At 62.2% G+C, this 243,612-nt stretch overlaps 1 protein-coding gene and 1 long non-coding RNA gene across 12 annotated transcripts; one reads left to right on the forward strand and one right to left on the reverse strand.

Moving 5' to 3' along the window:
• Positions 1-59,797: 59,797 nt before the first annotated feature.
• TSNARE1 (t-SNARE domain containing 1) lies at positions 59,798-213,188 on the reverse strand. Of its 11 annotated transcripts, XM_043601903.1 has the most exons (15): positions 213,091-213,188; positions 176,084-176,209; positions 169,339-169,488; positions 167,830-168,324; positions 155,598-155,675; positions 154,684-154,753; positions 144,067-144,157; positions 141,335-141,409; positions 140,791-140,850; positions 130,575-130,736; positions 118,896-118,968; positions 117,231-117,662; positions 113,545-113,627; positions 73,000-73,106; positions 59,798-59,943 (listed from the first exon to the last, which is right to left on the reverse strand). In XM_043601903.1, exons 2-14 carry the CDS (start codon positions 176,169-176,171, stop codon positions 73,011-73,013), a joined length of 1,953 nt encoding a protein of 650 aa, XP_043457838.1. In that variant the 5' UTR covers positions 176,172-176,209; positions 213,091-213,188; the 3' UTR covers positions 59,798-59,943; positions 73,000-73,010. The 11 variants fall into 11 exon arrangements, with proteins under 11 accessions (XP_043457838.1, XP_043457840.1, XP_043457833.1 ...); XM_043601905.1 differs by lacking the exon at positions 117,231-117,662 and having other exon boundaries at positions 130,575-130,733; XM_043601902.1 differs by lacking the exons at positions 59,798-59,943; positions 73,000-73,106 and adding an exon at positions 109,633-110,077.
• Positions 213,189-213,368: 180 nt separating this feature from the next.
• On the forward strand, positions 213,369-220,647 carry LOC122495863. The gene is made up of 2 exons (XR_006300634.1): positions 213,369-215,423; positions 215,762-220,647. It is a non-coding gene; the product is annotated as an uncharacterized LOC122495863 (long non-coding RNA).
• The last annotated feature ends 22,965 nt before the right edge of the window (positions 220,648-243,612 follow it).

Genomic DNA, 243,612 nt, shown 5'->3' on the forward strand with positions numbered 1-243,612 from the left:
GACCGGCCCGAGCCAGCCAGAACCAGCACTAGCTCCGGGGCCCCAGGAGGGGGACAGAAGACACAGCTTTTGCCACCTCCCTCCTGCTCCTCTCTCTCTGATGCATGCAAGCCGTAAGTGACTTTCTGGACAGCATTTCAGTGATTTGAAAAATATATTCAGAACAGTAACTGCAGATTAATCCCAAATATACAGGGACACAATTATGAAAGAATTTAGGTTCCAAAGCACACAGCATGGAGGCAAAAGCCAGCATCTGGAAGGGGGTGGTCATCAACTCCCCTAATGAAAAGGAGGTGATTATTTCCAACAAGTGCAGCCCATAAGAAAACCCCTTCCACCATTGTGTTGGCTTTAAGAATGACAGGAGCCGCATCTTATACCCATCCACCCGTGCAGCCAATCATCACTAATATATTCATCCGTCCGTCACTCATCATGGGCCAATTCGTCCGTCCACGCATCATCACCCAGCCATCCATCCATCCACTCAACCCACCCACCAGCTCATCTACTCATTTACCCACCCATCCACCCATCCATCCATCCACTCACCCACCCATCCACCCATCCATCCACCCACCCACCTATCCACCCATCCACCCATCCATCCAACCACCCACCCATCCACCCATCCATCCAACCAACCACCCATCCATCCATCCATTATCCATCCATCCATCCACCCATCCACCCATCCATCCATCCATCCATCCATCTATCCACCATTCATCCATCCATCCACCTACCCACCAGTCCACCCACCCATCCATCCACCCATCCATCAATCCATCCAACCACCCACCCACCCATCCATCCATCCAACCAACCACCCATCCATCCATCCATTATCCATCCATACACCCAACCATCCATCCATCCATCCACCCACCCACACACCCATCCACTCATCCACCTATCCATCCACTTCCCATTAAATTAATATTAACTGAGCTGCTGGTATGCCCAATACTGTTCTAAATGCAGGTAATAGAAAGATTAAGAAGTTGCCTTGACCTCTGAGTGTGTTGTCTCCCATTATCTCCCTGATTAAATCCAGACATCTGTGCCTGTGGTGTAAAGCTCTCCAGACCCAAGCCTCCCTGTCTGATCTCACCTCTTAGGATAGCTCTACTTCACTGTCACAACAACCTGGACCACTTGCTGTCCCCTGAACATGGGCTGTCCCTCCTCTCCCGTCCCCTCCCACTCTGTGTCTTTTGTCTACGACACCCTTTCTCCCACCACTTTTCCCCACCAAGAGTCTACCCACACATCAGTGCTCTGCTTTAGTGCCACCTCCTCCAGGGAGGCTTCCCAGATTCCCTCAGTAAGATGGTGGAGACCATTGTCTGCCACTGTCCTACAGCTCTGTCACACGAGTCATCCTAAGCTGGTTTAGGAATGACTTCCCTTCACCTACCTCATGAAGCTGGAGCACTGGTGGGTGAGGGGCAGGGGTGGCCCTGTTATCCGGCAGCTGTTGTCACAAGAGCCAGCCAGGGCGTGGAGGGTCAGCCCCAGACTCGGCGCTGGCATTCAGGCCCTGCTCTGTCCCTCCCCAAGTGTGACCAGGCAGCCCCCCACCCCCAGCCCGCTGTCCTTTGTGAACCGAGCCTCAGTTTCTCCTCCTGTCACATGGATACCACCTCATCCATCTCCCGGCTCTGGTGGGAGTAGCCAGGCTGACTCGTGGCTGCGGGCTCACTGAACCTTGGCCCCCAGCCCTACCTCCTGTGTGACAGTGTTTTTCACTCCCCTGTCTGTGGACAGTGGCTGCTGGCCTCAGCCGATTTCAGGGACCACTTGAGACCACAGAGAAGCAGGCAAGGGGCTGGGGAGCCCATTAACCCCAGGCTCCTCTGTCCCCGAGGGCCATCTCCGGGATGCCCACGTGGTCCAAGGACCCCCACAGGCAAGACCCTCTTCTACCTGTGTCCAGGGGTGGCAGGACCAAGTGTGACCTGCCCCATCTCCATGCACCGTGACCTTGGCGGGACGCTCTGCCTCCCTGAGTCTCGCTTTGCTCCTCTGCAAAAGGAGCTTAAAGCGGCCCCAGCTCTGGGGGTCCCAGGGAACCCCCAGCAGGAGAGGCCCTGCTCACCCTCCTCCATCCCCATGAAAAGACAGAGGGGAGGCGGGGGGTGGGACAGCCAGAAAGCAGACTCGGGCTCTCTGTCTCTTCACCTGCAGAGTGGAGGACCGAGCTGTAAGGGCACCTCCGATGCCCACGCAGCCCTCTGCCGCCTGTGGACTGGCTGCTCTGTGCCAAGCAGGGTACGTGCAGCCCCCAACAGCCCATGAGGCCCATGAGGTCATTGCCACTATGTGCGGACGAGAGTCTGGGCCGACCAGGGCAGGCCCTCTGTGCCCCTGTGCCCTTCCTGCCACACCTCTCCCTGCCTCTGGCCGGGAGGAGCTCCCAGGAGGCTCCCACGGGGCTCTCCGAGGGAGGATGGCTCCCAGGCCCAGCACAGGGGGACAAGGGGGCCCCTGTGCCCAAGCGAGTGTCCCACACGACAGCCCCACCAGGACCTGGAGGAGAGGACACCGCCCGGGTCTCCCGCCTCCCCCAGCCCCTGGTCACAGCTTTCTTCCTTCCAGAAGATTCCTGCTTCATCTCTCATTCTGAAATATTTATTTCAACACAAATTATTCAGTATTTAGGAGCAACTTCCCTGCCTCTGACTGTCGGCAGGGATCTCAGACCGCCAGGGTGCTCCAGGACCTTCCAGGACCCACGTCCTCACAGGTGGCAGCATGGCCACCAGCCCTCAGGGTCCTCGGAGCCCCCTGGGCGCCTCAGACACGGGCAAGCCCTCCCCACCGTGTGACAGAGTAAGGCTGCCCAGGGCCCCCGGGCCTGATCCCCACCTGGGATCACTCACCGGGACCCGATGATGCAGGCTGATGGTCCAGAGGACAGGGGTGAGGCAAGGCCTGGGGACAAGCCCAAGCAAGAGAGAGCCACTCACACTGCCACACCATCAGAGGCCCCCCGGTGCCCTCAAGGAAGCCCATTTCCACCCCGCCCTCGGGGGCCTTCCTCTCAGCCCTTTCTTCCCCGTGTCTGTCCATGCTCCCTCAGCTTCCCCGAGTGGACAACCCCCGCCTCCGCCTGTCTGGAGCCTGCCCTTGCCCACCAGCCCGCGTCCCCGGGATCGGGGCTTGGCACCTGTTTCCTGCCAAGGGCCACCCGGGAACCGCTTCCGGTGCCACGAGCCGATCTCCATCACAACTGCTCCGTCCCGCTGTTGCGGCCCCACAGCAGTCACGGCTGACGCACAAACAAGGAAGCTCTCCGCGTCCCAATAAAGCTTTATTTACAGGAAAAGGCAGAAGCTGAATTTGGCCCCTGCCACAAAGGGTCCCCCAGGCCGCTGGAGCGACCCAGAGGCTCCCACGGGCCTCACGGTGCAGGTCCCGTGCTCACACCCCACCTGGCAGCTGGTGCCTGAAACAGGTGCCCTGTCCCCCGCCTGGTGCCCGCAGCTGGCTCCCCTGCCAGGGGCTCCCTCCTGGACCCGTGGTGCTCTCGCCGAGGACTGTGGCTGGATGTTCATCGTCAGTTGTCACCTAATGAGGGCTGGCTTCACGATCCTGGTCCTTCTTGAAGGACCTCGGCGTCTGTGGAGTCCCCGCCCGCGCCTGGCACACCCAGCCCCCACCTCCTGTGGCATCTCTCGAGCGTGGGAACAGCACCCACTGCCGAACGCAGTTGCTCGGGGAGGGGAGGGGGCCCGGGGCCTACTGCCCCCTGCACTGTCAGGGCTCAGGTTTCTGGCCACAATCGGAGCCCTGCCGGTGGCCGCACCCCCACTGCTCAGTTTACGGGTGACACAGCTGAGGTCCGGGGCCGTCCCTGAGCCCAGAGCACCTCTGCTTGAGCAGACACTTTGCCTAGGACCTCTCCCCTGCCAAACTAGCGGGTATCAGGTGCGGCAAGCTTAACCCTGGCCAGCCTTGTCCCTGTCCTGTCCCCGTGACACCACAGCCACTCGGGGAGCCTGAGCGGATTGCACATGCCAGAGTGCACCCCACATCCCCTCCCCCCGTGAGCCTGGGCGGGACGAGCCCCGGCGTCAACCCTGCTGCAGGCCAGCTCGCGGGGACACTCGGTGGGCGCTGAGTAACTACAGCTTGTTGAGCTGACCCCCCCACCCACCCCCCACGCCCTCAGTACCCCCTTTGCACCGGCTCTGTGCCACCGCCCCCACCAGACGCTGCGCTCCGCGTGGGCGGGGACCCTGTCTGTCCCTAGCACGGTGGCTGGCATGCCTCAGGGAGACGTCAAAGGCCACGAAGGGAAGGAAAAGCCCACAGGACCCAGCTGTCACAGCAACGTGGTGACAAACGCTTAGCAAGCTGTGCTTTGTGTGCGAGGCTCCAGTCCATTCAGCTCGTCCGTCAGCCTGACAAGATGCTGATTTACTCAGCCCGCGGCCAGATTGAATTGACCTGCGGGGGTGGACAGGGCTGGCGGCAGCGGGAAGACACCAGAAGGGAGGGCCGCGGCACGGGCACCGAGGTCCACGGGACGGCCCCATGCCGATCTCTGCAAGCCCCCCTCATTCCCGGGACGCTCTTCTCTGATCCGCCTGCCCGGGCCGAGCAGACTGTGCCCAAGGTCCGCCGGCCACGCGGGAGGCCCCTGGGACGAGGCTCGGGGTGGCCCCGAGCCCTTGAGAATCTCACCTGGGGCACGTCTCCTTGCTGTGTATTCCGCCGTCCGGCCCCACACACGTCTTCGTTTGTTGCAGCCACGGAAAGAACGTCAGAGCCGGAAGGGGACCTGCTTCAGTCCATCGTGGGCCGCCAGACGCTCAAGCGTGAGCTGCGCCGCTGGGTGCTTGCGGCCGTCGCCGCCGCTCTGTGCCCCGGCTCCCGCGTCCAAGATAGCACAACCCCCCCCCCACCCCGGGCAGCACTGGGGCGACACCACGGGGCCGGATGGAGGGGTCCTTGGCGGCTCTTAGCTGGCGGGGAGCAGGTGTCAGGGCCGCGGCCGGGGCCTGGAAATGGCCCCCCGAGAACACCGGCGGGGCTGGAGGCTAAGAGGGAACCCCATTTTCCCCAACGTTACGGGCTCAGACGGTCATCTCCTTCGGAAGAGGAAGGTCACGCTCAGGAAGCCCAAGGGATTTGCTGAGGCCGAGAAACTTGCCTGAGGGTCTGGTTTCCGCGACGACGATGCTTTGCGGCCACGGTCCTGCCCACACGGCGTCCCGCCACGGACACGCTTCCTGTCTCTCTCCGCCAGGCAGGAGGCAGGCGTGGCGCTGCCCCGGGGCCTGTGAGTTCAGATCTGCTGCACGCGCCTCTCTCGTCCGGGGGCCCGTGGCCACCAGCACTGCTGTCCTCACGGCAGGTGACCGAAGCGCAGAAGCCAGGCCCAACCTTCCAAAGACAGGAGCCTTGCATCCTGTCCGCTAACAGCTCACCGGCCAAAGCCGGCCAGACCGGCAGGAACTTTCCGGACAAGAAGGAGGCCGGCTGCCGGTAAGGACGTACGGCCGCACATCCACATCGGCTAGGCTCCAAGGATGCTCCCTCCTCTGACCCGAGAGGCCCTCGAGGCTGGGAGCAGCTGGGACCTCTGCTCTCCAGGTGCCCGGGGCCCCCTGCTGCCCGTGGCAGGAATCCACGGTGCCGCCCCTCCCAACGCTCCCTCCCGACGCCCGAGGGCTTGTTCACTCTGCCACCCCCAGCCCTCAAAGGCTGACTTCATCGCGGGGCCCGGCATGGCTCCCCCAGGGGCCCGTGGGCGGCCTGGCTGAGAGACCGGCCCGGCCGCGTGCGTCTGACACGGGGGGCCCCCCTCAGCGCAGTCTCGCGTGACTCGGGCCTGATGGCCCTGGAACCTGGGAGACACAGAGGAGGAAACCTGGGCCGTGCTCTCAGGGAGTACAGCCCTCAGTCATTCCCCAAGTGACCGAGGTACTGGCAGTGGCCGTGGAGCAGAGAGGGAGGGACAGGGAGAGGCCGACTCGGCGAGGGTGACGACGGTCCTGGCAACGACGGTAGAGCTGAGGAGGCGGGAGTGACGCGGAGCAGCGGCCATAAAACATCAGGAGGACGTGTCGGCCGTGGGCACGAAGCAGCGGTGGCGATGGTGATGGCGACTGTCATCACGTCAGAGATGCCGGCGGCGACGACAGTCAAGGAGGAAGATTTGCACTCTCAGGACCGCGAGCCCCTTCTCTACACATCTCGCCAGCCTCCACTGACCATGGGGTATTTGTTGTCCCGGCAGGTTGAAGGGCAAAGCAAGCCCTCTCGAGTCCATGGGCCCCCACCTCTGTCCCCATGCCATCTCACCCCCCTGTGCTCCAGCGAACCTAGAAGCCACCATGGTGAAGGCCACGAGGCATCTCTTCCCCAAACTGCATGCTCTTCTCGGGTTCTGTTGTGTTTATCGTTAGCGACATGTTAGAAGCATGTGAGGACTCGTGGGCATGGGATCGGGAGCAAACTGGATCCTGATCCTGGATTTTTAGCAAATGTTTGGAAAACCCTGGATTCCCTCCAGACACCCTTGGCTTCCGTGGGTGGGGGGTACCAAGGACTTCTGTCCTGTGCGGCACAAAATTGCAACACGGGTGGGGCACGTCTTCGTCCCAAGAGGGAAACGCTCTGCAAAGTTGACGTTGGTGATAATATATTATGTCAGGCGAAATAGGCAAGAAGTTAATTAAAGTCAGAGAGTTAATTAATGAGATCCAGCGCACATTAACGATCATTACCTCATCTGAGAAGAGTAACTCAAGTGGTGTTGCCGGTGTTTTTCTCTCCTAGGTGCCGAGTTGACACATCCCGTGAGTCACTCGGTGTTGGAGAGGCAATTCTCCCTCCGTGGCAGCTGGGACAGTCAGATGTATCAGCCACGGCCACTGGGGTCTGAAAAGCGGCCTGGTCTCGCGAGCTCCGCGTCGGGTGGAGTGGGCCGCCACGAGCAGCCGTGGATGGGAGGCACGGCCAGCACGGCCCCTGCAGCCAGGTGGGGCCCTCCGGAGGGGATGCTCCGCAGCCGGGGGCCTCCCGCGTCTCCGAGCCCTCCTCTAGGCGCTTGGGCTCACACAGTGCTGACCTCCAGTGGGGGAGACGGGACCCCGGGGCACGAGCCCCTCTGCGACGGGTACACGCGCACCCGCAATTTCCTGGATGTGACCCTGCTTCCCTCCGGCTGCCTGGCCCCGGCTCCGCGCTGCATGATTTCCACCTTTGTTAAGGGTGGCCCAACGAGAGAAGGCCGCAGGAAAGCCCAGCATGTAAACCAGACTCTCCGGGGGCGTGGGGGTCCTCTGAGGAGGGGTCCGGGCGCCCATGTGCCCTCCCCTCAGATGCTGCAAGGCCACCTTTATCAGGTCCTGTCCTTTCCAGGAACGTCTCCCATCCAGGACACTGCCCGGCAGCTCCCTCCTGGGGCCTAGTATTGTCCCAACCTACAGGCAGGAAACTGAGGCCGGGGAGGGACCAGCCTGCACTGGAGGCCCCCCACTCCTCCAGGAAGGGCAAAGAGCAGGTTCTGGCCCGGGAAGGAGCCTTCCACCTGCCCCAAGGCTGGGCACCGGCAGCTGCCCAGAGAAAGAGGACGTTGTGATGAGCTCCGGCGAGCCGGGCAGCACGCAGGGGGGCAGGGAAGCAGGGCCGGCTGTACCACGGAGCCGCCACGGAGCCAAGCCATCAGCTATGGGGAGAGAGGCTGTGCCAAGAAGAAGGCCGAGAAAGAAGCCCAGAGAGGCAAGAGACCCACCCAGGGGACCCCCAAGGCAGGCCTAGAACCCCATCTCCAGGTTGACATCTTCGTGCGGCTCAGAGCCACGTTTGAGGCCCTGCTCCCCACCTTTGGGAAAAGCACCAGCTACTCTAGAACTCAGTGTTCCCATCTGCAGAATGGGGCACTGACCAGACACAAGGGTGCCGTACCCCTCGGGCCCAGTATCCTCCAGGAAGGAGGGGTCTCCCTTCCAGAACAAGAGTTCCCGGGGCAGGAGGACCATATTTCTCCCCAGAGCTCTCCCACCCCACGGGACACCACCCCCTGACCTCAGCCCCTCCCAGGAGCAGCAGGGGCTCCGGGACCCCCTGCCTGCAGACATGTTCTCCGTCGGGGCTCCAGAGAGTTTAAGGTCGTCAGGCAACCTGCCTACCACACGGCACCATGAGCAGTGATCCTGCATGCGGAACCTTCCAGAACCTTCCAGCTCTCTTCTGCACCTGGGAGATGGGCACTCGAGCAGCCTGGGCTCTGAGCCTCCCCTCGGAGGGCGCAGGGGACACCAAGCACACCTCCTCAGGCCCCCACACCCCCGGATAGCCCTTGTCTCCCCTTGCCTGTCTAGGGTCTTGCACAAAGCAGCCGGAACCGCTGTCTTCAAGCTCCGTCACCCGGTGGGAGTCCGTGTGCCGGACGTACAGCAGAAGCACCCACTTCTGTGAGCTTCTGCCAGAGCCCCACAGCCGAGCCTCTTTGGGAGCCCAGAGGAGGCCCCGCGTGGCCCGAGGGCTGGCCCGACGGCACACAACAGTCCAGTCGTTGCTCTGCTCCCGCACTACCAGCTCTGGGGGGCGGGCACCCCTCCCACTCACACGGGGAGGCCGCACCCGCAGGCGCCCGGCCGATCCGGCGGGAAGCGCAGAAACCCTGTGGGTGCCCTGCAGGCCACAGAACGGGGCTCAGGGTGGCCCGCGGCTCTGGGCTCCCATAAAAACAAATTGCTCGTGGTTCTGCATAATTAACAGTATCTGGTAATTAGGGCTGGAACTTCGCAGGATTCGAGGACCGTGGAATTTCCAAAATAACAGCAGATAGACACGAGCACGCCTGAGCACATGCACGCACACACGCGTCAACCCCGGGTGCTGGGCGCTTTCCGCGGGACACCCCTGGGGCCCTTCAGAAACCCAGGACCAGAGTGACCGCAGCACCTACCTGCCACCTGGCCATTCCGGCCCGGGGGGAGCATGCTGCCTGTGAAGAACCCCCCCGCCAGCAGTGAACCCCTTCCCCACCCAGCCCCCAGACCCCCTACACCTCACCCTGCCTGCTCCCTGGCCCCCGGGAGATGTCTCATCCTGCAGGCACGCCCACCAGCCGCAGGGGCCTGGCTCCACCCAGCTCCTGGCCTCCTACTCTGGCCTCACCTCCCTTTGGCCATCCTGTCCGGCAGCCGCTGGAGGACTGATGCCTTCCCCGGAACTCCAGCTGGGGGCCTGCACAGCTGCCCTCCCACCAGATCCCACCCGGCGTCTGCTGGCTGCTCCCACACCACCCAGCGGCCCCAGCCTCAGTGTCACCTGCCCATGAAGCTTTCCCCGCCTGACCCGGGTGTCCCTCAGCCCCCATGATGGGCCAGAAGCCCCACCTGGACCGGAAGGGACACCATCCTCCCCGTCGTCACACCCCACTGAGCGCCGACAGCCCCCAGGCTGCCAGTCACCAGCTGTCCCCAAGCCCAGGACTTGGCTGGGCCCGACACCCCCCGCATACCAACCATTTGTACCTCGTGTCTCACCGGCCTTCACTCTGTCCCCTGAATGAACACAGAATATGTACTCCTGCCCCAGGGCCTTGGCACCGCTGTTCCTGTTTCTCAGGTTCTTTCGTGGCACATCTTTGCATGGCTATCTGTTCACAGCATTCGGGTCTCGGCCCAAATGTTCCTCTTCAAGAAGTCGTCCCAGCCACCCAGTCCTCAGACCCCCTTCTGGCAGGCGGCCCCTTGCCCGTCCTCACAGCACAAGACGTGTCCCTCCCCACTGCTCCTCCAGGACTTGAACCTGGGGGCGGGCCTTGCCTCCCCTGCGGCTCTGAACAGCATTGTCAACATATGGAACAGAAACAAGATGGGCCTGTCTCTTGACCACAGGATGAGTAAGTGGGGAGTGAATGAACCCCAGAGGGCTCACCCCAAAGTGCGGGGGGCTCGCCTCCTTCAGGAGGGGCCCCGCACTTCTGCCTCACCCTGCCCTGGGCCCGAGACCCTGCCCTCTGCCCACCCCATCTCCCTGTCCTGGGCCCGCAATACCAGTTCATCGACCCCTCCACCCCCAAGGCAAACTCGCCCTGCGCCGTGTCGCCAGAAGCCCCTCGAAGCCGAAGGGCCCAGCCCCAGGAGGCCGGTCTTCCTGCTGTGGCCAGAGGAACAAGCACTCACCCACTCACGGACCCCAGGACCCAGGACGTGGAGGGACGGGGCGCCCCCCCGGGAGGGGCCGGAGCACACGCCCCATCCCTCCCCAGGTGTGCGAGCTGAGTCTCCAGCCCAGAGTGCGGGCCTGAGGCCCTGTGCTCCTCTGCGCAGCCGCAGGTGAGCAAAGTGCCCCGTGGCTTATGCCACGCAAACGCGTTGTCTCCCCAGGGACGCTGTGGCCCTCCTCCAGCTTCGGGTGGCGCTGGCTGTCCTTGACTGGGGTCCCTTCTCGTGGCCGCGCCAAGCCGACCCCAGCGTCCGTGTTCACACGGGCGTCTCCGAGTCTGCTCTGTGCGGTCTCTGACCCCGGGCCAGCATGGCCCCATCTGGAGATCTTGACTACTCACACCTGCTCAGGCCCTAATCCCTAGGAAGTCCGTATTCTGAGGGTCCGCGTGGACGTGAATTTGGGGGGCACTGTTCAACCCCCTGCAGACCCCAGTAAGGGAGGGGTGCAGGGACGAGCACAGCGGGTCCTAGGTGGGGCGGGGCCTGTGAGGCGGGCTGGCCGCGACCCTCCCAACGCCGCTAGGGCCCCGGGCCACCCCGGGCTCCCCTGCAGCTGAGGGGACAGCCGTCCCTGCCGTGTGCCCACCTCACCGCCTGGCTCTGCTCTGACCCCTGGGCACTCGGGCACAGCAGAGGGGGAACGGGTAATGGGCCGGTCAGGAGCCACTGCTGCTGCTGCCAGATGGCACCAGGCTCAGGAGGGCGCTTGGGGACAGGACCCCAATGACCGCCTGGCCCCCGGAGTCAGGACCCCTCCCCCAGGTGCACCCGAGAATCTCCTGGGGCGCTTTTTAAAGGTTCAGACACAAGACCTGCCCAAGAGAGTCTCTGTTGCCCGACCCCAGGGAGGGCCACGGGCCTGGCCCGACAAGCAGGTGCGTCCGGTGCCAAGACCAGAGAGCAAACGGGCAGATGGCCTCCCAGCAGGTCTGCATACACACAGCAGACACCCCGAAAAAGTTGAAGAAACGCCCCGCTAAGAACTCTGGCCCAGCTGGGTTTACCCCTCAGAGTGGAAAACGGAGCCCGTCGAGAAGAAGAGAATGTACAAGAAGGGAGCCAGGTCCTGGGGGGCTGCCTCCGGGCGGCGAGGACCCCTGGGCCCCCCCGCCTCTCCCTCCAGCTCTGGCAGCCAGGCTCGCCCTCGCCGGGGACACGCGGGACAAGGGACAGTTGTCGGCTGCGAAAGCAATTTTAAGTTCTCTGGTGCGGCATCCGCGGGCAGCTCAGCCCCCGGTCATGTTTATTCTTTGCTTCTCTGGGACACGCTCATGCATAGCCAAGAAGATTTAAAATGTTTATGCATTACGCGGGCCGGAATAAAAGGAGCCGAGGTGCTGTTATCGCTGGGTGCTCAGACTCATAGGAAGTGGGTTCCTGGAGACGATAATACAGAGAGAAACCTGCGGACGCTGGGGGGCCCTTTGGGCGCAGACTGGACACGGAGCGGGAGCCCCCCGCGCCCAGGCAGAGGGAGCCGCACACCCCCAGGGGCCCGTGTCTGCGGGGCTGGCGTCCAAGGGCCGAGAGCCGCCTGGCCCCTCCCCCGCTGACCCGCCCACGCCACACGGCAACCCCGTTCTGGAACGGGCAGAGCGAGAGGGCACGAGGGCTGCTACTTCTTGGAGGCCCACGTGTGGTTCTCACACACGTTCCCTCACCTAAGACCCACCCAGCCCGCGCCCCCATCTTGCAGGCAAAGTGACGGAGGCTCAGGCGGGTTAGGGGACCTGTCCAAGGTCACGTACTGAGCGGCAGAGCGGGTTCACGCCAAAACTTGAAGGCGTGCAAGGCCACTCCGTGCCCGCCTGCTCCCCGAGCCTGCTCCGGGCCACCCTCCGGGGGGGACACCTGGGAACCAGGCACGAACCCTGAGAGGGAAGATGTGACCCTCGTCACCTGGAAAAGGAAGCAGTTGGGGTCCGCGAGGCCACCGGTAACAGTGGCATGGGGGACAGACAGGGCAGGTGCAGGCAGTGAGGCCCCGTGCTGTAAGCGCCCGAGAGAACCCAGCTCTGCCCCTCGCTGGACCGCCTCCCTGCAGACACCTGTCTCCCCCAGCCTTGGCTTCCCCGGCTGTGACATGGGGCCGCTGCGGGTGGTAACGGGACGGAAGGAGCTGTGGTTTCTTGGCCCCATCGCGGCCCAGCCCCGGTCCCCGCCCTCTGCTGGGGGCCTGGAGACACGAGGCCTCTCGGGACCACAGGTGCTGATTCGATGGAGGCGGTTTTAAACCCACTGCCCTAAACCAGCAGGGGAGCGGGTTTTGTTCGTGCCCGTGTTTCATTCTGCTTGGCAAGGCTGGTGCCGGGGCCCCTGGCACGCGTACCGGGCATCCAGCGAGCGCCCCCACTCCCGGAGGCCCTTCTCCAGGCTGCCGGGCGGTGGGCCTGGGGCAGCGGACACGCGGCTGGCCCTCCAGGGCTCAGATCCCAGCCCTGCCGCCTCTGGAGTCGGGGCCACGTCGGCCTCTCCGAGGGTTCCACTAGCCCGCCGTTGAGGGGATCCACCCGGCTGGGGGTGGGGACGAAAGGGAGCAGGCCAGCCCTCTGCCTGGGGCGGGCAGGGTCCGTCGCTCCTTCGGCGTCTACGAAGCACGTTGCTGTGAGTGGGGAGAGGGAGGTCCGACCAGGGCCCACGAGCCTCGGCCAGAGCCGCCTCCTGCCGTCCCGACTCGGGGGGACAGAAGGAGTGGAGTGCCAGGTTCGGCCAGCCGCACACACGACGCTCTCAAACTGAAGAAGTATTCTTTGTGCGTCGGAACTCGGATCCTGTGTTTTAGTGTTTTCTCTGCAGGGGGTGGGTGTGGGTAGGAGCTTGCCAGTCCCAGAGGCGCCCGATGGCCCAGCCTTTCCGCGCACAGCCCGTCCTGGGGGCCGTGAGCACGTGTATCCCTTCCCCGCGCTGTCCCCAAACCAAACGGCAGCGCAAGGAGCCCAGAACCGAATGTTAGCCTCCCGAATACGCCCGCACTGGCCCCTCTTCCCGAGCTGGGTACCCGGAGGAAGAAGGCCGGTGCTCTCAGGCTCCTGAACTAACCTGTCGACCGGCTTGGAGAGTCCCAAGCTACAGGGGGAGGGCGACGGTGAGGCCCCGGGGACAGAGAAAGAGCCCCGAGGGAGGGCACCTCCTCTGATGTCCGGAATCGGCAGGAGAATCACCCCCCTCAACAGCGGAACCTCCTCTCCGGGAAGCTGCAGGGGTGGATGCGGGCCGAGACGCGGGAGCCCTCCGCCACTCGCCCCATCCTCAGAGTCCGCCCTGACGCTGCTGCAGGGACAGCACTTCGTGGATGAAGTGCCACCAGGTCGGCCTCCCGGCCGGGCGGCTGTGTTCCGCTTCTGCAGGACGTGAGCGGTGCAGAGGCCGAGCGAAGGTGCTCGGGGCGTCTGCCCCGCTTCTCGCGCTGCATGCGAACCCGCCCCCAGCTTCCAGCTGAAATCTCAACCCTCTCCCTTCCTGCTTCCACCTGCTCACGCTCTGAAAGGTGCCTTTCACTTCTGGCCCCTCTTGCTCGGTCCCTCCTTCTCCCCTTTCTTCTCCCCTCCCTCCCCCCCCCCCCCCGCCACCGGCAGAACCTGCCGGAACGGGAGGGGGAGTGGCTCACTGGCACACGGCATGAAGGTCAGCCTCGCGAGACACAGATCAGAGGGGAGGTGACGATGATGGCGACCACGGTGGTGGCGGCACAGTGACAGGTGCCAGTGGAGCAGCCCCCGGGGGTGACGGCACTGGGACAGCAGCCAAGGTGCCATCGGTGGCCTCGACTGTGAGGCCGTCGCTGTCTCCACGCATCCCAGAACGCGGCCTCGGTGAGTGGGCTGCGCTGTGTCCACCCTGAGACCGCCGAGCGTGACTCCCCTGCCAGCTCAAGCCAAGCTGCGTGCTCCGTAGAGACGGGTCTTCGGCTCGGGAAGGCTCCCCGCAGGAGGACCGCGGGAGGGAAAGCAGACGGGGCGTCCGCCTGGCTGCCACGCTCATTAGGCCCCGTCCCCACCCTCTCGGGAACAGCCGTCCTTTCCACTGGCTCCTCCAAGCTGTAATCTGGCTAATTAGAGCCAATTTGCTTTGGATCCAAACAGCATTTACTGTCACAGGCAGGCAGGCAGGGGACAGTGGAGAATAGCCCTCCAGACGCCCCGGAGAAGAGAGAGGAGGGCGTGCCCCGTGCACATGGGCCATGCGAGCAGCGGGAGGGCGCTTCACCCCCGGGGCCTCAGTCTCCCCTGCACTCCACAGAGGTCAGGAGGGCCCCTCCCAGGGCCATGAGCGTGAACAAGGTGACGCTGGCTGAGGGCCACAGAGCCTGCCGGGGGGGGGGGGGGCTCACCTCACCCACCCCTCCCTTGGCCCCAACCGGCAGCATCCACACCATGGACAGGAACCCCTCTGCGTCCAGAGTACCCTCCTTGGTGAACGCCCGCCCCGCCCTGACCCTGAGTCTGCCCCACACAGGGGCTAAGGGTGCCCAGGGATTGTGGCGGGGCCCCGGGCTCCCGGCCCTTCCCGGCGGCAGGCCCCGCATGCAGTCCACCATCAAGTGAGAACAGGGATACTTCTGCGCTCACGCGAGCCCCGTAACTACCGGGGAAGCTGGAATAAAGGGCACAAGAGAAAACCCGCTCCCTGCCCCCAGGATTTGCAGCCCAGGGGAGACCCACCTCCGTCACATCCTGAAGACGCAAGTCAGGACATAAACACTGGCTCGGGTGCCATGGGACTCAGAAAAGTGACGGCACAGTCCGAGCAGGCCACCTGGAGGAGGTGGCGAGGACGTGTGAGAGGCGTGTGAGAGGCGTGCGGTCCGGGGGCAAGAGCGCAGGGGTGGGGCTCGCAGTTCTGCGGGGCTCCGCCCCTGCCTTGCTGTGGGATCCCGGGACAGTCGCACGGTCAGCCGTAAAGTGGAAATCTCCCTCGGGCGGCTTAGGGATGCAAGCAGGGGGTGCCCAGGACGCCCAGGAGACAGAAGGGGTCGCCATGGGTGTTTCTAGAGCTGCAGGGAGAGGAAGGAGCGGTGATCCCGGGGTCAGTGTGGCAAGCCCTGGCGCTCCTGGCTGAGCCGGCGAGACGCATCTGAACAGAAACGCCTTCGACTCCGGGAGAACGCGTCGAGAGGCAGTCGGGGGCTCAATTCAATCTCATAGGCCACCGACCCCTGGAAGCCGCCAGTGGGCAGGCAGCTGGGCCACAGGATGGTCAGAGGGGACCCAGGGAGCCGAGACGGTCCTCAGAGTTTCTCCCTCGGGTCTGATTCCGGACTTGGAGACCAGCTGGGCACCCCTCCGTGCGTGCCGCAGGGCATGGCGAGGGCGGGTTGCAGATGAGAGAGCCCGGGAGGGGTGACGCCTGCCTCACCCACCCAGCGTCCCCCCAGGTAGGGTTCCAGGTGAAATACAAGAGGCCCAGGTTGACCCGAATGTCAGATAAACAGTGAGCGATTGTCTGCCGTGTGCCAGGAGGGCTGAGGGTGGCTAGGACACACTTATAGTAAGAATCATTCATCCTGCTTCTGAAATTCAAACGTTCCTGGCCGCCTTCCTAATCTGGCAACCTTACTCAGAGGTCCCCCCACCAAACCAAAGCCCTTGTGAGAAGAGTCAGGCCTCCCCCAGGGAACCCCAAAGGCAGAAGCTGTATGCCCCTCATCAGCATGCGGTGTCCCCCCAGAATGGGATCCGTCTCTCCTGCCGGACGGGGCACCCCGGGAGTGAGGACTTGGAACCCCCAAATGTCTGTCTTACTGAAAGGGGCAGCTCTGTGGCCAGCCCACTCCCAGGCATTAGACCCCGACCCCCACCCCCAGTGCTAGAACTTCCCATCACTCTGGGGGCCCCAGGATGAGGAGGCTGGCCAGACACCCTAACATCTCCCCACCCCAGTCCATGGCCGCTTTGCCCCCCACCTGCCCTCAGCCCCACCAGTGCTGGGAACCACCACCCCCCACCGAGAGCCTCAGACCTGAGAGGCCATGTCTCAGGATCCTACACAGCTCCAGTCCTGGCCAGTCTGTGTTTCTTCCATCATATTCCATTAGCCGTGGGAATCCCTGCCCCGTGCCCCCCACATGGGGCCACCCGGCATCTACTCCCCTCTGGGAAAGGCGCCACCCCCCAGGACGGCCCGTTCCATTCTGGAACAGATTTGGCAAGCAAGAAGCTCTTTCCTGAACTAGACTCCAGCTGGCACCCCTGTGGCCACCACCCCCACGGCACGGAGCTGCCCCTGGGCTCTGGGTCCAGTGACCACAGAGGGAAAGCCCCCTGGGGCACGAGAGCAAAGCATGAGCCTTTCCTCCTGGCGTGCTCCTCTGGGCCCTGGAGCGGCCCCCACAGAGCTGTGTGTCCGGCGGGGCCCCAGCCCATCAGCTTCTGTTGTGTTCTAGAAGATCCCACAGCATCCTGCCCCCCAGCGGGCCCAAGGGAGGCTCCTGGGACTTGTTAGTGCGAGGCCCCGAGGAGTGTGCAAACTGCCTCAGCCCGATAATGAGAGGGTCGGGCACCCACAGCCCGGGGTGTGCTCCCATGTGTTCCCACCGTCCCCCACCTGGCCCATGGGACCACACCTGACTCACGCAGCCAACAAGGCTGCCCGAAGGCGGAGGAACAATCAGGCTCATTTCAGGAAGGCTCTGTCAGAAACTAAGGTGAGCGGCAGCCCGGCCCAGGAGAGCTGGGGTTGTCCCCGGGCACAGGCCCCAGGCCACCGGGGACAGCAGCCCACCGCAGGGGCAGAGGGAGGCGGCCGCCCAGCTCCCCAGGAGCGTCATTCCCACAGGTCCGGCGGAGGCAGGCGTCAGGACCGGCGCGGCAAACGAGTCACTGGTGGGGTGGGACTGGAGAAGCTGGCGGGCTGCTGGGTGCGGAGTCGTGCCGGGCCTGTCCCCGCGGCGGCCAGGAGGACGGCTGGGCTGGAGCAGAGCGCAAGGGGGTCACGGGCTCAGACGAGGCAGCCTCGGGCCTGGAGAGGGTGCGCCGTGCCCCGCGTGCGGGGGCCACAGTGGTCCTGGGCGGGGAGGGCAGCGTCGGTTTCAACGGGCCCCGCTCTTGGAGAAGAGCCGCATGTTAAGGCGGACACAGGTTCCCAGGTGCGTCCTCCTCCCTCACCCGCCCGCTCGGGGCGCTCGAGTGGAGTTCTCCAGCGGGCGTACCTTCACCGTGTGGCACCCAGGGCTCACTCTGAGCTGGCAGCCCCCGTTCTGGAGACCCCTGCGACCCTTGGGGTGATCAGGGTGGCCCCTGTGAGAGGCCCCTGTGAGGCGCACCCCCACACCCCGAAGCAGGGGCGAGCCCAGGCAGGGAGGCATCTGAGCCTCGTGGCCACCCCCCCTGCATCTCACGACCCCCCGCCCCAGGCCCCTGCTGGACTCCGCCAGCAGCGGGGATGGGCTGATATGATGGCCCCCTGCATGTACCTCCAGGGCCCAAACGGCACAGCCCAGGACAACGTGCTGCACGACGACGTTTGCTGAGTGAATAACCAATGGGGAAGTCAGTGAGGGAGCCTGGGGGCTGGGGGCTTCCGCTGCCCTGGCCACCAGGGAGGGGGCCATGTCCCCCAGGGAGAGCTCCCGGCCACTCTCCTGGGCGTCTGGGGGCACATCTACCCACAGGGCAGGAGGCCAGGCTACTTGAATATTGGGGAGGCATGGCCCCTCTCTCAGATCAGGAGAGGAGAAATCATTTCATCAGGTCGGGGCAGAGCCCTCAGGAAGCAGTAATGACACAATTCTGCATAATCGCCTCTTAAAAGCACTTTAACTCCTCAGAGGTGAGGGGCCTTTCGGTTTAATTGATCCTCAGGGCACCTAAACGGGGCTGGCAGCAGGAAAGGGGTCCTGACCCCAGCTCCTCCCGGCCTGCCACCTCCAGCTCAAACGGGGGTCAGAGAGAGACAGAGCGCGCAGGGACAGAGACCACGCTGGGGGCACCATCCCTGCGGGCCCCCCTCCGACACCCCCAGCTCCCTGGGCTTGGCAGTGTGCCTGCCAAACACAGGGGGACCCGGAGCGGCCACTGCCCTGCAGTGGAATGTAGTCTCCGTGTAGCCATGACCCCCGTGTCAGGAGTGGCCCTCTACCCACTTTTCTCTGCACAACAGGGTGGCCTTCCCCCGCTCAGCCCAGGAGGGCTCGGGATGAGGTCACCTGGGTTGTCACAGCCGCAGCAGGGCTGAGCCGAAGAAGCCATGCCTGCACAGGGGACTCGTGGACACAGGCCGGCCGCCGCAGGACGGAGCCCCACCGAGCCGGGTTGGGTCTCACAGGAGTGGGTTCGGCCGGGCCGAGCCGCCACCAGCTTGAGGGAGGGGGCAACCTCGGGCAGAGTTGTCCACAGGGGCACCGAGATCTCAAGGCTGGACCCAAGAGAGTCAGTTGCTGATTTATTCTTATGATTGATAACAGTGATTATAATGTCAGAGAAAATGATAATAAATGGCACTCAGGGAAGGGGAAATGTAGCCGTAAGTTTGAGCGTTAGGAAGGAAGTCCAACACAGCGTCCAGCTCGAGGGGCTGTGGCCAGGGCAAGAGAACCGGTAGAGAAGAGAACAGGTGGCCAGGGAAGAAACAAAGTAGAGTCAGATGCCAAGGAAGGTGCAAAAAATAGTCCCCGATATGGATTGGTGGGAGAGCGTTCTGCACACTGGCCGCCTACCTCCTTTCAGGACTGTGGGCCTTTCACCCAAGGAAGATGGGCTCTTTATAAAAGTATGGTTGTTTTCAAAAATAGAGACCATGTCTCATTTATCTGGGTAAATTGTCCCCCCCACCCCATCTCCCCATCCCACCCTAGGTGGGAAAGGGGTCCCAGCACACAGTAGACACTCAAAAAATAATTGGTGAATGACTGGATGGCAGGGTGGATGGTGGCTAGATGGTGGGTAGATGGATGGAGGGATGGATGGATGGATGGATGATGGATGGATGATGGATGGAGGGATGATGGATGGAGGGATGGATGGATGATGGATGGAGGGATGATGGATGGAGGGATGATGGATGGATGGATGGAGGGATGGATGGATGGAGGGATGATGGATGGATGGATGGATGATGGATGGAGGGATGGAGGGATGGATGGATGATGGATGGAGGGATGATGGATGGAGGGATGATGGATGGATGGATGATGGATGGATGATGGATGGAGGGATGATGGATGGAGGGAGGGAGGGAGGGATGGATGGATGGATGGATGGATGATGGATGGAGGGATGATGGATGGAGGGATGGATGATGGATGGAGGGATGGATGGATGATGGATGGAGTGATGATGGATGGAGGGATGATGGATGGATGGAGTGATGATGGATGGAGGGATGATGGATGGAGGGATGGATGATGGATGGAGGGATGGATGGATGATGGATGGAGGGATGATGGATGGAGGGATGATGGATGGATGGAGGGATGATGGATGGAGGGATGATGGATGGAGGGATGGATGATGGATGGAGGGATGGATGGATGATGGATGGAGGGATGATGGATGGAGGGATGATGGATGGATGGAGGGATGATGGATGGATGGAGGATGGATGGAGGATGGATGGAGGGATGATGGACAGATGGATGGATGGATGGATGGTGGATGGTGAGTGGATGATGGATAGATTGGTGAGGCAGTGTTATCTAGTCCAGCCCCTTCCAGACTTCCCAGGGTCACTGTGCCAGGATCTGTGCTGTCCTCCTGGCCTCAGTCTCCTCTTCGCCTACCCCCACACCAAGGCCGGCACACCCTATTGCTCTGCTGTTGTCCTTTTGCCTTTCAGGACCCTCACTCCTGACCATAACCTGCCTTCTGTCTTGCCTCTTACCTCCTGCACCCAACGAATGTCTCTGATGGCCCACTCCCTGATTTGCCCCAGGTGCCATGGAGCTGCACACCCATTTCACCTCCCAAATCCCTCTGGGCCAGTCCAGGCCCATCACAGATGCCCCCTTCCCTAAAGCCTCTCTTCACCTGCCGGCAGCTGGGAGCCTTGCTGCCCCCAAGCCCCCTCCCCTGCTCGAACCTGGGGCCAAGCTGGGCCCCTGATTCATGGCACTGACGAGTGGGTGAACGGGACCCAGCAGATGCCTGGGAGGGGACACGGCTCGAAGCAGAACTCCAGAGAAGACAGCTTGGAAGCCGTCCTCCCTGGCCCCGGGCCCGGAGGCTAATGTGCCCAGCAGGAGGCTGCCTCCACTTCCAGGCGGGGCCATCAGGGCCCAGAGAGGGAGAAGAGTTTACCCAGGGTACCCCAGCATGGGCCAAGGAGTCTAGCCCGCACCCCTCCAAGGGTTGTTCCAGACAGAATTCTATGATTCCAGAGGCACAGCCTGGCTCCCTGGCTCTTGCCTGCCACGTGGCCCACATATGTCATGTGTCACACCTAGGAAGAAGTCCGTCAACAGCCAGGTATGACCTGCATCTGTCCTCAGAGAGCTGAGGAGATCCACAGCCGGGACCCAGGAGCCCAGGCTCTGGCTCCAGTGTGCTGTGTGCCCTAGGGTGGTCCGAGTTGCCTCTCTGAGCCTGTCTCTCCCACAGCCACGTTTGGGTGTCCATGGTCAAGAGCAAGAACTCGGCAGCCTCTCAGTCACACAAGCAGGGAGCTTGGGTACAGGACAGGGTGGGGGGTGGCGGGGAGGGTCCGCACTGGGCAGAGACGGCAACCCCCTCCGAAACCCCCGCCCCCCAGGGCTCGCCCGTGCACCAGCCCCCCAGCGAGTTTATTCACAAGCCCGTCTTGCCTGCGCTGCGGTGCTCGAGCTGGCGTTCACGCTCTCGGACGCCCCGCGGGTGAAGCCGCCACACCGTCTGGACCGTCTCGTTCCCCGCGGATGCCGCTGTTTCGAACCCGCTGTTGCCGCGTGGACCGACAAGGGGTCCGTGTGCAAGAGGGCCGACCTTCCCTTCCTGCTCCTTCCGTATTTCTGAATGTGTCGCAGCTTAAATCAGTGCCGTGAAGGAATCAGACACACGCAGCCCGGGAGGCCTGACGGTGGGGTCCTCGGTCACAGCAGAGAGCCAGAGACAGTGGGTGGGGCTAGGCGGGCCACGCGGCAGCCCCAGGCAGGGGCACGGGACACTACGAGCACGAGGGCCACGGCCGCACCGCCACTCACAAGCAGACAGACGTCGGGGCGCACGGAGGCCGGCAGGCCGGGGCTTCACGGCTGTGGGACACTGGGGGAGTCCTTGCGACCCTACACAGGGGCTGCAGACCCCACACGGCACCCGCCAGCTGCTCTGCTGGGTGTGAGGGCCCGGGAGGTCCAGGCAGCGAGTTGAGGGAGCCCTGGGCGGGGAGGGCCGAGAGCTGCACGGGCCTGTGGGGGCCGGGCCGGTGCCCGAGACCCTCGAGGGCAGGGCCACCGTCTGCCCGGGGCCAGCCCACAGCAAGCCGCCAGTAGGCAAACAGGGTGCAACAGCGACCTTCACGGTGACCCTCATGACGACCCTCTGGGGAAGCCTCCCTCTGCTTCTCCGGGGGCCTGTTCTCCAGTTTGGTAAGTCTGGGGGCCACCCTGGGAGCCTGCTGGGCCCAGGGAGCGGAGGGTGGGGGAAGGGCTGGTGCAGGAACCACACCCGCTCAACTGCCTCCAACGTCCCCACACTGTCCCCCCCGACTGGCGGCCGCGGCTCGGGCTCAGGAGGCTCAGAGGCCGCGGACGTTGCTGGAGCAGGGCTCAGTTAGAGCAGGTGCGGCCGCGGGCACTGTGCCCCCGGGAGCTCACCCTTCGCCGCCCTGCCCTGGGCACCCCGGACTCTTCGCCCTGTTTTGTGTTCCACGGTTTACAGAAAGGAAGAAAGAGGTCACTAACTGATGAGTTAATACATTAAGGACAAATAAATGAGCAGCGTTCTTTTGTCTCAAGCATTTCCCCACAAAATGTAGCACACAGCTATCCGCGACAAGATCAAACGCCAACAAGCAGGAAGGGGGAGGGGGTCCCGCACAGTCCCAACCCCCCACCCGCCGAAGGTAGCTGGGTTTGTTTTTTTTTTTCTAGGCAGAGCTTTGTCTTTAAAAAAATAAATAAACAAATGTTGCATTTATTCTTTGTGATTAAATTCCTCCAAGAACCCTTCCTGAGAAGGAAGCTGGGCCAGAAGGAATTTGCACGTTCGGTTACAGGGTTTCCTCGAACCCGCGGGTGCCCCGTCAGGGGGTCCGGCCCTCCCTACAGTCAGGGCCTTCGTCAGAGGTGAGGACAGGGATGCGGTACCTGCCCAGGGTCCCAGGACCACTCGCCCGTCCTTTCCTGCCGTGACACTCTGGGACTCAGAAACCGGCGGGCTTCAAAGACCCCTCCGCTCCTCCGATTTGCTTCTGGAGGGCCCGAGGGACAGCGGGCAGGGGGACAGCCCTCCTGTCCTCCAAACCCGTGAGCCGCCACGTGGCTCGGCATCCGCTCCAGACCCTCCTCCCCCGACCGGGCAGCCCCTGCTCTGGGCCATTCCACGAGCCCCTTGTGCAGGGAGCCGTCTGGGGACACGCTCCTGCTGCTTCCTGAGGGCACACCCTCGGGGGGTCTCCTGCCCAGGTACTTACTGAGCTCTTTCCAGAACATCCTGTTCCCTCCATAGGGGGTGCCCCAGGAGACGCACACCCAGAGCTCTGGCCAGCTCAGGTGCAGTGACCGCCCCCCCCCAACGTCACGCCTGGATCACCCCTCTTCCTCTTCTTCCGATCGCTGCACAGGCTCCCGGAGACCGCCCGTGACCTGCCTGGCCCTCTGCCCTGGACCTGCGCGCCTCCCCGCTGGTGGGGACCCGTGCGTGTCGTGTTGGGGCTCCGTGCTCTCAGCCCCGCCTTCTGGGCCCCTGCTCGGCTTCAGAGCCGGCATGTCCTTGTGAGTTTATGCAGAGGAATTCAGAGGCCGGCCTTCTCCTGGGCCTCAGGGTAACGGCCCGTCCTTTGCCCCAGCAACTTCCACAGGGTCTTTCTTGCTCTGGCGTCCCCACCTCAGTGAGAAGGGACCCCCTGGACGTCCTTGGTGCTGCCTCGTGCGGGAGAGGGTCGAACTCCCCACGCGGGGGCTGGCGGGTGACGGCACCCACCCCATTCACTCTAAGACTTTGGTGGCTCCCATCCGGGGCAGGTGGGCTGGGGGGGTGGGGGGGGTGTCTCACTCCACTGCCCAACCCTCGGTTCCCCCGACTGGCTGCCGTACGGGACCGTGTGCCTCTCCCTCTCCCCCACACTTAGGGGAGCACCTCAGCAAGAGAACAGCGGCTGCCGGCTAAGCCCCCCTTGCTGGACGTGTCCTCCTGTTGGGGCTGGGACGCGCTCTGGCCGTCCCAGCGAAGCTCACCCTCCAGGGGCACCACGCCAGTGGGGGAGGGGGGGGTACACGCCTCAAATGTCTGTCTGGGGCAGGACCACAGGACGGGGCAGAGACCTGATTAGGTTTTTCCGCTGTGCATCCTGCACGCACCCAGGGCCGCTGTCCTCGTGCCCAGTGTCTGTGTTCTTGGGAAGGGTCACCACGGACCTTGTTGTCATGTGATGGTGACCCTTTCAGCATCCTCTATGGGAGGGTTGTGTGCCCGTGTTGGGCAGGGACCACCTCACACCAGAAGTTTGGAGGAATGAAGGCCGGGAGGGAACGGGCCCGGTCCTGGAGAGGCTCGTCGGGAGGGAGCCAGGCTGGAGGGAGCCAGCCGCACCACCCGGAATCCGGATGTGGTTCTGCGCCCGGCCCACGACGCTGCAGGGAGGCCCTAGGGGCCGGGTGGGGGCACGAGGCCCAAGGCCGGTCGCTGTAGAGTGGCAGGCAGGGAGCGGGGTGCCGGGTCCCCCCTCTGCGGGCCCCCGGAAGGAGCCGCTACACCACTGGAGGGGAGCCCTCGCAGGCTGCAGGGGCGCTGCCCAGGACGACCAGCGCGAGCTCCGTGTGTGTCGTGTCGGAAATTCTGGGCAACGTTCGGGGCTTCAGCTTCATCGTGGGACACCCACGAGAGCGTAGTCGCCCGCCGTCAAAACGGCGATGCGCACGGTGACGGGTCGGCCCCTCTGAGCTGCGTCTCGCTAAATGACAAGTCCAGGCGAGCAAGCGGGAGTCGTGGCACGATCCCACCCACCCGCGCGTCTGGCCCGCTCGCTGCGGGTGCTCCAAATGGGACAGGTGTCACCCACGGCCTCGGGGCCACGGCTGCCGCCTTCCTGCGCGTGTCCCCCTTCGGTGCGTTCCGGTGAACTTACACCGATGTGGGGATGAAAACCGAGGGTTTGGAGATGGGGGGTCTGTGGCCCTGCCGCGTGAGGCTTCTGAGCGTCCGGGTCCCCAGGGGGAGGCCGCAGGCAGGTCGGCCCGGCAAGCCGACGGGGCCAGACCACTCCAGACACTTGGCCGGGTCGGCTCCGGCCTCGGCCTCCCGGCCAGTGTCTTTTCTTAGCAGCGATGAATCAGCGATCCGGTTCCCAGAAGCACCCTGCACCCGCCAGAGAGGGGAAGTCGGGGCCGTGAGCGGAATCGTCCACACCGGTGTGGCTGAGGGGCTTCGTGGGCTGGTGTCTGTGAGCTCCTCTGGGGAGACCTCCAACCCCGCTGGGCCCCAGACGGGGCCACGGGGGTGGTTAGGCCGCCTGCTCGTCCGACACCGGTGCAGGGGCTCACGACGGCCAGATGTGGAGCCCCACGCGGACCCCACGTGGACCAGGCTCTCGGCGTGCCCCGCCCCCAGTGCTGGAAGAGGCCACACCCCCGGTGCCTCGTGCCTCTTCCACGCCTGGCTGGCCCTGGGGCAGGCCGGCTCACCCAGGGTCCAGCCGAGGCAGGCCGTCCTTGCGAATGTCCCCCGCTGTCTTGAAGCCAGTCCCCATGCCCGGCTCCAAGCCACCCTCACTTCTGGCCAGTGACAGGGCTGGCACTCCCAGCCGTCCCCCCCTCCCCCAGTCAGGGACACAGGCACAACAACGCCCAGTTAAGTTTCAGTTTCGGACAATGAATTTGTTTCATTAGTGTAAGTAGGTCCCCTGTGATAGTTAGGAAATCCTACACTAAAAAGTTCCTTGCTGTTCATCTGAAATTCAAATGTAACTGGGCATCCTGGAGTTTCTCTGGCAGCCCCACCCCCAGCCGGCTCTTCTCTCTGAGGCTAAGGCCACCTCTTTCCACGTCTTCTAAAAACCCTTCGCGGGCTCTGCCCCGGCCACCTGGAGGAGGCCGGGTCCCCTCAGGGGTGGAGACAGGTGCTGATGTGTTTCACGGCACCGTGTAGGCGGCCGTGTCTGGGCTGGCGAACGCCATGGGGGTGACACTGTTGACGGGCAGATGGGGTGACGGTGGTGTGGCTGGCCCATCCAAGTCGCAGCACCCTGGGTAAAATGGCATGCTGGTCACCAAGTGGCAATGACCGTCACACCGGGGCCACCGGCATGGCACGCGTCGGGGTGCGGGTAAAGGCAATTGAGCCAGATGGGAGTCTTGGATACGACCTGGGGAAGGGACCTGGGCCCCCCAGGCCCTTTCTGAGTCGACTGGCTCTGCCCCGACCACCAGACGGGACTCAATACACTCTCGGGCCAAAGTTCAAGAAGGGGCCCACATTGGGGGGTGGGGCACGGCTTCGGGGGCACGGAGGGCATGAAGGACGCACAAGGCATAAGTAAGACATCTAGTCGCCCCTCAGACGAGCCTGAGCCAAGAGTCACAGGCAGTTATTAACTGTGGGCGAGGCTTCTCTCGGGAAGGATGTGATCTATGAATGACGAAAGGCCCTCTGTCTTCCGTCTCAGGGCGCACCGCGATGAAAGGCGCTGTTCTGGGGCTTAAAAAACACTGACACCTTAAATCAACCTGAACGAACCTGCTGTCATCCAGGCTCGGCCGCCACGCGCGGAAACCGGCCATCCGCGTCGTGCGGCTTAGAGACTGTCTTCTGGCTGCCGGGTAATCAGGAACCATGGCTGTTTCCTTTATTTGCTCCTTTTCTGCTATCGTTTTCAGCCTGAGTGTGGCCCGTGGGCCTCTGCCTCCTCCGTGCCCCTCCTCGGCCCCTGGCCGCCCAGGGCGCCGATCTAGGGCCCGGTCCCGGGGACCTGGGCCCAGATGCAACCAGCCCACGTGTGGGGAGGCAGGTGCTCAGGCCTAGGACCGCCCGGTGTCGGGGCAACGGTCTGTGACACCTGGCGATGACTGTGAACGGGGGGAAATAGCACGGCAACCCGGGCCACACCCTGCCAGCCACCACTGGGGGGGGCTGGGGGGGGGGCGTGGTGACCACGATCTACTGGGGGGCCTGCTGGGACCCCCGCCTCCTCAGTAGGGGTGCGCCTGGGGCACGGGCACACACACACAGACGACAGTGTCACATGCCTCAAGCTAATAACCGTGTGGCGAATGAGGAAACCAAGGCTCCGAGCAGCAGGGCGCCCACTCCGTGCCGTAGAGCTCCCAGCAGAGAGGAGCACCGGCTTGGCACTTGCTGTATACCTGGCCCCTTCCACCCATCACCTCTGTGGCCCCACAGAGCCTCGCCTTGTCTTCCTAGGGCACTGAGACTGTTCGGAGATGGGAAGCTGGGAAGCAAAGTGACTTCACTGGTAAGTGGCTCGGAATGGCCTGTTCAGATTGGAACACGCATGGCTACGTTACGAACGCAGCACGGATTCATAAGATGCAACAAGGGACGTCAAGGAAGCACCAAGGCGCTTATGTTTTCCTCTTCTCCTCGCTGGGCTCCCTGACTCGCCGGGGCCAGAAGTGACCCTCACGGGGTCCTGTGATGCAGACTTGATTCTGGCTAATGAGAAGGGAAGTCGTCGAGAACGAGAGAGCAAGCTACTAGCTCAGGGTCACCCAGCAGCTAATAGGCAGATTCGGAACTTGAGCATGTCTCACATGGCCCCAGAAGCAGGGTGCCCAGAGGGGGCTACAGCCCAGGCAAGGCGGGGACATGGGGAGGTCTCGCCAGATGCAGGGATTGGAGCCTCCCTTCCCTGAATCATACACCTGACTGGGCAGTGGGACACCTGGGACTGACTCCATTGTTTCTGTTTCCAAATGTGTGTCCTGTCCCTTCTGAGCCTCAAGGGCCTTACCTCTACAGAGGGAGAAGTGACACTTGTCACATGGGTCTACAGGAAGGCTGGGCGGGGACACGTGTGGACAGCAGCCAGCCTGCACTGGGGCATCAGGCCTCTTGTGTCACCCACACCCTCGTGTGTCATCAGTTGTGTGCCCACTTATCTGACAACAACCTTTTGCCTACAACGGTCCTAGCAATGCCTTGTTCAAGGGTATGGATTCACAGCCAAGTCACTGGTCACCACCACCAGTAGATGCAAGGATGGACGAATGGGTGGGTGGAAGGATGGATGGATGGATGGATGGACGGGATGGATGGACGGACCAACAATGGATGATGAGTGGGTAGGCAGATGTCACGTGCAGGGGACGATGAGGAGAACAGATCAATGGGGAAGTGCCTTCTCCCAAGATGACCACCAGCTGGCCCTATGCTGACCCCTGAGGCCCTCACCCTGAAGGTCCCTTGTGGATCTCCAAGGTCTCAGAATGGCGGAGGATATTGGCCCCAGAAGGCAGGGTTGTACAGATGGGGTCACTTCTGAATCCCCCCTCCAACTGGGTCATCACAGAGAATCTTCTTCCGGCTGGGAAGGACAGTGACCTGAAGGAGTTCCACCACCTTCTCAGCACTCAGACATGACTTGGGACCCACAGGTGTCCCTAAGGATGAACCGTTTTCCTTCTGGATGTCACCCTCCCTGTTTTCCAGAGGGGAAAACAGAAGGCCTCGGGGTTCAGGGTGTCACCTTTGTCCCCAAGCCTTCTCCGCACTGGAACCCTCAAGCAGAACCCAGGCCGGGAGCAAGGGTGGGTGGGCACTGGTGTCAGGAGACAGGAAACGAGGAAAGGCAGCCCCCGCCACCACCCGCCCCTACCTGGCTGTGAACGGGGGTGCCCTGGACCTGTCAGCCCACCCTTCCTGGCCGTGGGAGCTGGGGGCGCCCGGTCCCCCTCCGGGGAAATGGGGACGTAACAGTGCCCACGGTGCAGCCCAGCCCTGCACACAGAGCCTGACTCCCCCGGGGCCCAAAATGTCAGCTGTTTGTCCTCGCCATCGAGAAAAACAAGGCCTTGGAGAGGCGGAGGTCCCCTGCAGTGTGGCCCCCAGAACACGGGGCCCCTGGCTCCCGGCCGAGCCCAGCCCCCACCAGACCTCCCTCAACCAGGGCGCCTCCCGCCCTGAGCTCCATGCTCTGTGCAAACTCCGCTGCGTGCAGGGCGAATCTTCCTCGACGGCGGGTCCCGGGCCAGTCCCGTCCGCGGATCGTGAGAGGACTCATGGGGCAGAGTCTGCGTGGCACTGGCTCAGCGTGTCCTCTGTGGAAGGACAGGGGTGGGGGCAGGGAGGAAGAGCTCGGATTCCCGCCCAGCACGGACCTGGCCCGTAGTAGATGCTCAATAAATGTTTGCTCAACTGAACTGAAGGGGAAAATTGACTTTCTGTGCTGAGTGCAGCCCAGAGCCCTCTGATCGATGGCGGCCATCGCTCCCTCCTGCTTTAGTAAGTGGCCGCAGTGTTTGTGTTCGTAATGGCCAGAGAAACGAGGAGGCACGTCTCCGACTCTGGGAAAACCATGATGTCACGCCACCGTGTTGATGGGGCCTCAGGCAGCCTCCGGCTCACGGGGTCCAGGGGAGAAGGGGCCGTCCGCACGGACACAGGGATGGGGTTTGGGCCACCACTCCCTGCGGTCCAATCACTCCGTGGCCGGGAGGAGCGGCCCCCTGCCCAGACTGTCTCAGAGCGGGAGACGACAGCCTGACGACTGAGGTGAGCCATCTGCCAGGCAACGGGGACCCGGAGGGGACTCTGCTGGGCCCCCTCCCTCTCCCCACTGCCCCGCCAGCCTGCAGAGGAGGGCCCGCCCCCTTCTGGACTCTCTCTCTCTCTCAGCCCCTCTTGGCCTGCACCTCTGGCTCCTTTGTCCCCCAAGGCCAGGGTCTAGCCATCAGGGGCAGCCCCAGCCCCTCCTTCATCACTACCCCTGGGCCCTTACCTGGCATCCGAGACCTGAGGGTCCCGACAGACTCGTTTCAGCAGGCTCCCCAGGCCCCCCCCCCACCCTGCATGTCAGGCCATGTGCCAGGAGGTGAGGTGGGACCGGGGGACAGACCAAGACCCCGCCTGGAGCTGGGATTCTGGGGCAGGAACCTGGGGCCCCTGTGACTGGGGTGGGCGGGAATATGAGGAGGAGGCCTCCACAGAGGAGAGAGCAGGGTTGGATGGGCAGACCCCTCTGGGAAGGCCACAGGGTGGGGGGCTCCACGGAGGAGGTGAGGGGGCGGACAGGTGAGGGGCAGCCAGGGGTCGCGGCACCTGCCCGGGGGCTCCCACTCCAGCTTCACACCGGGAGCCCCCACTCCGGGTCCAGCAGGTGCAGGGCCGGGGGGGGTCTCAAGGACACCTGGGGGCCTCTGCTCACAGGCCTGTCTCTCCCTCAGCCCACGCTGTCCTGAGGAGGCCGGAGCGGCCCTGGCTTCTGCACCCAGCTTCGGTGGATTGCTCCTGTCACCCCGTCAGGGCCCTAGAAGAATCCAGGCAGACGCAGGAGGCCCAGGCGTGGCTCCCCCGCCCCAGGGATGTGCCTTCCCCAGTGGGGACCCTGGCCCTGGACTCCCTGGGCCGTTTCCAGATGACCCGGGGACACAGGGCCTGCCCACCGGCCACCCCTGCAGGAGGAGACATCCTGCCCCTCCCAGAGCCCCTTTCTCCTGTCTGATTGGTTTCTCCCCAGCTGCCCCCTCCCAGATCTATGCAAATCCAACTGCTGGATTGTTCTTTAATGTCAAGCCCTGGTGGGTGAATGTCAGCTCTGGCCTCAGCCTCAGTCCATAACTGCTCCAGACAGGCTAGCTCAGAATTCCCTCCAAAGCCGGAGGGATCCGCTCTTCAAACCCGTGGCTCAGTGAACCCTCCCTCCCTCTCCACCACCCTGCCCACCGCCCTGTCCCTCCGACACAGTGACACCCACACCCCACACCAAGCTTCAGTGACACCGGGGGTCGGGTGCTGGCACCCATTCTGCTGGGCAGATCGGGGGCACACGCCCCACTGCTGTCACCTTGTCACCTTCCCCACCACCAGTGAGGTCACCCAGCCCACCTCCTCCAGCCCCCAGTCACCACCTCCACGATGTCATCGTCCCCACCGGCACTCCGCGCCCGCCGGGCCGGGGTATGTGATGTGCCCAGTGCCCGTCCCTCCATCCCAGCTCACCCCTGCCCGGAGCGCCCGGGGACACCAGCCCGTGAGCTCAACAACGGCGTGACTGACAGCATAGACCCCGGACTTGAGACACACTCTCAGCCCTGCTGTCTGCCAGCCACGTGACCTCAGCCAACCCCCTTGCCTCTCTGAGCCTCAGTTTCCTCCTCTATAAAATGGGATGGCAGTGTCCACACCGCAGGCTCAAGGGGAGACTCGAAGGGCGTGAGATAAGGGAAGGCCAGGGGCAGGGTGCAGGTGAGAAGTCCTTGGGTGCTGAGCAGGGAGAAGAGACTTGGCCTGCCGGAAGCAAGCAGAGAGCCACGGAGGGCACTGGAGCTGGGGAGTGACACAGGCAGCCTCTCTCCCCTGTGGGCACGCCCCCGGGCCTGCAGCCCCTTCCCTCTCCCTAGCACGTGGGGACGGGGACAGAGCCCGGGTTTTCTCAAGGGGGCCCCGGCCAGGAGCCGGCTCAGGAGCAGCCCGCAGCTGCTAGGGACAGGGCCGTCGTCACGGGGACCCGCGGTGTCTGCATCACCGTCTAGGTCCCCTGGTGGCTCCAGGGGCCACCCAGAGGGGAAGCTGCTGAGTGAGAGAGGAAAAACAAAAGTAGAAGCCCCTGCCTCACTGGCAGCAAGATGGCGAGAGATTCAAAGGAAGAAGTTGGGGCAGGGGGGCAGGGGGGCAGGGGGGCGGGCGGGCTGGGGGGGTGGGGAGCCAGCTGGGAGATGTCAGGTGGGATATTTCTGGAATTCTCCAATAAAAGGCTGGGAGGGCGCATATATTTATGATTCAAAGTGTTTCTCCTGAAACAATCAGGCTCCTTGGAAATGTATGCAAATTCATTTAAATGCATCGGGAGGGAGGGGGAGGGAGGAAGAGGGAGGGGGAGGGAGGGGGGCTGTGGGGGGCTCTGCAGAGGGCAGGGCAGCCAGTGACCCTGGACACAGCCCGGCCACCGGGCAGGGGTCGCGCTCCCTGGAGGGTCCTGCAGGGCCAGCCCACCCTCCTCCTGGTCCCCGGATGAGGGCTCGCCTCAGGCCCGCAGAGTCTCTAGGGCAGCGGGGAACCGAAGGTCACCGCCTCCGGGAAGCCCCTCTCCTCTTTAGTGTCCTCTCTCCTGTGCGGACAAGGGTTTCCAGGGCACTGTGCACCCTCCCCGCCATCGCTTACCCATGAGTCTCTTCTACTCGAGCCCTACAGCCCTAGAGGCAGGAGGACCCTGACCGTCTTGCCCCCAGCGGCCCCCGCTCCCTGGGACGCACCGCCCGCCCCTCGATGGGATGGGTGAGGGAGAGACAAAGGAGCGAAGGAGGAATACCACCTCCCCCCTCCGCAGCCAACTCGCCCTCAGGGAGCTGGTGAAAGAACTCACTTTGCGGCGAGAAACCTGGAGCCGGGGGGCATGTGGCCACCTGCCGCGGTCTGGGTCCCGCAAGGCTCTGTGCTCCGGGGACGCGGTGCCAGCGCTGGACACAGACGCCCGACGGGTCTTCCTCTGGGACTTGCCGGCCGCTCGCGCCTCTCCCGAGACCTCTCTCCGTCTGGAGGCAGCAGTGGCTCCGCTGTGGATCGCCTGCGTCCCCGCGATGTCTCCAAAATCCCAGGGATGCGTCCGACACCTCGGGGGTGACCGTGTCCGGAGATGGGCTTTGTGGAGGTGGTGGAGGCACACGGGGTCACTGGGGCCCCCATCCGAGCTGGCTGCTGTCCTCATGAAAAGAGCCCAGGACACGGACACACCACAGGGCCGCTCAAGGGACGCCCACATGAGGACACAGGGCGGAGGCATGTCCACATGTGCAGGAAGGAGGCTCAGAGGACCGGGCCCGCCACACCCTGGAGCCACGAGACCACACGTTTCTGCCGTTTGAGGCACCTGCTTTGTTACACAGCCGAGCTGACTGCTACACAGTGTGGCTTGTAGTAAAGGAACGACCAAGGAGAAGCAGTTGGAGCAGCAATGGGAAGAGTGGGGCCAGGAGACAGACCTCGCTTGTCCCCCACCCCCCTTTTGATTTCATTTTGTAATGAATCAGTTTCAACTTAAGTAGACACATGCGGCCGGTGGCCGGCACCCCCGACGGTTTTAGTTGGATCCTCTGGTGACTGGGGGGGGGAAGGACGGTGTGGGGACAATGGGTGGAGCTGGGGACCGGCCAGGACCTGCTCATGAGGTCGGCCAGTGAGATTCCGCCAACAGGCCCTGGTGGAGACAGACCCAACCTGGAGGCCGCGCACCCACGTGGGCGCCCGGACGGCTGTCCTCGAAGCAAGAGGACACTCGCGTCCACAAACCTGAAGGGGAAGATCCCACATGCGAGGAGTTTCGGAGATGTCCTCCCACCCCAGTCCCCACCCAGCCTGCCGGATGCTCCTCCTGACACACGGGGCCGGCTGGCACACCCAGAGGTGGGTGACGGGGCAGTGAGTGGGGGAGGGCCGGGGGAGGAAGGACTTGGGGGGCTGCCGCCACCCTGAACCCAGACGGAAGAGTCCCGCGCCCTCCTAGCTGAAAGCCCCCGCCAGCCGCCGCGATTAACACAGAGCCATTGGCATCTAAATAATATAACAGTTATCATAAATAATATGCAGCCATGATGAAGATCAAGTTATTTATAAAAGAATTAATATTCGCTACGTGAGTTCACGGATGGATGAGCATTCGGTGGGGACACTGCCCAGATCCCTGAGCAGAATTTCTATGGGGAATAATGAGTCCCGGAAGAAGACAAAGACCTTGAAGCTTCCTCGGCTATTTACAAACTCATTCCTGGGAACGAGGAAATTACTGTGGACCGTCACCGAGCTCTGCCGACAGAAGAGGCTGGACGCACAAGCTGGCCCCGGCATCCCGGCCTGGGGACGGCCACTTTGTCTGTTGTTCCAGAACAGGATGAATCAGACGAGGCTCTAGACCAAAGGGCCGGCCGCCGTCCAGAGCCTACGAAAGCACAGACCGCCCGGACGTGGGGTCTGCGGGCCTTCCGGGGCAGGGGCTCCGCACAAACCAGAGACAGAGGGGAGATCCGGGGGGGGCGGGGTCACAGGATGCCATGGGGAGAGGAGCCAGACCGGCCCAGGGGGCTGCCAGGAAGGCTGCCTCAGTTTACCTCTGCTGCCAAGGACCGGCCCCACAGCGGGAACAATGAAGGAGTGTCTGGTTTCCGGATGCCAGCCCGCCGCCAAGGCCCCCTTCCTCGGTCCTTCGCCTGGGACTCGGGCTCCGGGGACCCTGGGACGAAGCTTCGCAGCTGGCGGCTTCAGCAGGAGACATTTACCGTCTCAGCTCTGAAGGCCGGCAGTCCCAGACCAGCTGTCCAGGGCTGGTTCCTTCGGGCGCCTCCGGGACACTCCGTTAGGGCCCCTCCCCAGCTCCCACCTTTGCCTTACAGAAGCCCCGGCCCCTGCCTTCCTCCTCCTGCGGGGCTCTCTCTGGGAGCACGTCTACACACGTGGGCCTATGGATCGGGGCCCAGTCTGCTCCAGTTTTTCCTGGAACAACCTCATTCCAAGTACGGCCATACTCCGAGGGGCCGGGACCTGGGACCCCAGCATGAATTTGGGGCGACGCAATTCGGTTCCGGACACCCGCGTGGGCAGGGTCCCCTGGTGACCGTGGGAAAGGGCGGGAGACAGCCCAGCCGGATGCCGGCGGCCCCGAGGTGCGGGAGGGCGGCTGGGCTGGGCACCTCGGTCCGGCACATCCTGTGTCCCCTGCACGGGCGTGGCTGCCGGGCGAGGAGGTTCCACACCCGCCCCCACGCCCCCACGCCAAGGGCAGGGGTCAGGATGGGGCTACTTACTCATGTGTTTGTTTTCACAGTTTACATGCCGACCAGAAGGGTAGATCCTTGGAGTGGAGACGGATCCCCCCACCCCCGACATGGCCAGGTTCACAACGCCGTCCAAGTCGTGATCCGGTCCCCAAGGAGCCGTGCAGTGGCTGTGGGGACACGGCAGGGGAGGCAGAGGTAGGAACACGTGTCCGCGAGTCTGCTCTGGGCCTGGTGACCGCAGGACGGTCCTCAGTTTGCTGTGTATCAACCAGGGCGGCCGCATCCCGTCTTTACAAGCGAATAGGATCAGAGAGGCTCTGGGACACACCCAGGGTCACACAGCCAGCTGGAACAGGTGGCCAAGCACTCCAGGCCGTGCCAAGCCCACCAAGCCCCTCCCCGTCACCTCTGGGTGCCCTTTCCCATCGAAGACAGAACGCCCTCCCTGAAGGGGCCCTGGCTCTGGTGTCACCTGCAAATCGGGGTCACAGGACTCACCTCACTGCTGGTGGGACGCCACCATCGCCCTTCCACACGCAGTGCCTAGCAAGCCTGGGGCAGGGAGGACAGCTCCCTCCCCCCGGACGGCCTTTTAGAGATCCTGAGCTGCCCCCAGAGAACTGCAGAGAAGCCTGGGAACGTTTCCCAAGCCAGGAGCACTAGTGGAGCCCCACTGCATACCGGAAGCTTCCCAGCCCTCGGGCCACAGCCCTGCCCAACCCCTCCTCTCTTCCAGGTGCTTCTTTCCTGCAGGCGCTGCCTGCCGGGCTCCCAGCCTTCCACGGAGGCTCACAGCCTTTACACGATGCATCGGAGGCCCAGGCACCGCAATCTGGAACTTACCTGCTTCGAGCCCTCCGACAACGCGCCATACGAATGGGAAAGTGATGAATTGCCTGCTCGGAGCTCCACCCCCTCCGCGGGCACCCAGCTTCCCTAACTGGGCCCGGGGGGAGGCAGCCGCTCGGGGCGGGGGGTGGGGGCGGTTAATGCTGAGCTGGTTTTGTTGTCGCAAACAGAGCCTCAAATCACGAGTCCCGCAATGGGGTCAGACCCACCCCTGATCTGGGCAAAGCCCTGCCCCCTCAGGACCTCCCTTTCCTCCTTTGCAAAGACAGGCTGTCCCCCAGGGACGTGGGAGTCGGACAGTTGAGGTTCCCGTAATGCTGCTCACGGGGGAGGTTTGGTCCCTCCGATGCTCGCACGCCTTCCACCCATGTAACCTCTCACCACTTTCCAGGATTCTGCTCAGAGGTCACCTCCTCCAGGCAGCCTGCCGGGCTCCTTCCCTCTGCTTCACTGGCATCACCTGTCCTGCCCAACCTCTCGTGTGGCCTTAGACCCGTCCCTGAGGCCTCTCTGGGGCTCTGTTTTCTCGCCTATAAGATGGGGATGATTGTCGGGGCCTCTTTGTAGGACCGTGAGGATCAGCGAGGTCATCACGACAAGCACAGGGCCGGTGAGTAGTGAGGTGCTGAGTAAGTGTCCACACCCCCTTCCCACCTCCAACCGCAGGACCCCGGGACCAGGGGATTCCTCTTCCTGGACCCAGATTGGGCGTGCAGCGCCCTGAGGCTGGGACCAGCCAGAAGTAAGCCCGGACGTTCCCCTCGGGCCGGACTGTAATAGAGACCCACCCGGAGGGGTCAGCGAGGGGCAGCGACAGGGGAGGCCCCTAGGCGACAGTGTGGGCCAAGCCAGGTGGGGCCAGCTGCCTCAGTCAGACCTCATTCACGGCTCCAGAGCTCAGGGGGGCAGCTGGCTGCAGACCCCCGGCCCCGACTGTGGGCGACCAGGAGGGACCAGCGCCCAAGGCATAGCCCGCCCGCCATCCCTAGGTCCCCAGGACACGGGACACAGGCTCTATCTTTGCAGCATTATTGCCTGCAGAGCGCGGATGGGCCTCGGTTGCGTCCCTAATTGTAAGTGTCCTGAAATACTGCCAGAAACACAACCTTTGAGACGTTTCCTCTCATTTAAATTCTTCCGTGACATTTGCACGGCAGTGAACAGAACAAAGCACCAGTCCCTGTTCGAGCGCAGAAGGGGGAGGAGGAGGGAAGGGCCCGCGCCCAGGGCCCGAGAGGGGCCGCGCGGGGACCAGGCACGCGGGGGCGGCGGAGCGGGGCGCCCGGCTGGGGCTCACTCGGCCCGGCAGCCCCGGAGGGGAACCAGTCAACCCCATTCCTCGGGAGGGAAACAGGCTCAGAGGGCCCGGTGGCCAAGGGCGCACAGCCGGGGAGCTAGTTAAAGCTCATTCTTGTAGGGCCTGCTGTCCGGCAGGAGCACGATTCGGATTCAGCTACGCAGAATCCAACGGGCGGACGCGGCCGCCTGCCCCGGGGCTTGGCACACCAGCTCACTGACTCCCCTCAGATGCCGGGGCCAGTGCCTCCCGCCTGGAACGCAGTCAGCTCCTTGCTCCGGTGCAGGGAAGGGACGGGCCTGACCCACCCCGGCCGGCCCTGTGGCCTCAGGCCGGCTCCTCCACAGACAAGATGGAGAAGCCCCCGCCCGAGGACGGCTGCTGGCCCAGATCCATTCAGGGTCAGAGAGCCACACGTCCCACGACAGCTGGGTCTAACGGTGATGCTCGGGGTGCCCGAGACCTCCAGTGAGGGGTTCCCTTGGCCAGTGGGGCCTCCCCCGTGACAGCGATGTGTCTTCTCAGAGTATTTGGGATCTTGTGTATCTGCAGAAGGGGGGCTTCTCCCAGGGTCACGGCCCCAGGGAAGAGTAGGGTGCAGCCAGCGCTCCCGTGGGAGCTCAGGGGCTGGGGCAGCCACAGACGGCTCTCTGCGTGGCCCTCCCGCTCTTGCCCGGGAGCTGGGGCAGGCTCCCCCGAGCGTCTGCCCCTCCCTCGGGCTCGGGGCCGGGGGCCAGCCACAGCTCAGCCACCGGCCCCCAGACCCACGGCCCTCGGCCTGGGCAGCACGGGAAGGTCACCGGCGACCGTCCCACAGCCTGGGCTCCCTCTCCGATGCCGGCACTGCGTGTGGTTAAAGCTCCCGGGGCCTGGAGGAGCACCAGGGGGGTTGCAGGGGTCCCCCCTGAGCCACCGACCTGGGTCCTGGAACACGAACTGCCCTGCTGTCACCCTGGGCCTCCGCGTCCAGCCTGGACCGGCCCGGGCTTTGAGAGGCCCAGGTTCTGGGTCCTCTCCGACGGGCAGCCCTGGGGCACGTCCTCGGAGCTCCAGCAGCAACCGTCAAAAAACTTTTTCCGGGACAGTGACTCATGAGAAGAGGGGAGGCGTCTACAGTGCCCCGTGGGACGAGCTGGTGACACTTAGTGAGGAAAGGGCGATGCCCCTCATGCCACAGCCCACTGTGGGCTGTGAACGTGCCCACAGTGTGTGGCAGGCCCAGCAGGACACGGGAGAGGGACCCAGGCTGGCTCGTAGGGCCTCACAGGGCGCTACTGAGACCTTGGGAGCCTCTGGGGAGTTTGGGACAGGACGAGGGACGTGATCTGACCCTGGTACTGACCGGGACCCCTTGGGACTCTGTTGGAAATGACCGGAAGGGTACCGTGGGTGCCAGGAGGCCCTGAGAGGCTGCAGATGCTGACAGCAATATGCACAGCGTGGACAGGGAAGGCACAAACAGGGCAGGAGGGGCCGCCTCTGGGTCTCCCGTGAAGACACAACCCAGCCCACAGGGCCTGTCCACAGATCAGATGCGGGGGGTGGGGGGGTTACGGGCAGCGCTCCTGCTCCCGAGTGTCTGGAAGGAGGAAGGACAGAGCTGTGGACGGCACACGCAAGGTCTGTGGGAGGAGCTGGCGGGGACAGGCTGTGGGGCCCAGGGCGGGGATGCTGCACCTGCGTGCCCGCGAGCCCCCGGCAGAGGCGGTGGGGGCCGCATGTGGGGGTCCTAGAGGCAGGCCTGGCAGAACATGGACACGAGGGAGCCGGGGCAGACTCGGGGCTCAGAGGGAGCAGGGGCGGAGCCGGGGGTGGCGCGCAGGCCTCGGGTCACAGCCGACGCTGGCCCGGCCCGGGGGCGCCCCGCAGGGCCGGGTCAGCAGCTCCGGAGGCAGGACGAGGCCTCGGGCAGGACCCCGAGCCTGGGCTCTCCCCACTGGCCAGGGCGGACTGCCAGCCGGGCAGGAGGGGGGCTGGGCCCGTCTCAGGCCCAGCGGGTCCTTCCCAAAGCTGCATCCCGGAACGCCGGTTCCCAGGCCCCGTCGAGCAGGCGGGGTGCGCACTTGTTTTCCCTTCCTTCGATACAATTATAGATTAATTAGCTCTCACCGGGCGATATCTGACCTACATCGGCGCCTCTGTAAGACGCGGAGCCGGGAGAAAGGAGCACCGGCTATATAAAGACAAGCGATCTATTTTAGAAGAGGCCTGTGTGTGGAGAGTCAGCTGTTCCGCGGCCCCGTTACATAAGGCTTATTTAAAGGCGGCAGGCGCTCTCGCTGCGTGCGAGTCACGGCTCGGTAGCTCCGAGCGCGGGGCTGGTCGCCCGGTGGAGTCTGGACTGACCGTCGGGGCTCTGGCGGGAGAGCGGCCTGCCTGGGCACAAGGAGGCCACGGGCACGGCCTCACTTCCCCGTCCGAGCACCGGCCGCGCTGTGTTTAACCGTGGGAGCCTCTAGGCCAGGGGCCGCCTCTCCGAGCCGGCGTCCCCCAACACCGGGGCGAGCCTGGGAGGCGTCACCGTCACCATGGAGAATGAAGTGTGCTAACCATTGCGATAGGCAGGTGCTAATCTCCCCCGATGGCCTGGCCCCTGAGAGGTGGGCCACCTCAGAGACCCTCACGCTGACCCGCCTCCTGGAACTTGTGTCCCGGGTCATTCCCTCCCCTCGACGTGGCCGGACTGCTTGGCTCACGACTGGCTTCCAGGCAATAGAAGGGGCGGAAGCGACTTTCCCGAGACGCCCTGCACGTGGTCCCTGCGCGTGCCCTCTCCCTCTGTGCTGCGGGACCAGGGGCAGAAGCCTGCCAACGACCACACAAGTGAGCTTGGATGCTGACCGCCCCAGCCAGGCCACCCTCAGATGAGACCACAGCCCCGGACGGACGGCGGCCTGAGAGCAGACCCCGCAGGGGTCCCGGGGAGGCCATGCCCGCCTTTCCGGCCCACGGACGCCGAGGGAGCATAAGCCGTGCTGTGTCAAGCCCCCGGGCTGTGGGGTGACTGGGTCCACAGCAATCGATTTTGAGTACACGGCCTCATTTTCAAACTGGGGGCACGGACACCCCGAGACGTTGACTCAGCTCAGGTCACACCACGTGGCCAAGCCCGATTCAAATTCAGATTCTAGAGTGTGCTCTGGCCTCCCTGCTCTCCCCGCACCTCGCCCTGGCCTCAGCAGCACCAGCAGAGACCTGCCCTACCCGCCCCCCTCTGCCCGGGGATCACACCCGCCCCATCCCCTCCACCCAGGGTCACATCTGTCCTGCTCCAGGCCAGAAGACGGGCCAGCCATTCCTTCACCTCCTTGAGCCTCTGCCTCACCTGGAAAATGGGAGGGGACAGAACAACAGCTCCCCAGGCCCATGAGGCCCCAGCCCAAGGCCCTGAGGGGCCAAATGGCCCTGCAGAGGACGAGGCAGGACAAGTACACCACGCACAGGCTGTGGGTACAGTGGTCCCCTCTCTGGTGGCCCCGGCCTGGTGGCCCCGTCTGGGTAGCCCTGTCCTGGTGGCCGTGTCCTGGTGGCCTATCCCAGTGGCCCCATCCCGGTGCCCCCCCCAGTGGCCCTGTCCCGGTGACCCTGTCCCGGTGGCCCTGTCCTGGTGGCCCTATCCCAGTGGCTCGACCCCAGTGGCCCTGTCTCGGTGGCCTCGTCCTGGTGGCTGTGTCCCAGTGGCCCCGTCCCAGTGGCCTGGCCTGGGGGCTCGCGGGGCTGGGGGCCACGCGGGGCCGGCAGAGGTGCTGGGGTCCGACGGCGGGCCCCCTGCCTGTGGGCTCGCTGGAAGTCAGCACGCACACTCTCTCGCCCCGTACTGTGCACTCCTTCAGCCACAGTCCACGCTGCTGCTCTGGGCACTGGGACCGCAGCAAACAGAGCAAAGTGCTGCCTCGTGGACACCATGGTCCGGGGAGTGACAGGCCGCGGAATGCACGTGCACGTCGGGGAGCGAACAGCATCTCAGAGGCGGCAGCGGTGCACGCGGGGCTTTTCGGTGACGGACCGGCAGGTGCTCTCTGTTACCCCCCACCCGCTACAGGAAGGTAGGTCCTGATAAGAGGATCCCTTTGCCTCGTCCCCTCATCTTCCTGGTTATTTCCAGCAGGGCCCCACCTGCCACAGGCAGGAATGAAATAACACAGGTCTGTTTTCACTGTGTTTCCATCCATTTGGGGAGAAGGGGAGAAACCCAAGGTCTTTCCATGTGTAGACAGGGTAGAAGCACCCCCAGGTGATAGAAAAACACGTTGTGAACGAAGTGAGGTCTTTGCGTATCTGTGAAGACCCTGGGGACAGGTGTGGGCCACTGGGAGGGAGGGGCTTGGAGGTATGGCCCCTGTGACGGGAAGAGCCCTGTGCTGTCCGCGGTCCGAGGGCACGGCTGGGGGAGGGGCCTCCCAGCTCCCAGACCTGCCCGGGCACCCAGCCTGGCACAGGCTGGGCCCCCGGATCCTGGCCAACGCCCCCGGAAGGAAGCCGGCTGCCCCCTTCCTAACGCAGCCTGAGAACCAGCTCTCCTCCCCCCACCTCCCTTGTTCCAACTGCCTCCTCTCCTCTCCCCTGCTGCAACTATACTTAGGTATCCCTCTAGCATGGCACTCGGTGACACCGTGCTTGGGTGTTACACACGCCACGCAAGCCAGAAGGGGACGGCCGGGGACGTTAAGTCGCTTGCCCGAGACGCACACCAAGAAGCAGAAGCAATATCTGCGCCCACACCCCTGGGCTGACGACCCCCGCCCTTTCCAGCGGGGGCCCGCCTCCAGCACAAGCCCGGGCACAGACTCAGAACCCCCACGTGGTGAATCCCCGCCTCCGACAACCCTGGAAAGGTAAACGGAAGCCAAAGTTCGATTCAAACCGGGCAGCATCCGGTCCAGCCGACGGAGCGGGGCTCTGCGGAGCTGGGCAAACTGAAGGACTTTTACGGACGGAGCCAAGAGGAGTGGTTGCTCGCCTACTTGCCTCCAGGGGGTCCATCAGCAGATGACCTAGCCCTTGCTGATCAGACGGGTCCTGGCTGTCTGGCCTAAGACGCCACCTCTGGGAAACGGCAGGAAGTTAGCCTCGGCTTAGCGATGTGTGGCCTTGGCCTGAGCGACTCCATTTGGGGGGTCGGTTGTCTTGCTTTTGACAGTCTGAGCATTGACGGCTTTATAAACTGCCCGCGCTCTCCCGCCTAACATGGCAGGGTCGGAAAACCCCTATCGCTGGGGGATTCCTCACCGAGCTTGCTCTGCAGAGTGGAGTCTGGAGATCAGTAGGGCCGGGGGCACCTGGGAGGTGGCCAAGAAATGCAGAATGTCAGGCCCGGGCCCAGATTTGCCCGGGAACAAACTGGATGTTGACCGCACTCTACACGCGGAGGGTAGCTGTGGAGGGCAGTGCCTCCTGCCCACTGAGGGTGGGATGCCGGGCACTGGCGGGGAAAAATCGGGAATTCAGGAGGGACCGCCGAGTCGGCTAATATTACGCCTGCTGACGGCTGCCCGCAGTAATGCTGGCTCAGACGGCGAGCCTCTGGCCAGATGGGCCCTGCCCAGGCCCGGGTCTTCCGCAGGGTCCCCAGGCCCACAGGCCAAGCCAGGCTGTTGATGGAGTCTGGGCTCCTGGCCAAATATCATTCTGGCTTTGAGAGCACTTGATGTTCCTTCAACGTATTATGCATCCACGTGAATTGCAGAGTGAATCCTTCAAAGCTGTTAAACAGACACACATGTACACGCACACACGCACGCACACACACACACAAGCTAACCTAGTAATCAAGATCTGTCTCCAGTCTATCCCCATTTCCACCATATCTGACCCCCGGGCCCAAACGTACTTCCCAGCTTCTCCCCCCTGACTCAGTCCAGAAAGAGCCAGGACTAGACGTTCTAATGTCTGGACCCCAGTTTCGACTCTGCTGTGTGACCATAGAGAAGTTGCTTTGCCTCTCTGGACCAGACCTAAGTACCAAGACTCCTAGAAGCTCAGATTGGAAGGAGTCTTGGGGCTCTCCCGGGTCAGCAACCATAGCATACCCTAATCCTGTCAACAGCACCTAGTTCAGAAGGGGACCCATGGAATGCTTGAATACCTCTGGGGCTGTGGAGCCAACCCCTACATAAAATCAGAGACTTAGCACAGATAACTGAGGCCCCCCAGCTGTGAAATCTGTGATTCTGCCATTTCCTCCCTGCTCTCCGTTCCCTCGGCCCAGAGAAACATTCTGGCACTGGTGGGTTGCCAAAATACCAAATAAAATCAGGATGACGGGTAAGTGATCAGGGAATTGTTGATTGGGTTTCTTATCCTTTTTTTTTCCCCTTTCTGACACTTCAATTATCTCAGTTATGACTTTTTCATAAAACAGTTCATAGATTGCAGGGGAACAAGTAACCTTTAAATCTCCCATTTAGCACATTACAATAATTTCCTAGGAAATGCATTAGAATATCACAGGTGCTCACGTTGTATGACCTACTGCAGGAGCTTGATCAGCAAATTAATGTTGAGGTTAATTCAAACTTTGGGGGAAAGTGCAGACTTGACAAAGATTAATCCAGCCATTCACGGTGACGATCAGGGCGGCCCGGGCAGGCTGCCGGTGCCTTCAACGGGAGAGCAAACCCGGGAGGCAAGTGAGCCTGCGGTATTTCATCAGAAGTTTCAGTAAAGAGCGGGCATCCCAAGATCAGGTTCCCTGGGTTCAAATTCTGGCTCCAACACTGGCAGACGTGGGATCTTGAGCAAGTGAGTGTGCCTTTCCCGACCCCAATCTCTTTATCTGAGATATGGGTAGACAAGAGCATCCATCGGGTTGTGAGAATGAGATGCGTTAATACATAGTGGTATTCGAACCATCATTCATGTAAGGACAGTTAAGTGATCCCCTGCATCACTACTGTCGTCAGAATCACCAGCATCACAGCATCACCAGCATCACCAGCATCACCATCATCACCTCAGCGGGTCCTAACAGCACGCCTACCACCCTGCTGCTGCCTGGCCCACCAGACCCTCGCAGGCCCGGATCCAGGACTCCACCCAAGCCTGCCCGCGTCACAGACCTCAGGCAGCACAGCCCCTCCCCCCCAGTCGTCACCAGCCTGCATCCGTGTACTCACGGCACCTCCCTAACGGCTTGTTTGCAGCCGGCTCTTTCTCCTCCCGGGAAGGGAGCATCCCCAGGACCTAGAACACTGCAGACAGAAGGTGTTCAGGGAAGGTTTTGAATAAATTAATTGCTGAAAGAGGGGATGCATGATCCAATGAATGACCCAACGAGAAGTCCCATTGCTTCTCCAAGCGGAAGGCCGGCATGCCTCCCTGCCCACTTCCCTACCTGGGAGAGGAAGGAGCCTGGACCCGATGTCACCGGAGTCTGAAGCTGCCACACGCTGTCGCCTCTCCACTTTACTCGGGCAAACAACAGCCCGAGGAGACTATTTTACAGATAAGGAAAAAGAGCTCCTGGGGGTCAGGGGTCCGGGGACCAGGGCTCAAGCCCATTACTAGTAAATGGCAGAGAAAGGTTTTCCTGAATCAAAGCTGTTCCTTCTCTACCTTAACGCCCTTCCCCTCCCTCCCCTAAATCTAAGAGCCAGGAGTCACAATCAGGATAAAGGAGGTCTGTCCCCTGCTCTCCTGCCCTCCTCATGTGCCATGGTCTCACTTCTGTGGGCTCTGAGAGGCAGGACTGTGTCCTCATCCCCTGGTCACCAGCACGGAAACTGCACACAGCAGGTGCATAACTAAATCTCAGATGGGGTCTCTTGAATTGCCAAACCCGGGACAGGATAGGGACAGCGGCCATTGAGGTGGGATGCCCCACGTCCCCAGATGCAGGGATGCAGAGTGGCGATGGTCTCCTGCACTCACCCTGGGCAGGCTGCATCCCAGCTGTGCAGATGGGCAAAGGTGCTGGCACCCAGAATCCTGGCAGAGGAAGGGAGCCCGAGGTGTGGAGAAGTATCAGGAAGGTCTGGGAGGGGCCAGAGCAAAGGGACAGAGCCCAAAACCCCACCTGGGTTCCCCGGTGCCCGGAGGCCTGGCCCGTGCAAGGCTCAAGGTTCAGCTTCCTCCAGGCCAGGGTGAGCCCGTCAGCAGGACACTCTCCAGAGACGGGTGTGGGACAGTTTCCCCTGGGGCACAGGGTGAGGAGCTTCTGGGGTTCCCTGCACTGCAAAATTATGACTATTCACTAACAATTGCCCACAGAGCCATAAGCCCCTGGACAGGGAGGAGCTTCTCACAGTGTGCCCTTGATCCTGGGGACCCTGTGACTGAATGGATTCTGATTCTGTAGGTCCACGGTGGCAAGGCTCCCAGGTGACACGGCCGCTGCAGGGCCCAGAACCGCACAGATCGGCAAGGCCTGGTCCCAGGGGAGCAGGGCCAGCACACAGGACGCCCAGGGAGAGCAAGCTGGTGGGATTAGTGGGACACAGGGGACAGAGGGGGACTCAGTTACATCCTGGGAGCATGGGGAAGGGGTAGATGTCCAGGGACCGTATGGCCCATTACCTCCTAGGGACACAGGCCCTCAGGGGACTGCTGGCTGGGGCTGGGAGATCCTGGGGCCCTGCAGTTGTGGGGAGGGCGGAGTCCCCACACGAGCAGCAGAGGCAGCAGTGGGCCGCACGTTCACCACCACAGGTCCCAGGAGGCGCAGGGCTCCCCATCAGCAGGACAGTTTAAACTTGACTTGCTCTCGGCCGTGACTTGGGAGAAGGGCTCAAAGGTCTGATGGGGGTTGGGCTGGGCTCCCGCAGGACCACTAGGCCGGGAGGGGCCGGCCGAGGCCCCCATCGCGTTGGACCCGAGAAGGTGTTTCCCCAGCTCGGGCTCCCCAGCCGCCGCCTGGTGCAGACTCCCTCCGCTCCTCTCCCTCGGGGCTGGTTCCGGGCGCACCTCACGGGGGCTGGTTGGGGGGTGGGAGCACAGAGCTCACAGGAGACTCCAGGGGGGAGGCGGGGGGAGGAAGAGCATTTCTAGCCAGTAAGTGGTATCAGTTCCGGAGAAAAACCTACCAAGTTGGGACGGAGGCCCAGGAACCAGCGACAGCCGGGGGGTGCGTCCAGCTCCCCCAAGGGGCGTCTCCAGGAAGGACTTGAGGGCCTGGGGCAGAGACCCTGAGCAGAAGCGCGGCCGGGACCAGAGAGCAGAGGGCGGCTGGAGACGAGACTCCCCCACCGTCCGTTCCTTCCTCAGCAAGTCAGAACAACACGTCGTCGTCCCTACAAGTCCAGGCAGGTTCGCGGTTAGAAAACACAGCAGGCGGCCTGCCCGCCGGTGTTTGGGCAAGGGACCCGGGGACGCCCGGCCGTGCCCCAGCCCAGTCACCCCGAGGGGCTCGCGGAGGGGCTGTGCCCCTAGAGAGGCAAAGACAGCAAAGGGCCCGCTCAGGCTTAGTCAGCTTTGTGCCTGGACCCCCTGCTCGGGACATGTGTCCGGCTAGACCTATGGGCCCGGTGAGAGGCCGGGTGCCCAAGAGGACGCGGGCAAAGAGCAGCCACACCCACACACCGCCCCCTCCGCACGCTAACCCGGTCCCCCCGCGAAGGAGGCTCTTCCTGGTCCCAGACAGGGCAGGCACACTGGCTTTGCTCTCTGGGCGGGAGATGGGGCCTGCCGGTCCGTGCTCTAGGCCCTTGGTGACACAGACCGTGAGGCAAGCCACCTGGGGGACACGCCGGCTGCCTCCTGACCCACAGTTAGCCCCACACGCAGGCCCCAGATCCACCCGGCCTCCCCTCCAGGCTCCCCGGACCCCGCCTGTGGTCAAATCGCCACCATCAGCAGAAAGGTATCCCCACAGCATGTGCCCCGGACCCACAGCCGCTGGGGCTGGCGGCTCCCGGAGCAGGGCCTGGGCGCACGGACCAGCCCCGTCGCGGCTCTGCCCGCAGCCTCCCACGGCCTCAGGTTCTGAGCCCAGCCTCCCACCCAGGGCCACGTGCTCAGCAGGGGCAGCCAGGATTTGCCCCGCCCCGTCCAGCAGGGCGGCCCAGAGAACCTGGCCAGGCGTCTGACGTCAGCACCAGCACCATCCAGGCAGGGCCGAGGGGGCAGGGCCGTGGGGCAGAGTCGGGGATGGCATGGCTTCCAGGCCAGGACTCGACCTGCTCCCTCGGGGGAGAAGGCCATCAGCAGGGCACCGGGGCCTCAGTGGGCTCACCTTTGTGGACCGGGCCAGGATTCCAGCCCCGCGTGGACACTGCCACCACCCTAAGGCAGGGCGGCCCGTCAGGCCCTGGCTGTGGCTTCCCCCTCCACGTCTGGTCACGTTGACCTTTTGCAGAATGTTCCCTCCTCCCTTCCCTGGTCCCTCCGCACCTCTTCCCAGCTCCAAGCTCCTGCTGGTCCGCCAGCCCAAGCGGCTCTTTCGGCTCTAAGAAGGGACAGACGTAAAGTGCGGCTGACAACGGGCCCTCGTCAGTGCACGGACCAGAGAGTTCCCAGCAGACGGGCGTTCGGCTGGATTTTGACGGATGTGTAGGAGTTCACCAGCTGGTCAGAGGGCCAGTGAGAAGCATTTTGAGCAGACACACAGAGTGTGGAAAGTGGGGGGAAGCTGGGAGTGTGAGCAGACACGCAGAGTGTGGAAAGTGGGGGGGAAAGTGGGGAGCAAGGCTCACGTGGAGGAGAGTCAGGGCCGGGGAGGCCTGGGAGGTGACTGAGTCCCCGCAGGCGTCGGGCACAAGGCTCCGGACTCTCACCGGCAGGAGCGCAAAGGGGACCTCGGAGGTCTGGGAGGGGCAGGGTCACCTGGCCGCTGCTGCCGATTCTGGCCGGACCCTGGTCCCGTCAGGCCGGCCAGGGCTGCCAGGGGGAGGGCAATGGATAGGGCCATTCAGGAGGCAAAAATAAATGGAATACTTATTTTTGGTGCTTTTTATAGATTCAAAGTCACTTTGTTAGCTTAAGAACATAAAAATGTATAATGCATGGCTTGATTTGTTCATAAAATTACCATGTTTTGGTCTATTTAGAGAGAAGGCCAGAGGGAGGGGGCCGCGTGGGAGGAGAGTGCTTTCTCCAAGGATTTGTTTAACTCACTTTTTTCAGGTCTTTGCTGCAACGACAACCTGTCATCTGGGTTACGCTGCAGCGTGTCAGGGGTCAGAGGTGGGAGGTCAGCCCGGTGGGCGAGCCACAGCCCCTGGTCCCGGCCAGCGTGGGGGTCGGAGGAGGGACACCTCTCAGAAGGAGTCTGGGGAAGACAGATGGCCAGCTATCCCGGGGGGGGGGGGGGGGGGGGAGGCGGGCTCCTGCCTCGGGACCAGCCCCTCCCACAAGCCCCGGGGCGGTGGCCTTGGTGCCTGCTCATAGGCTGGGGACAGCCAGGCTCCGAAGGAGCAGAGGGAGCACTCCGGGCCTCTGCTTGATTTTCCCACCTGGAACCCACTCTCCCTGGGGAGGCTCCTTGCCCCACACCCTCCCCAGTCCCGCTCTGAAGGCCATCCCTCGCCTGCCCGTTGGCTCCTTTCCTGGGGGTTGTGTCTGATGGCCCCGGGGACCCCTGCTGCCCCGCCCAGGACCTACCTCAGCAAGGGGCCACCACGCGTTTGTTGAGTTACTTGATGACGGGCCTCTGGCTCTTGGCCCAAAGCCCCAGCCAGGAGGGCCCGCGCTAGGGTCCGGCTCCTCGGCTCCGGCTGGGGGCCCGAAGGCGGAGCAGGAATGAGAACAGTCTCCTCGCCCCCACCCCCCTCCCCTGAGTAGTTTCGGTGGTGGAAGTGATGTCTATTGCTGAGCACGTGTGCTTATGAAGACATGTGACCCCTCAGCAGAGCCCGGGGATGCCCGAGTTGCACACGTGGGGACTCGGACGCAGGGAGGTGGCAGGGCTGTGCCCGGGGTCACAGCCGCACAGGGGCAAGGCCTGGATTTAAGCCCAGGCTCCCTGACGGCCCGCTGCACTGCCTGCCCCAGGGGAAGGGGAAGGGGAAGGGGAAGGGTAGGGCCTCTGACGTGGGTGGGGCGGGGGCCTGGGAGACGGCCGGGGACGGGTCGTGCCCTGCCGCCTCCTGGAAACGGAAGGTCAGCTGGACACTGAAGCGGCCGTCCCCTCGCCCGCACCAGGGCCGACCAGCCAGGGCCCCCAGGCCTGCCGGGAAAACGTGCTGACCCTCGCTGCCCGGTGTGAGGGTGGCCGCTGGAGTGGGTCCGCACGCACACCGCAGCGGCCGGTAAGGACCCAAGGGGCAGGTGAGGGATGGTCTGCAGGGCAGGACTGGGGAGGCTGTGGGGCAAGGACCCTCCCCAAGGCAGTGACAGCGGCAGCAGTGGGAGCCCCTGTGCCAAGTGTTCTCCAGGTGAGAACGTTCATAAATTTTTGTAAAGTTTATTGATTTTTGAGAGACAGGGAGCGAGAGAGAGAGACAGAGCCTAGTGGGGGAGGGGCAGAGCGAGGGGGACCCAGAATCCGAAGCAGGCTCCAGGCTCCGAACTGTCAGCACAGAGCCCGACGCGGGGCTCGAACCCACGAACCGCGAGATCACGACCGGAGCCGAGGTCGGACGCCCAACCGGCTGAGCCACCCGGGCGCCACTGTTGAGCAACCATTATTTTGTTCTGGTTTTTCGGGGAGCTGTGACTCAGTGGAGCTCTTGCCTGCACAACCCACCGACAGGGGCGGGTCACGTCCCCGCGTCCAGCCCCACGATATGTGAGCACTGTCTACAGACAGCAGCGAGGGAGTGCCTGCCTCGGCCTCCCTGGGACCTGGGGCTCTCCGAGGAAGGGGCAACCCCCCCCCCGCCAGCCCCTGGGACCCCACTGGTGGGGAAAAAAGCAAGCCACCGCCCGGGGCACCGTCAGCTCCTCGGAAGAGGGAAGGGTTATTAAGCAGAAGAGCCATAAATGTTGTATTCTGCTGGGTGTCCTGCCGGCCCAGAGAAGATCGATTATTTCTGGTTTATGGACAGCTTACCCGCGAATGTTGCCGGAGCCCGTGACGCCCCATTGGTTTGTCTCTGCCTCTCCCGCCCCGGGACCGGCGTCAGGAGCCTGGAGTGCTATGATGGATGGCACCGGCCGGTGCTCCCGCCGAGGCCAGAGTCCGCTCTGCGTGTGCAGGCCGCCCCGGGGCCTCACGCGGTGCCGCAGGTGATCACGGGGGCACTGCCAGGCAAGAGGGCTGGGGCCCGGGCTCTGCCTCTCGAGCGCTGTGTGGCCCCGGACAAACGTCCTGGCCTCTCTGGGCGCCTGTGTGTGACTACTCTCTTGCCTCCCTGCTTGGGCTGAGGGTCCATACAAAAATGGGGCGCTGTGCATAAGCCTCGCCATCGATGCAAGCTCCCCTCGGGCCGGCCGTTCGATCCAGAACCTTCCGTGCCTGTGCTCACCTCACCCCCAGGCAACTCCGCAAGGCTGCCCACGTGCCCCAGCACAAGCGACCCCACGGTGGACTCGGGCCCGGACTCCGTGTGTCTCTGAGACTCGCTTCCTCTCGGTGTCAGGTGGTGTGGAGGGCAGGAGGGGCGTCGCTGGGCCCATAACCCCAAGTGCCGGGTTCAATGTCATCACCCCCAGGCAGGGCCACGGAAGGGGAGGCACGGAAGGACCACGTGGTCAGCTCCACCCCAGCGGACGCAGCCTGTCTTCCTGCCCAGGAGCTGGGGCGGCCCCTGCCCACCGGGGCTCCCAGTCACGAGGACCCGGCTGCTTCCAGGCACGAGGTGAGTTCCCCGTGAGTGCTGGTCCCTCTCCCTTGCCGGCTCTGTCCTCGGCCCGGTCCCGCTCTCCCTCTCCCCGCTGCCCCTGCCCTGTGAGAGGCTCTGATCCCGCGGGATTCCTGGCACGTCCCAGGGACTCCAGGCCATGCTTCTCGGGGACGGAGGGAGGGGCTGCCAGCCCTCTGGGGACAGGGCCATTTTGGCACCTGCTAATTGGGAGGCCTGGGTTTGAACCCACATTTTCCGCAGGCTGAAGGAGCCTCCGCACTGACTCTGGAAGAGGCCAGATTCCTCCTTCCACATTTCCAGGACCGAACCACCCGTTATTTAATAAACAGGACCGAACCACCCGTTATTTAATAAAATTGTCAGAACAACTGATCTGTGCAACATACACAGCTCTCTCTCTCTCCCTCTCTCCTTTCTTTCCAGATCCGATAAACCCTGAGAGTGTTCCAAGAAGCCAGGGAAGTGATAGGAGGCATCAGTCACACGTGAGATAACGTGGCCGTGCAGCACCCGAGCCCAGTGCAAGGAAGCCCCCCCCAGAAGAGGTCAGACCGCTGCTCTGGGCAGGGGAACTGGCCGCAGGCCAGGGCAGCAGCTCACAGGGAGGACAGGGGAGCGGAAGAAGCTTTGGAGGATGGATGCAATCCGGGGAGGCTTCCTGGAGGAGGAAACACCAGCACTGGGTCTTGAAGCGCGAACAGGAGAGTTTGCCTGTGGGAAAGGGGGGGGAGGGACTTGCCCGCCAGAGGAACACTGAGTGTGCATGGCCACGGGCAGGACAGCAGGGGCTATGGGACGATCCTTGGTGGCCGAGTGTGAGGCACCTGGGGGGCCAGGTCAAGGCCACAAACTGGATGTGGACGTGAGGTCCTTGATGTTGGTGGCCCTGAGATCACCCAATGGCCGCAGGATTTCAGGAGAGAGGTTGCTCGTAACCACAGGCCCTGGGCCCTTCACCCCCTGAGGGCGAAGGCATGATGGGAAGCCTTCTCCTAAGTCGTTGCCTGGAGGGCGTCACTCCCCACACACAGGGCTGTCTGGGTGGACCCTGTCCCCTCCGCACGTCTTCAGCGTCTCCTGTCCCCACACTTTAGGGCCCTGAATGGGTGACAGTCCTGGATTCCTGGGCGAGTCCTAGTAGTCACAAGGGTCCTGGGGGGGGGGGGGGCGGTGGCAGAAGGCCCGCCCACATGAGCAGATGTGGCCACAGACCAAGGAAGGCAGGCGCCTGCAGGAGCCAGGAGAGGCAAGGAGCGGGTTCCCCCGGAGCCTCTCGGAGGAAGCAGCCCCCTGGCCACGGGGGGTTTAGCCCCTGACCCCCAGGCTGGAGCTCTGGACCGGCCGCGGCCGCGCAAAGACTCACGCAGGGCGCCGTCTCCCAGCCGCAAACCTCAGCGCCGCTCCTTAACCTGGCTTCTCCCCACCAAACGCTGCGGCCCCAGGATTTGGGGAGGACCCCTGCCCCCGGCCGACACACGGCCCGGGGGCGGCGACATCTCCCTTCCACGCCAAACAGGGCCCAGGGCTCCCGTCAAGGCCTCGGTGGCCACATTACCGGCAATGGCTGGGTGTTTTATGCCGAACATTAAAGATATTTTACACGGGAGATTTACTACGGAACATTAAGAACCATTGAGATCACTCATATCAATTGAAGATACAGTAATTGAACCCCATAAAGATTACTGAGAAGCCGGGGCAGCTCTGAGGAGAGATGCGCACAGAGATAAACTGGGCCCCTCCCCCCTCGCCGCCCCCTCCCCCCCACTGGACGCACTCCTTCTAGAAACGCAGAGGCCGCTCCGCGGGGGCTGCGGCGGAGACCGGGGCACGGACAAGTGGGCCCGAGGCCGCTGGTCTCAGAGGGCCTGAGAGGTCCGGAAGCTTCTGTGCATTTCAGATATGTGGCTAACGGAGAGAGCAAAGGGCCCGAGACATTAGCAATTTCATTTCATGTGGCCAGAGTATCTCGCTCTGTCACAGGGCGGTGCCCCATGCCCTGACCCTGGTCAGACCCTGAGTCCCGGCCTGGTCATACAATGAACCCTGACTTTCTTGCCCAGGAGAGTCCTGATCCCAGAGGTGGAGAGCCCCTGATGGCACCCACTCATTCACCAGCCCCTCCCCCAGCTCCCCGTGTGCCCGGCCCCGGCTGCCTCTGTGCGTCTCACGCAGGGTCCCTGCCCTCGGCCAGTTTGAGCGGTGGTGGGGGGTGGCAGGGAGAGACAGCCGTGGTCGCCCCAGTGTTGAGACACGGTTCCTGGCGCACCTCCATGGGGGGCAGGGAGCCCCCCCCACCTCCCACGCCCCGGCCACCAACTCTGACCCCAGGGCCCTCCAGCTTTGGCTGCCCCTATTTGGGGCCCTCAAGCAAACCGAAGTCCTGCTCCTGGATGTCTCCTCCCTGGTGCTCTGTGCGGGGTCCCTGTCCTAGTCTGAAGTGTGTACAAGCCGAGGTCATTCAGGCCAAGCCCTGGGGCTGAGCCCAGACCCCGCTGCGGGTCCTCACCCCTGCTGCCCCCCAGCCTAGTTCAGGAAAGCTGAGTGGGAAGGAAGGTGCACCAGTCAGTCTGGCTTCGAACCCCTGGTCAGGCCCTTCTGCGTGTGACACCAGAGCAAGTCACTCAACCTCCCTGAGCCTGGCTCCCCCCTGCAGCCCGGGATGATGATCCATCGGATTCCCGGGGCAGGGGGTGGGGGTGAGCATCATCGCAGGGGACCCAGGTAAACCCTCAGCAAGTCCCTGGGACACGCAGCCCTCGTGAGCTGGGCTCTGGGCCCAGGTCCAGCGGCAGTGACCACGGTGGGTGAGCGGCCGTTGCCCCCGCCGCCCCGCCAGTTCGCAGATCTGCCCCAGTCCCCTCAAGCCGACGCCCAGCCAGGCTGCCTGCACCACCTCCTGTATTTCACTTACAGGCTGGTCTGCTGCCTGATTCATAACCGATCTGTCACCCTGAGGGATCGATGCATTCCTGGGGAATCACATACATAACACCTGGTGCGTAATTGGATTTGGGCTTCCTGGCATCTCGGTGCGGTTCAGGGCCCCTCCCCGCTCCCAGCCCGGGGCACGGATCCCGCCCGGCCCCGGCACCCCGGAATGGGGTGTGATCCCAGCAGCAGGGCACAGGAATGTGATGTCGAGGACAAGGGCAGGTCGGTCAAGGGACCAGTCGCTTCGGTGACTGGAGGTCACCCTGGAGGTCCCGCCTCTCTCTTTGACCTCACTTGGAAGGGCCTCAGAGGCCAGCCCCCCAGGCCCGAGGGCGCAGGGGACAGTACTGGCCGAGGACCTACCTACGTTGTCTCGGGTCGTCTGCTCAAAACTCCTGGGGAAAGCTATCATCTTCCCATCTTATGGATAAGGACCCTGAAGTTGAAACGCTAGCTTCCCCGAGGCTGGAGTGCTGGCTGTGAGCCCGTGTCAGGGCCCCGGGGCCTGCCCCCTGCAGGGGTGCAGCCGTGCCCGCAGGCGCTCTCCCGCCCCCCAGGCCGTGGGGCTTGCTCGTTCCCAGGCCCAGCATCCCTGTCTACCTCACCTGCAGCAGCTCCCACGAGGCCAGGCCCTCCCCTCCCCCAGATCTTTCTGGAAGGCTGTGGGGCTGGCCTCCCAGGGTCAGGCTCAGCACAGGCCTCCCGCTCGGGGCCCTCCCCTTCCTCACACTCCAGTTAATGATTCTTCCTTTCACAGACGGGGCGCACAGGATGATAACGACATCTTGGCTGCTACAAAGATCTATATCCCAAAATAGCAAAAAAATCCCCATCGTGCAAGAATTTTTCAGGCCGAGGCCGTGCAGGAAGGAGTTATCGGGCTGTGTTTCCACAGGTTCCTGATTTATGGACACACCTAGCCCTGGGGACCGCCAAATAAATCTGCTCGGAGACCCGGGAAGCCATTCCCCTCCCGGGATGCACCAGGGTGGGGAAGGCTCCAGGGGACAGAGACCAGACTCTGGGCCTGCTCGGCCATGGTCCCTGTCCTTGGTTTCCCCATCCATCACAGGCAGGTGACTGACCCCTGCCCCACAGTAGTGTAAGGGTCAGGCCACATCTGGACATCTGTAAAGGGCCACACAGATGTCCCTCATCCACAACCCACATCACAAATGAGAAACTGAGGCCCAGACAGGGACATGAACTGCCCCAGGTCTCCTAGGGTGGGCCAGTGTGGAGCCAGGATGCTGTGCCCTCAGGCTTTGAGAACCGCCCTGGTCACACAAGCGTGTGCACACACAGGCACAAAGAGACACGCACACACATGCACACACCCAGAGAACAGTTTTGTTTCATGTTTAGGGGAGTGGCCATGCGGTCATGGCCTCTTGTTCCCTGGTGGCCTGGCCTGCAGGGTCACCCCCTGGCCGTCTGGGTGCCGAGGTCCCCCACGCCTCCCACAGGACATGCTGGGACAGGGTGTGGGGCTCAGCCAGAGAGGCGTCTGCACAGCCACCCCGCCCTGGGCTCCAAGGCTTCCCAGACGCGGGCACTGGGCAAGTCCACACTCTGTCCCATCCCTCTGACCCTCTGTTTCCCATCTGGAAAGCAGAGGTGGTGACGATGTCCACCTGCACACCGAGGTGGCCTATGCCAGCCCCCAGGCACAGAGCCCAGAGCGGACAGTCCCGCTGGAGGGGACAGTCCCGCTGGAGGTGACAGGGGAGGGCGATGGGCAGAGGAAGCCCCTCTCAGAGCAGCTGCGCGTCACAACAGGAGAGGCTCTCCAGGCAGGACAACACGGGGATCGGGGTGGGGGCGGGGGGGACAGGGGGGCCACAGAAGGCCCGATCCAGCACCGCGTGCAGTCCTTCTTCCTGACCCTACTCGCAGAACGTCACAGCCGCAGGACCCCAAGACCTCCGGCCCACCTTGCAGATGTGGAAACTGAGGCCCAGAGAGGAGAAGAGCTTGGCTCAGGAATACCCAGCAGAAGCAGAGCCCTCAGAGCTGAAAATGCCTCTCGCCCGCCTCCCTCCTGCAGGGGGACCCAGGAGCAGCACTGGGCAGGGCAGGATCCCCGCCTCCCCTGGTGGCCTAGCGCCAGCCCGCGGGACCTGAGCGGTGATGGGGGAGCCCCCTGGGGAGACGGGTTTTATGGGGGCCGCAGATCACAAGGGGTGGCAGTCTGGAAGGGAGGACACAGGGAAGGAGACGCCGAGGCCGCGGCAGCTCCGGGAGCACAGCCTCTGTGAACTGTGGCAATTCGTTACCCTTCTTCAGTTGATGAGGATGAACTCCAGGACCATTAGTCTCGGAATGACTGACGGAGGAGAACGTTAAGAGAAAAATAAATTAAAAAGAAACCCATTCACGCTGTAATTGTAATACCGTGTATCATAGTCAGTTGAATCTCAAATACATGCTGGTCCCTTGTCAATTGATTTCAGCGAGTAAACAATTTGGGTATTTAAATTGGAAACTCACAGGGGAAGGGAGCCGGGATTTGGTGAAAGGGAGAAACTGAAAACTTCGGGCCCAAAGTTGGCTCTGAGCCTCCGGTGCTGCTAGATTGAGCCAGCAATTCTGGGCTGGGAAGAGGTCACTTGCTCCTGCCCTGCCCGCGGCTCACGGGTCACCTCTGGGTACTATCCTAGACCCCAGCCGAAGCACACGGCTCCCTGCTCTGTGACACCTCTGTTCCTGTGCCCTTCCACTGCGCCTCCACAACAGATTATGGCTTCTCTGTTTACATGTGTGAATCGGCCTGCACACCGAGAGCCCGTGGTAGGAAGGGATCCTGGTTTACTTCTTGAAACAAGACCAGGTGGGAGGACATGCGGCTGACAAGAGGATACATAAATGGATAAGTGGATGGTGGATGAATGTATGGTGGGTGGATGAATGGATGGATGATGGGGGGATGAATGATGGGTGGGTGGATGGGGGGGTGGGTGAGTGGATGGATGGATGGGTGGATGAATGATGGGTGGGTGGATGGGTGGGTGGGTGAGTGGATGGATAGATGGATGGATGGATGGATGGATAGATGGATGGATGGGTGGATGGGTGGATGGATGGATAGACGGATGGATGGATAGATGGATGAATGAACAATGGGTGGGTGGATGGTTGGGTGGTGAGTGGATGGATGGATGGGGGGGACACATGGATGGATGGGGGGTGGGATGGATGGATAGGTAGGTGGATGGATGGTTGGGTGGATGAGTGGACAGGCAGATGCATGGATACATGGGTGGATGGACAGATAAAAGAGACTGATGGATATTTTCTGAGCTCTTGAGGACAAGTGGCCACTTCTCTGCAAGAAACTTTGTGCCTGAGACTCTGGAGCCTTCCTCAGCTTCCAACCGAGAAACCCTTTCCAAAGCCAAAAAAGAGCAAAGCAATGCATGATGCTCAGAGGACCCACTGGTCTCCCCATCACCCAGAGCAACTAGCCTTGAGCACAGTGGAGACCCACCAGGGACCACACAGCATCAGGAGCGGGCACCATCTTGCAGGACGGGCATGTGCTGGGGCCCCTTCCCCCACCGTCAGAGCAGATGAAGCTGGTACCTCTCAAAGTTACGCCCTCCGCCAAGTTACAACGTCTCCACCCGGGGACTGCCCACGTTAGTGCCCGAGGGAAGAATGATCCTGCTGGCAGTCGCGGGCCCGGCTCTGCTGCAGTGGGGGCCACTGTCCAGTGCCACTGCGGGCAAAGAAGGCACGGAGGCTGTGGCCAGGTGATTGGGCCCGACAGCCCAGAGCAAGAAGGTGGGGGCAAGGCAGAGGCGGACGGAGCCCAGAGGAAGTCCCGGTGCCGTGCGTGTTAACACGGTCGCCGGCGGAGGATGCCTCGGCCCCCCTCAGGCAGGACCCCCACACCGTGAGGCCCTCAGAATGAATACGGAGGAAGAACTTCCAGCCAGCTGAGACCGAAACAAGGAGAATTGGGGCAGATTGCATCTTCTAAACGCGGTCATTTGACCCCTCCCAGCGAGAGGGCTCGTCTCCTGGCCCTCCCCTGGGACCCGGACAGCCACAGGAGCGCTGCAGAGGGGATGCTGAGACGGGGTTCCGTAAAAGGACACGGTTTCTGCCCCGCTGTCCCTCGGGACGCTCCTGGGGACGCTTGCCCTGGATGTGTGCCAGGCTGCGAGGAAGCCCTGACCACGGGGGGAGCCACGGCCAGCAGCGCCCAGCAGGCACGTGACCGAGCCAGCCATCAGGCGATCCCAGCCCCACAGGCAGGTGGGGGATGCTCGGCACCCGGTCTGTCACGGCAACTGGCCGTTTCCCTTCTTTACTGCGCCGCTCCCCACCCCACCCCCCTCCAGCACCACACGACCCTGCGGGGACTAGTTTGCCACTTAGCACAGGACACTGCGGTCGCCTGGTGACAGCAGTGCCAGCAAGTGTGCTGATTAAGAGCAAAGACGCATGGACGGACCTGAGCACCCGCCCCCCCATGGGAGGGGGAAGGGGTTTTGCTCTCTGTCGTCTGTCATTTGCTTGTTCTCCCGAGTTCTATCCTAAACGGAAAGGCTGGGGACACAGTGTCCGCCCTGAGCTGCAGGGCGCCCTTGCCTGTGGCCCCAGTGGGGGCTGGCTCGGCTGGGGGCTCTTGCAGACCCACGGCTCACAGCCAGAGGGGCCCAAAGCGCGCGGGGCCAGCTCCTGGGCAGAGGGTCCCCACGGCAGGGTCCTCGCGGGCTCCTTTGGCAAGGAGGGTGCCAGACGGCCCAGCCAGGGTGGGATGGAGGCTGAGCCCCACACCTCTGCAGCCTGCCCGCCCCCCGCCCCCCTGTGATGGAGGCTCTACTCCCCTCCCCGCTTCACAGCAGAGGAGCTCAGGCTCCTGAGGGAGGGAGGGAGGTGTGCGGGGGGCTGCGGGGTTGGGGGGCAGGGAGGTGTGGGCTGACAACGAACGGGGGAGGGAAGGCTCCGGGGTTCTTGAGATGCGATCCCCACACCTCGGGCCCACCGCTGTGTGCTGAAGCGGCCTTCTCTCCTCGCCCTCGCTCCCCCAGAAGGAAGTGTGACGGCCCCACAACCCCCAGGGCCCCCATGAACCCTGTCCGGCCTGGGAAAGTCCGGCCTCCAGTCTTGCCTGTGCCTCACGGTCCCTCTCCGGGTCCTCCTTCCAGAAGGGGGACGGGGAGGGTCCTTCCACCCCGAGCCGCCGGTTCCACCGGGTCCACACCCACGCGGTGCCCACGCCAGACAGGCACCCACAGGCGTCCCGGCCTCCCTCTGGCTCTTAGCCAACCCCTGCGCCCTGCAGCGCGGGCTGAAGGTCACTCAGACACGTCGCTCGAGAGCTCGGAGGCCGAGTCCGGCCAGCTGGTGGCAGCGGCCGCCTCCATCAGCACTGTCCGCGGTGCCCTCCGCCTGGCCCCGTGCTGCCCTCGGCCCGCCGGCCTGAACTCCTCACCTCAGAACACCTGCTCCCACCAGGGCCACCGACAAGTGCCGACGGGGCCGCGGGGGATGCCCGGGGCCCTGTGGATCCCACCCCCACGTTCCGAGGTCACGCAGCCAAGAGGGAGTCCCAGCCGGTCTCCTCCCCGGGAACACTGAGGCCAAAACCCCAGCCCAGGGACCTCAGTGTGCGGCCCCTGAGCCACTGCCCTCCACCACTCTGGTCTCCCGGCCCCCCATCCCCAATTCCAGGGCTGGCCTTGCCCCCGGGGCCCATGCTGGACGCGGCCACCAGCTGCAGGTCTGCGGGCTCAGACACGGGCTGAGTGGCCGGCTGTGTCTTCGTGTCTTCCCTCACACCTGCAGCTGGAGGTGTAAAATTCAATTTGCTCCCAACGCCTCCTCCGGATCCCCCCGGGGCTTGGCCGGCCGCAGCCACTGCGCAAAGCTGACGAGGCGGCCACAGCTCAGGCGTCGGGCGGGGGTGGAAGGGGGGGGGGGTCCGTGCACGCCCACCTGTCCCCGCTGCCCACACCTCAATGGTGTCGCCTTTCAGGCCCCTGGAGGAGAAAGAGCTGAGACACGCAGGGCTTCACAGAATCTTCTGAAGCATCTTTGGAACAAAGCAGCCAGGATGCAGAAGGCTTTAGAGCTGCCCCAGCCCCAGCAGAGGACCGGGGCTGCGGGAGGGGTGGGGAGGGGTGGGGAGGGGTGGGGAGGGGTGGGGAGGGGTGGGGAGGGGCGGGGCCTTCCGCTCCTGCCCATCTGAGCTGGAAGCAGATTCTGGCAGGCCTTTCTGGAATGTGCCTCCCAGGTGGGCTCACCCGGGGCATCTGGTGGGCAGCCACGCACCCCCTCCCCCCGTGAGGTCCTGAGCTCGGCAGGGGCTCCGGAAGGGCGCTGCTGACCCTGCACTGTGCCGTGGGGCCCTCGGTCCCCCGCCCGGTGCCCACTCCCCACCGTGAGAGGAGCTGCCTCTTGCCCTCTCCCAGGGGCCTCTCTGGCTCCAGCCCCTCCTATTTAGGGGTGCCTCCCCCACTCCCTGCCCCCTTCTCCACGCCCTGCCCCTCAGCGGGATGCCCGCAGACAGAGAAGCTTCTAGCTAGGGAGCAGGAGGGGTTTCAGGGCTGCATCCCACCCCCAACCCCCCGGCCACTGCTTCCGGGGTGGGGACACCGAGGTCCAGGGAGGGGCTGGGTCCCTGCTGTGGGAGGAGGGGCAGCCCCGGTCCAGCCACCCGGGTCTCACACCCCTGTCACCATGCCGCCTGGAGCACACTCACGACACGCACACACACACAAGCACAAACACTCCCACTCCGGCCACGGCCTCTCCTACCCACTGCAGCCCAGGGTCCATCCCCAGGGGCCCCGGAGCCGGAAAGGATGTAGACCGGGGCCAGCAGCACCACGGCCAGCGAAGCGGGCGGTTTATTAGGCCAGGCCCACCCAGAGGTCAGTGTAGAGATGTCCGGTAGTGCCCTGGAGGGAGGCAGGCAGGTGGCGAGCTCTCCAGGGTCCCCGCAGGCCAGGTCACAGCATTGATCTGCAAAACAGACTCCATCAACTCCCAGCTGGGAAAGTGGGGGCTCAGGCGTGGGGAGGAGGCCTGGGGGCAGGATGGGAGGGAGGGGGGGCGCTGGCTCCCCCCCCCGGCTCTCTCCACCACGGCCCCTTCCTCGGGGAGCCCACAGCTCCCCCACAAAGTCAGGTGGGGCCCCCCTTCTGGTTCACCCGGGGCGGGGGGCGGGGCTGGGGGCTGGGCAGGAAGACCTGAGGCAGCAAGTCCACCCTGGTGACCCTCCCCACCTACCAGTCTCGGGTTTGCCCCAGGAGGGTGCCCCCCGCCCCGAGGACAGGTCTCTATTTCACGGATCAGAAGCCAGCCAGTGACTTCCGGGGACCACGGCTGCCAGCACGGACTCTCCCGGCCGGGTCAGGCTGCCCTCCCGCCCCACTCGCCCCGTCCTCACCCCCGGGCCCGCCTGAGCCCCCGGACTCCGCTGCCCTTTGTGCACGCGCCTGGGGACCCCACCAACAACCCCAGCTCCTGGGAACCGGGGAACCTTGCCCATTTCTCCAGGGCTGCAGCTGGGCCGGGGAGGAGGGGACGGAGCTCCGCGACCTCTGTGAGTCTCTCTGGGTGGTGAGCCCACCAGAAAGTGGACTGTCCGGAACATAAGTGGACACCGGACAGAGCCCCCCCTGCCTGCCCATCATGCTCGGGCCTCGGGTCAGACAGGGGGGCCTCTCCAGCATCCTCCCATGACAGGCCGGCTCCCACGTCCCTCCACAGGACTCCTCAGGCCTGGGGAGGGTCCGGAGGCGCCGGGCCTCAGGAAGGACCGCCCCTAGCTTGTGTCCCAGCCCACAGACTGGGCTCTCTGCCGGGGCCCTGCCTGGGGTCGCCTCCACCTCCCGGTGGTTACACGCCGTTCCTTCCATCTGGAATGCTTTTCCCTGAGATACTGGTCAGCTCTTCAAATGTCACCCTCTTGACGGGCGGCCCTGAGCACCCTGCTGAAAACCATGAGCAGCCTCACCCCCAGCCCCGAGGTAAGGAGGCGCACCCACCGTCCCCTGATCCCGGGGCCCAGCCACAGGAGGTCCCCAGCACAAGCTGGGCCCAGGCAGGCCCTGTCCCAACAGCCGGGTGCGGGCCACGCCTCCCGAGCCTGGTTCCCTCCTCGACAAACTGAGGAAGTCTCAGCTGGCACCCCTCAGGCTGGCTTCGTGGCTCCGGGGACCTTCCCGGAGGGCTGGGGCCCGGCTGGCCCGTCCTGGAGTCAGCAACGCTACCCCAGCCCCCTGCCTGCCTCTGGGCGTGGGGGCACCCGCAGCTGAGTGGCCTCGTGCCGGACGGGGGTGGGGGGTGTCTCAGGGGGGACCCACCCCATTCCCAGCCCTTCTAGGTGCCTCCTGGCCCCAGGACCCCAGCGCGGCGCCATGGCAGTGTATCCCCAGCCCTCAGGCGCCCAGCCAAGTCCCTCCTCAGACGGAGCCTCAGCCACAAGCCACATAGATGGATGCCGTTGAGAAGCACCAGCACATGGGATTTGGGTGGACCACGGAAGGGACAGGGGCGAGGCGGGGGTGGGGCAGGGCAGGTGACGCCCAGGCTCTTCCTGAACAGCTGGGCTGCAGGTGGCCCCTGGGCTGGGGTCCTAGAGGGGCCTCTGGGACCTGCACTGCCAGCAGGGCATCTGCTCTCAGGGGGCTGGGGCTTGTCCCTCTCCAGGCTGCCCCTCCCCCTCCCCGGTCGGTGGCCCCCGTACACCTCTTCCCTTGGCTGGGGCCCCCCAGAGCCACCCCTCCCCGGGCCCCCCCGCACACCCTGCTTCTGTTTCTGCCCCGTGTTGCCTGTCAACTCTCAGAGAACCCTCACGCGCGGCCACCTTCTCCGTAGCTACCTCAGATACAAACTTCCCTGTCCTGTGTCCCTCCTCTGGCTCATGCACGTCCCCGCGGAGAGGGGGCGGGGGCTGGTCGGCACAGGAGGGGTCAGGGAGCCCCTCCCAGCTGCTGTCCTTGGGCAGCCCACTCACCGCATCTTGAAAACGGGCGCACGTTTTCACTGACCCCTCAGGTTGAATTCGATTCTCCTCCCAAGCAGCAAATGTGCCCGCATCCCTGGGCCACACACACTCTGGGGTGACCCAGCAGACTCGCAGGCGGAGTCCACAGGGAGCCCGTGGATGAACACAAAGAAGCTGCCCAAACTGGCACTGGGCAGAGAGCGACAGGGCTGCTAGTAAACTGGACGGTCCCTGCCCGGCCCAGGGAGGGCTCGGGGGTGTCCCTCACCAGCTGTGCCACCCGCTGTGTCACCGGAGCGTGCGGCCGAGGGCCAGGGACCACGGGGACGTCGGGAATGCCAGGTCACAGGACTTGGGGCCAAAGACGAGGAAAACAGAGCACCTGCCGCGGGCAACTCCATAGGCCATGCTCCATGATCGTGGGGCCCTCCAGCCCCGGGAGCCAGATGCCTGGGCTCTCAGCTTCACTCCTCCCACCTGGCTGACCCCCAATGGCTGAGCGGGGGCAGGGACAGTGGGTGGCAGGGTCCAGGCCTGCTCTCTGGCCCTCCAAGCCCCCCTGCCTTCCACCCTGGAGCACTGAGCCCAGCCCCTCTCTCCCAGACCCCTGTCCCACCAGCGAGGCCCACGCCGGCCTCCCCAGCAGAGGCTAGGCAGAGGGCAGAGGCCACTCCTCTCAGCTCCCGGGAGAGCACCTTCACTTCCAGCGCCTATGGATGGACGGAAGGGGCCTGAGGGGCCTCTCACCCAGACCCGCAAATGCCCCGAGCCCCACGATCACAACAGACCACACTTACTTCCCAAGCGCCTGTCACACGCTAGGGGTTCCCCTGGATTTGCTCATTTATCCTAAAAAGAGCCTGTAGGGTGGGGACCCAGCCTGGGGGGGGGGGGGGGGCGGAGCTGGGACCCCGCTGAACCCAAGCCCTGACCTGCCAGGACGCTCAGAGGAAAAGTTAGGCACCACCTCCTCCTCCGCCGCTTCCACACCTCCTCCCTGCGCCTCACCCCTGCTCACTGGCTCCTGTGGTGACTTCTCAACCTCTCCTGTACCCGGGACGCCAGCTGCCAGGAGCCCCGGGAGGGGCGGACGGCCCTGCCGCGTGGGCGGGCCACATGCAGGACGCCAGCCTCCGTGTCGCGGGAGCGGTGAACGCGTGCGTTAGTGCAAGAACGTCCCAAACGTTGCACGGGGCACACTCACACCAGCAGATGGTTTGTTCTTGATCGGAAGTTTACACTTAACCGAGCTCTTTTGAGTCGGCTGAATCTGGCGATTATGATGGGGGTGTCGACTGGCTGAGCTCTGCCTGGGGCCTCTCGGTGCCCACTGCTGCGCGGCCCCCGACCAACCACGCCTGGGGGATCGGGGCGCTGACACAGAGCCCTGGGGCTGAATCCGGGTGCGGAGCCAGCTGGGGCCGAGCTGAAGGCCGAAGGGCCCAGTGGAATGTGAGCCTCAGGCAGTAGTCCCAGCAGCCTCTGGCCCCGGCCGAGGGAGCAGGGCCTGGCTGGATCCCGCACAGGCTGCACCGGCCCCAGGCAGGCCCTCCTGGGGACCCACCGCTCGTGGTGCCCGCCCCTCCGCTCCCCCTGCCCCAGGCACGGCGCACCCCCTCTTCCAGCCCGGGCCCTCCCACTCAGCCCCAGTCTCCTGAGCAGGGGCCACCATCACGGGGCCAGCACATCCACACAGCCCCACCACCCCTGCCACGGCTCTGCCCGGCTCCAAACACCCTCAGTGCCCCAACGACACTGGACTGAGACCGGTCCCTTGGGCTGCATTCACCGCCCTCCAAAACGGGCCCCGGGCCTGCCTACCTTCTCCACCATCACCGGCTTTTTGCTGCAGCTGAACACAATTGTCACGGTCTGAGCTTTCTCATCTCTTAAAAAGAGGTTCGGGACCAGCTTCGTCATGTGACCGGGGTCAGGGCTCTGAAAGTGACCAGGGTCGGGGCTCAGAGTGTCCAGGTCATGCCCCGCACGCACCCTGGAGCATGCCCTCTGACCGGCTGAGGCCAGGCCACCCGTAAGCTCCCCCCGCTGCGTGGTGATGGCTGAGAGGCCTGGAGCACAGGTGTCACGCAGAGCCCTGGCCTGGCTCACCGGGGTCCTGGTGGGGACAGTCCCCACCTCTCAGGTCACCGTCAATGTCCTTCAGGTGCGTCCTCTCGTCCACGAACCACTCCGCCAAACGGTGCTGCTGCCCTCCCGCGACGAGGGGCCTCGGCTGACAGGGAGGTGCCACCCAGACCCTGTGGGACCTCCTCCTGCCGATGGCCCGATGCCAGCCTCATGGGCCTGCCGGCTTCCTGGCAGAGTGTGGCCAGGGCGTGACAGCACATCCGGGCTAGCACACTGTCTGCCTCCTGGACCGAGGCCCGTGAGGGTCAGTCCCGCCCCGGGAAGGGGGTTCCTGGGGGCCTGGCGGGGAGCACCCTGGGGCATACGTATTCTAGTGGTCCTTGCTGGTGACACTCTCTGAATAGCTTATTAGAGATTAATATTTAATTCTCTTCTGTGGATTTAGCTTAATTATTCAATTTATTATTGCAATTGCTGAGAAGCACCCAGAAGCAAAACTGCCTGCTTCGAGCAGGGAGACGGCACAAGAGGAGGGGCTTGCCACCCGCAGCTGGTGTGGCCGACTCTGCCCAGCGGGGGCCCTCCTGGGTCCCCCCGAAGCATCCTTTTCTTCAGAAAAACCCTCTTTTGTCTGTCAGGATGGGCCAAGGACGCTCCCGCCCAAGTGTCTTCCCTTCGGTGGGGCCAGAATCCCTGCGTCTAAAGGGGCCCTGAAGGCAGAGTCCCGTCTCCTTCTGCTTTGCGCTGGAGGCCACAGCCCAGAGAAGCAGGATGAGGAAGACGGGAGGAGGAAAGTGGTCAGGCACTCCCGTGTCCCCGCAGACCTGCTCCAAGGGAGAGACCGGTTCATTTCACACCTGACGCCAATGTCCCACGAAGTTCACTGGCTTAGTGGGAACGGTAGGCAGGGACTCAAACCCAGGGCCATCCCACCATCACAGACAAGGTCTTTCCTCAATCGGGTCCTCGGGTCATCGTGCCCTGCTTCCGGCAGGGGGCTCACACCTCCCCAGTGAAGGGGAGGGCTCCTCCCTCCCTCATCTGCTGCTGGGTGTTCCTTGGGGGAAGAGCAAATGTCCTGGGGCAGGCAAGCCCGTGTCTCCTGCCACCTGGTGAGCAAGGGACACGGCAATGCCTGCGTGGCTGGCTGGGAGGGCTGACCCTGAACTCTGCCCCAAGGCCGAGGTGGGCATGGGGGTCAGGCCTGGCTCTGACCTTCTTCCTGCCCTGGATGAGCCCCTCAGAGACTCAGCCGACACCCATCAGGTGTGGCTACAAACTCTCGCTCCCACCCTCCTGCTCACTGAGGGTCCAGTGCCCTGGCACAGCCCTCAGGCTGCTGTGTGTTTGTAGCGACCGTGGTCACTGCAAGGAGGGCGTGGCCCAGTGGAGGGGCGCTGGCCCAGAGCCAGGAGTCGTGGACACCAAATCTGAGGCCAATGGGAGCTGGGGATGAAGGGAGGTAGGGTGGAGAGATAGATGGCAGGGGCTAAGCCCGACCGTCTTTCCAGGAATGAGGGTGGGGTGGCCCACAGGGCTCATGCTCCCTCCCTGTGACGGGACAGGGGCCTGGCAGCTCAGGTCTGGGGGATGTTACCCAGGCCGAGGTTTCAGAGCTCAGCAGGGGAACTCGAATCCCCACTCTGGGGAGCTACATGGTGGGGGCAGGTCAGTGGCCAGTCTGGGGACAGTTCGCTCGAGATGGGGCTGTACAGAGAAGAAGGGGTCAGGCCAAGGCCCAGAGCAAGACAGGACGTAGGGAGGGGGGAGGAAACGCACCAAATGTGTGCACCAGCTGCGTGCACCAAGGGCACCCATGGCTTCACCCAAGCCATATAAAACACCCCAGCGAGGTCTGAGTGTCCCGGGCCCAAAGAGGAGGAACCTGGGACTCAACGCACCACCTACCCAACGGCGCAAGGGTGGAAAGCCGGAAGGGTTCGGCCCAGGTCCTTTGACTCCACTCCCAGACCAGTTACGGCCCTCCAGCCCCGGCCCCGCCCCCAGGTCTAGACCCGCCCCACCCCGCCCCGCCCCGCCCCGCGCACAGCTCCAATGCCAGGCCAGTCCGGCCACCAGTCCCGCCTGTCAGCCCAGCCCCTCCCTCAGCCACGCCCCCAGATTCGTCCCAGGCCAGCCCCGCCCCCAGACCCGGCCGGGTCCACCAGCTCCAGCACCCGCCTGCCCATGCAGCACCCCACCTGCAGCGGGAAACTGGCCAACCCGCCAGCGGCCCCAACTGTGTCCCATGGTCCCGCCGTCCTGCCGAGTCCCACCCAGGGACCACGGGGCAGCTGTTCCGGCCGTAGATCCCAGGCTGGGTCTGGTAAGATGCCACCCCCTCTCCATGCTGGCTGACAAACTGCATCATGTCCGTCAACACCTCCCGCGCCACTCACACACTTGCCGCCTTCTGTGCCGGCCACCAGCACGCTCATGCTTTTTTTTTTTTTTAATTTTTTTCATCTTTTTCCTGGCCAAGAGCCGTTTCCACTGGCTGCTTCAGTCCTGCCCTCCTCATATGGCCATCTGCCCGGCCGCGGTGGGAGTGCCAAGGGGCGGGGCAACCACATGCAAAGGGAGGGGGTCTGGCGTCTGCTATGGCTCCCTCAGGCCCACTGGGAAAGAACTGCTCCAGACAAGTGCCCCAGGGAGCCTCTGGCCTCTCGGCCTCTCGGCCTCTCCACCTGCCACCTCTCTCCTACTCAAGGCCCTGCACAATCCGGCCCCACCCAGCTCTTGCCTCAGTGCTCCACCCACTCTGCCGCCACACCTCTGCCTGGGCTGTGCCCTGGGCCTGGAGTGCCCTCCTCCTGGGCTGACAGAGGAGCCTATACCCACCTCTCAATACTCTGCTTTCAAGAGCTGCCTCCTCCAGGAAGCCCTCCAGCAGCACTGCCCCCATTACGGCTTCCACTGTGCTCCTGGCAGTTCACACCTCAAGGGCCTCCCTCTCCCTGAGGCTGTGAGCTCCTCAGGGTGGTGCTGGATCTGACCGCACCTGCAGCTGGCCAGCAGGGAGGGACTGGGGTAGTTACTGAGCCACATGGACACATCACCAGCCTCTAGGTGGCTCTGAGCCCTGCCCTAGGCAACAGAGAGAGAGCAAGATATGGCCCTGCTGGCTGGAGGGCCACACGGGAACATGGGAGAGAAAAGGCCAGCTTTGTCGCACCTCCATAAAGCAGAGCAGGTGCGTAATAACAACGATACGATTAACTGTGGTAGCAATGATGGGGACAGTGAAACAGCCACCATCATGGAGTACAGACCCCCTCCGGGCCAGGCGCCCAGCAGGCTTTCATCACTAATGCTCACCGTGACCCCAAAAAATATGCCCCCATTTCACAGAAGAAGAAACCGAGGCTGAGATCAGGGCCATGGTGAAGCCCACCGCCCCCTTCTGCTCCTCAGCTCTGCTTCCAGCCTTCTTACTGGTCTCTGTCCCATCTGCCCTGTGACCGGGAGCTCTGGGAGGCAGGACCTGGGCCCCAGAGGAGAGATTTCCATGTGTAAATCCCCACAGAGCCCCCAGGACACCCAAGGAAGCCTCCAGCGTCCCAGGCCTGGGCCAACCTTGGCCGGCGTGCTTACAGGCTCATGCAGAGCAGCAGGGCGGCCCAAAGCCACCAGATCCCCGGCGACTGGACTCTCGGGACTTTGGCTCAGCACAGAGAGTTCATCCAATTCATCTCCCAAACTTTGGGGATGAAAGGTGCCACCATGAGCGACCATGCCCCGCCCACGAGCGGTCACCACTGAGCCATCTGGAGCCACCCGGAACACACATGCAGACCCTGGATCCACCTCAGGGGCACGAAGACCGGGTCGGAGGCCTGGCCATGGCACGCCCAGCTGTGTGGCCCGGGGCTGCACTTCACCTCCGGGCAAGGGTTTCTCTAACAGTCCCAATGGCAGATGATCATCCCCTCCCCCATGTTGCCCACTTCCGGGAACGGCCCTCCATCGGCCTGCACCTCGGTTCACTCGTCTGAACAAGGATACACCAGCACCTCCTTGATAAGGCTGCGGATGAAGTGAGACAATCCCCGGGCAAAGCTCCTACTAAGCGCTTGATGAGCAGAAAACAGAGCCACTGCTGTGTCCTGCCCTCCCAGGATGACACACTCAGGCCCTTATTCAAATTACAGCTTCGGGGAGCGGGGCCGGGCAGGGAAAGGTCTTTCCTGACCACACACGTATGGAAACATGCACACACGCAGACACACGCAGACACACGTGAAAACACACATGCGTGTATGCACGGCAGAGAAGCATGGACATAAAAATCCAGGCTACACGTTTCCCAAATGGAAATCAATGTCTTTTGGTCGATATTTCACAGCTTTCAGAAAACATTAAAAACATGATGTGCTAGAAGCCTCCATTTAGCCCCTTAAATTTTTTGTGCTCGTGAAAAATACTCCATTGATTGTTGCCTAGATACAGTCATCTTCTGTCCCCCGAAGCCCAGCCTGTGACTCCGGCAGGGAGCCTGGGACCCAGGACAGGCACCCGTCAGCGCCCTGCTGGCCCTCTACCCCCTCACTCACCCATTCTGCCCCGGGTGCTGCACTTGGCCGGCGACCACAGACGGCTCACATCCCACAGGGACCCACGGACAGTCCACGGCAACCAAAGTCCAACACGAAAAGCGGTCCTGGGCTCGGCCGCTGCAGCCGTGCGTGCTCAGGAGGGCGGTGGGGTGGGGGGCTCCCCGGAGCCCAAGGACTCCCCTGCTTCTACAAGGTTCCACAGCCAAGATCTGGACAGTGGCGCACCGGGAGCCCGTCCGCCCGGTCTGTTCAGACGGCTTCTGTGTGCCCACTGCAGCCGGGGAACGAGGGACACAGGGTGCGCCTGCAGCCAGAGCCCTCTGCCCCTGGGCCCGAAGGAGTCCCAGCTGGGCTGCCGGGGGGGAGCTGTGGCCACCTCTGGACACGTCAGTGCCGTGGGCAGTGCTGGGGACCCAGAGTTACCCTAACACCCTCTTCTAGGCCCAACATGCGAGCCTGACCCCAAACTTCATCTCCAGTGTGAGGCCTCCTCACCAAATGACCAGGCTTGGACATGCTTCTGGAAACAGTGGCACTTTCCTGGGCGGGAAAGGGGGTTCCGACAGGGGCATCGGGGCTCGAGGCCGGGGCGACTTAGGGAGAATGGGCACGTGGGCTTGTCCCACTGTGTTTTCCCACGTGCCTGCCAGGGCCAAGGAAGCCCAGTCCTGACCACAGACTCAGTCTACACTCTGGTCCACCCGGAGCCCCGACTCAGTCCCAGACCAGCCTTCACGCTTACATAAATTGAGTGCGGGGACTCTGGGGGCACCTTCCCCACTGTGGAGCCTCCTGGCACTAGTCCTCCCGGACGCCTGCTCGGTGGCAGCCGCTGTCCCCACCCGAGTGAGCTCCCCCTCCTGACTCGTCCCTCGGGCCCCGTGAGGACCGGGTGCGAGCTGGATGTGCAAGGCCCTCGGTAAATGGGAAAGAGCTGAGCCACGGTGGGGGTGCACAGGGGGTGACCCAGACCGCGGTGTGACGTCGGTTGGGGGGGGGCTCCTCTGCCCCCTTGGAGCTGCCCGGATGGCAGGGTCTCACCCGTCGCGCAGAAACGGGCACGTGCACCCGGCCGTCATGTGGGGGGACTTCTTCCAAGTCGGGGAGCCGAGCTCCTCCCCCAGAGACTGCTGTTCTCTGAGGAAATCAAACCCCAGCATTTGCATCAAGCCTCTTCCTTCCTCAGAGTGCTGTTTATATTTAGCTGCCTTCATCCTCAGAGCAGCTCGGTGGGGCGGCGAGGGAAAGCGGGCAGCCTCCCCAGGCCCGCTTCTCTGGGACCCGAGCCGGAGGGCGGCCTCCGCGGCCCCCAGCGAGACCCTGCAGCCCCGGCCGGCTGCTCACAGACGGCGTCCGGGGTGCCCGGCCCCTCTTCTGGCCCGGCTGACGCACCTGAGCCGATGTGTCCCTGCGTGGCCCGCGGGGACCCCTGGCCCAGGAAAGGGCTCCAGGGTGCAGAGTGGGGAAGCGGCTGGGTGGCCTCGATTGTTGCCCAGCCCCAGAAGGGAAGGGGGCGGAATCTGAAGGGGAGAGAGGGTGTGCTGGCAGGAATCAGAGACCCAGCCCTGGAGGAGGAGCGAGGGGAAGGTCTGGCCCTTACAGCCCCGCCTCGCCTCACCTCTAGATCACTGGGCATCCGTCTGTGGGGCCCCAGCTTCCTCCCAGGCACCTCTGTGTGGCTCCTGCAGACGTGGGTCATGGCTTCAGACAGCAAGATGTCCCCCAGGCCCCCTCTGTCCTGCTGCCCTGCCAAGCCTCTTCCGCCCCTTCTTCTGAGCTCTGCACACGAGGGGCCCGGGCTTTGCGTGACCGAGGGCAAGCCCTGAGGATGGGCCGGTGTCCCCGGCAGAACGGGGCACCAGTGCTGAGGGGCGTCCCTCCCATGGTAACATGCTTGCCAGCCTCAGGTGTCACACAAGTGGAGCTCTGGCAGTGTCCCGGGGCTGTGGTCACACGTGACCGCAAATGGAGTGACTTAAAACAACAGGAAATGCTCTCCCACAGCGTGGAGGCCAAAGTCTGGATGCCCGTGTCCACAAGGCCTCCAGGGGAAGATGCTTCCTGTTCTGCCCAGGCCCCCACACCAGCTGTGGACCCCAGCAGGAGGGGGCCGGGGACAGGCTCACTGCTCCTGAGTCCCAGCTGGGGACCTCCCGGGTCGGGGGGCAGGAGACACCAGCTCCCCAGGTGCCCAGGAGGATGACAGTCCCCACCAGGGCAGCCACGAGGGCGGGGCAGGGGGGCTGCCTGGGCCCCGGCCCTCTCCTCGCGGGGCTCCAAGGCCTCTGCCCCCTCGGGGGTCCCACCCCACCCAGCCTGCCACTTGAGGCAAGCTGCTGACCTCACCTGGAGAGCAGGCCCCTCCCATAGTCCCACCACCCAAGCAGGAATTCTCTCTGCGGGCCCAAAACTTCAGCAGCGAAGGGACCCCGGGGAAGCCAGGCCGTGCGGGGCTGCCGTGTGTCATCGGGAACTTCTGCAGCAGATCCAGGGATGAGCCGAGTATCGGGCGCCAGGGCCGGTTCGCACACAGCGTGCTCCCGGGGAAAGCCAAGAGCTTCTGAGTCCGGGGCTCCCTTGGCCCCAGGGTTCAGCCAGGGTGGGACCCTGCCCAGCTCGGGGCACCAGGAGGACCGGTCCCTGCAGGCTGACAGCAAACGGGTCTCCCTCTCCACCCCCACCCCTCCTTGTTCTGGCTGCCTGCATCCCAGCCCAGCCGTAGGGACAGTGTGACCCAATCAGAGGCTGCCCGCCAGGACAGGGCTCTGGGCTGCCAGGGCTCCCCACTCCTGCCTTGTTGGGGTGGCTCTCAATGAGAGAGCGGCACTAGTTTTTTTTTTTTTGTTTGTTTGTTTTTAATGTTTATTTTTGAGAGAGAGAGAGAGAGAGAGAGGGAGGGAGAAAGCGCGTGTGCATGGGTGGGGGGGGGGTGCAGAGAGAGAGGGAGACACAGAATCTGAAGCAGCTCCAGGTTCTGAGCTGTCAGCACAGAGCCCAATGTGGGGCTTGAACTCATGAACCACGAGATCATGACCTGAGCCAAAGTTAGTCGCTCAACCAACTGAGCCACCCAGGCACCTGGAGACAGCAGGACTTCTAAGACAAGTCTGGATGCGGGACCCTGAGGGCTCTGGGCTGTACTGACTGCCCACAGAGCACCCTGCAGCCCCCCCTCACCTGCTGCCCGCCACAGACACTGCCATAGGCTGTGATGGGGATCATGGGGACAATGACTGGGGGGGACACCGAGGGAGGCTATGGAGCCCAGTGGGGTCTGCTTGTTCCTCCCTGAAACCCCCACCCAGCACCCGCAGTGTCCCAGAGCTGAGCCCAGGTGCTGGACACCAGGGTGCCCTGAGGAGACAGACGTCCCTTTGCACCATTGCCCCCCTCCACCCACCCCCTCCCTGCAGCCAGAAGGACCCTTCTAAAGTGCAAAGCCTCTGCAGTGGCCTGGATACAAAAGCCAGCCTCCAGGGTGACCCCCTGGTCCGCCCTCCCTGGAGTCACGCCCAGTGAGGCGCCCTTCACACCCGCGGGGCCGGCCCCGAGGGAGTGGTAGGGTGCTGCAGAAGTGACTAGGTGCGGCGTCTGCCTGGCTCCCTGGGACCCCTCGCTCTGGGGGAGCCAGATTCCAACCGGATCGTCCTGCCCCTCATGCACTGGGCCCCTCGTGTGCTGAGCTCAGAAGAAGGGGCGGAAGAGGCTTGGCAGGGCAGCAGGACAGAGGGGGCCTGGGGGACATCTTGCTGTCTGAAGCCATGACCCTCGTCTGCAGGAGCCACACAGAGGTGCCTGGGAGGAAGCTGGGGCCCCACAGACGGATGCCCAGTGATCTGGGTGCAGCCCCAGCCCACATCTGCCTGCACCCTTGGGAGAGACCCTGAGCAGAGCTTCCATATTTCTGACCCACAGAACCTGTGAGATAGTAAGTGTTTATTGCTGTTTTTAGCCACTAAGCTAAGCCAATCTGTTTCGCAGCCACAGAGAAGCCAGACACCTGCTCAGCACGCCGTGCCGGCTCCCACTGTCGCTGCGGCCACGTCCCATGCCCCATCTCAGTCTCCCATCCGCTCCAGCTCCTGCCCAGCCCCAGGACAGGCCCAGCACTTGCTCTCCACTGTCCAGCACCCCCGCCAGGGTCCTGGCACCCGCCCGCTGCAGCTCCCAGCATGCTCTGCTCGCTGGCCGGCTCAGGGGAACTGCCAGTCGGGACCCTTCGGAAGTCAGTGCCTATATGAAGGGAGCTTTGGGTCAGCCGCCCCCACAGCTGTGGGCTCCAGGAAGGGGGCCCCCACCTGCCACATCCCCTTCTGGGTCACCGGGGCCAAACCCACGCCTGGCACAGAGGAGGCTGGATGGATGCACAGATGAGCGGAAGAGTAGAGGGCCAGATGGCGTGGGGGCAGCTGGGACACTCACTGTCGGTGGCGTTACTTTCGGATAGAGGTGGCAGTGATGAGGATGATGACCAGCAGGACAGTGACTCCAGCCGACAGGAAGCAGCACTTGATCTTGCGTCTCTGGAGCTGGGAGACAGAGAGAGAGAGACAGAGACAGAGACAGAGAGAGGGAGAGAGGTTGTTATGGTGACCTGTAACTCAGCCTCCCATCCTGGGGGCATTTGGTACGTGCCTGCTTCGGGCTGTGGGCCAGGAAGGGCCTGTCCCTTGCCAGGCGCTCTGCCCTGAGCTGGCACACAGGCTTCGGGCTGGCCCTGGAGCCAGGCCCAAAGGGAAGGAGGCAGCCAGGCCTCGATGTAATGTCCAGTTGGCCCCCTTTAGCTCGGGAGGCGGGGAGTCCTTAGCCACAGCCCTTCTTCGAACCTTGTTTTCTTTATAAGCACAGGTTGATGCCCCTGACTCCAGGGGGGACATTTGAAAGCCTTAATTAAGATGAGGCATGGAAAGTACAGAATGTAGCCCTCACCAGATATTCTTATTCCTGTATATTGTTGTGGTTACTATTAATTGAACAGGTTCTGGCCCCACCAGCAAAGTCCTCATGGAGAGGGAGACACACAGATCTGTGCTGGGGACTCGTGGGTGGATGAGGGTTGGGAGGCTTCTGGAAGAAAAGATACTTTATCTGGGTCCTGGAGGAGGGGTGGGGACTCTCCAGGAAGGCCAGGAGGTGGAAGGCAAGGGACCAAGGGAGAACCCAGGGCAAATGGGGGCTTAAAATGATCTGGTAGGTCACCAAGTGGCCAGTGTGGGTAGGGAAGGTAGGAAGGCAAGGGAGACAGATGGGATGGGCCTGCAGATTGTACAGGGGTTTGGGCAGCAAATCCAGGGACAGCACAGAAGACAGTGAAGAATTTTAAGCAGGGAGAGAGTGTAGTGAAGAGGCCACTTGGGAAGCAAATGGAGAAGGTGGGTTGGAAAGTGGAGAAGAACCATGAAGACGGGCACAAGGAAGGCTGATCCGTGGAAGGGAAGGTGTCTGGAGAGAAAAGGGAGGATCAGAGGGGACAGAGGCAAGACCAGGAGAGGAATCCTCAGAATCACCTGGTTGTGACTGAGTATGCAAGGGAAGTGAGATAAATAAGTCAAGGATGAGTCCCCCAGGTTGCCCATCTGGGTCATCAAGTGGATGCTCTGGCTGTCCATTCATTTATCCATCCATTGATTCCACCCATCCACCTATCCTTCTATCCATCCATCCATCCCTCCATCCATCTACCCACCCACCCACTTATCCATCCAATCATCCATCCATCCACCCACCTACCTACTCATCTACCCATCAGCCTGTCCATTCACCCATCTACCCACCCATACATCCACCCAACTCCCTATCCATGCACTTATACGCCCATCCACCCACCCTCTGTCCATCTTTCTCAAAATGGCTATAGGTGGGGGTGGGGGTGAGGCACAGAAACTCAGCCATGAGTGAGGGGAGGAATTGGTGGTGACCAGGGGAGTCAGGGGACTTCTTGGAGTAGGTGTGACTGAACTTGGGTTTGGAGGGGATGGTGTCCACAATGAGTTTTGGGGTGAGGGTCCAGTCCCACTGTAGGGTGGCAGGGGGGGTCTGCTGGGTGTTGGATGGGTATTTAGCTCCTTCAAGCTGCCTCGGTGTCATTCTACTTTGGAAGGGACGCACACACCATTTGAAGATCAGCCATCATCTGAACATCTCTGCTTCCCAGCCTTGAGTGCAGTATTACTACTCCGGGTTCTAGGCCACCACACAGTCACAGAGAGGTTAGGTGACCTCCCCCGGGGTTCCAAGATGGTGCATACAGATCTGAGGCTCAGGTCTCCCTGCCCCCAGCTGTTGTCACGAGTCACATGCCAACTGTGTGTGGGAGGGAGGCAAGGAGGGGCCGGGAGGCCCAAAGTAAATGAGAAACAGACCTCTAGTTGCTAAGAGCCGGGGGTGGGAGGGCAGAGAAACCCACAGCCCTGCTAGCAGGGAAAGAGAACCTGAGCCAAGGAGAAGTTCAGCACCCAGGACAGCGCCTGGGCTGAGGACCCTGGTGTCTCTGTCCGTGGTGCAGACGCACAGGCACCGTCCTCATCGGCAGGACAGCTGCCCTTTCCCGAGCCTTGCGTGGTGCCGACAGCAGGCTGTGTGGATTTGTTCACACTATCCTCACCCAGAGCTCAGAGGGTGCCCTGTCAACACCCTGGTCTACAGATGATAGCTCAGACAGGTGAAGTAGCCTGCCCAAAGCCACCGGCTTATGAGCTGCAGGGCCAGGATTCAAATCTGGCCTCCAGCGACGCAGCCAGCTCTTAAGCACTGCACGCCCCCCACAGATGGGATACCCCGAGGGCTGACCCTCCACACACATCCGGCCCCTAAAGGAAGCTTACGCATGGAACCGGTGACATGCTTCATCACCCGCACGGATCTGGGAGCCCCCAAGGGAGGAGATGTGCCGTACGGAGCACAGCACCTGGGGTCAGGAAGGGCTGGCTTCAAGCGCCGTCCTCACATCACAGCCTGACTGCCTGACCTAGGGCATGTCGCTGGCCTCCCGGAGGCTCCGGTGTCTGGCTATCCCATCTGTGCAGCCCGGGCAGAGCCCAGCCAACGGGACCCTGCATGGCCTCATGCTCACCATCTGCCAGGGTTGCGTCCACACCTGCCCTGCCCGGGCCCAGATCAACCTTCCCGGACCATGACCTTGTCCTGGATGGCAGCCAAACGCCTCCTTGGATGTGATCTGCACTCAGACCTGTCTCTCCACCTCTACCCTCCAACCCTCCACCTCACTGAGGCAGGGTAGGGAGGCGGAGAAGCTGGGAGACACAGGAACAGCCAAAGGGACTGGGCTAGGGTGAAGAAGGATCCCCAGAGAGGCAGGAGAGATCACCTGGAGAGGAATGGGGGGACAAGTGACTCCTTGGCACCTTCCAAACCTACAGCAGCCTCCACCAAGCCTGGCCCCTTCCAGTCCCCTCTCTACCCCACCAGCAAACTGCCGCTGGGTCTCTCCACTGACTTCAAGGGGAAGAGGCAGGTGGGGCCGTGACAGGCAGGGCCCAGGGGCTGCCAGAAGCCCAGGCTAGGACATATGGTGGAGGCGGGAGCAGTCCTTTGATGAGGAGCTCTGCAGACCCAACCCGCAGCTCCCCTCCTGGCACGAGGCAGAGCCCCACCCCCAGCCACCTCTGCTCCAGCCCCCAGCACCTGCCGCCTCCCCTGCAGGGAGGCAGCCTTGTGCAGAGGCACCAACTCCCGAGGGGGCCGCTGGCCAGGAGCTGAAGATGTCACCTCAGTTCAGCGTCCAGCAGCAAGATGAGGGGCGGAGGGCGGGGCATGGGTCACCTGATCGGCTGACCTCTCTGGCTCCCTGGTGACCTTCCAGTAAAGCGTGGAGAGACTTCCTGAAGGAGGTGGGAGGGTTTTCCCATTGAATATCGCTGACTCTGAAAGGGGAGGAGGCCACACAAGGCGCCAAGCTCGGGCCATTTTTAAAGGCTGGAGGAGGGCCCTGGACCCAGGCAGGGGCTGCTGAGTGGGCGGATGGCTGGGGCCTCAGAACAGCCCCCCATGAGCCCCCCATTTCCCTGTGCTGGGGAGGCACCCTCATCTACAGCAAGCCCTTCAGTGGTTAGAGAGAAAGTGCCCACAGCGATGCCACAGCACTGACCTGGGCGATCTGGTGGCACGGGCTGAGCTGTGTCCCCCCAAAAGGATATGCTGAAGTCCTAGCCCCCAGGACCTCAGAACGGGGCCTTACTTGGAGACGGGGCCTTTATGGAGGTGATGCCGTTAAAGCGAGGTCATCGGGTGGGCACTGATGCATCATGACTGGTGTCCTCGTAAGACGGGCAATTTGGACCCGGGTCCACAGGGAGAACGCCGTGTGAACACGGGGACGGCTGTCTGTCTACTGGCCAAGGAGAGGGGCCTGGAACAGATTCGCCCTCACGGCCCTCAGAAAGAGCCAGCCCCGGGGCGCCTGGCTGGCTCAGTCCATAGAGCATGTGACTCTTGATCTCGGGGTTATGGGTTCAAGCCCATGTTGGGTATAGCCATCACTCAAAAATTAAATCTTAGGGGCGCCTGGGTGGCTCAGTGGGTTGGGTGTCCGACTCTCAATCTCAGCTCATGATCTCATGGTTTGTGGGATCGAGTCCCAAGTTGGGCTCTGTGCTGATAGGATGGCACCTACTTGGGAGTCTCTCTTTCCCTCTCTCTCTCTGCCCCTCCCCACTCACTTGCACATGCTCTCTCTCTCTCAAAATAAATAAGTAAACCTAAAAAAATCTTTAAAAAAATTAATTTAGAAAGAGCCGATCTTGCTGACACCTTGACCTTGAACTTCTGGTCTCCAGACTATGGAACAGTGAACGCTGGCCTTTCAGCTGCCCCATCTGTGGTGATTAACTGAACAGACCCAGAGCCATTTCCTTGCTGACCCTGGAGAGTGGCCTCCCGATGGAGAGCTCAGGGGCGGAGCCAATTCTCAGCCTCACCCAGCCCAGCCGTGGGCACCCTTGCCAGAGAAGAGCTGTCCCTTCCTCCTCTGCCCAGGTCTCCCCAAAGCCCTCACTGCCCAGAGGTGGGGAGCCCCCGCAGCAAGGGGCCACAGGTCACTCTCTGGGAGCAAGGGTGGAGTCCCCCAGCCCTCTACCCATGTTCAATACCCAAGGGGCTGTCACGAGGCCCCCAGTGACCAGACTTCCAAGACACAGAGTCCCCCTGTCCTGATGGCTGCCCGTCTCCATCCTCCTAGGGATGGCGCTGGGCACCACACACCGGCCATGACGCTCAGGACAGCCCGTTTCAGAGATGCAAACACCGAAGCTGGGAAACGCCCTCCCAGCCCCTCAGTGTGGTTTTGGGACAAAGCTGTCCGGGGACCAGACAGGGAGAAGACACCACAGGGGACAGGGACCCCAGCCCTGCCTTCATGCCCAAGTGGGGGTCTGGGTCCTGCCTCTGCTTGGCTCCCTCGCACTCCAAGGAGCCACTGTGACTAATCACTCTTAAATGACAGCCCTGCATTGAAGGAGCTGATGGGGCTGACAGTGGGGGGCCAATTAACCCAAATTATGAATTACGCTCTTGATGGGGGCCCAATTAGTGTCAGCTGTGCGGTCAAAAGCTCCTGCGCTGGCGAGCTGCGGGAATGCGGCCCCTACCAGGCCTGCTCGGGCCTCCGAGGGGGCGGAGGGGTGGAGTCTAAGTTACAGGGGTGGGTGGAATCTAAGTTACAGGGGTGGGTGGAGACAGGGAGAGGGTGGAGTCTAAGTTACAGGGGTGGGTGGAGTCTAAGTTAGTTCCAGAGGGCCTTGCTCCGCGGCTCCTCCTCTGCCTACCGGGCGCCACTCAGAGAACTCCTGCTCCATCGGCAAAACCCAGGCCGGCACCGCCACCTCCAGGATGCCCTCCCCCAGCCCGTGCTTCCTCCCACACAAAACCTGCTGCTTCTGCGCCAGCTCGGCCCCTTTCCTCCCACTAGGACACTGCAGGTGGGAGCGTGTTTGGCCAACTGCTGCCCTGACCTGGGCAGGGCTTAGCGGAAGCCAGAGGACCAAGGGGAGAGGACCGGCTGTGCCCACGTGGGGCCCTGCCGCCGCCCTCAGGCCTCCACAGGCTCCGTGTCCACGCTGAGGACGAACGCTGGGTCATCAGTCCAGGGGGCATACACGCGGGTGCCGCCACCCTCCGCCTGCTCCCCCTTCCGCTAAAATGAGGGAACAGGGTGTACCCCCAGCACAGGGACTGAGGCGGCAGCGCTGGAGGGGGCGGGCGGACCTGGCTGAGGGGAGAGGGGCTTCGGGGCCTGCAGAGGTGCGCAGTCAGGTGAGAAGCAAGGCCGGAGCCAGCCTCAGAAGCAGGGGAGGGTGAGCGGAGAGACTCCCAGGCTCCCTCCTCCCCACCCCTGCAATTCTCTGGGACTCCAGGCCCAGTGGAGGGAGCCAAAGCTGTGGTCACAGTAGCGGCTGGCCGGCCGGAACCTGGGAGAGCTTTCTCCAAAGGCCCACGGGCCAGGCTCTGGGAATACCCCACACACCCCTGGCCTCTGTGCGCCCCAATAAAGGTCACGGCCAGCTCACACTAGGTGAAGCCCCAACGCGTGCATGCACCCTTCTAAGCAGCATTTCGGTGCCGCAGCCTTAGATACACCACCGCGTAAGGACCCCACACAGCGGGGAGCACGGTCATCACAAGGGACGGAAAACAAAGCGAACAAAAAAGAAATTCAAAGAACCAGAGTCTGTGAGTCTGTGCAGGAACAGAAGGAAACTCCGCACAACTGACGCGATCCTCAGAGAGCAGAGAACACGCCCCCGGGACAGGCTGGGGGGGGGGGGGGGGAGGCCTGGGGGGAGGGGCAAGTCCCCCAAGCTCTCCAGGCCCTGTCCCCTGCACCTGCAGACTGCGCGAAGGGCGGGGCCCGCCTCCCAGAGCCGGGCCAGGGAGCAGCCCGGCGGGACTGTGGGGTGAGAGGACCCCGGGGCAGCGCGGGAAGGCTGCTCTGCCCACTCCCCAGCTGCCCGACCAGCACCAGGGGTGGGGTCTGGGGGTCCCCCCGGTGACCTAGTGACAAGCATGGCCGCCCAGACACTCCCTGAGGAACTGAGGACACTTGCCCACGGAGCTGCCACGAAGTGGGGTGTCAGGCCTCCAGCCGGCAGGCCGAGCCCCCCAACCTGCTCCCCTCCGGCCTCCACCTGGCTCTCCCGGCCCGGAAAGGGCCTGGATGGGGCTCCAGGGCGGCCCGCCCTTCCCTCCAAGACTCCCGCTCTCAGCCTGCTTCCTCGTGTGACAGGAGAGGCGATACCACCCCTCATGGCTTCTCTGAAGGTGGACGCCCGCCTGGACCCGGACGGCGCATCTCTGCACACCTCGGCCCCAAATTCTAGGGCGGGCCCCTGCACAGGCGGCCGGTGACCCAGGCCAGCAGGGCCTGCGTCCGGTGGGTGCTCACTAAAGCCAGAGCCTCTTCAGGGGTCCAGGGCAGCTGGAGGCCTCTATGCCTGACCTGACGCTGCCCTCAGCCTCTGGGTCCTGCTGTCCTGTGTCACAGCGGTCCAGAAGGGCCAAGTGGGGGTCCTGGAAACCCGTCTCCAGCAGCCATGGGCTCACTGGGGAGAAGGGAGCCAAGAGAAGGAAAAGCAAGATGGAGGCTGAGGGGGGCGAGGGCATCGGGGCATCAGGTGCTGGGCTTGGGACTCGGTGGGACCAAGGGCAGCCCCCGCCCTCGCCCCCAGGGACCCTTGCTGACACCCAAGGCCTCGAGTACTGGGCCTGGTGGTCCGGGTGAGGACGCAGCCCAGGGAAGGGCAGTGACTGGCCCCGGGCCTCCCAGTGAGGGGGCTGGACTCCTGGGCCAGACCCCGTGCCCCCAGCCCACACCGCTCTGTGCCCTCTCTCGGCCGGGAGCTCGGCCCCTCCACCCCTGCCCTCTGACCCACCGGTACCCTCCTTCCCCACCCCACCCCCCAAAGCTGCCCAGCCCCCACCCCACTCCTCAGAAGCCGCTTCCCATGCAAATGTATTCAGAATACATGACATTTCAGAAACATCTATTTGTATATATTTAGACTCCATTTCAAAAGAATTATTCAAAATCGGAGCCATTTGGATAGATGGGTGTGGAACGGATTGTTTCTTAAGTGTTCACGTTAAAAATATCATGTTTTCTAAGTGGATCACAAATGCTGTAATTATTGAAATGGGCACATTCTGCTCGGGGAAAATTACAGAATCATGACTTGATTTACGGATTCTGTGTCCTGAGGACAGTGCTCAAGGGGCACCTGTCCCAGGACAGCACTAGGGCACCTGCTCCAGAACAGGGCACGGGGCACCTTCCCCGGGACAGGGCGCAAGGGCACTCACCCCAGGATGGCACTGGCCAGAGACCCAGGGGCTTTGATGGATGCCACGCTGTGCCAGGTGAGTGCTGGCCCCACTGTGCTGGGACCCGCCCCAGGGGACCGACAAGGTGTAGGGCAGGAGGGGGCCGGTGCAGGTTAGTGTCTGAGGCCGAGGTGGGGCTGGAGGTTCTGAGGTCCGGGGAAGGAGCTGGCTCATCCAGGGGCCTGGGACGTGGAGGGGCTGGGGCTGGGGCGGCCAGGCCTCATTCTTCTGTCCTGGGCTGAACACCAGCCTGGCCCCCCAACCCCAACTCCACCCACCCCCACGAAAAACCCCACCTGTACACCTGCCTCTCTCAGCTTGATGCAAGGCCTCACCAGACTGCCTCCTCCTCCCTAAATATGGCCCCAGCCCCAGGACCTTTGCACTGCTGCTCCTACTGTTTGAACCATCCTAACCCCCTTTCCCACGTGGCTCAGGTTCCAACCTGAAAGTATGTCCTGATGCCTCAGGGGATGCCCACCTGCCCACCCCACGTCGCTGCCCTCTGTGATCAGGATGGTGGGCTTGTCTTCTCCTCCCCTCTGAGCCCATGACTTCTGGTGGGCAGGGCTCAATTACGCCAGGCTCAGGACTCCCACCCTGGGCAGTGTCACTGGTGGGGACAGAAGCGGGCCAGGGAGCCAGGCTCCGTGCACTGCGGTCTTCACTCACCGGCTGTAGAAAGCAGGCTTGGTGACCACCCTTCACGCATGCGTGCAGGGGTGAGGCCGGCATCCCTCCGAGGGGGCCCCGGGGGTTGGCAGAGCACTTGCCATATGCCGGACCCAAAGTAGGCGCCTACCAGGGCCAGTCCCTCCAACAGAACGTCTTGTCGGTGAAAGGAACCCAGCCTGTGCTTTCACACCGGATGGAGTCAACCCTGACCAACGACTCCCTCCGTCGGGGACCAGGTGTCTCCGGGCACTCAGGGGAGGGTCCCCTGGTGGGACCTCCTCAGGGCTCAAGGGGACACAGCATTAGGTAGAAGCCTCCGAACAAAGTCCCCAGGCCCAGCAATGCCACTTAGGGAGTACTTGGGGGACAGCTCATCCCAAGGCTGCTCTAGCTTCTGAAGGTCACTGGCCACATACTGTAGGGCAAGTGCATCCGGCCACTTGGCCAGCCTCCTGCGGTGTCAGAGGGGGGTCCGCTGCGTGTGCTGCCGGGAGAGAGGCCCCGAGACGCGCGAGTGGGAATGAGCAGCCGTCCGCGTCACAGACACACGTGCACACGCAGGACAGTCGGCTCACTGCAGACACGTCACCACTGTCACTTCCCGGCACTGCTCTTCTCCGGGGGGACCTTCTATTTTGTTTGATTTTTGCTTTTGTGTTTTGGCTTCAAGGAGCTTCTGTGATGAAGACACAAGTCTGAACGGGGAAGCCTTTCAAGAGCCCACTGCGGCTCCTCCCAGCTGCCCGGGCTGTGGGACGTGGGACAGTGGGGCCAGAGCGTCTGGGCTGGGACTCGTGCCCCCAGGGGGTCACGGACAGGACCAGCCCCCACGAGCCAGGGGCCAGTTTGCAGGTGTCAGGCACGGACGTCCCACCGAGGTCCCGGCCCCCGGCCCATCTCTGTGACTCAGTCCTGAGCTGCTCCCCACCAGCCGCGTCCCCAGACCCCCTCTTGCCGGAGCTCCCTGACAGCCGTGTGAACAAGTGAAGGCCCCTACCGACATCCACCCCCGCCCCCAGCTGATTGCCCCGAACTCCTCTCTCCTTTCCCAGAATTAGTAACAAACACGCATGGGCCCCCCCACCCCCCGTGTGCCAAGCGCCGTCCCAGCGTTGGAGCGGCAGCAGGGAACGACGATGCCTCGGCGTGGAGGCGGCTTCCCAGGAGGAGCCAGGTGAGAAGCAGGCTCTCGGGAAAACCCACAGGGCGCAGGGGGGGCAATGAAGAGCAGGAGAAGAAGAAACAGGGCTCGGGGCCGACCGGCAAAGGCATCGCTTCGAAGCTGACTCTTCCATCTAGACCCGAGGGCAGGGAGGGAGGGAGTCAGCAGATTTGTGAGAATGGTCCAGGCAGCAGGTCTGTGCGTGCCAAGGCCCTGAGGCAGAGAGTACCTGGGCGGCCCTGGAATGAGGGGGTGAGGCTGGTGTGGTCTGAACAACGGAGAGCAGGACTGAGGCCTCGGGCCTCAGGACGTTTGCACGCGCTGTTCACGCCACCTGGGCATAGCCCAGCCTCACCTCCTGCCGCTCTTTGCTCGTTGGTCAGCAAAACCCTCGCCGGCCATCCTAAGAGGGCCCGGCCCTCTTCATGCACACCGGCCGTGCCCACCCTGGCCTCCTCGCCCTCTGCTCGGTTCCCCGCGTGCGGTGCTGGGTGCCTCCCGCACTCCCGATTGTGTCCGGCTCTCCTGACTAGCGTGTCCGCCCTACGGGCCCAGGACCGGGGCTGGCTCACAGAGGGGCTCGTATCTGGGGGAGCTGCATGGCTAAGCGTCACCACACGGGGAATCCACGGCGTTACGCCCGCTCGTGCCCGGAAGGGGCCTGGCGTGAAGGCGGCTCTCACGGAACGAGCAGGTCTCCCAGCTCCGCCCCTGGGCGCTGGCCGGCACCTGGGCCCCTGAGCCTCGGTTTCCGGTCTACAAAACATGGTAACGAGCGGTCTCGTGGAACCCACGGCGGGGACGCCCGTGGTCCCTGGTGACTTCACTTCGTGCTGTAAACGCACACGCTCTCGTTCCTGTTAAGGAAATGTCCCCAAACTCTAGGATATGGTGCCGTGACGCTGCTGCCCCAGCAGGCTGGGGACCCCGCTGGACCCCGAGCGACAGCTGGAGGAAATGCGCATCTTGGTTGAGTGGACACTGCTCGCCGGGCAGGTGCGTGTGATGACACCGCACGCGGGTCCCCGCGTGTCACTCAGGCGAGTGTCGGTCGGGGCCGCTGGCAGGTCGGTCGGAGACAGCTGTCTGCTTGTCTTTCCCTCCTGGCCCGCGCCATCCGCCTGGGTCTGCGCGTTCCTACCGACGGCGGCGGCCAGCCCCACCCAGCGGAGGAAGCCGGGGCCGCTTCACCGACGAGCCCCTGCCCCCCGCCTGCCTCTTCTCTGGGAGAAGGACGCCCCTCTGTCTCTTTTGGGCCCCAGGACCCCCGCCCCTCCCAGGCCGCGCAGGAGGTACTCAGCTCCCCCAGACCCTGCCCCCCATCAGCACCAGTCCCCAGCTTCGCTCCCCCGCCTCCCACCTCCTTTGTCCTCCACCAGCTGAGCTCGTCCAGCTGGGGGGCATCCCGGACAAACACGCAGAGACACAGAGGACAGAGGGAGGGTCCCACCTGCAGCTCAGCCCGCCGTGCCACCAGGGTGCCAGCTGCCAGCCGCTCCCCAGAACCCCATTCTCCAGCAGGACCCTCAGTGGGACATCAGCCCCTGTCCCCTGCCTGCAGCACCCACAGCCACCTCCACCCCCCGGGTCCCCCCCCCCCCCATGCACAGGCGCTAGCTGGGCCTGGGGACAGGAGGAGAGGTGCAGGTCAGGGGGAGGCTCCCGGAGGAGGTCCTGGGGGCGAGGGCAGGTGGAAGGGGAGAGGGTGGATCGGCCGGAGCTCCGAGGTCAAGGTCCTGCTAGCAGTCAGAGGCCGCACCGCGGCCACATCCCCCTACCGGGGCCAGCCTTCTTCTGCGTAAGTGTGGCCCACTGCGGCCCCTTCCTAGGAGGAGCCTGAGCCCTGGGTCGGCGCCAGCCCCCACCTCAGCCATCTGCTTCTGTCTCCCCACGACGCCGAAGGTGGTCCTGACTCGCAGGTCCCCACCCTGCACCCTCCCAAACCCAGTCTGCCATGCAGGCGGGGAAGGGCGTGAGCCTGTGTGGAGGGCCCTGCCCCTGTCGCCAGGGCGCTGACCCGTGCATGCCGCTTCAGGGGCAGCACCGACTGCCGCTGCCGCGCGGGGCCCCTGCTCTGTCCCAGGCCCTGCGTGGCCACCTTCAGGATGACAGCAGTAAACAGTCCCTACCGAGCGCTCTCACGAGCTAGATCCAGCCGGGTCTGCCAACGCAGAGCATCTGAGGACAGGTGCGCCTGCAGGGGCTGGGGAGCCGATGGGGGGGGGGGGTGTCACACGTGGACGATAAACACAACGTGTCTTTAAATCAGACGGTAGGTGAGCAGGAAGAAGCCATGATGGAAAGAAGATGGTGTGCAGCGAGGGCAGAGGTGAGGCGTGGGCGGGGGGGGGGGTTAACAGGCCTCAGGGTGGAGCTCACTGGGGGGATATTTGAGTCGAGCAGGGCGGTGGAGAAGTGCATCTGGGCAGAGGGAACAGCCAGAGCAAAGGCCCCGAGGCAGGAGTGTGCTGGTGGGGGTGAGGAACCCCGAGGAGCCTGCTGGCCGGTCCCAGTCCTGCCCCTGTGCCACGTGCTTTCTCGGGGACCTGGCAGCCTGGCCCTGGGGACTCCCGCCCGCGGGAGACCCCAAAGATGTGAGCAGAGGGAGAGATGCCTGAGGAAGCTTTGTGGCGTGGGCAGTGAGCCTATGCCTCCTCCAGGGTGACCCCCTGGGATTCCACTCTCCTGTGCAGGGACAGGTCTGCTGGTGAAGACATGGGCGCTGGGGCAGACGCCCCGACCTACACCCCGACCTTACCACTCACTAGCTCTTACAAACCGTGAACTGTCTGCGCCTCGGTGTCCTTCTCTGACACGGGCCGAGCACCCCCCTTCCAGGGCTGCGGGGGCACCGAGAAAGGTCACCCCAGTGAGCGCTGAGCGCGGAGCCTGGGATGGAACAGCTGCCCAGAAACGACAAACGTCTGCCTGTCGCTGAGGCTGTGGCCACCAGCCCCGCCCCAGATGAGAGGCCCACAGGGCAGAAGAGGAGAGGAGACCGGAAAGGGGTCCCCTGCAATGCCAGCACTGGGACCCCCCCCCGGGTCCATCACGTAAGGCGGTGGCTGGCAGGAAGCTCAGCCCCCCACCCCCACCCCCAAGCCGGCTCCTGGTACTTAGAATTGCACCATTAGAGAGTGTTTCCTTTGGGGTCAGGAAAAAAAACCCAGATCCAGCTTGAACCACTAGCGCGTGTTGGGGAGGTGTGGTGTGGACACCGACCTTCCTGAGCACAGGTCACCCACTGCCCCCCTCCCAGGGGGTGTGCCCGCAGGCTGCCACAGCTGCTCCCACCCCACCCGATTCCTGGCTGGGACGGAGCCTGCCCAGTGCAGGCCAATTGGCCGGCTCCGCTCAGTGGCGAGGCTCACGGTGCTGCCGCCTGGGCGGGACCCTGCAAGGGGCACCCTCCGGGACACGCTAGTCCCATTCGAGATGGGCCTGGTCCCCAGGGACGCCCCTGCTTCAGAGAGTGATGCCTGAGCGGGCCGAGCCGCAGCAGGCAGGGAGGACCGGGGGCGACGGCCGCCTCGACGGTGAGCCCCACCTCCTGCAGGGACACCAGACCCCAAGGCCAGCTCACAGCCCAGCGAGGGCCCTGGCGGCTGGGAGAGCGCAACGGAATGCCCTCTGGAAGAGAGTTTCCCGGTTCCTGGTGAAGCCCAGTCACAGGCTCGTAGCCAGACGTCATCCAACAAGCCAGAAAGCCACACGTCAAGAACGGGCCAGACAAGCGAAGGATATAAAACTGGCCGGGACACAGGGGTCAGGGCTCTGAGGAGTGCAGGATGTGGCCACAGAAGGCAGCACGAGACCGTCAGGAAGGAGCAGATATCCAAGAAGAAAAGAAACTTTTGGAAGCGAAAACCGTAATTTTCGGCGGCCTGGGCAGACTCCACCCAGCTGCAAAGCGGGGGATACGCCCCGGTAAGTTGCCCAGACGCCACAAGACGCCCAGGGCTGCAAACCAGGACGCGGCGACGCGGGTCTAACACAGGCCGCTGGGACAACGGGCAGAAGCGGCATGTGACGAGTGACAGCGACCACTGTCACAAGTCACGAAAACGGGTGTCCACCGACCTGAGAAGCACAGAAGGCAGAAATTAAAAAAAAAAATCCGTACCAGAGGCGCCTGGGTGGCTCAGTCAGTTGAGCATCTGCCTCTCGATTTCCGCTCAGGTCACGATCCCGGGGTTGTGGGATTGAGCCCTGCGTCAGGGTCCACGCCTAGTGTGGAGCCTACTTGGGATTCTCTCTCTCTCTCTCTCTCTCTCTCTCTCTCTCTCTCCATCCCCAGACATATCGTGGGAAAACTGCAGAACCCTGAATACAGAAACAAGACCTTAAACTGGCCAGAGGAAGAAAGACAGATCCCTAAACGATCAAGACAGATGGACAGACAGAAGGTAGAGCCCAGAAGGTGTAAGATTAAGTTCGTGCCCAAACCAGGAGTCTTTGCTGAGCGACGTTCTCCGTGAAACACGTGAGCAAACAGCACTACAGACACACACACACCGTCCGGGTACCAGCAAGGGGCCCGCACTAAGGAGAGGCTCTGGGAAGAAGGAAAAGAGGCCAGAAGACCTGAGATAAAGGAATGAGGACTGGGCAGGAACACATCGACGTCTGTGTAAGTCCCGCTCGGCCCCAGCTGCGTGAGTGACCGCGTCCCGTGTGCGGGCAGGAAACAGTGGGAGGGAGCGGCACGTGCTTAGGAAGAGCTCGCGCCACAAGGCGTCAGTCCAACCTCAGACTCCGTTAGGGAGCGGTCACCTGGCAAAGCTCAAGAAAATCAAATGAAAGGTTGAAATAAAGTATATGAGAAAATTTTAAAAAATAAAAGAAAAGCACGAGCTAATTTTTAAACACTCACTTGATTAGAGCCACGGCAATGAAGCATAACAGGTGGTCCTGGCCCAGATCCTGGCCCAGATCCTGGACCAGATCCTGGACTAGACCCTGGACCAGATCCTGGACCAGATCCTGGATCAGATCCTGGACCAAATCCTGGACTAGACCCTGAACCAGATCCTGGACCAGATCCTGGACCAGATCTTGGATCAGATCCTGGACCAGATCCTGGACTAGACCCTGAACCAGATCCTGGACCAGATCCTGGCCTAGATGCTGGACTAGATCCTGGATAAGATCCTGGACCAGATCCTAGACCAGATCTTGGATCAGATCCTGGACCAGATCCTGGCCTAGGTCCTGGACTAGATCCTGGACCAGATCCTGGACTAGATCCTGGACCAGATCCTGGACTAGACCCTGGACCAGATCCTGGACCAGATCCTGGCCTAGATCCTGGACCAGATCCTGGACTATGCCCTGAACCAGATCCTGGACCAGATCCTGGCCTAGATCCGGGACCAGATCCTGGACTAGACCCTGAACTAGATCCTGGACCAGATCCTGGCCTAGATCCTGGACCAGATCCTGGACTATGCCCTGAACCAGATCCTGGACCAGATCCTGGCCTAGATCCTGGACCAGATCCTGGACCAGACCCTGGACCAGATCCTGGACCAGATCCTGGCCTAGATCCTGGATCAGATCCTGGACTAGATCCTGGAGTATGCCCTGAACCAGATCCTGGACCAGGTTCCAGACAAGACCCTGGACCAGATCCTGGGCTCTTAAAGAATGTGCTAGAAAAATCGGCGCCACCTGAATGGGATCTGTGATTACACAGTGAGACTTGATTGGTGTCTGTGTGCTGCTGATGGCGAGTGGCATGGTGGCCAGTGCTCATCCACCACGGCTGCGGGACAGAGGAGTGAGGATCCCCGAGTGGCAGCGAGGTGGTGACGGGGAGCATGGCTAAGGTACGTAGTGACCCCACATTCTATCCCTGCCACTGCTGTGCACATTTGCAGTTTTTAAGAAAATAAAAAGTTAAGAAATCTAGTACTAAAAACCAGAGAAGCTTTCAAAAATAAAGATAAATACAAATCTGGGGCGCCTGGGTGGCGCAGTCGGTTAAGCGTCCGACTTCAGCCAGGTCACAATCTTGCAGTCCGTGAGTTCTAGCCCCGCGTCGGGCTCTGGGCTGATGGCTCAGAGCCTGGAGCCTGCTTCTGATTCTGTGTCTCCCTCTCTCTCTGCCCCTCCCCCGTTCATGCTCTGTCTCTCTCTGTCCCAAAAATAAATAAAAAACGTTGGAAAAAAAATTAAAAAAAAAAAAGATAAATACAAATCAAAAAGGAAGATGTAAGAAACTGGTGCGAATATGTCAATAATGGATTAAACTCGCCGGTGGAAAGATGGGAGTCGTCACAGGAGATTATTTACACCCAGACACACGTATTCACCGCAGATATATCGGAAGCGTAGAGGCACAGAAACAATGAAGAATAGACAATGAAGAATAGAAAAACATATCATGAACACATTAATCAAAAGAAATTTGGCACAGACCGACTGACGACAGATGCCACGTGGGTGGAGAAGTCACATCATAGCACTGACAGCTTCATTTTACCAAGAGGAGACGGCGATTCTTAACCTGCAGCCTGAAAACTACAGCCAGAGAACACAGAAGACAAACATTCACAGACCTGCAGGGAGGAATCTCCAAATCCAGTGACGCGGCGTAGGACTTCACCTTATTTCCTTCATTCCGTGACTGGCCAGACTGACCACACACGGCAAAGACACAGACACTCTGAGCTAGCAAGTTAACGAGCTCGACTCACGGACGCCGACAGAGGGGTCCACGCACACGGCTCACACGGCGTGCCCCTTTCTCAAGCACACGTGGGACACCTGCAGAGATGGCATTCTCTAAGCCTTACATAAAGCAAGTCTTAACAAATTTCACAGAACCAGCATCACATAAAAGAAATTTTCTGAACGAAATGCAGTAGAATTTAAAAAAAAAAAAAGCACACTTAAAATGCTCATGGGTTAAAAAAATTTTACAATTCACTTCTTAATAGCTCTTGGGTCAAAGAAAAACTCATATAGTGATCATACATCACACTGAGCACTGATGGAAATACATAGGGTCCCAGCGTGCGAGGTGCAGGAAACACAGGCTGCGGCTCGGAGTTCTAGAAAGTGCCAGGCGGGAGCTTCAGGCCTTGGCAGCGAGAAGAAGGGGCTCAGAAAGCCCCACCGCGAACCCCAACCAGCACGAAGCCGAACGACAAGGCACAGACGCTAATGAAAAAGACAAACGTCTAGAAAGACTGATCAGGGCGAGAAGTCACTGGACGAATAAGGCTGGGACTGAGTGGGCACAGGACACGGAGTGGGGATCGCGCAGAGGTGAGGGAACAGTATGAACACGCTTGCAGCCTTGCGATCTGAACCGGGGAGACGGATGAATCCCCGGAAAAATACCATTTACCCAAAGCGACTCCAGAACAAGAGAGAACCCAAGCGGTCTTACATAAGCTGTGAGCACAGAATATCCAGTACATAACAGAGGAAAAAGAGTGATCCCTGACTCGTTATGTGAAGCTGATATAAAACTGATACCAAAATCAGACAAGATCGGAGAAGTCAGGACAGGTAGAGGCCGAGACAGGTGTCAAAACTCTAAATAAAATAGGACCACACAAGATGCTTCCATGACCGTGAACCAGCCGCGTTGAATTAGAGCAGCTCAGTGCCAGACGTGTGTGCATGTGTCGCTCACACTAACCGAGTGAAGGAGAAAACTGAACCATCTCAATGGATCGAAAGCATATTAGATGAAAATCAACAGCCGTCTAGGATTTAAAACAAACGACCACCCAAAACTTTCGAACCCTTGGCAAACTTCCTGGATCTGACCAGAGTATCTACAATAAATGTACAATTTCTTCCCTTCGTGGGGCAGGACCGGAACCACGGGGCCTTCCCCTGGGCCGGCACTACCCCCACCCCCCCACGCAGGACCTGGGAGGGCAGCCAGCGAGGTCACTACGCCAAGGACGGACACACAACCGGGTCATCGGCAATGACAGGATTATCCCGAAGCCTCAAGCGAAGCGCCGGAAATGCTGAGCCCCTGGTGTGGGGCTGGCTGGCGCTCAGTTTATGGGATGACACACATCCGTGCACACAGGCAACACGCTGCCACGTGGGCCATTCAGGGAAACAAACAAAAATATACGTTTAGGAATCAATCTGAAAAAAGATCTGAAAGCTATACGCGGAGAGATTCATCGTCTAAATGTACATCACACCATTGAAGAAGATAGGAATACATGGAGAGGTACCTGCGTTCACAGACAGGCAGACCCAGCATCGTGAAATGTTCGAGTTTGCCGGATTATCTCGAGTCAGCACAATGGCAGTGACACTACCAACTGGGTGACTGACGGAAGCGGACGAGGCAGACACGGAGGGCGTCTTACACGCGGTGCGGGGCCGCTGAACAGCCGGGGGAGGAATGTGAAAGCACAAGTGCCAAGTCCTCAGAAGAAAACAAAGGAGAAAGTCTTCCAGACTCGGGACATGGGGAGTCGACAAGCACGCACAAAATCGGGGGGTCTTCAAGAGACCCCACGAGGGATGGGGCAGGAAAGGCGCAGCGGGAGACGCTATTTGCAACACGTGCGGACCAAGTGGCATCCAGACAGAACACACACTCGCCCATATGTGTGTGTGTGTATGTTCCACAAGCCATTAAACGGGGAAAAAAACAAACAATCCAATTCTTAAAATGGGCAAAAGGCATGAACAGACTTTTCACAGCAAAGGAAACACAAATATAAACATATGAAAAATTCCAGCCTCGTTAGTAATCAGAGAAATGCAAATGAGGACCACAATTAGATACTATTTCACACCCACCGCATTGGCAAAAATTAAAGATCCTGACAATGTCAAATAGCGCAGAGGCAACGCTCTCACGTCGCTGGCGAGCACAGGACAACCCACAGCCGCCCTGGAAAACCACGCGGTCTCGCCCGGTAAAGCGGAGCCTCGCGCCCCAGCACAGCCACGACCACGGACGGGGTGGCCCTGGCCCCGAGCACAGACCCAGGGAAACCCCACGCCCTGCAGCGAGGCGGACACGCGGCCTCAGGGCGGGGCTGGCCCGCTGGCAGGAGAATCACTGGCCACACCAGAGGAAGCACAGCTGTGCACGAGCCCGTGGCCCGGTCTTGGAAACGAAGCGGAATGAAAAAAGCGAGTCCTGGAAGAATACAAATGGTGCGGCTTGATTCTCATGCAGCTAAAAATAAGCAAAACCAGACAATCCGCCGCTTAGCGAGCAACACATTTTACCGACGTTGTCTGTTTGATACAAAGCTATTTTAAACTATGTGACAGCAAGGGGATCGCACGCGCAAACTTTAGGGGAGAGCTTACGTGTGGCGAGAGCAGACGGCAGGACGGGGACGCGAGGGGTAGTTTGGGCCGTCAGGTGAGGAGCGGTCAACCCAAGTTCATCATGTTACACCTTGTATCATGTTGCACCTGTGACATGTACGACCTTGTGTGAGTATCGAGTAACAGACTGGAGGGCGCCTGGGCGGCTCAGGCGGTTCAGCGTCTGACTTCTGCTCAGGTCGTGATCTCGCGGTTTGTGAGTTCGAGCCCCGCGTGGGGCTCTGTGCCGATAGCTCGGAGCCTGGAACCTGCTTCGGACTCTGCGTCTCCCTCTCTCTCCCTCTCAAAAATAAACATTTTTAAAAACTTAAAAATATATAATAGATTGGAAAATATCACCAAAAATGACAATATTGAGACCTGCTAGGGCTTCCCTGATACATCATCTCGGACCATCACAGAACCTTCCCTGTCTGTGAACGTGATTCTAAAACCCTAGGGCTCTAAGATTCTAGCAGAATTCATGGCTCTTCTCATGCAGCGATGCTGCCTGTGTGCCCAGGGGTAAGATCCTGACATCCAGCATGAGACCCCCCACCAATGTCTGGTCCCAAAGACCCATCCCATAAGGAGAAAGGTCCCAGATGTGTCCGCTTGCAAGGCCACGGGGGCCCCGTCCTCGCTGGCCAGTGCTGAAGAGGGCCGTGCCTCACACACCCCCAGCCCACATCCCACAACCCCCCTGACAGCAGCCCCCCATGAGAGGCCCCCACAAACTTCCCCCTGTGCTGATGCTCAGGGGTCCCTTCTCTCGGGCTCAGCCAAAGATGCTCCAGCTGCCGTGCCCCAGCCCCAGCCTGACCCCAGAGCCGGAGTCAAGAGCCAGGAGCCAGCTTCCAAACCTTTGCCCACCGCCTGCCCGGCATGCCCCCCGCCCCCGTCCCCTGCCATCTCTGGGCACAGTCCTGGCTCCTTCCTTCATCCTCAGAAGAGGAGGACAGCCAGGCCCTTGGCCTGGGGTTGAGCAGACAGGGTCCCAGTCGAGTGTAGTTCGGGGAAAGCCCCTTAGCTGCGCTGAGTGTTGGCCCTGTCCTTGCACACAGACTGAGGATTCCGTGAGATGCCGTCTACACAAGGCAGAAGCTGGTCGATTCTGAATCCCTCCACCTGCTGGGGACCCAACACACTCCTCTTCCTGAGCAGTTTCTGCCAACCTGTGGAGCACCTGACACGTGCCAGCATGCCCTGGGCTGTCGGGCACGGGCTGAGTGAGGATATCACAAAGGCTGCTGCCCACAGTGGCCACAGCGTGCCATCATCCACGTGCCCATCAAGCCCTCACGGACTCAACAACTGTACACTTGTGCCCACGAGTGCCAGGAGTGGCCACAGCCACACAGCGCCCTGCACGCACAGCTCTCCTCCTCGACCGGCACGCACTCAGCCCTGGGTCCACTACACCCGCAAAGCCCCGAGCCTGGGCGCCCAAGGGAGGAGGGAGGGGCGGGAAGTGGGGGCTCCTCCAGGGCCCTGAGGCCCCACCTGGACCAGAGGTGGAAGCTGAGACCTGACAGCAGGCTGAGGCCCTGTGCCAGGCGAGTCCTCTGTCGGGGCTGGACTGAGCAGCGGGGGAGGGCTGAGGAGAGCGGGGCCCGCAGGGGTGGTGTGAGGAGAGCAAGGTCCAAACGTGGAGGGTTGCCAAGGTGAGTAGGGGGGACAGGATGGCACTGGGGCCCCTCCCTGGCACAGGGGCAGTCTGCTACTAGGAACTCACCCCAGAGAACTGAGTCCGGGAGCGGAGGAGCAGCGGGTGAGTTTCCCAGACCCCCAAGGTGGGCGGGGCCTGGCAGAGGGGAGGGGAGGAAGGGCCGATGAAAGCCAGGGGGGCAGGGGCACAGCGGAGAGGGGGGGCAATTCTGGGGATGTGGAGGGTGCATTCTGTTCCGTGATGCCCACCGCCCTCCGCTGCCTCCCCCAGGGCAGGGGGACCGCCCCTGGAAACTCCGGTCAGCGCACCCGAGCAGGAGTCCCCGGCTTCCTCCACGAAGACCCTGCAAAGCCACGGCGGGCTCTTCCTCCACTCTGGTCTCTCCACCCGGAGCCCGGCGACGTCTAGGAGGGCGCTGCCCCGCCAGCCTGGGCCCCCGAGTCAGAAGCACAGGAGCAAAGCCACCACCAACCCGCCGTGGACGTGTAAAAACCAGGAGAAACCAGCCACGAGACTTGGGATCCTTCGTGACCACGGCCACACAGCCGACTGAGGCCAGGAGGCGCGTGAGAAGCTCCGATCAATGGAAGGGCTGTCGGCAGATCCCGCCACTAACCTGCTGTGTGACTCTGGGGCCCTTGCTCCCTTCCTCAAGGTGGACAGGGAGGCTCTGGTGGCCGCCAGCCGTAGGGACCATGGGTGGCACGGTGGCAGCTCGGCGGGGGGTGCGCCGGTCACACACGCAGGCTGGGCCGGAGGAGGGGGGGCAGCCACGCGTCACAGCCTCGTCAGCGAGCGGGAAAGCCTGCTCTCCAATGAAAGCGTGTGCGGCTGTCTCTCAGTCCTGGGACCACAGGCGTCCCTGTGCTTTCGTCTTTTCCTTCAGGGCCTCTTCATCTGTCTCGCCGATAGTGCCATTAACCAGCGCTCGCTGGCGTTCCTGAAGCAGCCAGTACGGAGGGGTGGAGAACACAGTCCACGCAGCCCGGGAACGCACAGACCGGATGGCCACCCTGCACCCCTGACCTCACCGCGTGCAGGGGCAGGCGACCCGAGGGGTCAGGTGGAGAAGGGCAGAGCCCCACACACAGACGGCCTCCCCGGCTGTCCCCTCCCGTGTCGCTCGCACAGTGACGAAGGCACGCCACTGCTCCCCGAGGCCGGGGTCTGCACCTGGGCAAGGTGGGCACGGGGACCCTGCACGCGACTCAGTGGCCCAGCCTCGCCTCTGCCTCCGGAGGGAAAGGGGGCTGTCCGTGGTGCTGTCGCTCAAGCCCGAAACTCCCTCCGTGGACCAGAGAGCCCATTTACAGGATGGGAATACTGAGGGGTGGATGACCCCGAGTCATCTGTAATCAGATGCACACCTCCCACCCCACGCACTTTGGGCACATCCTTGTTCTCCAGACTGATCCCCTGTTCACTGGGTCCTCATCTTGAGAAGCCCACTCCGGGGGCTTCTCTCGGAGCTGCGGCTCCACGAGACGTGGCCACGGCTCCTCAGGGGAGCAGGTCACGTCCTGCGGTAACTTCTTGGCGGGCCGGGCACCGTGTTCTATCACAGAGCACGCGCTTTGAGAGAGAGCTTGTTTGACGTCTGAGCGATTTATTTGGTTTAATTTTGTTCTTCTCCCTTTCTGCTGTCAAGAGGTAAACAGACACACTGCTTCATCTCCCGAAGGTGGGCCAGATTAATAATGCATTGGAGCAGGCGGGAAGAAGGCCAGGCAGGGCCACCGGCCGGCTGTGTGACCCAGGCTAAGTCACGGTGCCTCCCGGGGCCTCTTCTCTTCAGAAGTAGCTCGGGGCTGGGACCTGGCCTGGCCCTGAGTTCAAGGTGGTGCTGGCAGTGGCTGTGTTCAGTGCGAGAAGAGGCACCCGCGTGTGCTGAGCTCCCGGCAGGCAGTCACCTGCGTGGTGTCACTCGAGTCCCCCAGACCTGGGAAGGAGACGTTCCAGATGACGAGGGACGGCTCAGAGATGGTGGTTTCAAAGTCCCGCAGCAAGTAACTAACACAGCCAGGACGCAGGTCTGGGCACTGCCAACCTTCGTGTCTTCCGTGACCCTGAGCTGGTGGGGACAGCGAGGCGCCACGGTTTACCGATGGCCGTCACCGCCCTCAACATTCCTGTCTGCAGTGGCTTGGAGGCAGGCCTGGGGTGGCCTCGGCACAGAGTCCCCATCCTGGCTCCTCCCTGCGCCTTGGCTGTTTCATCTGTGTGATGGGCATGTCACTTCCTGCCCTGTCTCCGGCCTAGGACAGGTGTGAGGCCAGGCTGAGTGACGAGGGGACAGGCTAGCTCTTTGCCAGGTCCTGCCCAGGTACGAGGACATGCAAAGGAGCACACGAGGCCCCCTCCCCTGTCCTGCACCCCAGGCGATGGCATTCTGTGGCTCACACAGATGAGTGGCCTCAGACCAGACACAGCTCCCCCTCAGGGGGCATTTTAGGGAGACTGGACGGGGCAGGCCATGCTGACGGAGGAACAGGCTCAGTGGCGGGAGGGGCTCTGAAGCCACACAACCAGGCCCCGCCCAGCCAGGGCTGGGCGTGACCTTTCTCGGAGACGCAGCAGGGAGGGCGGGGGCCACACTAACAGCGGGGCTGGTGAGAGGGCAGGAGATGGCCCGCTGCTCATTCCTGCCGCCTCCAGCCCCCTTCAGACACCAGGCTGGACTGGGAGGAGGGATGTGGGAAGAGCGGAGCCCTTTCCAGAAGACAGGAGTGATTTCACGCAGGTATTCCCAGCTTTTTGCTGAGAGCAACACAGCTCTGTGTCTCCTTTCCCTCTTTGCTGGCAGAAAGCACAGTGGAGCCGTGGGCCCTGGTCCCGTGGGACTGGCAGCACTGAGGTGCTCCAATGAAACCAAACCTGTGTCTGTCTGTCTGCACAAGGCAGGGCTCCGCCAGCTGGACTCAGCCGCCTCCAAGGCTCGGGCTGCACTGGCTTCTCCAGCGGCCACCTGCACGGCCTGGCACGCGGGCCCTCCCTTCCTCCATGGCTCCCTCAGCCGAGCTGCCCAGCCAACCCCCTTCGGCCCTGAAGGCAGCTGCCTGTCCCGTCAAGCCCACTCCAGACTCCAAGTACACCAAACAGTCCCTGAGCTTCCAGAAAGTTCAGAACACCTCTCTGTGCACGGTGGGTGGGAGTGAGGGCTGGCCCCTGGGGCCGCTGCACCCGTGGTTCTCCCCGGGCCACCGTTCTATGGCTCTTCGCTCATACCGGTCCTTCCTGCCTTTCTGGCTCTGCCAGAAGTGTTTAGGGACCTGGGAGAGCCTGGCCATCAGAGAGACCTAGATTCCAATCCTGCTCCATCACCTCCCAGGTGCACGATTCAAGGCAAACGCAAGCCTTCTCGGGTTTCAGTCCATACCTACAAACTGGGCAGACAGCAGCCAATCGTGGACGGCACGTCGGCCCAAGAGTGGGATAAGGGACCGGACCTTACCTGGGGAGCTCTCGGTGCCCCATGCCCTCTACCACCCGGCAGTGCCCCAGGGGGAGCTCCGAGAAGGCCAAGCGGGGCCCTCTGGCAGGTCCTGTACCCTCACTCTGCACTTAGCCCCGTGCCGACCCCCAGAATGGCAGTGAGAGACAAGATTGGGCCCTCCCTCCGGGAGCCGGAGGCCAGCTGGGAGGCAGGCCCCTCAGGTGTAATGAAGACAGTGGGGTGGGGGCTCTGACGTACTGAGGAAGTCACAGGGCCCTGCAGCCCACAGGGAAGACAGGATAGGGTGTGGTCCTGGGTGCCAGGCCATGTGGCCACAGCCTCCCCTATGCTCCCACCTGCCTGGCGTGGCTCTTTTCCAGGGGCTCTGGAAAAGGTCAGCCACGATCCCCGCTAACAGGGGAGGTGGCCGTGGAAAGAAGGTGAATAGTAGAGCTCTTAGGGACAGAGGCCTCCGGTGCTGAGAGAGTAGGGACACAGGGTGGGGTAGGGACACAGGTTGGGACACCGGCTCCACACTAGGGAGGCATCTCCAAGACACAGATGCCTTTCTTCTCCACTATCCCACTGCTCTGTGCCATGCCTGGGAAGAGGACCCACCATCACCACCACCACTGTCATCAGAACAAGTCACTGTGCCAAGTGCCTCGCATGCAACCCTCTGAGGCATTACTGATGTGTATTTTACAGAAAAGAAACACGAGAAGTGGAGAGATTAAGCAATTGCTCGTGGTCACACACAAGCAGCCATTCACAGAACTGGGATTAGAACCCGTGTTAAGTAAACAGCAGTAGCCCGCCCTAAGCAGCACAGCTTCTGGAGAAGGGGATTCTTGCTGTGAAGGAGGCAAGAGGCTGGGCTGACTCTGGGCCTCTAGAACATGGTTGCTCTGGGCCACAGGTACTGGAAGGAAAACGGGTTCATTTGCATATAATTTGCATACAGCTGCTGAAAATAAGCCCAGATTCCCGGTCCCTTAAAAACTGCATTGTTTCGGTCTTGAATGGGACCTTCCCACGCATACACCCACCCCCAATCACCCCGCTGTGGGGTGGCGTCCCCTCGTCACCCCTTTCAAGGAGGCAATTCCCCACTTGGGGGTGACCTTAGACACAGAACCCCTCACTCTGGAGGACCTAGGCCTTCCCACGGCCCTCCCAGCTGAAGCCTGCAAAGCTGGCCCGGGGCAGGGTGGGAGGCCGACTTCTCCTGCAGCAGAGAGGCCGAGCAGGTCCGCTTGGCGTGGGCACGGGTTCTTTGTGAGCCTGTCACATCCTTGACAGCCGGCCCCGTGCATGCATCTGAACACCGGAGCTGGGCAGGAGGCCAGGTGCTTCTCCAGGGGCGGGCTGGTAGCTGCCCGCCCAGCCCAGAGCCTCGGGGCGCTCCTCCCTCCTCCCCGGCCACCCACCGTCTTCCAGGCCCGGCCCTCCCACCTGCCTGCCCTGTGGCCAGGGCTCAGGGACGCTGAGCAGCGTCCCTGCAGGCCCAGTCCTCCTCCGGAGCTCAATCTGGGACCTGGAGCTGCCGGGCTAGCCAGAAGCTGGGCTAGAAGGGGCCCCCGGAGGCCGGCCCCCCAAGTGAGAATCCAGAGGCACTTGTGGATCGTTCTGGGCCTCTCTGGAGATCCACCCTAGACAAGGGTCTGTCGGGCAAGCGGCCTGGGTGGGTCGTCCTCCTCGCACGGTGGGGTGGACAGCTCAGAGGCTGGGGGCCAGGCCCCGGGCCCGCTGCTCTTCCCCGCCCCCCACCCAGCTCCCTGCATCCCCATCAGCCCTCAGCCCCTTCCTGCGGAGCTGGCCAGCTCCTGGAGAAGCCACATCCGGAAAATGGGCCACTTCTTCCTCTGTGTTCCTATCACCACCACCCCAGAAGGCAAGTGTGCTCAGGTGCACACACACCGGCGTGCACACACACACACGCACTTGCGCGCGCACACACACGCACACACACACGCACACACACACACACACACACACACAAGCTCGCCGGCGCCCCCAGGGCATGCCCGTGCCTGTCTGTCTCCCCCGGGGCTGTGGGCAGGTGCTCCCTGAGCGCTTACTGAGTCTGGGACAAGTCTCCACCTCTCCGGTCTCAGGTTTCTCACCTGTGCAATGGGGTGACAGGCTTCTCACCTCATGGGGTCGCTGTGAGGACCCACGTCTGAGTTCCCCCACCCTAGGGGGTAGGCCTTTCCAGCTCTAAGATCCCGCTGGTGTCTCAAAGCAGTTCCATTCCCCTCCTTTGGGAGGCCTTTCCCAATCAACCTAAGCCATGCTGATTTATCCTCCACCTTTGTCCGGCCCACAGTGCTGGTATTTAATTAGCCACTCTCTCTGGCAGTTTCTACTGGGCCTCAAGGACACCCCTGACCCTGGCCCATAAAATAGGAACACGGTGGCCAGGCTGGCCAGCCGCCTCAAGTCGCCCTCCCACAGCCTGTTGGCCGGCGTCCTGCTGACCCTCCCAGCGCCCAAAATGCGCGCCCACTTTCTTGAGCGGCCAGGCAAGAACACAGAGTGGGGTCGGCACACGGGGTTCCACAGCCACGCCCCAGGACCAGCCCTGTTCTCCATCTGGGCAGATCAAGAAAGGGTAAGGCGGCCTCTGCCGGGGAGGGGCTGGAGGGCTGCGTCAGGCTCGGGGGGGCGGGGAGCCCCCTGCAGGAGCTCCCTGCAGCCCAGAGCAGCCCGGAGGCCTGGCCCCAGGACCCGCACCCGTCGCCCCGCATGCCTGCAGGCTCCACAGGCCCCAACCCCAGGATGCCCCCACTGCCAGCCCAGAGACCAGACCTGTCACCCAGTGTCCCCGACATCCTGGGCGTCGTACAGCAGGCTCAGAGGAGTGGGACCACCCCAGAGTCACAATGGAGCGGGGCTGTGGCAGTGCCGGCCCTGAACTCAGGCCTGCCCGATCTGAAGCTGCTCCGAGTGGCCGAGGACAGTGGGACAGGTAGGTGGGGGGCTGAGTCAGCTGCAGGGCCCTGTCAGGAGCTCATCTCCCAGGGGGCCCTGGGGCAGAGTGCCCGGCTGCTTCACACTGATGAAGGTAGGAGAGCATCCCCCTCGCTCGCTGGGGCCCCCTGGCCTGTCTCCCACCCCAGCCCCGCCCTGCGGGTGGGAGGGGGTCTGCGGCTCTGGCCCCCGGGTGCTGCACGCAGGGCATTTATTAAACACTGGGCGGATTGATCTAAATCTTGGCCGAGGGCTGTTTTCCTGTACGGCGCTCAACCAGAGCAGGGCCGGTGGGTCTCCGCACAGCCGCTGCAGACGGGAAGGGCAAGGCCCTGGGGCCCAAGTGCACACAGGGTCACCCTCTGACCGCCCCCCACGTCCCCACCAGCTGTCTGGAACACAGCTCGCATGTACATTTCTCAGCAGACGGAGGAGAGAATCTGTAACAATCTGATCACGAAAATGAGATTGTTCCCTGCACCCAGGGACATCGCACACACTCGGGCCCTCACAAAATCAAATTGCTGCTTATTTAACCCGCTCAGTCTCCAAACGAAAAGGCAGCCCCAACCCCCGTCGATACACACTCCCCTCCCCCCACGGCAGGCTTCAACAGGCCCGGCCAGGGGCAGCGGGGTCTCTGGGCAGTGGTGCTGAAAACACCCCGTCACCAAGAATGCCAGGAAGAGAGCGCCCAAAGCCTCCTCTGGGTGCTGGCTGGTGGCCAGGAAGCCAGCTGGCCTTTAGGAGCGGGAGAGGGGCTCCACCCACCCAACCCAGGCCCAGGGATGACCCCTTCCTCCGGCCTGGACAGCTTGAGCCCAGAACCTGACGGCTGGCAGGCACCCAGCAAAAGTATCTGAGATGCTGACCAGATCCAAACCTCTAATTTTACAGAGAGGAAAATGGAAAAGGTCAAGTCGTGATCAGGGGACAAGCAGCCCAGAGCCTGAGCACCAGGGAAGGTCAACTGACTCTAGAAGGAAGGAAGGAAGGAGGGAGGAGGGGAGTGGAGGGGAGAGAGGAGGAAAGGAGGGAGGGGGAGGAAGGGGGGATAAAGGAACAGAGGAGGGGAGGGGAGGGGAGGGAGGAGGGAGGAGGGGAGAAGGGAGAAAGAGGAGGGAGGAGGGGAGAAGGGAGAGGGAGGAGGGAGGAGGGGAGGGGAGGGAGGAGGGAGGAGGGGAGAAGGGAGAAAGAGGAGGGAGGAGGGGAGAAGGGAGAGGGAGGAGGGAGGAGGGGAGGGGAGGGGAGGACTCCAGGCCTGACCTCACAGGACCTTCATGCACCTCCTCACCTCACTGCCCAATGCACCAGGCCCAGCCTTGCCTCCCAGTGGGGGTGGGAGGGGGGGGCAGGCGCCTGTGAAGTCCCACCCCCACCAATTCCTGCACGATGTGCTTTTACTGAGCACCTACTGCATGCTAAGCACTGTTCTAGGCACCAGGCAGGGACGCAGCCAGAGCCCTGCTTCGCGGGGCCAGTGTCATACTTGGGAGAGACGGTGCCCCAGCAGACAAGTCGTCACGGGGTCAGCACGGGGGTGCCAGCCGCAGGGGATGAACCAGGGGGATCCTCTCCGATAGGAAAGCAAAGGGGAGGGCGACCGGGGAGGAAAGGAGACCCACACTGGTTGAGCACCTGCCCTGGGCCAAGATGGACATTCACCACTTCCTGCTGCCAGTCGGGGCCGGTTATTCGGTTCCCACGGGTCAGGCAGCTGGGCTCGTGGGCAGAGGGCCAGGCAAGGGGCCACAGGGCGACAGTCAGTCAGTGTGCAGCACACAGGTATTGTCGTCAGCCCTGGTCCTTGCAGCAAAGACCCCTATGCGTGCAGCAAAGACCCCTATGTGTGTGTGTGTGCGAGTGTGCACGTGCATGCATGCATGTGTGAGCACATGTGTATCCCACTGCACCTCAAGCTCTGGAAAGGTCAGTCGCGGACACAGTGTGGCTGGCTGATGCTTTACTCGGGATTGCCGTGTCTACGGTCCTGGGACAGGCGGGCCCACCGTGCTCCTTTGCCGTGTGGCCATCTCTGATTTGACCCTGTATCACGAATTTGGGATTCCCCTCTCTCTGCTCTCTAGAAAAGTCTGTAGAGGCCGGACCTCTTCCCGGGAGGTCGGAGGAGCACACTTGAGAGGCCACACGGGCCCAGTGCTCTCCGCGGCAGCCGCTGGGGGCCCTGTGCCTGGTCTGTGGCGGCCCAGTGCTTCTCCGGGAATCGGCCCGTTTGATTTCTAAGTTTCTAGCTCGGGTGGCATAAATTGTTCACAGAATTCTTATTTTGGAATTTCTGCTCTTCTCCTGCATCAGTCTTATCGGCGGCTTGTCTATTTTCACGGTGTTCCCGAACAATCTGCTTTTGGCTTCGCGGAGACTCTATTATGACTCACTGAACATGCCCCGTCTCTACACGGTTCTCCCTTCTAACTCTCTGGGTTTTTTTTCTGTGGTTCTTTTACTTAATCTCTTTAATATCGTCACACAGTAATGTTCAGCCTCTTCCTGGTTCGCGGTCGAGGCGTTTCGGGCCAGCAATCTCTGAAGCGTCCGGCAGACTAGGACATAGCACGCTTCATCGTTACTCGCTCACGTCTTTCTCACACACCCATTGACGGTTTCTTCTTTGACCTGAGTTACTTAGGACTCTTCTTAAATTTCCAAACATACAAAAAAAGTATTTTTTAAGTTACTTAATCTAAAGATTGCATTTCTCCAACTGCATTTTCTAAAAGTCGTGTTCTATGCAGTACTGGCTCTGGCTCTGCAGTCTATTGACCCTTTATATCTAATTTGTGGTCGAAGCGTGCACAGGTCCCAGGCGTACCGGAGAAGGGCCACGTGTGCTCACTGGTGCAGTTCAGTGAGTGTCGGCAAGTGGAACCCTGTCTGTCTGCTAACTTCCTGTGTGCGAGCCCCGCGTGCGGCTGGAGCCTCCAGGACGCTGGGCTCCCTCTAGGGAGGGAAGGCCGTGACTTACCTCATTTTGAGCTGTTCTATTAGGTATATCCAGGTGTGGACTTTTCATTTTCCTGCTGGGAGGCCACTGTTACAGGATAATTCTCTTCGTCACATTTAATTCATTTACTCCTTTTCCTAGTATTTACGAACATGTGTGTGTCCTAACGTCCACTGTCTGAAGCCAACACTGCCTCCTGCAGTGTAGGCGGGGGGGGGGGGGGGGGGGGGTTCAGCGGGAGCAGCTACATCGTCACCTTGTCCTCTTATAAACGGCAGAGACCTTTTGCCTCCAGTCGGACGATCTTGGACATTCCCCGGGCTCTTTGAACCCACCTGCAGAAATGTGTTTCCCGGACAGGATTGCCCATTTCCCTCTTGCTGTATTTTTTTCTCCTATATTGTTTTTGTTTCCTTGTTTTCTTCTTTTCATGTTCAAAGAGAATTTTTGTTTGCTTAATTGTATTCTTACTGCATTTTTACTGGTTTCGAAGTTAGATACCCTAACCCTCCTCTTTCAGAGGTGACCCTGGCCTCAGATCTCACACTTCTTACTAGTTCCTTCTGTGCACGTCCGGCCTGTGTGATCCTCCCAGGCGCACAGACTCTGGCCAGCACCGTGGTGACCCACACACCTCTGCCCTGCGGCGCTCGGGCTCCCTCGGGCAGCCCCCCGCAGCCACGCCCGGCCACCTCGGCTCCCCTTCCGCCACGCATCGCCACAGCGCGGCTGTGGTCAGGTCCCCTCCCTAAGGGGCGAAAAGCAACCTCAAGGCAACCTTGCTCTTTGCTTACTTGACAACATCCGTCACGACCTTGTAACATGAGAGAGATCACCGAATCAGACTACACGTTTGCACGTTACCACATATGGGAGTCAAAGAAGTAGAAGATATAGAGAAAACCATGCCACACGGCGTTCGGGGCTCAGTTCTTTGGGTACGAACCCAACTGAGCGGTGCCGGCAACAATAAAGTTGCTTCCGGAAAGAAAAGCCTCGGTGTCACGACTCTCTGTGCGAGACTCCTGCTGCACAGCCACTTGGCGAGCGTCCTGTACAGGGACACACGCGGCACATGACCCCCAGGCCTGGCCGGTGGGCTCAGAGCCCGCAGGCTGCTCGTCCTCCTTCACCGCTGGGCAGCCCTCCGCGGCGTGAACATGCTGCAGTTCCCATCTACCACGGAAGGACACCTTGGCTATGTCCGGTTTGGGACTCTTGCAAACGCAGGTGCTGCGAACATGTGTGTGCAGGTTTTGCTGTGAACGTGACTCTCTGCTTCTCTAGGATAAATGCAACTGGTGTCAGTGTATTTAACTTAAGAAACTCCCAAACGGGCTTCCAGGGTGGCCGTCCCGCCGGCGGTTGCACAGGCAGCCCGGGCTCCCCGCGTCTGGGCGTCTCCTCCTTTGGCCACTCGGGCAGGCGGCGGTGGGAGCTCCTGACGGGCCAATTTGCATTTCTCCAACAGCTCGTGACACTCCGACGCCATCTGTGCATCTTCTTTGGTAAATTTCTGCTCAAATCCTTTGCCCATTTTCTTACTGCTGAATTCAGAGAACTCTTTATATATGCAGGATACAAGTCCTCTGTCAGATGTGTGACTTGCAAATATTTTCTCTCCGTGAGTAACTTGTGTTCCCAACCTCTGAACAGGGATTTTTGCAGAGGGTAAGTTTTTAACTTTGATGAAGGAACCCTTGAGTTTTTACCAAGTGTAACTATTAACAGAAGCTAAAATTAACCAATATTTAACTTCCTGCAAATAACATATGGAGTTAACCATTCGTCCCAACCGGCATACTAGCTTTGTCCGACTGTTGGCCTGTGCTTTCTAAAAATGCAACCCGCGAAATAGACGCTTTGTCACAATTATTTTATCGCAGAATAACTTTATTATTTCACACGCCCGTTTGTTGGACCCGCCTCCGTATTCACCTGTTACAGACCTTCCAGCTTTGCTCCCTCCTTCCTGCAGTCCATCCATCAGAGGTTTCCATCAGAAACCCCTCTGGGGAAAGTGTCCTGGGGGTGAGCCCTCCAAGTTCCCACGTGTATGGAAACATCTGCATTTTGTCTTTGCTCCTGAAGGACCGTTTTGTTGGAATCACAACGTTACATTGACGGTTTGCTCAGCGCTCTGTCAGCCTCCCTCCCGGTGCCGCAGTTGCCCTAATTGCCGATGTTGATGTAAAACAGGCAGTGAGTCAGGCTCTTCCCTTCTCTTCGCTGCGACGAGATCCCTTCCCTGGGACCCTGGTGTGCACGCCTCTCCCCGCAGGCCTGCCGCCCGCGTCCCTCCGCCTCCCCCGTCCTGGATGGCGGGCTGGACGAGCTCCTCCCTTCGCCGCCGCCGGCTCACAGCTCTAACACCGTAGCATTTCCAGGGCTCCCTTCATCTGTTGTTTGGCACTTTCTGCGACCAGACGCCCGGACACGCGGCCCTCCGTGAACTTCTTCATGACTTAAAGCTGCACTTGATTTTCCAGACACACTGGGTCGCTTCCGATAATCTCTCATTATTCACTTTTGTGATTCCATCTTATTTGAAAATATTTCGTAAGAACTATGTTACATGCTTGATTCATTCCAACAGCTGAAGCCACTCTGGGGCCTATGTGGCCAGCTCGGCGGACAACTGACACCACGGGCTGGCGCCTGAGACCACGGATGCGGGCTCCTCCCGGCCGTGGCAGCCGTGGGTCCGAGACCCAGGAGCGGGCAGGGCCGGTCCTCCTGAGGCCTGTCCCCGGCACGTGGGGGGTGTCCCTTCCCTGTGTCCTCACGTGGTCGCCCCCCAACCCCCGTGCATGTCTGTGTCCTGGCCTCCCCTTCTTGTGGGGACACCAGCCTGCATCAGGGCCCCCAGTGCCTTCCTTTACCTCAGTCACCTCCGCAAAGGCCCACCTCCGAGCACAGTCACCCTGCGGCCCTGGGGGTGGGACTCAGGTGTGGCTCCGGGGACACGGTTCGGCTCATAACGGGGCCTGTTTTGTCATTCCTGCAATTGTTGCCGTGTCCCTCAGCTTTCCACTCAGCGGCCCCGTGACTCACGGGGTGACCTCCGACTGTGGGCTCACGTGGGCCTCTCGTTCTGTGCGCAGCACAGAGGCCCCACTGTCCTGTTCCCTCAATGAAGGGCCCTGGCAGGTCTGGGATCGCAGGTCAGCCAGCCCTAAACTTGTTCCCCATTCCAGCACATTCCATTAGGGCGGTGGGGGGAGGCGACGGCCGGCAGGGAGCCAGGCCAGTTACTTTGTTTATTTTTTGCAAGGCAGCAAAGCATTTTTCTTTTCCCTGAGGAAAAGACAGAGAGAGCACGCTGGAGCAGGGGAGGGGCAGAGGGAGGGAGAGAGAATCCCAAGAAGGCTCTATGCTCAGCACCATGCCAGACACGGGGCTCGACCCCACCACGTTGGGATCATGACCTGAGCCGAAATCGAGAGTCAGACACTTAACCGACAGCCACCCAGGCGCCCTGGAAGCCAAGCTTTTTAAATCATGGGTTTCCCACGTTGAACTGTTCTATACCGGGAGAGCCGTCCGGGCTGGCTAAGCTCCAAGAGCAGGTGTGCCCCAAGGCCCGCGTGTCCCGAGGCGACTCCAGGGCGGGACCCGGCCTCGCTGGTCTGCAGGGAGAGCCGTGAGGGGACAGGGCAAGGACCTGGGCATCACCCCTGCACCTCCAGTGCACCCCAGGCTCTCAGGTTTGCCATCTGTACAGGGGCGCGGTCAAGTGACCCGCAGCCTCTCCAGCCTTCCGGAACACACCACGGAAGGCCCTGTGGTCAAGCCACAGACCCACAGAAACGCCTCCCGTCTCGGTCGCAGACACCTTCTGGATGCACCCAAATCGGGTGCGAGGCCGACGTCCAGGACCACTCGGCTCCCCTTCCGTGCACAAGGACCCGCACTCGGGGCTGGCCGGGGCCCCTGCTCTCCCCGCTTCATCGCCCGGCCCCCTCGTGCATCCCTGAGTCCGGGCCGCTGTCCCCGCCATGCTCCTCCCCGGCCCACAGGGCTCCAGCCGCAGAGGCCGGAGGGCGCGTGGCGGCCTCAGGACCTGGACGCCCCACCTCTCGGGCCCCAGCAGGGTGGGGTTGCTCTTCCCCAGCCTCACCCTGGACTCTCTGCCAGCCCTGCCCCTCTCACCCGCTCCCCTGGCCGCATTTCTGTCCGGTCTTCAGGGCCACTCAGTCGTACCGCTGGCTCCCATGGTGGGGCTGCCCTTTCCCAGCTTCTATTATGACTTAGTGGGGGCACCTGATTAACTTCCAGCCCATGGGAGGAGACGCAAGGAGAGGCAACCTCGGAGGGAGTGGATGTGCCTACTTATCCCTTCTCTTCATCCTGCTACCTGGGACATGAGTGCAATGGTGGGAGTCCTGCAGCCATCCTGGACCATGAGCACCGCCACGGAGTAGGGGGCCACAAGCCACGTGGGTCCTCGAGGACCACAGGGCCACCCTGCCGCGCTGGACCACTCGCCACAGAAATCTCTTCAGTAAGAGTCATAATGCGTGTTTTCTCTACAACATGCTACTCGGGGTTTCTTCCAAATACAACCAGATCCAGTTCTGACTTCTACACAGAAAACACTTAACTGATACGTGTTTACTGGCTTCGTGTCATTTCCTACAGCAGACCGTGAGCGCTGGGAGGAGCGGCCTCTGGTCTCCCTTGGTCACCTGTGCATCTTCGCACTTAGTACAGGGCCAGGCCCCAAGGGGGCTCCTGATAGACATTATGGAAGTAAGCGGGGCCAGGGCTCAGGGTCAGGGCACAGCAGGTGATCAGGGTGAGGGGTCAAAGTGTAACAACAGTCAGGGCTCAGCGTGTGACCAGGATCGAGGACCAGCATGTGACCGGGGCCAGGGCTCAGTCTCCACTGGAGGTGGCACAAGCAAGGGGCAGCAGTGCTCACGGACAGTAGGGAGGTGAATGTCAACCAGTCAGGCACGTTTCATCGGACAAGGACAGCCCATCCCTTCCACCCACAGAGAGGACCAACGGTGGCTTCGAGAGCGTGTGGAGAAGGATCCGAGGTTTGCGGAGCGGACGGAAGGCTTCGCGGGGCGGGGCCACCTGAGTAAGGCGGCCATTGACAAACGGCACCACCTGGGACTAGAGGGAGAGGAGGCTGTGAGGGCGGCCAGGCCGTGTCGCGGGGGGCAGCTGGCTGAATCGCCAGAGAGCTCTGGCTCCCTTCCGGAGACAAAGTCACCGACACGCTGCTGACTCACGGTGAAAATGGAAAACCAGAAGAGGGTCCGCACAGTGTGCCAGTGACGCGGGTCCGGCCCCTCCTCGGTGCGGGGGCTTCCCCGCGAGCCCTGGCACCAATATGCTGTCCGGCCCATGCCGATCCTTCAGGCTTCTGCGTGAAGGATTTTATCCACAAGGGTCAGGAGAAGGAAGTAAAGGGGAGGCGGGCAGAGGGCACGAGGCCCAAGACCAGCGAGGCCCTGGGGACCCCTGCCCTCCCCTCCTGGCCCCCAACAGCCTCCCAGGCTGTGTGGCTGCAGCCCAAGCTCGGTCTGAGAGGGCCAAGGGCTGGCCCCAGCTCCCTGAGGGACCCCCCTCCCCTCCTCCCCCCCTCTCCCAGGGGCACAGGAGGTAACAGAGAGAGCAGATCTGAAAACCCAGAAAGCGCTCAGGGCTCCCTGCCGGGGCCGAACACAAAGGCACAGCCCGTGCGAGGAACAGGACCGGGCTCCGTCTCATTTGCTCGCGAGCATCACCACCGGCAGGGCCTTCTCCGTTGTTATTTTATGCTCATGTAGGAAAAATAATTCTTTTTGCAAGAAACATCAGTAGGTACAAAATGGTATCCCGCCCCATACAGTACCAGGTGACATAAATGCACACGTGTGTCTGTCAGACCACAGATCTAACACCGGGCAGAAATGACCACAGGCTGCAAGACGGGGGCGTCCTGGGCAGAACCGAGAAAACCACAGGAGCCCAGCCCGCAGTGTCCCCACGTCCAGGAGGAGGAGGCTTCCGGCGGGCCCTCCGGGTCACCCTCTGGGGACCTTCCTGACACCCCGCTGAGCCACCCCTCTAGGTCTGGGGACACCGAACCCTCTATACCCCCTGTGGCCGCAGGGGGGTGCTGGCTCTGCCCTCCAAGGCACTCGGCACAGCAGGTGAGAGCGCGGGACGGAGCGGAGGCCGGGCCCCGCCAGCGCCCCTCTGCGTCTTCCAGCCACAACGTCCCTGAGTAGACTTCTGTCCAGGATCACCGACCGGCCCCAGAGCCTTTCCCTGCACGAGTGTGTCCTGTGTCCTTGCCAGCTCCATCGAGGCCCCAACTCCGCCCTGCTGTCCCCCAGCCTGCCTCTCAGAAGGGCTGGGGTCCCCGCTCCTCGTGCAGCCCTCCAGGGACCAGACCCTAGACCTCCTCTTCCACCTTCAGGATCATCCCTGAGAAGACCTCCAGGCCCGGGTGGGGGCCCTGGGGGCTGCCCTGGGGGCCTCTGGTGGGCCCAGAGGCCACTCCCCCAGCAGGGGTGCCGTCCAGGACTGTGGGTGAGGCTCCCCGGGCCGGGCAGGCCTCCACCAGCTTCTCGAGGGTCCGGTTGAGGGCCTCGACGCCGTCGGCCAGCCGCTGGCTCTGCTCGGCCAGCCTCTGGAGCAGCAGGTTCTGCTGGGCCATCAGTGCACTCTGCTGCTGAGACCAGTGGGAGAGCAGGGCGCCCTGTCGCCGATGGGAGTCCAGCAGTCGCTGCTCAAACTCGGAGGCCTCCGCTGCGGGCCTCCCGGGGGGCGGGGGTGGCACAGTGGAGGGCGGGGAGGGTCCAAGGGCCCCTGGGAATGCAGCTGCAGGGGGCACCGAGGCCGGGGAGGCTGGCGGGGAGGGCGAGGAGGCAGGTGCAGGGACAGTTCCTCGTAGGTCCAGGGGGTCAGGTTCGGGCAGGCTTGGCCCATCCAGGGTCCGCAAGGGTAGCCACAGGCAGCTGGGGGCCTCGTCTTCCTCGTCCGCTGGTGAAGGGGGACAGGAAATGTCAGCCTCCAGCAGCCATGACTCTGGGGCAACACCTCAGAGGGATAGGGAGGTGACAGGTGGGGGCTCTCTGCACACGGCCCTACTTTGGTCTCCTGATGCCCCTCCATGGTGGGCAGCAGCACCCGTATGAGGAAACCAGGACTCAGAGGTGAGTCTTCCTCTAGGAACACTTAAGTCCAAACCTCAGCCTGGCAACCGCAAAGCCTCGGTGCTTGTCCCCCATGCCGCCATTTGTCTACACTCCACCCAGCTGGCTGCGGTCTACCATCCAGTCTGTCCATCTGTTCACCTACGCATACCACCCACCCATCTATCTGCCCATCGATTTCTTCATCCGTCATCCATCCACCTCCTTCCTTCTTTTCATCTTTCCTTACACTCATCCACCAATCTTCCATCCATCCATCCAGCCATGCCTCCGTCCGTCCATCCATTCACTATCCGTCTATCGTCCGTCTACTCATCCATCTACCCATGCCTCTGTCCACGCATTCATCTATCGTCCATCCTCTCTCGACCCATCCATTTACCCAGCCCTCTTGTCTACCCATCCATCATTCATCCTCCATCCACCCATCCATTTACCCATGCCTCTATCCATCCAACCATTCACCACCCACCCACACATCATTCATCCACCCATTCATTTACCCACACCTCTGTCCACCCGTCTGTCCATCCATCCATCCATCATCATCCTTCCTCCATCCACCCACCCATTTACCCCTGCCTCTATCCACCCATCAATCCACCACCCATCCACCCAACCATTTACCCACGCCCTGTCCACCTATCCATCCACTCACCCATTGACCCATGGCTCCATCATCCATCCACCCATCTGTCCATCCACACCTCTGTCCATCCATCCATCCACATCCATCTTTCATCTACCCATCCATTTACCCATGCCTCTGTCCGTCCGTCCATCCATCCATCCGTCCGTCCATCCATCCATCATCCATCCACCCATCTGTCCATCCACACCTCTGTCCATCCGTCCATCCATCCATCCATCCATCCATCCATCCATCCATCCATCCTTCCTCCATCCACCCACCCATTTACCTATGGCTATTCACCCATCCGTCCATCCACGCCTCCATTCATCTACCCATCCATCCAGGAACCCATCCACCAACCTCTGAGTGCACTCCTCCAGCAAGTAGATGTTCCAGGAGGGGGGAGGGGGGGTGTACATGAAGCAAAGCTTTCCCAGTGCAGCAGGAAAAGCCCTGGACATGCAATCCTACAGCCCAGGCTCCAAAATCAGCTTTCCCTCTTGAGACCCATGTGGCTTCGGGAAACCCTTTTGCTCTGGACCTTCAGTCCCCAATCTGCACCTGAAAGGTCTGGCTAAGGACTAATCCTCCCTCCTGTCTGGGTGTGGAGGTTACGTTGGTCAATGCCCCAGGGAAAACCTGAACCTGAAACGTGGGGCTATGTCATGCCCTGTCTTGGTGCACACTTCCACCCCTCCATCCAGCGGAGGTGAGAGGAAGGACATGCCTGCGTGGCAGCAGCTTTGAGCCGCACCTGTCAGTCTGAGCCCCACTCACCTCACCTAGGGCACAGGGGCTCCTGAACTGCCACGGAAATGGGGTGGTGATGGCATCACCCCAGAGGACAGGGTCCGATGAGCAACATGGGGCTGGGGTAGGGATCTGGGCCTGATGAGGTGTCCGTGGACACAGGTGGCCCCCCATGCCACCTCCACCGCCTCCTGCTGCTCCTCCTGCTCCGCTGTCACACCTTCTTTCTGGAGTCCTGGCATCTGCAGGTCCTGCTCGGATGGCCCCAGGGCATTCGTGGAGGGGGCCACCCTGCCGGCCTGTTGCTTCCCTCTCAAGACGAGGCTTTCTGTCGGTCAGGGCTTCGGGCAGGCGCTGCCACTCGGGAGAGTCTCCATCAGAGACAGGCCGGGCCCCGAGCTTCTGGCAAGTCTGTGTCGCTTCATTCGCAGCCTGAACCTTCCGCTCCGGGAGGCCCCGGAAGGACCAAGCCTGGTGGAGAGGCCCCAGGTGGGGGCCTGGCTGCCCTCGGTGTACCACAGGGTGGCAGGGGCCGTGGGCCGGCGGGGAGCACCCAGCTGCTGTTCTCTTGCCTCTGCTCCCATCTTGCAGATGAGACCTTGCCACGGCCCCTGTCTTCTCCTGGTGTGGCACCGACCAGCTCCCACGTGTGACCCACCCATAGGCACCCTGACTTCAAGTCTGACGGCCACTGACGGAAAAAAGAGGAAGCCGACACAGCTCTGGCTTCCCAGAGACCCGGGGAACGAGAGCCCAGGGAACCACCCGCCCACCTCCCCCGGGAGCCCTCTGCCTTGCTCCTGCCCGCCACGGCCCCCACACAGGGGTCACGTCCAGCCTGTGTGTGGCATCCTGAGCTTGCCCGGGCAGCTCCTCCTTTGGCCTCCGAGCACAGCGTCCTTTCCACCGAGACGATCCCACTTGGCCTTCAGGACGGAGCGTGTACTCTCCCAGGAAGCCGTCCCTGCTCCGCTAGCCCGGGGTCCCCTGTCGCCAGGCTGGACCATCCACGCCGCCCCACCCCACCCTTAGGATGTCCACTGGTGGAGAGGCGGGCTCCGTGGGGTCCATCTGCGTGTCAGAGCCCAGCGTGGAGCAGAGGGCCAGTGTGTAAGTGACGAGTGAATGGGCTCTGGCTCCCGAGCCCTCCCTCCCGGCCGGACCAAGGCCCAAGCCCGCCTGGCCTGCTCAGGTGCTCACGTGGTCGCCGCGGGTCAGCACAGAGGCCCAGTGGTCTGTCCCCAAGGCCGCTCTAAGTAAGCCCCGTCGCAAGCGAACGAAGGTCTGATATTTGCTCTCTCTCCCTCTGAGCCACCCAACTGGTCCCAAGCCAAGCTCCACTGGCTCCAAGAAGGGAGGGTCCCTCCCAGCTTCCAGCCCGGGGCCAGGACAAAGGCAGACCCGAAACACACAGGCACCTAGACTGCAGGTGCAGGAACAGGAGGGTCGGAGGAGCCCTCTCCACGGCCAGTTCCCTCTGGGAAGGAGGCAGACACTGCCCGACACACGTCGCCCTTCTGGGGAGAAGAGACCATAGAGCTTTCCATAGGGCACCTCGGTGAGTGTGCTCCTGGGAAACCATGGGTGGGCACCCACACAGTGAGACCTCCCGGGCGGGTGCCGCTCACACTCTCGACCAATTCCCTCCCTGCAGCTTCCACAGAGCTAGCTGGCAAAGGCCCTGGCCGCCTGCCTTCGCGGGGGTGCAGACGGCGGGCGACCGTGCACAGCGTCCTGGGTGCAGACCCCGCCGTCCTGCCTCTCCCCTCCCGGACACCAGTCCACCTCGGCTCGGAAAAGACCCTGTGGGCGTGCCCCTCCCACGTACAGGGCAGGGCCTGGGCCTCCCAGGGAGACAGGGGACGGAGGGGGCCACGGGCCAGCCGGGCCGTCCCCTCAAACTGACTTACTTGGTGCCGGCTGGCTCCAGCCAGGAGCTCGCTGGCCGCCTCTGTGTGCGAGGACGCAGCCTCAAGGCTGGCTTCAATACTATCTGCAAATCAAGACAACAGAAGCAATTACAGAGTGGAGACCCTGAGGGTGTGACGAGGGCCAGCCCAGGGAGCCCAGGCCCAGGGGCTTGGAGCGGGGCCTGCCCTCCTGTGGCCACTAAGGCCCCGTCCTGGCTTCACCAGAGGCCAGGTGAGGAGTCCAGACTCCAGAGAAGCGGAGGCTGCAAGGCGCTGGGCCACCTGGCTGGGGCAGGCGCTGGCCGCCAGAGCCGTCAGAAGGTGCCCTCGGGGCAGGGGCCACCCACTCGGGAAAGGTGGAGGCCAGCCTGGAAAGAGGCCCGGCCCTGCTACTTTTCTGCACCCTTGGGCCATCCTCCAACTCCTGACCATGGGGACGACCGTGACCGGGTCTGTGAACGCAGGTGCAGGGGGCCGGGCAGCGGCACGCGCTGGCCTCTGGCCACTTCAGCGCGGGGCTCCGGGCACGGGCCTGGTGGGGGTGTCCACACAGCCCCTGACACGTCACACCGGCAGCAACACCTAAGCCACCGTCCCGAGGCCCAGAGCAGCCCCAGGAAACCAGAAAATTCCACTCAGCAACGCTGGGGGGAAAGAGGCGGCATCATGAAAACGTGTGCCGAATTCATAACCAGACCCATTCGGAACACGCAGCCAGGCCGCGGGGACGTGCGGAGCAATGGTGAGCTGAGACGAGGACGTTCGCCCTCGGTGGGAACTGGGTTGGAGTCCCGGTGAGGGATGCGGCTACACTGTTTCCTCTCCTACCACCAGGGATCCTGGTGGCGCCGGACAGAGGGAGCGTGTGACCATAGCAAGAGGCGCTCTCTCCCCAGACCGGCTGCTCTCACTGCTGGCCACTGCAGACGCCCGGAGTCCCCTCTTCCAGGAAAAGGAGACAGGCCTCCGAACTCCTGAACTTTGGTTAGGACTTCGGAGGCAGAAACAGGTAAGTTCGAGTGGCACCTCTCCCCCGGGGCACCCCGGGCACCACCTGAGCCGGGCGACGCGGGAGGCCCGAGGCCGGGGACAGAGAAGGTGCAGACGGACACAAGTGCCTCTGGGGCACAGCGCCCTCTGCCCGGTGGGTCGCTCTGCGGGGGTGCCTTCCCCGGGGCTCCTTCCCCTCGGACTAAGCACGGCCCCTCCACGCAGAGCCCCACTGGAAGGAGAGGAAGGAGAGCTTGGCCCCTCCTTGCGCCGGGTCGCCCCTGCTTCTCCCGCAAGTGCAGCGCCCACCCCCCAGCGTCCATCCAGGCCCCCGCCCCCGCCACGGCCCAGCTCCTATGCCAAGAAGCCACCTTGCACCCCCAGGCCATGGGCGGCAGCAGCCCCACCTGGCTCCCGCTGAGGAAAGAGGCAGGTGCACGGGGCAGCAACAGCTGCCACCACGCGCAGGAAGACAGCAGGGCCACGGCTGTGCCGGGCGCTAGGGGCCGCACTCCTAGCTGGTCTCTCCCGTGCCCGGCAACCACACGGAGCCTGGGCTGCCCCAGGACCCTGCGCTCAAGCTCCGACAAAGCCCAGGTCTGGTCTGCACCCAGCAAGGCCCTGGGGACACCGAGAGCCCAACTCTGATGGTACAATACTGCCCGGATTCACAAGTGGTCCCCACAGCTGAAGCCCAGCTCAGACCAGGAACGGGCGCACTCAGCACTCAGCCGGCAGAGCCCTCCCCAGATCACACTTCTGCCCCTGGCCACCCGCTCACAGCCAGCTCCCTCGTCCTGAGCCCCAGGGGCAGCCAGGCAGGCATGGGGCACCCCAGTGCTCCGCTGGCCGCGAAGCACACGGCCTCTGCCTCACCTTGAAGATCCCAGGTGGGTCAAGGGCAAATTGCAGGAGCCCTGAGCTGACCCCCAGCCCCCCTGCAGGGCTGCTCAGTGGGAGCTGCCTTGCAGGGCTCTGCTGCGGAGAGCTACAGGGCATCTGGGCACCGGGCCAGGCGTCCAGGGCCCAAACAGAGCCCCCATTAGCACTGCTCCCCCAAACATGGACAGAAATCAGGGGGATGCACCCCAAGGTGCAGCAGATAGCACCCTGTGGAGGCCCCACAACACTGTCAGCTGGCTGTCCTCACCCCTGTGGCCTTGACGGGGCCCCTGCAAGCCTGACCCTGCCCCAGCCCCTGGGCCAATGCTGACCCAGATGGAGGAACTGGTGGGACCTTCAGCAGCGGTCTCTGCACAACACCCCCCCCCACCCCCCCCCCACCCCCCCGCCGATCAGGCTTTGCAGCCACCTCCCTGCCTCATAGCTCAGCCCTGCCAGGGAGGCCGGCCCCATGCACTCCCATTCGGTGACAATCAGCACTGTCCCAGGAGGGACACTCCCAGGAGGAGCCCAAAGCGCTAAGAGACCGGTCAGTCAGCTGTCCCCATGGGGCTGCAGGGTCTAGGGAAGGGGGCGCCTGGCTCAATAGGGCAGACAGAGTTGTCTGGGCTGGACTGGGCCCCACCATCAGCCAGCACAGGGGACCTTCAGGAGCAACACAGACACCAAGTTCCTGCCCTGCTCCAGGGCTGGGGACTCGGGGGGTGGGTCCGGGCACACCAGTGCCACCTCTGCCAGCACCCCCTCCAGTGGGCACACCCTGGACCCCAAAACCGGGTCTTGCTCTGCCTGTAAGGAGAGTGGGGCGCCCCCCAGGATGACAGGCTGGCCGCGATCAAGGCCAGCCCCCAGGGACGGCAGCAGGTCCACACCACGTCCCCCAGCGGGTCCACCAGCAGCTCCGAAGCGGCCATCCATCATCAGGGGCTCGTGGCCCTGTCTCTGCAGGGCTGAGTCCTGCGGTCCACGCCGCGGCCTTCAAGAGGGAGCCGTCCTGCTCCAGGCTTCATCCCCACCATGCTTCCAGCAGCAGCCCGAGAAGCGCAGGGTTCGTCTTGGCCGTGAGGAGGGGCGCAGCCCCCGAGCAGAATGACCAGGACGTGCAGAGGTGTCTTGAGGAGGAGGAACAGCAGGAGGGGGCACTGAAGGAGGCGGCACAGAAGTCCAAGACGGCACCACTCTGGAGGCCAGAGGAGGCTGGGTGCGGCAGAAGAGCCCATCGAGCACCCTATGCTTGCCTCACCAGGCACAGAAACTTCCAGCAAAGGGGGGCCCTGTGGGCGGGCGCGCGGGCTCAGGGTGGGGCGTCAGTGTGCCTTGGGAAGCTGAGAGCCACCGGAGACCGGCCTGGCCTGGTCTGGGGCCTGAGGGGCCCTGGGGAGAAGAGCCCCCACAATGAGAGCACAGGAAGGGGTCAGAGGTCAGGGGCGGTCTCCCCTGCCTCACACCAGGAGAGTGGCACTGAGTGGGGGCAGGGAGAGGAGCACGGCCCCTCGTCGTCTGCTCCCTGAGCCTCCAGAGGCACCTGGCTGTGCTGTGTCACGGTGGGGGCACCCCCAGAAGGGTCCCAGCTTGGGGCCAGGATGAGCCTGACTTTGAGCCCCTGCTCCTTTGCTCCCCACGTGGGCCGGCCCCTCCCCGACCCGAGGCTCAGTTTCCCATCTGGAAGCAGAAAGGCCCCACGTGGGTGGTGGTCACGCCCACGGGCCCGCAGCCCTCCCCTGAGCGTCCTACTCCCCAGAAGCCCGGGCACGGGGGTGGGGGGCAGGCCCGGGGCGGTGGGGGCCACTTACTTGGCAGGGGCTCGGCAGCCTGGCCCTCGCCTAGGGGGGCTGGGGCCGAGAAGGTCTCGGCCACCATGCGCTCGACAGGGGTGAGGACGAGGCCGGGGGCCCGCGGGCGCTCGGCCAGCTTCTTGCGCACGGCCCCTCGCAGGTCCCTCCACTTGTGCTTGAGGTCGCCCAGGTCCCTCCGGCAGTAGCCCAGAGCGTTCACGGCCTGCAGGATCTTGCTCCACACTCGGTGCTTCCGGGAGGGCGTGCCCCGCAGCGCCCCGAACAGCAGCGGGTAGTGGCGGGCCACCCTCTGCACCAGCACCTCCGTCTCCTGGGGGCTGAAGTTGGGCTTGCGCGTCTTGGTGCGGGAGTGAGGGCCCGGCCGCAGGGGCGCCACGGCTGGCTCGGGGCTGGAGCTCTGCCGGCACGTGGCCCTGCCGCTGCTGGACCCTGGAAAGGCACCAGAGGCTGAAGGAGCAGGCGGGCCGGGAACAGCAGAGCGCCGCCCGGCTCACAACCCCAGGCGTGCACTGTGTCCACAGGAGCGCACACGGGCCCCTGCCCGTCATCCATCGTGGTGGGATCACCCACGTCAGCACGCGGCGGGATGCCGAAGTCCCAGCTACTCCGGTCCCCAGGCCCGGACCACAGTTGCCACAGGTCAGCCCTTGCCTGTCCCTCTCCCCTTCCCCGCCTGGAGACGGCCCCTCCCGATCAGCCCATCACGGGGACTGAGTGACCATCTGGGTGACATGCGGGTATCCATCTGGAGTGGACACGCACTCTGCATGCCCAGAGACAGCCAGCCAGAGGTGGAACCAGCTGCAGCAGCTGTGCTGAGGCCAATGGGGGCGAGGGGTGGGGGGCGTGGGCCCAGGCAGGGGCCTGGGGAGAGAGCGCCTCGAGGGCACGCTGGAGCCGCCCGCTGTCCAGCTGTCGAGCAAACCCCTGCCTGCAGCCCAGGCTCTGAGAAGGAGGGAAGGGGAAGCCTGCCTGACAGCAGCCCCAGGAGGGAGCCGGCCCCACCCTCCCCTGGGGGTGCAGCATGGCCAGGGGGACGGCCGGGCTGGATGCCAGAACCTTGGAACGGGGGTGCAGAGGCTGGCGGGGGGCTGCCTATGCCGGCCAGCGGCTCTGGCCTACACCACACACTCAGGGTGCCCAGGCACGCGAACAGTAGGAGGGCCCACGTAGCCACGTGGGGTGCAGAGGCCAGGCTGAGGGGGGCTGAGGTCCTCATGGGGAGGGAACACAGAAACAGCAGGGACATCAGCCTGCTCCCGGCACGGCCCTGCCCCCACCGCACCCATTTCCCAAGAAGCGGCCCCTCCAAGGTGACTCGGCACCACATGTCCAGTGCTCTCTGCCGAGGCACCTGCTGCAGCCTCGACCCCTCCCCCACCCAAGGACAGTTTGCCCTCACCCGGGGCGGGGGGGGAGGTCCCTGGGTGGGAGAAAGGCCCGGGCTCTTCAATGAGCAGAATGGATGGGCCACCCTCTCGCACAAGGCTCCCTGACTCCAGCCTTCCTCAGGGGCTGGGGAGACCTGGGGACATGGAGAAGGAGGGCAGCAGATACTCAGACCCCTGGAACTGCCCTGGGTCTCATTCATCCAGGAGACAGCCCTGCCCACACCTGGCGGAAAGGACAAGGGGCTGTGGGGCAGGTGGCTCAGATACCCACCAATGGCATCTCCTTGCTCTGACACCATGGAGGCCAAGTCCTTGATAATCTGATTTACATCCAACAAGTCACTCTGTGGAAACAAGAAGGCAGGTGTTAGGTGCAGTGGTCAAGGGCACAGCCATCAGGGGGTGCTAGGTGAAAGCCAAGAGAGCCTAGGGTCCCCCCTCCCAACCAAGTCAGAGACAGGGCTGGGATGTGAATACTGTTTCCTGACTCCAAGGCCAAACCCCAAGCTCTCTGAGAATCCCAGGGCTGTAAGCTCCCTCACTGGGTACAGAGGACCCAGGGTTGGCCCTCAGAGAGCTACAGTCAAGTGCAGAGCAGTGTCACCAACACTGCCCGCACCTCCTACAGGCCCATCAGTCCTGTAGACCCCTTGTTGCCCACACTTGCTTTGGGGCTCCTTGATAGAAGGATACCTTTCCCTCTCTGTACAGCCAGCACCTGGCATAAGGCAGCACACGGGTGCCACTCAATAAATCCTGAAGAAGCAGGATGGGCTGATGGATGGATAGACAGATGTATGACTGGATGGTGGATGAATAATGGATGGACAGAGGGTGGATGCATGGATGAACAGTGGATGAGTAGATGAGGAGACAGTGGGTGGGTGGGTGGGTGGGTGGGTGGATGGAGAGGCAAGTGGACGGATGGACAGTGGACGGGTGGATGAACAGATGAGTCGGTAGATGGCGGACGGGTGGATGAGTAAACGATGGGTGGATGGATGAGCGGGTGGTGGGTGGATGATGGATAGGTGGGTAGACGTGGGCAGATGAATGGCTAGATGGATGGGTGGATAGATGGTAGGCAGATGAATAGAGAGAGGATGGATGGATGGATGGATGGATGGACGGATGGACGGATGATGGAGAGACGGATGGAGACGGTAGGTGGGTGGATGACACACAGCAGATGGTGGATGGATGGCAGTCCCACTGCCATGGAAAGACTGAGTGGCTTCATGGAGCTGGTGAACAGGGCAAGGACTAGAAATTTGGCCCAGGGGGGTCTGGGGCACCTCACTCCTCCATGCTGCCCAACTGCTTAACTCCACTTGCCAGGGAGCTAGCAGTGATGCCTGTGAGGGACACGGCCACACCGTTCACAGGCCACATGCTGGGGGCATGTCACACACCATCCTGAGGCCAGGTCAAAACGCCCAACTGACAGTAGACGTTGGGCGCTCAAGAGGCTCCGTGACCTCCAGGGCCTCTCAGACGGGGGGAGGGCTGGTACTGGCACCGGGGCCCACTGGCTCCAAGGCCACCCTTTTTCTGAATGCCACCCTGCAGGGACCAGCTCTTCCACTGGCCAGCCAGGTCGCCCTGGGCAAGACCGTTCACCTCGGGGCCAGGTTTCCTCACCTATCGTGTGATCCAAACCAAAGCTTCCTCCTCCAGTGCCTGGCTTGTGGCCAGGGATGAGCCCCAGTCAGGGAAGGCTCCTCCAGGCCAGTGAGAGGGGCGGGGAGGGGGCGGTGAGAACCCTACCCCAGGCCCACCCACTCTACAGCTCATTCTGGAACTCGGATCGATTTCCACAGGGGTCACTGCAAAATATTACGGGGAAATTCATTCTCTTTTTAGGAGTATTCTCAGAAATGAGGCAATTAGCATGATCTCAAACCCACGTGTGCTACCGACTACAATTCAATTACAGGCTTAACCATGGTGCAGGCAGATGGCCACCCTGTGGCAGCGGCCCGTGGCCGGGAGGGTGGCCGTCAGTGTGGAGCCTGTGGGCCTCAGCCCCGGGGACTGCAGCAGGTGAGTGGGTGCTGGGTAGCCCTGGGCCTGGGCCCATTTCTGGGATCTTGGTCACCACAGCCTCCCCTGAGTGAGGCCACCGGTCGTGGGGGGGGGGGGGGGAACACCCAACCTAGGCTCCACCCTCACGTGGAGATGTCAAGGTCACAAGATAAAGGCTGCAGGCCCAGCGGGGCCTCAGTCAGACTGCCTGCCGCCCAGATTCCCCAGCTTCCGCCCCAACCCTGTCAGAGGCTGGGCACAGACCGGCCACACCCAACCCTGACCTTGCCACTGAGGCCTCTCTCACACGAGGCTGGCCCTGGATGCACTTGGACTCGACTCTTGGGGGCCTTTCTACACTAACTCAGTCCCCCCTTATTGTGTGTAAGCACGCCTTCTGGTACTCCCACTTTGCAGACAGGTCAGGCAGGGAAACCAAGTCACCCACAGGTTAAGGGACTCTCCCAAGGGCATGTGGCTGATAAACGGTGAGCAGCAAATCACCTGACCCAGGTTACCGCCCACCCAGACGGCACTGCTGGAGTGACACAGGGAGGTCGTGTGGCGCGGCCGCTTGCACGGGTGGGATTAATGGGCACGTCCGGCGTTGCTTCCCACGGGCAGGGGCCACTGAGGGCCACGGCTGGCGTGGTGCTGCACGCGGCCCTGTCCGGCCCACAGGGACACAGCCTCAGCAAAGGACAGGGCAAAGAGGGGCGTCGTTGAGCAGGGGACACGAGCCCGGGGCCCCCCTCGGGGCCTGCCAGGGTAGAGGTGGCCACCGTACGGCCACTAGCACGGCACTGACCCCAACAGGCTGGGACAGGCCCAGACGGAGCACAGAGGCCCCATCTGGCTCACGTTCTGGGCTTCGGGGGAGACCTCCCTTACAGACGCGGTGGCCGAGGCCGTCTTCCCACCTGCAGACACACCGGTGCCGAGGCTGACGGCCGGCCTCACACACCTTCCCTGCCGGGGCCCGACTCGTCCCAGGCAGGGGGTTCCTGCGGCGGGGAGCCCTCAGCACACCGCCAGAGCCATCCACGGCCCGGCAGCTCAGGCCGGGGGTGCCCATCCGGGTCCCCGCCCTCGCCCCCAACCACAGCGTAACACCTGCCGGGCCTGCACGTGGGGCCCTGATCGAGGGACAGACGGAGCCGGGTGGACTGCCACCTGGGCCTGCTGGCTGCTCCCAACTGGCCCAGTGGACCGGCAACCCGGAGCAGAGATGGCGTGGTCTGCTGGCACGAGCGGGGGTTCCTGGAGCCCTCGGTGCCCTCGGTGCCTGGGGCGGCAGCAGGATGGAGGAGGGGACCTTACGCGGGGTGACCCACGCTGGACCACGGGTCAAGGGCACCCGCAACTCAGGGCTGCGCGCCTGGGAGGTTCCCACTCACAGGCCCCTTGGCGGTCAAGGTCACCTGTCACACACACACCCTTCTTTATTCTGGGCCTCCCTCTTTTCAAAACGCCCAACGCTCAGACCCCTGACCCTCACCTGCCCCCGAGCGGATGGCTCAGCCGACTCTGCAGGACCAAGGCTGGCCCTCGTCCCAGCAGACCATCCTGAGGCCCTGCTCTACCCCCCAGACCCGTAACACACGATGCTCTCCGTCATTCAGCAACACATAAACAGAACGTCATCCGTCCTGAACGGCAGCTCAGGCTGGGCTCCCGGAAACAGTGACACCGAGAACCGCCCCCTCCCCATCCCATCCCTTTTGTGTTCTGGAAAATGCCCTAAGCAGAGAATCCCTTCCCCGTGTGACTTAGACCCGTTCGCCACATGGGACAGACTCAAGGACACCCCCTCTTCACCCAGGACCAGGCCAGACGCAGAGCCCTTGTTCCCACCCTGTGCTGAATGCTCATCATCCCCCTGGCCTGTCAGGACAAAAGGCTTGGGAACAGACTCTGAGCTCAGTGTGTCTGCTGCCCGGGCCTGGACACCCCCTAACCCAGACACCTCACCCACCCCTCCACCAGACACAAGAGGATCCCCGCTCCCCGGCTCTAGGGGCGTATGCACAGCCTATGGCCCCGGAGTTCACCTGATGGGAGACACCCGCTTGTAACGATCCTTTTGAATAAAGACCCTCCTTGCTCAACAAAGCAAGTGAGCCCTGTGGGGGAGGAATGAGGGCTGTGAGAGTGTCCCAAAGCCCCACGTGCTGCAGCTGGTCTCTGCCAGGTCTGAGGGCTGCAGGCACGGGAGCGGGAGGACAGGGACAGGGACGCCGCGAGGGGGCCGGGCTGACTGCCGGGCCCCTGTGCAGGGCCAGCCCGGTGAGGCAAGCAGGATGCACACACCCACCACGAACAGCAGACAAGACCACAGGGCAGGGCTGCGTTCCGATGGCTTCCCTGCGGGGGCCCTGGCAGGGCAGCCGTGCTCCCCAGACAGGTGGTCCCAACAGCTGTGCCTGGTTCTGTGGCTCCTGAAGGATGGCTCAGAGGCACTGGGACATCCCTGTGGTGAGGGGTTCGTGTCTCATTCGCCCCGGCATCCAGTGGCTGTTTGCAGAATGGATGGGGGTCATGAGGACTAGGCAGGCTCCGGGGACAGAGCCCCCGATGTGCCGGGACAGGGAGGGCCCACGGGAGGAGGTGCAGATGGGCACCCCAGCAGCAGAAGGCAGCACGCAGAAAGGGAACATCTGGGCAAAGGCAACTGACACTGACAAGTGTCCCCCCAGCCCCTGTCCCGGGCGCCCGGGACCCTGGCAGGCAGGCCTCACTCAGCTCCCGGGGGAGGACGCCGAGGGCAGGCGGGCCCAACTCCCAGGCAGGCCCAGGGGCACCCCTGAGAAGCAGATCCCACCAGGAGCCGGGGTGGGAGCCAGGCACGGGCACAGCTCGGGGCCAGGCTGCCCACGGGCCTGAAGGTGAGCTTCCACTGGGGGCCCGGAAGCCCCCAGAGCCACCCAAGGACGGCGCCCACCAGGGACGTCAAGCGGCAGCGGCTGTGGTGCGCGAGGGCGGCGGGCGCTGGGAGCCGTGCGCCTGGCGTGGGCACCAGAAAGCGGGAGAGTGGGTGACGGAGAGACTCAAAACACCTTAACTTAGTAAATGTTTAAATCATGCCATTATTTTCCTGATTGCTTCTAAAACTAGGGCTCATTAAAAGCTCTCATGGAATTTTTTTTCTGTTCTTTTGCTGGCACCACGTAATAACAACCTTGCACGGGACATAATAAAACCTCGATAAGCGTGCGTGCGTGTGTGTGTGTGTGTGCGTGCGCACACCTGCGCGTTCCTTCACTTTCAAGAAGGAAAAGAAAGAAAATACCACTGCGCTTTTTCTATTACGCGATCTCTTCTTATAATTAGAATCTTGGCAACCATCCGCCTATGAACACGACTGTTCCAGTTAATGGAACAGCCAAACTTTACTGATTTATTCCCATATTTATAGGTATCAGCCACGTCACCCCCTCCCCGCCCCCCGCCTTCTGGCTGCACAATGCCACCTTCAGGGAGGGTAGCTGGGCCCCGTGGCTCTGCCTCCTCCCCAGCCTCCTCCCTCCCAGGCCTGCCAGGCAGCCATGGCAACAGACCAGCTGGTGTGCTGGGTCAGGTGCACACGGCTCCGGAGGGGGCAGGGAGCACCAGTCCTCACAGGTGAGATCAGGTGAGGTGGGCTTGGGGGGGAGCCCCGCGCAGACACGGCCGTCCGGCCCGGGGGGGCTGCCCAGGCTGGGAGCGGACAGACGACTAGGGCTCCGGTGCGGTCAGCCAGACCCGAGCCCGGCAAGCCTGCCCCACGCTGGCAGTGGCTAGGGGCACGCGCCCATCTCATTCGACCTCCCCCCACCCTGGGAGACGAGGCACTACCCTCCCTCCGGACAGGAAGAGCCAGCCTCAACCAGGATTACGTGGCCGTGGGCAGGGCAGGGCTGGGGCTCAGGGGCTGGCTCCTTCCACTCCCGGCTCCTGGCCCCCCTCGGCGACCGCCTGCATCCTTCCCATCTGGGAGAGAGGCTGAGAGGCAGGGGTCAGACACTGCAGCCAGCTCCTGAGTCAGGTCAGCCCCGCTCCTGAGTCAGGCAGCTTGGGCTCGAATCCCTGCTCTGCCACACACGAGCTGCATGGCCGGGCCAAGTGACGCGGCTTCTCTAAGCCTCCGCTCCGTCTCTGATAAAAGTGGAACACGGGAGTGCTCACTCTCACAGAGCTTTTGTGGGGGCTGCTAAAATGATGCATATAAATAAAGGCAACAGAGCCCTCTCATTAAGTCACAGATCTGCTGTGGAGTCCCAACACTTAAGACACATTCATCCATCCACCCCCCCATCCATCCACCTACACACCATCCATCCACCCATCCATCCATCCGCTTATCTGTCCACCTACCATCCGTCTCCCATCCATCCATCCCTCATCCTTCCACTGGTCTATTTGCTTGTTCGAGGAACAGTCATCAAGTGCCCAGAGAGCATCATGTGTCCTTTGTGGTGCTGGGACCACTGCAGTGACTAAACAGACAAGGATCCCTGCCTCCGTGGGGCTTCATTCTCACGAAGAGAAATAAATACTAACATGATGCACTGAACAGTATGCTAGACAAAGGAGAGAGACACTGGAACTCTAGACGGCCAACATTTGAGCCGAGACCTAAAGGTAAAGGAGCAAGCTGCTCGAGTGTCTGTGCCAGCGTGCGCAAAGAGCCAGGACAGCTGGAGGACAGGGACGGGGAAAGTGTGGTCCACGAAATGGCATGTGTGTTGGGGGGGGGGGGCCTGGAAGCTGCACCTCCCAGAGATGGCCACCCCGACATACCTGCTGTGCTTCTCCTAAGAAGGGACCCTGACATGCCCCCACCAAGGGGTGGGCCCGCACAGGCCTCCGGAAGTGCCGTAACCAACAGGGCAGAGGCGAGGCTGTATGACTTCCGAGGCTAAGTCACAAAAGCACCACGGACTCTTCACGCTAAGAAGCCGGGGAGACCCCAGCACCTGGAGACAGCAGAATCTTCCTTCCCTGGGAACACGCCGGCACCCCGGAAGGCCCACCCTGCCATTACCGCATCGGCGCCCAGGCTCTCAGCCGACCTCAGCACCTCAGTGACGGCGGAGCCTCGCACCCGGGTGAACCCCCAGTCGGCAGCAGGCTGCGCCAGGCCGGGGAGGGTCTGACCTGGGGCAGGGGCCTCAGAGGAGCTCCCCAAGGAGGGTGGGGAGGGGCTGCCGTCAGCTAGGCGCTGCCCCAGCCACACCTGCCGGCGCTGACCCTGCCCAGGTGACGTCCCTGCCGGGCAGCTCAGCTCTGCAGCACGCTGTCACCCGTGGGCTGACAAAGATCTTTCATGGTCCCTTAACCCTTTCAAGGAGAGACTGGTGCCACTGTCCCCTCTCACAGGCAAACTAAAGCCTCCGCAAGAGACCCCGGGGCTCCCATGGCCAGGTGGTGGCATGGCTGGGGCTGGGAGCCCGGGCCAGACTTCTATTTCCCCTCTGTGACCAAGAGATGCCCGAGGCCAGCCAGCCCCTCCCCACGAGGGAACAAGGAAGCTTCTACCTTGGCCACTGGGGGGGGGCCTCCCCTGCCTCCACCCTCCCTCCAGGCTCTGGCCTGCCTGCTGCCTGCAGCGAGGGACTGTTCTTTCCGCCACAGCCTGCCGCTCTGGTGGTGACAGGCCACGAGGGCCCAGCGATGGTCCCGGCTGCAGCTGTGAGGACAACGGGCAAGCCACCTTCCAGGGGCAGCCTCGTTTCCGGGAGGAAGAAGCGAGGGGCAGCCTCGCCCGCGGGCCTGCAGCACAGGGTCCCGGACATGACCTTCTGCTCCCCTGGGAGGTAGGCACCTCCCAGGGTAGGGAACTCAGCCAAGGTCTCGAGGGGCGCCTTCCTGTTACTGACCCTTAGCTCCACCTGAAGTCACCACGGTGCCCCCAGGGATCCCCAGAGCCCATTGTCTGAGGTTCCCCACTTCTGACAGCCCCACAGGACCAAGAAATGGGCTCACAGCGGGGACCTGAGACCAGAAGGGACGGGAGAGGTTGTGACTCGGAGAGCTGGCTCTGCCCAGGCTGGATGTCCCCGCCGTATGTGCTCGGTGGCCGAGGGTACGTCGTCAGTGGGAACAGGAAGTAGGACTCACCCCTGCAGGCCAGACTCCCAGGAGAGGACGGCCAGAGGGGAGGGGTCGGCCGGCAGTGCCGGCACTGGCTTTGGCACAGCTTTGGCAAGGGGCAGCACGCGGGCCTGGGGACAGAACGCTCCACCGCCCGTCCCCCACCGACCCACGGTGGGAAGGGGCAGCAGCTCCTAGACACGACTTAACTGTGTGGCTCGTGGATCCTGCTTCTTCCCGCCCACGCCCAGTTAAAGCCTGAGCTCCCACTGGGACGTGCAGTCCCTCCCTTCCTTCCCTCTGCTCTACTGACAGGGCCGCTGGCCCGGAGGCTGCCAGGCACCAACACCTGCCCCAGCATCCCTGACACCCTGCCCCCTGGAGCCCTGGGAGGTCTGGGGTCACCTAGGGCCTGGCCCATCTGGGACCAACGTCAGGAAGGGGCCTGAGGCTCGGAAGCCAGAGACCACCCGCCTCCAAATCAGGGGCCAGGAGAACGAGCCCCAAGGAGGCCAGGAGCTAGCCCCGTGGAAAGTGGGCCGTGTCCCAGCCCCCTCCACTCCCTGTGGGAGGGACCCGCCCGCCGACCTGGCTCCTGCAAGTGCGCTGCTCACCTCCCCCAGGAGGGGCCAGGGCCCCGGGCCTCATGGGCCCCAGCAGCGTGGTCTCCCCCATCGGGAAGTGGGGGACAGGGTCCTGACTTGTGAGCACGTGCCTGGGACCAGGGTGCCCGGGCTGGCACGGCTCCCTTCGCGGATGCAGGGCTCCGGCCCTGCGCCTCTCACTGGAAAGGGCCGTCTGAGCCCGAAGGCCTAGCGCAGCCATCCCTGGGGCGGTGAGGCTCCTGACACAGCCAGACGCCGCTCTCTGTGGGTGGGTGTCCCCAGAGCTCTCCCTCTGAACCCTAGTCTCCCCGTGGGGAACAGAAGGGGGAGGCCACCAGCCCGGGCCTCCAGACTGTGAGGGAGAGTGTCTGGGGCAGGGGTGTCTCAGGCTAGCCCTACAAGGCAGCCCTGCTCTCACACTCCACAACTCCGGCAGCCTGATGACAGCCAACCAGCTCTTCCCACGGGAGGGGATGTGAGGCCCAGGGAAGGCCTGGGCCCGCCACAGGCCTGCCAGCACTTGGTGGCAGGAGGATGGAGCCCGGGCTGGGAAAGCACGCAGAGTCGAGGCCAGGGGTCAGGACAGAGGACAGCTGAGTCCAAGCCCGGGGACAGCTGTGCCAAGGTCATCTGTGAGCAGGGAGGAGCCGGACTGAGCAGGGCCGTCAGGGGCATGGCACTGGAAGGGCACAATGGGTCAGGGCGAGGCAGCGCAGGGCCGAGCTGGGCTAAGGGCGGAGCTGAGTGCGGCTGGGCGGGGCTGCATTAGGCAAGGCAGAGTTGGGGGGGAACTGAGAGCTGCTGAGCTGGGCAGGGGGCGGGGCGGGGCGAGGCTGGGCAGGGCGGAGCTGGGCGGGGCAGGGCAGAGTAGGGAGGGGTGGAGATGGGGAGGGCGGGGCTGGGCGGGGCTGGAGCTGGGAGGGGAGGGGCAGGGCAGGGCGGAGCTGGGCGGGGCAGGGCAGACTAGGGCGGGGCGAGGCTGGGCAGGGCGGAGCTGGGCGGGGCAGGGCAGACTAGGGCGGGGTGGAGCTGGGGAGGGCGGAGCTGGGCGGGGCTGAAGCCGGGAGGGGTGGGGCTGAAGCCGGGAGGGGTGGGGCGGGGCCACCCCTTCCCAGGGCCAAGCACTTCCGCTGCAGAAGCGGAAGCAACAGAGCTGGATGAAAGCAAGGGATACAGGGACACTGCTTACAGCTTTCTGGGCCAGCGGTCTGGGCACAGGGACCCTGCGTGGGGCCGGTGGGGAAAGGACACGGGTGATGGCACTGCGTCTGTGGGGCTCCAGGCCCCCTTCCCAGCCCTGCACAGCCACCTGGCCAAAAAGCAGGTCCAGGGCTGGGCAAGCAGGCAGAGACCCTCCTGGACAGCAAGCTGAAGGGCAGCAGCTGACGACCCTGGTGGACAGGAGCAACTTCCCACATGGGAGCCACGAGAGGATGACAGGCTGCTTACGGGGGTCCTTACCCGGCCTGGAGGAGGGCGGCCCAGACATGGGTGTAGGACACAGGCCTCTATCGCTAGGGGGAGTGGCCCCTGTGGTTGGGGGGGCTGACCACTTGTCTGGGTTCATTCAACACATCTGTCGAGCAAGCTGCTGAGGGCCCTGGGGACTGGGCCGGACACCTGACAGGTGAGGCCCCTGTTCTGCTGGACAATAACAGGCTAGCAACCAGAGGCAAAGGGGAGACCGTGGGGGGCAGGTTGTGGGGGTGGCAAGAGCCTGTTCAGCTCCACAGGGAAGCTGTCAGCAGCTCAAGTGTGAGCCACCCCTGTGTCTCCTGAGGCTGCTCCCCACAACCCGCCCACACCACGGTCCGCTGTCCTCTCCAGCTCTGGACAGACAACCCCCATCACCCTGAGCAGCTAGGCTCCAGGCTGGCCCCGTGGGGGCCGGGGGACACCCGTCTGTCCCTGGGACTCCAGCCTGGCCTCTGCCCCTGGCTCACTCATCACATGGAGAAGCTGTCACTGGGACCAGCTGCAGCACTGGGGGAGGGAGAGGGGACGTCGCAGGTGCACTGGCACGCGGCCTTGGGAGCACCATGGCAAGCCCCTGGCTGCTCCCACGCCACCCTCGTGGGGCAGAGGAGGGAACTGAGGCTCAGCACACAGCTGGCCACAGTCCATGCAGTCCCCCGCTGACCCCCGTCAGGCTCCGAGGCCCACAGACAGGACTGACTGGATTCAGGCCCCAGGTTGGCCCACAGCCCCCAGGCCCCTCCAGCTCGGCTGCCCCGCACAGGCCTCCACGTGGGGCCCATCACCCCTGGTGAAGCCCACCCCTCCACCTATGCTCACCACACAGAGAACGACAGCAGGGCACGAGGAACCCCACAGCCCACCTCAGAGGTGGGTCTCGACCTACTCGGGGGCTCCTGGCCCCACCCTTGTCCTCACGCCCCGGGCCATGCACTCGGTCGGCAGGGTCAGCTCCCTGGGCACCAGGATGAGGCCCCATCATGGAGAGTAGCACCCTCCCGCCTGGCCCCTGCCCCTGCCCTCACCGCCCACGGTGACAGCAGGGCTGCAGGCCCTTCCTGCAGGACCTCAGTTCTTGAGCCAGAGACAACAGCAGATCCCCCTCTAGGGATCCCAGCCCCCCATGTCTTTAAGGGTAACCATGCTTGGACCCCGTTGTCAGCCTCTGGTGGGAAGTCGGTCCTGCTTTGCCAACAGAGAGGCGTGGGCGTGTGCGTGTTTGGTCCTTATCTGGTGTCTCAGGGAGAGCAGAGGCCTGTCTCCGGTGCTGCCTCCTGCCAGGGCCCCGAGCAGGTGCACCTTCCCCTTGGGGGAGCAGGACAGGGTGAGGGGGTGGGGGCTTCACCGAGGCAGCGGCTGCAGTGGGGGGACCCCAGAAGTAAGGGGCCGAACCCCGCCTCTCTGGGGGGGGCATCCACCTCCTTCAGGGTGGGACAGGAGACGCGGCAACAGGTCCTGAGCTGGTGACTCAGTTTACCACCTTGCCCAGGTCCCTGTTTCTCTAGACAAAGCTGCTTTCAGAGGACGTTTGTCCAGAACCCCAGCCCCTGCAAGAGGCTCCCCCTCCCCCTGCAGATGAGCAGAGGGAGGCCCAGGGGAGAAGGGGGGGGCGGGGCTCACAGGGCTTCAAGCCCCCCACTGGCAGGGCCAGCAGCCCTCCTGCATTCCCAATGCACCTCCGGTGTCCAGGGACAGAGGCCGCCGGTGCGGGGACTCACACGGTCACGCCCCCGCTTGCACACACGCGCATACTCGCCAGGCCAGGGCCTCACCTCAATCTGCAGGATGGCCTCCTCGCGCAGCCGGATGGCCTCCTCGTCCTCCTCGGTGATCTCGGGAAGCAGCGCCTGCTCCTGGCCCTGCCACATGCCGTCACCCCCGTTAAAGATCTTCTCATCGTCGGGCAGCTCAGCAAAAGGGGCCCGGGGACTCTGCTGGCAACAGAGACAGGCCAGTTAGCCCGGGTGCGGCCCAGGAAACGGCCTTGTCCCGGGCCGGCAGCAGCAGCTCCGCGTCGGGGCTAAGCCTCGGCTCTGGGCACCAGGAGCCTCCGGGGCTGCGCACGCCCCCCCACCCCGCACTCCTGGGAGGGGAGAGGCCCCACGGCCCGGGTTCTGCAGCCCCGACGGGGCCTCTGGCAGGCCGCCTGTGGGGGGACGCCCTCACAGGGCTGCCCCAGCGATCAGGGTCCGGTGGACACGCCGTGCTGGCCTCTGGCCGTCCCAGGCCCGGCTGCGGGGCGCCCCTGGCAGACCCCCACAACCCCGCCGGAGCGCAGGAGTCCTGGCGTCCCCAGCTCCTGGTGAAACCTGTTCACACACCAACACGAACCGCAGCTTCTCACGGGAGGCCACGCGCCCACCGGTTCCGGAGGCGGCCGTGGGTCCCAGCGGGAGCTGCGGAAACCGAGGCGTGGGCTCCCACACGGCCGGGGCCGCGTGCCACCGGGGACCGCGTGTCGTCCTGCGAACCCCTTCGCTGTGACCAGGCCGCGGGGAAGAGAAGCCAGAGGGTTTTTCATGTGGTTTCATTCTTTACTGATTTCTTTAGCTTACCAAATTTGGGGATCCGGTAAAATGGCGGCTTTTCCCTTCCATTAACCATCTGCTCTCTGACGGGATACTCTGAGTACAAGTGAGGCGAGTGTCAGGTCCTGAGCGGGGGAGCTGGGGTGCCTGCGGGGGGCTGTCTCCACCCTGGGCACCGCACAGGGGCGAGGAGAGCGGGAGGTAGGGATGAGCCCCACGCCGGAGCTGCGGCTTCACGCAAAGGATGTGCACGCCTCGGCCCTGCCCCCATCAGGACTCTGGGCCCGGCACAGCCCAGGTCCCCCCCCTCCCGCCACCCCCGGGTCAGTCAAGCTCTCCTTCGTGTCAGAGAGGTGAGTGTGGGTACGCGTGTGTGCATGTGTGTGTGTAAGAGAAAGAAATCCAAAGGGCAACCGGGAAGGCTGGAGGACAGGCGGAGCCACCCGGCAGCCCCAGGTCCCCCCCAGCCCCCCAGTGTCAAATCTCCTTCGAGCCAGCTGTCTCTGACACTCCTGACCACCTGCAAAAGACAAAGCACTATGGGCCCGTTCTACGAACGAGGACACTGGGGCCGAGAGACCAAGGAACCCACAAGAGGCAGCAAGTGAAACCCAGCTGAAGGCTCCGTGGTGCACCCAGCCCAGGGGTGGCAGGGGGGGCACGAGCCCGAGCCCACGGCTGGAGCAGCTTCCTCCCCAGCTGACTGCGCGCCCCAAGCCGCACCCGGGCCTCCTCAGCTCCCCTCCCGCCCTCCATCCGGCCCCACGGCTCCTCCTCCTGCCCAGAGACGGAGAGCAGGACACAGCTGCCGCCCCCAGTCACCCAGTGCCAGCCCCGAGCTCCTGTTGAGCCCCTCGTGCGTGCCGGCGACGGGCCGGGGCCGAAATGCAGGGCGGGACGTCCGTCTCGGGGCCTCCCTCCCCAGACTCCACGTCGCTCTGCGGTGGTCAGCCCGCAAGGAGGCTTCAGAAGCTACCACCTGCCTATCCTCTCCTTTCCCTTCATGACGAGACCACCTTCCTGCTCTCCTGTGCCACTCGGCCACGTGGCAGGGTGCTGGCCGTGCCACAGACACCACGGCCCGCCAGGCGGCCTTCAGATGGCCTGGGCAGCAGGGAGAACACAGCCTGTGCCGCGCGCGCTCAGGGCCCGTGACCGCCCACCCTGCGTCAGGCCTGGGGACACGGCGGACGGACGCCAGGAGCTCCGTGCACAGACACAAAGGCTTCAGCGCGGTTCTCACCGACGCCAGCACGGGCAGGCCCAGGACACCCTGAAAGCCACGTGTGCATGTGCGACGACACCGAGGAAACACAGGGACGGCTGGACGGCCCGGGCGACCTGCCTGCGGGAGGCCCTCGTGACCACGGGACCACCGCTAGGAGCCCCGGAGGGACAGGTGCTCTCTCCAGTGCCGCCCACGCCCCGTGCGGTGGACGCGCTCACCCTCGCGCAAGGAGGGCACCGTGAGGCCCGCCCTCACCCAGCTCTCCTTCCAGAGCCCACGTCCTCCCCCGGTCCACATGCCACGGGCAGAGCCCCTTCCCCCAGAGTCAGCAGAGGCCTTTACGTAAATAAATACGTGGATACGTGAACATAAAATAAAAGACCCAAAAAAATCCTCTGACAAGCACTACTGGTCCAAGGTGGCAATTACCACCCCCCCTTCCCGGTGTGGGCGGGAGGAAGCGAGCGGTGCCAGGAGGGGCTGGCACGCAGCCGAGCCACGGCGTCTGGCCCGGCGCCTGCCGGCACGCTCTCCGGGCCTCGGCGTCCTCATCTGCAGAACGGGATGACGACCCCACACCCCCCGGTGCCCGCCACACAGCAGCGCCCCCCCCTGGAGCGACCCTGTGGGGCCCCCCTGCTGCCTGCCGGCGCCTTGGCCCAGGTGGCAAGGCCCTGGGGAGTTCCCCGGATCCCCCAGCCCGGGGTCTACCCCCACGGCACGGGGCTGACACCCCACCCCGGGGTCAGGACGGGAAACCTCACTGCCGTCCGCAGGCGCACAAGGAAAGGAGGTGAGCGCAGGCAGGCTTCGGGACACAGACGCGGGTTCCTGCGTGGAAGCCACGGTGGCGCCCCCAGACGGGAGCGTGTGCACCGCCTCTCCCCCACCCCCGCCCCCCCAGGCCATCCCAGATCAGCAGCGGCGGGAGGCTCCACAGGGCCTGGTGCTTCCCAGGGACATGCGACAATCCCCCGAGGTGACAGCTGCCCCGAGGCCCCCTCACTGTGCAGCCGGGGACAGGACACAGGAACCCTCACTGCATCTGCCCCCGGAGAAGGCACTGGAAGACCACAGTGCTCCTATACAAGGATCCCTACAGACCCACTAACGGAAGCAGTCAGACACACCCGTGACAGACGTGCCACGGGGCACCACGTGACCTCCCCCGGAGTCTGGGGCTCCGCGGAAGCAGCACGAAAGCTGGGAGCAAAGGGCGTCTGCGTGCCTCGCCTCCCCAGGTGCCCTCGCCTCCCGGGGTACGGCCCACCCACGCCTCCCCAGGTACGGGCCGCACTCCCTGAGCGGCTCGTGACAAGACAGGGCAGCAAGAAATGGCTTGAACGCCTGATCTCGTGCAAGGATCAGAAAGTGTCCCTTTATTCTCCTCACAAAGACCCGATTTGGGGATTAGGGATTTGCTGGCAAGACGCTGGGGCCGGCGTGGAGGGGACAGCCCTGTGATGGTTTTCCAGCTCAAGAGGCGGCCAACAAAGAGGGCTTTCTCCTCCCTCCAAGGCCGACGGTTTGGGTCCCGCTCTGTACGGAAGAGACCCACAAACCAACGTGACTGCCGGACCTCGGGGCTGTGAGTGGTTTCCCGTGAGAAGAACCAAGGCCTGCGGCGCCTTCAGGGAGGCGGGGAGGAGGCACACCAGGGTCCCAGGGCTCCCGGGGGCTCTGGGAAACGGGCCACTTTCTCGCGCACTCCGACCCTGGGCTCCGCGCAGGAACAGCCGTGACCCGTGGGAGGGCAGGGGTCAGGGTGCGCGCCGGTCCCAGGCCTGGGAAAACTGCTTGTTTCGCAGCCCGAGCCTGGTCATCAATTTCTCCACAGAGTAAATGACTCTGTTTGCGAGCTAACGGAAGTTTCTGGAGACTTGTCAAAGCCCAGAACGTCGGAACTGGCAGGACTGTAGCAACCCTTCCCCCAACAGCCACATGAAATAACAGAGCCGGGGCCCTCCCGCCCTGTGCCCAGCGGGGCGGTGAGGCAGGATTTCTGGGGAGCACAGGAAGGTGAGGCGTGCTTTTCCCGCCGCGGCCACGGCCGCACGCACCTCTGCTGGAAATCCGTGCCGAGCCGGCCGACGGCAGCACAGACCGCGGACGGTGCCCCGTGAGGGGCGGGAGCCAGCCCACACACACCGCCTGGGCCTCACCTGGCCTGAGACTGGCCCACGTGGCCGCCGGCCACGGCCCAGAGGGTGGACACTCGGCTCAGATGGGAGAAGGGGGCCGCTGGGCACCCGTCACTCCCACCAGGACCGCCGCCAGCAGCCACACAGTCTGGGGCATCGGGGCAGCAACGGTGCCCACGTCGAACGGGGGACGATTGTCATCGCGTCGTTTCCAGTCTGCAGAACTCCCGAAATAACCTGGTCTTTCACAATTTCTCAGAAGCACTGCTGACCCTTCCCTTCCTTTTCTAAAAATTCTGCTGAAACACATCTACGTACAGTCCGATGCCCAAATCAGAAGCGTGCGGGTCTGAATTCTTAGATGGGAGAGACCACGAGCACTGCCAGCGTCCCAGCACCCCAGAAGGGCGGCTCCAGCCCCCCAGTCATTCGGCTGCCCCCAGCCAAGGAAAACACCGTCTGGCTTCTAACACTGCCCACCACTTTGGCCTGCTTTTGATCTCCGTCCTCCTCGGTTTCAGGCTTCTTTGGCTCGCCATCCTGTCCGAGGTCACGCCGGGGGGCCTGGCTGGCGACAGGCTTCTGCGCGTGAATTCCGCAGTGAAGATCTCGCCGTTCCGCTGAAGGCTGGCTCCCTTCCCAGGAGCCTGCTGTCTCATGTCCGGCTGCCACGGGCACTCTTCAGTGTGACCTCTGGTGGGCACACGTGTGCATCTCCCCCGGCTCTGTGCTTGGGGTGGAATGGCGAGGTCACGGGAAAGAAAGTGCGTGACTCCAGTGAACCTTTCGGCGTCCCAGAGTGGCGGTGCCGCTCCACGCTTCCAGTGGGAGGACACGAGGCTGCCGGCCGCTCCGCATCCTCACCAGACTGGGTGTTCTCCTGCGTGTCTGACTGCTCTTAGTTACTTTGGTGGTACAGGGCGACGTGTGGTGACAGCACCGTGGGGTCACTTTCCCTCTTCTGATGGCAGATGCTGAGCACACGTGTCCCCACCTGCCATTTGGATGTCCCCTTCTGCGATGTGCCTATGGCTTTTGTCCTTTTAGGTTTTTGAAAGCAGCTGTCTGCCTTTCTCTTATTGGTTTGTTGGAGACCTTTACATGTTACGGACATAAGTCCTCTTCAGGTACGCGTTATGTAAACACCTTCTTTAATGCCACAGGTTGCCTTCTTCCCTCTCTTCAGGGTGCATTAACTTAACAAAGTCTCTTCTGTATACTTAGTACATTCTCATCTGTGTAAGAAACGTTAGCTCACCATAAAGATGTGAAGATAGACCCCTATGGTATCTTCTGGAAGCTTCGTGGCTTTATCCTTCACGTGTATGTCTGTGATCCAGCTGAAGTGCTCTTTGTGGACGGGGTGGGTTACGGTAAAGGATATGCTGGCAATGGCAGTCGCGTGCACGCGGGCTCCCGGCCCCTCTCGGCCACGTAAGAATGGGCCGTGGCCTGGGGCACTTTCTCACCAAGAGACAGAGCCTTCACAGCTGTGCCGGGCTTGGCGCCTTGGACGACAACGTCCTTCCCTGTTTCAGACTCAACCCGTCCTCCTTTGTTCGGCCAAAGCACCTGCATCACGCGGCACTCAGCCAAGCCCACTGCGGGTGGGGGGCGGGGGCAGGGTGGACAGGGGCCTGTCGCTGCAGCACAAGAGGGATGCGTGCAAGCCAACGACCCCGCCTCATCACCAGGAGGGCCCCCCTGGCCACGGAGGACACGCCCACCGCAGGAGCTGGCCTTGCCAGCTAGCCTCTGTGTGAGCACGGCACTGTTCCCTCGGTAACTGACTGCACCGTTTCCCTGGCGACCCCGACACTGGGATGCAGGGGCTGGGGTGTCTGCACTTGGACCGGTCATCTGCTCAACAGGATCCTTTTTCCCAGTTCAAGCCCCCGGCCGGTCCGGCGTCGAGCCCTGAACGGACCTTCCGTTCCCTACTGCATGGCGGGACTCTTGTTCAAACCGCCACTCAAAGGCCTCTTTCAGTTTTGATGCTAATCCAAGTGGCATTTAAATCTCACTTTCAAGCTGTCTTTTGCTAGCACGATGTTTTCTTGTCTGCTGACCCTGTTACACCCACTTACTAATTCTAAGTCTATCTGCAGATCCGATCACCTCTCCTAGTAATGCAGTCATGTCTCTGAAGTGCTTTCCTCCGCCCCAATTCTACTTTTCATTTACTTTTCGTGTCTCAGTGCCCTGGACACGCCCTCCAGCGCAGCGGGGAGTAGAGGTGCTACGACTAGACACAGTGTCTTGTCCGCAGTCGCAGGAGGAAAGATCCGAACATCTCCCCAGTAGGTGTGATGCTCACTGTGGGGCTTTTGAAGACACCCATCATCAGATTAAAGGCATTCCTACCTGCCCGTCCGCCGAGAGTCTCTCTCCTCACCCGAAATGGGTGCTGAAGTTCACCAAGTGATCTGCCCTACTGAGACTATCAAGCAAATTTTCTTACTCCATTAACATGGCAGCTGACACAGGTTATTTCTGGATGTCAGCTAACCTTGCATTCCCAGACTAAACCCACTTTATAATGATGTACTGCCCCGTCACATATTGCTAGATTCGGTCTATTCGTGATTTGGCTAGGGCTTTTGCTCCTGTGCTCACGAGAGAACATGTTACTTTCCTTTTTGTGATATCCTCGGAAGAATTTGGAATCAAGGTCTGGTGGCCTCCTAAGGCCAGGTGGGAGGTGTTCCCTCTTGATATTTAAGATCCTTAAGAGTTTGTATAAACTGGTAATATTTACTCCTCAAACACTGGAAGAATTCACCAATAAAACCATCTAGGTCTACGGTTTTCTTGGTGGGATTTTAACTATGGAAATTATTTAGTTATTGATTTCATTTTTTTTAATAAACACCGGACTTTTCAGACTCCGTATGTCTTGGTAACTTACATTTTCCTAAAACAATTTATATTTTACCTAAGTTGTCAAATTTATTGGCATTAAGGTGTATCATAATATCTTCATACCTCTGTTATTTCTAATTGGTAGGATCCGTGCTATAGTCATTGTCATTCATGATACTAGTAACTTGTATTTTCTCTCTGTATTGTGATTAATCCTGTAGGAGTTCATTATTTTCATTAATCCTTCTAAAAAGTCAAATTTTGGCTTTGTTGAATTTGTCTATTATGTATCTATTTTACACTCCATTGATTCCTGGGGGTTTTTTCCTATATATTTTCTTAGGATTTAATTTATTGTTGCTTTTCTAGATTCTTGAGATTGAGAATCAGAGCTGCTATTTTCCATCCTTCCTTCTTTCCCAGTGGAAGAATTTAAAGCTGTGAGTTTACCTCTGGGAGCTGCCTTGGCTGCACCCACAGGTCTTAACTCGGAGCCATTCTCATTTTTGTTCACGATGGTTTCTAATTTCTGCTGTGACTTCTTCTCTGATTCATGGGTTCCTTCAAACGGTATTCTTTCACTTCTCAAGTGTGGCAATTTCCTTTTTGTTACCAAATGTGAGTTTAATTGAGCCAGTCTGAGTGTCCTCGGGGTCACACCAACCCTCTGGAATCCGTCGAGACTGGACTCAGCGTGTGCTGTGCACCTGCAGAGAATGCTCGCTCCCCTGTGGCCGGCTGCGGTGACGTGTCCACTTGGGCGGAAGGGTATTCCTTAATTGTGACGAGTCTTTTAGATCCTCACTGAACTTTTCTCTGTTCACCTCATCAGTCATTTGGACGGCTGTGTTAAAATTTCCAACTACGATTGTGGATTTACCATTTTTCCTTTTATTACTATCAGTTCTGTCTTGTGTATTTTGAGGCTTTGTTATTAGGTGCCTATACAGAATTACATCTTACATCCGAATTACCGTGTCATCCCCGTGAAGCACACCTCTGTCGGCAGCGACGTTTCTTCGCACGGGCTCGCTCGTTCAGATATCAGCACCGGACACAAGTCTTCTTTGGTTTCATAGTTATCTCTGACCGTGCTTTTACTTTCAACATTCTCCTGGATTTAAAGTGTGTTGCTTACAAGCGCTGGTTTTTTCTTTTACCCAAATCTGACAATGTGTGCCTTTTCATCAGAGGGGTTAGGCCACTCTCCTAATTCATAAGTGAATTTGGTATAAATCCACCACCTTACAACTTGTTTCCTGCTTTCCTTCCTGTTTTTTTGTTGTTTTTTTTCTTTTTTTGCTTTCTTTCCAAATTTTTGAGAGAGAGAGAGAGACGACATGAGACAGATACAGACAGAAAGAGAGGGAGAGGGAATCCCAAGCAGACTCTGGGCTGTCAGTGTAGAGCCTGATGCAGGGCTTGAACTCACAAACCGGGAGATCACGACCTGAGTCAAAACCCAAAGGAGGCCACTTAACCAACCGAGCCGCCCGGACACGCGTGTTTCCTTTTAAATTAACCCTTCGTTACTTCGTATACTTCTTGTTTTACAATTCATGCTTTCATGTTGTCCTTCAGTGTCACCTGCCTAACGCAACGGGCAGCCGCCTCAGATCAGGGTTCTGGTCACTCCTCAGAGGACGGGGACGCCGCACGCTCTCTCGCAGCTACTCCTCCTCCTGTGCTGCCGGCCGAGCACTTCCACCTGCCCCACAGCCAGGCCCCACGGCCGGGGCCACTATTCACCAGCCGCACTGCCTCACACGTGTCCTCACGTCAGCGTTCCCAGGACGCACCGTCCCTTCCCGCTGCCGCACGGCCGCCTGGGACCACTTTCCCTCTGCTACCGTCAGAGTTCTGTTGACAATAAATGCCCTCGGTCTGTGTTTCTCTAACAATGTTTTCATTCGACCTTCATTTCTGAAAACTATCTTCACCAAATGCAAACTTCCACGTGAGCGATTGCTTTCTGCCCGTTGTCCTCCGGCTTCTACTGATTTACCTTAGAGTCGGGTGTGAGTCTTGTCGCTCCTTTAAAAATAACATCACTTCTGGGGCGCCTGGGTGTCTCAGTCGGTTGAGCGTCCAGCTTCAGTTCGGGTCATGATCTCGCGGCTCGTGAGTTTGAGCCCCGCGTCAGGCTCTGTGCCGACAGCTCGGAGCCTGCAGCCTGCTTCGGATTCTGTGTCTCCCTGTCTCTCTGCCCCTCCCTCACTTGTACTCAGTTTCTATCTCTCTCAAAAATAAATAAACACTGGGGCGCCACGGTGGCTCGGTCAGTTAAGCATCTGACTTCGGCTCAGGTTGTGATCTCGCGGTTTGTGGGTTCAAGCCCCGCGTCGGGCTCTGTGCTGACAGCTCGGAGCCTGGAGCCCGTTTCAGACTCTGTGTCTCCCTGTCTCTCTGCCCCTCCCTCACTTGTACTCGGTTTCTATCTCTCTCAAAAATAAATAAACACTGGGGCGCCTCAGTGGCTCAGTCGGTTGAGCGTCCGGCTTCGGCTCAGGTCGTGATCTCACGGCTCGTGAATTTGAGCCCCACGTCGGGTTCTGTGCTGACAGCTCAGAGCCTGGAGCCTGCTTCCGATTCTGTGTCTCCCTCTCTCTCTGACCCTCCCCTGTTCATGCTCTGTCTCTATCTCAAAAATAAATAAACATAAAAATAAATTAATAAACAAATAAACAAGCATTAAAAAAATAAAATAACATGACTTCTTTCCTCAGGCTTTAATCTGCTGTTAGGATTTTATCTTTGTCTTAGGTTTTCAAAATCTTATTATGATACGAGTAAGGGTGGTTTTTAAGGAACAGGGTAAATTTATCCTGTGTATGACGGAGGCTCTTCAACCCGTGGCTTGAAATATTTGGACACTTTTGGAGAAGTCTCAGCCACTGCACCTTCAGATGCGGTTCCCGTCCACTCCCTGCCCTGTTCGTGTAGGACTCCAGTTTCTACCCGTTTCTCCCCCCAGGAGGGCTGGCGGGAACAAGCCCGTCCTGAAGGAAGCAGACGGTCAGCCCCCAGTACCCCGTCTCAAGCCTGCGCCGGAGGACTGAGGCCAGAATACCGGCTTTCTAAAAGGTCCTTCGTCAAGTCAGATCCCCCTCCCCCAGATGGGGCCTCTGCCCTCGGCGCCCCCTGCGCCTCCCCAAGCACCGAGGGCAGTGAGTGGACTCTGTGCCGTCACCTAACGCCCCCCCGACCGTGGCGGTCCCTCAGCACCCACCTGCTGCGTGCCGCCCCTCTGTGCGGCGGGAAGCAGGGCTCTGGACTTTTCTGCAATTTTCTGTTAAATAATAGAGGGAGATGGGAGGAACAGAAGGGTGGGGAGGAGAGAAGAGATGGTCAGCTGAGCACGCAGTACGGGACGGTCACCGACAGCAACGCACACCGTCAGCTCCGCGGCCGGAGGGAGCCGTCCAGGTCTCGGGAAAGCCGGGTGCTCGGCCGGGCACCTGGCCGGGCTCTGCCGACAACCCAGGGGGCGGCCCCCTCCCACACTCTTAAGCTCCGGGTCTCCGTGTCCTTCCGTCAGGACGAGGGTCTCCCGTCTTCCCACCTCCCGGCAGGGCTCTGCTGATGCCTCCTGGGCACCAGACGGTAAGGTTCCTCCACTGCACACACTGGGAGCCTGTGGCTCCGGCCCAGCCCTCTGCTCTGGGGGCCAGAACCACACCAGGCCAGCCTGGGGACAAGAGTGCCCGAGCGGGTGCCCGAGGGACCGAGACCCACCCCCACCTGGCCGGCCGCCCCCGCCAGGAGTGCCTCACCTTCTGCACTGCGCCGTAGCGCTGAATGGCATCCGACAGCTGAGTTCTGAGGCGGTCCAGCTGGAGACGCTCCTGCTGCAAAGAGGGAATGTGGCCTCAACAGGCAGCCGAGGCCCTGTCCTGCCCCGTGGCCTCCTCCAGCCGCTCATTCCTCATGCTCCTCGGCCCCCCGTCCCTCAGGGCGCGGGCCGCACCGTGCCCCCAGCCCCCACCCGGCCCCACACTGCCGTCACGCCTCTGCCCTGGCAACGGGGCTCGGCCCCATCCACTTCACCCCATGCCGTCTCGTGCCATCTCAGACACCAGCACGGGCTCCACAGGCTCGGCCTGCGTCCCCGCAGACGCCTCCCCCCGCGATCCCACGCACGACACCCTCGGCACCCGCCGCGGAGCCAGGCGCTGGGCCGACACCATACGCGTGCCTGGTCCGCACAACATCTCACTACCTGAGGGCTCAGGAGACCTCAGTCCGAGTTCCACGGGGCCGGTTCAAGGCCACACGGGTGGTGGAGCCAGGCCACAGAGCCAGGCCACTGACCCAGAGCCCTGCACCCAGCTACACGCAAGGCTGCAGCTGACACCCCCAGTGTCGGACCGTCCCCCTCACCACTGAGCTTGGCAGCACGCACAGCCTCACCCCTGCACCGAACAGGACTTGGCGTGTCTGCCGGTGCGCCCTGGTGCCCAGAAGGACACCCGGCAGAAAAGTGGTGCTCGAGCATACTTCCAGAGCAGGGAAGGACGAGCAAGCCCTGAAGGCTGCCTGCCGGGGTCGTGTGAGCTCCACAGGCCACCAGGAGCCCCTCCCCTCCCCTCCCTCCACGCAGCACCAGCACAGACAAAGTCACACCGGCGCCCTGTGCCCTCACCCCAGGACGGGACACCGACGGGGACCCTGGGCGCCTCCAACCTGAATTCGGCCCCTGGGCTCAGTGCCCACCCCCCCCCACCACCCTGCGCCCCCATGCGAGCCTGCGGAGGACCAGCTGCGGCCGCGCAGGCAGGCTGTTCACCCTCAGCGATGCCAGCAGGTGCGGGTCTGTGGAGCCCTGTCTGAGCGTCCGGCTCAGGCCCTTGCGAGGGGCCCCACACGCGCACCTCGGGACAGAGCTAAGAGCCCAGGCACTGAGAAAACACCTCCGGCTCTCTGGTCCGTGAGACCCAGCAGCAGCCCATGTGAGGGCACAGCCTTTCTTCTGCGGGGACAGCAGCCCCTGCAGCCGCTCCGGCCACGTGTGCTACCAGGGGACCACGAGCACCTCAGAGGGGACCCCACTTGTGTCCTTCTCCCAGGGGCACAGAGTAGGTGCTCAGCGTGTGCTGGGTTCTTACGTGGGCGGGTGGCTGGACACAAGGAAGGACACCTTAGGCTAGAAGTGATCCCTCTGACCCCCAAGGGATTCAAGCTCTGATCCCTGGCCTCCAGGGTGCACACCGATGACACCACGGACTCTGGCCCCAGAAAGACCAGGGCTGCGATCTAGCCAAGGCTCCTCCCTGGGGCTGCAAAGCTCTGGGCGGGGCCCTCTCCCAGCCTCAGGGTCCTTCCATATAAACGGGGGTGGGAACAGCAATGCGCAGACGTCCAGGAGCGCCCAATGCGGATGCGGCGTGCAGAGCTGCGCATGGGAGGCCCCGGAGACGTGCTCTTGGATGAAGGAGGCAACACGGAGCCCACGAGCAAAGAGCCACGCCACGCGTGAGGAGGCCACACACGTGGCCAACACCACAAAAGCACCGTTCCCCGTGCCCCCGTCCACCGGCCCAGAGAGCGCCCGGGGCCCCGCGGACCCTCCCAGCTCCCCTCCAGCCACGCAGCCCCCACCCCTGCGGTCGGCCCAGGTCTGCGTCTTGCAGACCCTTTGTGCGAACGGGGCCACACGACACAACGCGTGGCTTCTGCACCGGCCTCCGTCACTGAGCGGACCTCAGGCAGCCCGGCTGGCATCTCGGGCATTTCACCGGAAAGCCACGGTGCGCCTTCCTCACCAGCGTCCCGCCTCTCTCTGCGGAGGCCGGACTTGAGCGTCCCCAGAACCCGCGTCAGCCGAGGCAGCGTGAGGGGGCCCCGGCACCATGTGACGAGCAGGGAAAACCTACAACGTAAGAGCACGATCCCGCTCTGTGGCGGCTGAGGGTCTGAGGGTATTTACCGTTTCGTGACAAGCGCCCTCCAGCGTTTGGGGATTGGGCAGGGCGGGGAGGGACAGCAGACAGGGGTGCGCTGACCTAGCAAATGGGGGTGGAGGGAAGTAAGGCCAACGGTGAAGATGACAGGGGAGGGGCTGTGGGGGGAGGGGCTGCAGGACAGAGGGGATGTGGCCATGGGGGAGGGGCTGCAGGGGGGAGGGCCACAGGGAGGTGTGATGAGGGTCAGGGCTGTGAAGGGGCAGTTGTGACCACAGCGGTAATGCTTGTGCTCTGATGATGAGCGGTGGCGTTGGCGAGAACAGAGATGACGGTGGTGACAAAGAGGGTGAGGGGTGGCAGGCTGGGGGGCAGGAAGATGGGGGGGGGGGGGGAAGGTTCATCCATCTCCGTCGGGATGACCCAGCAGGGACACGGACTCCACAGCAGCGCCCAGCATACGGTGGGCGCCCAGTGAGCGCGCTGAGCCCCGGCCCGTGCAGCCACGTTGGCCGATCCCAGGCCGGCATGGGCATCTTGGGCACGTCAGCGTCCCCGGGGCCCCCTGCCACGGCCCCCCTCCCACGGCCTCCAGGACCACCTACCCGGGAGCAGCCCCGCAGGAGCTCCGCCATCTGCTTCAAGGCGCTGGCGCTGGCCGCGACGGTCTTGTTGGTCCCCTGCTGCGCCGCGTGCCTGAGCCAGGACGGGGTGGGGGTGGGGGCGGGACCAGCACGGACGGAGGGGGAGACGGAGAGGAAGTGGGGGCAGGGGCAGCAGAAAGGTGGCCAGACAGACGAGGGCAGGGGGAGGGGAGGGCAGGAGACACGCGTGGTGAACGAGAACACGGGAGGGGAGAATCGCAGGAAGGAAAGAGCCAGAGGCACAAGAGACAGCGGCCACGGGAGGGGACGAGGATTGGAGGCCCAGAGAGGGACGGACAGACACACCCACAGACGGAGAAGGCAGCAGGGAGCAGAGAATTGGGGCAGAGACAGGGGTGAGGAAGGGGGAGAGAATGATAGGAGTGAGGCCTGGATCGGGACGGAGCCCCTCTGTGCACGGCGGCCCCACACCCCACAGGCAAGCATGAGGAGGCCGGCCACGAGCCCTCCCTGGGGAGAGGGCCACCCCCCGCCAGGGTCAGCAACAGTCGGGAACCTGGGGGAGCAGGGGGGCCGCACACATGCCTGGGACCACGGCTCTGTGGGCTGGGGGGACACTCCCACCTCCTGACCCAGGAGCACAGGGAGGCTGGGCCCGAGCCTCCCCCCGCTCACAGTTTACGGTTCCGAGGGTGACCTGGAAGGGACTGAAAAGACCAGCCCCTCACCTGCTTGGGTTGACCGCTGTCCCTCTGGATGGAGTGACACTGGGCCGGGGGGGTGGGGGCGGGGTGGCAAACCCAGCCCCGGGGCCTCTGCAGGCACACGTGGGGCAAGGAAGGGACCCTGGCCTGGCTTTGGGCCCAACAGACACCAGAGTAGAGCCCTCCTGACCCTTCAAGCTGCAGCCTGACGCCCCCCTTTGCTCCCTGCAGGACCCCATGTGGCAGAGGTGGGGGCGGGGGCACCATCTGACACGGTGGACGCCTGGCAGACGTGGGCCTGGGTCCCTGGCCCCTGCCTGTGGGCCATACCAGCGTGTGGCATAAAGAGGGGGAGTCGCCCACGCCGGAAGGTGAAGGGGGGACTAGGATGGGAAGGAGACCCCAGGCCAGCCTGGGGGTGCAGCGTGTGAGCCCCGTTCCGCCAGCGGAAGGGTTCACTCACACGGTCGCACCCACCACTGAGCCCTCCATCCACCTTGCCGCACCTCCTCCCGTGGCCCCCACACTGCCCCCCACCCCCTGGTGCCCACACTGCCCCCCCACCCCATGGCTCCCACACTCCTTCCCACGCCCCGTGGCGCCCTCCCAGCTCGAGGCCATCCTGCTCAAGGTGCTCAGCCGGCCCCTCGTCCCTCTGACCTCCTTGTGTCTCAGCTGGGGGCTCAGACCCTGGACCACCTTCTTCACTCCCTGGTCTCGGCTCTTGGGTGTTCTCATGCGGCCTCAGGGCCTGAAGTCACATGTGTGCCGCTGTCCCCGAGTCACACCCACACCTGGGCCTGAACTCGGGCCCAGCCCCTCCAACAGCCCCGGAGGTCCAGCGGACATCTCAACGTCTGCGTGCCCAAACCGCCCTTCCCGGCCCACCCACCGCGGGCCCCCCCACGGCAGCTCGGGGCAGCTCCGTCCCTCCAGAAAAAACCCTGGGGTCGCTCTTCCCGAAGCCTCTCTCCTCTCATTCTTGAGGGCGGCACGGCCCTCAGACCTGACCCAGACTCGGGCCGCCTTCCGCCGGCCCCCCCCACGCCCTCGGTGCCCGCAGCTCCCCCACATCCTCCGGACCCCTGAGCTCCGCGACGTGGCCGCGTGTGTTCCTGCGGAAGTGCAGTCCCCACCTGTGTCACACGGTCCCACGGCCCCCTGTTCCAAACGTGCCGGACAGACCCCTGCCTCGCTGCCCATGCCCCACCGCCACCTCCTCAGACACCCTGACGGACGGTGCACGCAGCCGCCTGGACAGAGGACGCTGCGGCGGCGGGGACAGTGGGACAAGCGCCTCCTCGAACTGGGAAGGGCAGGCACGCCCCGCCCCACCCCCGCCCCGCCCCCACCGCCCTCTCCACTTCTGCCCTCCCTGATGCCACCAAACTCCTGGCAGGGAAAGGGTCACAAAGTGCCCCCGCTCCCGCCCAGCCATGCCCGCGGCTCCGCGGAGCCTCTAGCGAGAACACAGAAACAGTGTGAGGAGACGGTCGGCCGCTTCCCGTGCTGGGGGCGGTGAGCTGTCTCCCCCAGGAACGGCGACCACTCGTGCAGCGAGCGAGGCCTCCCTACCCAACCTGGCCCTTCCCAGGCACCACACCACTCTGCTGAGGCCCCCAGCAAGCAGCGGGATGGCAACCAGCACACCCCAGAAGTGACTGGGGCTCCCAGAGGGGGGGGGGGTGTGGCCAGCAGTCAGGGCAAGGCAGCCAGGGCCACAGGGACGTCTGGACGCGGCCCACCTCCATGCTGCTCGTCTTAATAAGGAACCCGATCGAGAGACCCAGCGCGGAGCGGCGTCTGATGCAGGCCACCTGTGCCGCCACGAACAGAGGGAAAGCGGGAGGAAATGAAACTCAAGGGACGAGAGCCGGGACGCGGCGCGAGCGGCCCTGGAAGGGGAAGCGGGGCTCACCTGCCCACAGCAGGGAAGACGGAAAATGAATGTCTTACGGCTGCCCGAGAAGCCAGCCGCCACCCGCAAAGGAGGTAGAAGAGGAGAGACACGACAGACACGATGAAGCTCAGGAGTTAATGAAGTACAGCAGACCAAAAACAGAAGCGATCCATAAAATCACAAGGTATTCTTTGAAAGTACCAAAAAACTGCACAGCTCTCGAAACACCGTGTCAACTATGCAAAAATAAAACAAACTGCACAACTCTGTCTAGACAAGTTGAGGAAAAAACTCACAGATTACCAATACTGAGACTAAAAGAGAGAACAGGACTCCAGCTCCAACATGAAAAAGTTTATTAGGAGGTTTTATGAATCTATTATGATAACAGATTTCATAACTAAGACAAAACATGAAAATTTCTCCAAAGGCACGAACCGTCAAAACTGACTCAAGAAGAAAGGGAAAACCTAAGTAGCTCTGTCTCTATCAGAGGACTTAAATATGTTCTTAGAAACATTCCCGCAAACACCCAAGAACAGACGGCCTCTCCACCACATGTTTAAAGCAGAGGTTGTACCAACACCACATGCTCCCCAAACACCGATGAACTGCTCACCTCTCCTGAGGCAAGCGTTACACCAACACCAGAACCCAAGCAAAGACTCTAGAAGAAAAAACACCTCCCATCACTCACAAACACAGGAGCAGAAACCCTTAACACCAGAGTCACTGAATCCAACAATACGTAAGAGGAATGATACATCGTGGCCAAGAGGAGTTCATCCAAGGAACGTAAGGTTGGCCTACCATTCCAAAAGCAATTAATGAGGGGCACCTGGGGGGCTCAGTCGGTTGAGCGTCCGACTTTGGCTCAGGTCATGATCTCACGGTTCGTGGGTTCCAGCCCCACGTCGGGCTCTGTGCTGACAGCTCGGAGCCTGGAGCCTGCCTTGGATTCTGTGCCTCCCTCTCTCCCTTTCTCTCTCTCTCTCTGCCCCCCGCCCACTTGCATGCACGTGCTCTCACTCTCTCTCAAAAATAAAATAAGCATTAAAAAAAATTTTAAAGCAATTAATGAAATTCTCATATTCACAGAATAAAATTTTGAAAGGAGAAAACCATCCCAATACATGATACAGAAAAAGCGGTTGTCAAAATTCAACATCGATTCACTATGAAAACTCTAAGAAAACTCAAAAAAAGAATGGAACTTGTTCAATCAGATGAAGAGAATCTAACAAAGTCCGAGGACACAGGGCGACACACAATCAGGGGCATTTCTGCGTACTTGTAGCCAACAACTGGAAAGTGAAATTTAAACAGTAATAATTTGTGTAACAGTATACAAAGTATGAAATTGCTAACGATAAATTGGACAAAACACATGCTAACCTACGAGGAACAGCTAAACAGGAGAGTACGTAAATGAAAGAAATTCTGACCACACTCACGGGTTGGAAAACTCGATCGTAAAGATGTCAATTCTCCCTTCGCTGGTCTACAGATTCAATACAATCTTAATTAAAATTACAGCAGGACTGGGGCGCCTGGGTGGCGCAGTCGGTTAAGCGTCCGACTTCAGCCGGGTCACGATCTCGCGGTCCGTGAGTTCGAGCCCCGCGTCGGGCTCTGGGCTGATGGCTCAGAGCCTGGAGCCTGTTTCCGATTCTGTGTCTCCCTCTCTCTCTGCCCCTCCCCCGTTCATGCTCTGTCTCTCTCTGTCCCAAAAATAAATAAACGTTGAAAAAAAAATTAAAAAAAAAAAATTACAGCAGGACTGAAAACTCAAGCACTGACCGGCTACTGTAAAATTTATATTGAAATGCCAAGGACCGGAAGTGTCCAAAACAACTCCATCCGCAGATGAGCAAAGCTGCAGGCGTCCACAGCTGGCACCGGAACGTCCTGTAAAGGTTCGGTGATGGAGACAATGTGGTGCCGTTGAACAGACCGACGTGTAAATGAGACAGAATAACCCGAAACACAGCCGCACAGACCAAGTCCAGCAAGTTTTGAAAAAGGTGCCCAAGTATTCAACAGGGAAAGGAAAATCCTCCCAACAAACGGTGCTGGACCTGGATAATCATCAAACCAAATAAATTAGCCAGGACCCCTACCCACGCGGCACTCCCAGGGGCTTAACCTCAGGGGCGCACGGGACGGGACACACGGCAGGCAGCCCGCAGGACCCAGGCGCCCCCCGGCCTCAGGGAGCCAGACAAGTCTGTGGAAGGGGCGAGGGAGCTCTCTGGGTCCTTTCCCAAGGGCACTAACCCCACCCACGAGGGCTCCACCCCAGGACCTCCTCGCCTCCCCGAGGCCCCGCCTGCCGACACCGTCCCCCTGGGCTTAGTTCCAACCTAAGGATTTGGAGGGGCACGAGCATCGGGACCACGGCAGGGTGTGTCCACACAATGGAAGATCACTCGGCCGTACTCAGGAGTGGACGGGTCTGTGCCACAACGTGGGGCAATGTGACGCACCCCGTGCTTTCTCATGGTCACGGGGACCTTCCCTTCTGCCAAATCCGACAGTCAGTCCCCGTGCACCTTCCCCAGTCCTTCCTGGATATTTTCAAAAACCCCTTCCCCTTCCTGCCCCCTTTCCCCACGAAATCCAAGAGCCCCAGGAGGCCCGGGCAGAAGGGGGCTCCGCCATCCTGGGGCTGTGCCCTCGGGCAGGTTCGGGGAAACCAGGAGGAAACAGCCCGTGCTCTATGGGCCCAGCCACGTGCCCAGCATGTGCTCACCGAGCCTGGAAGCCTGGCTATACCCAGCCCGCGGGTAGGGGTGAGCCTCTCCCGCAGCACTGCATAATTCACAGCTGCTTGGTCGTCGGGGATGCTCCGGGGTCCTGGCTGCCTGGGGTGGAGGGGTCTGTCCACAGCCCCTGACCTGCCAGGCTGAGGGGGCAGTTCTCTAGGCACCGCCCGGGGCTCCCTCCACCCATAGTGACAGCCTGCATCCATCACACCACTGCCTTCTAGAACCTTCCATTGGCTTTCCACTGCTTTGGAAATAAAGCCCAAGCCATCTGCCAGGCCTACAAGGCCCTGTGCCCACCTCACGGACACCTCACTCGGCTGCAGGCCCCTCCTCCTGGCTCCTCGAACGTGCCACGACCACTGTGCTCTACAGCGTGTGGCAGCTTGGAAAGAGAGCCTCCCCCTGGGGTGGAGCGGGTCCCTTCTCCTTGGTCCAGGGGGCTCACCTCCGCCGTCTCTGTAGCAGCGTTTGCGTGGAGCCCTGTGCTGAAGCAGCACCGTGAGGCCGCCATGCCACAAGAGACCGTGTGCAGACGCTGCGGGTGCCACCCTGGCTGGGCCCATCGTCAGTAAAGAAGCTTCCAGACGCACCACCCCCAGCTGTGGCATCGCCTCAGCTCTGAGTGTTCCTGGCAGAGTCCCAGATGTCTGGAGGCAGCACAGGCCTCCTCACTGGCCCTGCCGACCTGTGGTGCACCAGCTCTGTGGCTTTCGGCCCCACTGGCCTCGGTTTCCCCTAGAGATGGGGCCCAACATCACGTCCAAGTCCCCATGGCGTCTCCAGGCCCAAGACGACAGGTGCACACCACGTCCACTTCCCGGGGAACGGTCCTGCACAGCTCTGCTCTCCCTTCGTGGCCCCGAGAAAGCCCTCCCCTCCCCAGCCTCAGCTTCCTCATGTGCTTAAAAAAAAAAGACCTGGTCGGTGAGGCTCCGACCCCAGAGGCAGCACCAAGGAGTCAGGGGCAGGTCTCCGGTCAGCCCAGGTGATCAGGGTCCATCACAGATCAGCGATAAGAGAAAGGGCTGCAGAGGGGCTGCAGAGGGCACCCCTCCCCCCAGTTCTCGAGCAAACTCCAGCTCGGCATCTGCGCAGCTGTGGAAAGGCTGGAGTCAGAAGCTCGGGTGGTCTGAGTTCTGGGAAGAGGAGGGACAGAGCCTGTCCAGTGCCCCTGCAACAGCACCGGGCCGTCGGCACGAAGCCCCTCCGGGAGCCCCGGCCCGCGTGGTGCGGACCACCCTGATCCAGGCCCCCCTGGTCCCCTGGGTGCCCATCCTGACACACAAATCCTTGCCGTGGGGAGAAGAGGGAGGGCTGCTCACTTGGGCCAAGAGCCCCACCCCCTCCCTGCACACCCCCCACCCTGGGCCTCGGCCCTGCACCCTGGGCGGCAGCTGGGCAGACGTCTCTCACAGACACCCCCGCTCAGGGCCACCTCGACTTGCACAGGGTGAGGCAACAGCCCCGCAGACCAGAGGCAGCCAGTCAGAAAGCCCCAGGGAGAGGGTCCCCTCTGTCACACACTAGGAACGGAACACTGGGTGGTCACCTCCCTCCTTCAGGGTACAAGCCCCCCAGGGAGACGGAGGGTGGCCGCCGGGGCTGGGATGCGAACAGAGTCCGGCTGCAGGGATGGGACCGGGCCCTCGGCACCCCATCAGGTGCCCCCGCCAGCCGTGGCCTCCATTATCAAATGTGCACCTGTGTACCTGTGACTCAGGTGGGACGGCCCGGTTACTAAGGGAAGGGGGCACTGCCGAGACCCCCGTGAGGATGGGTCAGGGTCCCACACCACCCAACCTACCCCCATGCACACCTGCCCCATCCAGCCCATCTCCAGGCGGAGACCCCACAAAACACCCGGTGGATTGCTGAGCGCCCACACACAGGCCTCAGTCCCGAGACACCACTGTCTCCAGCAACGGGGAGGGAGGGGCTTGGAGCTCTGGCGACTGTAGCAGGGACCCTGAGCTGTGGGCCCAGCGGCCGCCAGGGCCTCCAGGAGCACTGCCACCCTCCCCACACCACCCTCTGCTCCCACTGTGCACCCACCCCCTGCACCCGCCCCCTGGATCATCATCAGGCTACAGCCAGGCCTGACTGGATCTCTGTGGGGCCAGGCCCAGCACCAGGCGCAGACGCCATCATTGCCTCCTCCAACAGGACATCACCCAGAAGGGTCCGGGCCCACCCAGGTTACAGGGCCTGTCACGCAGCCGGGAGAGGACAGGCTGGCCCTCCCCACGCCCCACTGCCATAGCCCATCAGCACACGGGTCTAGGGCCAAGCCGGCCCAGGCACCAGGCTCCAGAGGCGGCAGGGTGCTGGGGGGTGCGACAGGGAACGGGGGGAGAGCACCATGGGGCGTTGTGGGGGTGCGCCGAGGGAGGGGTTCTGGAGTAGAAGAGGCAGGCCGTGCTGGAGGGCGGGATGGCCGATGCATCCCTAGGGTCCCCTGCTTCACGGGCTCAGGCCTCTACCCGAACAACGGCCCGGGGCCATCTGTGGTCACTGGAGCAGGACGCAAGAGGCCAGGTGTTTCTGGTGGAGGAAGCTGAGTTGCAGCCCCTGAGGGAGGTGGCACCAGGCGGGCTCCGGAAGAAGAGATGCCCCCCGTGAAGGTGGAAGGGTGGGAGGCGGGGGCTGGCGTGCCCCCCTGTGCACCCCAGGCAGGGCCGCCCACCTGCGTCTGCTTTCTGCTCCTTGGGTACACTCGTCCTCGCTCGGAGCCCGGCTCACTGCAGCCTCCAGTGCCCCGGCACCCCCTCGCTCCGTCGTAGCGAGGCCGGGGCCCACAGCCCGTTCACAGATGGCGCCGTGAGAATCAGAGGGGAGGGCCTGTCTGGGCGTCAACCACCATGGGACTCGGCCAGTGCGCCCAGCCCCACGCCTGCTCGGAGGAGCCGGGACCAGCAGAGCACCGGAGCTGGGGGCCCTCCTGTCGGCTGCAAACCCAGGCTGACGACAGCTAGGTCATCCAGACACCGTGCCTGGGACCCTACAGACAGGAGCCAGGGCCGCCCCGCTGCGTGGTTTCAAGGCTGAGGGTACCGCGGGCAGACTTCCCATCAGGGCTCCTGGAATGACCATCCATCTGTCCAACAGCACTCTGGGTGACACCCCCAAGAGACAGACAAACCAGGTCCCGCTGTCACCTAGCTTCACACCACGGGGGAGAGAGAGCTACAACCCGGCCACCCTGGCCAACCTGGGAGCCTACGATGGTGTGCCCAAGGCAGGGTCCCTCACGGTCCCGACAAAGATGGCCAAGTCCACACCTGTCTCGTGCAAGGCGAGAAAATCACGTTCAGCCCTGAGGTTCACAGGTCACTAGCTTTATTCATCTTGAAGGAACGTCCTCTCTCCCAAGACCGGATCCCATCTACTTCCGTCGCACTGAAATGTCTTGCCTTTCACAAAATGATGGCGATAACGGATGCCATAATGGACTTTTTAAAATGTCCTTATCTGGCAAAATAAAAAAGCCAATGAATGTCGATGTGGAGAAAACAGAGCTGGTTGGCCCCCTATGCTGGTCTCCATCGTTCAGAAAACACTAACAGTCCACGATGAATGGGGCCCTGGAAGGTTCCAGGCTTGTAGCCTGGTTGGGAACTGCCCCTTGGGAGGAGGAGCCAGGTGGGGGTGGGGGGTGGGGTGGGTATGGTCAGGGAAGGGGGTACGGGGCAGGCAGGTGCTAAAGGCCAGAGTGGCTGCATCTGAAGGCGGAGGCGGACGGGGCAGAGGCCCCCACAGCCCTCAGTCACCGCGGGCAGGCCCAGAGTCCGGCCGGGAAGGCAGGAGCCAGCTCTCCACTCCAGACCCACGTTGATGACATCGGCCTTCGGCCAGCTGGGCAACCAGCCCAGGAAACGTGTTTGAGGGCCAGGGGCCCTGAAAATGCCATCGCTTGACCCAGGGGACACCACTTCAGGGACCTACCCCAGAACAGGCAAACACAGAGACCAACCCCAGCGCCCTCCCGGGGTCTGGTCATGCAGCTGACCAGCGGGAAGAGCCACAGATACGGCTCCAGGTTTCAGCGCAGTAACTACGCACATTGGACAGTGTCCTCCGCGACTCCACAGAACGTGTTTTTAGTGTGTGATGAAGGGCACACGCACCCCAGAACCCTAACAGCAAAAGGCGGGACCGGAACATTATTCACTGAAATCCAAATCTGCAAGACGCGTAAGGATCTGGGAAGAGGCTGGCAGGAAATACCAAAATGTTAACAGTGCCTCCTCAGACATCCTGTGTGTCCAAATTTCCTATAATGAGCATATGCTACTTCCACAATCAGAAAACAATACGTTATTTTAAAAAAGAAATAAAAAGAATAATTAAAAAAAGAGTTGCACAGAAAATCTGCAAGGGCCCTCAGCTGCCTCAAGCTCTGGACCCCCACACTTGGCCGGAGTGGTCTCAGGCAGCCCGTAGGGACGGCCGGAGGACAGGCGGGTGGGTGGGTGAGGTGGGTGGGTGGCTGGGTGAATAAACAGACAGAGGGAGCCGTGACCTCTCCAACGGACATCACTGCCAGGAGGAGACATGAGGTCTTGGCCGCGGCCCACACCCCCCGAGCACGTTTGCTCCGGCATCCACACCATCGTCTTTCCCAGGCAGGAGGCTCAGGCTCACATAGGACCCTCCCGGGGTCCCCTGGCAAGAAGGTGGCAGGGGGAACACCGGCTTCACTGCAAGTCTCAGGACCCCGCCTCGGTGCCCCCCAACCCACGCCATGCCGGGACCACGTGGCGGCCTTGTCATGTCCCGCCAGGCCCAGGGTGGCAGGGCATAAGCAGAGCTGCCCCCTGCCCCCTGCCAGTCAGGCTACCCCCCTGCAGAGGTCCCCTTCCTTCTTCCCCAGGGACCCAGCCCCCGAGAAGCCTTTCCGTCAGGAGAGGAACTCACCCGAGGCCATTGCTTCACCCAATCCAACCCAGGGCCGGCCTCTAGGCAACCCCAACAGGAGCCCCTGGGGGCAGAGTCAAAACCACAAAGCCACTCTCCAACCCAGCCCGTGTGTCCAGTACGTGCAGGCGGCACGAGTGTGCCCCCCAGAGGGTGACGCCGAGCACGCGCGGCCTCGGGCTCGGGGCGCAAGCCAGGCTGGCCCTCGGGCGTGTGGGGCAGGTGTGGGGTCCGGGCAGCTGCCGCACCGGGACGTGGACAGGCAGGCGTGCGAGGGGGTGCAGGGCACACCCGGGCACGCCCACAGCCACGCACACGATCGCACACTCACAGGCTCTCCCTCAGCTCCTGCGTGTCACTCGGTGTCCCCAGGGACCGGAGGCTCTGCTCCAAGGAGGTCACTGCCAGGAGAAAGGAAGGACATAAGGAACAGAAAGACCTCCCGCGGAGACCCCCAGACTCCAGCAGAGGAGGGCCGGGGGGCCCCCAGGACATGGGGGCCAAGGCCAGGGAGACCACCCAGGTGACTGGGGGCAGCTTCTGCCACGGCCCAGCCCCAGCCCCGCAGAACCTCCCAGGCAGGGACCCTCCCCCTGTTCGGGCACAGGCCCCCAGGCCCTTGTGGGCGCAAAGGCTCTTGGGAGCCGCCTCCAGGGCCCTCAGCCTCCAGGGCCCCTGGGTCTGGGGATCTCTTTCTCCTCTCCTGGTCAGCACTCTCCGGCGGGCCTGACAGAACTCAGGGTTCAGGGCAAACATCAGCCCTCACCCACAGAGTGCGGCGAGCCACCCCTGTGTCCCTGTGTCCTCCTGCCTCCGTCCCCCCCCCCGCCCCCCCCCCCCGCCATCATCTGCAGGAGCTAATAAGGATAAGGCCTGGCCCAGCCCCGTGAGGCATGACTGTCGCTCCTGACCCCAGTACCCTTGACCCGTGAGCCGACCTGCACTGCCAGTCTGAGGGAGGCTCTGAGGCCGCCCTCCCCCCCCCCCCCCAACCCCGGGGATGCGTCCAAATCACAGCAGCCTGGCCAGGGAGCACACACGGGCCCGCCCTGCCCCGCCCTGAGGCCCCAGGGCTCAGGCCACCCTGTCCTAAGAGAGATGACACGGTCTGGGCTGCAGGGTGGCCGGGTCAGGGGAGGGCAGCGGGCACGCCACCTCCCCCAGTCGCCTCGACCTCCTGGGGCGTGTTCGGTGGCCCGGGCGGCCAGGTGGGGAGGGGTGAGGCTGGGCCCACCACGGACTCACCGTTGGAGTTGATCCGGAAGACGCTGGCCGATGTCTGCTGGAACAGCTCCTGGAGGTCACCTGGGTCCACCTGGGTGGCTAGAAGACAGGAGAGGGAGCACACAGGTTCACGGGGCGGGGGCAGCAACACCCTCCCAGCAGGGGTGGCCCCACGGTGTCAGAGAGGGAACAGCAAGCCCGCCCCGGGGCACCCAAAGCCCCTGGAAAAGGAGGAAAGCAGGGGCGGCCCCTCCGAAAAGCCCCACCCGGGTACCAGCTGCCCCCAGCGCCCCTGCACCTGCACATGGGGCGCCCTTGACAGAAACGAGGGCCCAGGCCCACACGAGAGCCTGCACAGCCGAGGTCACTGCAGCTTTATTTATGTCACAAAACAGAAACAACCCAACAGGGGCGTCTGGGGGCGGCCGCTTAAGCACCGTTAAGCGTCCGACTCTCGATTTCTGCTCAGGTCATGATCTCACGGTTCACGGGATCCAGTCTCCACAGCACGGCCGGGCGGCTTGGGATCCCCTCTCCCTTCCCTCCGCCCCTCCCTGGCTCGTGCTCCGGTGACTCTTCTCAAAATAAACACACACGTTTTTAACACAAAGAAGGCAGCGACAACCCAACGGCCGGCATCTGACGACGTGGGGTCCGAGCCCACGGCGAGCACCACGCAGCCTCGAGAAGGAGCTGGTGGCGACAGCACGGCGACGGCGTCGCACCGGTGAACGCGGCCGGACACGGGCCTCCCACCACGCGGCTCCGCGTACGGGAGGAGTCCAGGTCCAGGGACAGAAAGCAGACCTGTGGCTGCCGGGGGCTGGGCCAGGGGACGGGATGGAGTTCTCTTGGAGTGACAGAACGTTCTGGATTACTTGCGGGGATGGTCGCGCACACTGCAGGATACGCCACCAAGCACAGAAACGCCCACGTGAAGGCGGACAACGTGGTGAATTTTACGTTGTGTGAACTTTATCTCGATCTGAAAGACCACTCCGAACATCGTGTGGTTACCACCCACTCCTAGGGGGATGGGAAGGCCCACCCCACCAGGCGAGCTCGAAACTCTCGTGGACGCTACGGAAAAGTCTGCCCCCTTCACGGGACGAGGCCCTGTCCCTGGCCACGGCCTCTTGGGTAGCTACGCGCAGAAACACAAACGTGCCCGCACGAAGCTTGTGTAAGACACTCACGGTGGCTTCGTTCTCAGAACCTGGAAAGGCTGCCACCAGCCGGCAACAGAACGCACAGGGCCCCTCGCCTGAGGGAGCCTGGGACAGGAAGGACTCCCATGTGTGTCTATACTACCCACTACTACCGGCCCGCAGGGAGGCTGGCGCCTCAGCCTGAATGGGCCAGACCCAGACAGGGATTTGTGCACGATGACAAGGTCAGGGTGCACACTCTGAGCTTAACGCAGAGGCAGACGGGTGGGAGGCTGTGGCCTCCGGGCCCCGCCTGGGCTGTGCAGCCTCAGCCCACACGTGGGGAGGCTGGTGTGCGTTTTCCTACAGGACAGACACAGGCAGGGGCGCAGCCTGGCCGCCTGCCTCACCCGCTAAATGCTGGGAGGAGAGATCCAGCTCCAAGAATCGTTCCTATTCTCCAGGTCTGTGTGTAGGTGATCCCAGAGGCCACTTACACTGGGACAAACAGCCACCCTTCTCAGAGCCACCTTCCTCTGGACATCTCTTCAAGCCCGTCCCCTGGCTCATCACCGTGGCCTGTGCCCTGGGCCAAGTCCTGCCCCCGCCGGTGCCCTGTCCACTCCTGACCCCACGGGGCATGCGTCTTTCCAGATGACACGGGCTTATGGCCTTTGAGACATTCTGTCTCCAAACCAAGGATGACAAGGCTGAGCTCCCAGAGGCGCAGAGAGTGGCCCCAGGAAAGGGCAAAGGGGGGACTGGAGCTGCAGCCTTTACAAAGGTGAGGAGAGCTACATCCCACAGGGCAGGGCGGGGCAGGGCTGCCGAGGGTCTCAGCAGGAGACCAGACCTCAGATGCAGCTCTCCAGCCTCCACTCCACTGGTCAGTGCAGAGCCCTCAGGGCAGGCAAGCGGGTGATCGGGCCCATTACTGGCTAGGGTCAGGGTGTGGGGGGCAAGTGTGTGGGGTACAGGGTGTCGGGGGCAGGGCTGCAGAGGGCAGCAAGGCAGGGGTGCAAGATGTGGGGGGCAGAGGGTAGGGGCATAGGGGGGCCAGGGCTGAGGGGCAGGGCGAGGGGTGTTAAGGGTGCAGGGTGTGGGTGACAGGGGTGTGGGGAGCGGGGTACAGGGGTGCGAGGGGCTGGGGTGTGGGGGCCAGGGGTGTGGGGTGTGGGGGGCAGGGGTGAGGGGTGGAGGGGCAGGGGGATAGGGATGCGGTAGGGGGAGGGGTGGGATGCAGCAGGCAGTGGGGGCTGGGTCAAAACTGCCCCGAGGAGCTGCATCCAGGGCCGGCATGGACTCTGGCCAGCAGGCAGGTGCCTGGGCCTGGGAGGCCCCAGCAGGGCGGTGGTGGGCATGCCAGCCTGGTCTACACCACCACCACCGTGGGATTTTGGGCACATCTAGGAGCCACTGTGGAAACCAGGGGAGGGTGCAGCTGGCAGATGCACAGGGCAGGTGCAGCGGGGCGGGGGGGGGATTGGCAAACATCCCAGCCCCGCAGCAAGGACAGCAAGTCCCCCCCCCAGACGGCCTTCCACCTCCACGGAGGTCTGGGGGAGGCCGTGGGGAGGCCGTGGGGGGCTCCTACCTCAGCAGAGGGGATGCCAGGGATGCCAGATGCCAGCTGCAGTTGTGGGGCAACGCGGGCTGTCTCCCTCAGACCTGGCCTCTCCCTGGTCCTGGCACCTGACCACACAGCCCGGGACACCCCCTGCGGCCAGGAGGGGCCGCGTGACTAAGTCTCACCCTGGAATTAGAGAACCCAGGGCAGTTTCCCCTCCTGTTCTCACAAGGAGGCTGGAGCCCTGGACTGCCCCTCACCCTCTCCCCCGGCTGGGACACGATGGGGTGTGACGTCCCTCCCAGGGACACCACCGAGGGGGCGCAGCCACGGCCGGGGGGAGCCACGGGGGTGGGGGGGCTTCATGAGGGGAACGGAGGCTCCGTGTTATCGCGGGGGCAGCTTAACCTCTTCTTTACTTTTCACCAAGGAGGGGCCGGAACCCCAACAGAGGCCCGCGTCCGCATACACGCGGCTGGGGCGCTCAGGGCCCGCGTTCACCAGGAGCACGTGTGCCCAGATCCCACACCGAGGCCGCCGTCGGACAGGGAAGCAGCAAGACGGTGACCACACAGCACGAGCAGGGCCTCTGCACACAGCACAGGGGACCAACGCTGGGCAGAGACCGGGGGCTGGGGGAGGGTGGGAGGACGAGGTGACGGGACTGGAGGAGGCGGGACTTGCAGGGGCGAAGGGAGGATGTCGTGTCTGGTGGGCATGACTGGGGACGGAGGGGGGCTGGCCACCAGCTTAGGAAACACAGAGGAGGAACAGGGACATTAATCCCCCAAACATAAGCCACTTTTTCACGGAATGACAACACAGGGCGACAGATCAACATGAGCTTTTGTGGTGGCGGGGGGGAGGGCAGGGCCCAGGCCCTCCCTCCCCTGCATGCAAGCCGGGAAGCGGTGCTCTGACCACAGACAGCCCTGGTGCGGCCCCGTGGCCCCCACAGCTCGTCACCTGGTGTCTCCTACAAGCAAGTCCAGACTGCGAGCAAGGAGGGCGGGTCGGAGCGGAGCTGGCGTCACAGGGTCCGGGGGTGGGGGACCCCGGGGCCTGGCAGGTGCCGCGGCTGCCCTGGGGCAGGAGACAGGGGTGAGGCGATGAGGCAGGAGGGGCTCCAGAAGCCGGCCCTGGTGCCCTGGTCCCTGGCCAAGCACACGTCTGTGCTCACACAGGGAAAGACGCCCCTCGGCCGAGGACCCGGGGAGCACGAGGAGCTGGAGGCCACTCCCCCCTCCCCCCCGACAAGGTCAGTGTGCGTGGGTGGAAGTCACATGAGGAGAGAGGAGAGAGGAGAGGACGCCGCCCAGCACCCGCAGCGTCGGGCAGGGACCGCGGAGGCCGCAGCCGCAGCACAAGTGCCCTCAAACAGCACCGTGACCCCCCCCCCCCCCGCAGGTTTACTGCCCCTGGACAGAGTCCAGTCCTCCCGCAAGGAGAACAACCAAACCCGGGGAGGGAGGACACAAAATTCACACTCACAACTCGCGGGCCATACGAAGAGGCAGGAGCACGTGACCCCAAACCGTGAGAAAGGTCACTCAACAGGAAATCAGGCCCAGAAATGGTGGAGACAACCTCACTAGTGCAGAAAAACAGGCGTAAAAGTTGCAAAAGGCTGATGGGACACCGAGGCGCGTGCAGAGCAGCAGGGGAGACCCGGAGAGGCTGCAGACGTGCCACCCCCCCCCCCCCACCGCCGACACCCAAGGAGACACTGAAATGACTTCCCACTGCACAGGGTCAGCCGCGGGTGCGATGCTGCACCGAGGTTCCCTGCGGTGACAGGGCCACGGGGCACCTTGGGGCGACACCCGGCGACCCGGCAGCCACGGAGCCACAGAGGGGAGCAGAGTTTCAAGAAGTAAGAACCCAAAGCATCCAAATTCCATCCAATAAAAACCGAGTTCCAAGAACTTCATTAAGTCACAAGCAGAATAAATACTAAAGTCTAAGGGCGCCTGTGGGGCTCAGGTCATGGCCTCGCGGTTCGTGAGTTCCAGCCCCGCATCAGGCTCACTGCTGTCAGCACGGAGCCCGCTTCAGATCGTCGGTCTCTCTCTCTGCCCCTCTCCTGCTCACTCCGTGTCTCAAAAATAAACATTTAAAAATGCATATATTAAAAATTTAAAGCCCAAAGCACAGTAGTGAAAACCGCAGAAAGCCTCTGGCGAAGGGGCCCCTTTCGGAGGGGCCAGAGACGCACGTACCCCACCCCAGAAGGAAACACAAGGTCGCCCCGCCCCCGTAAGAGCCGCGGAAGCCAAGCCCAAACACGCTGCAGGGACATCTTCAAAGTGCCAAGAGAAAGAAAACAAAAAACACCTTTCGACCAAAATTCTACACGCAACGGAAATATATTTCAAAAATACAGGCAAAATAAAGATTTATTTTAGACAAAAGGGCCGAGAGACTGTCTCAGCCAGATGTGCACCATAGGAAAAGCTGAAAGAAGTCTGTCGGGTCAAAAGAAACAATAAAAGGCAATTTGGATCCACACGAGAAAGCAGAGTGTGGGAGGGAGGCACACGTCTCATTTTAAAGGTATCTCAGACGCCATCGGTTGATAAAGCAAACTGCCAGCCAGGTGCTTCCAGCAACAACATGGCGTCCGGGGTCGGCTCTGGGAGGTTCCCGCGTCACGCGGCGCGACACCGTGCTACCCGGAGGCAGGCTGCGAGCGCAGGTGTGGGTACGGCTAGCGCTAAACCACGAACGGAGCGGGTGTCACTAACACGCCAAGAGCGGACTTACCATCATCAGCAACGGAATCGTCATCAACACAATTACCCCCAAACAACAGAGGGAAATACCACAAACATTGGGGCTGGGGATGTAAGCCTGAACACATCGGTATTTCCGCCTAAACCTGAGGCACCCGCGCGGTCCCCAAGTGGCCAGCGGTGGCCACGCCATCATCACCAAGGCCCTAGAGGACAGCACCACTGCCACCGCTCTGGGCAAAGCGGAGACGGTCAGATGGGGCCAAGGGCAAACCCCACATACACGGGCTACGAGGAGGGCACTTCCTACAGAAAATCGGACACACCTGCGAGTAAAGGGACCGGAAGATCCGTTGTGTGACGTGGCTGTATGAAAGCTGCTACGCTAACATTAGAGAATTCAGAACAACACGTGAAACTAGAGATAAAAGGAGGTTTTACAGTGGCAAAGGGGGCAATGGATGAAGAAGACAAAACTCCTCAACGCTCAAGGCGCCTAACAGCGCAGCTGGAAAACGTGCGAGGCACAGACTGACGGGCTTGAGGGGAGAAGCAGACACATCCACGGCCGTGGTCATCAGCATCCTCTCAGCAGAAAGGAGATCGGGGGACAGAAGATCCGTAAGGATACCAAGACCTGAATGGCACCGTCGATCACCTCGGCCTGAGTGACAATTATTGGACACTCATACCCAACGACAGATGGACACACTCTTGCCAAACACACGGGGAACACGCACAAGACACGCTGCACCTCCAGTGTGCAGCAGGTCCCAATGCATGTGTAACAGCTGAAACCATAGGAAACATTCGCCAGCCAGGACAGCACTAAACCAGACGTTAATAACAGAGAGCTATCTGGAAACAAAGAGAATTATTTGAAAATTAAGCGATACCCTTCTAAGCAACCCTTAGTTAAAGAATAAACCACAAAGGAGATTAGAAAATATTTTTAAACGAATAAAATGAAAATACAATATATGCAAAATTGTATAAGTAAAGCGACGCACAGGGAAAAATTTACAGCAATAAATACCCGTTACTAGGGAAGAAGAAAGGTCTCACGTCAATGATCTAACAAACGCAAATTAACCCCAGAGTAAGGAAAATTGGAAGGAAATCATCAAGATGAGCAAAAATCAATTAACTCAACATTAAACAAATAGAGAAGATTAATGAAATCAAAAACTGGTTCCTTCAAACAATCAATAAAATTGATACACTCACAGTGAGACGACTCAAGGATGAAACAGAGAAAACACAAATCAGCAATACCAGAAATGAAAAAGGCAGTCTTACTACCGACCATATAGGCATTCAAACAATACTAAGGCAATATTCCAATTTCGTGCCAGTACATTTTACAAGTCTGATGAAATGGGGTAAGTTCCTTGAAAACACAAATGATCAAATTTGACTCATGTGAGTAGCAACAGAAACCTGGGCAACACTGCAGCACAGGTGACGCCACAGCATGTAACACTGTGTCACTACAACGTTGCCACCTACGGCTGTAACACCACAGCACTGTAACGCTATGGCTACAACGTTAACACGTATGCTAAGGCGTATAGTTGTGATACCGCAACACTGTAACGCTGTACCATGTAACACGTGACACGGCAACGTTAAAGAAACTGCAGTCTCAAGTCTTCCCACAACGAAAATGCTCAGCTCACATGCTTCCTTGGAGAATTCCGCCAAATGTTTAAGGGAAGAATAATACCAATTCTACACATACCCTCAGAAAACAGGAGAAACCAATTCCCGACTCGATTCAGGACTCACTTTATAGTTACACCAGTCAAGGCAGTTCCGTATCATGTAAGCGGAGACCCAGGTCGATACGGACGGGTCAACACCCAGGTGAGCAGTCACGGGGTTTCAGACACAAGCGTCGAGGTGACTCAGTCATTTCCCCCAATGATGATGACCAACTGGACAGCCACTGGACCCCGACCCATATCAACAAAACTCAGAACCCACTCAGCCTGGCTCACAGATGCAAACATAAACGCTGGAACTGTAAGACTTCAAATCACAACAATTTGCGGCCTTGTTGTGGGTAAGAACTTTTCAGGTGGGATACAGACAACAGAAGTCCCAAGGAAAACACTGGTAACACTGAAATATAAAACCTTCAAAAAAGACACAATTAAAATAAAAGGCAGTCCAGGGGCACCTGGTGGCTTGGGTCACGATCTCACGGGTTTTGAGATTGAGCCCCATGTTGGGCTCTGCGCCGACACCACGGAGCCTGCTTGGGATCCTCTCCCTCTCTGTCTGCCCCTCCCCCGTGCTCACGTAAACGTAAAAAATAAACGTAAAAAAAGTTTTTAAATAAAAGGCAGTCCAGAGCCTGCAGAAGAGGTTTGCAGTCCAGATCTCAGACGCGCCCTTTGAACTCAGAGTCAACAGACATGTGCAACACAGGAAGGCCCACAGCTCAGGGCAGCCTCTGGTGACAGCAGAGGAGACAACAGGCAATGCTCAGTGATGTGTGGGCAGACACAGAAATGAGGCCCCGCCCCTCCCCAGCACAGCCCCGCCCCCCACAGCACAGCCTCACCCCGCCCCGCCCCCTCAGCACAGCCCCACCCCACCAGCCAAGCCCCGCCCCCAGCACAGCCCCACCCCACCTCACTAGGCCTCACCCAGCCCCGCCCCCTCAGCACAGCCCCGCCCCACCCCAGCCTCACCCCGCCCCACCCCCAGCACAGCCCCTCCCCCAGCACACCCTCACCCCGCCCCTCCCCGGCACAGTCCCGCCCCACCCCGGCACAGCCTCACCCTGCCCCAGCCCCCAGCAAGCCCCGCCCCATCCCAGCACAGTCTCACCTGGCCCCGCCCCTCAGCACAGCCCCGCCCCCAGCCACCCTCACCTCGCCCCACCCCCCCAGCAAGCCCCTCCCCATCCCTGCACAGCCTAACACAGCCCCGCCCCCAGCACAGCCCCGCCCCACCCCAGCAAGCCCCGCCCCCTCAGCACAGCCCCACCCCCAGCAAGCCCCGCCCCCCAGCACAGCCCGACCCCTCCAACAGCCCAGTACAGCAAGACCAAAATCAACCCCAAGTGGTGGTGGGAATGAAGGGTAAACCCAAGCTCATGGCTGCAGGACCCAATAGTGGGACAGCCAGTTTCTTAGAAACTTTCTTGGAAAGTTTATCAATCAACCCCCACAAGAGTGACACTATCTGTCAATGCAAAGATTTTATACAAATGTTCCCAGTACCTCCACCCGGCCAAAAGCTGGCAACCACAAAACCATCCATCAGGGCAGACAGAAGGACAGGCTCCCGGGACACAGACACACGGACGGCCCTCCAGCACCCCCGCCCTCTGTAGAGACACCGGGACGCTCCTTCCTGAGCACGCAAATCCGGGGAACCACCTGAGCATCTCCACACAGGTGCCCAGGGCAGGACGGGGACTCGAGGCTTCCAACGCACACTTGGCAATGCCCTCTGTCCCCTACAGGGCCCGGCTCCACGTCTGCTCCAGACACCTGCCCTTCATGCCGCCGGGTCCAGAGGCAGCGGCCCAGCCAGCAGTGCTGAAGGGACCAGCGCTGGAGCCCCCTGGAGCCGCACATCGCCCCCACCTGCCCCGTCACATGGGCCGGCCGGACAGCTGGGCTCTGCCCCGCCACCGAGGGCTGGCTGAAGGACGGCGTGCCCACTCGGGCCAGGCAGGAGGAGGCCGAGGGGCAGTACGGTGCCCCAGACGCGGGATGAGCAAGGAAGTCAGGGGGCCTCTCGGGTCCAGAGCAGACAGGTCTGGGAGAAACCCAGTGGCCCAGTGCGCGGGCGCTGCTGCCCATGTGGGCTGCTGGGGATCCGCCAGCACCGCGCCCGCACAGACCCAGGGCCCCGAGGAGGGTGGTGATGACAGCAGCAGCCCGTTCCCTGGACGACACTGGTCGTCCCACAGACAGGACGCGGGGATGTGTGAGCCCCACGCTGAGCAACCCCCAGTGAGGGCAAGTCCAAGCACACCCAACGGGCACCAGCGGCAAAGGGAAGGACAAGGCCCCCTGGCTGGCCCGTCGGCTCCCCCCCACACACACACACAGCCGGCCTCCACAGGGGACCACGCACCTCTGGCCTCCGGGCCCAGCCAAGCAGCTGCCGATTCCGTGGAACCCAGTGGGGTCACCAGTGCCCGCCTGCCTCCCACCCCACGGGGCCACTGTGCACTGGGGCAGACAGTGAGCAGAGCTGGGGGACCAGTCCCCTGAGGGCATCCCCCTTCTGAGCCTCACATGCTCATCACAGCTGCACAACACGGGGAGCCCCACCGGGTGTACCCCACACCCCAGAACACGGCTGGAGCAGAAGCACAGGGAGACCCCCTGGCCAGCCCCACCTCTGCCAACCGGAGCGGAAACTCAGAACCGAGGCGCTCTAAGAGCAGACCGGAGTCACAACGTTCGGGCGTCACGGGACGCTCCACTTCTGGGTCTACTCACCCTGCGGACACAGGCTGGATCTCTGCCCCTGCACCAAGCGGAGGGAGGAAGTGGGGCGGCGGTGGGGGGTGGGGGGAGTGGATCCTGACCCACGTGTGCATGAGGCACAGGAAGGAAAGAGGGACAGCACGGGATCCTCTGAGCATCAGAGGCATCCTCCTTCCTAAGCAGCCGGGAGCCCCCACTGGACAGAGTGAGAGGAGGTGCGGGGTTGGGGGCGCCTGGCCGGGCTCTCGACCCGGGGCCCGTGCTGAGGGCACCAAGGAGGACCCAGGGAGGGGCTGCGTTCCAGGGAGAGGCAGGGACGGCACCATATCTCAGGGGGATGACCCTGAATACACAGGTACTCTGTACTTTCCTGTTTCTCCCGGAGAGATCGTCTCCTTACTCTGCAACAACAGCCCCGCAAAGTGCTCTGGGGAAGAAAGGCCATGTGACCAGATCCAAGTCTGGGTGGGCAGCAGGATGTCCCCGGTGCGGAGCGAGGCCTGCCACCTGCACCCGGGCCACACCATGGAGCCTCCCACACATGCTCAGCCACTCCCCAAAACCCAGGTGTGTGGCAGGCCACGGTGCCAGGGAGGTGAGAAGGTGTGTGGACAACCATCACAAAGCCGGGAAAGCCCGGTGCTGGGAGCCAAGGGCCCGAGGGACCCGTAGGGAGCCCTGCCAGGGGGGCCACACTCCTGCCTCAGGGCCTGCAACAGGGACAGGGACCTGGGGGAGGGGGAGGGGGAGAGTGCTGGAGGGGGAGGAGCCGGAGGGAGGGGCTGTGAGGAAGGTACGCGGTTGGGTCCCCCACCAGTGAGAGCACCTCCACCCTGAGCCGAATGCACCGGCCCCCTTCCCCCCACGGGGGGAAGGGGAGACCCAGGAGGCAGAGGGGAGCCCGAGGGACCGCGCAGGGCTCAGTCTGGCGCCAGGGCCAGAGCAGGGCCGCCAGCGGGCTCAGGGTCAGCAGGGCCAGGGAGGAGGGGGCCTCGAGCTCAGGGTGCGGGGCAGCAGCCCGGGGTTGGAGGAGGGAGGCAAGCGTTGGGCCCCGTCCGGGAAGAACACGGGAACCAAGGAACGGAGGCACAGGTTCTGGGCACCTCGAGCTCTCCCGCTGCCCACGGCAGGCCATGGAGGTGTCCACGCCTGACATTACAGAACAGGAGGCCCTCAGCCTTGGGATCCCACTGCTTCGTGGCCCCGGCCAGCACCAGGTGCCACTGAGGACACCGCAGGCAGCGGCACCCAGACCACCGCCTTGCCCGCCACCGGCAGAGACGACGTCCCCAAATGCGGGGCTGGCGGGGGAGAAGCAAGGCAACGGCTGTCCTGTCTGCTGCACGAACACGTGTCTGCCTCTGTTTTGTTTCTGACATTCTTTGTGTATTTTCTGGCCCCGTTTCAAAGCCGAACACCAGGTACGGACTTAGAAACGGTCCTCAGGACCTAACACCGGCAGTCCCGATGACCAAGGAGGCACGCACAGATGACCTGCACGCCCCCTACACCTCCCCTGTACCTGCCGTCCCCCCCCCCTCCCCACCGGCCTTCCTCCGCCTCTGGCCCCAAGGCTGCTGCCGATGCAAAGCCCCACCCCCACCCAGCAGTCCCTGCACCTGTCTGGGACCCACCCACTGGGCTCTCTGACGCCCCGCTGGACCTCCACGGGTCCCCCGACCCCCTGTGCCCGACAGGAACCTTCGAGAAGTGACCCCCACAGGGCAGCACGCCCCAGAGAATTCAAGGCGCCCACCCCCCACCCCACCCCCGCCGCATCCCGATGCCGCGGGGCCGGCTCTGGACGTCAGGCCAAACCCCAGCTCTACCACCCAGGCCTTAAAACCAGAGAGTCGGCGGGAGCGCTTTACTTCACGCACAGGCTAAGAGCCCCGGACGGGACAGGAGAGCAAGAGAGGGGCACGCCGAGGCACAGAGGGTGACGTGGGGTGAGCGCACGAAACCCGCGTGTTTCGGGTGTGTGCGCGTACACGGGACAGCAACAGGAAACGCGTTTCCTCCCGGGGGCCGGGGTCCAGAGGCAGGAAGCGGAGTCCTGGGGGGAAGACCGAGTCTCGACACGACCGTGTCGTGTGCCCGGCTCCCCGCTCTGCAGCCGCGAGGGTCAGGGCTGAGGTGGATCCACCTGCCGCACCCGGACATTCAGAAGGCTGTCCCCGGGGCGGGCAGGCAAGTGCACGAGTCCGGGGGCGGGAGCCACCGGAGGTGGTGCATGTGGGGAAGAGGAGAGGGGAGGAGAGCGTGGCGGGAGGACCGAGGCCTGGCCACGAGCAGGCCACCGCGGGCCTGCGCCTCCCGCCGGCCGGACGGCCGGGGCGAGGCACTCACCTCTGAGCGGCTCCAGGCCGAGGCCCTCCGGGGCGGGGGCCTGGCAGGAGAAGGTCTCGGCCACCACCTGCTCCACAGGCGTGAGGGCCGAGGCCTGGAGCCGGCCGGGGCCGCGGGCCACGTGGCGGAGGTCGCCCAGCTTGCGCCGCACGACAGCGCGCAGGTCCCTCCACTTGTGCTTGAGGTCCACGACGTCCCGGCGGCAGTAGCCCAGGGCGTTCACGGCCTGCAGGATGCGGCTCCACACGTGGTACCTGCGGGTGGGCTCGGCCTTCAGCAGCCCCGTGCCGAACAGCAGCTGGTGGTGCTTGCTGACCTTGGACACCAGGACCTCTGTCTCCTGCGGGCAGAAGTTGGGTTTCCTCTTCTTGGCCCGCGTGGCGCCGGGCCCCGCCAGCCGGCCGTGGGCCCCGCCGGCAGAGTCCTTCCTCGGGCTCGCGGCAGGCGGTGAGCCGGGCTCTGGTGTCCCGCTGCCTTCGGGGGCGACCCCTGGCCCTGGAACGGCACCAAAAGGCGGGTGTTTAAGGCCCTGGGCCGGCGGGGTGGCCCCCAGGGCGCCTCCTCTCCGGCTTCGGCTTCAGGACACTGCCGGCCCCTCCCTGTGGGTGTCCACAGGTCCGACTGGGCTCCGCGAGCAAGGCGCTTCACTTCCGGGCTGCGGGGCACGTCTCCAGAAAGGGCCACCTCTGGCAGCCGTCATCGGGATCCAAGGAACCAGACAGGCAGGAGCATTCCCAGGTCATCCCTCCCCAGGGGACAGCCTGGCCACGGACGCGCCCGGCGGCCCTGGCTGAGAGGCCCCGCCCCACCCCTCCGAGCCCCCGCAGCCTGTGGTCCTCAACACACGGGGGTCCGGGGCTGGGCGTGCAAGCAGCAGGTCCTCGGGCCTCTGCCCAGCTGGGATCTTTGTCCCCAGCCGGCACATGCCCGCCAGGGGTGCAGGGGGCCATCTGTAAGGGCAGAGGAGGCAGCTCCCCCATCAGACCACGGGTTTCCCAGGCGTGAGGAGAAAGCCCCCGAGGGCAGAGGGATGTCTGAGCCCCGCGGAGCACACAGAGAGCAGCCCCCCGCCTGTCTCCCTCCAGGTCCCCGTCAATCAGAAGGCGACCTCTACAGAGGCCCACAGCCCCTGCCCTCACTACAGCGCACGCCAGGGACCCGGACTCTCCCTCACCAGCGCCCCCTGCGGGGAGAATCCCGGCTCCGGAGTGAAGGGGCCAAGGGAACCAGTCCCACGGGTCTGAGCCTCATCCCTGGAGCCCACGGGGCCCCAACCAGCACAAGTCCTCATGCCGCACCCCTGTGTCACCAGTCCAGCCCGGCCACACCATCTGCCGTCCCTGGAGAAGGGAAAGGCTAGCGGGGGTGAGGTACAGACCAACCAGAATCCCGGCCAGCCTCGGGCCGCCTCACCCAGCTCCCGCCCGCTGACCCTCCCTCCTTGGCGCTGGGCATCTCTGGGCGGCCTTCCCCGGAACCCTCCCGGACCCAGCACCCGAGCGGAAGTACCTCGCTTCCTGGCCCTCGGGCCTCTGGGCGTGCCCGCCGACCCCAGATCACCTTCCCCGTCCTTGCCCACACAGGGGTCCTGCGGGCTGCTCTCTGGCGACGGGCAGGGGAAATGGCGTATTCCATACTCGGTCCAACATTTAGCGCACTCTACAGACAGCAAGGGACAGTCACAGTTACACCCAGCCCGTCCACAGAGCAGCTCGGGTGCTGCTGGCAGAGCAAGGGCCCCACACAGGACAGCAGGTGCCCTGAGCCCTCCAAGCATCCACGCCCAGAAGCTCCATTCAGTCCCACCTCCTCCAAGAAGCCCTCCCAGACTGCCAAACCCTCTGCCGGAGGCCAGCACGGAGTTCAATACTTTAAATGCTCCAGATCTTTCTTTGAACCACAATTACTCCAAAAGGTGACCCCAAACAAGGACGAAATCGCCTAGAGCAGGGCCTTGAGGCACGGCCCACAGACCAGGCCAGGCCTTCAGCGGGTGTTACCTGTCACCTGTCTGCAACAAATGATGTACACGAACGGGGAGCAAGGCCTTAGGGATGTTTATGGCAGTTCAAAATCACCACAGCAACCAGGCACGGGAGCATTCTGTTGTAAGAACGTTGTTCCGTGGCTTCTGGGCAGTGGAGATAAATATAAAACCCGCCCTCCTGCCTCTCGGCTGCACAGCTGAGGGGCAGTGGCTCCGGGCACCTGAGCGGCCTCCTCCTGCTCCCTGGCCCCCAACAGGCTCCCATCATGGGGTTAGTCCCCCAGGGGAGACACTTGGTAATTTTCATGTATTCAAAAACACTTCCTGGACACATTTTCCCGTAATGCGCCAACCAAAGACACACCTTATAAAAACACCTTTACGTCTCTGAGAGATGTGCCCTTCAATCCATGGCACCTTGAGTCGATGAGGGGGTGCGTGCAGCCTGGGGCCACACAAACCAGAGCCCGGGGCTGTCTGTGTGACCCTGTTCTCTCTGGAGCGCTCTCTGAAAAGGCAGTTTTCAGGGAGCAAGCTCTAGAAGGTGTCGGCTGACCTGATCACACTGACAGCTGCTCTGAAACCCAGGGACACGGCTTGTCCCAGGCCATTCCCAGCTCAGAGCTCCTGAAGGGGCAGCTCCTTCCCGGAAAAGGCCTGAGACTTGCATCTCCCCAGAGGGGACAGCAAAGGACACCGCTCTGCAGGTGGCGGGGGGGAGGAGGGGCACGGTGGCCCAGTGTGACAGGAACAGAAGGGCTGTACCAAGCAATCCCCCTGGGACCCCACCCGGGGTGGGAGAGGTCTCCAGGCAGCAAGAACCCAAAGCACACAGGCAGCCCCCGGGGCCCCCGGCCAGACTCGGGGAGGAGGGCACCCCTCGGGAGGAGCCTCCACCCTTCCGGGAAGGTGGCCCCTGTGCCTGTGCCATCAGGGGAAGGACGCGGGACGGCAGGACGGCAGCCGGCTTACTCGAGGGTGGAGGTTCCCCGGCCACGGAGAACTGCAGCAAGCATGTCTCCGAGTCAGACCGAGAGAGCTCTCCTCCGTGTGTGGGGAGGCAGGCGCGGCCCCGCATGGTCACGGCACGTGAGAGAGAGGCGGGGGCCGAGGGCCGACACGGAGGCATGTGTGGGTCTGAGCACGAGCCTCCAGAGGCCAGGGCCCGTCTCCCGCAGCCCCTCTTCCTGAAGGGCTTCGTGGGGAGCCCGCGGGGCGGGTCCTCTCCCCAGACACCCGCCAGGCGCCCCTGCAGGCACGCATTCCCCGGGTAACAGCGCCCAGGTACCTGGCAACCGGGGTCACCCTCTGCTTCGGGCCCCCCAGCGCTCCCCCCGTGGGGGCAGGGAGACTGGAGGCCCAGCTGGCACCCGCATCGCCACCCGATGACCTCGCCACGCTGGCATCTGGCCACGGCAAGCCCGGGCCCTGCCCACCTCCTCCTGCTCAGTCCACACGGTCCCCAGACACCTGCGGAGGAGCCCGTGTGGCCTGCCCTCCGGAATCACATGACCCTTGAACTTTGAGGGGGTCTGGAGACAACTATTGTTTCTGACTATTAGAACACACACGGTTGCGAGGAGAAGTTCGAACGCGGGCAGTTATAAGAAAACGATACAGATCATCTGTGATGACGGCATCTGGAGGCGAACACTGTTACCGTGGGGGCAGGGGTCACGCACAATTAGAACACTCCGGGCACGGCTCCGCGTCCTCCAGTCAGCACACCCGTCACCACGTCTGGACGTGTGCAGAGGCCGCCCAGCCACCTTCAACTGACGCTAACACCCCCATCACAGCCCGACCCAGGCTGCGCCTCGCCCCGCCGGCTCGCTCAGCGAATCCTCTGTCGGCCACCGCTGCACCCAGCACCCCTGCCCACAGGTCGGTGACTTCCCGGCCGTCCAGGAGGCGGCCACACCGGGCCAGGAGAGGGCAGGCTGCGGGGTCCGGGAACCGCCCGTGCCCTCCCCTCCGGAGCGAGCCGGCACGCGGTCACCTCCAAGTCCGTCTCCCTGGGCACAGTGAGGCCCGGGCCTCCCGTCCACAGTGAGCTCGCGAGTTGGCCTGCTTGCGTGAGGACTGTCGGGTTTCCCTTCGATTTATGTGAGTTCTTCACGTGTTAGTAGTCGGCCAGTCAACTTCCTGCCGTGACTCCTCTACGAAGAGGTCACCCTAAGCTCTGCATGACTCCCTCCAGGGTCACATGTACCCCAGGGCTCGGTGCACAGCGGGTCCCGGGTGACGGCAGCCGCTCCCGCACACGAGGGTCTCCGCCCGGCCCCACCGCCCAGGCCCCTACCCAGACCCTTTTCAGGGCGCCCCACAGAGGATGCAGTATAAGCAGCCGGGTCCCGACAACTGTCAACAAATCAGGACAATATAGATCCTCTTCTGGCAAAAATGCAATTAAGTAGAATCATTTTTTAAAGATAGCCAGAAAAAAAAACACATATATTTGGAAACGATGAACCACAGTTTGCAATAAATCCCGAGTCAAAGAAGAAATCATAACGGAAATGAGAAAATACACCCGAAGTCTAACTTAAGAATACTATATACTTTTAAATGTCTGACGCTCAACGAAAGCAGTGATTATTTGGACATTTATAATCTAAAGTGGTTTTATTACAAAAGAATAAAAACTGAACACGAATGAGGTAAACATCCTCCTCAGGAGTCAGAAAAATCAAACAGCTCCAGCTTCAAGAGAAAAGGAAGAAAACAATAAAAATGTGAGCAGAGATCAATCACGTACAGACGCATGTACTGGAAGGTGTCAAGAAAGAAAGCCAGGAGTCAGTTTGTCAGAGAGACTCACAAAACAGCCAAGCCTCAGTCAACACGATCGTGAAAGAAGAAAATAAGGAAGGTACAAATAAACTCTACCAGGAATAAAAAAAAGAATGCGATCCAGATACCTTGACTGTTAGTAACACAGCAGCCACCACAAGAGTGAGGCTCCCAGCCTTTGGGATTTGCCGCGGTCCGTGGGAGGTCACGCATGTCCAGGTGGTGGGGCAGGGGCAGGGTGGGGCAGGGTGGGGCAGGCGGCCCCCGGCCAGGCCCTCAGCGACGCCACAGGGCTGCCTCATCCGCAACCACCGGCTACTGTCTACATTTCACTTCCATAAATTCGAACGTTTACATGAAGCAGACGGAGGTCTCACTTTGATTTAACCAAAATGACCCAAGAGGAAATAGAGAGCCTGGGTAGTTTTTACAACTGGAGACATGAAGTGCTAATCTAAAAAGCATTCCCCAAAGGGAACACTACGCCCGATGCTCTTACAGCAAAATCCAGAAACGCTTAAGGAACACGGAGTCCTGTCCCTCCAGAGACTCACACAGGAGACAAACACCCTGTCGCTCAGCATCACAGAGGCTCTGAGCGGCTCAGGAAGGCAGAAAAAGGGCGAACGCACTGGGGAAGACGAGAAAAAAAGTCACTATCTACGAAGAACACCATCCAGACAATGATCACGGTCAATAGGAGTTTGGCAGAACGGCAGGATATAAAGTTGGGGGGCAAAAGTCAATTACGCTCTGCAGGAAAAACGGGGTTTCCTCAAGAAATAAACTTCGAGGAAAAAAGGGCCAAAACAATGGAGAAGCTCGAGCTTCCGAGAGACGTAGGAGGCCTGTCGGCACACGGGTCTTCCCAGGGTCCCACTTCCCAGCGCGAGGCCACCGAGCTGCGGGTGACAGCGAGGCACATGCGACCAGGCCCTCTGGGGACGCTCAGAGGCACGTGGACACGTCAACAGAGGGTGCGCGCTATGTCTGGGACTCACCACAGAATGACGCAGGGGCAGGCCAAGGGCACAAGGCGCTGGACGGGCCACGAGTAGACACCTGACGAGTGCAGCGGGCAACCCCGGGGCTCGCTACGCTATTGTGTCTACTCCTTGTTTTCCTGTTTTTGAGAGAGAGGGGGCATGAGTGCACACACGAGCAGGGGGGCGGGTGGCAGACGGAGGGAGAGGGGGAGGGGGAGGGAGACGGAGGGGGGGGGGGAGGGGGAGGGAGACGCAGAGGGGGAGGGGGAGGGGGAGGGGGAGGGGAGGGGGAGGGGGAGGGGGAGGGTGAGGGGGAGGGGGAGGGGGAGACGGAGAGGGAGAGGGAATCCCAAGCAGGTGCTGTGTTGTCAGCATGGAGCCCGACACGGGGCTTGATCCCATGACCCTGAGATCATGACCCGATCCGGAATCAAGAGTCAGACGCTTAACAAAGTGAGTCACCCGGGCGCTGCAATGTCCACTTTTCTATGTTTGAAACCATCCACACCTTGAAAGTTTAAAAACTAAATAAAACGTCATGACTGCTTTTTTAAAAAACCAGCTACTGTGTATGTGAACCAGCAACAAAGATTTCGAATGCGTAATATTCAGAACGGTGCCGCTTACGACAGCATCGACAAACACGTTTTCTTCGTGAGAGCAAAGCTAACGAAAGGTATGTAAGATTTCTACGGTGAAAGTTGTAAGACTTTACTGAACGATACGGAAGAAGATCTGAGGAAGAGAAAGGCGTGCTCACGGACCGGAAGCCCACAGCGATGACGGGGCCAGGACTCACCTGTACCAGGTGAGTGCGGCAGGTGCACGGCAGCTCCCGCCAATGCTCCAGGCCCGAGGGGCGGGAGTCTGAAGTTCATGTTCAAGAACGAAGGGCCAGAAACACCCAAGCCATGTCTGAGAAAAACAAGTAGGGCAACTTACGTAAAAAATACCAAAACCCGTAACCCTGAAAACTAAGGCGGGATTTGGGGCAGGAAGAGAAAAACTGACCGAGAGAGCCCACGCGGAAGCTGTCCCAGAACTCTGGCTCTGCGGGTCTGCAGGATGGGACGGCATCTTCGGAGACTGGCCCCAGGACTAGAGAAACAGCATCACGGCCCCACCCCCGCACACATCTCTCGCCGTAAACAGAAGTCCAGGTGGTGAAACACTGACCCCGGAAAACCAAACCTCGTCGTAGGAAAGGAAACCCGGTACCAGCTCGTGCCAGGATTTGTCACACTGAACCAAAGTGCAAAGGTGACAGAAACCACAGGCACACTCAGGCGCTCCAGCAGCCCGCACCCGCCCAGCAGGCACCACAGAGGGAAGCAGGCCCCCGCCGGGCAAAGATGCGGAGGGCCAGCTGATGACGGGTCCGTCCAGGATGCAGAAGGGACCCTTACAGATCAGCAGGAACACGGCAAACTTGAGAGGAGAATTAAGGCGAAGAGTTCTCAGCTGGAGAAGAAATGGACCCGTCCCATCGGTCACCAGAGAAATGGAAAGCGAAGCCAGAAGACACTGTTCCCCACCCACAGACCGCACACGGCCACCGGCCGCCACCAGCTGCCACGCGGCATGACGGGGACGGGCGCCAAGGGCACCGGGGTGGCGCCAGCACAGCTGACCAGGACGGGGCACCAGGGGCACCGGAGCGGGACCGGCACGCGCCTCGGGTGCGCGGCAGCCCAGACACAGCCAACGGGTCCCCTGCACCTGCCGGGCGACGGCGTCCCAAACAGACACCCACGCTGGCCCTCGCACGTGGACCCGTGCAGGTGCCACGCAGCCACAGAGCAGGAACACGCAAGGGGACAGCGACATTCGACATTAGGGATTCAGGAGCAAAGCCAGCAAACGGCAGAATAATAAATCGCACGGAACAAAGTTCCGAGACGTGCGAAGGCAGCAGGGGGCCCTGTGGGGACAGACGGGGACACACACACACACACACACAAGCAAAAGTAGGAAGAAGACAAAGAAGCCAGAACCACGCTGTTCAGAGTGAGGCAGTGCTGGGACAGGGCAAGGGGACTTGGGAGTCCTAGAAGGGGGTCCCCGCTCTGCCCTGCACCAGCTGCATGGAGCCCCGAGCCCACCTGGCCTCAGTTTCCTCCCCTGTGTGTTGCAAAAATTACACCCCTGCACCACACTGTCATTAGGAAGAGCAGTCTAGGCCATCCACCCACTCAGATGTCGGCCAGGTACCCCAGGCACCCCCAGACCAGCTCGGGGCACCTGCTGAGTGCCAGCCTGAGGCCAGAATGGCCTCAGACACCAGGTCCATCCCCACGGCAGGCCGCCTCTCCCAGCGAAGCCTCTCCTGGTGCTGACCCAGTCCGACACCAACCGCCCCGCCCCAGCCCCTGGCCACAGGCAGCACTGCTCCCACAGCCCACCTACCCCTGCCACCACCGCGACACAGCAGAGACCCGTCCACTGCCACCCTTGCCACCCTTCCAACGCCACGAGCCACTGTCATTACCTAGGGGCTGATAGCCTTGTCTGGAGGGTCCCCCGAAAGGGCCGTGGCTCCCCAGGCCGCCACTGCCAGCGATGGATCCATAGGACATCTTTTTACAGAGAGCAGGGCCACTGCCTTCCCACAGAGCTGGAGGAGACAAAAAGCAGGAAGGGAGAGAAGAGGAGTTAGTGCTCCAGACCCAGGGTCACTCGGGCCCCTGCCCGCCCAGCCCACCGGCCTGGCTTCACGTCGTCCCCACCCCTGCATCTCAGCCCAACTGAGCCCCTTCGGGTGCCCACCTGTTCCACTGTCCTCACGTGAGGACAGACACCGGGAATCACCTCTCCCCAGAGCAAGCCCACCCCTGCCTGCCAAGCTGAGAACCCACGGGGCTTGTGAACCCGCCAAGCCTCTGGCTCCAGCTCAGTTCTTCTGAGCCTCACGAGTCGGCGGGAGGGCCGGGGACAGGCTGCCTGGGCCGGACCCACCTCAACACGTGGCACCAATGCAGCTCGGACGGGACACTGACCCTCTGTGGGCTCAGCAACCCCATCTGTAAGATCAGGGGGACGCGAGGCCCTGCCTCCCAGGCGCACAGAGAGCAGGAAGTGACACCCACGGTCCCGGCACTCTCGGAACACGACCGCCTGTATCGCCGCCTGAACACGACACCGGCCGTCCCGGCCGCGGGCACTCGGCCTCCTGCCCGCCCCACCTGCTTCTCCGGTGAACCACAGCTCCAGGGCGGCGGAAGGGACATCTCCAGACATGAACTGCCCCCCAGGACCCTCCAGGGTCATCAGCTTCCCAGGTGGCCGCACACGTGCCGTGTGCACAGAGACCCATCTGGCGAGCAGCTGATCGGCCACGTCCCGACGGCGCTGGCCCGGCCCGCGGAGCGCTCCCAGCAGGCCGGGCTGGGCTCCCAGCACATCGCAGCCACTACTCCACTGCCCTGGACAAAGGCCCATGCGAGAGCGCGAGAGGGCAGGACTGTGACCTGCGAGCTCCCGGGGCCAGCGGGGGCCCACGGAGCGGGCTGCCCGAGCCGTCTGCCAGCCAGGGCCCCTCCACGGCCAGGAACTCCAGAGCACCCCAAAGAGCCTGGTTTACGGGCGGGACGTCCACTGGTGCTTACTGGGTTACAGATTAAAACGTGGTCGTAAAGCTGTATTCAGTAACTCATCTTAGAGCAACAGGAAATGCGTCAGCTGTTAAATAAGCGACACAACTTTAGGACACACAACTGCATGTGCCCGGACAGAACAGCTCAGCAAGAAGACGGGCCGCCCGGCTCCCGGTAAATCTGCAGGCGGGCTCGACGGACGCGCTGGTTCTCACAGCTGCTTCCGGCTGCGACGGGATGGTGGTGGTTGGAGCGGATGACGAAATCTGGCCCCAACAGGACAGCTGTCAGGGGGGGCCCCGGGGGCCCCGCACGTGCTCCAAGGAGCGCAGGCCTCACATCCCGGATGCCTGCCGAGGTCACCGCTGGACTTGGCTTCCCGGACGCCCCACGAGGGGAGACGGGCCGCGCAGGGAGAGCGGGAGGAGCCAGCAGCAAGAGAGGACGCGGGGGTGACCACTGGCCTGGAGGGGAGGTCTCGGTGCGGCAAGCCGGGCACCCGCACGCTTGCCAGCCCCTGACGGGAGCACGTCGGACGTGGAAGACGGAGCCCAGGACACACGGGGACACAACCCGGAGCGAGTGGCACCAGGAAGAGCGGTGTAACGTGGCGAGGAAACGGCTGGGGCGGGCGCCCAGAGTAGTGGGCACACTCACGCTTCCCTGCGTGCCTCCACGGGCTTGCACGCCGTCCTCACGAGCAGCTGCGAGGACACCCCACCACTGCTCAAGCCACAGACGGGGACACTGAGGCACAGAGGGGTAAGCGCCCAAGGCCACACGGCCGGCAGAAAAGGGTTTCGGATCTCACGGGGCGACCCCAGTGCCCACAACCTCCCCAGGTGGCCTCCTTGGGGGCAAATCCAGGTCACCCAGCCCCTCGCCACCAGCCCTGGAGACAGGAGGCACTGCCCCAAAGCCCCACAGGACACTGTCCGGGGCGCCCGGGGCACACAAGGTGCTGGGGACACCACGGCGCCCAAGTGCGGTGCTTGGTGCAAAGGTGGGAGACGTCTGCCCCAGGAAGCAGAACAGAGACAGAATGGGACTGGAGGCCAGGATGGGCCTCCTGCCTCCGAGGGACGGGAGTCGTGGGGACAGAGGAAACCAAGGGAAGGGGATGAGCAACTCAGAAACTCAAGGCAACGGCCCTCATGAGCCATGAGGACAGAACCTAAAACCACGGCGGCCCCGTGGGGGCACAGAAGACACTTTCTGACACGGTGCAGGCCCTTCCCTGCCCTTCTTGGGAGAGGACAAGAGTCCACACTCCACCTAAGACGGAGAACCCAGGAAAACAGGCACGACCGCCTGCGGCACAAGGCAAGAGGCCCGGGGCCCAAGCTGTGCCAGGGCCAGGGGGCGACTGGCTGACAGAGCGGCAGAAGGTTCCAGACACACATCCTCGGGAGGGTGCAATCATGGCCGCGGCGTCTGGACCTAACCGAGCCCCAGGGAAACACGGTGAAGGGGAAACAAGGGCGATACCAGGTAATGACGAGGCTCAGCCCTCAGCAGCTGCAGCCACGGCCTCATCCACCTGCCAATAGGATGCAGCAAGGAGCCGTGCTGGAGGGGGACAAGGGTGTGTGCTCGAGCGTGTGTGCACAGGTGTATGTGCTCGAGCGTGTGCATGTGTGTGTGCGTGTATGCTCAACCAAGCGTGCGTGCGCTCAAGCACATGCGCGTGTGTGTGTGCATGCGTGTGCTTGGGCGTGTCTGCACGTGTGTGTGCGTGTGCTCGAGTGTGTGTGCACAGGTGTGTGCGTGCATGCATGTGCTGTATGCATGCATGTGCTCGAGCGTGTTGCACGGGTGTGTGTGCTCGTGTGTGCACAGGTGTGTGAGTGCATGTGTGTGCTCAGTGTGCATGTGTGTGAGTCAAGCACACGTGTGAAAGGACACTTCAGTCGTCATCTTGCAAGACAGTAGATAGTGTCTAACTGTTGGAAACGACAGAGAAGTAGTGAACGAGCATGCTATTCAGAGAAAAGTTACCCAAAGATCTAGGAGATCAAAAGGAGCAGACCCTGGGAAGAGGAAACTGGAATCCGTGTTTTTCTCAAATAACCACGTAGGGCTCATTTTTTCTCTACACTCTGTATGTGTATAATCCTGAAACATTAAAGCTTCATTTTTAAGATTCCACTGAGATCATCACGCAGAAAGAGGAGTCTGGAAACAGAGCGGCGGGCTGCGGGGGTGTCTGCCTTGAGCAGACGACCCAGGCAGAGACCCACACTTTCTTCAGATGCCTGGAGGGTGGCCCCAGAGTCACCATGTTGTCCTGGGGGGCTACGAGGACCCCAGGCAGGCACAGCGCACTGGGCACCGTGTCCGGTGTGAACACGGTGGGCCCCGGCACAGCCTTGGGGTTGTGAGCATCTGTCGGGAGTCGGCGGGAATGTCCCCTGGGACAGGAAGCTGTGGGGACCAGGGGCCATGGCTAGAGCCCCGGACTGGGCGGGCTTGGCAGCTCCCCAGAGGAAGCAGCTCAAGCAGGGTCCAAACGGGCGCAGGAAGGACTGGCCGGCTGGGTCGGAAGGGAGGGGCGGCCCGCACACAGGGGAGCCCGGGGCCTGCCAGAGGAGGTGACAGAGGCTGGTGGGGGGGGGGGGGCAACACTAGGGACCCCCAGCCCGAGCCCACAATGTGCCCAGCGCAGGGAGGGCAGCAGAAAGGGACAGAGGGGCGGAGCCCACAGCACCACTGAGGGGCGAACGGAGGCCACGGGGGCCGCCCTCGGCTGCATCCGGGCAAGCAAAGGGCAATGAACAGCCCACCTGCAGAGGCAGGGAAGGGAAAAGACCCCCAGCCTGCCGCCTCATCTGGCTCGCAACCTCCTCTCGCCGGGCACCACCCGCAACATGTGCCACCAGCGTCTGCTCGGCAGACGGGGGTGAGGCTGCCCCACTGCCAGAGCCACAAAGAGGCGCCCCAGCCTGAGGACCAGAAACACCAAACACCAGTACCTGTCCTGGGCCCGCTGCTCCAGCCCCTGGGGGACCCAGAACCCAGCAGGGCCACCCCCCCCCATCACTGGGAGACAGCGAGGGGCCGTGGGCACACACTCAGGTCCCCCAGGCGCCCTGTGCCCGGGCTGCGCCATCAGCTTCCTCCACACCGCTCCCACTCAGCCGCCGGCAGCCAGTTCGCGCCCCGACCCTCAACGGGCGAGGGCAGGCGGCGGTGGAGTCAGACGGGGAGGGGGAGCAGCTGGACAAAGGCCGGGGCGGCCACCGGGGGCCCAGGCAGGCGGAAGGGGCAGCAAGGCCCCCGGGAGGGCCGGGGGTGGGGGATGCTGATGGGCCGCAGTACCCGGGAAGGGCCCTGGACCGCCTCGGAGCTGCCGGAGGCCACGGGAACACTGCCTGCTCCCGAGCGGGCCTCCCATCGAGCGGCTTCCTCGAGCCGCCGGCTCCTCGGGCCCTGCACCCCCAGGGCTGGCGCCAGGCTCGTTGCCAGCAGCCTGAGGGAGCCATCTGTCCTTGGAGTGCCCAGATCCTGCTTTTGGGGCAGCAGAGGAAGCGGGGGGTGCCAGGGAACGCCCCAGCAACACAGCCCTACCCCCAGGACAAAGCCCCTAGGCCCCAGAGGAGAGAACAGATGGACAGCAGGACGCCCCGGACCCTGGTCGGGAGAGAGCAGTGGACACAGCTCCAGGCTGGAGTCCAACGGCCTGGACTCCAGGGCCGGTGCCAGGGCCAGGACAGGGCCGGCTCTGCCCCAGACGGGCTCCCGAGCAGGACATGACCTCTGCCTGCAGCTTCCTTCCATCGGCCTGGGGCTGTCAGAGGCAGGGGAGCCCCGAGACCCCGGCTGACCTTGCTGGCAGCAGAGAAAGGAGAGTACTTTCTAGACTGGGGTAGCCCTCAAGCTGAAGGGGACCCCAAGGATGGAGAGCAGGCGTCTGTTTTCTCAAGTGTAAAATGGGCAGCTGTCCAGCCCTCGGTGAACTAAGCAAGGGGTGAGTTCATCTTTGGGCCTGCATCCCCTGGACCGCTGACCTGCGCTGTGAGGGGGACACAGCGAACTCAGCCTCACACAGTCCCCCCTGCCCGTGGGGCCTCACGCTCCAGCTGGGCACAGACAAGGAAGGAGGCGGGAGACCGATGCACCATCATGGGGACCCTGCCTCGGTCCCACCCAGACTTCGCCCTGCCGACAGCCCTGGGGACCTGGCCCTCGGGCCTGGGCTCTGGCCTGGGGCGCTGTCCTTCACCTGAGTCCTCGCCCGTCTCTACCCTGCTGCCCCTTTCTTGCCCTTCTTCCCCACCCCTGCACAACCACAGCCCTGGTTAATCTGCCTTTCCAGGCAACACTGCACCCGCCCGCCCCTCTGGGACCCCAGTGGGTGTCGGGCCGCAGCGGCACCGGGACCCCCCCGTCCCTCCCTGGACACATGGCGAGCCCTTCTCTGGGCACAGAGCCGGGCTGAGGGACAGGACCCAAGCCATGACTCGAAACGTGTCCAACACAGAGAGCGGCAAACGGGCGCCGGCTCCCTTCGGTGCCTGCCGTGTGAGGGGTCAGCAGGGAGGCGGGGAGGCTTCCTGGAGGAGGCAGGGCCGGGTAGAAGAAGAGCGTGGTACCAGGCGGTGCAGAAGGAAAGCTGGCCGGGGCCTCCCCCCACCGCCCGGACCGTCCTGCTGCGAACCACCTTCCGCTCACCTGGCCGCACGCCTGGCACGACCGAGGAGGCCCGCTGGGAGGGGACCCGAAGCCAGCGCTGCCCCGCGCATGGCTCCGCCCGGGGCCCAGCTACCAACCCCGGCCACGCCACTCCGGGGAGGCAGGAGCCCCAGAGCTGCGTTGCTCAGAGACGGCAGCGCTGCCCTCGGGGAGGGCAAGGCTGGAGGCTGTGACGGCGATGCCCAGTCCCGCCCACGCTGCTCCAGGCAGAGGCCGGGCAGGAGCAGCGTCAGGCTGGGCCGCTACCCTCTACGCCCGCGCTTCCCTCGACGGACTGCTGCCCGTGGGCCCCCCAAAATGCCTGTCTCACCAACGTGCCCTCACGGGTGCTGCGGAAGCCAAGCCGGCCTGAAGACCCTGGGCGAAGGCCACGACGTCACAAGACCCAGCTACCCAGCATGCTCGGCCGATCCGGGCACACCCAGCACCAAGACAGGAGCGTCACGAGGCAACGTCTGGGACGCGTCTGGAGTCACAGGCAGCCTTGTGTGAGGACAGACATCTACCGTGCGTCCGCGGCAGGGGTGGGGTCACCTGTGCCGGGTACTCCCTGACCCAACCCAAACCCCAATTTTTAAGATGACAACACTGAACGCACAAAGAGAAAGCGACTCACTCCAAACCACAGAGACAGGCAGGACCTGGGAGCCGGCCGCCGGCCCTCAGCGCCCTCCCCCGGCAGCAGCAGGAGGACACCTCCCCTCAGCCTGTTTCACCTCTGCCCAGCACCCTTACCCTCCCCAGGGAGCACCACTCGACCGGAGCTTGGAGTCTCCCGTTCGGATTCAGGTTTCAACACGCACAGGCCTGTGCGGGTCGATGTCACCACAGGCATGGTCGTGTGTGTGTGTGTGTGTGTGTGTGTGTGAGAGAGAGAGAGAGAGAGAGAGATGCGTGTGTGTGTGTGTGTGTGTGAGAGAGAGAGAGAGAGAGAGAGAGAGAGAGAGAGACGCTCGTTACTTCCTCGCTTCCTCGCTTTGTCTCCCCACAGCAGGGAGCACACCCAGCACGCTGATCTTGATGCTAAAACACCATTCTTCCCCAAGAAGAACTCAGACTCCCTGGAGACATGGCTGATCCCAGGGCTGGGGCAGAGCAGGGAACAGATACACTGAGAACAGGGTGTTCCCGCTCACTCGACAGAGCGGGAAGTGCTCCAAGGTAGGTGGGGACGTCACCAAAGGACGCGGGGGCCAGTGGGAAGGCTTCCACCGCCACATCCGGGACAGTCTGAGCCCCAAAATAAGTAACAGTAACGAAGGATTACAATCATTGAACAAAATAAAAACCCACGGGTCCACACGGTCACAAATAAATAAATGAGGGAAAAAAGGAAAAGCTCCTCCTTCGAGCAGAAAGCCGATAACGCAGGGTGGGGGGGGGGGGGGCGGCCGTCACGACCCTGATTCCGACAAGCGTGTCCAGGGTGCTACAGCTGCCGGGACAGGTCTGCTAAATGAGAGGCCAGTCACACAGGCTCCAAGATCTTCCCCAAGATACCTGCTACTTAAAAATGGAAAAACTGTAACTTTTCAGAGGCAGCTGGCAGACATCCCCTTAACCAAATGATCTAAGTGAACACGGTCACCGCGCACGGAGGAGCATGCGACAGCACTTCCGCGATCCCCGCCCCTCCCCCCCCCCCACCGAGGGCCGCGAGAAACAGCAGAAACGACCAAACTGAGAAGCCGTCTACTCAATAACTGACCTGCCACCTTCACAAACGCAATCTTGGGACACAAAGACCAAGGGATCGTCCCAGAGCAAAGGAGGCTGAAGACACGTCATCGCTTAAACTAACAGGCGGTCCTGGATTTCTTTTGTAAGAAGGTGTTATGAGGACAATTCACAAGCTCTGCCCCGATGAACACGAACAAGATCCTGGGACGAGAGTTGCACCTGTGTTACTTTCCCGACTGACTGCCGCGTCGCGGCTGCGTAAGATGGTGTGTTTGAGGACCAGGGAGCATCCTGTCTGCCGCTCACCATCAAGCGGTCCAGAAGGGAACACGTTCGCGTGCGTGCACACACGTACACACGGAAGGACAAAGCCAAGGTGGGGAGGGGCACCGGGGTGCACACTGGATGTCTATCCATCTGGTAACTCTTCTGTAACCTAGAATTATCGTGCCCCAAAACTTTTAAGTTAAAAATGAAATTAGGGGCGCCTGGGTGGCTCAGTCGGTTAAGCGTCCGACTTCGGCTCAGGTCATGATCTCGCGGTTCATGAGTTGGAGCCCCGCATCGGGCTCTGTGCCGACAGCTCGGAGCCTGGAGCCTGCTTCAGATTCTGTGTCTCCCTCTGTCTCTCTCTGCCCCTCCCTGCTCATGCTCTGTCTCTGTCTCTGTCTCTCTCTCTCAAAAACAAATAAATATTAAAAACCGAAAGAAAGAAGGAAAGTAGAGCACATGTACGTGAGTAAAGAAACGTGCCGTGTCCACGGACGGACGCTTGAGGCTGGGGAACTAAGGCACTGGCATCAGCGTGATCACATATTTTAAATGTGTCCGAAAACCAAGAAGCCCCTCCTATTTTAAGCACAATGCATTAAACAACTCTTAGGAGAAAAAAGAAAAAATACAAACAAAACTTTGGAAATTTCCAAAAAAGAACCAAACAGTGAAAACATCGCACAAACACATCGATAAGATACATTTAAAAGAGTGACCAGAGGAAAATCCACGACACTAAACGTTTCGTGAAAAAAGGTGAAAACAAACAAAATCCTTAGTCTAAGGGTTTGGAAAAAGCCACGCGTTTACCCACGCACTGCCAGCTAAGGTGCCCACCGCGCACAGCGCTCCGAGGGTGGAGGACGATGTGCCAGGAATGACGTCGACTTCTGTGCCTGCCGTCCGTGTCCCCTCGGCTTGCAGCCGTCCTCTGACCACAGGCCCGGGGGGCCTGCAGCAGCTCACGCACAGGGAAGCCACGCGAAGGGAAGCACGGAGAAGTGCAGTATCCCCAACACCTGCCTCCTGCCCGCCTTTGCTTTCCCGTGAGCTTCGTGGGCTGTTTCCACGTCACGTAAGCTCACGTCAGTTTGATTTCCTGTTATTTGCAGCCCAAGATGTTCTAATGAATACATCCACCCTTAAAAAAAGTAAGTTAAAAAAAGCAATAAGATAATTCAAGAGTACCCAAAGAAACACCATAAATAAAAGCAAATATTAATGAGATAAGAAATGGAAAAACAATAGATCTGACTTGTGAATCAAAACCCTATTTTCTCAACTACTGACAAAGGAGACAACCACTAACACGCTCAAGAAAAGAGGGAGGAAGCGGAGATGTGTCATGTGAAAAATTAGAAAGAAAGAATAGTGGCTGAAACAGAAAGAAGCTTACGGAATCGTAAGGCTGTGCTTTCCAACGTCTACACGCCAAAGTGGTGCAACACAGATGAAAGGGGTTGTGTCTCCGGAAAGTGAGGTTCACCAAAAGTGACCCACCCGAGACAGCCTGAACAGACGAATCTGGAGAGAAGAAATAGAAACCGTTATCATGAAGCCGCCCCCACAAAACACCAGGGCCAGATGGTTTTGCAGGGGAATTCTGCCACATTTCCAATGCTCCAAAAATTGTTCCGGGGCGCTGACGATGGAGGGAAACTTCCCGACTCCCTTCGGTGAAGCACCTATAACATTGGTACCGAAACCTGATAAACGCGGTCCAAAAACAAATGGCGAACCGGTTTTGCGTTGATGTGAAAACACTCCATAGGTTACTAAGAAAACAAAGTCCAAACCCCCAGGTGTTTCTTTCTCCCTGAGCGCAAAGCATATTCAACGTTAGGAGCCTGCAGCCACAGCAGTGGACCAGAGGGACGCCTACAAGCTGTCCACAGATGGCCACCAAACCCTTGACGGAAACAGAGGAGAACTTTCTGGAGATGATGAGGTCAGCGCCCCTTAGATAGAAGGCCCAGGAGAGGGCACAAGCACCGCCACGCCCAGCACCGCCCAACGCCGCTCCGGAGGCACCGGCCCACGCGGCCTGACGGCAGAGGCCACCGAGGGGCGACAAGGAAACGGAACGCACAGTCTCTTTGCCACTGACACGAGGGCATGTGTGTAAAACCCAACCTGAATGCCGAAAGGCAAAGATGCGGGTGTTGCAGGAGGGTGCGAAATTCGCCATCAGAGGGCAGGACCCTCCACACACGGACGCCGGTGAGAGGACGGAGCAGCAGAGACACAGCACCGACGACGAAAACGACAGGACACCCGGGAACACAAGTGCAGGGACGAGAGAGGAACCAGGAAGCATGTCTAAGAGGAACCTGTAAATCACTCCAGGGGGACAGAGGGGCAGAACCGCTCCAGCAGAAAGACCCCCCCTGCTCCCGGATGGGATGACCCGACCTCGTGAAGATGTCCGCTGTCCCACCCCGATAAAAACCCCAGCGAGCTTCCTTAGGGAGCTCAGAGGCTGAGGATGAGTCCGCGTGGAAAGGCAAGAGGAACAGACGATATCCAGGAAAACAGCAAACAAACTAACGGGAAGGACCACTATCCCCAGACTCGACATCCTGAGAACGACGGGCGGGCAAAGGCCACGACACGGATGGATCTGGAGAACATTCTACGGGCAGAAAGGATCCGGCACGGAAACAACACGTGTGTGATTCCACTTAGGAGACACGTCCAGCACGAGCAAATCCATGGGAACAGAAAGCAGACAGGTGGCTGCCGGAGGCTGGGGCAGAGGGATGGGGACGGACTGCTCCTGGCTGTGCGCTTTCTTTTAGGCCGGCGAGAAGGTTCTGGAATGAGAGAGTGCTGACGGAGGCACAGCTCTGTGAACAGCCCGAAAACCGCTGGGCTATACGTTTCCAAAGGGTGAGCTTCAGGGTATGTGAATTCTCTCTCGGTAAAGCTAGTACAATAAACACCAGAGAGCTTCCAAAACTGCAACTCTGTGCGTGAAGACGTCAACCGACGGAATAAGGAAGTGTCGAGACAGACCCATGTACACACACACGTGCAGCAGACAAGAAATGGGGATTCTCAGCTCACCCGAGCGCAGGGAAGTTTCCTAAGCAGGACGCACAATCCCAACATCGTCAAAGGAAAGACCGCACACGGGACGGGCGCCCTGCCCTCTCCTCAGCCTCCGGGGTGCTAGGGGGACAGTGAGCCTGTGCAGAGGCCTCCGAACACTAACTAGTGAGCCCTCCTGCCACTTCCCTGCTGTCTCCTGTCAAGGCACACTCAGCGAGGCCACCCCGCGGGTGGGCCTGTGGGGTCTAAGCCCCCGCCCCTGCTTCTGCTTTCTTCCTGTTCTCTCCTCCAGGCCCCTTGGCCACTCAGGCCCCACCCCCTTCCTAGCACTTTCCTCCCTCACCTGTCTGCGGGGACGCTGGGCTCTCAAAGGACACGCGTGTGTGCGTGCGTCTGTTCTGGTGCCACAGGAAGGAGAGACGGGGAGACAGGAGGGCGGTGCCCAGGACCAGCTCCCTGGGAAGAGCCCCCTCCGGCCTTTGAAGCAGCTACAAGTCAGACGGGGCTGGTGTCCAGACCCTCCCCACCCCCTTCAGAGGTCAGGGCCCTGGGAGCCCAGGACCCGGCCCGGCCTCACACCAATGGGAGGCAGGGAGACGACAGGGACAACCCGGACCCTCCCCCCGACACCCACTCGACCCCCAACGTGCCCAAGAAGCCACAGCAGAGCGAATATAATTCAGTGACCGCCGCCCTCCAGGAGGAGGCCAGGGTGGGCCTCAGAGCTCCCACCAGGACCGTCCATCGGCCACCGTCCCCGGGACCTGCCTCAGGCTGCTGCGGGAGCCCAGGTCGGTGACAGGGGGGGACTCGGACGTCAGGGACCCCAAGACCACCACGCAGCAGAGGGCCTTGGCACTGGAGCTCTGCAGGGCAAGCCCACCAACAGGTCCTGCTGCCACGCAGGGATCTGCCCCAGCACAGGCTCTTGGCCGCAGGCTGGCGCTCCAGAGACGGGCCCCCAGGTTGAGCGCCGCAGGCACTGGGGCCCCTGAGGCAGAGGCAGGGAAGCAGACAGACAAGAAGGAAGGAGGGAGGACTCAGCACACGGGGTGCACAACACAACCCCCCAAGATGAAGCAGCAGAAAGAGAAGCCAAACCTGGGGCGGACTGGGTGGGGCCGGTCGCCGGGGACACGGCTTCTCAGCACGTCACTTCAGAAGCGGGAACTCCATGAACCGAGGCCCCTCAAGAATGCTCTCAAATGAAAACAGTTTGAAACGGGCAAGAGGCACTGGGAGAGGGGGCAGAAAGAGGCCAGACGGCAAAGGGGGACCCCCGGGGCCCCGTGCCCTGCCCTCAGGGGGCCTGGAAAGGCCTCTGTGGCTCGCAAACCCACCAGACCGTCACCGCCACACAAGTGCACGCTGGACACAACCCGCGGGGCAGGCACCCAGACACGGGGGCTCCGGTCCCCTTTCTACCAGAAACACGGGTGCGAACACAAGGCGCGACCCGGGAACACCTCGCCTCCAGGGCCTGCCCAGCGGTGGCCCCCCCACCTGGGTGGCGTTGCCAGAGGACAGCACGCCTGGGGCCACGGCACACCGGGCCCCATTCTCCGTGCTCCAAGACATCTCTCGGGGCCGCCGGGCACCCACGGTGCACTCCGCATCCGGGGCCCCGTGACAACATGGGTGACCTCCCAGCTGCTGCCCACCCTGTGCCTGTGGGGGGCAGGGACAGGTCAGGATCACCACAGAGCAAGGCAGTGTGGGCAGCAGCAGGCCCGTCCCTCCTTGCCTCTAGGCCCCTGCATAAGACATCCCCACCTGGGGAAAGAGGAAGGTGGGCAGGGGGAGGGGACAGGTGGAAGGGGAGAGGAAAGGGGGAAGGGGCAGGTAGAGGGGAGGGAGCAGATGGGGGGGTGGGCAGGGGGAGAGGGAGAAGGGAGGGGAGGGGAAGGAGAAGGGGTTGGCAAGTGGAGGGGGAGGTGGGCAGGGGGAGGGGGGTGGGCAGGAGGAAGGGGAGGGGGGAGGAGGAGGGGAAGGTGGAGGGAGAGATGGGCGGGGGAGGGGGCAGGTGGGGGGGGTGGGCAGGAGGAGGGGGAGGGGGTGGGCAGGTGGAGGGGAGGGGGCGGGTGGAGGGGAGGGGGTGGGCACCCAGGCAGCACAGGCCCTGGGGCGGGCACCGGCTTCCTCTCTCCTCAGCATCTGCCAGGCAGGCCTGGTAGCAACCAGCCACAGAGCCACCCGCCGGGCAGTCCATGATGCGTCTCCGGCCGAGTCCCCGCCCCCACCAATCTGTGACGGCGCACAGGGCACAGTGTCTCACAGCCCTGATCCTGGAGTGAACACATCAGATCATTCACACGGAAAACACCATCGCACCCACCGGCCCATGTCACGGTCCTCGCGGCACGGCCCCAAAAGCAGGAGCCTGCTTCCACCCCCAGCCCCCACACCGGGGGTCCCACACGGGAGACACGGCTCGGTCCCTACCAAGCCCAGGCCCAGGCCACAGCAAAGGAAGAACAACGTGTGGACGGAAGAAGGGAGGAGGGGGGACCCCAGGCGGGAGGCTGGTGACCAGCTCCCTCTTTACAGGACAGCCCCAGGCCCAGGTCCCCACGTGTCACTCGCCAGCCTTGTGACAGGACAGAGCCGCTCCTGTCCCCGCTGTGTGCACTCCGCATCCCGCAGAGCCGCCCAGGAGTGAGTGCGGGACAGCAGGACAGGCTCAGCCACCGGGGCCACAAGGAGCGCCCGTCCCTGCCATCCCTCACAGGGAGACCTGAGCCCTGGGGAAGGTGCAGGGACAGGACAAGTTGAGGACCAGAGGCCCTGCCACCCGCAGGTTGCAAATGAGGAACGCACAAACCCACCAGCGGACACTCCGGCTGACAGTCCACCTGCCCTGGGGAAGCAGCAGCTTCAGGCAGCCCCGTCAGGACCCAGGCTGGGCAGGGGCGCAGCCGCAGACCAGGGTCGAGGAGAAGTGACTGCTGAGCTCACAGCCACCCGCAGGGGCCCTGCCTGACCGCCTTCCTCAGCGAGGACTCCAAGCACACGGAGGGATGGAGAAATGGGGGGATGGAGGGATGGGGGGATGGAGGGATGGGGGGATGGGGGGACGGAGGGACGGAGGGACGGATGCTCACCGGAGTTCACACAGGCGCCAAGGAAGGGGCCCTCCCCTCCCGGAGCTCACCCCTCCCCCCACCAGGCCACAGTGTCCTCCCTTACCCCGTTCTTGACACACCGGTGAGCACAGGAGATCCAGAAGACACCAAGCCAACTGGTTCCTCATCTAAAACCTAAACAAAGCCAATCCAGAAGGACTAAAGGGTTGAGGATTTAAAAGAATTTTTTTAACGTTTATTTATTTTGAGAGAGAGAGAGAGAGAGAGGGCATGAGCAGGGGAGACACAGAATCGGAAGCAGCTCCAGGCTCTGAGCTGTCTGCACGGAGTCCAAAGCGGGGCTCAAACTCACGAACCATGAGATCGTGACCTGAGCCAAAGTCGGACGCTCAACCGCCTGAGCCACCCAGGCGCCCCAAGATTTTAAAAACGTATTAAATATAGAATATTAGGGGCACCTGGGTGGCTCAGATGGTTGAGCATCTGACTCTTGGTTTTGGCTCAGGTCATGATCCCACGGTCTGGGGATCAAGCCCCACGTTGGGCTCTGTGCCTGCTGGAGATGCTCGCTCTCTCTCTCTCCCTCTGCCCCTCCCCTGCACTCACTCGTTCTCTAAAATAAAAAAATAATAATAAAATAAAAAATAAAAATAAATAAAAGATTAAAGCAACCCAAAAAACACATCTCAGAAATACAAAAGTAACGTTAAACACACACACACACACACACACACACACACACACACACACAAGAAAACACATTTGGCAGCGTATTAAATTTAAAAAAGATTCTGTAAATCAAAATGCAACAGCGGCGAGATTAAAAGGCAGCAACACTAGAAAGACCCGCACCACAACGGGACAGAGGCTGCTCACGTTCACACGTCAGGCACCCCTACAAACTGATCTTTAAACACATTCGAGGGTGATGAAAACCGGCCAGGATGTGTGCAGATAACCCAAAGAAGAAACGTGCACGGCCCAGCCACTCGAGAAACAAGACCGGGGGACACCACAGGCGGGTGGGTCGGTGTCCCCAGGGGGGAAGAGACAAACCCGCACCCGCCCTCCAGAAGATGGTGGGCCTGCAGACACAGGACACCCGGGGACATCGCGTCACACACGGGAAGCCAGACCACGGAGAGCCACGCGAGGGCAGATCCCACTTCTACGAAATGTCCAGGACAGACGAGTCTATGCGGACAGACGCAAACCAGGGGCTGGCAGGTGGATGAGAGACAGGAGCGGGAGTGACTTCTGTGGGCCGGGGGTTTCCATCTGCAGGGGTGAAAGCGTCCGGCAACCACAACCCGTGAGTGTGTTACAGCCGCTGAAGCGCACGCGCTAAACAGGTGCCCTGCAGGAGGGCAAATCATACGTCTAGGCGGTCACAGAACTGCTCGGGGCTCTGCGGCTGAGTGGCAGGTCAGGGGAGGCCGTGGGCACATGAACCGCGCTTGGGTCCCAGCACCCAGGGTGTGAGCTGCTCGGGCTTTCCGAGTTCTCTGCCAGGCACACGTCGCTTCTTATTTTCAGGAGAAATAAAACGAATTCCCTCACTTAACCAGGCACACACATCAGCGCTCCTGGGCTGGGCAACAGGGCAGGACGACGGGGAGGACAGGACGGTTTCAGGGGCTGGAGGGCGGCGGTACGCGCAGACATCCGGGCCACGGCACGTGTCAGCCTTGGTCACGGATGCGTCCCCGGGGCCGGAGCGGCGAGCTCGAGTCCTTGTGCTGGCTGAGGGACCCCTGGCACTCCAGCACTGGGCACAGGCTGCCCGGTGCCCCAGGAGCTGCCCCGGGCAGCAAGGACCTGGAGCAGCCAATATGTGGTTCGACATAGTGTGAACCTCTGCAAATGGCCCACCCCGTGTTGTTCATCTCTGCTCCCTGGGAAAGACGTTCACTGGGGACACCTGGTCCCCACCCAGGCTGAGCCCAGGCTGACCCCCGATTTGGTCACCAGCGGCAAGTGGCTGGGCCACACGGTGAGCGGCCCACGGCCGGTGCCCCATCTCAGCCACTGCTGCATCACCGGCACCTGGCCCACTCCGTAAATGTCTGCAGACGAGTTATTCCCTCCCGCAGCCGGGGGCCGGGGCCATGAGGCACCAAGGGAGCCAACTGGTGGCCAGGCCCAGGTCCCCGCGCCTTCTCCTTCCCACACCCGATGCGGCCTCCAAACAGGAGCGGGGGCACCCGTGGCGGAGGTCAGGGCGTACGCAGGGCTCGGGGCTGGCGGCAGTGTCAGGGGAGCAGAGGCAGGGAGACTGAGGGCCGGCGCTTTCCTTCTTTTCCTCCACGTGGCTTTCCTGACAGTAAGAGCGTGGACACGACCACCTTGATGCGACAGGCCCGACAGGACCTTCCCAGACGTTACCACCCGACTCATTCCCACGAGGCAGGCCCAGCCATCACCCAGGTCCTGGCCACAGGAGACCCTTGGTGGAGGCCCAGGGGGTAGAACTTGCCCCAGACCACCAGGCAACTGGGCAGAAGCGGGTCCCCCAGCCGTCTGTCTGCCAAGGCGGGCCCGTGTGTGTGGCCAGGGGGTGGCTGCTGGCTCCCACGGATGCTGCCGCCTCAGGCCGGCCGGCCGGAACCCAGAACCCCTCCCCGAGGGGAGGACACGGCAAAAGAGGTGTCGGGGAATCGTGACTACTGATGTTCTTCTTTCCTTCCGCGGGAGAGTTGGCTGCGGGCCAGAGCGAGTCCCCTCCCACAGGGGACCTGGGCACACACCCTCACCTCTCTAAGGTGCATCTGGGCGCAGAGACCCGGAGTCAAAGAGCCCCAGTTCATGCTCTCACCCAGTCTCAGGCCACCATCCCCCTGACCGATTTCTGCCCCCCCCCCCACACACACACACACACGCCCAGGCCAAATGCTCGGCCCCACGCACATGTGCGCCCGTGTGCACCACAGAGCCAGAGGCAGAGGAGGCCAGCTGGGGAAGCTGCGATGGCGCGCCTCGGAGCGTTGTTATAGCAACGTGGACTCCGCGTCACGCAGAATGCCAGCCAGCCACCCCAGGCACCTCGCGGAACGGCGCCCAGAACGGGCCGCGGAGCAACAGAATGGCTGACGGCACCAAGGGGCGGTCAGGCCACCAGCCGAGCACGCCCTTCTCTGTCTCCACCTGCCGCGCCGCCCCCACCCCAGCCCTCGCTCCCCTCTCTGGGAAGGCCACGGGAGGCCAGCCCACCGCCCAGGTGCCTGCTCCACCAGCGGAGCCCTCGCCCAGGATGGTGGCAGCAAAGGAGCAAGGAGGCAGCCTGAGTCACAGGGGTGGGGGCGGAGCCATCCACAGAGCTGCGCGAGGCCCAGAGACTTCTGACGGGGGCGGGGGCAGGCAGCGGGGGCAGGGTTGGAGCGGGGGCTGGGCTTGGGCACAGCTGGACCGGTCGCCATCTAACCCTCGGACCCACGGCAAGGGAACCTTAACTGTCATACTTCACGGCTGGGAAACCGAGGCTCGGAGAGAACAAGAACTTGCCCAGGAAGCCCCATCAGAGGCCGAGGCAGGATCCAGACCCAGGGCCCTGTCCTGCCAAGGCCTGTGTTGGCCCCACCCCACTGGGCCTCCGCCATCGGACCAGACCGTCAGGCTGCAGCTCAAGCCATTCCGGGGCGTCACACCCCAGCTCTCCGCACAGAGGCCAGTGAGGGAAGGACAGCCAAGGCACCAGCAAGAGCTTGCCGGCAGGACAGCACAGCCCCAGGACCCCTCTGTGTGGGACCAGGCGTGGAGGGGCTGAGTCCACCAGTCACAGGGAAAGGGGGCAAGGGCACACATAAACCTCACTCGTGACGGCACCCCCTGTACGACCCCGTGCCCGGAGCACCTTCCCCCTCAGGGAGGGAGGACGCAGGGCGCTGGGGGCACAGTGAGGAAGCCCTGTGTAGGGGGAGCAGGGGAGACGTGGGACGGGGCCTTCTCCCAGCAGGCACCGTCACCACCACCAGCACCATCAACACCGTATGTGTTTAGCTTCACCTCCAATCCCGCTGTCCCATCACACTGTCCCAGCAGGAGCAGCCCCACAGCAGCAGGACCGCCAGGAAACACCCCCGGCACTGCCACCTGCCATCACCCCCACTGCGGTGTCCTGTCCTCCCGTGAGCCACCAGCCCCAGGGCCACCGCCCAGGCCACGAGCACCCCTCCTCGCCTGCAGCAGGGATGGGAGGCTGGTGGCACTCTGTCTGTCGTTTTGACGGGAGGAACTTCATCAGGGCGCCAGCTGAAGAGCAGAGACCCGTGCTGCTGGAGGGGGCAACGGCTGCAACGGGATCTCAGGGAAGATGGCGGGGGGAGACGGGCTCCCCTCTTGTAGAGTTAAGTCACAGAGGGGTGCCACCACTCGCCCAGGGTGGCAGGCAGCAGGCACAGGCCAGGACCCCTAAGCCCACACTCTTCACCACGGCACGGAAAACACAGACCCACCCAAGAGGGGTCTCCCGGTGAAAGGAGAGCTTTCCCTCACCCCCAGCCCCCAGCAATACCCCACAGCCCTCCCCTGACTGCACGCCCCAGCTGCTCGTACCGAGTGCCAGGCCAGTGGCTCTGACACCAGCACAGACCTGCACCTCCAGCCACTTGCCCCTGGGGTCAGGGGTCTGCAGGGAGGAGGCATCCCTGTGGGCAGGAGGGGCTGCCCGGGACGGAGGCACCCCCACTTCCGAGGCTCCCACAGGGACACCCTGGAGCTGTCCACGGTGCTGACCGCAACAGGCCCACTCAGCTCCGAGCCCCCACAGGGCCAGCCTCTCCAGCCTGGAGCTCAGCCCTGCAGGGCTGGTGGCCCTTCTGTCATGGCAGAAGGGGGCCGGGGTGTGGATGAGTCCTACGTGCCAGCACCGGAACAGGCACGGGAACCACACCGACCTGTTTTCCTTCCCACAGTCTGGATCACTGAATACAAGGAAATGAACTGAGCATAGTTTTTCCTATTTCCTCCCAGAAATCACATTACGATGGTGAGGAGAATGACCCTCCCCCCACCAAAAGGTAATCAGACAAAAACCTTAAAACTAACTGAACACTTCGTATTCAGAGGAAGTAAGAAATGACTACAATTTGCAGCCCTACAACACACACACAGAGCAGGTGAGCTGAGCAGAGTCCTCACAGGAGGAAGTGCATGGAATCAGAGTGGCGGGGGAGGGGGGGAGCAGCGCAGGGGCAGGTCTCTGAAGGACCTCACGTTCCCTGAACACCACAGACTAACCCTGAGTCAATGAGAACAGAGCCAGGCAAGGAGGGATGTCAGAGGCAGCCCAAGAGGCCGGTCAGGCTATGTCAGCACAGCAGCCGTGACTATGGGGAGAAGTGCCCAGATGGGTGGCCTGCGGGCACAGGCTGCTCCCCTCTAGGCACCCCCTGCCCCACCTCTCTGAGAAGGGGGCAGGGAGAGTCTTACGAGGACTGATCCAGGGAAAAAAAAACAATTTGTTCCAAAATGAACAATAAAGTCCCAACAGCCAAAACAATACTGAAAAAGAACAGAGTTGGAGGCCTCATACTTCCTGATTTTAAAACTTACTACAAAGCTACGGTCATCAAAACTGTGATGTCGGCATAAATGTCGGCATAAAGACGGACACACAGACCAGCGGCAAAGACCAGAGAGGCCAGAAACAGACCCTCACATATGCAGTCGGGTGATTCCAACCAGGGTCCAGGACCACTCACCAGGGAAGACCAGTCCCTTCAGCACACGGCTGGGAAACTGGACATCTGCACGCAGCAAAACGAAGCTGGACACTTACCTAACCCCGTACACAAAATTAGCGCAAAAAAAGATCAAACATGGGAGCCGAAGTCTAAAACTCAAGAGAGAAACACAGAGCAGCAGTTTCGTGGCGCTGGACGTGGCCGTGGCTGTTCAGTCTGGCACCAAAAGCACAGGAAAAAGAAGAAGAAGAAAAAAAAAGATGAATCAGACGCCGTCAAAATTAAAGACTCTAGCGCATCAAAGCACACGATCAGCAGCGTGAAGAGGCAACCCACAGACCGGGGACAAACGTTTGCCAGGCACGTCTGATAAGGGATTGATACTGAGCATATAAAGAAACTTCCTAAAACTCAACAACAGAAGGGCCAGTCCTATTACAAACGGGCAAAGGGCCCCGCACAGACATTCCCTCGGAGAAGACGTGTGACGCGGACCCACGCTCGGCATCGTGTGTCAGAGAAACGCAGGCCACGGCCACAGCGAGGTGCCACCTCACACTCAGAAGGACGGCTACTGTCAGAACAACCCAGGAAGCAACAAGAGTTGGAGAGGATGTGCAGAAAGGGAACCGCATGCACTCCCGGTGGGTGTGCAAAATGACAGCATTCCCACGTGACCCAGCAGCGCCACGTGTGGGCAGATACCTAAAGGAATCGAAGGAAGGGACGGAAACCACGTTGGCGGCGGCCAGAACACGGAAGAAACTCAAGTGTCTGTGGACGACGGGTGGACAGATGTGGTCCCTCCACCGCGCTACTGCTCGGCCTTGAAAAGGAAGGAAATCCCGACCCTCCAGCACAGGTGAACCTGGAAGGCACGGTGCTAAATGCAAACAGCCAGACACCAAAGGACAAAGGCTGCGTGACTTCACCAGGAGGAGGTCCCCGGGGGCCTCGGGTTCTGAGACAGGAAGCAGAACAATGGAGGCACGGGCTGGTGGGGCGACGGGGACAGAGCTTCAGTTTGGGAAGAGGAGAGTTCTAGAGGTGGACGGTGGTCGTGGCTGCACAAGCTTATAAATGCACCGAATGCCACAGAATGATACACTTAAAAGTGGTTGGAGTGGGTGGCGCCTGGCGGGCTCTTGATCTCAGGGTCATGAGTTCAAGCCCTACACTGGCTGCAGAGTTCACTTTCAAAAAAAAAATGATTATAATGGCAAATTTTATGTTATGTATATTTTACTAGAATAAAAAAAAAAGATTTTAAAACTTTTTTAAAAAGACCAGTGAAAGAATTGCCCAGCATTGATACACTACGAGGCGGGGTGAGGGACAAAGAATAGAGCAGGGACACCTGCCGAGAGGTGAGGGACACCCACACACCCCACACGACGCAGAGCAAAGCCCTGAACTGCAGAGTCACAAGCACTTGTCCCTATGTGGGAAGTCCACAAGCAGAGTTGCAAGAACTGACTCAGAAAGAGAGAGAGAGAGAGTCTTGGCCCAGAAAACAAAGACAAGGGTCACAAAGGACAAAGACAAGAGAGGTGACCCGCTGAGGACAAAAGAAAGACGTGACAGCCTCAGGAAGAAAACAAGCTGGGCAGGCCCGGGCGCCCTCCAAGGGAGGAGACCAAGGAGGGGCCTCTACAGGACGTGCAGAGGACAGAGGGTCCCTTCAACATGCACGCGGCGCCGCAGCCCAGAAGCACCGTCTGAACACGCAGGCCCCGCCCATCAGCCATTCTGAAAAAGCAAGTGCAGGGCAACCCTCCGCCGTCGGGGGGCCCAACGAGAGCATGATGAGAAGGGTGGGGAGCACCAAGCAAGCTTCCCCGTAGGTGCAAGACAGACAGACGTGGGGCTGGAGAGACAGACAGAAGGCAAACCACACAGGTGAGTGTGGAGAGGGGATGGAGGAGGAAGGGGACGGGAAGGGAGGTGGGCGAACCAGGTCCTCGCCTGGGCAGGAAGAGCTCCGAGGCAGAGGACGGACGGACCGCCGACGCTTTCGTGACAAGGTACAAGTAATAATGGCACGAAGGTAGAGCTGAGGAAGGGAACCAACTGTGCTGACCGCACCCGAGTGAGGAGAAGAAAGTAACAAGGCGCATCATCACAGCCACGACTCGCGGAAGGGGTACTTGTTCCTCGCTGCCATCGAGCGAGGACCGCGGACTTGACGGCAGACCAGACAGAGCCGCAGTCTCAGCTTCTGCAGGTCAGGAGTTCGCCCGGCCGCCTGCGGCTCTGGGAGGCGGCTGAGACCCCTGGCTGAACACGGGTCCGTGCGGCCACAGGGCTGCGGTCAGCTGGTCAACCCTGGGCCAGAGCCCACCCCCCCCGGCCCTGCACCACAAGTCCTTCTCACTCTCAGACTCTCTCACTTCTCCCTGTACAAAGTCCTCTGCTTTTAAGGGCTCAAGGAATCACTTTGAGCCCACCCAGATAATCCAAGATCAACTCTTCCTTTTAGGGACCACAACCTTAATTACACCTGCAAAGTCCCTTTCTGCCATAACACACTCCCAAGTTTCATGGCTTAGGGTGGCTCCACGGGGTTGAAGGGTCGGGGGGGGGGACGAAGACAGGAGGAGATAATATTCTGCTTGACACAGAAGGTACTTAATAAGGCGGTCCCCACACACAGAGCGCTAATGGCATTACATGAGGCAGCAAAACAAAGAAAACCCTTACGGCAGATACAGGCTCTGCCTAAATGTCAGAACCATACAGACTTCAAAAAATAAAGAGAGAAGAAAAACCCACCAGAGAGTAGAAGACGTCAAACACACACACACACACACACACACACACACACACACACACCGAACATGAGAACTTAAATATAATTGATCTATGAACTATACTGTATGTTAGTTTACCTTCTCCGGTGAAATTAAAAAAAAAAAAAAAAAAAAAAAAGATTCTCAGATCGGATCACACAGCCAAATCCAACTTCATGTGGCACATAAGAGACACATCTGAGGTCCTTCAAAAGGGTCAGGAATAAAAGGATGTGCAAAGGCATACCAACAAATGCAAACTAGCAGAAGCACCATTTGTCACGACCCGAACGCAGGCAACACAGAAATGGGATGGAGAAGGGCACTTCATGATACTAACAGGTGCAACTGAGAATAAAAATAAAATAGTTTTAAATAGCCGTGCCCCACGCCACACAGCAGCCAACATTCACAGGAGAGACAAGGAGAAAGAGACAGAAATGTGCCGACGGCAGAGACCACGATTCACTCGCCTTGGTCCACGGCAGAGCCAGCGCACAGGAACCAAGGGGACGTGTGACCCAAATGACACGGCTGAGGCTGTGTAACTGACTGGTACACACATCAGCCTCCATACATCCAGGTTCAAAAACAGAGCCTCTTTCCGAGCACCTGTGACACAGTGACAAAAACAGACTCCACATTAAGGCCACAAGGAAAACTGCATAAAACCCAGAAAGTCCAAAAGGGAACAGTCCGTATTCCCTGATCAAAATGCAACTAAAACTTTCGTTAATGACAAAACCAATGACTCAAAAGGCACGTCACTTGGAAATTTTAAACCTTGCTCCTGAACGATCCTTCGTCCAAACAGGATAATATAAGCCAAAATCACAGAGCTTCCAGCAGTGATGATGCAGAAAACATATTTGATCGGAACTTAAGAAAAAGCTCTTCCACACGAAACGCTTTTTGGAAAAGAACATAAACAAATGAATCAAGCATACAAATCAAACACCGAAGAAAACGGACAACCTGAAAAAAAGCAAAGGAAGTTAACTGTAAGCGAAAAGCGATGAGTTACAAGGCAGAGAAGCAGAAAAATGAACTTAACGAGAACATCTTAAAGCCGAATCTGTGAAGAACAGTGAGAGTGATAAAAGAATCTCTACGGTCGGCCCTTGAACAAGGGGTGTCCGGACTTCAGGAAGGCTTCCAGCCAGCAGGCGGCCATCACTGGCCAAGCTTCTGGGGAGGCGCAGGCTACACACACATTTCTGACCGTGCAGGGCGACAGTGAGCCCACCCCCCACTGTGTTCAACCGCCGCCAAGTGTAGCAGCTAACCCAACCAAGCAGCGGTGGGAGCAAACGGGAGGGAAATAGCCCCAGAGACCAAGAAAATTCAAAGACTCATCAGAGACCATTTTCCTCGAGTCTACGTGAATTAATCTGGCGGCCTGGATGAGACTGATATTTTTCTGGGAAAATGCGCGTGATTTAGAAGACTGACCCCAACAGAGAAAACTTAAAGAAGAACTCTCTTCCTTAAAACGGAAACAAAACAAACAAAAAAGCCCCAGCCCCCTCCCCCACAAGCTTCACAGGGGAACTCTACTTGCCCCGTAAAGACCTCGTCATTCAAAATAAAAATAATACAAAGTGAAAAGACCATGTAATTCAATGCTATCAAACTATTCTTGAGAACACACAAGATTTCTTTTTTTTTCTCTTTTCAATGTTTATTTATTTACTTTGAGGGGGGGCGAGAGGGAAAGAGAGAATCCCAAGCAGTCTCCGTGCCATCAGTGCAGAGCCCAACACGGGGCCCGACCCCACGAACCGTGAGATCACGAGCTGAGCCGAAATCAAGACTTGGAGGCTTAACGGCCTGAGTCCCCGAGGTGCCCTGAGAACACCGAAGATTCCTAAGTGACCTTCACGAAGCAAGCGCAGCACTGGTACGAAACCCCGAAGAAGGCGCGGATCCACCTTACTCGTAACAAGCAGCACACGGACGCTGAAGTAAACGAAAGCAGAAGCACCGGGCGGCCCTTTCGCGTGTTACGTATCAGACCACGCGAGGCACGTCCACCGGGTCAAGAGGCGCCACCCTCGGCGACGCCACCAGTATGAGGTCTCACGTTTACGTATCCGAGGAGTGCTGCGATTGTCCCACACGTGACCTTCAGAAAGGGAACTGACCAATCTCAACGGTGATTTTTGCTTCAAAAGAAAAAAGAAACACAAGAGAAAGGACAGGCTCTTCCTGGGCTCGTGACACATTTGTACCTTACTCCAAAAGCCACGCCCACCAGGCGCCCATGACAACCGCAGTTAGTCACGGTAACAGTGCGGGAACCGGCCCCCACGACTGGTAACAGGCAGAACCCAGGGACGAGACTGGAGAGGGAGGGGTACACAGCACCGCCTGCTCTGCCTGGACACCTGAGAACCCACGGTAACCACACTAAACCACAGGAGGGCCCAGCGAGGTGGCAGGGACCGAGTTTTATGCAGATACCGACAGGATTCGCACACGCTCACGCAGACAGAGGACAGCACGGAAAAGGCTCCTCGCGGTAAAAAGGCCAAAACTTCCTGCAAAGAAAGCGCGGCGACGCTGAAGAAGAACGCAAAAGGAGACCAAAACGAGTGGGAAGATAAGCCACAGCTCGAGCGGAAGTCTCAGGATCACAGAGACGTCACTCTCCCGAGTCAACTTACAACTTCACCACAAGTCCAACCTGAAACCAAGCTGGTTTGGGGGTTCTGAGTGTGTGCACGCGTGTTTGGTGGACGGGCTGGGCAAACAGACAAGCTAATTCAAAGTCCACGTGAAGACAATCTAGAAAACGCCCCCCACCATTAGGACAGACGAGCACTGTGTTGTCAGAGATGTGAAAACACACAGTAAGGCGTCAGTAACTGAAGCAGCGTCTACATCTGCACACGCGGACGAGGGAACAGCTCGCAGAAAGCAAACACCGTCGAGTCAACAAAGAGCAAAAAGTTGGGAGACAATACACGCCTGGACTTCAAAATACATCACAAAACCACAGAAGTTTGAACAGTAGCAACTAGCATGCAGACAGACATACAGAGCAACACAACAGAGCCCAGGAATAAGCCCACACAGCCAACTGACCTTGGACACGCGTGCTGAGAACACACGGCAGGGAAAGGACAGTCCCTTCAACAAAAGGTGCTGGGAGCACTGAAGCCACACATGCAAAGATGACACTGGAGCCCATCTTGCACAAAACCAGCTCAGAATTAAAACCGCAAAGGTTTACAAGACCCAAGCTGTAAAACTCCTAGAAGAAAGCCTAGGGGGAAGCTTCATGACATCGGTCTTGGCAACGGCTTCATGGAGCACAAGACGACAAAAACAGAGAAATGTCACTTCATCAAACTAAGAGGCGTCTGCAGAGCCAAGCAAACCGTCAACAGAGTGAGAAGACACCCAAGGAATACGACGTGTGCAAGCCAGAGATCTGATGAGGGGCTAATCTCCAAACCATACGAGGAAATGCTACAGCTCAACAGTAAAAGATAATAGCATAACTCAATTATAAAACGGGCTGAGGACTTGAACAGACATTTCTCCAAAAAGACATACAAATGGCCAACAAATATGTGAAAGAATGCTCAACACCACTAATTACCAGGGAAATGGAAGTCAAAACCAGTATGAGATACTACTTCGCGTCCATCAGGATGACCATCAAAAAACCAAAAGCTAACAAGCGTTAGGGAGGATGTAGAGAAATCGCAACCTGTACACACGGTTAATGCAAAACGGCACGGCCACTGTGCAAAACAGCGTGGAGCTTCCTCAAAAGAATAAAACTAGAACTACCAAATGACCCAGCAACCCCACGTCTCCGTATTTACCCAAAAGAACTGAAATCAGGATGTCGCAAAGAGAGGGTAGCACTCCCGTGCTCACAGCAGCACCGTTCACAGGGGCCGATACAGAAACCACCTCCACACCCATCCACAGAGAAACGGCACCTCCTTACCATGGAATGTTATTCAGCCTCGAGAAAGAAGGAAGGTCTGTAACACGCGCCAGCACAGATGAGCCGTGAGGACGCTGTGCTCAGTGCCATCGGCCAGTCACAGGACAAACACCGCACGACGGCATGACATGACGCATCTGAACGAGCCAAATTCACGGAGTCAGGGGCACGGCGGCCGGGACTGAGCGGAGGGGGAAACCGGGAGCTGCTAATCAACGGACACAAAGCTTCGGTCGAGCGAGACGAGTTCGGCCGAGAGATGGGCTCTACGACACCGTGCCTCTGGTCAGCAACACGCTTCGTACACCTGCGTTTAGGACAGCAGGCTTCGCGCTGAGTGTTCTCGCCGTTAGGAAAAAACACACCTTTAAGAAAAACCTAAACAGAGATGGGAATTCAGGGCATGACTAAGCTAGAACCTAAAACTGGCAGGGTATGACCATCTGGATGGGACTCCTGCTGAAGCATCTGGAAAAGGCTAGTCGGACTCGTACCTCACACCACACACCGTAACAGACACACGGATGGAAACTTTAAAAATAAAACAGCGAACACTAGGAGAAGACTGCATTGCTTTGTAAACGCGAAAAGCAGCCCTTGTTAACTGTACTCGAAATCCAAAGCCACGATATAAAGGTTGATGAACTGAACCACAGAAGAGCTTCTAGATGGCAAAAGAGAAACAATAACCAGAGAAGGCAAGTGACCTAATGCATCTGACACTCAAAGAGCTAATTTCCATAGGCTATAGGAAAAAGATCAACAACACGCTTTGTAAAAATGAACAAAGAGACAAAGTGCACAAAATACAAATGACTCTTTGATGTATAAAAAGATAGCACACTTATTCCTAATAAAGGGAATCCAGACGCGTCCCTATCTGAAGCTTGCTCACTGCCAGCACGAAGAGCGCGGGGGCAGTCGGGCGCCTCTCGGCCTTCCCGGGGCACAAAACACACTGCGCTCGGGAAGGCGGGTTGGCAGTGTGCCTCATCACCCAAAAAGCATGTCTCTCTGGGCCAGAGTCGGCACTGCAGGGCACCTGCCCTGCACACACACTGTCCTTAAACAGGGACGAAGGCTGTTCCTTCCGCAACACGCGAGGACCGGAAAGCACCTACGTTGGCACCAACAAAGGACTACCGAGTTGATTCTGGCACATCCGTGCTGGAAACACCCTGTAGCTGTGTTCAAAAGGAAAAAGAGAAGCCCTCTGTGTTAATATAGAAAGGTCTCCAGGACATTCTGTTTAGAAGGAGGAAACAAACACCAAGGCGCACAGACTTGTCAGCACACGACTCGCGAGACACAAAGGAAAAATGTTTGGCTGATACTGATATTCATAGACCGGGCAGCGTGTATCAGAAACCAGGAACAGTGTCACCTGTGGAGCGGAGGACGGGGCCGGCTGCCATGGGGGCACTTGGAACTCTGGGCTGCGTGCGTGCTCGCGGACCACATAAACCGTTCGAAGTGCAGAAATGCGAGGGCACGGGAAGGGTTCCCTGCGGTGCATCCACACTGCAGAGCAGGACTCAGTCACGAAAAGAAACAGACTACTGACACGTGTGGCAACCTTGGGAAATCTCCAGGGAGCTATGCCAAGGGACAGAGCCAGTCCCCAGAGGAAACATGCCATACGGGACTCCGTTTAGGTGACACTCTTGACGTGACACTGGAGCAAGAAGGGCGGATTGGCCGGTCCCAGGAGTTGGGGGGGGGGGGGCAGGGCAGGAAGATGGGCGTGGCTATAAAAGAGCCACACCGGAGGGGTCCTCTCAGCGGCAGAAAGGAAAACAGCCTGTACTTGAACTGCAATCCTGGGTGTGACAGCACACGACGGCTTTGCAAGACATCACCGCGGGGAAGGGTCCACAGGATGGCTCAGAATTCTTTCTCACAGAGACATGTGAGTGTACCATTGTCACGAAATTAAACACGTAACAGAAAAAAGGCACCAGGCTGTCCGTCCCCGTGCCCAGAGTCACTGAGTGGACAAAGCAGGGGCCATATTCAATCTGAGCTGGTTTCCTGAGCACCTGCCTCCTGGAATGTGGGACTAGACAGGGCCCAAGCTCTCTGTGCACAGGGGACCCCCCAGGAGGAAGAGGGAGGAAGCCCAGGAGAGAAGGGTGGTCTTCCAAATGCACAAAGTCGCCTGGCCAGGCGGTGTGAGCATCAGCAGAGCTAGCCACCAAGTCTGGTTCCCTCCCTCGGGAAGCAGGGCGGCACCACTGTCCCGGGCCCCCTGAGGCAGAGCCACCGGAGTCCTTCCGGACAACAAAGTTGGGAACAAAAGCAACCCAGCTCCCTTCTGAGCCAAGCGTTTAGTTCCCAGGACCAGAGCCCCAGAGTTCTTTCCCTGTGGCGGGAAGGCTACATTCTCAACAGTGGCTGTTCGGTCAGCCTGGGTCTCTGACGGCACCGAGCCTGTCCCGCTGATCCCTGGGGAATCGCCTGGGGGATGCTGTTACCTACGGCGGCGAGAGGCAGCCTGTATCCTTAGGACCCCCACCCGCCCAATCACATCCGCGCCTACACCCGTCTGTCTGACCTCACCCCCGCCAACCTGGCCCTCCTCCGTGCTGCCCGTGGGGCCCCTCTCCCACGATGGCCTCCACAACCTCCTGCAGGTGGCCAGAGGCACAGAGGTAGCAGGTGGTCTGCCCCAACGTGCTGTCAGACCAGGAGGCCGGGCACGGCTGGAGCCACAGGGGCAGGCAGCTCTGGCCTCTGCTCCTCACGTGTACCATGAATGCCGAACCAGGTTCACAACTGCCCCCGGTGACAGAATCCCTCCTTCGGACGCACGGTACTGGAAAGTACAGGTGACACATGAATCCAGAGCTGTTCCGGGTAACGGGAGGGGGCGCACAGGGCAGGGGTGACTAGAGCCCCCATGCCCGGTCCCAGTGAGCGATGTCAAACCTGCTGGCCTAGCAGCTCTCCACACTCCAGGCTCCACAGTGCCACGGGGCAGCCGGCGAAAGACAGACCCCAGATTCCACGGCCGACACGCGGGCTTCCACTCACTCCCAGCTCTGCCGAGCTTGCTTCCGGCCTTGGGAGAACGAAGTCCCCTCTCGCAGTCCAAGAGAAGGGACCTGCCCACTGCCCTGCTCCCATCAGTGACACAAAGACCACCCACCATGCACTCAGCTCACAGCCTGAGGCGCTCCTCAGGGCCCCCGCGGCACTGTGCACACATCACCCACCTGCCAAAGGTCCTTGGCAGCCGACTCACCCCTGTCCTGGGAAGCAGGGAGCTGGGAGGCACCCCTCCCCCACCCCGCCCCGCCCGGCTCCAGCTCCAAGCAGCCCTCTCCTCTTGCTGTGAGGAGTTCACACGGCACACGTGAGTAACCTGCTCAGGGCTGGCCCACCCATGCTCTCAGTGTCCCTCACAGCTTCCCACCCGCTGGAGATGTGGGGGTGACCCCAGGTGCACCAGGGGCCCAGCAGAGGGTAACAGCCCTTTCCAACTGTTAGCTGGTGCTTGCACAAGTGTCTATCGAGCGCCTACTATGTGCCAATCCCCGCCTGGGGCCACGGGTGACCCAGGGGAGCGCACGGGGAGCCCGACACCACGGGGAGCGAGGAACCAGCCAGGTGAGACTCTGTGTGCCCTGCCCTCCCGAAGGACTCAAGCAGGCCCCACAGACGGGGCAGCCTTCCAGACAGCAGAACTCAACCCAGCCTTCACCTGGAGGGGACCACCCGGCAGGGCTGGCACCAGCTGTTCCAGACAGACAGACAGACAGCAGAGCTGACATCTGGCTCGGGAGGCCGAGAAGTCGGCCGGGCAGGCTGACCGAAGGCCGGAAAGGTGATCAGGTCAGACGGCGAGGAGCTGCAAAGCCGAGGGAGGGAGGCGGCCCTACCGTGCGAGCACTCCCCAAGTGCTGCCCGCAGGAGAGGGGCAGCACCACGCCTCGGCAAGGCAAGGACAGCCACAGCATGAGCAACGAGCGAGGAGCCCCGGCTGGAGGCTGCAGACTCTCTGGACCCGGGACCAGGGAGGGCTGGAGGCTGCAGACTCTCTGGACCCGGGACCAGGAAGGAGGAGACGGGGCTCCGCCCCCACCACCGGCCCACACTCATTAGCACCCTCGCTGTGGGTGACGCAGCAGGGGAAGGAGGTCAGACCTGAGTAATGAGTCCGACTCCTCGACTCCTGGTCAGCACAGCTGCTAAAAGCCGGTGCGGAGCAGGAGCCCAGCCCGGGAAGGGGGCTGTTGTGCTGAGTGTGTCTAATGTGGGGGAAGACTGATTCCGGGCTGCTGGTTCAAAAACATGCCCCCTTCCAAAGACTTGGCTGGGATGGATTATGGATCCCAGTGGAAGGCAGCCAAAGGTGGCCGGGGGGGTGCACCCATCTCCTCCGTGCTTCCTCTCTCCAGCACCTTAATTAATGCCCCCACTGTCCCTCAGGGTGCCTGTCTGCCCCCTCCCCCCGCCATCTTCCCCAGAGGCCATCCCCCCTCCTCCGTCACAGCCACCCTGCAGCCCCAGTGTCCTCTGCGGGCCCAGTCTGCACCCCTCAGACCACACCCAGGATCTGCCCCGGGGGACAGGAGGACACATGTGAACAGGTGGGTGCCGAAGCGTGGCACCAGGCCCCAAAGCCCTGAGAATGCCGACTCAGTGACAGGACATTTTTCCGTGGGTCGAGGAGAGCCAGCCACCAGCCACCAATGAGCTCATTCCATCCCCCCCACCCCCTTCCATCCAGCCTCACTGGTCCGCCTCGGCCTCCAGTCCCCAGGTGCTAGTTTGCACTTTGGTACCTGGATTCCCTAAAGCCCTCAGACCTTTGCCAAGCTCTCCTTTGGAATGAGCCTGATGGCAGCTCCAAATGGGAGAGGGGCCCAGGATTAAGTCTGCATAACATAATCACGGCACCATTAACACGGCCACTAACTCACAGGGCATCCTTCAGGGCGGAGGCGCCTTCCAGCCCCCAAGTGGTGGGACAAGAATGCGGGGCAGACGGGGCAGCTCAGGGATGACCAGACGGGTCCCTTATGGGCCTGTGCCTGTGGATGAGCCACCCAGCCCGGGGAAGTCTCCTGATCTGAGGAACACAAGGAGCCCAGCAGGGGCCAGGCAGACACCAGAGGTCAATAATCAGGGGTGACTACGGTCGGTCCCCCCGCATTCCTGCTAATCCAACTCGAAAACGACCCACACCTCACCTTCCCCGTCCAGCAGAGCCGGCCCTCCGAAGGGGGGGTCCAGCCCGAGGTCACTCAGAAGGGGGGCACTCCCTCAGCCCCACAGCACCCCCCTCCCCGCACCCTGGGCACCCCTCCCCCACCCCAGGGCTTCAGTGTCCGCCCCTGCGACGGCCCCTGCTGCCCGGATGGCTGCAGGACCACAAAGGGCCAGCTCGGGGACACGCTAATGAGGACATCAGTCAGCACGCTACAACTAAGACCCTGGGCTGCCACATCTGCAGGGCCTCACTGTTTCCGTAGCAGGATGCTAACTCAGTCAGGGCTGGTCCCAGTCCCCTCTCAGGGGACATCAGAGACAGAAAATAAGACCATTTCCCGTCGATCCATTAAAGAAAACAGTAAAGGTTTACCGGGCCAGAGCTCCGGGCTGGGGGCTCATGGGGTCAGCATGATGACCAGGCTCTGCTCTCCCAAAGCAGGAGCCCCGCGAGCACCCCGCCATCCCGGTCCCCGTCCCGTGATCCCTCCACTGAGGGGATCTGCGGCACTGCTACACCACCACGGACCCAGCCACATGATACTGAGCCACGGGGCCCACAGGCCTGGACCTCCCACTGCCCCCGGCAGCCTCCCACCACCAGCCCTGGGTGCCATCTGGCCCAGACCCCTGCCCCGCCCCCCAGCCTAGTTCCCCCAGCGATCCTCAGCCGGGCTGGCCTGTGGGAGACCTGCACGCCTTTATGCCTTCCCTCGTGTCTCCTGCTGCCTGCAGCCTCCTTCCCGCCCCCGAGCCCGGATGACGCTCAGCTTTCAAGAGTCAGCTGAGGCCTCACCAACACCCAGGACCCCTTCCCAGGTATGTACCCAGACCCTCCAGCCCCACCCACAGCCACACACAGAGCGGGGGCCCTCTCTACACCCTCGCTGACCACTCGCTGTGACCTCACTCAGTGACATATGCACGGCAGCATCCTTGAGGACACCAGGAAAGCCGTCAGGGTGGCCCCCAGCTGCTCACCACGTACCCTGAGCCTCTGTGCAAGACCCAGCCTTCGAAACTCCCTGAAGAGTGTTCCACATCTCAGATGGCAGCCCTGAGCAGAGACCGTGGGAGGGGCCCTGCCAGAGATCCTGTGCTTTCAGGCACCGGCCCAGCACACCTGTAAGGACACCTGCAGCCCCCCAAACTGGGTCGAGTCCTGACGAGGCTTCCCCAAGCCTGGGGCGGACCTACAAGCGGGGAAGGACTCCACCCAGCGTGGTTTGGGTTTGAAGCCAAGTGTGGAATCACCTTTCCTTTACTTCACACCTGTCCCAGCCCTTACTAGGGTTTCGGGCTGACGGGGACAATCCCATAGCTGTAACAGGCTGCGGAGGGCAGCCCTGGGCTGCAGGGAACGCACGGAACCAAGGGCCCCCGGGAGACACCACTGTCCCCGTTGCTCAGCTGGCTCAGGCACCTGCAAGGCACCGGGTTCAGCCCGTTGGTGAGTCCTGTTTTCTCCACCGGGATGTGGGCCAAGACAACTAACTCCCTTCTTAGGAGAGGTTCCCTGGCTCCACAGGAGCGCTGACCGCAGGTTCCAGCCGGCTCTGTCACAACCAACCTCACTTCTTCAACAAACAGCTACCCGCAGCCACCGGCTCCAGGCCCGGGCCACAGACGGGCATTCAGAGGTGCGGCTCCCGTGGGTGGGGGGTCGGGGGGCAGGCCGGCTGCATCTGCCACGGAGGCCCAGCTCAGGTGCAGGAGGAGCCCTCCCTGGGCCCCAGGCCGTCACCTGGCAACAGGTACAGTAACTCTCGTCACCTGCCTCCGCACACCCAAGCGGGATCAGGCTGCTCACGGCAGGGCGCAGAAGCACAGGCCGGCACCAATGCTGAGCCACCAGACGTTTGGCCGTGCAGGAGGGCCCCCACCCCGTCCCTTTGGTCTGTCTGCTCTGTCACCCAGGTTGCGGCACGGGCCCGGGGTGGGCTCAGGAGACAGGCAGCGCGGGGCAGCCGGGGGTGCAGAACCGGAGTCCAACAAGACGCCCAGCTTCAGATTACCAGCGAGTCCGTCCTGACTGTCACCACCCAAACTGGATTCTGACAAACGGCATCGACTCCAGCTGCCCTGAGCCGCACACCTAGCTCCACTTGCACACACACGGCAGTCAGGACGGATCCACTGACCACACACACAGCATGTAAGTTGAGTAAGTAAGTAAGTAAGTAAGTAAATCAATCAATCAATCAGGCCTCGGCCTGGCCCAGCTGTTCACACCCCAAACAGGAGTAACAACAAGGTGCCCAAACCTTGGAAGCATCGGTGTCCCAGGCTGGATGGGTGGTACCTTAGGACTTCACAGTTAAGGGACTTGGGGCAAGTCTCCTTCCCTGTGCCTCAGTTTCTTCATTTGTATTATGAAAACATAAGAGGCCCTGTCCCGGGCTCACTGTGGAAATGGACTGAGCTATGGAGCCTAAACAGCTGAGGACCAGAGCCTGGGCCCCAGAGCACCACGTGACCACGGCAGGTACGACTAGTGTTAAACCCCCACGACACCCACCCACCCTTTCTGGCCGCCCAAACATCACCATGCTGCCTGGCCGGCTCAAAGCCCATGACCTGCGAAGCCCCCCTTCTCTGCACCCCCGGAAAGACCCCTCCCTTCTCTGGGGCCCCGGGAAGACTTGCCCCTTCTCTGGGACCCTGGGAAGCCCTCCCCCTTCTCTGGGACCCCGGGAAGACCCCTCCCTTCTCTGGGACCCTGGGAAGACCCCCCCTTCTCTGGGACCCCGGGAAGACCCCTCCCTTCTCTGGGACCCCGGGAAGACCCCCCCTTCTCTGGGACCCCGGGAAGACCCCCCCTTCTCTGGGACCCCGGGAAGACCCCCCCTTCTCTGGGACCCTGGGAAGACCCCCCCCTTCTCTGGGACCCCGGGAAGACCTCCCCCTTCTCTGGGACCCCGGGAAGACTCCTCCCTTCTCTGGGACCCCGGGAAGACCCCCCCCCCGGGACCCCGGGAAGACTCCCCCTTCTCTGGGACCCCGGGAAGACCCCTCCCTTCTCTGGGACCCCGGGAAGACCCCTCCCTTCTCTGGGACCCCGGGAAGACCCCCCCCTTCTCTGGGACCCCGGGAAGACCCCCCCTTCTCTGGGGCCCCGGGAAGCCCCCCCTTCTCTGGGACCCCGGGAAGACCCCCCCTTCTCTGGGAACCCGGGAAGACTTGCCCCTTCTCTGGGACCCCGGGAAGACCCCTCCTTCTCTGGGACCCCGGGAAGACCCCCCCTTCTCTGGGACCCCGGGAAGACCCCCCCTTCTCTGGGACCCTGGGAAGACCCCCCTTCTCTGGGACCCCGGGAAGACCCCCCCTTCTCTGGGACCCCGGAAAGACCTCCCCCTTCTCTGGGACCCCGGGAAGACTCCTCCCTTCTCTGGGACCCCGGGAAGACCCCCCCCTTCTCTGGGACCCTGGGAAGACCTCCCCCTTCTCTGGGACCCCGGGAAGACTCCTCCCTTCTCTGGGACCCTGGGAAGACCCCCCCTTCTCTGGGACCCCAGAAAGACCCCTCCCTTCTCTGAGACCCCAGGAAGACCTCCCCCTTTCTCTGGGACCCTGCAGCACACATCCATCCTTGTCGTTAAGGGCCCAGGGTGTGCTTGGTCCAGTACGAGTCTTCTCTCCCCAACTGGAAGGTAACCGAAAGGTAAGCTGGCCTCCTTGCCTCTAGCTTCCCCTCGTCTTGAACACACGCCCAGCCATGACTGCATTTCTCACCATGCACTCTTTGCTGCCCTGTGTCACCAGTCCACTCTCTCATCGCAGGCTGCTGGGCGCCCACACCACTCCAGACTCTGGGCTAGGCACCCAAGATGCAAGGGTGACCAAGACGGAGGTCCCTATGCCCCAAGGGCTCTCAGCCACGTGTGCAAGATAAACACACACACACACACACACACACACACACGGATCACTTCAGTGCAGCAGAGAAGGCAAGCTAAGCACCGGGGCCCTGGGCCACGAGCCTGTGGGTGAACCTCATCCAGGGGAGGCAGGGGACAGGAAGGTTCCAAAGGGGATATCAGGAACACTAGGGCATTCCAAGCAGAGGACCTAACTGTCATGTTGGTGAAAAAAAGATGTGGGATGCAGGAAACAAAGCATCCAAACTGGCTGGGTACCTGAAGCAGGCCGTGGAAGAGGGACAGGCAGCAGCCACACCCCGACCTTCACCCTGCAGGCTGCAGGGAGCTGGAGAAGGGGCTTAAGGACGCCTGCCTGCCTGTGAGCCAGCAGGCAGCAGCTTCTGTGGCCAGGCACCCATCTCACCCACACAGGGAAGTCATCTGGACACAGGGCAGCCAGGCCAACGGAGGACAGATGTGGAGGTGGCCCGGCTGAAGCACCACTCTTCCAGGAAGCCTTCTCAGATCTGCCCATCTCCCACAGCCGCCTGCAATGGCGACTTGGCCCCTGATCCCGTGCTGTCCTGGGAAGGCATTTACTGCACCAGATTTCTACCGAGGACCCAGCACAGGAGAGGCTGAACCTCACCAGAGTACCCTCTCAAACAGGCTGGACACTGCAAGACTGACGAGCGTCACCTGTGTCTTTCACCCAAACTCGGTGCCCCTGCTGGGGTAGAGTGGAGAACCCCCATCCCTGCCTCCCAGGGACGGCACACACACGTGGCAGTGACAGAACAGAAGAAGCCAGAAAGGCAGGGAGGCAAACCCTGGCGGGAGAGGTAGTCAGGAGAGCCGTCCAGCCCCCAGAACTAGGAGCAGGGCCGAGGCGGGCAGCGGAGGGAGGGGGCCAGGTGAGGCTGCGACGGCAGAGGCCTATCTCGTCCAGCGGCCAGGCCCGCAGAACTTTCTGCGACGGGGCAGCGTTCCATACCTGTGCCACGCGTGGCTGCTGCCACCACGCCGGACGGCGCCCACGGAGCCCCGGGCCCCGGAGCAGTGAGTGAGGTCCCCGACAGGAGGCCCCAGCTGGGCTCCCACGGGGCCAGGTCACACCTGGTCACCTGCAGACTACTCGGGCGGGAGGACCTCGCGCTCAGAACCGGGAGGCGCCTCGTAAGCCAAACGTGGCTGAGGGCAGAAAGGCGCGGAGGGGCCGCCCCCGAGGCCTTGTGGCTGAGGGCCGCCCCCTGCGCCCCACAAGTGGGAACCGAGGCCTCAGGGAGACCGCGCGCATGCGCCCTCAGGTGGGTCCCAGCAAGGGCGCCCTGGGGGCGGAGCCGGAGCGCCCCCGGCCCTCCCGTCCGCCCCGCCCCCGTCCACCCGGGCCTCCCGCCGAGACCACGCCCCCTTGTGACCACGCCCCGCACCGGCCCCGCCCCCTCCCGCGGCCAGCCCCTCCCTCGGAGGCCCCACCCCCTCGCCCCGCCCCCGCAGGCCCCGCGCGCCCCTCCCGACCCCCGACCCCCGCACCCCCACACCTCGGGCCGCGCGCCCTTCCCGTAAGGGCCCCCCTGGCTCTGCCTGGCCCCGCGGCCTGACCCCGCCACCTCACCTGGGCCGGGGTGGTTCGCGGGCGCACTCCGCTCGCTCTCGGCGGGAGGGGCGGTGCAGGGGGCGGAGCCGGGACCCAAACATCACGTGACGACCTCTCCCGCGCCGGGCGAACGCCGCGAGACCGCCCCCCGCGCCCCACCCGCCAGTCCCATCGGCCTCGGCGCCTTGCGCCAGCCAATGGCCACTCGAGCCGCGCCGCGCCGTGGACGGCGTGCGCCTCAGGACTACAAGTCCCAAACTGCCCCGCGTGGACGACCGGAAACGGCCGGAGACGGCGGCCGGCTGGGCCAGAAAGCCTTCTCTGACTGGAGCTCCTGGCTGGCGTCGAGGCCTTGGTCTCGAGGGCCGCACGAGGGTCCCCGGAAACGCTCAGTCCCTTCCCCAGCCCCTTGAGGTGGCAGGTGCGCTGTCACCCCCGAGCCTCGGTCTCCCATCCGTGGAACCAAGGCGGGCGGGGGTGAGGAGGGTGAGGATGAAAGTGAGCTTGGACAAGGCGAGCCCAGCCCTCGGCCTCAGAGGCCTTCGCCCTGGGTGGCAGCCCCGCGGGGCCTCTGCCCAGGAGCAGCACTTGGCCCTCTAGAGACCTTCGTGGGGTCGGGCTCCCTCCTGCACGCTGCCTGCGCCCCCTGAAGAGCTGGACCGGTGGCTGTGTGCCCTCCGGCCCGCATGCCCTGTGCCTGAGCCTGCTTGCCCACAGGCGAGCCCAGAGCCGCCGCTGGGGCTGGGTCCTTCCTGCCTCCGTACCAGCCCTGCCTCCTCGGCCCAGGTCCAAGGCAGCGTCCCAACAACTGCTGGTGATCAGGCCTGGAGGGGTGTAGGCAGGGTTGTCCCCACACGGCCAAGCATCTCCATGCAGGGGTTGGGCGCGGGCCGCCTCCTGTCCGCCAGGACTCCTGGATCGCCCTGCTCCCCGATGCCCGTGACATTACGGGATCTTCAGTTTGGGCACAGATGTGTGTGTGAACAAGTCCTGGGTATGTGTGTGCACGGCACACAAGTGCAAGGCCGTGCACATGGACACTGGGCAAATGCGTGTGCACGACACGAGTGTGAGCACAAGGGTGTGCAGCGGGTATGCTCGGATGGGAGCAGGGGGATGATTGTGTGTGGTACGTGTGTGTGCTTGTGTGTTGCGTGCACGGGTGGGGAGGAAGAGGCGACAAGAGCAGGCCAGCACAACGTTGGCTCAGATCAGCCTGTGCCGGGGCTGGGCCTCGTGTGCTCAGCACAGCCTTGGGGCCGATGGCCTGTGCCCATTTCACAGGCCAGCCCGACTTCCGTCAGAGCTCGTACCCTGCCCCCAGGACAGCTGGAATGCAAAGGAAGCCAGTCCCTTGCCCTGCAGAGGCCATGATGGTGACTGCTGACCACAGCTTAGGCGCTTCCAGAGAGAGGTCTCCCGAGACAGATGCCCGCCTGAGAGCCGGACACTTTGGCTTTGCTGGAGTGTGAGGCCAACCACTGGGCTGAACTCTATGGCCCACAGGACGAGTGACAGGCATCGGCTTCTGCAGGGAGGGTTGTTACCTGAGAGCAGGGATTGGCTTAGCTCAGAGGTCTCCCCACCCCCGTGTGGATCTTCCCTTTAGGCCTCAGCAGGGGTGTAAGCCACAAGGTTAGGGATGGGTGGAGGGTCTCCAGAAGGAGCCTCCATGCAGCTCCCACTAAAGCCGCCCTGGAAATGCTTGCTCTGGCTTCAGGAGCAACACGGGCTTCGCCATGGTTATGCTGGATCTCCGGGTCAAACACTGTCAGCGTGGGGTCTGCAGTGAGCCACCTTCCCCCACCCTTGCTCTCCATGCTCTGGAGCCTGGCTCCCTCACCCCTGCCCAGCCCGCAAGGTTTGCAGGTCCGCACTGCTCCCGTAGCCCTCGTTTGTCCATCCATCAAGTCTCATGAGCACCTGATTCTCTGTGGCCCAGTCTCCAGTTGTCCCTTACCGACAGAACTCCAGTTTTGTTCAGGGCGGGAATGTGCCCAGCGTCACTGGCAGCTAGAGCTGGCCATGTGACCGTCCTGATGGGGGGATGATGGGAGAAGGCACAGTAGTCTTCAGGCCCCTCCAGAAGGGATGGAGGTGGCCGGCCAGCTCATCCGACTGTCCTGCCCTCTTCTGTCCCAGCCCAGAGTGTGGGCAATGTGCGGAGGACAGCAGCTATTCCGGGAGGAAGAAGATGGGTCCCAAGCCGAGGACGGGGAGCCTCTGCCCCAAGTGCGCCCCCAGCCTCATCATCACGGGAGAAACAGGCCCCTGCTTCCTTCGTGCTGCTGATGACACCGTTCCCAGCAGATAACAACCCCTGTGCGCCTCAGGATGGAACCATCACACTGGTAGGTGTTGTCCTGCCCACAGCAGGAGGGGTCCCCTGAGGGGAGGCTTGCACAACAGCACACAGAGGACGGCCTGGCGCACGGCGTGGCCTCAAGGGCAGCGCTGAGGGCATGAGTGAGCACGTGAGCTGTACCTGCCGGTCTCCCTTTGCTCGCGGTGTCCCCCGTGTAACTCGGTGAGGCCGGCCCAAGCGCAGGCGACGTAGAGGGCTGGGTGGATCCGGGAGCGCGGGGGTGCCGAGGCTCCTGTGCAGGGGACACGTGGAGAGGGGCACACGCGGGGAAGGTGTGGCAGGGGCCCAGCACGTGGCAAGCATTTGAGACCACTCTCGTCACAGCCCTGGGCTCCTAGGAGATCGACTCCGGCGTGAGACTTGTAACAGCCTCCCAAGGTATTTGACACCAAGAAGGAGTGGCAGAGAAAAAAGCAAAAGCAAACCATGAGTGTTGTCTCCGCCAGTCACATCTTCAGTGAAGGACGGGTTTGCCACCCCTCCTGGGAACGGCAGAGCCCACGCACGCTCTGTCCCCAAGGGAGGGGGCGTCTCCACACCCCGGGCTCGCCACCTGGCAGTGCGCTCCCTCCTCTCTCGCCAAACCTTACCCTGCTCTCCGTCATTCATTCATTCAACAATCTTTGCTTCCAACGTCAAGGCAACATGCCAGGCCCTGGGGACACCATACAATTAGATTCAGTTGCTAAGGACAGAAAGCCCCAATAATGTCGGCTGAGACAAAATCGGTGTTTGCTTCTGATGTTGCACACTCGAGTCCAGGTGGGCAATAGGGCTGCAAAGGTGACCTCATGGTCACCAGGACCCCAGATTCCTTTAATCGGGTTGCTCCCGTGACCCTCAGATAAGATCTTCTGCCTTGCGGCCGTCATGTCTGCTCTCCAGCCTGCAGGAAGAACGGGAGCCTGGAGAGGCATGTATAGGCACGCTCCCACCCCGGTCCTGCCCTTGTGAGGACACCTCCCCGATCCCCACCCCCTTGGCCAGAGCCGGGTCGCTTGTCGCGGCACGGGAGGCTAGGAAGTGCCTTCATCCTGGGGCCTCGGTTCCCAGCTGCCCTCGGAGCCCTTGTGCCCAATACGAGGTGGGGGGTGGCTCCCCTAGCAGTCGCCGTCAGGACACGGCCTCTGACACGGTGCTCACAGTCTGGCCGCCACGAATGGGCACTGGGAACCTGAGTGGTGGCCATGCGGGAGCAGAACAGGGGTCTTGGGGAGCAAGAGCCCCCCCCCCCAACAGAGAGGCTGGCATAGGGAAGGCTTGAGGGGTAGCGATTCCGGGAGGGGGCTGCGGGTGTCCTGAGGTAGGCGAGGAGCCTGGGGACGTCCCCGTCGGGCTGTCACACGCTCCTCTGTGCCCACGTCCTGACCCCTGCAGCCACCGCCGACTGCAGAACCCCTGCCCTCCACCACCGCTTCTGATGCACATCCCCCAGGTGGGAGGGGCACACGGGGCCGCGTCACCCTGGCCACAGCAGACACACGGACTGTGGACGCGGCCCTGCCACTCCCTCTCTTCACGGTCGGTGGCACACGGCTCAGCCTTCTCACGCCAGCACCTGTTTGTGCGGTAGACCCCGGCCCCTTAGGGTGGCACCAGGGACCTTGGCCCGACACCCAGGCGGCCAGCGACAGCTCGTCGTGAGAAGGAGTGAGCAGGAGGTAAGCCCGGGAGGGGGCAGGAGAGGCGCCGTGGCCGGGACACTTCCGACGCTCATCTCTGTCCCCCTGGAAGCGGCACGGTTCCCAGCGTCCTGGCGGTGCGGTGGCTCCCGGTGGCCCCCAGACACAGGACCCTGAGCAGAGGCAGGGCTCAGCCTCTCCGGGCCTCATGCTGACGCACCGGCCACAGGAGGGAGAGGACGGGCAATTGGCTTTCTTAGGGGGTGACTGATTTCGGGGCGACAAAGGTTGGGTTGCAGGAGGTGGACAGAGGCAAGGGCACCGCCCTCTGCAGGACCCGGGCTTTCACCTTTCTGAGCCCAGGCCGCACCTGCGGGTTTGGGGGCGGGTGCATCAGGCCGCCACCATCTCCCAGGGACTCGGTAAGCACAGCAGTTTCATCAGAGAGAGTGGGGGGCTTGAAAATCGGGGGCAAGAGAAGTAGGCGGCAGGAGTGTGCGAGCCTCGGGGGGGGAGCCCCCCTCCACTTTGCATGGGGGGCCCTCCCCCAGACTGGGCTTCGGGCTCCTGGGGGGGGGGGGTGCTCAGGGGGAGTTCTCTCAGGGCAAAGCTGGAACCACAGGCCTGGCCGCAGAACTTCCCACGAGTGAGGGGCGGGGGCCTGGGACCCTCACACCGGAACTAACCTACCTACAGCCTGCAGCCCGCTGTGGTTTCTTCCGAGGTGCTCTGCAAACACGACACGTTGTCCTCCTGGTAACGAGTATCCGTTTAGGGGCAGGTGGGGTCCACCTCCCCACCCCCCCCCACCCCCCCCACCCCCCCGCCGCTGCCCTTCTTCTCCCTCCGGCTGAGCCGCCAGCCCACTGGCCACAGCCAACCAGCAGCCCCAGCCTCCCGCCTCCCCGTGGCGCCTTCCCTGGGGTGTGTGGCTTGACCCCTGGTTCCACCACGTGCCTGCCCGGAGGGCCGCAGTCAGACACCTGCCCCGAGCCAGCCGCCTCCTCACGCGGGCGAGCGGCACAGGCCACGGTGTTTCCAACTCTGTGGCGTTAACGGAAGGCTTGAGGGGGTCGGTGCCAGGGAAGCGTTTAGGAGCCCTCAGCCCAGCACCTGGCCCCCTGGCCTTTGGCACATGAGAACATGCGGATGGCACCCTCAGAGCATCTCAGAGGAGCAGAGGGGACAGACAGGACCGGAGAATCCCCTGCTGAGCCATAAGGTCATCGTTAGGTTGTGTGAGGAAACAGCACGCCATTCCCAGGGTGTCGGAAAGGTTTCCCAGAGAAGGGGCATTTGGGCTGGGTGCTGCAGGGTGAGTAGGAGTTTGTCAGGCAGGAACAGCGTGAGTCTAACATGGATGCTGAAGAAGGCTGCCGCATCCACCTCCTGTGTCCGTTTCTGCCCAAACTCCTATTTCAAACATAGCGCTGGGGGGTTGCCCCAGCCCCCACCTCCCTTCCCCCTTTCCGGGCTCACAAACACAGTCCCAGACACTCACAGAGCAAAGAATTGACTTCAGTATGCTCCCCCCCACCCCACCCCAGGAGCCCGAGCCCCCAGCCCCCACCGTTGTTGCGCGGAAACATGGTAATGAGATGCTAATGAGCGAAGGTAAAAATCACAGAGAATAGCAGTTTGCAAAATCACAACACTTTGTGCCTCCAGAGGCTTCCCCCCCCCACCCCCCCGCCACAAGCATGCCACCAAACCTCACGACAGCACCGTGTGTGTGGGCAGAAAGCACCCACGAGCCCCACTTCTTGGGGTTGTTGACGGGGTCCAGGGAGGGCAGGAAGAGGAGCCCCTGGCCCCAGGCCCTGCCCAGGCAGGGCTTCTATTCTGCCTGGCTCATGCGCCTGGTCTGATCTGGGGGAGGGTGTGGGGGGGGGGGGTGCCTCTCCTGGACCACCCGTCACACCGGTGTCACATCCAAGCTCCCTGCCTGGCGTCCCAGACCCTTCCGGACGCTGCCCCGAGCCCACAGCCGCCACCTCTGCCCACACCCCTGGTCTCCACCCAGCCTGGTTCCTCTGCCTGGAAGGTGACTTCCTCCGGCCTGCGAGGCTACCCTCCCCACACTCTCGCCTCTGCTCCTCGGCCTGCGTGTGGGGCCTCCTCCAAGCTTACCCCTCCCACGGCACCGACGGCACCGTCTGCCCCCCCGAACCGTCAGCTACTTGTCGGCAGCGACTGGCACATGGCTGCTTTTCTTGGTGTTTGTCGAACGAATAACCAAGTGAGGGAATGAATGATGGGCTTCGTGTGGCTGAGCTGAAGGCATCTTGGAGATGGTCTGGACTATTCCAAGGGAGGCTGAGGCCCAGAGGGAGGATGCGGCCTCCCAAGGCCTTGGCCCTGAGCTCCTGGCCCCCAGACAAGCTCATCCTCTCCCAGCTGTGGTGGCAGGACAGGTCCTCGGCGCTGGGGACCCTGCCTTCGCCCCACCGTCTCTCCTACACCCCTGGGCCCTCACTGCTGCCCACACTCCATCAGTGCCCTCCCAGCCAGAGTCCCTAGCTGTCCCTCCTCTGTCCCGGATACCTGCCCCTCGGCCAGGCTGCGGGCTCTGACGAACGGCAGGCCGGGGGGACTTGACGTGCCACCAGGGGCTTCTGCTCTGGGGCTGACGGGCCCTGCGCTCCTTTACCTCCAGACCTCATGGGGCCTGAGTGGGCACCAGGATGGACAGCATCTCTGGCCCCCTGGAGGCCGTGGAGGCCGAGAGAAAGGTGATCTGGGCTGGACCCAGGTGAGCCGCTCCCTCGGCCCCTCCGCAGGGAAAGGGCTGGAGCACACGGGGCTGCAGCTACCTGCCGTTGACCACCAGGGTCCCAGATGGGTCCGTCCAAGGCAAGTGCAGGGGGTCTCTGGGCCCTGCGCAGGCAGGGGTGGGGCCTCGGGAGGAAGGGAGCCTCCATTTTGAAGATCCTAGTGTGGGTTGATCGGGCTCATGGCGGCAGGGAAGGGGGCTGCGGGCAGGACTCCGGGCCGAGGGGCTGGCCGGGCAGAGCCGGGCGGGGCTCCCAGCAGCGGCAGCGCTGTGACGACCACAGCCGGGGGATCCAAGCTCCCCTGGGCCACTGGGCACCACTCTGTTCCACGGCCCAGCCACGCCCCGTGAGATGTGGCTCCCGGAGGCACCCCGGAGCCTTGTCCCGGTTCAGACCTGGCTACTGCTCTTCCTTGCTCTGTGACTCTGAGAGCAAGTCCCTCTGCCTCTCTGAGCCTCAGTTCCTCCCGGGGCAATGGGTGCCTGGGACCGGCCACGTGGCTGTGACGTACGCAGAGGCTGGCACGCAGCTCTTTGTATTTCGCACCATAACTGGGAAGAAAGGGGAGTGCTGGGCCGTCCAAGACGGAGCGCAGATGAGGTCTGTCCTCGAGAGCCTCACGCACCTGTCCCTGCCCCGTCCCTGGCCGTGCAGGTGTACTGCCGCTGGCCTCCCCTGGTGGCCGTGGGCCAGTGCTGGGCTGGGAGGTGTTGGGCGCATTGCCTGTGTTTGGTGATCACTGTTGTATTTATAGGGCTTGATGGGGATAAAAATAAAGTGCGTGCGGTCTTGGGAGTTACCGCAGAGCACAGCACAGTGTGGTCTCGCCGTTCCTGCTTGGAGGCGGGGCCTGCAGGGGACAGGCAGGGGCGCAGGGTGACGAGCGGACGTGTCGGTGGATGTCAGTGGGCTCACGTGAACGACCTGAAGCAGGGTTCGCGCCCCTCCTGCCCTCTGCTTCTCCCACCCAGGCCTCCGTGGGGCCAAAGGCTGCGTTAGTGCATATCCAGTGTCGTAAGGCTCAGCCTGGGACCAGGGTCTGGGTCAGCATATGACCAGGGTCAGGGCTCAGGGTGTGACCAGGGTCAGAATGTGCTAGGGGTTGGGGTTTAGCATGTGTCCTGATCTCCAGGCAGGACCAGTACTCAGGTCCCATCTGGGAACCTATGTGTACTTGAAAGTGTCCCCATCAGGCGTCCTGTGGTCTGGATCCCTCTGCATCACAGACTGTCCTGAGTGCTTCGCGGCAGGGACAGTGCTCCACACGTGATGGGAACCCTGTGGCCCCTCCCTGTCTGGGTCTCCCCATCCCTGTCCTCCAAAGAGGGAAGTCCCCCCCCCCCCAGCTACATCCCACCCCCCACTGGAGCCTTCTCACCCGGGAGACCCTCGCCTCACGTGGGGAAGCCTCAGAAGCAGGTGCTTTGCCACCAAGCCTGTCCCCTTCCCTGGCTGTACAGCCTGCAGATGGCCTCTGTGGACACCCCAGATTCCCCTTCAGGCCAAGGGAGCCGGCTCCCCGCCACTCGTGTGCCGCCTCCGTCTATGGGACTGACCCTGGCTGACCGGCATTCACTCGCTCGCCGTCCGTGGGGCAGCCCACACCCAGGACTGGCTGATGTGCGCTGCAGAGTCCCGCACCCTTGTCCCTGCTTGGGACAGCTCCTCAGGGCCATCCCTGCTCCTGTCAGCCAGCTGAGGCCTCGGGGACGCGGCACCCTCTCCCTCCCTCCCCCCTGCCACATGTTCCCAGCAGCTTTCCCTAGGAAAGTCCCAGCAGGCAAATCTCAGTCTCAGGGTCTGCGTCCTGGCTGAATCCCTCTTTCCTGTGGACCCCGTTCCTGATGCTCCCCGCTCCCAGTCAGGCCCTCCCAGCCTTTTCTGCTGTGAAGGCACCGGCTTCTGTGCCCTAGGCAGAAGCTCGTCTGAGAGCTGAGGAGCAAGATGGGGTGTGTGCGGGACCCCCCGGGCTCCTAGATCCACCCGGGCCTGAAGCAATATCCTGCCAGGAACATATGGGAGTTTATTGGGTTTTCTTTTCCTCTGAGTCCGGAGCCCCACCGGCCTGGCCGTGAAGCTCTGTGAATCGGGAGACACCTTGCCAGTGGGGAGGCTGGGGACGCTGAAGGGCCGCCAGGTGCACTGAGGATACTGGACGTGGCTCAGGGCCGTGCGAGCCACCAGGAGCTCGGGACACCAGCTGCTGTGTCCCCAAAGGTCATCTCCGGCCATCACAGCCCACCACCGCTGGCTCCAGGGGGCAGCGCCGGGGTCTCTGTCCCCCGGGGAGGGGCAGGGTAGCCCCTCCGTCAGCTGACCCGGACCCCACAATGAGGCCCTGCGCAAGGGGCCATGGCCACTGCAAGTTGGGCCCCCCCCCGCCCCCGCCGGGTGGAGGAGGATCCCAGGGGAAACCAGGTTGGCTCGGTCAGAGAGCGGCACCAGGCCCGGTGTCATCTGGGCCGTACCCAGCCCACCAGCACGTCAGCTCGCCGTGGAGGGGACTCCTGCCTGCCTCGCTCCCATGCAGGCCCCCCCAGCACCACGCCTGCCGTCTACCCCCCAAAGCTGCTGGCCAACACAGACATCCCTTTGTTGGCAGAAACCAGGGTGCCCGGTAGCTGACCCCGAGCTCTCCCTCCCTCAGCCCTGCCTGCCTCCCGCTCCCTTGTGGGCCAACGGCTCTCTCTGCCTTGGGTCCCTGGGTGCCCCTTTGCCCAGCCACCCGGGCAGAGTCTTCTGGAACCTGCAGTCCATGAAGTGGATATTAGACACGGGGAGGCGGAGGCTCTGAGAAGGGGAGTGGCTGACAGCCCTAAGACAGAGGGACAGACCTCTCTGCTGCCCCACTGCTGGGGACCTGCCAGGACTCAGGCCACTGAGGGGCCTGGGCCTGATTCCAGGGGCCAGGCCCCTGCCAGCCCTCGGCGTCCGGCTGCAGGGGGTTCGGGGGGGCGGCGGTGGGAGGGCTGGTGAGGACAGCCCAGCCACCTCGGCTGTGTAGAGGTGTGCCCACGGCTCTGAGCGGTGTTGGCCACACTCGGGGGTGAGAACAGGCTGGGAGGTGCAGAAGGGGCAGGCCGCCTTGAAACGGGGTCAAGGAGGCGTGGGCGTTCGCGGGCCAGAGGGCAGCGAGGACACGGGTGCGAGGGCGGGGGGCTGGGACAGCAGAGGCAGGAGGCCTCCCGTGGGCGCCCAGGCAGGGAGGCTGCTCAGGCCGTGCTGTGTGGGTGTGGCGGGCTGGCCACCCCCCGGGGCCGTCCCCGGGACACCTCTCTCGCGGGCACTCTGCTCTCCCGGCCCTGCCCCTGCTCCAGGGGTTCGTATCACCCACTGTCCAGCAGCTTTGTGGGGCCTCTCTGGGCCTCCATTTTGGGGCTGGGAGATCTCAGCAGACCACCTTCCACCCTTCCCCTGGGCACGGGGCCCCACCCACAGAGCCACACTAGGCCGTCGGAAGGGTCTCTGGGGGGCTGGGCTGCCCCGGAAAACGTCGTGAAATGCCCGTGGCTCTGCAGGATGGGTCCTCGGGGTCCTGGACCCGGCCACCCTCCCAGGCCCTCCCCGATGACCCCCTCCCCAAACCTGGTGGGAGAGTCTGGTGCCCTGACTGGAGCTTTTGATTCCCAGAAATGCTCCACACCAAGGGCGGGACCACCTGAAACTGTGCTGCTTCTGTCCTGAAATCCCAAGTCGCTCCTTCCAAGGGGAGGCCGGCGAGGACTCACTGTGCCCGCCCCCCCCCCGCTCGCCCTGCCCCCACCCCAGTCCTGGCTTTGGCCGGTCCTCCCGCCCCCATCCCCACGGCCAGACCCCCCCCCAGTCTTCCAGCGCCCTTCTGTGAGCCCTGACCTCCCCTCCCCCCGCCCTCTCCACTAGCACCCAGGCTCACCTGCTGGGCCCCCCACGAGGACCCAGGGCAGCCTGGCCTTTCTGGGGCCTGTCGCACTTGTCCCTCGTGCATCCTCCCCAGCGTCCCGGGTCCCCACGAACCCCAGCACAGGTGTGCACTCCCGCCCTTCACACGGCAGAGGGGACGCGGCCCCTGGCCTCGCTGGTGTCCGGACGCTTCGCACACTGCTTCCCGTCCTGGAGGGGCTCCAGCCGGTCAGCATCCCCCACCCGTCAGAGCGCAAGAGTGGGAGGACGGGCCCCTCCCACTCGTGTCCCCAGGCCCCCACCCGCGGACCCCTCGGAGCTGGCCACTGGCCTCTGCCGGGACGGTCCCGCCCGGCACGTTCTTCCTGTCCGCCTCCCAGACTGACCATGTGGCTGCAGCCCTGCCTCGTGAGGCCCCTGGGCCGGGCTGCCTGGGCCTGCTGCCCACGTGGCCCCTGCCTGGGCTCTGCAGAAATCTTGGCTTCTCTGTGGTTGCGTGTGAGACATCTTCACAGGACGGCTGAGGGATGGCAGGAATCAGAGCGTAAGGCTCACGGCAGGGCGGCCCCTGGCCAGGACCCCACGCTGGGACCTCAGCTCCCTGCTGCCCTCCTCTGTCACCCGCCACGGACAGTGAAGGGGTGTCACTGGCGGATCTGGGCCCTGGCAGGGTGGCCTGAGTCCAGAGGGGGCTCACAGTTGCCAGGGGACTGGAAGGCTAGCCCAGCACCCGCGCCCCTGTGGGCTTTGGGCCGGCGTCCCATCCAGTCCCCGCATGCCTGACTCGGCCACTGCCCGATGTTGGGATGGGCTGCACCAGAAGTCAGGTGGTGGCGGGGGGGGGGGGGGGTGCCCGACGTCGGGTGGGTCCGAACGTTCACACCAAGTTCACATCTCCGCCTGGCCGCCACCCCTGACCCCTGCCATCACCGCGGGGTCACCAGCACCTCCATCGCCACCACCCTCGGTGCCACGGTGCCACCCGTGTCCCTTCTGCTGCACCACGTCACCGTGCGATCCCCGCCCGTTCCACACCCGCTGGGGGGCCCGCCGCCATGCCACGGGCTCCTCGTCCCCCCCACAGGCTGCACTTGGTCTCACAGATGCTTGGCTTTCCCGCCCAACTGATGACGGGAAAGGATGAGAAGCTTTGGGACAAACATCTATCGGACCACGGGCCGCATCCAGCGAGAAGATAAAGGTTTTTCTGAAGGGTCAGGGAGGGACGTTTAGTCTGAGCAGTGCAGGGAGAGAACATTTCACTTTATCAGAGAGTCAAAGAATCTTCAGGTCAGACAAGAACCCATCTGACCTCAGGAATGATGCGGGAGCAGTGCGCAGGCCGCATGGCCAGTGACGGCTTCGGAGGGTGAAGGCCCACCCACGGCCTGCCCTGTCATTAGGCCTGGTTAGCTTTGCCCCCACCTTCCACACACGGGGTGATGCCTTGGCTTGACAGGTCAGGCTTAGACAGGAGGGTCTGTGACTCCTCACTGTTGGAAAGGCAGACAGTGACTCGGGGAACCCCCACCCCCTTGTGCCATCTCCTCCCACTTGGAAATAGGTAGGCACCCCCGGGGTTGAGACCATGGGGAGGAGGGGGTCTGTGTTAAAAGTACCTGGGGCTCAGGTTCTCGGTGGGACAGAGCAGCACACTCACTGCCCCCTCCCACCGAACGTGGCTACGACACCCAGACAGAGTGCAGGGAACAGCCGTATCAGCACTCTGGAAAGTCAGCGTCAGCCGGTGACTGCAACGCGGAGGAACCCTCGGGTCACCCCTCTGGTGTCCTCAAGTCCAGGGTGGGTGTTGGTGCCCAGCCAGAGCTCAGAGAAAACCCCTCCAGTTCTGGTTCCCAGAACAACAAAGAGGACTCCTATCACGGAGAGTGGGAGACATTCCTTGCTTGATTTTCCTTCTCTGCTGTCCCCACACCCGGCCCCAGGAGCACCTGCGGTGGCTGGCACAGCAGCAGTGGGTCTGCGGGCACCCGGCGTGAATGCAAGAGGAGAAAAGTCCCTCTCGGATCAGGACCTGTGCCCCCCAGAACGTGAGACGGACCCACGCTTTTCCAATCTGTCCTCATCCAACGTGGCCCCAGATGTAGGCACAGCGGCAGGCAGTGAACACAGAGCGTCCTAATGAGAATCCCCACCTTTAGACCGGAAGACCAAAGGGAGGGTCCCAGGAAAGAGCAGATACCCGGGGAACACAGAGAAGGGGCCGGGGAAAGTAATCGCGTATAGTCCTTTCTGATTGGTGCGGACAAACCCAAGCCGAACATGCGTGGCCCCTAAACGGTGCACCACCCACGGTGAGAGGCGGCCGCGGGGCGGAGACAGCCAGTCCCACGGCGGCCACGGAGGCCCACATGGGGCAGATGGGAACAGCACCGACAGCCTGTCCACACTGTCTGGTAGGAGGAACCGCGGCCCCTGAAGGCTGGTTGGAACTTGCAGCCTGCACGGAGCTGGCCTGTTGCCTCCACGAGTGAAAGTGTCTACACCTTCACACGACTTAGAGCAGAGCCAGAGCCTTCTAACACAATCTTCAGAGTTTCCAGGACACGATCCAAACGGCTTGGCAAATGAAGAAACGGGAGGGTCACAATTTGCGTTCTGTACGGCACAAAACAACCAACAGAAGCCAACTCAAGATAACACAGATGTGAAGATTAGCAAACAAAGACGGAAAAGCTGCTGTCATAAAAAGTGTTTCAATAGGTAAGAGCAAACACTCTTGAAACAAGCAGAAATACAGAAAGGCTCAGCAAAAAAAAAAAAAAAGAGAGAGAGAGAGAGAGCACATATAAAGAGGAACCGGAAGGAAACATGAGAAGTGAAAGACACAACCAAAACAAAAGTACTCATCATGGTTTAAGTTCAAAGCCGAACAGACGGGACAGAACGACCAGGGGCACAAACAGCACAGGAACAGAAACAGAACCTCCGGGACCTAATGTTCATGAACGTGGGGTCCCAGAGGGAGACAGGGAGGAGTCTGATGCAGAAAAAAATGTGAAGAAAGAGTGACTGACATTTTCCCACATTTAGTAAAATGCACACACCTACAGATCCAAGGTCAACAAACAAAAACGTTCATCCTTGGGCGCATCAGATTCAAACGAACAACTAGCGATAGAGGACAAGCCCTCAAAGAGGGACAGAGAAGCATCACAGATCGCTTATGAGGAAAGTCATCCGAAGGCTTTGGATGCCTCGTGGGAAACCGTGGCGTCCAAAGGTGAGTGAGGCAATGCGTTCAGAGCTGGGGCCCAGAGTTCTGTGTCCAGCTAAAGTATCCTTCGGGATCGGAGGACAAAAAGAGATGCTCCCAGAGGCAGGAAACCCACGGGACCTGTGCCAGTCCCCATGAGCCTGTCATGGCTCTGAAATAAAGAGTTAAGGAAAAGGGCGAAAGAAGAGACACCCCACCCAAGAGGGCGTTGGGTGATAAAGCACGCAGGCAACATCGTTAGTCCCCAGGGAGATGCCGACCCAGACCCTACGGGTTTCCACCTCACACCCGTTAGAGCAGCTGAACTAAAGGTGCCAGCAAGAGAGTGGGCGACAGGGATTCTCGCTGCCGGCCCTGCCGGCAGGAGCACGCACGGACCCCCGCTCTGCACAACGGCTTGGCGGCTGCTGCCCGAGTTGCACACAGGTGTGCACGAGCCCCAACGGCCTTCTGGCAAGCGGGTGTCCGCCCGAGGCATTTACCCACGTGCAACAAACAGCCCACAAGCATGCACGGCATCTTTGTGCGAGCCCCGAGTTGAAAACCGAGCAGCACGCTTCCGTGCAGGATGGCAAAGCCACCTGGGGCAGCCCCACGCCCCGGAATAGCCCCCAGCCGGAAGGGAAACAAGCTGCTGGTCAACCCAACGACGCAGCTGCATCTCAGGTCCGAGAAGCCAGCCCCCGGGGGCTGTGAGTCTCGCGAGCCCACCCACAGGACGTCCTGGAAAGGACGCGACGATTACGACAGAGGTCACAGGAGTGGTGGGCCAGAGGCTGGGGTCGCGGTAGGCGCGACGGCAAACACCCGTCTTTTCTCCTCCCTGCCTCCTTGAGCAGGTCCGTACCCGAAGTCAAATGTCTAGAGGGTTGGCAAGTGTGGAGCGAACCAATTCACACTTGGCCGGGGGGCCCCCTCCTCCCACCCCACGCAGCCGCCTCTGGGGCTGCCCCCCCGCCTGCCCGGGCCGTCTCCTTCTGTCTTGGTTCCCAGAACCGCTGCCCCCTGTGTGCCCAGCTTTGGCGACTCTCCGCCCCGCCAAGTGTGTGGGCTGATGGTGTCGTTCCGTACACGGACTGTGGTGGCAGATTCGCAAATACAAAAACATGTCAAAACTCCTAGAATTCCACGGGTTAATCTATTATCTTTAATTGTCGAGGATAAAGCCTCAACCCCAGGGACACAAGGCTTTGGGACCACTCCTGGTGGGAGCATATGGGGTGCAGGCAGCCGCGCCCTGGCTGGGCCCCTGCGTCCTTCTCGAAGTGACATCGTGGCCAAGGGTGACACTTGGCCCCAAGCGTCTCCTTCGCCCCCTCCTCTATGCACCTATGGCCTCCCGGCCTCCGCCTCCCTCCTCCTCTCTCTGGGTGTTCTGCCTCCCCCAGGGGCTCTCCAAGGGCGGGGGACCCCCTCCTCGTCGGACTGGCTGCTCTCCAAGCAGACTGGGGTTCCCTGGGCGCCTCGAGTGTGCTGGCCTCTGCCGGTGGAGACGCTGGCCCCACGCGACAGGCACAGACGCCCAGCCCCAGGGCAGCCCAGGTGCAGGAGGGACCGGGATTTGAAAGCAGGACGGGCCAAAGCCAGCAGCACCCCCTCCCAGCACACAGCTGACCTCTGTTGCTTCTGCCTCGTCCTCAGGTCGGGTCCGCACCACCTCTGCCCACCGTCAAAGGGCATCGTGGAGCCTGGGCAGCCGCCGTGCTGGGCGGGGGCAGGAAACCCGCGCAGAAAGCCCGCGAGGCCTCTGAGCGGCCCCCAGTGTGGGGGATGCCGGGATGGGGGCTCGGCACCTGAGGGCCTCTGGGGTGGGGGCCCGGACTTGGGCGCCTGCCTGCCAACCGGCCCCCTGGTAGCCGTCAGAATCGGCTGTGCTGAGACCCTCCTGCCAAGCGGGGGAGGGCTTGTGAGCTAAGCACGTGAGATGCAGGCTCCCCGGACGGCCCGGGAGGACAGCCCTCATGGCTCTGAGGATCCGGGTGAGGCGAGGAGGGCAGGAAGCAGGCAGCAGGGGCGGGTGGGGAGGGTGGGGAGGGTGGGGAGGCCGGGAGCCCGGGGCCCTCTCTGCCGGTCACACGCCACCTCCAGCCCGTTGACACTGGCCGGGCACGGGCACTCGCTTCTCCGCTCTCCGGGCGGCAGGCCCCCCATCTCCTCGGCCGCACAGCGCACCTCTGCGTGGCCGCTGTAGGGCGGCCGCTGGATCGTGTACCCCACTGCCACCCGTGGGGTCCTCTCTGCCTTGGCCTGCCCTGCCCTGCCTTCTCCCTGCCTGAAGCGTTGGAAGAAAGCCCGTCTTCAGCTCTGTCTGGCTCTCTCCCGTGTCCCTTGCTACGGCTGCCTTGCTCTAAGGCTTGTCTCCCCACCAGGGTGTGGTGACCTAGGGGAAGCACAGTGCCTGACTCGCCCGCTGCCCCGTCTGCTGCTCTTGGAGCAAGGTGCCACTCTGCTTGCCCGTGGGCACTGAGTCCCGGCTGCCAGGTGAGCCTGGACTGCCAGGCCCTGTGCTGGGATGTCCCGGCTTGGGGGGGGGGGGGCTCCCAGGAGGTGGTGTCTGTAGCCATTTGGCCCGGGCCCCATTACCTACTGCCCCTCTTCCACAAGAATGGAAGCCTGGGTGTCTTGCTGGGTGAGAATCTGCCCGAATAAACGCCTCACTCCCCAGCCTGCCTTGCAGCGTGGTCTAAGTTCTGACCAACAGAATACGTGGGAAGCTGGAGCCCCGATCGCACTTGACCTGAAACCCACAAGGTTCAGACTTCTCGTTTACATGAACCAATCCGTCCCCGTTATGGTTTAGGCAGGCCCGGGTGGCATTTTCTGTCACAGGCCAATGAAGCTTCCCAAAAGCTACTGTGGGGGACACACGTGCCGTGAGAGAGGCATACGGCTCAGTCCTCCTATGCGAGGAGAGTCCTGACGAGGGAAAGAAGCCTGGGGAACACGCAGAAGGCTTCCTGTAGGAGGAGGAGCACTAGAGGGGTAAGAACATTCCATACGGGGGTCGGGGGCTAGGGCATAGGGGCTGGCCACACTCCGGCCAGTCCCACAGACAGGGAGAGGCCACGGCCCCCAGCCGCAGCCATTCTAGGGCCAAGAGCCTGGCCACCCGCGGTTGCCAAGCCCCGGACACTTTGCCAGTCTCCACTTGGCCCAATTTAAAATTCACAGGTAGCTCCCCACACCTTCCTCCGAGCTGTGAAAAGCACAGCATGACCTTTACGCCATCTGGGAGGTTTATTTCACACGCCACCCGGACTTTTCGAGGCCACGGGGATTTGCCACTCCATTCTCCGCCGGCCACGGGCACGTGTCAGGCATGCGCACACACATGTGACAAGCACAGGTACCTGTGCCCTCATACTGTGGGGCCTGCACATCCCTCGTGTGTTCATACGTGTCCACGCGTGCGGGCTAGCCACGTTTGTGCTCTGCCCTCACACCTGCATCCACGCCCAAGCATGAGTGTGGGGTGCACACGTGTGTGGTGTGAGTGTGCATGTGCATGTCTGTGTGCACTCCTGTGTGTACGTGATGCGTGTGCGCACACCCATGTGCACACACACACACACACACACACGTGTTGCACACAGAGGCACCCGCTAACACACACATTCCCCCTCCAGATTCAGCAGTAACTGAGGCCCTGGGGGCGGGGAGAGCCAGGTGAGCTGGGGCCCAGTCACACCTGAGGGGCGCCCCCACCGCTAACTCTCCGGCCCCCACTGTGGCAGAGCTAAGGCTCTCCGATCAGACGGGGACACGGCTACGGCCACGGGCAGAGGCCCTGGAATCCAGCTCTGTGTCCGCTGGTCCGTACGACGTCAGAGCTCGGCCAGAGCCCCCTTTACAGGTAACTCATCTGTGGAATGGGCGTCCCCTTCCCTCCCGGGCCTCTGAGGAAGGCAGAAAGGGACGGGGCTAGCGGGTATGCAGAAAGCCCTGGGTCAGGAGGGCCACGGTCCCCCCTTGCCTGGTCCTGGGGAACCGCCCGCTCCCTGGATTTCTAAAATGAGGCTCCAGAGGTGCCAAGTCAGTGTGTCAGAGCCCCAGAGTCACCCTGATGTGGCCGCCCCGTCCCCATCCTGGCTCTTGGAGGGAACAGGCCGCTGCTCCCCAGGTCCCAGGGGACCTCGGCGAGAGCCGGCAGGGCTGGGGGGGGTGCCCGTGAGCCAAGCCCCTCCCCTGGCAGGAAACCAGCCTCCGCTCCTGGTCCAGACGGTCCGACCCTGGGGCGCTGCAGGTGGGGGCTGTGCGGCTAAGGGTGAGGGAGAGTCTCCAGCACCGTCTGATCGGCTCTGGGCTCCAAGGGCCTGTCTGTCTGACTCCTGTTCCGACCCGGGGAGGGGGGACGGGGAGAGAAATCCTTGCGTCTTTGCTCCTTCACGCACTGGGAAGCGGCCTCCCCACCTTCTCGGGGTTTGGGGAACAGCTGTCCTTCACACCCTCTAAATATGGGCCCTAAGGAGGTCAGCCCAGGAGGGACAAGTCCCACAGCCGTGGCCCCATTCGTGACCCACATCGCCTGCCTGTCCCACCCTGGACTGTGCCATGCACACCGGCGTGTGGTTCTGGGGGTGTGGGTGGGAGTGGGCGTGTGCCAAGGCCATCACTTCCTTACACACACACACGCACACACGTGCACACACACACGGTCCCAGAGAGCAGTCTCCATAGACACCAATGGGGGCGTGCCCCAGGCCCCCGCCGCCCCCCCCCCACTCCCCATCCTAGGAGTGGGACTCTGGGCCAGCCGGGGTGGGAGCTGGACAGGCAGCCCCTTCATGGGGGGACCCGGCTGGCACCCACTCCATTTCCCACGTTACCCCAACCCCACCAGGGATACTGCCCACCTGCCGTGTTCCCACCCCTCTCTGGCCCTTGGGGACTATTCTGTCTGCAGGACATGACCTCAAGGAACACAGGCAGCAGAGCAGTAGGGTGATGACCCTTGGGGGCCCGGCTGGGCTCTGAGCTGGCCCCACCCGGCAGAAGGTACTAGGTGCCCCCACCACTGGTCTGACATCAGCATCACCCCGGCCCCCCAGAAGCCACCTAAACCATCAGCACCGCCACGTCCCTGTCCCCTTAATGCCGCGTCATCCTCCTCTGACCAGTGCTCCACCCCGCCAGCCCAGCGCCACCACCAACGTCCTCAGTGCTGTGATGTCACGCATCACGGCAGCAGGGACGGGGGGCACACGGCGCGGGTCTGTGGCCAACCCTGCCTTCTCCAGACACACCCCAGACACCACTGTGGCCCGGCCGCCACCCGCCACGCACCCTCCCTGCAGCACCGTGGGCTCTCCCTGTGCCAGGCACCAGGTGACCCCCCCACACACAGCCGCGGTGCCCCCCAGGCCTGCGCCGCCCCTGGCCCCGGGCCCACCTTGCTGGCCGCCGCTCCCCTCCGCTAACTCCCTGAACCAGCACTGAGGCAACCCTCTGGGCTGCGTTTCGGTTCTGTTGCCTGTTTGTTTTTTCTCCTCTAAATTGGCACGGCGTGGGGATTCGCGATTCACCCTCCTGGTTCCCATTCCACACGCTCTCCTCTCCGCTGCCTTAATTATCTAATTTGTAATATTTCGTCTCCCCGCCCTTTCATCTCTCTCCGAACACCCCGACCGGTTAAAATAAATATGTATTTTTAATTTTGAGGCGCCTAATTTAATCTGGTAGGCAACGCTCTGCCACTCGCTGGCACGCAGCTCTGGCTGAGTCACGCTCCAGGCCACCGGGCGCACCAGCCTCCCGCCCGTCCTGCCAGCGGTGTGCGGGGAGAGCCCCGGGAGGAGGCCCGGCGCGGCCAGGCGCTTCCCCGGCCCCAGCGGCGTCCGTTCCCGCAGAGGGCCCACCTCACGCCACCGCGGAGCCCCGCAGGAAGCTCCTGGCTGCGAGCATCGGCATCGGCATCGGGGGCCCAAACCCTCAGCCGGGGCCGGGGTGGTGGGGGGTGCTCCAGGGGCCCGTCAGGTACTAAGGGAGGGCTTGCCCGCAGGTGAGGGGTGGAGCCCCCCAGCCAGGCGAATGTTGCTCCTTCCTGATACCGCTTTCCAACCCTTCATCCCCTTTGCCAGGCTCCTCTCAGACCACCCGGAGGCCCTTGTCACCTCCCTGGAGACCACCGGCCGCTCCCACAACCCCATCCTTGCCGCTGAACTGGAATCTGCTGTTCTGCTGTCTCCCCTGCCCGCAGCGCTCCAGGCCGGGCCAGGCCCCAGAGGTAAGGGCTGCACCTGCCAGTCCCCGGGGCCTTGAACCAAGGGTGCCGGAGCACAGGAGGCAAGAGCCCGCCCGTGTCCCCTGGCCCCGCCTGGGGAGACCCCGGGCCTCCACTCGCCCGGAGATCTCCTGTAGCCCGCTGACCGGAGCGACCGTCACGTGCCCAAAGTCCTGTGCCTCTTGCTCCTAAGGGAGGTCCGGCAGGCTTGTCCGTTCATCCATCCACTCGGCCTCCGGCTCATTCGCTTACCCAAGTGTGTGTCTGGCCGGCCAGGAGGACATTCTGAGTCCAGGAATTCAGAAGGCGGCGTGTTGGGGGACGGGGTTCTGGCATCCGGAAGGCTCAGTGTTGCTCAGGGCTGGAGACCGCGGGAGCGAAGACCGCCGCCAGGCCTCAGGGTCTCTGGTCCGGGCTTGGCTGCCACCCCCACTGGTGCTCGCGGTGGAGGCCTGAACCCGGCCTTCCTGCCCCTCCAGGGCCTCTGGGCGGGACATCTGCCAGCACTCCTGCCTGGAATGGGACTCACCGACCTGTCCCAGCCTCCCCGCCCTGGGTCCCGGGTCCCTTTCCCCGTCAGTCAGGGGGGATACATGAGGGATGGGGACAGACACCAGGAGACCGCAAGATGCTCATCCTCGGCCCCCCGGCGGGACCAGCACCCGCGACGAGCATCCATGATGGACAGCAAGGTGTGCCCACCCTTTGACCTGTGAGCGTGTTTCAAGGCCCCCCCCCCCCGCCCCACACCTAAGAGGTCACCAGGAGGACGTTCCGTGCAGCCTGATGTGGAGGGAGCCAGCGAGCCTTCCTGCACGTGCTGGCCACTGCTCGGGTGTGGTGGACACGACACCTCATCTACTGTGGGCGATGCCCGGGGGCTCTGGGCTTGGGGCTGGGACAGGAGAACGGGTGGAAGATTGCGGCCTGTCCCTGATGGGGCGCCAGAGCGTGGAAGAGGACGCACGGAGCTGTGCCGTGGGCGTGGCTCCGTGTCACAGAGGACGACGCCGGCTCCTGGGGGAGGGGGGTCCAGGCGACCCCCACCTGGGGCCCCTGCAGAGGCTCAGGTGGCATTGAAGGCCAAGTGGGGCGGGCAGGGTAAGCACCATCCAGGGTCCAGGAGGACAGGTGCTCGGACCGGCTCCACCCTGCCCGGCTGTGTGATCTGGGTCCTGCGTGCCGCTTGTGTGTGTACGGGAGCGTGTGCGATTACATGGGTGTCAGTGGCTGTCGGTGTCCACACGTTCTGTGTGTGTGTGTGTGTGTGTGTGTGTGCATGCGCGCACATGCCTGCACGCCCGGGACTAGACCAGGTGGGATCCACAGCCCAGCAGGGAACATGGGGCAGACGGGACCCCGGAGGCCCTGCAGAACCGGGCTCTGGTGCGAAGGCAGACGGGGGCAGTAGCAGGTGCCCGGGACGTGGCGGTGGGCAGGGGCAGGGGCAGGGGCAGGAGGGAGGCGACGGAGCAAGAGGGCTCTTCGGGGTCTGTGGGACTCCTCCCCTTGCCTTCCCATCTTCACATCTGGACTCATTTAGGCCTCCACTCATCAGACACTGGTCAAGTAAGGAAGCCCCTCAGCCCTCCCCTCAGCTCAGCGTGGGATACATGCAGAAATCAGGACGCGCCAGGCCACGCCACCCGAGCGCTGGGAGACGGAGGCACAGCCGCGAAGGGGTCGCCTGGGAGGACAGGATGTAGGGAGAGCATTGAGAGGGAGCCCACCCCCTCCCAGTGCTGCACACTGGAAAAGGGGACAGTGGACCAACCAGAGGCAGAGGACACAGGCATTGAATAAGCCGGCCGCTGGCGTTGGAGGCATTGAGGAAAGGGCCACACAGGTCCTTGTTCTTGGCTCCCTGAGTCCTTCCAAACCGGGCAGACCCATGATCTTCCCCCGTTAGGTGCTTGGCAGAGGACTAAAGAAGTCAAATGGGGATGGGCGGAGGGCAGAGAAGAGCGGAGAGGGTTGGCGCTCCCAGAGCCTTGCCAAGTTACTCGCTTGCCACGTGACCTTGCACGATTGACTTGCTATCTCCGAGCCTCCGTTTCCCCACCTTTAAGGAGGAAATTATGCCCCCTGCCCTCACTGCCTTTCGATGTTGTTTTGACAGCGAAATAACTGGAAATCGTTGAAGGTGTCACGTGGCTTCTAAAGTATCGCCAGGTGAAGTTCAGTCCCCGTCACGCTCCCCTCTCAGCCGGCCGCCAGCAACCACACGTTGACGGGTGTCGGGAGATCCACGGCTCCAGACGCCAAGGCCGGGAGCTACGACGAGAACGGTCCCACCTTTGAGCAGAACGCAAACAACATACGAATGAACACAGAACGGCCTCCGCTCCTTGGGAGATCCCAGCCTGGCGCGGGGTGGACTGCTGCCTGCCTCTGTTCCGCAGGCGGGGAGGGGCGAGGCTGTGGGAGGCAGAGGAAGGCAGGCCCCAGACACCAGCTCCAGACTGGGCCCTCAGGGGGCACCGTTCTCGCCAAGTGTCTGCTCCACCAAATACTAGCGCGTGTTTACAGGCCGCCCTTCATGGCCTCGGGTGCTGGCGTCCGTCCCCCATGGGCCCCGGCCCCTCCTCTCCTCCCCTCCCTTCCTCCAACTTTCCCCGGCACCTGGGCAGGCCTTGGATCCCGTCTCCCCCAATGGCAGTGGAGCTTCGGGGACGGACAAACAAGAGGTGACCCCCCCCCCAAGCTCCACCCCACAGTCCCACCAGTCCCACAACAGCGACTCCATATGCAGAGGGATTTGGGGACACTGAGGCGGCTGGTCACACTCACCTCGGGGAAAGGCAGGAGTCCTCCCCCAGGATGACATGGTCCAAAGGGAGAGGGCGTCCCAGACAGAGGACATATCCGGAAGGGACTTAGAGAGCAAAGAAGAGCCTGGCTCAGAAAGGGAGAGAGGCAGGGCAGGCGGGGTGGAGGGGCGGGGCAGGTGGGATGGAGGGGGGGCAGGCGGGGTGGAGGGGCGGGGCAGGGGAGATGGAGAGGAGGGGTAGGCAGGATGGAGGGGCGGGGCAGGTGAGGTGGGAGGGGTGGGGCAGGTGGGATGGGGGACAGGTGAGGTGGAGAGGGGGCAGGGCGGATGGAGGGGTGCAGGTGAGGTGGAGGGGTGGGGCAGGGGGGGGATGGAGAGGAGGGGCACGTGGGATGGAGGGGCGGGCAGGTGGGGTGGAGGGGCGGGGCAGGTGGGGTGGAGGGGCGGGGCAGGTGGGGTGGAGGCGGGGCAGGTGGGGTGGAGGGGCGGGGCAGTCATGGAGGGGCGGGGCAGGGGTGGAGGGGCGGGGCAGGTGGGATAGAGGGGGGTCAGGTGAGGTGGAGGGGTGGGGCAGGGGGGATGGAGAGGAGGGGCAGGGCAGGTGGGGTGGAGGGGCGGGGCAGGGGTGGAGGGGCGGGGCAGGTGGGATGGAGGGGTGCAGGTGAGGTGGAGGGGCGGGACAGGGGGGGATGGAGAGGAGGGGCACGTGGGATGGAGGGGTGGGGCAGGCGAGGTGGGGGGGCGGGGCAGGGTGGTGGAGGGGCGGGGCAAGCGGGGTGGAGGGGGGGGCAGGTGGGATGGAGGGGGGCAGGTGAGGTGGAGGGGCGGGGCAGTCATGGAGGGGCGGGGCAGGGGTGGAGGGGCGGGGCAGGTGGGATAGAGGGGGGTCAGGTGAGGTGGAGGGGTGGGGCAGGGGGGATGGAGAGGAGGGGCAGGGCAGGTGGGGTGGAGGGGCGGGGCAGGGGTGGAGGGGCGGGGCAGGGGAGATGGAGAGGAGGGGCACGTGGGATGGAGGGGCGGGGCAGGCGTGGGGGGGCGGGGCAGGGGGGTGGAGGGGCGGGGCAGGGGGTGGAGGGGCGGGGCAGGCGTGGGGGGGCGGGGCAGGGGGGTGGAGGGGCGGGGCAGGTGGGATGGAGGGGGGCAGGTGAGGTGGAGGGGCGGGGCAGTTGGGATGGAGGGGGGTCAGGTGAGGTGGAGGGGTGGGGCAGGGGGGATGGAGAGGAGGGGCACGTGGGATGGAGGGGTGGGGCAGGCGGGGTGGGGGGGCGGAGCAGGGGGGTGGAGGGGCGGGGCAAGCGGGGTGGAGGGGGGGGCAGGTGGGATGGAGGGGGGCAGGTGAGGTGGAGGGGCGGGGCAGGGGGGATGGAGGGGCGGGGCAGGGAGGATGGAGGGTCGGGGCAGGCGGGGTGGACAGGGACATGCTCAGGATGAGGCTGGAGGGACAGCCAGGTGGACCGGGAGAAGGCCTCGGCCCGGCCTGGGTTGGGGCTTCTTTGGCCGGAAACAGCCCGTTGAGGCTTCGATGCCCATGACAGACGTGGTCACACCTGCCTTCGGAAGGATCTCAGCTGCCGGTTGTAGCTCCAGAGTCGGGCTTAACAACCCTGATGTTTGACCCAACTCTCTCTCTCTCTCTTTTTCTCTTGCTTTCTTTTCTTTCTTTCTGTTTTTTTTTTTTTTTGAGAGAGACAGAGAGAGCATGAGAGTGGGGGAGAGGGGCAGAGGGAGAGAGAGAGAGAGAGAGAGAGAGAGAGAGAGAGAGTCTCCAGGAGGCTCCAGGCTCAGCACAGAGGCCACGACCCTGGGATCATGACCTGAGCTGAAATCGAGTCAGGTTCCCAACCAACTGAGCCCCCCAGGCTTCCAAGACCCAACTTCCACTAAACCCACAGGAATAGTGAGGCCCAGGCGGGGAAGGCCTGGCCCACGGCCACGCGTCCCGGCTCAGGTCCCGCCTGTGTGCCCTTTGGCCCGCCCCAAGGCAGAGGGCACCTCCTGTGCGTGGGCAGGTGGGCTCGTCCTGCACAGAGGTGGATCCAAGGCCCTCCCACGCTGCCTGCGAGCTGGCCCCCAGCCCTGTCCCCTGCTGGGGGACACTTAGGTGCGGGCACCCCAGGCCCAGGCCCCGCACTGCGCTCAGGTGCCCTCCCTGCGGTGGCTGACACGGGAGGAAAGAAGCCAAGGCAGTCCCCACGTCATCACCTGAGCCCTAAGTGGGGCTCCCCCTGTCGCCCTGGTGACAGCCTAGCGGTCCCGGAGGAGCCTGGACTCTGCCTATGGGGAGGGAGGCCCCCGGAGGCGGCCTCACCGGCCCTGAGCCAGCGCTGCCCATCTACTGGGTGGCCCCAGGCCCTGGAAACCCTGCTCTGGCGTCTAGGTGGGGAGGGATGCGGGGGGGGGGGGGGGTCTGTGTCACATCCTATCTCGGTCTCCTCTTTGCTGTCAGTCTGCTTGGGAGGGGCCGGCTGTCCTGAGGCAGTGCCTGTGTCCTTGCTGGGGCCTGCCCTCAGCCCCCTGTCCGCTCTGGGAGTGTGAGGGGAGGACAAGGTGGAGGGACCCCGTCCCCGCCGCCAGGCGGATGCCAGGCCCATGGCCCACACACACACGCTCACTTGCACACAGACACAGGCTCACAGGTGCCTCCGTGCCCCTCACGCTCCCCGCTCCCTGGCGTGCGCGCCCTGGTCTCCTTCCCCCTCCTTGGGGCGGCTGCATCCCGGGAGAGTCTCTGTCACACGGTCAATGGGACCCAGGCCCTTCCGTCCGTGGCCTGCCAGCCCCAGATTTTGCCTGGCATCATCTTTATGAAGCAGGGGGGAAAGTCTGGGGGTCCTTGAGGGCCCGACCCCATGGGCTGGCGCTCCATCGGCCGGAGTCAGTCACGTGTCACAGTTCAGGGAGGGGCGCTAGGAAGTGAGGCACCTTATGGGGGTGTTGCCTTTACGCAGTGGGGCACGTCAGTGTCACCATGGAGTGTGCACTGCGGGGACCCATCCAGCACACAGGATCACCCAGCGGAGGGCCTGCTGGGACAGGGCAGGCAGGGAGAAATGACCTCCAGGCTGATGGGGATGGGCTGGGAGGCTTGGGGCAAGAGTGGGGGTCGAACTTGTGACCTAGGCCCAGCCTGTATTCTCCCCCAGGTGGATCTCAGACTTCTGGGCGATGAGGACCCACGGGACCCACCCCCGGCATGTCAACCCCATCAACCCCCAAGTGTCCATGGCCACCCTTTGGGAAACCTTGGTGTGGAGTCATGTATCTACTGCCCTCTGTGCTCAGAGTCAGGGCTCAGTCTGCCATTGGGAATGAGGATCAGTATGTCTGTGCACCCACCTGCCAGGCTGGGCTGCGTCCTGGGGTGCCCGGACCAGACCCCACCCCAGGGACGGCTGGAGACGGTGAGACCTCCTGGTGGGGCCAGGGGTCTGGGACACCGGGGCCTGGAGTGTGAGGTGTGGGGAGGACGCACGTGGAGGCCCGGGTCACGTCTGCGTCTCTGTGCTGAGTGTGCAGAGGCTGTGAATGTGCGGGAGAGTGCCATCTTAGCGGGGGCCGGGCGGGCACCGGGTGGGCGAGGGAGACCTTGGCCTGCCCCCAAGAGGAGCGAGGCGGCTGGTTCGCGGTCCGTGCCGCCGGGAGCCTGCTGTGTGCTGACTGTGCAGAAGCCACCTGTGACTCCCTGATCCCGCTGGTCGTCTGTTTGGATGCTCACCGCACTGTTTATTAAACACTTGGTCTCCACCACTGAAGGTGTCCCAGGGCTTGCTTGGTATCCTGCGTTCACCGGGGCTCGCCAGGCCCCGAGAGAGGGCCTGGAGGGGAAGCTGAGGCAGCCGTGTGCTCAGGCCCTCATGTGTACCCAGCCTCCGCTTTGGGGACCAGCGCCGTCTGGCGGGGGGGGCGAGGGATGGGCCTGGTGGGGTCAGGGCACCAGGCCCACAAGAGGGGCTTGATGAGAACAGGACAGTGACTGCAGGTGATGCCTGACCCCAGGATGTGAGTGGGGTGTTAGAGGGTCAGGACTCAGTCTGTCATGATGGATGACTGATCAGTGTCTGTCTGGGATCCGGGCTCAGTCAGGGATCAGGGATCAGGATGTGCTCAGAGTCAGGGCTCAGTCTGTGATCAGGGATGTGGGCCAGGGCCAGGGCTCAGTCAGGCGGCTGTGAGGGCTGGAAACAGCGCTTGAGAGGCCTCCAGCGCCGTTCCTGGCCAGGGGCCATTCATTCCCTCTCCCGCCCCTTGTACCCGTCAATCTTGAAGACCCCCTTTGAAGAACAAGTCTTCGACTCTGGGCCCCACCCTGGTCAGAGTGAGAGCTTCAGGGTCAGTCCGAGCCCCTGGCTGTGTGACCTTGGGCAGCTCCCATCACCTCTCTGAGCTTCCGTTTTTCCGGCTTTGGAATGGCCCCGTGAGGGCAGAAGGAGACAGCGCAGCTGCCGAGGAAATGCCAGGGGACTGTCTTCCCAGGCGGCACCATTTGCAGGGGCTTCAACGGCCCCACGGCTTCCCCAGGCGCCCCACAGCAGCCCCGCAGGGGCCACCACACCTCTCCCTGACCTGCATTTCCTCTGCCCAGCCCTCCCCCCCCCCCACCCCCGGGGTGTTAGGAAAACCCGCCAACTGCACTTGGTTCACACTGAGAGCTGTGAGAACCAGTGGTTGAAAATAGCCTGGAACTACCTGGCCTCCCTCCACCCCCACCCCAGGGAGGGCAGGGGCAGGCAGGGGTGCCCAAGGAGTGGGCAGGGCCACTCGGGTTACATAAGCCTGCCCGTGGCACCCCACCCCCACCCCTGCGCTTCTCCAGAGAGGGCCTGGGGACACGGGCACTCGCGAGCAGGGGCGTCCCGGCAGCCAGGCCCCTCGTCCGGGCCTGGACCAGCGAGAGGCGGTTGGCCCGGCAGGCTCTCCAGGAGCTGAGGGCTGTGTGCACAAAGTCCTTCAGAGCACTTGGTCCTGAGTGTCCTCCTCCCTCCTGTCTGTGGGGACTCGCTGTGTGGCCGTGGCCGGAGCCTTCCCCTCTCTCAGGCTTTCCTGTAACACAGGGAAATAATGCTGCCCGGCCCAGACAAGAGCAGATGTGGCCACAGACGTGAGCTCAGCAAAGTGGACTGGCCGCTCTCCTCGCTTCCCCAACCCTGCTCTGTCCCTTGCCCCCTCCCGGCCTGTGGGGCCAGGTCTCAGGGCACGTGTCTCACTTCTGAGCACCCACGCCACGGTGCCCCGCAGGTCTGACACCGTCCGTGGAAGTGCCTAGCTGACGGGGCCATAGTCTCTCCAGGCCCGGCGTCCCCCCGGAGTGACCCCTCGGTCTGTGAGGTGAGACACTGCCCCAGGATCTCTGTGTCGGGCAGGCCTGGCCTTCTCCCGGGCCTCACACAGAGATGGCGAGAGGGATCGGACGGAGGGCCAGGCACAGGCCACAGCACGAGGGCTGGAGACCAGCCGCGGGGAGAACTTCCAAGGGGCAGGCGCTCTCCCCTCCTGTCAGCCCTGCCCTGCCAGCCCTGCCAGCCCTGCCAGCCCTGGGCTCCAGCACATAGCTGGGCCCACGGGGCCAGGGGCTGTGCTGAGGGTGTGTCCACGGTGGGTCCCCGAATCGCCTCTATGGTGCTGGAGTGGGGCGAGGCCGGGGGCCGTCATCCGCGACAGTCACGCCCGCTGACCCAGAGGGGCTGGAACAAGGGGGTCCTGGACTGAGTCAGTGCAGGGGAGGCAGGAGCCGAGCCACAGCGGGGCCCTGGCCCGGAAGTGGGGCACCAAAGAGCGGGAGAAGGGGGGGAACGGGGCTCGGACCTCCACTGGTATCCCGGGCTGTGCCAGGCCTCCTTAAGCAATTTGCTCATTTGAGCCTGACAAAGACCGTGCAGGTGGGTGCTGTTATCATCCCCAATTTACAGACAGACAGGCACAGAGGGGTAAGTAACTCGCCTGAGGTCACACAGCTAGAAAATGGAGCGGTTGGGACAGAACCCAGCAGTCTGGCGACAGCAACTACATCGGCTTGCGGAGGATGCACCATGTCCATCTTCCCAGGACCCACGGATGATTGCCTGTCAGCCCAGGTCTGGGCCGGCCCGGGATGTAGAGCCTTTCTGTAGTGGGAGGTCTGGCCACTGTCCTCCTCTGGGCCCAGGCAAGAGGAGGGTCCAGGGAGGGTCCCAGAGTAGTATCTGTCCCGTGCCTGGAACACAGGAAGGGGCCTTGCCTGCTGAGAGGGAGGGAGGGCTTCCAGGAGGAGGGGTCTCCTGAGCCTCATGCTTTTGTGTTTTTTTAATGTTTATTTATTTGAGGGAGAGAGAGGGAGGGAGGGGCAGAGAGAAAGGGGTACAGAGAATAACAAAGCGGGGCTCCATGAAAGCCTGATGCGAGGCTCAAACTCACAAACCGTGAGATCATGACCCGAAGGCAAGTGGGATATTCAACCGACCGAGCCCCCGGGCACCTCCTGAGCCTCATTCTGGAGAACCTGGGCCTTCCCAGGGAGGTGGGAGCCCCTTTCTCCCCAGCTGCTCCTCTACTTGCCCCCCCCCCAGTTTGGCAACCTGGAAGGACTGAGGGCCCAGCTGGGGGTGAGAAGGGGCGGGGGTGCCCGAGGGCACAGGGCAGGCCGTTTCTGCAGAGCAGCAGCCCCACAGGCTGCGTCTGTCCCGACTGGGAGGCTAATTGGGCCTTGTTGCTTCCACAATTAATTATCGTGCCTGTGAATCAGCTAATTGCTCACCGAGCTCAGCCCCCACCCCTCACCCTCTGCCTCAGGCTCGCGAAGTTCACGAGTAGCTGGAGAGGGACCACGGGATGCCCTGGGAGGGAAATCCTGTGCCGTCCCCTCCTCCCCTGCCACCAAGTGACCTCACTCCACCTCTGTCCCAGCAGGCAGGGTGGAGAGACCATGGACCAGAGCCAGTGAGCTTGGGTCTAGACCACCCCCCCCCCCAGAAGGACCTCAAACAACCCCCTTCCTGAGCCCTTACTTCTCCCTCTGAGACCAGGATGGTCTCCGGTGAACGCGCTTGGAAATGGACAGGCCCCGAAGATGTGTTTCCTGTGGCTCCACGCTGGTTCCTCCCAGCCCTGCAACAATCCGTTCTCCATCCCTCAGGGATGCCGTACAGGGTAGGCTCAGCCTTGCTGCTCGACAGCCGGATGCGTAAACCTGACGAGGAAACGGGCCCAGAGAGTGACCAGGGTCAGGGCCCAGAGCGTGCCCAAGGTCAGGGGCCAGTGTGTGCCCAGGGCCAGGGCTCAGAATGTGACAGGGTCAGTGATCAATGAGTTCAGAGTCATTTAGGAGTCTCAGCTGAGTCAATGGCTGTGGTCAGGGACTGGTTTATGACCATGAAGAGGGCTTTTTAGGTGCCAAGTGTCATATCCCCCTCGGGCTGTATGAGGAGGTTGTGGAAGCCAGCTTCCAGCTGGATAAGGTAACGCCAGCCGAGGACCATGTATTCAACCTGCCCTGTGCACCCAGGGTTTCTTCCAGCTGTGGCCGGGCCCCCAGTGTCAGGTGCAAGTGGTGAGGGTCGAAGGCCTAGGAAGAGGTTGCTGGATGTAAACTGGTAACAAATTTCTGGTAACGTGGCCATCAGTTCAGAGCTCTAGAATCTGGGAGTGTCTGGGCTCTGAGAAAAGATCATTATGCACCAACAGAGAAACTGAGGCTGCC

The sequence above is a fragment of the Prionailurus bengalensis genome, chromosome F2 (assembly GCF_016509475.1).
Source record: "Prionailurus bengalensis isolate Pbe53 chromosome F2, Fcat_Pben_1.1_paternal_pri, whole genome shotgun sequence".
In the NCBI taxonomy this organism is placed as follows: Eukaryota; Metazoa; Chordata; class Mammalia; order Carnivora; family Felidae; genus Prionailurus; species Prionailurus bengalensis.

What these genes read in the sequence shown, in the direction of transcription:
- TSNARE1 (XM_043601896.1), bottom strand. Translation starts at nt 176,171, where the DNA reads ATGTCCTATGGATCCATCGCTGGCAGTGGCGGCCTGGGGAGCCACGGC. An exon ending in CGGCCTGGAGCCGCTCAGAG is followed by an intron (nt 155,676 to 167,829) that starts GTGAGTGCCTCG and finishes CCTGTCTTCTAG; the next exon opens with CCACCCAGGTGGACCCAGGT. An exon ending in TCCTGCGGGGCTGCTCCCGG is followed by an intron (nt 141,410 to 144,066) that starts GTAGGTGGTCCT and finishes CCCTCTTTGCAG; the next exon opens with CAGGAGCGTCTCCAGCTGGA.